The sequence below is a fragment of the Peromyscus leucopus genome, chromosome 11, assembly GCF_004664715.2.
Source record: "Peromyscus leucopus breed LL Stock chromosome 11, UCI_PerLeu_2.1, whole genome shotgun sequence".
Lineage (NCBI taxonomy): Eukaryota > Metazoa > Chordata > Mammalia > Rodentia > Cricetidae > Peromyscus > Peromyscus leucopus.
The window spans coordinates 44,101,670-44,373,641 of record NC_051072.1 but is presented as its reverse complement, the minus strand read 5'-3'; the positions used below and the strand labels follow the sequence as shown (position 1 = coordinate 44,373,641).

Below are 271,972 nucleotides of genomic sequence, written 5' to 3'. Positions count from 1 at the left end.
GAGTGAGTTCCAGGACAGCCAGGACTATTTCACAGAGAAACCCTGTTCCGAAAAACAAACAAACAAAACAACAACAATAATGATGATGATAATAATAAATAAATAAATAAAAATAAAAGTGTTTATTTTACTCTTACGGAATCTCACTGCAGTTAGGCCTCGAGTGCACTCTGCGATCTTGAATTCCTGAGCCTCCTGCCTCCATCTCCCAAGTGCTTGTGACTGTAAGCGAGCACCATGAAGCCTGGCTCTGATCTTTCGTACACACTTGATACACCACAAGTCTTCCTCGTCTTCCCCACCTCAGTGCATTGCAGTAAGTAGCAACCTTTCAGCTACCAGTTACCCTTCTCTCTCAAATTTTCTTACCGACTATTATCTGGGAAACTCGGTCCTTCTAGTTACAAAGCTCTATCTAGAACGCAGTATTTTAGTCTCACTGCTAACGTCTGGGTCTTGACCTACATTTGGAGCATTGCAATGCCTCCTAACTGGTCTCAATGCTTCCGCCGGCCTGTCCCTGTGCCCGCACATCCCTCACAGTCACCCAGGACCAAAGCGCGGCTCCCAGCACCTCGGGCGGATGGGGAGCAGCGTGTGGATCCCTCACAGTCAGGACCAAAGCGCGGCTCCCAGCCACTCCGGCGGATGGGGAGCAGCGTGTGGATCCCTCACAGTCACCCAGGACCAAAGCGCGGCTCCCAGCCACTAGGGCGGATGGGGAGCAGCGTGTGGATCCCTCACAGTCACACAGGACCAAAGCGCGGCTCCCAGCCACTCGGGCGGATGGGGAGCAGCGTGTGGATCCCTCACAGTCAGGACCAAAGCGCGGCTCCCAGCCACTCGGCGGATGGGGAGCGGCGTGTGGATCCTCACAGTCACCCGGGACCAAGCGCGGCTCCCAGCCACGCGGCGGATGGGGAGCAGCGTGTGGATCCCTCACAGTCACCCGGGACCAAAGCGCGGCTCCCAGCCACGCCGGCGGATGGGGAGCGGCGTGTGGATCCCTCACAGTCACCCGGGACCAAAGCGCGGCTCCCAGCCACGCCGGCGGATGGGGGAGCAGCGTGTGGATCCCTCACAGTCACCCGGGACCAAAGCGCGGCTCCCAGCCACTCGGGCGGATGGGGAGCAGCGTGTGGATCCCTCAGTCACCTGGGACCAAAGCGCGGCTCCCAGCCACGCCGGCGGATGGGGAGCAGCGTGTGGATCCCTCACAGTCACCCGGGACCAAAGCGCGGCTCCCAGCCACTCGGGCGGATGGGGAGCAGCGTGTGGATCCCTCAGTCACCTGGACCAAAGCGCGGCTCCCAGCCACGCCGGCGGATGGGGAGCAGCGTGTGGATCCCTCACAGTCTGGACCAAAGCGCGGCTCCCAGCCACGCCGGCGGATGGGGAGCAGCGTGGGACCCGAGCGCGCACCAGGGAGCAAAGCGCGGCTCCCAGCCACGCCGGCGGATGGGGAGCAGCGTGGGACCCGAGCGCGCACCAGGGAGCAAAGCGCGGCTCCCAGCCACGCCGGCGGATGGGGAGCAGCGTGTGGATCCCTCACAGTCACCCAGGACCAAAGCGCGGCTCCCAGCCTCACCTGGCCGGTGCCACGTCGGAACAGCACCGCGTCCTCCTGCTCCGAGGCTGCACCGCCGCTGCCCATCGCCATAGCAAGCTACCGCGGACGCTGCCGGGGCTCGCCCCGTGACGACTTCCGCCGCGAGGGGCTGCTGGGACCGGAAGAGCACGGTGGCCCGGAGGCAGCCGGGGCTCTTCCGCGCGCTTTAGGCACGTGGCTCACGCGCTCCCAACTCACGCCTGTGACAGCTCTGTCCTCCTCTTTCTCCCCTTCCCTGTCTCCTAGCTCTTTCCCCTTTTTCCCCCTCTCATTTTCTTCCAAGTTACTTTCTTCCCTCCACGCCCCCCCCCCCATTTTTTTTTCGTTTTTCAATCAGGGTCCCTCACTGGTAGTTCAGCCTCGCTGTATAGAGTCCATGCCGGCCTTTGCTCCCCAGCTTCCCGAGTTTGGGGATTACAGGTTCTGTCAAATTTGTTTTCCCTTTTCAACAATAGTTCTAGTATAAAATAATGGTGATGGCAGGTAGCCCGATAAAGCTGCACAATAAGGGCGTCCTCTGTCGGTTCTTGAGGCACGCAGCAGTTACTGGGGGATGGACTGGTCCAGGGCCTTCCACTGCAGTGTGAGGTGTCCATTGCATAGTGGGTCCCAGGTGAGGGAGGCCGGCCGTTTCCTTGGTCGGGCATGTCTGGTAAGTTCTTGGGTCTGGTTTTCCTGATAGGATTTTGATACACCCATGGCCCCCATAGTTTCAATTCATCCCGATGAGCTTACAGATTGACTCCCTTGTCTGTCCTCGGGAATAAGTCACTTATCAATCCGTACTAGATGGCCCCTGACAAATGGTGACATTTCTTGGTGTACCCAGAGGCTGCAACCATTATCCCCCAAAATGGGGTCAGAAGCTGTTGGGAGGGTAGAGTTGCCAGAGGCAAGCAGGTCTGAGTTTGGGGCCAGCCTGGTCTACATAGGAAGTTCTAGGTCAGTCAGAGTTTTACAGTGAGACCCCGTCTCAAAGTAAAATGGAGCCTCCCAGGGCAGGGCACAGCCTGGCAAATACCACGTGTTTTAGACTATACGGAGCAACTTAGAGTAGAGCATAGCCAATAAGGCAACCCAACAGGGCCCAGTGAGATTTCTGGGTTCTTGTGTCCCAGAATAAAAAATCAGAACAGGGACCTACCAATAGTAATGGTAATAGACACTGTTAGTTAAGAAAGAATGTGCCCAGCTGTGGAAGTGGGTAAAATATCTGGGAAGGGTACTGTAGTGTCCTGTCAGAATCTTCAGGAGAACTGTGGTCCCAGACATTTTTCTAAAGAGCTGAAAGATGATCAGTCTTCTGTAATTCTATGCTAATGAGGGGAGTAGACTCTGCCTAAGAAGGAACGTACCCCCTCCCCCCAGGGATGGGATTAAAGACATGCTCTACTACCACCTGACTTTGGATTTTAATGAACTATTTTATTTTCTAGTGATGAATGTAAGTTTTTTAATTTTTATTTTTTAATTATGTGTATGTGTGTATGTGCATGTAAGTGAAAGAGAAGAAGTTTTGGCTCCCTTGTAATAGGAGTTAGGATCCTTATATCATAAGGACTTTAGTTTGAAACTGTTATAGCCAAAAGGTAGGAATTTTACAAGACTAAAAATATGATGTTTAATAAGAGTAACATGATAATACTCCAGTGGTGCCAGAAAGGGCCAGAGCCAGATAATTGTTCTGAGCAGTTTGTCGTTCAAAGCTAATCTTTGGGTGATGTTTGTCAGCTCAGTGTATTATTATTATTGTCCACGTGGAATTGTTGTTGTGGGGCCCCATGATCTTTCTGGAGACTTCAAATTCGCTGTTAGGACTGGTCATGATTCCCTGCAGAAAATTGATAGAGACTCCAACACAAAAACATGTATAGGCATATCTAAATGAAGCCTTTTTCTAGAATTAGTTAGTACTCTATATGACCATTAATATCATAACAAAAGTTTAAAATATATGTTAATCTTATAAATTTTGATATAAAATTCATACCTTAAGAAAAGTTTAAAGAATCAAAATAGAACCAAAGAGTTGAGATTAGTAGCAATAAAATAGTCCCTTAATTTTTTTTTGTTTTCTTCTGTCCCAAATCAGAAGATGGCTCTTTCTTCTGACATAATACAGAGATTTTGCATTTTCCTTTTAACAACATGCTTAGGTTTAGAGAAGGAGAGAGCCATTCTCCAACTTCAAAGCCATTCTCCAACTTCAAAGCCAGCTTTAATTTTTAATTACACTGGGACTACAAAAAGATCACTTGTGTTAAGTGTCTGTAGAGAAGAGCAGAAACAAACATTTAGGAAGACTTACGAAATTTTATAGATGGATATACCAATAGGCAAATTTACTCCTTTGCTTGGGACATTTTTTTTCTAGATGATTTGTCTTTTTTCTTCACATGTCTCATTTGTCCAGTGTTCTTCAGATTCCTTAGCCTTCATTCTCCTGAAAGACAAAAACAAAAAACCCTTTTCCAAGACTAATTTTGGGGATGTTCCCTTTTGGCAAGTTATATCTGATTAAATGAAAAGTGTTTGTTAGTGGTATAAGTTAGTTTAAATTGGATGGTCATCCTGGTTGATGAACTATCATCTCTTCTAATTAAGAGGTCTCTCTTGTTCAAATCGAACCTTTATCAATTTTGATGGTATTTACAGCTTATCTTTTCCTGTAGAAACAAAAGCAAAACCTCGTCCCCAATGTAACACATATCCTGGTTTCCATTCTGAGGTCAGCACATCCTTAATGTATATAGGCTGATTTAATTCTGTAGTTTTTTTTTTTCTATTATCCAATATATCTCTGCAGCTGTTGTTCCTTTCTCATTGGCATTGAGAAAATTCAAAGTTAATAGAGCATTATGCAGTCGATTTCTGGGGGTTTTTGTTACCCCTTTCTGTTTATTTAGCATATCCTTTAGAGTTCTGTTTGATCTTTCTATAACTGCTTGACCTGTAGGATTATGTGGTATACCTGTAATATGCTTTATATTGCAATAAGTAAAAAACTGTTTCATTTTAACAGAGACATATGATGGAGCATTGTCAGTTTTAATTTGTGCAAGTATACCCATGATGGTCATAACTTCTAGCAAATGAGTGATGACAGAATCAGCTTTTTCAGAACCCAAAGCCATTGCCCATTGAAATCCTGAGTGAGTATGAATTGTGTGGTGTACATATTTCAATTTTCTAAATTCTGCAAAGTGAAACACATCCATCTGCCAGATTTTATTTCTCTGAGTACCCTTCAGGTAACATCCTACTGGTAGTGGAGTCTGATTGTAAAAAGAACAAGTAGGACATTTCCTTACAATTTCCTTGACTTGCTTCCAGGTTATGGAAAAATCTATTTTTTAAACTATTACTATTGACATGGTCTTTTTTTAATGAAATTCTTAGGCCTCCAGCACATTTCCTATCAATAATTTATCAATCTTGTCATTACCTTGTGTTAGAGCGCCTGGCAGACCTGTATGGGATTGGATATGAGTTATATATAAGGGATGCTTCCTATTCCTGACTATATCTTTTTTGTTTGTTTGTTTGTTTGTTTTTTCGAGACAGGGTTTTCCTGTGTAGCTTTGTGCCTTTCCTGGATCTTGCTCTGTAGACCAGGCTGGCCTCAAACTCACAAAGATCTGCCTGGCTCTGCCTCCTGAGTGCTGGGATTAAAGATGTGCACCACCACCACTCAGCCTGATTATATCTTGTAACTGAATAAATAGTGAAGTTAATTTTGACTCATCAGAGATAAATTCTGCAGTCTCAATATGTAATACCACCCTTTCAGCATACTGAGAGTCAGTAACGATGTTGAGAGCTTCAGAAAAATCCATTAATACCAACAGAATAGCATACAATTCTGATTTTTGAACCAAATTATAAGGACTTTGAACCACTTTACTTAAATTTTCTGATTTGTAACCTGCCTTTTCTTGTTTGTTTGCATCTGTATAAAATGTATGAGCCCCAGATATGGGTGTTTCCTGTACAATGCGAGGCAAAATCCAATCAGCTCTCTTTATAAGTTCTGTTCTATTGCTTTTGGGGATATTTACTGTTAATCTCTCCCAAAAAATTACTGCAAGCTCTTTGCCAAGGTTCTTTCTGCCCATAATTTGTCAATGTCCTCCTTAGTTAAAGGTATGACAATTTCTGCTGAGTCTATTCTTGCTAATTGACCAAGTCTCAATTTTCCTTTTAAAATCAAATCAGAGAGCTTTTCCACATCAGTTTTTAATTTTTTACTCTGTTTATTTGGTAGAAATTCCATTCCAATATAATATCTTCCCTCTGCATTAAAATTCCTGTAGGAGAATGCTTAGAGGTTAAAATAACCAACATACAATCAAGCTTTGGATTCACATGATCCACACATCCTTCCTGTACTTTCTTTTCCACCAAGGCAATTCCCTCTCAGCTTCAGCTGATAATTTTCTTGGACTATTTAAGTCCTTGTCACATTCTAAGGTTTTGAGCAAATTACTCAGTTCATCATTTTTTTTTTTTTACCCCAACAGCAGTTTGTAGTTGGGAAATATTTCTGAATAATCTTTGAAAGTCATTAAGATTCCATAATCGATCTCTCCTAATTTGCACCTTTTGGGGTCTAATTTTTGCAGACCTATTTTATATCCTAAATAATTAATAGAATCTCCTCTTTGTATCTTTTCAGGAGCAATCTGTAATCCCCAACAAGACAAAATTTTCTTTACTTCTTCAAACATTCTGAAGTATCTGCATTTGAATCAGCTAGTAAAATATCGTCCATGCAATGATAAATTATAGATTTAGAAAATTGTTTGCTTATTACTTCCAATGGCTATTGTAAAAAAATATTTGCGCAGGGTTGGGCTATTCAACATTTCCTGTGGGAGAACCCTTCATTAATATCTCTTAACTTGTTGAGAATTATTATAAGTAGGCATGGTGAAGGCAAATCTTTCTCTGTCTTTTTCTAAGGGTATTTAATACCCTTACAAGAAAATATTGAAAAGAAACAGTCTTTTAAATTGATAACTATTAGAGGGCATCCTTTGGGTAACAGAGTAGGCAAAGGAATTCCCAAGTGTAAAGAGCCCATTGGCTGAATTACTTTATTAATTGCTCTAAGGTCTGTTACCATTCTCCATTTACCAGACAGATTTCTCTGTGTAGCTTTCGTTTCTGCTCAATTAACTTGACCACAAATACAGGAGAATTCCAAGGGCTGGTTGATTCTTCAATATGCTGAGCATTTAACTGTTCTTGTATCAGCTCGTCTAAAGCCTGCAGTTTCTCTGTTGTTAAAGGCCATTGCTGAACCCATAAAGGCTTGTCTGTTAACCATTTTAAAGGTAGAACTGTTGGTGTCTTTGAAAGATCAGCAGTTGTTGTGTCCTGTTCTTGTACAACCTGGATGGTTGGTGACCGCTCTTTATAATAATACCTCCTAATATTTCTCTCAGAAACATGTGTTAGTTTAGGGTTTGTTTCTGAGGTTGGAGGAATGTTAATCTGGTTATTCCATTGTTGTAATGGATCATGGCCTCATAAGTTCATAGTTATATTAGCCACATATGGCTTTAATTTTCCTCTCTGTCCTTCTGGTCCTATACATTTGAGCCATCTTGCACTCTGTTTCACTTGAGATAATGTTCCAATCTCTAACAGCTCCTGTAGAGGCCAAAATTCTGGTGCAATTATTGTCACATCCACACCTATGTCTACTAAACCTTCCAAGAAAAAACATCATTTATTTGTATTTTTAGTTTTGGTCTTTGTTCATTAATACAAGTTTGCCAAAAAATTCACTTTATTGTTTCTCCTGAATTTCCTCTTCTCTCTGCTATAACTGTTCTATCACCTTGAGCAGCCTGGTTTATTCCAATAGGCATTTGGTTATTTAATTGTTCTGAGAAGGGGTTTCTTCTATAATGGCAGGAAAGATCTGAACTGAATTTGCTGTGTGGGCCTGCATGAGGACCCTCTGGGAGTTTCCTGAGGGTAGAGGCAAAGGATTACCTTGTCTGTCCCTTGTTGATCTACATTTGTTGGTCCAATGTTTACCCTTAACACACCTTCTGCATAACAGAAGGGAGGGATATTCTGTTGCCATTGTTCCTTAAAGAAACATTATTTCTAGGAACACCCTGTTTGCACTCCCTTTTTAATTGACCTTGTTTACCACAACCAAAACATCTGATATTTTTCCTCAAAGCATTTGATATAACCTCTCCTATCCACATATTATCATGGTCATGAGACTCAATATTAATTGTGTCCCTAGGTGCTGATCTTGCCTTTAACAGCCTGATTATTCTTTTGCATGTTGCATTCATGTTCTCAAAAGTCAAAGATTCTATTATTATCTGTCTAGCTTCTGAATTTGGTATTATTCTATTTACTGCTGAAGACAGCCTTTGTAAGAAATCTGTGAAGGATTCTCTGGGGCCCTTTATAGCTTTTGTGAATGATTCATTTTTTTTCCTGCTTTCTCAATTCTGCCCCATGCATTCATGGCTGCTATGGGGCATAGAGTTAAGGTTTGGTTATCATATAAACATTGTCTTTGTATATCAGCATATTTGCCTTCTCCAAGAAGCTGATCCTGGGATATTTCAACACCTCTAGCTCTACATTGGTGTTCTATCATTTTAGCCTCCACCTTAAGCCACATTCGACACTGTAATTGTGCTACAGACTCCAGGACAGCTGTTACCAATTCTTTTGAGTCCTGAGGAATAATCCTATTACAAGTTGACCACGAGTTTAACATTTGCTTTACAATGCCATATGATACTATAGCTTCCTTAAATCTCCTTAAATCTAACATTTCCACTGGAGTCCAATTAGCTTGTACATGCCCTTGAGCAGATAGTTCCTGTAAGGTTACTGGATAGTTTAAGTTTGGTTGTTTGAAAACAGGCTGTCTCTCTGTAACTGTATAATTCAATCCTGAAATAATTTCACCTTTAAATTCTTCTGTCTGGGTCTGAATTTCTCTATGATTCATTTTAACAGTTTTTTCTAAAGCTTTTATCTTGGCACTTAAATTGACCAACCTTTTTAACACTAAAATAATGATAATTAAACAAATAATATTCATAATTGATGTTATGTACATCCCATCAACATTATTATCTTCTCATTTAATTGTTCCATTTTTAGACTGCCTAATGTGATATCAAACAAAGACCAATTTTCTTCCATTGTAAAAATGTTTCCCATTTTTTAATGTGGGAAAAAATTCTCTTTTAACTATTTTCTTCCTTTAAGATATCTTAATTGACTCACCAAGTCTGTGTAGAACAGTAGAAGTTTGAGGGAATTTCAAAGCATGGTGGCAGTCCAAGATGGAAATCTAGAGAGAGCGAGAGCCCACCACCTACCAGGAGCTGAAGAAAACCAAAAAGACTCCGGCCACATGAGTTGGAGATCTGGCCGCAAACAGCTCTAGCTGCGTGTAGGCAGATCGCTTGCAGCTCTGGCCAAGCAGGGGCGGGGTGGGGGTGGGTTGAGGTGGGGGTGGGGTGGCTATAAGCTCCAGCCAAACAGGGGGGCCTGTAACCCCTGGCCTGTAAGGCCACCAGTGTTTTTTTTTTTTTTAAATGAATTCTTGCCACATGGCTGCCAATTGTACATGAATTTTAAGCAATCTTATTAAATTAAAAAAAAAAGGGGCCAAATATAAGAATGAAAGCCTTAGAGATCAGGAAAATAGGAATAGCCACTAGCTAACCTTACCTCACCAGTTGAGCAAGGGTCACTGTGGTAGGATGAAGTGTTCTTTGTGTATATGCCCAAGAGTGGTATCATTTTCCATCTTTCTGAAGAACTGTCATACCGATTTCCATAGTGACTGAAAGTTTGCACTCCCACCAGGAATAGAGACATGTTCCCCTTGCTACACATCCTGACCAACATTAACTATCCCTTTTATTATTGATCTCAGCCATTCTGACAGGTGTAAGATGAAATCTCCAAGTAGTTTTGATTTGCATTTCCCTGATGACTAAGGATGTTGAACATTTCTTTATGTGTTTCTCAGCCATCTGAGTTTCCTCTGTGTGAATTCACTGTTTAGATCTGTACCCATTTTAAAATTGAGTTATTTGATATCAAGTTTCTTGAGTTTTTTTATATAGTTTGTATATATTAGCCCTCTATTGAATATGGAGTTAGTAAAAATCTTTTTATCATTTTGTAGGCTGTTGCTTTGTGTAAATGATGGTGTCCTTTGCTGTGCAGAAGTTTTTCCATTTCATGAGGTCCTATTTAGTTGATCTTAGTGCCTGTGTTAATGATATTCTGTTCAGAAAATCTTCTTTTTTGGGTCTTTGTGTGGTTTGGGTAACAGGGTAACTGTGGTCTCATAAAATGAATTGGGCAATGTTACTTTTGCTTATATTTTATGGAATAATTTGTGGAGTATTGGCATTAACTCTTTTTTGAAAGTCCTTAGAATTTTATGCTAAAACCATCTGGCCCTGGGCGTTTTTTGGTTGGGGGGCTCTTAATGACTGCTTTTTTGTTTTACTAGGCATTTTAGGAATGTTTCAATTGCTTACCTAACCTTGATTTAACTTTGGAAAGTGGTATATATCAAAAATAGTATCCATGTTTTTATATTTTCCAATTTAATGAATTGCAGGGTTTTTTTTTTTTTTGTTTGTTTTTTATTGTTGTTATTGTTTTTTTGTTTTTGTTTTTTGCTTTTTTGAGACAGGGTTTCTTTGTGTAACAGCCTGGATGACCTGAAACTCTCTTTGTAGATACAGAGATACAATTGTCTCTGCCTCCAGAGTGCTGGGATTAAAGGTATGTATCAGCATGCCTAGTAAGTACAGGTTTTTAAAATATGTCATTATAATTCTCTGGATTTCCTTGGTGTCTGTTTTTATGTTCCCCTTTTATTTCTGATATTGTTTATTTGGATACTCTTTTTCTACCTTTTGGTTAATTTAAATAAGGATTTGTCTGTTTTACTGAGTTTCTCAAAGAGCCAACTCTTTTCCATCGATTCTTTGGATTGTTCTCTTTGTTTCAATTTTATTGCTTTCCTCTCTTATTTGAGTTTCGTTATTTCTTGCCATATACTCCTTTTGGATGTGATCTTCTATTTTCGTTCTAGAACTTTCAGGTGTGCTATTGCTAGTGTGAGTTCTCTCCATTTCTTTTCTTCTTCTCTTTCCCCTTCCCCTTCCCATCCTCCTCCTCCTCCTCCTCCTCCTCCTCCTCCTCCTCCTCCTCCTCCTCCTCTTCTTCTTCTTCTTCTTCTTCTTCTTCTTCTAAGTGTAGGCACTTAGTATTATGAACTTTTCCCTTAGAGCTGCCTTCATTGTGTCCCATAGGTTTGGATATGTTGTGCATTCATTTTCATTAAATTCTAGGAAGTCTTTAATTTCTTTGTTTCTATCTTGATCCAGTGGTCATTCAGCAGAGAGTTGTTGATTTCCATGAGTTTTTAATCTTTCTGTGGTTTCTGTTGTTGTTGATATCCATCTTTAATCCATGGTCTGATAGAATGCAGGGAGTTATTTTAATTTTCTTGTATGTTTTGAGAGTTTTTTTGTGACAGAGTCTGTGATCAATTTTGGAGAAAGTTCCATGAGGTGCAGAGAAGAATATATATTCTTTTGTGTTTGGGTCAAATGTTTTGTAAATATCTGTTAGGTCCATTTGGTTTACAAAGTCTGTTAGCTCCAGTATTTCTCTGTTTAGTTTTTGTCTGGATGACCTGTCTATTGATGAGAGTTGGGTATTAAAGTTTCCATTATCAGTGTGTGAGAGTCAATATATGATTTAAGCTGTAGTAGTGTTTCTTTTACAAACTTGGATGCCCTTGTGTTTGGGGTATAGAGGTTCAGAATTGAGAGGTCATTTTGGTGGATTTTCCCTTTGATGACTATGAAGTGTCTTTCCCCATCTCTTCTGATTAGTTGTGATTTGAGTCTATTTTTCTAGATATTAAAATGATTACACCAGCTTGTTTTTTAAGTCCATTTGCGTGGAATATCTTTTTTCCAGTCCTTTACTGTGAAGTAATGTCTGTCTTTGATGTTGAGGTGTATTTCCTGGATGTAGCAGAAGGAAGGGTCCTGGTTTTCCATCCATTCTGTTAGTCTGTTTCTTTTTATTGGGGAATTGAGATCATTGATGTTGAGAGATATCTATGACCAATGATTGTTGATTCTTGTTATTTTGTTGTTGTTGTTGGTGGTGGTGGTGATGATGGTGTGTGTGTGTGTGTGTGTGTGTGTGTGTGTGTGTGTGTGTGTGTGTGTTTTCTTTCCTTGGTTTTCATGGTCTGGGATTATTTATTCCTTGTGTTTTCATAGTTATAGTTAACCTCTGTAGGTTGGAGTTTCCTTCTAGCACCCTTTATAGGGATGGATTTATGTATAACTATTGCTTAAATTTGGTTTTATCATTGAATATCCTATTTTCTTCATCTACGGTGATTGAAAATTTTGCTGGGTATAGTAGTCTGTCCTGGCATCTGTGGTCTCTTCGAGTCCGCAACACATCTGTCCAAGCTCTTTTGGATTTAGAGTCTCCATTGAGAAGTAGGGTGTAATTCTAATAAGTCTGCCTTTATATGTTACTTGATCTCTTTCTCTTACAGCTTTTAATATTCTTTCTTTGTTCTGTACATTCAGTGTTTTGATTATTATGTGCTGAGGGGATTTTCTTTTCTGATCCAATCTATTTGGTGTTCTGTAAGCTTCTTGTACCTTTATAGACATCTACTTTTTTAGGTTAGGATTATTTTTTGTATGACTTATTTTTTTTTGAAAATATTTCCTGGGCCTTTGAACTAGGTTTCTTTTCTTTCCATTATTCCTATTATTCTTAGGTTTGGTCTTTTTTTTTTTTTTCTCTTTAATAAAATGTGTAGCCCAGGCTGGCCTCGAACTCGTGATCCTCTTGCCTCCGCCTCCTTCAGCAAATTCTCCCGGCGTGCACCGCCGCCGCCACCACCACCACCAGCAGCAGGTTTGGTCTTTTTATAGTGTCCCAGCTTTCCTGAATGTTTTGTGTCAGGACATTTTTCAGATTTAACATTTTTTGACTGATATATCCATTTTTTTCTACTATATCTTTGACAGAGATTTGGCTGAGAGAATCTTTGCCTGAGATTCTCTCTCCCATCTCTTATTTTCTGTTGGTAAAGCTTGCCTCTGTAGTTTCTGTTCAAATACCTAAATTTTTCATTTCCAGAATTACCTCTGGGTTTTCTTTATTGATTCTACTTCTATCTTCAGGTCTTGAACAGTTTTATTCATTTTCTTGCCCTGTTTATCTGTGTTTACCTAGATTTTATAAGGGGTTTATTCATTTCCTCTTTAAGGGCTTCTATTGTCTTCACCCAGGCTATTTTAAAGTCCTTTTTTCGGGGGTTTCAGCTGTGTTGGAACATTCAGGGCCTGCTGTGGTAGGTTTGCTGGGCTCCCGTGGAGACATGTTGTGCTGGCTTTTACTGAGTGTACTTTTGTGCTGACCTCTAGGCATGTGGATTGGGGATGATTACAGGTCTGGGTGATGATACCTGGCTTTGTTTCTGTTGGGTGAGTGGTTTGTTCTTTCATTTCTGCTTCCTTACTAGACTGTGAGAGAGTGTATGTGCTGCCTGGTAGAGAATTTTCTCTGGGCTTGTTTCCCTGGCCTACTCAACTGATGTGTTCCCAGTGAATGACTGCTAGTGTTGGAGATTGGGGTAATGGGATAATGTCTCAGTTATAGTATCTATTGCTGTGAAGAGACACCATGTCATGGCAACTCTTATACAGGAAAACATTTAATTGGGGTGACTTACAGTTTGAGATGTTTACTCCATTGTCATCATGGCAAGACGTGGCAACGTGCAAGCAGACATGGTGTCAGAGAAGGAGCTGAGAGTTTTAAATCTTGATCCACAGGCAACAAGAAGTAAACTGTATCACTGAATGTAGCTTGAGCATAGGAAACCTCAAAGCCCACCCCCACAGTGACACACTTCCTTCAACAACACCATATCTACTCCAACAAAGCCACATCTGCCAATAGTGTCACTCTCTATGGGGGGCCATTTTCTTTCAAACTACCACAGATGAGTTGGGGGAAGGAAGGCTGGAGGAGGTCTTTGTGATCCCTTGGGAATAGGGTCAGAGAGGAAAGGGAGACCACAGCAGGTTTTCTGCTTCAGAGCTGGGCATAAGACTGGGGAGATTGCATCTGGTGGAACAGGTGTAGGTCTATGGACAACCTATTTATTGCTCTGGCAGGAGTAGCCCTTGGGTTAGAAGTGGGTGCCTGTTGGTGTTGGGGACAGGGATAAAGTAACAAGTCAGTGGAGGAGGTAAGAAGGGGAAGATTTGTGGGCTCCACAGGAGATGGGAACAGGGAGTAGAGGGTGGAGGTGGAGGGGTGGAGGGGTTGTAGGAAAGACTGCCACAGGTGTTCTGCTGCAGAGGTGGGGATGAGAGCAGAGGATTGGCTTTGAAGGGACAGAGAACTATTTTTTTAAATATTTTAAGGGCTTTATTAAGTTTTTGAGAAACCAACAGTGCTGTGATTTGTCTTTTTCCTTTACTATACTATTTATAGCATCTTTTAGATTTACTTAATATTCGTTTCCTATTTGAAAATTCATGGCCATTAACTCTGAAAATATTTTTCTGCCCATTTTTTCTTCTTCTTTTGGGAAAACTAATAGCATGTTAGACCATATAAGACTTAGATATCTTTTTTTAGAGTTGTGTCAAAGAGTTTCCTGGTTGTTGTCCCCCCCCCCCAGAACTTTTATGAAGTTTCCCTCACTTCTCATTGCCTGGTTCTATAAATACTTCTAATTCAATTACTGCCAAAGGAAGCATACTTACCATGCTTATGATTCAGGCCTCGAAGTGGTAAGTGATCCATGCTTTGTTAGTATTTTACTAAATTTCTGAACATGATTGGGGGATTCTGTTATTTCCCAAAATGGAGAGGAGTGACTACTGGATAAATTGCTTTGTCTCAGATACTCTTGAAGGGCCTCTGAATGAGTTAGCACCTAAATTAAGGTATAATTGATTCGAAGTGTCAGACATGCCAAAATTCTTGGGAAGAACATTATAAGAGAAGGACTTGACTTACTTGAAAGAGGAGGGAGAAGAGGCAGAGGAGGAGGAAGCCCACTGCCACCAAAGACGAGTATGTATGGGAGAACTTAGGTGGCCACTGAGATCAGAGATGGAGGGCTTTATGCTATAAAAAGACATTTTGGCTTCACTTTCTCTTCTTCAATGCTACATAACACTTGTGTAGTGTACTCATAAGCTATAGATTCTACTCACTTGTTTCTTCTCAACTTTTTGTTCTTGTTTCTTCCTTTGATAGCATATTCCAAGAAAGGAAATAATCAATGAAAGGGATTTGTTTTTTTGCAGTAACCTGTGGTTTAAATACTAGGTATAAAGTGTGAAATTATTAGTTCAATCTAACACATGAATTTCATTTTTTTTTAAAACTGTAATTATTTATTTTACATCCTGGCTGCAGTTTTCCCTCCCTCCTCTCTTCCCAGTCCTTACTCCCAACCCCCTCTGTTCCCATCATCCCAATCCACTCCTCTGTTTCTTTTTAGGAAAGGGCAGGTCTCCCATGAGTATCAACAAAACATGGCATATCAAGTTGCAGTAAGACTAAGCCCTTCCCTATGTATTAAGGCTGGGCAAGGCGACCCAGTATGAGGAATAGGGTCATAAAAGCCTGTAAAAGAGTTGGAGACAGCCACTGTTCCCACTGTTAGGAGTCCCACAAGAGGACCAAGCCATACAACTGTAACATATGCACTGCACATGTCCCCATGCAGGCTCCCTGGTTGTTGTTTCAGTCTCTGTGAGTTCCTTTGAGCCCAAGTTAGTTGAATCTATGAGTTTTCTTGTGGTGTCCTTTCTCCTCCTCTTCTGCAGGATCCCCAAACTCAGTCTAATGTTTAGCCATGGGTCTGCATCTATTTCCATCAGCTGCTGGATGAAGCTTCTCTGATGAAAATTGGGCTAGGGACCAGTCTGGTCACAGGAGATGGCCAGTTCAGGCTATGTATCTGCTATTGCTACAAGTCTTAGCTGGAGTCATCCTTGTAGATTCTTGGGAGATTCCCTTGTGCCAGGGTTTTATAGGACCCTGAAATGACTTTCATAGTAGTCTCTCTTAGTACTCTTCCCCTCCACTCTCCTACCCCCAACATGATTGCTCATGTTCCTGTCTCTACACCCTCAGTCCACTCAAGAAAACTCTTCTATTTCCCCTTCCCAGGGAGATCTGGGCATCCACCATGAACTCTCCTTATTACCTAGCCTCTCTGTAGAGTGTAGCATAGTAATCATTTATTTTACAGCTAATATCCACTTATGAGTGAGTACATACCATGTTTTTCTTTCTTGGTCTGGCTTGCCTCACTCAGTATTATTTTCTTCTAGTTCCATTCATTTGCCTTCAAATTTCCTGGTGTCCTTATTTTTACCAGCTGAGTAATACTCCATTGTGTAAATGTACCACAGTTCTTTATCCATTCTTCAGTTGAGAGACATCTAGGTTATTTCCAGGTTCTGACTATTGCAAATAAAGCTGCTATGAACATAGTTGAGTATGTGTCCTTGTGGTATGATTGAGCATCCTTTGGGTATATGCCCAAGAGTGGTATAGATGGATCTTGTGGTAGGTTGATTCCCAGTTTTCTGAGAAACCACCATACTGACTTCCAAAGTGGCTGTACAATTTGCACTCCCATCAATGGAGGAGTGTGCCCCTTGCTCCACATCCTCTTGAGCATGAGCAATTGATTGTGTTTTTTATCTTAGCCATTCTGACAGGTGTAAGATGGAATCTCAGAGTCATTTTGATTTGCATTTCCCTTATGGCTAAGGATGTTGGACATCTCTTTAAGTGTTTCTTGGCCATTTGAGATTCTTCTGTTGAGAATTCTCTGTTTAGATCTATACCCCATTTTTTAATTGGATTATTTGGTTTGTTGATATCTAGTTTCTTGAGTTCTTTATATATATTGGAAAGCAGCCTTCTGTCAGATGTAGGGTTGGTGAAGATCTTTTCCCATTCTGTAGGCTGCCATTTGTCCTACTGACGATGTCCTTTGACTTACAGAAACTTTTCAGTTTCATGAGGTCCCACTTATTAATTGTCAATCTTAGTGCCTGTGCTATTGGTGTTGTGTTCAGGAAGTTTTATCCCGTGCCAGTGTGTTCAAGATTATTTTCCACTTTCTCTTCTATCAGGTTCAGTATGTGGATTTATACTGAGGCCTTTGATCTACTTGGATGTGAGTTTTGTACAGGGTGATAGATAGGAGTCTATTTGCATTCTTCTACATGCTGACATCCAGTTAGACCAGCACCATTTGTTGAAGATGCTTTCTATTTTTTCCATTGTATAATTTTGGCTTCTTTGTCAAAAATTAGGTGTCCATAGGTCTGTGGATTTATGTCAGGGTTTTCTATTCAGTTCCATTGATCCACCATCTGTTTTTATACCAATACCATTCATTTGGTTTTTATACCTATAGCTCTGTAGTAAAGCTCGAAATCAGAGATGGTGATACCTCTGGAAGTTCTTTTATTATATAAGATTGTTTTGGCTAGCCTGGGTTTTCCGTTTTTCTATATGAAGTTGAGTATTGTTCTTTCCAGGTCTGTGAGGAATTGTTGGGATTTTGATGGGTATTGCATTTGAATTTGTAGATTGCTTTTGGGAAGATGGCCATTTTTACTATGTTAATCCTACCAACCCATGAGCATGGGAGATCTTTCAATCTTCTTATACCCTCTTCAATTTCTTTTTTGAAAGACTTGAAGTTCTTGTCATACAGGTCCTTCACTTGCTTTGTGCAAGTTATACCAAGGTATTTTATATTATGTGAAGCTATTGTAAAGGTGTTGATTCTCTGATTTTTTTCTCAGCCTGTTTATCATTCGTATATAGGAGGGCTACTGATTTTTTTGAGTTAATTTTATATCCAGCTACTTGACTAAAGGTGTTTATCAGCTGTAGGAGTTCCCTGGTAGAGATTTTGGGGTCACTTATGTATACTATCATATCTTCTATAAATAATGATTCTTTGACTTCTTTTTTTTTCCAATTTATATCCCCTTGATTTCCTTTAGTTGTCTTACTGCTCTAGCTAGAACTTCAAGTACTATAATGAATAGGTATGGAGAGAGTAGACAACTTTTCTTGTTCCTGATTTTAGTGGAATTGCTTTGAGTTTTTCTCCATTTAATTTGATGTTGATAATCAGCTTGCTGTATATTGCCTTTATTATGTTTAGGAATGTCCCTTGTTTCCCTGATCTGTACAAGACTTATCATGAAGGGGTGTTGGATTATGTCAAAGGCTTTTTCAACATTTAACAAATGATCATGTGTTTTTTTTCTTTGCATTTGTTTACATGGTAGATTACCTTGACAGATTTTCTTGTGTTGAGCCATCACTCCATCTCTGGCATGAAGCCTACTTGGTCACGGGGGATGATCTTTTTGATGTGTTTTTGGAATGGTTTACCAGTGTTTTATTGATTATTTTTGCATTAATGTTCATGAGTGTAATTGGCCTATAATTATCTTTTGTTGTTGAATCTTTGTGTGGTTTGGTTATCAGTGACTGTGGCCTCACAGAAAGGATTTAGTAGTGTTCCTTCTGTTTCTATTTTGTGGAATAATTTGGTGAGTATTGGTATTAGCTCTTTTTTGAAAGTCTGGTAGAATTCTGTCAGAACCATCTGACTCTTTTTTTTTTTTTTTTGGTTGGGAGACTTTTAAGGACTGTTTCTATTTTTTTAGGGTTATTGGTATATTTAGATTGCTTACCTGATCTCGGATTTAACTTTGATAAGTGGTATCTATCAAGAAAATTTTCCATTTCTTTTAGATTTTCCAATTTTGTGGAGTGCATGTTTTTAAAGTATGAATCCTAATGATTTTCTGGATTTCCTCAGAGTCTGTTGTTATGTCTCTCTTTTTGTTTCTGATTTTGTTGATTTGGATACTCTCTATATGCCTTTTAGTTAGTTTGGATAAGGATTTATATATTTTGTTGATTTTCTTGAAGAAACAACTCCTTGTTTCATTGATTCTTTGTATTGTTCTCTTTGTTTCTATTTTATTAATTTCAGCCCTCAGTTTGATTATTTCCTGCCATATACTCCCGTTAGGAGTGTCTGCATCTTTTTGTTCTGGAGTTTTCAGGTGTGCTGTTAAGTTGCTATGATGAGATTTTTCCAAATTCTTCATGAAGGCACTTAGTGCTATGGACTTTCCTCTTAGCACTGCTTTCCTTGTGCCCCATAAGTTTGGGTATGTTGTGTATTCATTTTCATTGAATTCTAGGAAGTTTTTAACATCTTTCTTTATTTTTTCCTTGACCCAGTGGTAACTCAGTAGAGTTCAGTTTCCATAATTTTAGAGTTTTCTGTTGATTCTGTTCTTATTGAAATCCAGCTTTAATCTATGGTGGAATGACAAGATATAGGGGGTTATTTCAATTTTTTTTTTTTTTGTATCTGTTGAGACACACTTTATGCCCGAGTATATCTTCCATTTTGGAGAAGGTTTCATGAAGTGCTGAGAAGAAGGTATATGGTTTTGTGTTTGGATGAAATGTTCTGTAGATATCTGTTAGGTCCAATTTGAGTCATAACGTCTGTTAGTTCCAATATTTCTCTTTTTAGTTTCTGTCTGTATGATCTGTCTATTAGTGACAGTGGGTTGTTGAAGTTTCCCACTATTATTGTGTGGAGTTCTATGTGTGATTTAAGCTTCATTCATGTTTTCTTTATAAATGTGGGTGCCCTTACATTTGGGGCATAGTGGTTCAGAATTGAGACATCATCATGCTGGATTTTCCCTTTGAATATAAAATGCCCTTCTCCATTTCTTTTGATTAGTTTTGGTTGGAAGTATATTTTGTTAGATATTAGAATGACTACACCAGCTTGCTTCTTAGGTCCATTTGTTTAGAAAATCATTTTTCAACCCATTACTCTAAGGTAATGTCTATGTTTGATGATGAGGTGTGTTTCTTGTATGTAGCAGAATCCAGTTTTTGTTTCCATTCTGTTAGCCTGTGTCTTTTTATTGGAGAATTGAATCCATTGATATTGAGGGATATTAATGACCAATGATTGTCAATTTGTTTTATTTTGTTGTTGATGATGGTAGTGTGTGTGTGTGTGTGTGTGTGTGTGTGTGTGTGTGTGTGCATGTGCATGAGTGAATGAGAGAGAGAGAGAGAGAGAGAGAGAGAGAGAGAGAGAGAGAGAGAGCTAGCCTGTATGTGTGTGTTTATATGTTTCCCTTCTTTGGGTTTTCCTGATGTGAGATTATCTATTGCCTGTGTTTTTGTGGGTGTAGTTAACTTCCTGGGGTTGTAGTTTTCTATCTAGTACCTTCTTTAGGGATGGGTTTGTGGGTAGATATTGTTTAAATTTGATTTTGTCATGGAATATCTTATTTTCTCCATTCATGGTGATTGACAGTTTTGCTGGGTATAGTAGTGTGGGCCTCGGTGGTCTCTGAGAGTCTGCAAGACATCAGTCCAGGCCCTTCTGGATTTTAGGGTCTCCATTGAGAAGTTGGGTGTGATTCCAATAGGTCTGCTGCTTTTAATATTCTTTCTTTATTCTGTACGTTTAATGTTTTGATTATTATGTGGTGAGGGGATTTTCTTTTTTGATCAAATCTATTTGGTGTTCTGTAAGCTTCTTGTACTGTTATTGACATGTTTTTTAGGTTGGGAAAATTTTCTTCTATGATTTTGTGATATATATTTTCTGGGTTTTTGAGGTGGATTATTTCTCCTTCTTTTTCTATTATTCTTAGTTTTAGTCTTTTCGTAGTGTCCCAGATTTCCTGGATATTTTTGTGTTAGGGATTTTTTAGATTTAACCTTTTTTTTTGACTGATGAATCTGTTTCCTCTATTGTTTCTTCAACCTGAGAGCCTCTCTTCCATCTCTTGTATCTGTAATTCCTGTTTGCTTACCGAAATTTTCCATTTCTAAGATTCCTTCTGTTTGTGTTTTCTTTTTGCTTCCATGTACATTTTCAGGTCTTGAACAGTTTCCTTCATATGTTTGTTTTTTCTTAGCTTTCTTTTAGGGATTTACTGATTTCTTCTAATTTTTTTGTTTATCTTTCCCCCAATTTCTTTCTTTTTTTCTTTCTTTCTTTTTTTTTTTTTTTTTTTTTTTTTTTTTTTTTTTTTTTGGTTTTTCCAGACAGGGTTTCTCTGCATAGCTTTGCGCCTTTCCTGGAGCTCACTTGGTAGCCCAGGTTGGCCTCGAACTCACAGAGATCTGCCTGGCTCTGCCTCCCGAGTGCTGGGATTAAAGGCATGCGCCACCACCGCCCGGCTTCCCCCAATTTCTTTAAGGGATTTTTTTCATATTCTCTTTAAGGACCTCCATCATCTTCATAAAGTCATTTTAAAGGTCATTTTCTTGTGCTTTAGCTGTGTTGGATTGTTTGGATCTTGCTGTTTGTAGAATAGCTGGGCTCTGATGATGTCATATTGCCCTTTCTGTTATTGTTTGTGTTCTTAGACAGGTGTTTAGGCATCTGGATTTGGGATGATTATAGGTCTAGGTGTTGATTCGTGCATTTGTCTTTGTTAGATGGGTGTTTTGTTCCTTGTTTTTTCTTTCCTCTCTGGTCTTCTGGCCTAAATGGTCATAGGTTCTGGTGACTAGTGTGTCTTCAGGTCTAGTAGGTATCCTCTCTGTAGTTTTGGGATTAGGGGTTCCTAGATCCAGCTTGGCCTCTAGTAAAGTTGAAGTCTTCTGAAGTTGTAGATCAGGATATGGAACCCAGGGGAGGGGGTGCATACTGGGGTCCCTAGATCTGGTCTGGCTTCTGGGGTCCCTAGGATCAGCCAGGCCTCTAGTACATGCCAAGTGCTTGGGTCCCTAGATCCAGCCTGTATTCCAGTAAAGCTGTAGTCTGCATCTGAAGTTGCAGGCCTGGGGTCTCTAAATCCAGCCTGGCCTCTGGTAAAGTGGAAGTCTTATTCCAAAATTGTAGACCAGGATATGGAGTCTGGGGTAGGGGTGGGTGGTGGGTGTGTGCAGTCTAGGGTTGTTGGGCAGGCTTAAAGAGGTTTTTGTAGGCAGTGGGTGGTGTCTTACCTGGGGTTCCTAGGACCACTCTGGCCTCTGGTAAAGCTGCTGGGGCTGTGAGCCCTAGTGTGGAGTCCAGGAGAGGGAGTCTGTCTATTCTCTCTCTCTCTCTCTCTCTCTCTCTTCTCTCTCTCTCTCTCTCTTCTCTCTCTCTCCTCCCTCCCTCCCTCCCTCCCTCCTCTCCTCCCTCTCTCTCTCTCTCTCTCTCTCTCTCTCTCTCTCTCTCTCTCTCTCTCTCTCTCTCTCTCTCTCTCTCTCTCTCTCTCCTGAGATGGGTTTCTCTTTGTAGCCCTGGCTGTCCTGGAACTCACTCTGTGGACTAGACTGACCTTGAACTCAGAGATTTGCCTGCCTCTGCCTCCTTGAGATTAAAGTCCTGTGCCATCACTGCCTGGCCATTTTCTTTAATTTAAAATGTGAGTGTAGAAGTGGCTGGATAAGCATGTGTGTGGTGGCTAGAGGACAGCTTGGGGGAGATGGTTCTGTCTTTCCACTGCTTATTCTTCTTGCGTAGTGCTTTGTAACTTTGTGATGTATACTTGGTATGCTCTTCAAAATTTATAAGTGATAACATATATATATATATATATATAATATATATATATATATATATATATAAGTTCAAGTTACATTACAATTTGTCTGGAGATTGAACTCAGTTTGTAAGGCTTCATGGAAAGTGCCTTTATCTCCTGGGCCATCTCACTTGTCACTTTTGTCTCTAATGAGAGAGGAGCATTTTTATTTCTATGCTTCTAGTGAGTTTGAACACCTTATTATTCATCTACTGTTTGTTAACGTTTTTTTTTCTTGTAACTAGTTTGTTTATATCGTTTCTATTTTTTGGGGTGGGGGGTGTCTTCTGTGAGACTTGTGAGAGAATTCTTAACATTCCAGATTTTTAGTCTGCTTTAATGATAACATGGCCAATTTTTCTCCTAGGTTTTGCCTTGCCTTTCTTATTTTTAATGGTTTCTTAAATTTCATTTAATAAAGTCAAAGTAAATTTTATTTAATAAAGTTGGGCCTTTTTGTATGCTTTAAGATTTTGCACTTATTTAAAAAATGCTGTAATGATCTTTTAAAAGTGTAGAAAATATTTATTTCACTCTATCAAACCATCTCACTGAAGAAATCACATGTATTGTTCAGAAAGTATATGGAATTGGGGCTGGGTAGGTGACTCAGTGGTTAAATGGTTTGCCTTGCAAGAATTAGGACCCATGTTCGGATTGCTAGAACCCACGTGAAGCTAGAGGTAGTAGCCCATAGCTCTAATCAGCACACTTAAGTCAAGCTAGGAGGAGGAGATAGCAGAGTAAGCTTGTGTGCAGATACGCTGGTGTATGCAGGAGACAAGAGATGCTTCCTCAAGTAAGGTGGAGGGCAAGGGTTGTCCTGTAACTTCTGTATGTGTGCCATCAGCATACATGAATCTCCTGACACCCATATACACACTACACACACATTAAAAAAGAAGAATGTACTGAATTGGTTTTTATCTCAATTATTTTTAGACAGGGTGTCTAGCCCAGGTTGGCCTTGGACTCACGGTAGGTATAACTCAGGTTGACTTTGAACTCTTGATCTGCCTGCCTCTACATTCCAAGTACTGGTATTATGGGCTCATGTTGCCACACTTGGCTCATGTATGTCGGCGATTGATCCAGGGCTTTGTACGTGCTAGACAGCCATGCTACCGACTGTGTTACATTATCCAGTTTTTGTTTTAATATTTTGTTTTTTGAGACAATGTCTCACTATGTTGTCCAAGTAACCTTCTAATTTATGGTGTTCCTCATGTCTCACCCTCCTTAGTATTAGGTTTATAGCTATGAATCAACAAGCTGTGTGGTGATATTTTGTTTATGTTCTGACAAATAAAGCTTACCTGGAGATCAGAGTTCAGAGCTAGCCACTAGTTAACTAAAGAGGCTAGGCGGTGGTGGCTCACACCTTTAATTCCAGCACTAGGGAGGTAGAGACAGTAATTTAAGGAGGGAAGAGACAGCAGCTCACTCTTTTTGGTCTGGAGGTAAGAGGTGACTTTGGCTAGCTTCTTTACTTCTCTGATCTTTCAGTATTTACCCCTATATCTGACTCCAGGTTATTATTATTATTATTATTATTATTATTGTTGTTGTTGTTATTAAAGACCAATTAGAATTCATGCTACAAAGCTGGGTTTCAAACTGAGTTTTAATATGTTGAATTTTGTTTTAATATCTCAGAGGAAGAATTAATAATTATTATCTTGGTAATCACTCTCCTCAGTTTTACAATTTCAAGCAAATAGAAAATCAGAATTTTTATCTCATTTTGCTGACTGTACCCATAGTTTAATTTTATGAAATTCCTTATTTTTTAACCTAAAAATTTAAATTTAACTGTCATATAAGAAGAAATTCAGCCAGTAGTGGAGGCACATGTTTGTAATTCCAGCAATTGTGAGGCAGAGGCAGGTGGATCTATATGAGTTTGAGGCCAACTTGATCTACCGAGCAAGTTTCAGGACAGCCAGAGCTACATAGTGAGACCCTATCACAAAAAACAAAAAACAAAGGGCTGGAGAGATGGCTTAGTGGTTAAGAGCATCAGCTGCTCTTCCAGAGGTCTCCAGTTAAATTTCTAGCAACCACATGGTGGCTCACAACCATCTGAAATGAGATCTGGTGCCCTCTTCTGGTGTCCAGACATACTTGTAAGCAGAACACTGTATACATAATAAATAAATAAATCTTAAAAAAACAAAAAGCAAAAAACAAACAAAAAAAAACCCCAAAAAATATTTCATGGGATGGGAGTTGAAGGAAGTGTGGCCAAAAGATACAAAATTTCACTTAGAAAAGAGTTCAAGAGACCTGGTTATTTATTTATTTTTTTATTTTTGTTTCTTCAAGTTTTTTTTTTTTTGTGTGATATATATTTTTTATTTTACAATACCATTCAGTTCTACATATCAGCCATGGGTTCCCCTATTCTCCCCCCTCCCACGCCCTCCCCTTACTCCCAGCCAACCCTCCATTCCCACCTCCTCCAGGACAAGTCCTCCCCTGAGGACTGTGATCAACTTGGTAGACTCAGTCCAGGCAGGTCCAGTCCCTTCCTCCCAGACTAAGCCAAGTGTCCCTGCATAAGCTCCAGGTTTCAAACAGCCAACTCATGCAATGAGCACAGGACTTGGTCCCACTGCCTAGATGCCTCCCAAACTGATCAAGCCAATCAACTGTCTCACCTATTCAGAGGGCCTGATCCAGCTGGGAGCCCCTCAGCCTTTGGTTCATAGTTCATGTGTTTCCATTCATTTGGCTATTTTTTTTTTCAATAATTGAGTAAAACTGAAATTTATTATATGCCACAGTCGTCCTAGGGACCTCCATGCTATATATATAGCCTCTATGGTTCTATGGGTTGTGGTCTGATTGTTCATTTTATATCTAGAATCCACCAATGAGCGAGTACATACCATAACTGTCTTTCTGGGTTTGGGTTACCTCACTCAGGATGATTTTTTCTAGTTCCATCCATTTGCCTGCAAATTTCATGCTTTCATTGTTTTTCTCTGCTGAGTAGTACTCCATTGTGTATATGTACCACATTTTTTTTCATCCATTCTTCTGTTGATGGGCATCTAGGTTGTTTCCAGGTTCTGGCTATTACAAATAGTGCTGCTATGAACATAGCTGAGCATGTATCTTTATGGTATGAATCAGCATTCTTTGGGTATATGCCCAAGAGTGGGATGGCTGGGTCTTGAGGTAGTTCGATTCCTAATTTTCTGAGAAACCGCCATACTGATTTCCACAGTGGTTGTACAAGTTTACATTCCCACCAACAGTGGAGGAGTGTTCCCTTTGCTCCACATCCTCTCCAACATTGGTTGTCATTGGTGTTTTTGATCGTAGCCATTCTAACAGGTGTAAGGTGGTATCTCAGAGTCATTTTGATTTGCATTTCTCTGATGATTAAGGATGTTGAGCATTTCTTTAAATGTCTTTCAGCCATTTGTAGTTCTTGTTTTGTGAATTCTCTGTTTAGCTCTTTAGCCCATTTTTTAATTGGACTGTTCAGTGCTTTGATGTCTAGTTTCTTGAGTTCTTTATATATTGTGGAGATCAATCCTCTGTCAGATGTGGGGTTGGTGAAGATCTTTTCCCAATCTGTTGGCTGTCTTTTTGTCTTATTGACTGTGTCTTTTGCCCTGCAAAAGCTTCTCAGTTTCGAGAGGTCCCATTTATTAATGGTTGTGCTCAGGGTCTGTGCTGTCGGTGTTTTATTTAGGAAATGGTCTCCGGTGCCAATGCATTCAAGAGTGCTTCCTATTTTCTTTTCTATTAAGTTTAGTGTAACTGGATTTATGTTTAGGTCTTTGATCCACTTGGACTTGAGTTTTGTGCATGGTGACAGATATGGATCTATTTGTAATCTTTTACATATTGACATCCAGTTATGCCAGCACCATTTGTTGAAGATACTTTCTTTGTTCCATTGTATAGTTTTGGCTCCTTTGTCAAAAACCAGGTGTTCATATGTGCATGGATTAATGAGACCTGGTTATTTTAATAATGTATTATATACTTGAAAATTACTAAATGAAAAATTTTTAGTGTTTTCCTGATAAAGAAATTTAAGTATGCACTTTAATACATATGATAAATACCTTGATTTGTCATTTAAATTTTGTTTTTTTCTGTCCTGAGGATCAAACCTAGATCCTCATATATTAGGCAAATACTCTAGCACTGAGCCACACTCCCAACTCTAAGGAGCTTGTTTTAGCCTTTCTACCATGTATGTGTATGTGAGGTTACATATCATAAATATGTATGATTTTATTACTCAATTAAAACAAAAGCGATGGAAAAGGAAACACTTACATTGTAAAATGCCTTTAGACAGAACATAGCACCGAGGTATGGACTTGTCTGCTTCTCTGTGTATCTGCCCTAATGTAACTGAAGATTTACTAATAGAGCCCAGTGTGGAGGTACCCTTGGGAGACTGAGGAAGGAAGACCACAAGTCTGATGGCAGCCCAAGTTACATAGACTGCTCTAGGCCATCCTGGGCTACATTGGGAGACTGTGTCTCACAAAACAGAAAAACAAACAAGGCTCACTGGAAAGGCAGATAGCAGAGAGAGAACAGCAGAGTGGAGTGTGTTTGTTATCGCAGCACCTCTGAGGCTAAGGCAGGAGGATTGCCATGAGTTCGAGGCAAATCTGGGCAATCCAAGGAAGACCCTGTCTCAGAACATACAGGTGTGTGTGGGATATCAGCACAGTACGTTGTATGCCTCTAATTCCATTAAAAAGATGACTTTGTGATGAGAAATTTGAGGATTGGCATTTAGCTACACAATGGAGTTATCTATCATTGCTTTAAGAGTAACAGTAGTGTACTAGTTTTTAAAAACTTAGTCCTTATATCTTAGAATGCAGGAGTACTGAGTGGAGGCAATGAAGTATCTGGGGTTGGTTTTAAAATGATCCATTGGGGGAATGGATAATGAGAAAATAGAGTAAATAAGATGACTTGTGCTTCATTCAATGCTCGTTACAACTGGATGATGTTGGGGGATCATCACACTAGGTTTTTCTTATGTCCGATAGTTTCTGTAATAAAGTTAAAATGTCCAACATATATAAACTTTAACAGACACTCCATTTCTTGCATTAATAATTTTTTAGTTCTACTTTATAGTCTTAGTTACAGCATTTGGAGGAGGCAAGGGAAATTAGAACATTTTCATTACTCTGTTTAGACGCAGGATGGCACTCTTTGAATAAGTAATTAGCCGAAGTCCACTTCTCACTGACAAAGCTGCTTTACAGGGCAGCTACTTCCTAGCTTACCAGCAAAGGCTTTTCAGGTAATGACTTAGTGATTTGTGATGACACCCTGACTGCTTTTCTGTGTCGGCTGTGTCCATTTTATACCAGTGTTTGGAGCATTAAGGAAAGTGGAAGCGCACACATATTTAACGGGTGATTTTTATGTAAAGGCACCTAGCTGTGCGCCACGTTTATTTTTTGGTGTTTGCTAGTATTGCTGTGAGGTCTAGCAATCTCAATGTATTTTACACACACACACACACAGCTTAATGAGTCATCTTTATTTAAAACTGTCAGTACCAGCCACAGAACACATTTCTACATTTACTATGCAGATTAATGTCAAAATGCCAGCTATCAACTGGACAAATGCTATCGCCTTCCACCCCTTGAAGAAGTGTTGAAGTAAGTATTTTGTTCCACGTTCCCAGTCTGACCTATGCCTTCTTTAAGCCAACTATTCATAGGTTTTCCAGAACAATTACACCTACCACCTCCGGTGTAGGAAAGGAAAAAAACAAAAAACAAAAAAACAAAACCCAAATGGACAACAGCAGAAACTAGAAATTTAAGAACTGGTATTTAGAAAGTGCCTCCTCCTTATTCTCCTCCCTGAGGTCCAATTCCGTTTTCTGGTTCTGACCATAGGAAATTGACTTGGTGTTAATTAAAGACTGGAATTTCAAGGCGTAATTTCCCCTCCCCCAACCTTGGCGACCATTAAACAACTCCCAACTCCACACTCCACCCGACAGACAGATGAATGATGCAGCAGATTACACCATTGAAAGGCAACGTTTGTCCTCAGCTATTTTCGATTTCCCCCCCTTGCTTCTGATACTTGCGCCAGACATTGTTTGCTTGTTTAGGACTGGGAAAGGGCATTTTTTTTTTTCTTCTACAGTTTAATGCCAGGGGCTTTCTCCCAGCAAATGAAAGTGAAAGTGCTACGTTGTTGTGGTATTTTGCCCTTAAAGGCTGGAATGGCAGCTGGTGGGGAGAGGGAGGTGGGATAGGAAAGCTGGAGAACCAGTTCTAAGGTTTTGTTTGTTTATCTTGAGATCTCAGCGGGGCTCCTGTGTCGTTGTCCCCCTCCCCCTTACCGTTTTAGGGGGCTGATTTCGGATTTATTTTCCTTTGAACAGTCATTGAAGTTTCATTCAATGTACAGCCTAAGAAATACATCTCGCTTGTTGCTTTCCCCCGGTTGCAGCTTAAAACGCCACCCAGTCTCTCATCTGGAAATAATGCAACCCCCCCCCCCCGCCCCTTTTCCTTTTAAAGCTCCACATAACCTGAAGTCGATAATCACATGGAAACTGTGCAGGTCTCAGTTTATGTTTAGCTTTCATTCTTTTGGTGGAAACCTCACTTGTTGAAGTATGCATTCAGCACAGGCGTTTTGTACACACGTTTCTTTCAAGTCTTGAAATTTGCCTGCCCCACTGATCTGACTCCTTACATGACAGGTTTTATGAGCAACTTCTAAATGCTTTTATTGTACAGATTTTAAAAGCAGAGAATGACACCGAAAATTCTAACAGTGACATTAGTATATCTAAAGTCACCCAACCTCTCTACCCCTCGTTCCCTTTTCCAAGGAACTACTAACAAAGCCGACAAGACTCTGAAAGAGGTTAGAGGAGGAGGAAGGAGGCGGGGTGGGCTAGGGGAGAGAGGTTAGGGGCCAGAGTTTCTCTCATTCACAGGGCGGAAAAGTTGACATTGTCTAAGCCCTTTTGAATGGCTGGTAGTTGGATACCCCGATTGTACCTCTACTTCCCCTCCCCCTCCACGTGACGACCCAGGACACATGCGCACCCGACGCAGCCCAGGCACATCTGCAGACTGACGTCAGTTTGTTCTGCCTCTGAGGAAAGCTGCCAAAATTTTCTTCTGCTGCAATTGAAGTTGGCTGGGGGCCGGCAGTGAGCTCGAGGGCTACTTCAACAAAACTTTTCCTGCCCTTCCTGCTCCTCTGGTCTTCTCTCTCCTGATACCTTTTGATGCTCTGCACATGTTATTTGCATAGCAAAGGCACTAAGCTGTCCAGGAAGAGAGGGCACCACTTCCACCCCCAATAAGCCTTTCCCTTCTTCTTTTCTTTCTTTTTTTTTCCTTTCCTTTTTTTAGGGGGGGTGGGCGGGGGAGGGAGAGAGTAGGGGGTTTGCAAAGCACGTCTTAGGTTGATAGCCTTGGATGTATTGAAAGCATTTTTTTTTCTTAAATTTTTCTTTTCTTTTTTTTTTAACTGCCAAATCGGCAGTCAGTTCTCTAAAGCTCTGGTTAGCGAGACTATAGGGTTTTATTCTGGCTGCAGAATAACTGGCTGGTGTGGCTTTCCAAAGGGGGGCAAAAAGAAAAGAGAGAGAGAGGAGGGAGTACGTGAGTCGTCCAGTGCAATCTCTATTGTTTGAAATTTACTCTTTATCAGAATTTGAAGATGAAAACGGTAAGGAAGACTTCATAATATTCAATGAAACCTTAAAAAAAAAAACCTTGTGCTTTGCTTGTCTTACAAATAACGCTTAGAACTCAGTCTCTCTCTCTCTCTCTCTCTCTCTCTCTCTCTCTCTCTCTCTCTCTGTGTGTGTGTGTGTGTGTGTGTGTGTGTGTGTGTATGCGCGTGCGTGCGTGTGCTTTATGGCAAAGAGTGAGTTTGACTGAACTCATTTTACAGACAAATCTTTTAAACTCTAGACTTCTCGCGGATGTAGAATTCCGGGGCTTACAGGTATTTTATGATGTGAAAAATACTCGCTGGTTGTATGAATTTACATGTTGTGTGAGGTAGACTTGATTATGATCATCGTGGTCTTTTAACTAATCACCGGATAGTGGTGGAGAAAGTAAAGATGATGCGTGTTTTTAATCAATTTCCAGATTTATGCAATTGCCTTCTGCAAATCCGTTTCATGTCAGTGTCTTTAGCATTCAGACAAGTGCATATTTCATGTCTGTGCTCTCAGGCCAGCACAAGTGTGCTGCCTGTGGCACTGATGCTCTAGGATATGCTAAGCTCTTAATAGGCTAATCAGAGATGAAAGCGTGTGGTTTTTATTTACTTTTGCTCACTTGGGCCATGCTAGACTCAACCCTCTGGAGTCTTGTTTATCAGGGTATGTCTGTATATGTGATATATGAGACTAAAATTTAGGGATTGGGGAGAGAGAACAAGAGTGCTGGAGGAAGTATTGGAAAATCTTTCTGACAATTTGTGCTATAATTTCTGTATTTGATAAGTTTTCCACTCGTGCTAGAGGCAAAGAAAGCAAGTCAGAGTAAGAAAGCACACTGAGAGGGAACAAGAGAGTAAGTTTCTTACTCTTGTTTTTATTTGAGCCGCTGGTGCAACGCGTTTGGGCCAAATGCCAACTGTCTGGGTCACACGCGTTTTATCCAAATAGATTTAGCGCTGCTGTCTGGAAACGGGCTGCTGAATGTTAACTTTAGGATCAACTCAACCAGGGCAGCTCAGACTGTTACCCTCTGTCTGGATGAAGTGGAAGGGAAGGGGGGTGGTGAGGGTGTGCAAAGCCGGGGGCGGGGCGGGAGGGGGAGGCGACGACAAACCATTACTTGGAACTTTTAAAAAATACACTGAATATAAGTTTCAATTTACTCTCTTATGTTCAGAGTCTTTTTTTTTTAAAAAAACTATTTTTTCCTCTTTTCTTTTAAGCTTATATTGATTAGACTGAAACAATTAGTGGTGAATTAGAAGCCCTTAAAATTCATGACAGGGAAAGAAATGTAAATTCAAATGTAAATGTAAAACTGGTGCATTTTTAGGCAACTAAGAAAATTAATTTTGGAGTTAATTATTTTCACCAAAGTGTAGTGCAGTCTTGTTTAAATTAATTTAGTGGTTAAATGTGAGCATTAGTGATCTTTTTTGAAAAATACTATATTAAAGTGTATAAGTTGATTTAAAACAAATCAGCAAATCATTCATTTGCCACAAATGGCAGCAGATTATTTATTCTGTGTAGTTGTATTAATATTTTTGTGATTTCGCAGAGGAAAATCTTCTAATCATTAAGACCTGAAATATTGTAAATAACTTTGAGTTTGGTCTATAACCTGCAAACGAATCTCTATTCGTTTCCGTTCTTACTGCTTCCTCTTCACTTCCCTAGCAACCCAGAGTAGCTATGAGTGGCTTAGGGTGGGTCTGTGTGCCAAGTCCTGCTGTGGGTGATCTTAGTGACAGACAGATTGAGTTCTCCTATTAAGGAGAGTTAGTAGCATATTTGGAATTTGTGGAAAGGGAGAGAAAAATGAAGAGGTAGGTAATTTGTCACAGTTAAAAAACATAAACAAAGTTGGTTATCAATATTTTACACCATTATCAAGAGAGAAAAAGCATTTTTTTAAAGGAAAAAATGTTATAAAACAGGTAGCATTAGGAGAATTATGTAATTAAGGGCTTTATTTTGGGAAATTTTGTTTTGGATTTTTGCTTTTCTGAATAGATAAGTTGTGAGTGAATTCTGTATTTAATTATACTTTTTTGGTGACTAATCTTACAACGTTTGTAAATAACCAAAATCCTTTATACTTGGAACCCAATTGTGTCTTTAGCATACAATAGTTAACAAATATTTGTTGAGAGAAGACTGGAAAGTGAAATGAAAAGTTTTTGATGTATAAAATTTAAAGGGCTTGAACTTAGGATTTTGTTGCTTTTCCATGGAGACCAAATCAGCTTTAAAAGAAATAACCAAATGAAGATGGATGAAAAAAGTTGAGAAAGATGTTAACCATGTTCTCTAGCTTCATAATAATAGCTAGTGAGAGGAAATTACTACTTAGCTACTTCTATATCACTTGAGTGGGCCGTCAAACCATAAAGAACAATCAAGTAACAGGCTTCAACTAGGGCAGACTACTGAGGGGATCGCTGTGTACAAGTTGTCTGGTCTTATTTCTTCAACATAACTAGTGTAGTTTTGATCCATGGAAGCAGTTAAATTATTCTTTAACTTTGCCTGCTGGGGCATTTATACTATGAATAAAAATCATATACAAAAGTCAAAGTGAACTGGACATTTTGCTTGTATTTTCAAATTTAAAAGTTATAGGTATAATTATCATAGCCTAGGTTCTTCACTCTGCCTTAAAGAGTTGACAGCTTCCATATTGGCTCTATGATATCCTACTATCCCACATTTTTCAGGGAAGGAGGAATATGATTTTTTTTTTTTTTTGTAGGAAAAGCTTTGAAAAGTAATGCATGGTAGGAGGGGAGGGATAATGTTTATTTAGTCACTCCAGTGAAGCACACAGACATGCTATCAGGTGCAATCTAATTTATTCTCTCAAAAAGTCTCAGTTTTATAGTTGAGAAAACAGGTCCAGGGAGGTTTTGTAACTTGAAGTCAAACTAGGAGTAGCCAGCCTTTGTGTTTCCACAACATAATAATACTGCTGTTCTTATGCAACTTGAAAGGTTTATTAATGCATTGTGATTTCTGAGCAGTTATCTAGCATTTTAGTGTTAGTTGAACTTTGGAAACTATTTTTTCTACACATATTTTATTCTGGCATCTAGATTAACTTTCCCAGCAGGTGTCAGAAAGTGGTTTAACACAATTCACTTGGACTGTGTGAGTGACTAAGAGTGATTTAGATATGCTGCTTATAATTTAATTGAGCTCTGGCCAACTGAGCACCAATACAGTGTCAAGTTTGTTCTCCGAGCATAGGAGGTTTAAAAGATAGTGAGGAGGGAAGGAGAAAGGCACCTAACTTATTGAGTGCCCTTGTACCAGATACTGTATCTAGTGATGAACAAGACCACAACTCCAGTCTGTTTAATTCTGGAACTCCTGTTCTTTCTATGAAGTGCCAATGCCCTTCTTAGGGAATAAGTTACTTTAGTTTACTTATTTTTCCTATTAATGCTTCTGGCTTAGTCAACTTAGATGTTTATAGATTAGTGTTAGGAAGGGTTGGAGTGAAGTTACAAAACTGAAGATCAAGGGGAAAATTGTTTTCTAAATCAAGCCCATTGTATTGTAAGTTTGCCATTAGTTTCAGTGTCCAAGAAAACAAGGGGAAGGTGTGGATGATCTAATACAAATCCCTCAAGACTGATAGAAAATGAACTCAAATGTGCTAATTATAAATTCTTCCTTAAAAGAAGATTACAATTAAAGGAAGTGGAGGACCCATTTGATGTCAGATGTTATTACTGAAAACATTCTAGTGATTTGAAAACACTAAGGATGAGTGCTGTTCATGAAGCAGTAATCATGCATTGATATTCCATGGTTCAGTCTGGAGTAGAGAACCATGTCTGAGAAGGTTGCAAACCAAGACTCTGGATTCTTTTCTTTATTATGATTGAACAATAGTGGCATTTAGTATTTTTACAGATTTTAAACTCGAGAATATAAAGTTTTGTCTTGCCTAAACAGAAATAGAAGTTGTGACATAAAACAACTGTGTCCAGTTGCTTTAAAAAAAAAAAAACAGAAACTGTTCATGCTAATGGATTCCATTTGCGAACATATTGTACTGCACAGTTGTAGAGAACTACTCCTGAATATTCAAAAGAGTACCTCAAGCTAGAAGTGTGATATAATCCACAAAACTTAGAATTCTGAGGCAGAAAGCTATGTGTATGACTGTGGACTCACTTGCTACATCTAGACTCACCTGATCTCAATGAATACCAACTTCTTCAAGTGATAATCGGTGGCTGTATTACTTACCAGTTGCTGCATAACAAATTACCACAGAGTAACTAATTTCGCACACATTGGCTATGCCAGTTTCTGTGAGTCCAGCTGTGACTATGCCCTTCTGATGACATTACAATCAAAGTGTTGGCGAAGACTGAGTTCTCTCCAGGAACCCTCACTGAGAAAGAATGGACTTCTAAGTTCATGGATTCTAGAGCAGGATTCAATAACTTGCTGTTGGATGGGGCCCCACTTTCTTGCCAGTACTATGTGGAGGTTCCTTTAATTTCCTTTTTGTGAGCATCTAAGTATTGAGTTGCTTCATGTAAGCTGATGAAACAAGGTCTGGTACCAAGTTGTAAGCCAAGATCTTTTGTAATCGAATCATGGAAATGGCATCCTCTCAATATTGAGATATTTTTCTTGACTAGAATTAAATTATTCCAGGGATGAGAATGACAAAAGAGTGTGGATGTTAAGAGGCAGGATCGCTGAGTCTGCCTTACCACAGGGGTGCTATTATTTTGTGAGTGAAGATTAAATCTGGATTTTAAATATTTTATTTTTAGTTTGACCTTAAACTACTTTTCTATATATTACTAATTAGGCTTCTGCACAGGAACCAAATTTACTATTTCTACTATTATTAATACTAGTGCCTATTCCCACCATGCCTGCTTGCCATCTAGGACTTTTGGAGTGAAATTCCTTATATAAGTAATGATTATATTCAAGAGTTTGACTCGTGAAATTCCACTCCTTTCCAAGATCTACCTGAGATACTGTTTTGCACTAGTGTTCCATACATAATCTATCTTCACTGACTTAGAGGTTATTTCCTTCATCTGATCACCATCTATTTTGAAATTTTCTGTTATTTAAAATAGATTATGAATTCCTCATCAAGGGCAAGGATTGTGTTTTAATTTTTTCTGTATTCTGCTGTTGTTAAATGTCATTTTTAAACATGGTGAGAAAATATTTGTTGATTAGTGAACCAACTTTCCAAAGGTCAGCAGTTTGGTCACATCTGTAGAGATGAATGTGAGGCATTTTAGGTAGTTATGATAACCAATATTTCTAGCTTAATTTTCCAGTTACCCCTGTATATGCCTGATTATATTTTATCTACTATTGATTCATTTATTCATTTATTTTTAAGCCAACAAATACGGCAAATGTTTATTATGTGACTACTATGTAAAGAATTTGAGATAACATTTTTTTCTAATATCTTCTACATATTTCTTTATCTTATTTGTACTAATATATCTTATAGAAGTGATTTAACTTTTATTACAAAGTCAGACATAATATTACCAAAAATCAGATAGTGAACTATGGCATAGTTGTGTACACACAATAGGAACTATGTAAGGATAGTTTACCTTTATCCCAAGCTGTATTACTTTGGGGTTCTAAAATTATATTTGAACTTTTTGTCCTTTTTAGTTATTGTTTTGCTGTTAGTTAGCTACTTTTTAATCCTTTAGTTATTTTTTTCTTCTGATGTGTTATCTGTTGGGAAACCAGGTGGCCACACATGTACATATTTTGAATTATGTATTCTGAGTGAGGTTATTGGCCAGAGGTAAGACATATGAGATAGGACTTGAGAACTGTTGTGGTATTTGGAATAAGGTTATAAAGACATCTTTTCAAGTACATTATACAGAGTTGAAATTACTTTATTTGAGTTTCCCAAGAAGTCATGTAAGACTTCTAGATAAATTCTTTTCTGCCATAAGTCAGTTCAATTTTTTAGAAGTTTAGGTTGTGATACTATCTAAGTGTTCATAGACAGTTGATACATCTCACTGTGTGTTTATGGATCTGCTTTGTCAGAACAAAATACAGGTACCCCATGAAGCAGCACACCAGTCTTGGATATGAATGGGCTTAAAACGTTTTGTTGAGGAATGAAATCACATACCGTTTGTTCAGTACATATGATGGACTTAGATTATGCAGTTTCTCTGCATTTTTATCTTACTAAAAGGAGATTGGCACACCATGAATATCCATTGTTATCTTCAGAGTTTCATTATTTTTTAAAAGAATTATTAGTCTCCTCTTCAGATTTCTTCCCATGCCCTCTTCCTCCTTCTCTCTCCTCTTCTTTTTTTCTTGATTTCTAAAATATTGTGCAAGCTCAACAACTATTCTATAATCTCAAGCTCCAAGGTTATTTACTTGACTATAGTAGTTGTAAAATTATCCTACTAGCTGCTTAGGTTTCTGACTATGCATTTAACTATATTAAATTCTTTTGAATTTATGTCCTTTGGCAAATATTCATTAATCTGTAGTAAATATGTCCATTCATGATATTTTTTCAGTTAACTCACATTTTCCCCTCTAGGTAAAAGAATGGCCATACTGAAGTGACCCATCACTCTGAGCTTTGCTTATGAAAAAATTTATCATCATTATTCTCTTCATTTTGGATTGAGAAAATGAATCCAGACATAGAAGAAAGTACAAGATGTTGGGGAAAAGTACTTGTTAAACAGTGAAGCATCTAATAACTCATTTGCAAGAGGATTTAAGGAATTAAAATTGTTATGCTTCGATATTGGTATGATATTGACTCTCTAGCTCATAGGTAGCCCTCCAAAATATCATTCAGTTTTCCAAATTATGGAAATTTCGTGGAAAACGTTGACTTGGATTTTGAGCCTCATCATGGCTTCTTCGGAATTTTATAGTGACCACAGACTTTCATACAGTTCTCAAGGTAGGATATCTGATTTTGAAATTTGATAGAAATTATCACAAAATGAAACTTTCTCTCTATAGTTTGGTAAATGGTTTCTTGGGAATATTAGTCAGATGGACAGAAACAAAGGTGCTAAGAGGATGTTTAAGTTGTCCCTTGGAGCTAATTCTTGAGTGGGTCTTAGAGTTGACTAGTCTTAGAAAATGATGCACTCTAAGTTGCTGCTTTTCTTATCTTCTACATTTTAATAGACTCATTCCTGGCTAGGGTCATTTTCCAACAGAAACCAAATGTTTATGTTGTAGAAGGCGAAGAAACCAGATAAACTTTGATACAGACCCTTTTAAACATGAACCCTTCATTTAAAATTCAAAAATAACAACAAAATACTTTCCAATCATAAGGGTTCTCATTCTTACAATTTTAATTTAGACAATTGAACTTTATATCATAGAAAGTCCCAGGAGGAAATGTCATATTGTAGTTCATGGACTAGTGCATTCCTCATAGAGTTATTGAAAGCCAAACCTTTTGAATTTTCCTCCCATGAATACCTAGTAACAAATAATTTTTTTGGTGCTGCTGAAGGTGTTACAGACTGGTACATATTTGGAAGTCTGTGTGTGAAGAGTATACCTCTGAATGTTGATCAACAAAACCATAGTATTTAATTGACTCTTATTTATAAAAAGTGAATCAACACATTTTAAATTATTTCCACTGGTTACAGTATTTATTTATTTATTTATTTATTTATTTATTTATTTATTTATTTTGGTTTTTCGAGACAGGGTTTCTCTGTGTAGCTTTGCGCCTTTCCTGGAACTCACTTGTTAGCCCAGGCTGGCCTCAAACTCACAGAGATCCGCCTGGCTCTGCGTCCCCAGTGCTGGGATTAAAGGCGTGTGCTGCTGCTGCCCAGCCTGGTTATAGTTTTATTCGACCTTATGTTTATGGAGTAAACTCCATGTGTGGCAGTGAGACAATGGGATGATAACTGGTTTCTCCTAGTGGTAAACCTAACTGAATGAAGGTTTGGCTAAGAAAGAGATGGGTTACTAATCTAAGTAAGAAAATCATGGGGCTGCAGAGAAGGCTCAGTGGTTAAGAACACTGCTCATGCAGAGGATCGTACTCACTACAAGCACCCACATGACTGCTCACATCTATCTGAAACTCCACTTTCACTGGTTCTGATGCCCTCTGGCGTCCACGGAAACTGGACATGTACCTGGTGTATAATACATACATGCAGATAAAATGCTTATGCCTATGAAATAAAAGATAACAAAATAAAAAGAAAAAAAATAGTCCTCTATTTCTACACTTGATTGTTAACATTTTATTGATATATAACATACAAATAACACATCTATTAAAGTATACATCTCAATGGTGTTTAGTAGGTTTTAGAACTGTACAATATTACCATAATCAACTTTAGTGCATTTTAATATATATTTTTTTTAGAGACTAACCAAAACAAAACAAAAAATCCTCTACCCAGTAAGAGTTACTCCCAAATTCCCTATTCCGAGGCAGTCTCTCCACTTTGAACTCTAGAGATTGGCCTCTTGTGACTATTACACAGAAGTAGGAAGAAGAGAGAAGGCAGTTGCTGTGAAAGGGAATTCAGGTGCAATTGCAGCCCACATCACTGCTGCTTTCCTTTCTACTGGAGAATAGTGTTACCTGGCTCACCACAGTCTTTCTTCATCAGTTGATGAGGACTTAGTTGCATTCTTTGTTTCCTTGGGCTCTGATGAACAGGCCTGATAAGAACATTCACACATAAATTTTTACCCAGAAATGGGCTTTTGTTTCTTTTTTGTATGTACCTTGGAGTAGAATTATTGCTAAGTGACCTGGTAATTCATGTTTAACATTGTGAGGAGCTGTCAGATTGGCCTCTAAAGTGTCCCTGGCCTTTCACATTCCTAGTGATGATTTACTTCTTTGAAGATAGTTTCTTCAGAGCTATAGAGATTCTCCATGCATGTTTTTGGATAGCTTACAAAACTAACTTTATCTGAATTAAACATTTTTTTAAATGTATATGTGCTTTTTGTCTCATTTTCATGTAAGATTTCATACTTCTAGAAGAACTTTTAAACTCCATATGTTAAAAATTAAATTAAGACTAGTTAGTCCTTCACAAATAATTTTTTTTAAATAATACCGTTTTGAGGAATTAAACAATTGAAACTTAATCTTTCAATTTTATGCCTTTACTCTTTCATTTTGTTTAATATAACATTTTCATCCACACCTCACATATAATGATGTATAGTTTTAATTGACATCATTATTTATATTGCTACTTCTTTGTTCTGTTAAATTTTCTTTTCTTCCATGTGCTTTTCTGGATTCTCTGCCTTGTGACTACAAAGAGGAATTCCTGACTTACCTTGAACACTACCAACTAACTATTCCAATAAGAGTTGATCAAAATGGAGCTTTTCTCAGCTTTACTGTGAAAGATGATAAGCACTCAAGGAGAAGACGAAGTATGGACCTTATTGAGCCACAGCAGGCGGTGTCTAAATTATTTTTTAAACTTTCAGCCTATGGCAAGCACTTTCACCTAAACTTGACTCTCAATACAAATTTTGTGTCTAAACATTTTACAGTAGAATACTGGGGGAAAGATGGACCCCAGTGGAAACATGATTTCTTAGACAACTGTCACTACACAGGATACTTGCAAGATCAACGCAGCACAACTAAAGTGGCTTTAAGCAACTGTGTTGGATTGGTAAGTAGATATGACTTTAAATTTCTGATGGGAAGATAGATTCACGATATAAATACCTTTCCTTGCGCTAAAATATACATGTAAGTGGTTTAAGTAGAAAGGTGATAGCCTAATATTCATTATTTCTGCTGCTTTTACTTTTCATGTTCGTTTTCCATAACGTTTACAATGATTTTCCCAGGACAGCTTTTTAGACTCATTGAGAAGTAGAGACTGAGTGACCTCTTAGGCATCCTTTTATACTCAGAATTTCCTGTTCAAATCACAAAGCTTCATCATTAATGAACAGTTCCAAGGTGTATTTGTATTCAGGAAATCATGACACTAACTACCCTTTAGGTTCTTCCACATTTGTCTCTGGGAGGGCACACAGACTTAAAGTAAGCTATGGTCTACTTATGGTGATGAGTTCTTAGAGCAAAATTTTATGCCAGTGTCTATTATTTATTATTATTATTAATATTTCCTTACTATTTATATGAAGACTGTTGTTAAGCCTATTTTGTTTTGAAAATGGGTTCAAGAGTGCAGGGTACTCCTAAATGCTGCATATTTGAGTCTATTATAGTAAAATGGTAAATACATAGTTCTCAGTTGCACATAGTAGTGATTTCAGACAAAATCATACTCCTCCACTTCCTCATCTACTCTTACCCTGTTCAGGCTAATATAGATGTTCCATTAAAACTTTATGTGTAAAGAACACAAACACTTTTATGTCTTAGTTCTATTTTCAGCAACCATTTTTCTTTCTTACTATAACATTCTTGTTTTTAACTTCAGTAGAAAACAACAATCTAAGTACAGTAGAATTTAAATAAGTTTTAAATTAAAAAAAAACGATGTAATTGGGAAATATATACACATATAAACAAACACACACACATACACACAAACACCTGTACATATATGTATTTTTAAATTTAGGTTCTGCATGAAAATATGATATTTCTGAATGTGGCTTATTTTATTTAATATAATGTTTTCCAGTTGTATACATTTTCTTGAAAATGTCATAATTCCATTTTTCTTTATGGCTAAAGAGAAAATTCTATTGTACGTATTTACCACAATTTCTTTTTCTTTAACCATTCATCACTTGATGGACATCTAGGCTGATTTTATCTTTTGGTTATTTTGAACAGTGCAGCTATATTGTGGATGTGCAAGTATCTTTGTGGTATGTTGACTTGGTGTATTCATGAGTAGTATAGCTGGGTTATTTATACTGGGCATTGTTTGAGGGCCCTTCATACACTGATTTTCTTAGTGGGAATACACAAGTTTCCAATCTTAACCACAGTGTATAAGGGCTTCTGTTTGCCCATGTCCTATCAGCATTACTTTTCAGGATGAAAGTCAGTCTGTCTGGGATGAACCAATCTTAAAGAAGTTCTCATTTGCATTTCCAATGGCTAAGGTTGTTGAACTCCCTTTCAAGTATTTATTGGCCATTTGCCTTTCTTCTTTTGAAAACTGTCTGTTCAGTTCATTATACCATTTGTTGACTAGAGGATTTATAAGGTAGGTGCTAACTCCCGTGGGATGTATAGTTGGTAATATTTCTTCATTACCCTTCTGTACACTGTCTCTTGATTCTGGAGATATCTTCACTTTGCTGTATAGAAGAATCTTCATTTCATTTGTCAGTTCTTGGGGTTATTTCTTGTGTCATTGGGGTTCTAGTCAGAAAATCCTTGCCTCCACTTATTCCATAAAGTGTTTTTTTCTATGTGTTTCTCTAGCAATTTCAAAGTTTCAGGCTTTACAGTAATTAAGGCGTTTGATTCATTTTAGATGGGTGTTTGGGCAAATTGAGAGATACGGGTTTAGTTTCATTCTCATGTAGAAATTCCATTTTCCCAGCATAGTTTGTTAAAAGGACTATCTTTTCTCTAATCCATGCAGTGCTTGTTAATTTTTTGTCAATTTGAGACAAGCTAAAGTCATTTTTAGAAGAGGAACTCTGAATTGAGAAAATAATTTAAGCAGATGTGGCTGAAAACATGCTTGTATGGTATTTTCAAGTTGATGATTGATATAGAAGGGTCCAGAACACTGTGGGTGGTGCACTCCCTTCATCTCTTGACAGGTTGGTTTGGGTTGTATAAAAACAAAACAAAACAACCAACCACGCTGAACAAGCCAGTAAATAGTGTTCCTCCATGGTCTCAGGTTCAGTTCCTGCCTCTGGGTTCCTGCCTTGAGTTCCTGCCCTAGCTTCCCTGAATGATGATCTAAAAGTTGTAAGCTGAAATGAGTCTTTTCTGCCCCAATTTGCGTTTGGTCATGTTGTTTCATCACAGCAATAGGAGTCTACCTAGGGCACATGTGGCTTTACCTGTGAGAGTTGATTTTTGTGTCCCTTATTCAGTTTCACTGATCTACAGACCTAGTTTGTACCAGTACTGTGATTTTTGTTGTTGCTACTTACTGTGGCTCTTTAGTAGAATTTGAGATTGGGAGTTGTGACACCTTCAGCATTACTCTTTCTATTGAGCTATAGCTTGCCTTTTGTCCTTCTATATCAATTTTATGATTGCTTTTTTTCATCCTGTAAACAATGCCATTATAATTTTGATGCAGATTGCATTGAATAGATTGCTTTTGGTGATAATGACATTTTTACAATATTGATTCTCCCAATCCACGAACAAGGGATGTCTTTCTATTTTCAGATGTCTTTAATTTTTGTATTTAGTGTTTTAAAGTTTTCATTGTAGAGGTCTTTCAATTCCTTGGTTAGGCTTATTTTAAGATACATTATTTTAGTTTTGGAGGAAAATTTGTGGACATGTTTTTTTTTTTTTCTGGTCATGTCTATTTGAGGGTCTAAATGCTATGTTTGAATGTTTATTTCTTTCTCTAGATTTGGGATATTTTCTGTTACAATTTTATTGAAGAAAGTCTATGTCTTTATTGTTTATCTACTCTCTCTTGCTTTCTTCATCACATCCCAGAGTTCTATTTATTTTATTTATTCTTCTCTCAAACATTAGATCCTGACTGCAGTTCCATTCCCCCACCCCCACCCCATCCCAGATTCATTTCTTCTCCTTTTTCCCTTCAGAGAAGAGCAGGACTCCAGAGATATCAACCAAACATGACATAACAAGTTCCAATAAGAATAGGTACAAACCCTCGTATCAAGACTGGATGAGGCAACCCAATAGGAGGAAAAGGGTCCTGAGGGTAGGCTAGAGTCAGAGACATCCCCTACTCCCAAAGTTAAGAATCCCATAAAACCACAAAGCTTCACTGTTTTTTTTTTTTTTTATTTCTGGCACAGCAGCTGCACCTGAATCTACTTCTCTTTCAGCCAATAATTGCGGCTCAGCAGTTACTGGCTTGCTTCTCTAGTAGCCTTTACATCCCGCAGGATCTGCCTCCTGCCCCTGCCACCAAATGTAGCTTTAACTAAATCCCTATCATTCTATTTATCAATAAGACATGGTAGTCAGAGGCTAGGGCTAAAAGCTGCTAGCTCAGAGAGGTTGAGGAGCAACTAGCTGAACTTACCTTCTTACCAAGACTCAGAAAGAGTGCAGTTCTTTTGCTCTACCAAGCCAAAAAAGATCACTACACTGAGTCCCTCCCCACTACTTCCTGTGTGTCTCTCTATCCATATTCCAGAGGTCCTCTGACTCTCTATGATTATTTTCTGTCAAGTAGTTGCTAACTCTGCCTCCTGACCCAACGTTGATTTTATTTAATTAATGCAAATGCAAATTTGGGGTTCAAGGTGTTATATATCCATATGTAAATTTCCCTTTTAAATACAATTTTTTAGCATTGTCTTTGGATTTAAGAATTGATAGTTATTGATATTGGGAGTTATCACTGAAAAGTATTTGTTAATTTCTGTTATTTTGTTAGTTTTATTGTATTTTGCATTTTTCTATTCTTATTTTATTGTGTTTTATTTATTATTATTTAATTATTTAATATTATTATTAGTGTATTTCTATTCTAGTGTGGTTTATTCTTTCACATGGCTTTATAGATGTGTTTATCTTTCTTGTCAGGTGGAAAGATTCAAGTATTTTCTGTAGATCTGCATAAGTGGTCATCATGGAAAGTTTTTCTTTCTCTTTTGATTATGACAGATAGTTTTGCTGGATGTAATAGTCTAGGATGGCAGTTGTTCTCTTTTAGAGCTTGTAATAATCATTTTGAGTCCTCATGGCTTTTAAAGTTTTTGTTGATGGTCTTGCCCTTTTATAAGTGACTTTGTGTTTTTCTCTTGCAGCTTTCAATGTACTTTCTTTGTTCTGTATTTTTACTATACTAGATCACGGGGATGTTCCTCTAGGGTCTTGTATATTTGATGTCAAAATACCTCTTATACTTGGATGAGCACCTCCTTCCTTGGATTTGGGGCATTTTCTGCTGTGATTTTCTTGAAAATATTTTTCTCTGCCTTTAACATGAAATTCTTCTTTTATGCCCATAGATTGTCTTTTCATGGTGTCCCATGGATCTTAAATGTTCCATTGTTTTTTCTTATTAATTGTCCTTGTCATTGTTTGAATATTTCAGTTCCTTTACATTGTCTTTAAGCCTGGATATTCTGTTTCCTCCTTGATAGATTCTATTGATGAGGTTGTTCATGGAGCTTTTTATTTGACTTACTGGATTTTTCATTTCTAATATTTCAGGCACTTTCCCCCCAGAATTTATCTTTCTTGAGTTCCACCTTCAATATGTATTGAGGGCCTATCCTATATTGAGTAATATATTTCAGTAGCTACTTCTTTGTTTGTTCTTGGAATTCTTTCAAGTGTTTACTTGTGCACTCTGAACTCTTTTAGTACATCTACATTCATTCATTGGAATCTATTGTCCGGGTTTTCATCAAATTTACTGTTATTGGAGGACATCATTGGGCATTTAGTTATTTTTAGAGGAGTCATATTGCCTTTGATTTTCATGTATTTCAATTATTTCATGCTTTTGCATTGAGGCTCATGCATCTTGGTTAGGATTAATTAGATCTGTTGTTGGATATTTTCCCCAACTCTTCTTTCACTGGAAGTATTTGCAGTGCTATAGAGGGACTGTGTAATAATAGCATTGAGCTAGATTTGTGTTTAGGAGACTAGGCTTAGTTCCCATTACTTTTCTGAAAATAGAATACTGCCTGAAAAACAGTCACTACCAAAGAGTAGGTCAACATACAGAAATAGTCAAATGACAAACAAGCCCTTTAAACTCCAGTAACTTTAGGAAGCAAAGAAACACTGATGTACATGAAGATACTATTTTTTTGTGGATATGAGTTAAAGGGAACAAAGGAGAGTAAGACGATTGGTTAATAGCGAATCAACAGAGAAACTATAGAACAGAGAGAAGTAAACAGTAGGGTGAAACAGTGTGTGTGTGTGTGTGTGTGTGTGTGTGTGTGTGTGTGTGTGTGAATTTTGACTAAAACTAGAATGAAAAGAGAAACATTAAAAATTCAGTCAGGGGCAGGAGGGTGGTGGCGCACGCCTTTAATTCCAGCATTTGGGAGCAGAGGCAGGCAGATCTCTGTGAGTTTGGGGCGAGCTTGACCTACAGAATGATTTCCAGTCTACAGAATGATTTCTAGGACAGCCAGGAATATGTAGAGAGACCCTGTCTCAAAAATAACAAAAACAACAAACAAATGAACAACAGAAACAAAGCCAACACACAAAAATGCCATCAGATAACCTTAAATTGTCTGCGGCCGTAGGAGGCTAAGATACAGAGATACCACAAATCAGATAGTTTATGTTCTTTGAGGAAACTTATCCAAGGAACTTGAAATAGGAAAAAAAATAGAGAAAAGAAAAGAGAAAAAACAGAGAGTGAGAGAGAAAGGATGAGAACAAAGGATAGTGCTGGCCTTGCATCAGGTGTTTAATAAAGGGAATTACCATGAAGTTGTGAAAGCTGATGTGGGTATTATGTCTGATATACTCTCACCTGGCTGCTGGTTTTAGCCTCGAATCTTTCAGTTCCTTTCTAGACTCCAAGGGGCCTCATACTCTTGGGCAATATTTTTAAAAATTATTTTATTACCCATATATGTATGTATGTATATATATGAGTGTTTTGCCTGCATGTATGTCTGTGCACCATGTGTGTGCTTGGTGCCTGTGAAGGCTAGAAGAGGGTGTCAGATTTCCTGGAAATGTAGTTGAAGGCAGTTGTAAGCCACCATATGGGTTCTGGGAATCCAACCTGGGTCCTGTGGAAGAGCAGCCAGTGCCTTAACCATGGAGCCATCTCTCCTGCACCCCTCCTTCCATGGTGGACAGACTTTTACAAAGTCAAGTCACAGATGCTAGTTCTGTCCAGTCATTTACAGATCAAGTCACAGATACTGGTCATACTTCTGGGCAGTTCAGGAGTTGGACTGTGAATGTTGTTCTCATCTCTAGGCCATCCTTTGTGGGAACGGGTGACATGTTGGTCGCATCAATAAAGCAGTTCTTCACACATTAGATCACAGATGCTGGCCATGCCATTAGGTCCATCAGGAGTCCAGCTGAATGGCCGACAGACCCTGGGCTGTCCCTTTTGATGTTGGGTACACTGCCTGGAGTTTATCTGTTTCCTTGCACACTCTGGCTCTGACCAGGTTTTCACCTTGCTGAATAACATGTGCAGTTCTGAAGGAAAGTTTCTCAGTCCAGTCTAGAGGTAATTTCCTAAGAGCTCTCACAATCTAGTCACAGGACATTTACTGAGTCTCCTGAGTGTGCAGTTCACTGAGGGTCGAGGACAGCAAGCTGCCAACTCAGAAGGGGTCTTTTTGAAATCACACTAGTTCTTAACCAAAAAGTGAGTTTCCTTTAATCACAAAACATAAGTGATGAAACAATATAGTGCTCTTATTCTAATATGAATTAAATATATTCCTATTGTATCATGTTACATTTTTTTGCTTTTAAACTATTATTTATTTATTATTATGAAAGTATTGTCATTTTTATAGAGCCACTGAAAATATTTTTAACTGTTATACAATATATTTGACATATTTAAAATATTTTGATGACTTTTTTCATCACAGTAAGTTTTATTGATAATCTATATTTTGGTCTCTGAAAATCTATATTATTTTCAGTAAAATATTCTGAAAATGGTCCATTCATTTTGTCTTCTAGTTATCAAAAGATAAGGTAAAGAACTTTGGGCACATGTGTACACATAACAAAATTTAAGAATTGTGATATAAATATTGAAACAGGTGATTACTTGAGAAATGGTAATGCAGAAACTGTGATTCAGAAAATTAAAATATTTACTTAGGGACTTGAGGTCACATAACTTCAACTGAAAAAGAGAAGGTTATGGCATGAGAAGCTGGTGTTCCATACAGAAAGAAAAAAAAAAAACCTTTGAAGTGGTAGTGAACCACAAGAAGTTAGAAAATGACCACTGTTCTAGATTACTACCCCAAGTCATTTAGAGAGTTTCAGATTCTTGTTAGAACATTCACAGAGGAGACTAAAGATGTAGGGAGTTTTGATCGGCTCGAGTATGACAAGGGATCCTGGGAAGTGTCTAGGATGATGGGTAAAGGAGTAGAGCATAGAATCAGGTGAATGATGTCTCTAACACATGGGGTATGTAGTCAGGAAGTGCAGCTTGAGTTTCTTGTAGAAACCCAGCAGTGAGGATATGGTATTAGTCCTCATGATCCTGATCCGATTAGAATAAGCATGAGTAAGGATGCTGAGGGAAGTGAGAAACTGCTCTTGCCAGCCAGATGTAATGTTTTAGGGACTTCACTTATCCATGTCTCCTCTTTTCTAATCTTATGATAACTTCCCTCTCTCTCCCAATCAGCCAATGTAACTCCTTGCTGTTTCTTAAATAGTGCATGGATGCTCTTACCTCATCGTAGCTTATCTTTCTCATGGGACCTCCAACCCCAAAATAATGACACAGAGACTTATTATTAATTATGAAAGCTTGGCCTTGAGCTTAGGCTTGTTTCCAAATAACTCTTATAAACAATTTTTTTTTCTATTTGTTTCTATCTGTTTCTATTAATCTAGGTTCTGCCACATGGCTTTTACTTCTCTCCCATTCTGTACATCCGAGTTGCTCCAGGCTTGCTGGTGTCTTTTGAGTGCCTAGAATCTAACTCTCTGAGTTCCTCTCTGCTTGGAAGTCCCACCTAACCTTCTGCCTAGCTATTGGCTGTTTGGCTTTGAGGTAAACCAATCAGGTGCCTTAGGTAGGTGAGGTAAAACATAGACACATCATACAGTGTAAACAAATATCCCACAATACCTCATTTTCTTTGTGCTTGGTCTTTTTTTATCAATACATCTTTTTTCACTTCCTCACTTACTTTATGCAGGTTTTGTTCAAATATCAATATATTTCATGTGAGCGTGTAGGTGTGCATGTGTGTTTCCATGCATGTGGACACCAGTAGTCAGCCTCAGGTGTTATTCCTGGGTACCATACACTTTGTGTTTTGAGACAGAGTCCCTCATTGACTTGGGCAAAGTAAGTTAGACGAGCTTCAGTGTTCTATCTTTATCCATCTCAGGGGTAAAGGGATTCCTCTAGGGAGTAATATTACAAGTGTGGGACACCATACCTGCATTTGTACATGGTTTCTGGGGCTTCATCTCAGGTCTTAATGTGCAGGAGGCAAGTACTTTACCAACTGAGTTATTTCTGCAGTTCAAATAGTACATCATAGAGGATATTTCCAAATATTCTAAATAGTTTGTATAACCTTCTTATAATTCTTCTCTGTCCTTTTTCACTGCCTTTTCTCCCTTTCTTAACATCATGATCTGATATACCATTTATATATGTAATTAATTAATTACCTTGTCCTACCTTTCCCACTAGAATGTAATCATTATGACAGAGCCCAGACTTTCTTTGATTCACTGTTTTACCTCTGTCAACTGTTGCTGGAGGGCTTCTCTCCAGCTTCCACCAAGTCCCGCAGTCCCACAATCTACGTATAAAATAATCACTCAGACGCTTATATCACTTATAAACTGTATGGCCATGGCAGGCTTCTTGCTAACTGTTTTTATATCTTAAATTAACTCATTTCTATAAATCTATACCTTGCCATGTGGCTGGTGGCTTACTGGCGTCTTTACATGCTGCTTGTCCTGGTGGTGGCTATAGTGTCTCTCCCTTCTTCTTCCTGTTTCCCCAATTCTCCTCTCTCCTTGTCCCGCCTATACTTCCTGCCTGGTCACTGGCCATCAGTGTTTTATTTATATAGAGTGATATCCACAGCACTTCCCCTTTTCTTCTTTTTTTAAAAAGGAAGGTTTTAACTTTAACACGGTAAAATTACATATAACAAAACAATTATTGAGCATGAATTACAGTTACAATATTAAAGAAGATGTCCTATCTATCTTATATTTGTGAGTTTAAGGTTTTATATCTTACTTATCTTTTATCATAACTGAGGAAATTACTACTATCTAGTCTTTAACCACATCAAAGACCTGAGAAGGAACATAATGGTACCTGAGAAATGGTAGATGGATGCAAGCAACTTTCGGGAATCTTGCAAGAGTAGACCAAAACAGCTGGCAGCCTGGACAGTCATCTAATGTTTCTCAGCATTGTTGGTGCATTCAAATTGGCTACAGGCCTAGAGTATCAGACAGACCATTTTCAGAAGCAGGAATTCTGAAAAACCATCTTACCCTGTCTTGGCAGAGTACAGTGGTCTCTTTTCTTGTGTCCCGCTTGTCCAGAAAGGACAGCATTGTATTCGTACTGTCAGCCGTCAAGGCAAGGGCAGTTCTTTGCCCAGTAGGCCATTTTGTGCCAAGAAGACAAACTTCTAAATGAAAATGCCTTAGAAGCCCAACATTCTCTCTGGATCAAATTGGTGCAGCCAGGAGCAATTGTGTCTCACGTCAACAGAATTCTAAGTTATTTAAATGCCATATTCTCTAGGTCTATGAAGTGTTTGAAGATTACCTATCTATCTGAAATATATCTATGTTTACCTAGAAGACTTAACTAACATGGCTAAAAATATGATTATCATAGATGACTAATTATTAATCTATTTTTTAATTATCCATTACAATTTTAAATGAGTTACATAAACATAATACCTCAAACAAGAATAGAAATATATATATACAGTATAACAAAATTAACTTCAAGTTTGTATCAATAAACTAAAATTTATACCAATGTAAAACATTTTAAACATAAACTAAAATTTATACCAATGTAAAACATTTTAAACATAAACTAAAATCTATACCAATGTAAAACATTTTAAACAAGTTGTTCTTTAAAAGTAGGTTCATTAATCTACCCTTTTATCTTATCATCTCTATATCCTCCTATATATCTATATCATATCCCCTTTTCTTTTTTAGAAAGAGATCACATTTATAATCAACCTGTTTTAAATAAAAATATTGGTTTTTCTCTGTCCCACACCAGAGGGCTCTTCTGATTTGTGACACAAGAATCTTTCAACCATTTTTTTTTTTAAAGAAATATGTCTGGGTTTAGAGGGGGAGTGAGCCATTTCCACCTCTAAAGCCAGCTTGGTATATTTGGGAATTTGGGCGTAGCATCTCTTACTACTTCCTGCTGGATGGGGGCGCTGTATCTTATGGGGACGCAAAGAAAATTTTAGGCCTATGGGGTAGTCCGTGAGGCTGTATTGTGTGAACCAGTTGCCTTGAAACCACTCTGGGTGTTAGATCATCTGGGCCATGGTGTCATCCCAGACCTTTTAGGGGGTCTTGGCTGGTGAAACCTGATGTATCTTAATCTGGAACAAGTCCACAGCCTCTGGATTTCTGTGGAAACAAAAGCAGAGCTTCTTTTCCAAAGCAACATATCCTTAAGTCCAAATTTTGAAGTTAAGGTATCTTTAAAATATACATACTGGTTTAATTGAACATCTTTTTTGATCAAATGTTTTTTTTGCAGTTAAAAATCCCAAAGACAACACAATCCAGATTGTGTAATATTCATCTTTACGTGGCTTTTTTATATTAATTTATCTTTTTTTTTGTCTCTTTTAAGCCTACATATTGTGAATATGTTGCTTTAAACTGTGTATTTTAAGACTGAAACTGTGCTGTGGCTGCTGGCTCCGCCCATTTCAGCTTCCCAACATGGCGGCTGTATGTTTTCTGCCAGTTCTGTGAGTCATCAAGTCTCAGAAATAGTGGGTCTAAGCTTTTATCAAAGCAGTGTGTAGCCCAGAAACCTTTTTTTAAAAAAATAATAATAAAGACTAAATCTACCACACAGCTTAATGTGCCGCTGGCAGACGCCTCATTTCAGCCATACTGCCGGTCAAACGCACATGCCAGGAACCCGTCAGTGTTCAAACCTGCGTTTTGTGGCGTCTAGCTGCCGTATGAGACAAGAAGCAGGAACCTGGTTTTGGCTCTGTTTAGAATTGGTTATTAAATATTCTAGGTTTAAGGTGGAAACTCGAGCCGTGGGGCGCCATTTGTTGCTGGAGGGCTTCTCTCCAGCTTCCACCAAGTCCCGCAGTCCCACAATCCACGTATAAAATAATCACTCAGATGCTTATATCACTTATAAACTGTATGGCCGTGGCAGGCTTCTTGCTAACTGTTTTTATATCTTAAATTAACCCATTTCTATAAATCTATACCTTGCCACGTGGCTGGTGGCTTACTGGTGTCTTTACATGCTGCTTGTCCTGGCCATGGCTGCAGTGTCTCTCTCCCCTTCTTCCTGTTTCCCCAATTCTCCTCTCTCCTTGTCCCGCCTATACTTCCTGCCTGGTCACTGGCCATCAGTGTTTTATTTATATAGAGTGATATCCACAGCAGCCAACTAGTGTAGTTTTCATACTACCATAGACATTCAATCAGAAACAACCCTTAGATGATGAGATGATTATAATATAGTGATTAAGTGTCTAAACTCTGAAGTCAGTCAGATGAGTTTGCTGCTAAATTTTGCCCCCTTTGCTTATTTGTAGAGTAAAGCTGATCGTATTGTTTATTTCATAGAGCTATTAAGATTAAGTGAGACATGTAGAAACATTTTATAGGATACGTACTACATAAAACCTCTGAAATGCCATTTCAAAATCTTTTCATTCTTACAGGGTTTCTTCTTCTTTCTTACTTACTAGTCTTCTGAATCTGTTTTCCCTCAATAACCTGAGTTTTTTGTTAGAGGCTTTCAACTTAATACTGATGAGAGACCAGTGTGACGTCAGTGTCCTAGCATTTGTGGGTCAAACTCTGGATTGCTATCCTACACTTTCTTTCTAATCAGTCTTAACAAAACTTGCCTGTGTTTTTAAAACACTGTGTTCAGTTTTCTAGTACTTATTAAATTGCCTGGTAAACTCATTTTTACATAGATATTGGAGTTTGTTAACAGTATATTGAGTTATTCCTCAGGGTTTGTATTTAATATAGGGACTGTTACCCATAAGGATATAAACAATCATAAAAATAACATGAAGTTACTAAGGGTTCCTCTTTTTTTATTCAACTCATTTCATGTAGGTTGTGGGTGAATGACAACCTTCTCTGTAAGTTATAACATATCTGATTATGTCTTATCTTTCTAAGCATGTAGTAGTTCAGATGGATTTTTCTAAATAGAATCATAGAAGTTTGATCAAAGGGACATTAGAGATTATTTGGACCAGATTTTTTTTTTTTTTTTTAGAGAAGGAAACCCTTTTCTTCTCATATGAACTATTATTTGGACACTTAGCACACTGATTAAAAAAAAAAAAAACAGCTGATTCTGAGCCCTGGAATTCAAGTCATTTAGATCTCCCTTTGTTGTCTGGGACAATCCCTCAAGGGTACTTCATGGAACCCTTAGGGCTCCCCAGAGTGCTGTTTTAAAATGAGTAATTTAGACCAATTCTTTCATTTTTCTTAGCTGAGGAAGTAAGTTCAGAGGGTTTGTATTTTAGCTGATGTTGAAGGGTAGTTGGATAAAGAGCCATCTTTTCATATGCCACAATTTGGAAAACAGGATTAGAAGAGTAGAGTTCTTATTTATTTATTTCATGGAGTTCTTATTTTTTATGCAGGTATCTTTCCCCATATTATTTCTTTTTCACCAACAAACCATTTGAACCTACTTCATACAAGACACATTCTGGGGCTGTAACTGATACAAATAAATAGAAGACATAATGCTTTTCTCGAAGAAAGCAAGTAGTTTAGTTGAGAGTTAAAACATGTCGTAGGAACATTGCACTGAGCTTAACTGACTTCAAGATTTGTGCTGCAACAGTGTGAATTCACTGAAATTAAATGAGTTTCTAGATTAAATAAATAAATTTATGGAATTAAATTAACTGAAAATATATGATGTTGATAATAAGCTCTAATTTAGCTCAGATGCCACTCCATTTAAGCCCAAGAAGCTTTAAGGAGCTCTAGGGCAGCTGAACAGGAGGCGAGTAAACAGGTTTGCACAAAGGGATGAAAAACTGTTGGAAACAGAGGAGCTTGTCTTGAACCACAGCAAGTTCTGTTTCTTTCCTCTCTCTAGACAGTACTGGACAATTTCTTGATTTCTGAGCCTGTTACTTCATATCCAAAAGGGAACATATGTTAAATAAAAACATATTCATCAGGACATCACAAACCTCAGATGTCCACGGTTACCACTGAAGAAGCGCATTTCTCCCTTGTATTAGTGTTTACATCAGGCGGTTTTCTAAGAGGCCGCTCAGGGACCTAGCAGCCTTCTTTTTTGGCTTCTACTGCACCTAAAGTTGGGAGTCCTTCCATTCACTTGGCAGTAGGGAAGCAGGGAGTGGAGAATTCCACTGGAATGGTATTCAGAGACTGATCCTGCAGGTGATTTACAGCCCCCTGCCCTTTCGTATTGGGTAAAACTTAATACTAACAAAGCTGTACCTGAGCCACCATCTGGAAAGGAACTCGGTTGTATAGCTAGCTGTCTCTGGACTCAGAGTCTTTGAGGAGATGTGCATGTGACATACTTAGTATGCTGCAGAACATGTGCAGGTGTTTAATCGCCTTTCTTAAGAAATTTACATAATATAGAAAATAAACAATTTTTAAATTAACTTGTATTTTAACTTCTGTTTTGGGGAGATACTGATTTATCTTTTAATCTTGGTAATAAAGATATTTATTTAAAATGACCCTTCTAGGTAAATCCTTTGTTGCTCCTTCTTTTAGCATGGTATTATTGCTACAGAAGATGAAGAATATTTTATTGAACCTCTAAAGAATACCACAGAGGATTCCAAACATTTTAGTTATGAAAATGGCCATCCTCATGTTATTTATAAAAAGTCTACACTCCAGCAACGACATATCTATGATCATTCTCATTGTGGAGTTTCAGGTGAGTGCAAGCATTTGGGAAGCATTGTGTATTGCTTATGCCTCTTTTTTCTGGAAAGTAAAATATTATTAGTAATAAAACTATGCATACAAACTTGAGTGGTTAGATTTATAATGTCTAGAACCATCTTAAAAAGTATTTCCCAGTAATAGTTTTAAGTCAGTTTGGAGGTTGTTTAAGAAATCCTTAAAATGTGTCTTGGATATGAATGGGCTTAAAACGTTTTGTTGAGGAGTGGAATCACATACTATTTGTAGTAGTAGGCCAGCTCAGGCACCCTCTCCACTATTGCTAGTAGTCTAAGCTGGGGTCATCCTTGTAGATTCCTGGGAATTTCCCTAGGACCAGGTTGGGAGATGTGAATTTATAGACCTTTATTGCCAGCTCTGTGAGGAACTAAAGTTTATATCAGAATATAGAGTACAAAATGCTTTGGTTCTGTCTGGGCATATTTATGCCACACTCACTCATTTATAAATTATTTACACTTTATTCAAAATATGAATTTAAAACTTCCTATGGAAACAATTTCTGGGGGGCTGGAGAGATGACTCAGCGGTTAAGAGCACTGGCTGCTCTCCCAGAGGACCAGGGTTCAATTCCCAGCACCCACATGGCAGCTCACAACTATCTCTAACTCCAGTCCCAGGGGATCTGATACTTTCATACCAATACACATAAAATAAATTTAAATAAATTATTTTAAAAAAAAACAATTTCTGTCTACATTAGAAACCTTAGAGAATCCAAAAAAAAAAAAAAAGAAAAAAATTATGAAAAATAAATCACTGTTATTCTTGTACCCAGAGATAGTGGGGTATCTTTTCAGTACATTGATAGACACTATTGTTTCTCTATATTTCCATTATCTAGTCATATATTTGTTAAATAAATATTTATTTACACTATGTGCAACGCTTTTAGCTACTAGGACTGTGGCATTTATAAAACTCAAAAGGTCCTGTTTCATAGAGATTATTTTCAACAAAGGACAGAGACAGTGAACTGAACAGATAAATAAACAAATAAATGCCACAAACAAAAGTGTAGCAGGTCACCACAGCAATTGTGAATGGCTACATATATGCAGAAATTTATTAAGTAATGATCAAAAGGCCAAAATATCATTTTAGATGGCAGTGAGATCCATTTATTAGTTTTAGGGAGAAAAGTTATGTATGTTCATGGAGCAAATTTTCTTTAATATTCTACAATGTATAAGATATTAAATTGAGCAAAGAATAAATAGTAAGAATCATTTAAAGAATTGTTAACCTTTATTTTGAAACAAAACAAGTCAACCTAGTATTCCATTCTTGACTAGATGTATATGAGTTACAAATTGTTGTTTAGCATTATGGAAATGATTTGAAAATGTATAAAATGTAGATGGCAGCTTCTAATGAGTTATTACATTGAATTAAATTGAAAAAAACAGAATATTACATATTCTTTCCATGTACATACATATAGTGGATATACAATTATATGTGCTATATACTGTCTTTATCAGACATTTCTAAATAGAAGGATGCATAATTTATTGTTTGACATACTGACAACCAAGCAAACTAACAATTTAAAAAGCTAAAAGTTTGAAAATTATAACAATCTGAATGGTGCTGGTAGTAGCAACATTACGATTTAGGATTCAGATATGTCTAAATAATCTTTCAATGCTTTAAGTTAAAATAAATAGAAATTGAATGGCTCAGAGAAGTATAATGGACCAAATTAATGGAACTTAAATTCTATATTTAGACAGTAGGCTGTCTAGCCAGGGGAATGAATGATAGGCATAACTTATAAATTAATGATTTTGTGGTAATAGATGACTGAACAGGAGAAACTCAATTTATATTAATATGAAAAACATGTTGACAATGATCACACAATATTTTTTACAAATATTTTTTGTGAACAACACTTGAAAAACACTCATTTATTACTTGCAGCTTTTGAGGGTTGGAAGCCCAAATAGATGGATCATATGCTTAGCTTTAGCTAGAGTTCAATTTTTCCTTGGCATCCTTACTAAAGAATCATCTACTTCCCCATTCCCTTGTTTCTTCCCAGCATTCAGTTTTTTTGTGGTTGTATATAGCTTTAGTTTTTGACTGGCCTGCTGGTTGGAACCTGTAGTTCCTTCCCTTGAGTTAAAAAACATGGTTGCTTGCCCTCTCCAAGCCAGCAAAGAAGAGTCTAGAGTTGGCAAATGCTATAGGATTGTATAACATTATCATGTATTTGTATATATGCAATCACCTGCATTCCAAGTTGTGGTCCTACCCATACTGACAAAGGAGTTTTGAAGGCAGGGTCATTGTGGTAGTCTGTGGCTTTCAGGGTCAATGTGGTAACCTGTGGGTTTATTTGCCACAACTGGACATGAGCAAACACTGCTTTGGAGTAGACTATTGAAAAAAATTGTTATGTCTCTGTCCCTCTTGACCTTTAGAAAGAAAGAGAAATATTTAATTTATGTGAACTTCCAAAGTATTTAACTGTTTTTTCTCATGACTATGTCCATTTTTTCTTACTTTGTAAAATTTCTCCATCCCACCAATGCAAGGTTCTAAAAAGGTGAAAGCTAATGGAAGAACAATTAAAATAGTGCCACTTTCTGTCAATTCCATGTTCATTAAACTTTTCCTCATCAAACATTTTAGCTACTGGAGGTGATAAAAATGTTTAGTTCTGCCTAAAGGCATGAAAGAAACATAAGTTAAGGTCCTCTACCCACTCAAATTTATTTAATAAAGAAAAACATAAATGACATGGTATTTACAAATGGCACACAACTAAAAACTATCTTCAGTACTGAAAAACTTGATTTAAAAAAATTAAGGATATACTGTTTTTTTAAAATAACCAACCAAAATGCAATGTTGTGCAATGTTGTGGAGCCTAGTCCAGGGATACTTCTACAAAACAGTCCTCCACCTAAGGCCCAAGGACAGAAGAGGAAGCAGATAAGAGCAAAGGACTGGAGGGGTTGTTGACTTTGTCTCCTAGTAATGTCAGAAGCTACATCCATAAAGTCTCAGCACATGACCATGAGCTGAACAAGGATGACGACATCAATAGACATGCCAAAGAGAATGGTGGGCGGGGTGTGTTGGGTGGCATTTGGCCTCAACAAAGAACTACAGGCAACTAAAGATTGCTGAGAGGGGGAGAAATGGTCTTTTTCAGGGAAGAGCAGCACACCAACTGGTTATTCAATATCAAATGGTCAGTCCCGAAAATGTACATACAAGTAACATACAGACCGAGAAGGTTATATTTAGGAATATATACATATACACATGCATATATATATGTATACACACATATGCATCTAACAGCAATTAATGAAAAAAAAAAAAGGCCATGAATTTGAAAGGATCAAGGAGGGGTATGTTGGAGGTTTTGGAGGGAGGACAGAAAAGGTAGAAGTGATATTCTCAAAAAAGAGTGTTGCTAACATATCTTTCAGGTCTCATGTTAATACCCCTTACCTTTATTTTATTTTCTTGTCTCCATTTTCCAGGTGTGTGTGTGTGTGTGTGTGTGTGTGTGTGTGTGTATGTGTAAGCATGGTTTTTTTTTTTTTTGCTTGTGTGTGTATACATGTGCATGTAACATGCATGTACTTAAGGAGGCTCCAGGTTGATGTTGGAAACCATCTTCTTTGTTTTTCCATCTATTTATCAAGTCAGGGTCTCTAAATCCAATCACTTACATGATTAGCCTTGCTACCCAGCTTGCTCTTGGGATCCCCTGTTTCTGCCTTCTGAGGCTGGAATCACAGGTGATTTGCCTCACTCACCTGGATTTAAGTGGTTCATGAGGATCTGAACTTGGTCAAGCATCACACACTCTTTAACCACTGAGCGACTCCACTTTTAGACTTGTGAAAAGTAAACTCTGTGTGTTATGCCAACATAAATAGTTGTAGACAGCAAAATTATGTAGGAAGCCTAATTCGTAGCTTTTTTAAAACCGAGAAGAACAGAATTGATTCTAATTAAGACAATTTAACAAGAGCATCTTCCTGTAACACAGATGCTTTTCACATTGGGGTAGATCCTGAAAGCAGCACTGTTCTCTGTCAGTGTGGTTTTAGTCTATTTTTAAAATATAGGCCCCAGCTAGGTGGTGGTGGCGCACACCTTTAATCCCAGCGCTTGGGAGGCAGAGCCAGGTGGATCTCTGAGTTCGAGGCCAGCTTGGTTTACAGAGCAAGATCTAGGACAGGCACCAAAAGAACACAGAGAAACCCTGTCTGGAAAAAAACAAAAACATATATATATATGTTTATAGGCCCCAGTTTATTATAAATCTTAAATGGTTCATTACAGTAAATGTTCCAATATATAATTAGCCACTGGAATAATAGGAAATGACTTTTTAAAAAATCTATTAATTAATTGACTTCATAGCTTTATTGATCTCATTTTCATGAGCAGTTGAATATTAACATTAATTTTCTAGATAACTAATTTGAAGACTTGAAACTTTTCCTTATTTATACAGTTCTTTACTCTGTTCTCTTATTTTGAATATCTTGATCCATTAGAGAGTTTATGAGAAGCCTATCTACATGAAATCGATATATGTGTATTTTGTTAGTGAATTGATCTGAATTACTTAATTCTTTTGATTGCAGATCTCACCAGAAATGGCAAGCCTTGGTGGCTGAATAAGACGTCTTCTGCTTTTTCCTCTTTACTACCAATTAATGACACACATATTCATGGCAGACAGAGAAGATCTGTGAGCACTGAGAGATTTGTGGAGACCCTGGTAGTGGCCGACAAAATGATGGTGGGCTACCATGGCCGTAAAGACATTGAACATTATATTTTGAGTGTGATGAATATTGTAAGTTTGATCCCTCTATAGACTGCCTTACTAAGTAGTTTGTTGTGTTTTATACTAAAGTAATGAATTTTTACTGAGATAAATAATAATAAACTTTCATTAATATAAATTGGTAAAAAATGAATTTGTATCATTACTTTAATTACTGGTTGGGATTTAGTCTAGAACTTGTACAAAGAAAATAAATACATTCTCTGCCATAGAATTATACTAACTTGCCCTCACTGAGACTAAGAATTTGTCAACCAACCAACTTTTTTTTTTTTTTTTTTTTTTTTTTTTAAGACAAGGTCTCTCTATGTAACCTTGGCTATCTGAAACTTACCATGTAAACCAGGCTGGCCTTGAACTCAGAGATCTGCCTGATTAAAGGCATGCACCACCATACCCAGGTGGTCAATTAACTTTTAAGTTTAAGGAAAATAAAATTTAAAATGTCTTATTGTTCATTTTTACTTAATGTGAATGTTTAAAAATGAGTTGTTAAATCTTATTTAAGGAACTTGAAACATCAGCTCATATTATAGATTTTGTGATGCATGCAGTTCATCTCTAGGAGAAAATACTTCTTGTTGTAGACTTACATAAAGTCCTTTAACCAAAGCGTCTTGAAGGTGGAGTCCTAAGTGGTATAGGGTAAAAGAATATCTTTTAGTATACACCATAAAGTCCTAAAAATTGCTTCTTATCTTTTTAGAAATTCAAAATATCATCCCATTCTTTTTGTCTGACTTTTTGTCTTTTCTTATTTTCTGGAGGTCAGGTTGCCAAACTTTATCGTGACTCCAGTCTAGGAAACGTTGTGAATATTATAGTGGCTCGCTTAATTGTTCTCACAGAAGATCAGGTAAGAATGTTTTTATATCAAAGCTTTTAGGCTATGGGATTATCATCTTGAACAGATATATTTCTTTTATACTTCTCTTAGGAAGTCCTAGTTAAATTTTTTTTTGCTTTAAACTTCAATTTTTATGCAGTATTGAAATACTTTGTAATAATATACATCTCATCTCTTATTAAAGCTTTCTCTCCATAAATGCATACTTGCTACATGTTTCAGAATTAAAGATGAGCATTTTATTTGTATGGCTTACCTGATAATAATGGTTTTGGTTGCTTTTTGTATGCTGATGATCTCATATATGCTTTTTTTATTGTTGAAGTTGGAACTGGAATGAAAGTCTATTCCGTAGTAAATTAAATGAACCCTAGGTCAGATGTTGTGGAGATAAAAATCGGCAGGAGATTATTCCTAGAAACCACTGCTTCTAATTATAGTCCCACTTTAGTTTGCAAGAGTTTGACAACTGACCTTAGTAATTTGTTTGGAACATTTCTGGTATGCATGTTGTATTGCAGCCAAACTTGGAGATAAACCATCATGCAGACAAGTCCCTCGATAGCTTCTGTAAGTGGCAGAAATCCATTCTCTCCCACCAAAGTGATGGAAACACCATTCCAGAAAATGGGATTGCCCACCACGATAATGCAGTTCTTATTACTAGGTATGGTTTGTTGCAAGTATTTTTCCTTTGATTGTTGTGTTTGCTTGATGTTGTAAACTGTATTCAGTTCTATCTAAGGCCTCATTCAGATCATGAGTGTAGAAAGAGCAAAGTAGCAATTTATTTTTTTTATTACTGTGGAAGAGTATGGTCTACTATTAATGTGCTAGCATCAAATGAGCTAAATAAGGAAAAAGGATTAAGATTTAATTTAGAAATTTAATAAATAACTTTTCTCCTTATAAGTCTTATTTGTAATATTCAGTTGGAAGTACAAATATCATTTGCTAATAAAACAAAATATTAAAAGCATATATATATATATATATGTTGTCACTTTTGGTCATAAGATATGATAACTATTCCTATGTACTTCCTACTTATGTTAATTTATGCTAATTTACTAAGAAAAGAGGAGATTGATTGTCTGTTTAATTACATTATTTAAATTAAGCATTTAAATGCAAAGAAGCATATCCAGAGTTGGAGAGATAGCTCAGGGGGTATGAGCCTGTACTGCTTTTGGAGAAGACACATTCAGATCCCATCACCCACTTTGGGCTTTCACGACTGCCTGTAGCTATGGTTCTGGAGAATCTGATGCCTTCTGCAGCTACTGGTGCACAAATTACATTCATTCACACAAACACACACATACATGTAAATTCTTTAAGAAAAATCTTTAAGAAACAGATACTGTGTGTACGTTCTGTGTGTAAGAACATACTGTGTGTAAAGTTGTCTCCCGAGCAAAGTCATTACTTCATAATAACCCAATGAATTCATCCCTGCTTTCCAGTTTTACAACGCTGTTTATATTTATTAACTCTGTGGAGTATAGCAATAAGATCTTTTTGCCTGTTAGAAAAGGGGAAACTAAATCAAAATAGTTAAGTAAGTTTTTTAAGATCACTCAACTAATAAATCTAAAAGGACTTAACCCCTGATGATCTTGTTTTCTTTTTATTAGCCATATACCTTAATTCCTTTTTACTTTTTACTTTTGAAGATGGGGTCTTGCTATGTTGTTAGGCTGACATCTAGTAAGAGGGCTCCAGCCGTCCTCTGGTCTTAGTCTCCCAAATAGCTGGGACTGCAGATGTGTACCACCATGCCAAACTTCATTTTAATTTATTGATACTCTGACTATGATTGGGTAGAAACATTATTCTTTAATAATCCTAATATTATAATTGTGACCAGTTAACTCTATTTACAAATAAAAGACGAAAGAAATTAACCAAAATGAACAGTAAGCAAATGGAAACTAAATGCTGTCTTGGCTGAGTGGAATAGCTTTGTTATTTTGATTATTTATTTGCAAGTCCATCTTTAACATATGCATGATCTGTGGTAGGCTTCTATGCTTTACCCTCTAAGTAGGGGGAATAAAGCAAATAGGATCAGAACCTTTACACTCAGTAAGAAAATGTAATTTAACTCTTAGAAAAAAGTCTGTCAACTGTATCATAAAGTTTCCAAGTGCTTTTAAAAGTATTCTTACTTTAATTTTGAACTAACTTCATCTTTCTGTTATCAGAAACTAGAGAATTATATTCTGTGCTCACTGAATGAAGCCACATCTTATGGTTGTATATATATGTGCTGATACAGCTGTCTGATCAATTTTCTAATTCCTCTCAGTATTGATACCTGAAAGACTATCAAATATACTTAAGGAATTAAAAATATACTAGGAATTGTGCTAATGTAGAAACCTTTTATTCACTAAAATATATGGATATGGTTAGTGTTAATGAAGTTATCATGGAAAATATCTACTATGTATATACTTATCAAAATGATCACAGATATTTACATGGTTTCTATATTTCTTTTTGTTTCACATATAACCACAACTACACAATTTCAATATATCTGCACTAGATTTTCACCTTTTTTTTCAGAAAACAACAGAAGTTACAACAAGGCTACAGATTCCTAAGTATTTAAGTAGGAAACAGATTTGGGCAGTTCACCACCCTCTGATGGCTATAACATTCAACTCTGAATTTGCCCAGATAGTTTCCTAATTTTCTGTTGGGTTTTTTGCTTTGTAGGCTACTTTGATTGGCTTTTTAGTATCTGACATTTGAAATAACTTTTTCTCCCTCATCGTCTCTGGTGGCTAATCACACTAGTATTAGAAATGCCCTTCAGATGTAATAGAAGTCAGAGTTCAGATCTCCTATCAGTCTATATTGGCTGATGTAACAGAGGTAATAAGAATGCTTTTTGGAGCATGTGAAGATGGCTCATTTGGTAAAATGTTTGGTGGGGAATCATTAGTACCTGAGTTCAGATCCCCACCACTCCCATGAAAACCCAGATGCAGCATTACACATCGATGGGGCAGCAGAGACAGGAAGCAATAGACAGTTGGTGAGTTCTAGGTTTAGAGACCCTGTCTCAAAAATAAGGTAGAGAGGGGCTAGAGAGATGGCTCAGTAGTTAAGGGTGCTTTCTGCTCTTGCAGAGGAGCTGGGTTTGATTCCTAGAATCCATATAATTGCTTAAAACTGACTCCAATTCCAGGGACCTGCCATCTTCTGGCCTCTATGGGCACCAGGAATGCAAATGGTGTATACAGATACATGCAGATAAACATGCATGTACATAAAATACAAATAAATAAATCCTTAACAAATATGATGGAGAAATGATTGAAGAAAACACCTGACATTGACCTCCTGCTTCCATACTCATGCACTTCCACATACAAGCGTACACATGAACATGTGCACACATACAAATACCTCTTTGGGGCAGTATATATTTTAAACTACTATTAACACCTCAAGTTGATGTTAGCCTATATACTTGGGTCACGGAATGCCTAATCAAAATTAGATTATTACTGTCTTTATTATTTAGATAGTTATTTTCCAGTGAGGGAATGAGAGTTATCAGTGAATAGAAATAATACATATATTGAACATATTTAAATCATGATGCTATTTTCAGTAAAATTCAGAGAATTTCACCAACGATTTTATGTTAAGGTTGAAGCCTGCGTCATGTAACTGGTACACTCGGAGTTGTAAGTCCACCATTTATTCGTAGAGTGTGATTTATGTTTACTTGAAATGTCAGCTCACTAGGGGAATGTGTAATGTAATTGTCAAGGATTACAGAAGAAAACCTGTGATCCTTTTATCTCCGCAAGACCAAATTGTTCCAAGAATGTGGATGTTTTAAGCGCAACATCATTTGGAACTGTAATCACTCAGGCAACAATAGTTACCTTCAAGAGCTCTGTTAAAAAGTGATGCTATTTTATTTTATTCATTTGAGTTTAAGTTGTACCCTGCAAAGTTATTAGGTCACTGACTAGACAGAAAGAAAATAGGTGTGTCCAACCTTTGACATTGTAACGCGATGCTGTCATCGACAAGTTCTCCCTTGAGAACTGAGCAATCCAGCTTTAACAAAAAAAAAAAAAAAATCACAGAATGTCTTAGAGCATTTTAGTAAGTTTACAGTTTTGTGTTAGGCTACATTTATAGCTATCCTGAGCTACATGCAGCCCATTGACTGTTAGTTGAATATACTGGGCAAATTAAAACGCAATTGTTTTTATCTAGCATTAGTAATTCTGAAAAACAGCAACAAAGAATTCATCAAATTATTTATAAATTCTATTTTGATATACATGTATGTGTTTTACATGTAAACATATGTGTCCTGGTCTCTTCATCACTGTTCTATTGCTGTGAAGAGACACCGTGACCAAGGGAAATCTTATAAATGAAAGCATTTAGTTAGGGACTTGCTTGAAGTTTCAGAGATTTAGTCCATTATCATCATTGAGGGAAACACGGCAGCATGCAGGCAGGCACTGGAGCAGTAGCTAAGGGCTACATACTGATCTATAGGCAAAGAGAGCAACACTGAGCCTGGTGTGTGCTTTTACAACTTTAAAGCCCACCCCTAGTGCACACTTCCTCCAACAAGCTCACTCCAACAAGACTACACTTTTTTTTTTTTTTTGGTTTTTCGAGACAGGGTTTCTTTGTGTAGTTCTTGGTGTCTGTCCCGGATCTTGTTCTGTAGACCAGGCTGGCCTTGAACTCACAGAGATCTGTCTGGCTCAGCCTCCTGAGTGCCACCCTAGGCTACACCTCTAATCCTTCTCAAATATTGCCACTTCCTGGTAACTAAGCATATATGACCCTTTGGGGGCCATTCCTGTTCAAACCACCACAATATGTATCTGTGTAGTGTTTTATAGATACTGTTATTAATATTAAGTAATAAACTATAATGTAGTGAACATCTGTTGTCACCACTTAGACTTATAAAAACTTGACGTGTAGCTTCACGATCTTCCTAAAATGATAGTCAGTTTCTTCTCTATGATATAACATCACCTGATCTTTTATCTCTGAATACCAACTGGTTAGTGCAATCATGTATAGATGTATGGAAATTTGGCAACATTTCTATCTATTCTATCTTATATGCTATATTGTATATATATGAGTGTTTTGCTTACATTTATCTCTGTGGGCGACTTGTGTGCCTAGTGCCCATGGAGGCCAGAAGAGGGCATAGGATCCATTGGGATGGATGTTGTGAGCTACCACATGGGTGCTGGGAATTAATCCTTGGTCCTCTACTGAAGCAGCTTGTACTCTTAAATGATAAGTCATCTCTCCAGCCCTATAAGTATGTTCTAAGTAAACGTTAATTGTAGGATAATGAGAGTGTTCTTTTTTGTGATTTTTATCAAAACTCTCAAAATTATCAACTATTTTGTTTTTTTTGTTTATTTGTTTTGTTTTTTGACTGTTTAGTTTTTTAACACCCCTGTCTGTCCTGGAACTCACTCTGTAGACCAGGCTGGCCTCAAACTCACAGAGATTTGCCTGCCTCTGCCTCCCAAGTGCTGGGATTAAAGGTGAGCTCCACCACTGACTGGCAAAATTATCAACTTTTAAACACTATATAACTAAGTCAATGAATGATTAAACTTTGCACCAGAAACTCTTCAGACTCAAGTTATTGGGTAAAGTAGGTCTGTGCATACATATTAACTTGCTAAAAATCTGTAAAATTAATTTTTTAAATTAAATTTTGTACATTTATAAATTACTTCTAAAATTGATGGAGTTGCATGTATTTACTAGATGGTGTTTGGACACATGTAAGTTGTGGAATGCTTAAATCAAATATTAGCTTGGATGCATTATCTCACGTACTTCATTAATGTTCATATTAACAAATTGCAAATTAAGTTAATTAGGCATAAAATCCTGCTATTCAACATATTATCTATTTTCCATTTCTACATGAAGACAGGAAATATCAGTCACAAACTTAAAGTCAAGCCAATTTCTGAATTTATGTTGTGGTAAAGATCTTCAAGAAATTTATACATAGTTTGAAATTTGCTAGGAAGCTAGTGATGTAGAGTGTACCAGTGTCAATATTAGACTGTTAGTATAAATTAATTTCTATATTTTTTGGCTCTCTCTTCTATAATGCATTGGAAACATTTTTTCCATTTTAAGATATTAACACATTGCAGTTTATATATTTGGAATAGGAATTACCACATAAGTTCTTTTTGCATGGAAACAATTTTCTTGAGATAGAATTTGGACCACATAATTTACCCATTTAAAGGACAATTCAGTGGCTTTTGTGTACTTGTTCACAAGATGTGGTACCATCACTATGATTAATTTTAGAATACTCTGTTACTATCAACAGAAGGCAATCCCATTCCCCTGACCCCCAGCTCTAACCTTGATCCAGCCCCAGACAACAGCTAATCTAACCTTTTTCTTATACTTTTGCCTATTCTGGACCTGTCACAGATTTATCTATGGTGTAGCATGTATTAATATTACATTTCTCTTCCTAGCTTAAATCCAATGTACCCACCTTAAGAATTCCTTTGTTCATTAGGCTATTTTTCTATTTCTTTAAAAAAAATTACTATCTGTGTGTGTGTGTGTGTGTGTGTGTGTGTGTGTGTGTGTGTGTGTGTACCACTTGTGTATAGGCATCTTTGGGAAGAAGATGATGGGTTGGTTCCCTTGGAACTGGAGCTACAGGCAGTTGTAAGTGGTCTGAAGTGGGTGCTGGGAACTGAACCCAGGTCCTCTGCAAGAGCAGCAAGTGCTCTTAACATATGAGCCATCTCTCCAGCTCCTCTTATTAGGTTATTTTTTAATTAATATACTTTTGTAATTTTTATTAGTGAAAAGCATAGGACTCATAAGTACATTTTAAAATAGAGATGCAAAATGCACACTAAGTCATATAATTCGATCCTTAATTAAAATTGGTATATTTATCCTCATAAGGGGTCATGACTGTTTACTCTGGTACTCCTAGAACATAAAGGAATGAGAATTTCTCAAGTAAATCAACTGCATAACTTAAAAATTACAATAAAAGTGGTTTTGATAGAGCTTGGCATATAATGTAGTAGATTTAAACATAGTTTTAAAAGAATGTATCTGTCTGGATTAAATACTGGCTTCATGATGATATGTGGGAAAAGACAGAAAAAAGGGAGACTAAACATGGCACATTAACATTTAATTCATAAGAAATAAAATGCTCTTGGAAATAATATTAAATATTTGATAACTTATTGTCATTAAATTTTTAGGACTAGGTTAGGTCTAGAGACAACTATGAGACTTGAGTTTGGACTGTGGAGAGGTGGGCTTTGCTGTGTGGGTGTTCTTCCACCTCTATGGCCCCCCATTCCTTCTATCCTCTCCTCTCCTGTGTCTTCTCCTTTGTTCCTGTCTGATTGGCTCCTCACCCAAAACTGTTTGTCAATGATCATTTTCTTTCCAGTCTAGGACTATGGCACACTAGAGTGACCGTGTGACCATGATTTCCTGTGCAAACAGTCTTTAAGTAAAGTAGGTGTCACTTACAGTTAGGCCTAGGAGATGGGTACAGATGAAGGCCCGGCAGAGCCCATTGCCTATGCTTATGAAGTTTCAACTAAAAATGGAAATAAAATGGTGTGTTGTTATTAAACGTTTAAGAAACAGTGACATCAGAGCTGACATTTGTTTTATGGTTGTATCAATGTATATGTATGTAACCATGCATATTACATGCCAAATATGTAAGGGTTTTATAAATGATTAATATTTAAAGCTTAACTGTATAAATCTTATGCTGCTATCATCTCCCATTTTTTTTAATTTTTAAAAACTTTTTTTTCTCCCATTTTTGACGAGGAAACTGAGGAATAGAAAAGTTAAAAGAGGTCCCATAATAGTTATTAAAGCAAGGTTTAAAGCAAACTATGGAATTTGCTTACCAAATTCTTTTTAGAGGACTTAACAAAACAGTTAAGCCAAAATAATTATGTGGAGATACTTTGATATTATTGACACCTGTGGAAGGTAGGGATCAAGGTGGGCAGTGGTGGCGCATACCTTTAACCCCAGCACTCAGGTGGCAGAGCCAGGCGGATCTCTGTGAGTTCGAGGCCAGCCTGGTCTACAGAGTGAGTTCCAGGACAGGCACCAAAGCTACACAGAGAAACCTTGTCTCGAAAAACCAAAATAAATAAATAAATAAATAAAATAAAAATTTGAGGATTTGCATTGTTGAACATGGGGGTTACAATATGTATCCCATATCAAGTCCAGCTACTCATGCTCAATAAGCCAATTAATAGAGACAAATTAAAAGTGGAAAGCACAAAAGATTTATTCAATGTGGCCAAATTGAGAAGAGGGACAAAACAATCCAGCAAACTCCTCAAGTCCATCTCTGGGATCCAGAATTGGGATCAAAGTTTAAATAGAGGACCAAAGCTATGCATGTCTAAACAGTCCGTCATGATATGGTCCCACTTACCATGAACCATTGTTATTTGGGTTGCCATCTCATCCTGTAAGGTGGTCTGCGAAGTTACTAGAACTGTGTGAAGTCTCTTTCTGGGAGACATGTCCCCTCTGATTCCCATTCCTTCCCCAGCATGAGCCTACTGGGGAGATTCTTTGGGTCCATTGTTTCAGTAGTCTGATGGGCAGATTGCAAGACATGGTGGATTTTTAGAATATCTTCATTTCTGCCAGGTTAGTTACATTTCCCCACTTTGTGTTTTAGCACCGCAATGTTGAGGTAAAATATGTCTATGTCTAAAACAAATGCAATAAACAGAGTTCAAGTAGGAACTAAGGTTATAATATATATAATTTAGTTAGGTGGTTATGTATAAGAACCATTTTTCAAAATCTCTTGGCTTTTAGTTACTCTTGGGAGAGATGGGACAAGTAACTCCCTCTCATTGGTTTGAGACAGAGTCTTTGCATGAAATGGAGGGCTGGCTTCAAACTTACAATCTTCCTGTTTCAGCTTCTCAAGTGTGGGGTTACAGGCAAGTGCTACCACATCCAGCATGACTTTATTTCAGTTCTGACTACTTACCCTCTTTTCTCTGAAGACATTGCAATTAACCATCTGTCTACCTCAATTTTTTGAAACAGGGTCTTTCCCTGAAACCAAAACCTATTGATTCAGCCAGAATGGCTGACTAGTGATCTCCAGAACCCACCTATCTCTGTTTTCCTAGGACTGGGGTTACAGACACATGCCCCCATGCCTGACTTTTTGTCTGAACTCAGGTCCTCATGCTTCCGTGGTCAGTGCTTTACCAGCTACGCCATTTCCTCTGCCTCATTTCTTCTCTTTTCCTGATATGGATTTCAGAGTATAGTTGTCCTTGCTTGATTATATCATACGAGTTACTTTCCTGTTGTGATACAACACCATGACCAAGGCAACTTACAGAAGGAAGGGTTTCTTTGGAATTCTGGGATAAGGAACCCAGGAGATAAAGGTCCATCACCATCATGGTGGGAATCATGGTAGCCAGCAGGCACGTAGACAGGAGTAACTGAGATCTCACATCGAAAACCACAAGCAGAAAGTAGAGAGTGCTCATTGAGATACATGAGCTTTGAAACACATGGCTTTGAAACCTCAAAGCCTCCTTCTGTTCATGGTGACATGCCTCCTTTACCAAGGCCACTTTTCCTAAGCCTCCCCAAATAGCACCAACAACTAGGAAACAAGTGTTCAAATACTAGAGATTATAGGGAACATTTTATTTTATTTTGGTTTTTCGAGACAGGGTTTCTCTGTGTAGCTTTGCGCCTTTCCTGGAACTCACTTGGTAGCCCAGGCTGGCCTCGAACTCACAGAGATCCGCCTGGCTCTGCCTCCCAAGTGCTGGGATTAAAGGCGTGTGCCGCCGCCGCCGCCGCCGCCACCACCACCGCCCGGCTAATAGGGAACATTTTAATAGTGAGAAAGGGGAAAATTATGTGAGCTATAATCTTTAAAAGAGTCAGCCAGAGCCTGAAAAATATATTTGACCTTTTTAATATTATATTTTTTCAGGTAAATACTTGCAGTGAGAGAATTGTTGACTGACCACTTATTTATGTTGCTGCTTTTCAAAATTTTGTATTTTAGGAAAGAATAATTTAGGTGAATAGTCATGATATGATTGGGTTTTTGGAATTTAAAATGAAAAGAAACCCAAGAAGAAAATATTTTGTCTTAAAAAATAGATTTTTGTATAAGCTTTTGCTTTTAATTGTTATTAACAGCTGAAAAATTCAAATACTTAAATTTACAAATATCCAATTACTGGAATTAATTAATTAATTAATTAACTTTTTAATATAAAGAGGTTATAAACTAATATATTAGTTGGATTTTGTCTATGTTACTTGTTACTCTTTTAATTGGATAATCCAAACAGTACTTCATTTTTGCTAAGTCACCTAATACTCATTTAATAGTAGTTATTTGAAAAATTTATAGCTTATTGACTTTTTCTTCTTGTTCGTATGCCTTTTTATCTTCAATAGCCTTTTTTTCTTTTCAATAGTATTCAAACTTTAGGTTAGAATTATATGGAGCTTTACATATTTCTCAGTGGTTAAGAGCATTTGCTGCTCTCACAGAGGACTGGAGTTTGGTTTCCATCATCTACATCAGGTGGCTCACAGCTGCCTGTAACTCCAGCTTCAGGGAATCTGACATACTTCCTTATCTTAGCAAGTGTATTAGCACATGCATGTGCACACACACACACACACACACACACACACACACACACACACAATAAATAAAAATATTCAAATTTCATCATCTTTCCTTAGCTAATTTTCTAGCTTTCCCTCCTGTTATACATAATAAATTATATTACTTTAAAGAATATTCCCTTTAAGAACTGAGATTAGAAGTTATATATCATACAAAATTAATCTGTCAAATGTGTAATTTGGTAGTTTTAGCATATTCATAATGATGTACAGTCATCACTATTGTATTAGAGTTATGCACAGATACGATTAGAGGAGTTGATTGCCATAATTACAATCTGAGAAATCTCAGGAGACTGCGCTGGAGTCTCTGGGATGTTACCAACAGTCTCAGAACTTGGGAAGCTGAAAGTGTAGCTTTCTCTCTGTAGCTAAAAGCCCGAGCATGGACAGCTAATGGTGTTAAGTACTAGAATTCAAAAGATTTAACTCCATGGAGTTCTGATGTCTTGGCCAAGAGAATGGAGTGTATCAGCACCAGTGAGAGAGGAAGTCTCCTTTTCACTATGCCCAGGCCCCCATTTGATTGGGTGGTTCTTGCCTACATTTAGGGCAGATCTTTCTTCCATTTATTTATTTTTTTTTTTCACAAGGCCACTTCCTCTGGGAACATCCTCACTGGTGTAATCCTATGTTCTTAACCCATTGATACCTAAAATTAGCCATCCTCACTACCATCAAATATCTGAACATTTCTATTGTCCCTGAAAAATATCTTGTACCAATTAACAATCATTTTCTCTTGTCCTTAGTGTAAGCGAGACACAGTGAAACCACTGAACTGGAACACTCTATGGGTAGAAAAGATAGTTTATTTGGGGACAAGCTGCTGGGCTGCCTCAGAGAGTAGAGCAGTAGCTTGGCAGGAAAAGCCTTGTCAGTTTTATTAGGGCAGGTAGCAGCAGAAGGTAGCATGGAGGCCAGAACAGCCTGGGAGTTGTGGGGACTTAATGCAGTCTTATATAGGATTAATCTGGGACTAGTTACCCCAGGGGGGCAGTTGAGCTGGGGGTGTGTGTGTGAGAAGGCAGGTGGTGGCTTTCCTGACAAATAAAAGCCTGTCGTATGAGATTTCTGAGGGATGCTGAGTCTAGGTTTCTGTTTATCTGACAAGAATTTTCCTATTTACTTGGTAAGACAATCCAGCCTGGTCCATCATCTTAGGACATGATCAGCAGTGCTGCCATTTTGGGGCCTGCTTTGTGACCTAACACTTAGCATAGATTGCCACTTACTTACATGCTTTCTTTAGAGATTTGATTATTCTAGACATTCATATATTTATATAATGGAACAATATATGGCCTTTTGTGTTTGACCTATTTGTTGTAGCATAATGCTTTCAATGCTAAGAATAGCACTTGCTTCCTTTTTATGGCTGAATGACTTTCTCTTGGATATATTTTAATTGACTCTTCATTTGAATTTTAAAGTTTTCTTTTTATGACAATTTTGAATGATGCTCATATAAATAATGTTAATGTATAGTTTTGAATTTGTGTATGTTTTTAATTCTCCTGAGTATATACATAGGAATGGATTTTCTGAGTCACATGGTAACTGTTTTTTGTTATTTTGATTCTATTTTCATGTGCCCATTGGCCATTAGCATATCTTGCAGGCCGGCCAACATTGTAGGAAAAAAGGGTTTGTGGCTGAGTTGGTGTCTGTGTTTCTTGTTTGGTATCATGTGGAGTACCTTCCTGTAAAAAAGACACTAGACCATAGGGGTGAAGGCTCTTTGTAGGCACCAGCTTGAAGTCTCCATATTCAATGAGTTGTGTAGGTATTTTCTTGCCATCTGTTTGTGGAGAGCAACTGATAGTCTTGGCAATAGCCATCCATGGCTGTTTGTAGATTCCCATGGGACCCCTTTGGCCAACAACTCATTAAATATAACCCAATCCTGGTCCTGGAAACTTCATTTGGTGACAAGATGGCCTGTTGGGACTCAGTTACCCCATTATTTGATGATTTCATTTAGACCACATTTGCATATGTATATATATATTTAGGAAGCTTCTGCTGTATTAGGTTTCCATACAGCTTTTCAAATGGCCCTCAGTTTTAACTGTCTCTCCCTGTAATCTCTCCATCCCCATTCTCCCTCCTCTTCTGCACTTGATACTTTCATTCCAGCCCTCCATTCATAACTATCTATTCTCTTTTCTTTTCCTGATGAGATTTCTCAGTCTCCCCAGTCTCTTACTCTGTACCTAACCTCCATTTCTGCAAACTGTAGCTTGGTTATCATTGACTTAACAGCTAATATCTACATATAAGTGAATATTTACCATAGTTGTCTTCTGATTCTGGGATAACTCACCCAGGATGATTTTTTTTTTTGAGTTCCATCCATTTACATGTGAATTTCATGCTTTTATTTTTTAAACCACTGAGTAATAAATACTCCGTTGTGTAAATGTACCACATTTTCTTTATCCATTTAGAAGAAATTCTTTAACCTGGCATTTTTTTTTATAAAGTTGGATGAGGTCCATTGAATTGTCAAATATGCGATTAAGACATGAATGTTTGCACTAAGAATAGAAAACTAGGGGAAGCTTAACTTGCAAGATTCATTCACTCTGATTCTTTCCCTCAGCCCTGTCCCTGTCCCTTTGTCTTCAGAGATAGTGACACTCTTTTCCTTGGAAATGTGGCACTTCAGTGTCTTGTGACTTGCTTCAGAGAAGATGTCTAGAGAGTCCTTACTGTATCAATGTCTCAAGTTCTTTCAATTGAACATGTCCATCAATGCACCATATTTTAGTATTTTATATCTGTCTATTGATTGAATAACAGTAGACTCAGGAACTAGTGGAGCCCAAAGAAATTGTCATTATTCAGAGAAGTAATAAAGCAAACCTACAACATTGAGAGATGGTAGCCTTCAGTAGCCACAGTGAATACAGAAAAATATGGATTTTTATTAATCCTTTGTTAATAATTAATTTAATTCTGTTCACTTGTAAGCCCAGGCTATATTTTTATTATAAAATGTCTTTCACATTATACTGTCAAGTGCAATTACGGTTTTGATAGGTTTAAAAACGGAAGATATTAGGTAAAAACATTCTTTGGAGACAGAAAGCAATAACGCAATATCCAATTTAATTGTTACAATTTAGAATATCTTTAATGCATTACTTGTATTTTGTCTTATTTAAAATACTAACCATTTATAATTGGATACTTGTAGATAATGTTGAAAAAGTTTACTTTAAAATTCCTGCTGTGCTTGTCATTGAAAATGTTTTGGAGAACCCAAATAAGATATTATCATACTGAAGAAAATTTCCTCAGAAAATTGTGATTGACAGCTTATGTTAAGGTTTGCAATCTTGCATAGTATCATGCCAAGTTTTCATTTATTCACTTTCTTGCAAGTGGAACGAGACACAATCATACAGGCTTACCACAGAGTTCCTTTAGATAAACCGTTGTCTTGTGAGAAAATGTCCTGCTGAGCTTGCCTATAGTTCTCACCATAGATCCTTTAAGATCTGGATGCCTGTTGCTTTGTCTTCAAGGTTACTATGAGAGGCTAGGAATTGATCAGAAACATAAATTCTTTCAGTGGTACAGATAAGTAAGCACATTACCATGAACATAGATTTTTGATAAGTAGGTTAGGGCTGTTTATTAATAATCTACAAATGGTAAATAACCATAATTTTCTAAACAGTATTTATGTAGCAGTGCTACAGAGAATATTGTGGTACACATAAGAAGAGACTTGTAAACTGTTTATAATATCAGTTGGAGACTGTTTATAGCAAATACTATTGTCAGTGACATTGTGAATTAGTCACGGTCTTCAGTCACTTCAGTTTTGAGTTTTCAATCAGCATCATTTTAAATTATTACTTGAAATGAAATATATATTTTTCATAAGCAGTATTCTCTGGTTTTGACCCAAATTTTTGAGTAAGTAGGTATCATATTATATCTTCAATATGAATCAACTATAACTAAAGTATAATTAGATATATTCAAAATACTCTTCTAAAATTTATTTTGTATGGGAACATAATATTGATGCTATGTGCCTGTAAATGTGTAAGGAACCTAAAACAGTTAAGGTAAGAGTAATTTATTGCTTTGAAAATACATGTAGGGCATTGTTTCATTACATGAATCACATATTTTTAGTCCATGATGTATGTATGTGTGTGAATTCATGTATATGTGTATATTTTTGTGCATGCGTGTGTGTGAATTGTCAAAGTTTTTGCTTGTAATTATGATCTTAGTCCATTTTTTCCAAGGACTAGCTTTATAAAAAGGCAATACTGCATTGAGTGTATTTTTCTACTGCCATAATTTAACTTCTCCATTCTAAAAAGTTGTTTTGTAAATGATGCTCCTGTTTGATTTTAAACTGTTTACCCTTTCAGAATATATTAAATAGAGCATTACACATTACAGATCTACCTTTTTAAATCACTTTCCTAACTGTATGACATTGGGCAAATTACTTTGTGCTTTCATTTTTCTTTTTGACTAATAAATCAAGATTATGATAACATCATCTCTTTCATAGCGTTGTATGTAAACTAACAAGTAAAAGCATAGCTTAAATGACAAAAGTATATTTCTCAAGATGGTATCTGACTCGGTTGGTATCTGAAGTGATAGCAGTTATGAGCACTCACTATTTCGGTGAGATTGGCTGGTGCAGAAGCGTCCTGGGATACATGGCAGGAGATTTGCATTCCCCTACTCCCCCCATGTGAGTGAAATGAGAAGAAATTAGATGTCTAGCATGTGACTGCCTTCCATGAGTCCATATTTATTTTTAAACCATAACTGTTTAAAATTACTTATTAAATTATTTTCCCCTTACTTCCTATAATTTATGCTTGAATAAATTTGAACCAGTTTTTCTTAGTTTATGTTAACCTGCCAAACTCTCTTATTCATTCCTGCTCCAATCTGAGAAGCATAAGGCCCTTTTCAACCATAGGAAGCATTGGTGGCAATGTATGAGAGGCAGCTGGTACAGGGAGAAAATATTCATGCTCTAATATGATATCAATAGGTCAGAGTCATTTATAGAAGTCTGGGCTTTAAACACTTTCCTTCCCAATTAGAAACTTCCTATTCGAAAATCATTCAGAAAGATAAGCTATACAACCATTATGGAAAAATTGTAAAGAAATTCCTCAAACAAAACAAAACTGTTTTAGGAAACAGAAATCTTGCTACTTTGTATATGTGCACAGGATATGGAATCAGTATTTTGGAGAGATGTCTGCAATCCCATGCTCATTACAACATATGGAATTAACCTAAGTATTATCAACAGATGAGGGGTGGGACTTCACGAGTTCCTCTTCCATTCATGCTGCTCCTGTGCGGATGTTCTGTATGTTGTCACAGCCTCTGTGGGTTCATCTGTCCCTCTTCCCCTGTCATGCCCTGAAAACACTGTCTTGCTGCAGTCTTCTGCTGTCTCTGGCTCTTAAAATCTTTACACTCCTTCTATGATGATCTCTGAGCTTTGGGAGGAAGTGTGAATGATATAAATATTCCGTTTATGGCTCAGCATACCACAGTAAAGGAATGAACTTCAAGCATTTCTTTTTTCCAAACAAAAATGAATATATAAGATAATGCATATGTTAAATAGCTTGACTTAGCTATTCTACAATATATCCATACATTAAAACATTATATACTGTAAATAAATGTAACTTAATTTACTAAGAGACAGCTAACAACTATCCTTAGTTATCATTAGTTATAAATCCTATCCATAATTTATTTAAGTTAATGACTTATGAGTAGCTTGGTATATAGTACCTAGTAATTAAGAACATGATGGCATTTTGCTTAGTTGGCTGCAACTTAAACATTTTTGCCATATTCTGAGATTTTCACCACGACTCAACTTTTTTTTTTTCTCCTGTGCTATTCCCATCTCCTCCTAACCCCTCTCCCCTTCTCCTTCTCACTTCTGAGGCTGGAATTTTAGGCTAGCACTCCTCTTATCAGGCATTTACATAGCTCTAAGGATTTGAATTCTAGTCCTCTTCCTTGGCAAGAACTTTAACCACTGAACCATCTCCCCAGTCCTTATTGACAATGAGAGAGAGAGAGAGAGAGAGAGAGAGAGAGAGAGAGAGAGAGAGAGAGAGAGAGAGAGAGAGAAACCAAAATAAACAAAAGTCACTAATCTTACACTGACAAGTCCCTGTGCACTGCCCCTCCACCCCCCCCCCTTGCTGTGGAGTTACCTTTTAAAGAGGAAACATGTTTAAACAACAGATTATAAGGAAAGGGTAAGACTTCTTGATTTTAATCTTGTTAATTTTACTATGCTTATTAGGTAGGTGAGAAGAAATGTTAAGTAGTCAATTGGCTACACTCTGGTAGGGAGCACACATCAGTATATAGATTATAATTTAAAGCCAGTGACCTAGAAATGAAGTATTTTTAGAGAAGCGTTCTGAGGATTCAATCTGGATTGCTTCAGTGTTTAAAGGTCAGAGAGGAAGAAAGAAACCTCAGGATAGAAGATAGGAAAAGCAGCCAGTGAGAGAGGAGCAACTAGGGGAAGGATAAGGTGAGAAGTGAGTAGGATTCAAGCAGATGGCCCCAGAAAGGAAATGCTCTCTTCAGTCAGATAGTGTCGTCTTCTTTCTTAGGACCAAGATATCTCATGATGAAGACATTTTAAGCCTTGGGAAGTTTTATCTCAGTATTTATTTCTGAACTTAAATGTGTGAATTTAGGTAAAAGAAATAAAATTATCTTGTCTGTTTATTCATATCCTTGTTCCCAAAAGTGAATAGTTCCAAACATTTTTCAAGTGTCAGTTAGTTTTCTTCAGATAATTAATCTCATTAATGTTTTGTATGTATTTATTAAACTGAAATAAATAATATGGTTAAATTCTTTTGGCATATTACCTTAATTTTAGTTTGTTTGTTTTTTTTTTCCACCCAGGTGCCATGTTAATGATTAAGCAAGTGCTTTGTGGCCTATGCTGGGTTAATATGACAAGTATGTGGCTTGAAGCCAGTGAAATGTCTGCATGTGCCCGGCAATATTCAGTGTTTTCCGATACACAGCTGTCATAATCACTGTGTGCTATACTGATAAAACAGCACCTACTATAATGAGACAGTTTACTGTTTGTCAAAATGTGAGTCCGTGTGATTTCTTCATTTCAGCTGGGAAAACCTTTTTGTATATATTTTCAGCATTTCAATAGGGACCAGGGATTTACAGTAGAGGTACAGGAGCTTTAAAATGTTAACAGCCCATTAAGTACAGGATATGGTTCATGAGCTTTAATGGGAAGTTGTTAAAAGGAGATGGAACTGTTCCAGTGTTTGGGGAGAAGTAGTTAATGGACAAGCACAGGGCAGAGAACTCTTAAAACCACATCTATTTGTGTAGACCAAAGGACAATAGCAACACATATCATCCACCCTGATAAGCAATGGTTGGAGCACAGCAAGAACTCCACTTGGTGAATATGCTAACTTGCTTTTTCAGAAGATAGCCAGCGAGGTTGTGCTAGAAAATTCCTCCCTGTGGATTTGAGATGCTTGGCATTCATTAAATCAAACCTTAAAAGACTTTGAAATAGCACCTACTTTGTTTAACTTTGAGAGATTACAAGACCCCTGAGATTAGTCCTTAGAATAGCCTTTAGTGATTATCCAGAGTATAATAAAAATGCAAAATTTCAAAGAAAGGTATTTTTAAAATAAAAAGTTCAGTACTTTGGAGCATGCTACTTATTATAGTCTAGTTATTATGCATACTATTTATTATACATTTTGGAACATACTATTATTATACATCTCTTGTGATCCACTTATACATGCATTAAGCAATTGTTTAATTATTAGATCTGATATACCACCTGTTTTATATGCACATTCTTCTATCTTGGCCATCAGCTCAGGCTAGCAGTTCAAGTCTTCTGTTTGAGCAGAGTGAACACTTTTCTTTCTAAGCTCTTCATGAGCAATTCATGTAACTTCTTTGACTTCTACAAAATTCTGACTGAGACTGTATAGGATTATTTATATGATCAAATGAAATCATGTACCTAAATACTCCATAAATTATTAAATGACAAATCTACATCATATAATGTCATTATTAGAAAGGATAACCCAGAAGCTAAGCCTTTGGAACTTTGTAGATGGGTCCAAATATTGAAAATATAGCTCTACTTAATACTGTTCACTCTTTCAGCACTGAGTTTTATCACTTATGCTTTATAAATCTTTTGCTTTGGGTTTTATATTTATTGATTAGAAAATGAAAGTTGAAAAAAATGATGAGAGCGCTGTAGAACCTTGAATAAGAATTACTATTATTATTATTTTGTGGTACTTGGAAGTGAATGCAGGACCACATGCATGCTGGGCAGATGCTCTACCATTGAGCTATAACCCTAGCCCTTGACTCAGGATGAAATTCCATGTTTGATTCCTTACCTGAGCATTCTTTTTCAGCTCAGTCCATGACATTCCCTGTCTGCTATGCTGCTATTTTTTCTTTCTCTATTGCTACATAACAACTCACACCAAAACAGTGTATTAAAACAATGACCATCTTTTTATTGTTGCTCATGCTCTCTTGGTAGTGAAGTTGGGGAGTACTGAATTGGGCACTTCTGCCTAGGTCTCTAGTATAATTACACCTATACCCTGACTTGAAGTGGGACAACGGGAGACTGTAGGAGCTGGGCAATAAAGCATCTTATCTCTCTAACATGGTTTCTTTGTGTAGGCTAGTTTCTCTGCATGTTCCAGCCTTAGGGTAATCACCTTCCTTACACAGAGGAAACAATGGCCAGTATCCCAAAAGAAAAAGGCTGAACTTGTCTTTGGCGTGGGAATTACTTCCTCTAACATCATAGACTTGTCAAGCCTCTTGAGGATTAAACACACACCTTCCATAGTGAGTCATTTGTATGCGGACCCATGTTATTGTGACCACTTTTGCACATGAATAATGAGTAATCCCATCACTATGTATATAGCTCCTGTTCCTCCTTAGCCTGACTTTTTCAAGGACTGTGTGGAGAACTGTTTGCTCTCCCTTTTCTTTTACAAGTGTATATTTTCATGTTACATACAAATAAGACAAAAGTAAAAACTGACTAACAGTAACAGAATCGCTTTCCAAATTACTTTTTCTTCTTTTGGAGAGATTATTTGACATATAATGAGGAAGAAAAGCCTCAACTTTCCTTGAAATCTTACTTACTTTACTTCAGAGTTCACCTTTGGAGAATCATCTGTGTACTCACAGATAATAAAATGTTTATTCTTTTTTCCCAACATGTTAGGTTTTTAATGGAGTGGTATTTATATAGGAGATATTTTGAAAATTGTGCAGCACTGCCTACATAGTGAAATTTGCTAATGTTCCTTATGAAATCAGAAGTTTTTGGATAATTAAATCCATATGTTCAAATGTTGTGGATATCACTCTGTATGATGTGAATGTGTTGCTCTGACTGGTTAATAAATAAAGTGCTGATTGGCCAGTAGCCAGGCAGAAAGTATAGGCGGGACAAAGAGAGAGGAGAATTCTGGGAACAGAAAGGCTGAGTCAGAAGACGCTGCCAGCCGCCATGAAATTATGATGTAAAGTACTGGTAAGCCACAAGCCATGTGGCAATTTATAGATTAATAGAAATGGGTTAATTTAAGATATAAAAACTAGAGAGCAAGAAGCCTGCTATGGCCATACAGTTTATAAGTAATATAAGTCTCTGTGTGTTTACTTGGGTCTGAGTGGCTGCGGGACTGGGTGGGACTGGCGGGACTGGAGAAAACTCCAGCTACACCTAAATGTTAAAATTATGAATGTAAAACTGCATTGTATAGTATATATTCATAAAGAAGAGTTGCCATACTAATTTGTAAGAGGTTCGTGGGATTCTGTTACACTCACATGACATGTTTTTCTACAAACTTTCTAAAGCAGTCTTATGTTGTCAACTCCCCTGTGTTTAATACCTGTAATACTCTAACCCGAGAGAGTCATAAAGGACAACATTTGTTTTAGCACATTAGTGTTTGTGTCTTCTGGAGAAAGGAGAGCTTATTGATTACTATTTTTGCCTTTGAGGTTTGAGCACATTTTCAAGGTTGGCAAAAATGGAATAACTGTAAAATGAGATATACTGAGCATATTTTGAAAATCAGTTTTCATCAGGAAAAAGAAAAGAAAAGCATTGCCAATTTGAAATGTTGAGAAAATTTGGCAGACTTGGCAGGGCATATTTGGAATATTCTGAGAAATTAGATAATTTACAAAGAAATATGAAATGTAATATTTTAATATTTCCTTTTTATTATGTTCCGACTGACAGTAAGGGTACTTTATTGATTCATTTAAACTCTTATATAATTGGAGATACATTTTTTGTTTTAAATTTCCAGTTTGCTTTATAATGTTGGCTTTTCCATTTTTAGAACTCACTGAAAACAACCATAAAATTCTAAGTTTGCAAAGAAGAGGAAGGTTAGAGGTTCCTGAGAGAAATGAGAAATGCTTGAGTGTAAGATTAAGTCAGAGTCATTTATTAAAAATAACAAACATGACAATGTCATAAAAAACAGGCTATGGAAAATAAAAATTAAAAGGCTGAAGAAATATGACTAGTAAAGCCAGGCAGTGGTGGTGCACACCCTTAATCCCAGCACCTGGGAGGCAGAGGCAGGCGGATCTCTAAGATCAAGGCCAGCGTGGTCTACAGAGAGAGTTTCAGGTTGGACAGCCAGGGCTGCACAACAAGACCCTGTATCAAAAGGCAAAAAAAAAAACAATAAGAAAGACAGAGAGGGAGGGAGAGCGAGAGAGAGAGTGAGAGAGAGAGAGAGAGAGGAGAGGAGAGAGGAGAGAGAGAGAGAGAGAGAGAGAGAGAGAGGGAGGGAGGGGGGGAGAGAGAGAGGAGAGAGAGAGAGAGAGAGAGAGAGAGAGAGAGAGAGAGGGAGAGAGAGAGAGAGAGAGAGAGAGAGAGAGAGAGAGAGAGAACATTTAAATGCAGTATCTGGCCTATGCTGGATTCTGTTTTAGAAGAAGAAGAAAAAGGACATTTTTAGGTCAAATGACTGAATTGGAATATAGGTTAGATAAACATATTGTAAATGTGAGTGATTTCTTTGTGGTTATATGAGAAAATATGCCTAATGGAAGAAATAAATACTGAGAATATTTAGGAATAATGAACCCTTGTGTCAAAAGGTTCAGGAACTACTACTACTTCTTCTTCTTCTTCTTCTTCTTCTTCTCTTCTTCTTCTTCTTCTTCTTCTTCTTCTTCTTCTTCTTCTTCTTCTTCTTCTTCTTCTTCTCTCTTCTCTCTTTCTTCTCTTCCTCTTCCTCTTCCTCTTCCTCTCTCCTCTTTCTCCTCTTCCTTTCTTTCTCTGTCTGTCTGTCTCTGTGTGTGTAAAAACAAAAATACAAAATAATTTCATAAGTGTTTTATTATTTTGAGATATTTGAAGCTAGTATTTTTTTTTTTTTTTTTTTTTTTTTGGTTTTTTTGAGACAGGGTTTCTCTGTGTAGCTTTGCGCCTTTCCTGGAGCTCACTTGGTAGCCCAGGCTGGCCTCGAACTCACAGAGATCCGCCTGGCTCTGCCTCCCGAGTGCTGGGATTAAAGGCGTGCACCACCAACGCCCGGCAAAGCTAGTATTTAACATGAAGTCATAGAGCAGATTCTTCTGGAATATCAAAGTGAAGAACATGATGCATACTTCTGTTCTCTATAGCTCCAGTTTTTGTATAGGATGTAATCAAAGAGGAAAAGGATAGCTATGGTTAAAAAAGAAAAGAAAAGAAAAATATCAACTAGTTGAGGTTGTTGATCCTTGGCTCTTTCTGTTATCCTGGTCTGTAAGAAGGGCAGCTCAAATGATCTGTCCTTCCTTCTAGGATACACATGGAATTACAGAAGCAGCTACGTGGGTTGTTTCAGTGGTGAAAACATCTGTTTGACCTTGCTGAGATATTTCCCATTCTTTTGCTTTATTTCTCTTTGCTTTGTGAACATCCTTTCCTTCTGCTCTACAGCTCCATGAGGAGATTGATTAATCCCTAATATGCTCCAGTTTTTACCAACTCATCGAAATTTCTGGCATAGTACCAGGTGAAAACTCATAGTGCAGTGGACCTGGTTTATAATGAAATTTTTATATCTTATTGATTTTGTTACAGTGTTTACTAAGCTATTCTAAATGACTAAATAAAACTAAATTGATTTTTATTTATTTTATTTTTTGATTAACAAAATATGTAACATGGACATAAAACATAAATGCATAGAAATGAAATAGATTATTAAGTATCCCAGTTACATGGAACAGCATTTAGTGAATAAATAACAGAGTTGATCTAAAATACTTCTTTTTTAATTTAATTTTTTTTCATTTATTTTACATACTGGCCACAGTTTGTCCTCCCTCCTCTCCTCCTGTCTCCCCCATCCCCCCAACCCCTTAGCTTCCCATCTACCCTCCTTAGTCTCCATTCAGAAAGGGGCAGGTCTCCCATGGGCATGAGCAAAGCATGGCACATCAAGTTGAGGAAGGACCAAGTTTCTCCCCCTGCATTAAGGCTGGGCAAGGTAATCCAGCATGGGAAACAGGTTCCCAAAAGCCTGCCGAGCCTAAAATACGTCTTAGTTTTGATAGCTCCAAGTAGAATTATTTAAGATATAAGGAAATACATACAATAATATATTCATTCTTCTTGTTCATTCAGGGGCATTACATGTTGACAGACCATAGATCTTGTTGCCACTTCTACTGAAAAGACATTGAGTCCTCTGTTGTTGAAGCAGTTTTTACTCAGTTCATTCCTGATGTGTATAATCACTTTGTCATCTGGCTTATTTTCAATGATTGACATTATCCAGTGTCATATTTGCAACAATGTACAGTTATATTTTCATTGCCATCTATGACTTTAACATCGCTTCTATCAAGAACAGATTTGCAAGTGGCTCTCACGCTGTCCACTGCATGCCTCCATATGGAGAGCTTTAATTCTTCTTCTTCTTTTTTTTTTTTTTTTGTTTTTTTGAGACAGGGTTTCTCTATGTATTTTTGGTGCCTGTCCTGGATCTTGCTCTGTAGACCAGGCTGGCCTCGAACTCACAGAGATCTGCCTGTCTCAGCCTCCTGAGTCCTGGGATTAAAAGTGTGTGCCACCACTTTTACCTGGCGACAGCTTTAATTCTTGCTTTCATCTTTCTGCATAGGTATTGATGAATGGGCATGCCTCTGTCAGCTCCAGAGCCTTGTTGTAGCCCATTGAGTGTAGAATCACCCACACATCAGGAGGGTCTCCTTCTCCATCATTGGCTTCCATCAGATGCAAGTCCACAAATCCCTGTTTTGTTAATTCGTTCTTCTTTGTGTCAAAGTTTTAGGTCACAATCCATCCTAACAGGAAACCAGGATGGGAGCTTAAGGCCAACTGAATTAATTTTTAAAATGGCCTTTATTTCTATTTTCAACATGAAGGGGTCTGGAATTAGCGTATAATGTGTTAGACCCTAATTATTCCTTTAACCTAAGGAATGTTCTAAGTCTAAGCTTTGAGAATTATCTTGATCACCTACATCTTGTTCTATTCATTAAAATGAATGAAAGTATTTCTAATTACACATTCAAAAAGATGCTATGTTATTTGGTGCAAAATATCTTCCATGAGGTCATGTGTTTGATATTTGGGGGAGGTTGTGGGACTTTGGGTACATATAGGCATGATAGCAGAAGTAGGTTGCTGGGGGTGGGTTTTGAAGCTGATATTTGTTTTTATTTCTGGCTGGAGATCTCTATTTGATGATTTTCCAAGATATGAGTGGCCTCTGCCACATGCTACTTTTTTCACTGTGTTGAATAGCAACACTTAGAAATGCAAGTTTATATTAATGAAAAATGAACAAGTATATTTATTTTACTTTTAATTTATTCTTTCACACTCAGTGTTCTTTGATCCTTTCCACTGTTTTTTTACTTGACATACTGAGTCTTTCTTCCCAACATGTTACCTCTCCTCCACCACACACACACAGTCTCAATTTCTTTGCTGCATTTCTAAATCCTGTTGATGAGTTTTTTCATCCATGTATGCTGACTTTCTTACACAAGTCTTTAACTGACTTCCTTTATGTTCACCTTGTTTGGATCTTATTTGAAGTCACAGACAGGTTTTACAACTGCGGTTATAAATTTCTTGTCTTTTATTTCATCCATTTTGTATTTTAGAATTGTTATTGAAGAATAGAATCTTTTGGAAGAGTTTTTTGCCTTTCTTTTTCATGTTTCATATATTTCTGGGTGTGATTTGCACATTGGTTGTGAGTTTCTCTTCTAATTTTATTTGTTGGTCTTTTATGTGTGAGGCTTCTTTGAAGGCCCGATTCTCAGCAGTAGTGACGTATGGCCATAAAGTTAGCTCCTTCTCTACAGGGAGCCCAGCCTGGAGCTTCTGCTAGAGCTCCTGTCTTCTGCTGTTAACTGTGGAATCTTTTAGTTTTCCATGCTTTGAATCTGTCCTGTCACTCCTTCTGAGATTCCTGATGCTCTCTTTTCCTTTTATTCTGTCTTTGGAATAGGGGTCCTCTGCCCCCAAGTCTTCTAACTCATAGAAGCAGAGACAGCTCCTCATATACAGTCTTGCCCCAGAAGTCTGCTAAGCTTGATGTATTTTGCTTCATATAAATCCAGAGTAGTTTTGTAATTTATGCTTCCATTGTGTATCACTTCACATTTGAGGAATGTATGGCATAAGGGAGACTTTTGGCCACCCAGGTTTTAAAAAAATCACAGATCTAAGTTTCAAACTTAGGTCTATCTGACTTTAGCTTGTAGTCATTGGTGTTCAATTATTTGTTGGAATTTATTTTGTGCCAGACACTGAAACCTCCTTGCAGTCTTACTGGTGGAATTTATATTTGAAGAGGGAAGGGGATTAACAAGGAAGAGATATGTATTTATTATTAATATGAACTCTACAGAAAAATACATATTGTGATATAATCTGAGTATTTTTACAAACCACGTCCCCAGAATATATATGCCAATATCTAATCACCAAGGTGATGGTATTAAGAAGAGGGACATATGTAATTCATAATAATAGACAGAGCCCTTATGAATAAGATTACTTCCCTTGCAGAGAGGCTCAAGGGAAGTTGGTACCCTCTTATGCCATTTGATTATGTAAATATACAGTGAGAATGTTGCATCTGTGCAGCAGAGAGCCCACAGCAGATCCCAAATGTTGGCAGTTTGATCTGACTTCTAAGACTCCATAAATATGAGGAATAGATTTCTGTTGTTTCTAAGTTACCCCTGTATATAACATATTTTGTTATAGACACTCTAAGACTAATAACCATGTCAGAGAACGATAAACAAAAGTACTCAGATATGGCATGGTTCATAAAAGTCTATCTCAGGACTGACACAGCAGCTAACTGTTGAAGCCTGAGAAGGATCTGTAAAGGGCCAAGTGAAGAAGCATCCAGGCCTACATATAAACATACCCTAAGCAGGGGAGAAGCTGTAGCTCAGCTGTCAGGTAATACCAGCGTGTGCAGAAATAGACACGAAGTGAATTTGGACATTGAAAGTGCCGGGTTCTCATACATAGAGAAGCTCCGAGGGTTTGGGAAGTTTGTTTTGCTTTGTTTGTGAACTTTGCCAAATTTTCATTTCGCAAATAGTGTGTAGACAATACTGTTTGTATGCCATGGAAATTATTATTATTACTAAAAGTATAATTAGATATCTTTAAAATTTTCATGTGGGAATGTAACCCAATGATCCAACACCACATAAAAATTCCAAATTAAGTTTGACAATTGTTATGCTTTAAATCTGATCCAGAACTGGTTGCACTGTTCTAGAAGGTTTTAGAACCTTAAGGACATAAGGTGTGGATGATAAAAGCAGGCTCTTGGAGGCAGGTCTTGAAGATTATAGCCCTGCTTCCTCTGATTTAATATTCTGCTTCCTGATTTGTGAAAACATCAGGAGCTTCTTCCTCACATCTGCCAAAATGTTGGGAGCCTCCTCCTCACATTCTCACTGACATGAGCTTTGCATTTCCTTCTTCATTACGATAGATTGGAGCCACCTGCCAAATCAATTTTTCCTCCATCAAGTTGCTTCTGTATTGTGTTGGTCACAGCAATTAGTACAATAACTAATACAGAAAGTTGGTACTGAGAAGTGGCGTTGTTGTGGTCAGAACTGATAATGGGTTTGTAGACTTTTGGAATTTGTGGATTGAATGTGGCATTTAGGGCTGTGAGCTAGACAAGTCCCAGAATACTGTAAGCAGAGTTTACTGGGCCATCTGATTGGAGTTTGGAAAACCAGCATGTTGCATGTTGCTAGAAACATAGACGGTAAAGGCCGTCTGTGCTCATGAAGTCATAGAAGGGAACAAGGTCCCTATCATAAATTTGGTTAGAGGCCATGCTTGTTACCTTTAAACAAAGAATCTGGCTACATTTTTCCAATTTCCTGAAAATTAGAGTGAGGTTGAATCAGAAAGTAATGGACTAATTTATTTGGTGGAAAAACTTTCAAGACAGCATAGCTTCTGGGCTATGGCAGTTATTACTGGCTGATTTGAGCTGAATTTATAGCAAGACTCTAAAGCCAAAACCAGCAGAAAGATGTGAAAATTGTACCATTTGGTAAGGAAAGGAGCATGAGTGTGTGAAAAGTTGTAGACAGGGTAGATGTGAATAAAGCAGGTACCAACGACAGGACAGTGGCTGTTAAAGAGATCAATACCTTTTATTGCAAAGAACCTTGGGCTTTATGCAGAGAGGATAGTGAAGTACCTTTAAGGCAAGACTCTTATGCTTAATGCTCCAGGAATAAGTGTGTGTGTGTGTGTGTCTGAGTTTGCTTTACAAATAGAATGCCTGAAAAGATAGAACAATAGGGTTTCCTTACTGGAAAATGACCTCTTAGAGATAATGTTTTCATAGATTTGGCCAAAGAAACACTCTGAGGCTGCCATAGTCATGGTCTAATGCAGTGGTTCTCAACCTTCCTAATATAGTTACCACCCTTTAATATAGTACTTCATGTTGTGGTGACCCCCAACCACAAAACTATTTTCATTGCTACCTTGTAACAAATTTCATTACTGTTATGAATCATAATGTAAATACTTTTGGAGATAGAGGTTTGCCAAAGGGGTCATGACCCATAGGTTGAGAACCACAGATATAAAGGGTCCCAGATACCCCCCACTGGCCCGCAGAATTTTGTGTTACCTACATGGTTCTGGATTTTCAGGCACGAAGAATGTAAGAGTTATGATGGAACTTGCACCATGTTTCCAGAAAAAAAGACTATGAGATGAAAAAGTGCGTGTGTAGTAGTGTGAGGTCAGTGTTTGAAATTGTGTATGTGAAACCAAAGTTGCTCTAGAGAACCAAGGATAATGGAGATACCAGGAATCAGGGTTATCTTCAAGTAATACTTACAGATTTGAGCCGAAGTTGACAAAACCATAGTGAAGAAATTGCTGAAGTCTCTTGGATTTCAGATGATGCCACACATACTATGAATGTTGAACACAGAGATACAGGGTTAAAGCATTGCTCTGTTGACTTTCAGTCTTGTTTTGGTCTAATCTATTGCTTGTTGTTGGTTGGTTTTGCTCTTTTGGGGGGCCTGCCACCCAGCTCCCAAATAAATCACACACAGAGGCTTCTTTTTTTTTTTTTTGGTTAAATATTTTTATTTTTTTTTTTTAATTTTACAACACCATTCAGTTTAACATAATAGCCACAGATTCCCCTGTTCTCCCCCTCTCGCCCCCCTCCCCCTCCCCTCCGCCCATCCCCCATTCCCACCTCCTCCTGATCAAGGTCTTCCCTGAGGACTGGGATTGACCTGGTAGACTCAGTCCAGGCAGGTCCAGTCCCCCCCTCCCAGACCGAGCCAAGCGTCCCTGTATAAGTCCCAGGATTCAAACAGCCAACTCATGCAACGAGCCCAGGACCCAGCACCAACGCACAGCTGCCTCCCAAACAGATCAAGCCAAATGACTGTCTCACCCATTCAGGGGGCCTGATCCAGTTGGGGGCCCCTCAGCCTTTGGTTCATAGATCCTGTGCTTCCATTCATTTGGTTATTTGTCCCTGTGCTTTATCCAACCTTGGCTTCAACAATTCTCGCTCATATAAACCCTCTTCTTTCTCACTAATTAGACTCCCAGTGCTCCACCAGGGGCCCAGCCGTGGATGTCTGCATCCAGATTCCAGAGGCTTCTTCTTAATGGTGAATTCCCAGCCTTTAGCTTGGCTTGTTTCTTGCCAGCTTTTCTTAACTTTCCCCATCTACCTTTTGCCTCTGGAGTTTTCCCATTCTCTTACTTCTGTAAATCTTACTCTCACTCTGTGGCTTGCTGTGTAGCTGGGTGGCTGGCCCCTGGAGTCCTCCTTCTTTTCTGGCTGCTTCTTTTCTCAAAGATTTCTCCTTCTATTTATTCTCTCTGCCAGCCAGCCATGCCTATCCTTTCTCCTGCCTTGCTATTAGCTGTTTATTTCTTTATTAGACAATCAGGTGTTTTAGACAGGCACAGTAACACAGCTTCACAGAGTTTAACAAATGCAATATAAACAATTAAAATAATGTTCTTAAAATAATGTTCTACAACAATTGCTGTTTTCTTATTTCTTACTTTGGGAATGAAAATGTTTACTCTCTCATTATATATGGGGTGTACATACCATTTTGTTTTTGTTTTCGTTAACTCCATATGCAGTTTCTTCAATGCCCATATTTTCTCTGAAGTAGATTGGTACTGCCAGGAGCCGAAATGTCTCAAAAAAGAAAGATTTTCTAAGTTATTAAAACATTTTACATTTGTCCAGTGTTCTTCAGATTCCTTAACCTTCATTCTCCTAACAGACAAAAACAAAAACCTTTCCCCAAGACTAATTTTGGGGATTTCCTTTTTGGCAAGTTATTATCTGATTAAATGAAAAGGCATGTGTTACTGGTATAAGTTAGTTTAAATTGGTTTGTTTATTATTTTTTCTTGTTATATTTATTTATTTGTTTATTATTATTTCCTTGTTATATTTTGCTGGGGCTCACAGCTAATCACTTGCTTTGAGCATTAGAAGGAACTTTGGTCTTTTGAAAGGTGGGTCCTACCAAAGGTGGGATTAAAGCCTTTGCATGTGAGATGGCTATAAGCCTTTAAGAGTTAGGGGCAGACTGCTGTGGTTTAAATCCAAAAATGTTTCCTTCCCAGAGGCTAGTGTATTTGAATACTTGATTCCCCAGCTGAAGGTTGTGTTTTAAGCGGTTGTATTTAAGGAGACTATAGTAGCTCAGTTGGTATAACATGAGACTCTTAATCTTAGGGTCATGAGTTTGTGTCCCATGTTGAGTGCCAGATAATGTGGGTATTTATCAAGGCAACTCCACATAGTTAATAAGGTTTATTTTGGGGTAACTTACAGCCAGTAAAGGGGTTGGTTACAGGATCCAGGAGAGGTGAGGTGCAGTCCAGTGGGGTTCTCTGGAGAACTCTGACTTGGTCTGCCACTCAGCATCCATGATCATGAGGAACCAAGAGGCCCAGCATGTCTGGATCTTGGGACTTAAGGGCTTCCATCTCGGCCCCACCCCAGGTTCAGGTCATAGGTAGGTGTGGCTGTTACCAGAAGCCTCACTAGGGGTAGTACTTCTAGGTCAAAGCTGGAACAGCTATCCACTACATCAGACGGTAGGGCTTGGCTTGTGTAGGTGGTCACTGGGGCAGACATGTGAGGTCATAGCCCAGCCCCAATGGGTCAGCATTCTGCATCTTGGTCTGTTAGGATGTAAGAGCTTCCATCACATCACAAACTTTCACTGCCATTAACTCTGTGCCTGTCTTGCTAACATGGACTGAAATGGTGAATTGATAGACATCTTTCCTTAAGTTGTGTCTGTCAGGTATTTGACCACGATGATGAGAAAAGTAACTAATACAAATAGTTGGACCAAAATATAAATGTAAATATTAAAACATTCAATTTTAAATGAGTATATTTAGTTCATCTTGTTGTCTTACTTATATTTCAAGGTAGTGGTAGATTCAAATAGAAATAGTATTTAGACTTTTTAAGTGTCCAAAGCAAGGGATGCCTAACAAGCTCTCTATTTTTGTTTCTTAAAACAATGTAAGGATACTATAAAATGGTTATCATTAGCTCTGGATTTAAGGTATAGATGAAGCATAAGTAAATTTTGTGTTTAAGTTGATGCCATATCTGAAGATATTTCATTTTGTATATTTAAATCCTCCCAAATCTGAAAATATCAGAAATTCAAATGTTTCTGGTCCCAAGCTGTTTGGATAGCATGATCTCTAAATGGAGTTTTATGTGATTGATTATTGGGCTGGCCAGTTTTATGCCAATTTGATACAAACTAAAGTCATCTGAGAGGAGAGAGCTCAATTAAGAAAATGCCTCTATAAGATTTGGCTATAGGCAAGCCTGTAGGGCATTTTCTTAATTAGATGGAGGGACCATGGTAGTCTTGGGTTCTATAAGACAGCAGGCAATGCAAGCCATGGGGAACAAGCTGGTAAGCGGCACCCTCCATGGCCTCTGCATCAGCTCCTGCCTCCAGCTTCTTGCCCTAGTTGAGTTCCTATCCTGACTTCCTTTGATGATGAACTACAATGTGCTACTGTAAGCCAAATAAACCCTTTCATTCCCAACTTAATCTTGGATCATGGTATTTCATTGAAGCAATAGAAACCCTAAGTAAGACAGCTGTGTATATAGCCCTGCTTGATTTACTTACAATAGTTTCAAATTACTCCCCCCCCCCAAACAGAAGATTAATATGCAAGCCTCTCTGAGAACTCCTGGTATTTCTAGCCGTAGGGGGAGGAGAAGGAACAGGACCGGGCAGAAGTTAAGTTGGGATGCAGTCAGAACATAAGCCTCAACTACCCAGAAGGTTGTTCTGAAGGTGTTTAAGGTTGAAATAGTCTTCCTGCCTTGACGAAAACTGCTTTGATCTTGAGTAAAGTGAGCTGTACTACTAAAGGAGGTTCCTACAGGCACTGACAGGTGAGGGCTGAGAGTACTTTGGAAAACTCATCATATCTGTGGGAAAATCAGATAAGTTTTAGTATTAAGCACACCTTTTAGACTTTGTCCTTCATGTGCAAGATATACACATGTATGTTTTCAATTAAGTCTTTGAGTTTGGACTATTAAAAGTGACCTTTCCTAACTTAAACAGTATGTTTTTAAGATTAATGTGGGACTCTCCCCATTGCCACAGTAATCAGTTCATTTAAGTCACTTATTTTGAGCAGTATCTTGTGTTTGTTCATCAGGAAATAAGAGGTATAATTGTTATTTAGGTTTTTAAGTTTTCAGTTCCATTTGTTTATGGGAATATTTATTGTAATGTAACTGTATGATTATCTTGTACTGTTTTGAATAATTCCAATGTAACACACAACTTTCCCCTTGTTCTGTCTTGTAAAATAACTGGCCTATATTAAAAAGAATTTCTTATTCCATTCTTTTTCTTGGAATTGGTGCATAGAAAAGAGAGACTCTGTCTTGGTTGCTCCCCCATGCCTTCTTGACTCTTGGATTGACTGCTATAATTTATTTTCTTTTTGGTTTTTCCCTGAAAGTCATCCAGAACCAACAGTATTTATGGAGCAGAGCAGTAGTTCTGCTACTGAATGTGGAGGTGGGAAGGTATCTGGCATTTGTACTGACTGTATGAACAACAGTCACATGGATTGAATCAGATTCCAATAACACTTAGTATAATCTGAACTTTAAAACTATTGCTACTGAGGATACGAGGTCAGTAAGATGATAATGTTAGGAACATCAATCCTGATGAAACTTAGCATAGGTGAGACTCTTGTACCTTTTGTATGGAGTGTAAATCCACAAAACTGATACATCAAGTAGTGGTTTGAGTATCTTCCTACTCCTCTGCCAGAAGTATTGTTAGTTACTTTTTCCTGTTCTTGGTTGGATTCAGATAGTATTAGTAGATTTTGTTAGCATTTCTCTTATCCAAGTACTGACCAGGCCCAGCTCTGCATAACTCCCAAGACTGTGCACACTGAATTTTTCAAATAATTTTGCCTTTGGAATTTAAAAAAGAAAGTTGTAAAATATCATTTGATGATTATGAGGTTAAAAACCAGAGCCAAGAACTTATCTGTAAGCATTTGATTGTGTAGTCTTACTCATTTACTGAAAGTAGGTGATCATTTCAAACTTTTAAAGTTCTTTAAAGTTACAACCAAGGGAAGCAGTTACAGATAAAGAAACTGGTATGTTCTCTCATGTAATAGCCTTCATCTTATCTTGTAGGAAGGGTTTAGGTAGGTGATTCTACAGGTCCAAGTTGAATTAAGTGCATAAAATACTACGTTCTGTCAGGTGCTTCTGAAGAGTACCTTAGAACACTTTCCTAATATGGGTTCTTAAAATTGTCTCTAATATTATCTGTGGTATATAATTAATAAATGGTGAATCTACTGACTTAAAGTGGATTTTCTGCTGCATCATATTGCTTTCCATGTTTTAGATGCATTTATATTTGCCTTAATCAAGCACAACAGTTTTTTAAAAGGTAGAGGATTATGGTAGAGTCTGTAAAAGATTTAGGTTTGATCAGGTTGATAAAAGTCATAACTCCTTAAGTCACTTCGATCTATAGTTATTATATAAAATAAGTCAGAATTCCATTATCAACAACTTAATAAGATACCATTTGTTATTGATGATAGTACCAGACTGCAGTTCAAAACTCCAGGGGTTATATCCACACTGCCTTCTCCATGCTGTTCTCTGGATGCTCCTTGGTGTATCAATAACTAAGAAAAGCATCACTCAGTGAAGAAGCTTTGACAAGCCTTCTTGTTTTTATTTTGGCTGATAATCAGTAAATCATTTCCCCACACAGAATCTTTTCATCTTAAAAGATCAACTATCATAGCTTTTCTACTAAGAAAAATACTGACATATCAGCCAAAAGCCTTTCACATGCCTATTTTGAGAAAGCCGTATCTTACAGTCACATTGGGAATATTTATAATGCTTTAAACACAGAGACATTGCCTTTCTGGATAGATGAGCCATTCTTGGGAAGATGTCAGTAGTTGAGGATACCAGAATCCTTATCATCCTTATATGAGTTTTGAATTTTAGTTTTCTAAATTAAAATTTAAAATATATTTTGTAGGTATCTTTCATTTGGCTCTCAGAATTTTAGCATGTAGCTGACATTAGCTAGAACTGTCCTGGAATGATCTGAAAAGTTCAGAGGTTCAACTTTTCATGTAGTAACCATTTGTATTGGCAGAATATATTTTAAAATAGTTGTTGATTTATTTTTATTTGAAATTTGAAATCCCAGAGATAATTTTCTTATCTTGAACATTATCTTGATTGACAAATCTTTCCCTAAAGATTATTTTCAATCTCTAATTAATAAATATAGTATAACATAGAAGTCCACTAACCTGTGCTTCCATAATTATTTGCATTTAGTAGATTATTCACAAATTTGGATTAAAGTTGATGAAAGAAGTTACTAATAGCAAAACACTCAATAGTGTTTTAAAGACATCTAATTATTGCCAAAGAGAAAGAAAACATTGGGTTGAAATCAATTACCAATAAACTGTTGTGGATATGGCTCTGTATGTTGTGAATGTGTTGCTGTGATGATTGATAAATAAAATGCTGATTGGCCAGTAGCCAGGCAGGAAGTATAGTATAGGTGGGACAGGAGAGAGGATAATTCTAGGAAGTAGAAGGCTGAGTCAGGAGATGCTGCCAGCTGCCACCGCCATGAGAAGCAAAATGTAAAGTACCGGTAAGCCACAAACCACATGGCAACTTACATATTAATAGAAATGGGCTAATTTAAGATATAAGAACTAGATAGCAAGAAGCCTGCCATGGCCATACAATTTATAATAATATAAGTCTCTGTGTGTTTACTTGGGTCTGAGTGGCTGTGGGCCTGAGTGGGACTGGAGATAACTCCAGATACAAATGGCGCCCAATGAGGGGCTAGAGTTTCCACCTTAAACCTGAAAAAGAAGATTCTAAAACAGAGCTAAAAACAGCTTCCTCATTGTCTCTCTCAAGTTAACTGCAGCCTGCTGGATTGAGCAAACCTATGGCAGGTTTGTGGTGTGCAGGCTTGACCTACATCATGGTGGGAATGAGGCATCTGGAAGCCGCAAAGTACACTGCATGGTAGATTTAGCCTTTGCTAGTACAGACAAAAGTAAAGATATATAGAAATGATAGAATAGAGGGTAGATCTCTCATCTACAATAGAGACTTGTATCTCATTACAGAAAACATTATTTTTGGAGAAAATAATATTTTTAAAAACTACATAGTAATGCTAAATATTTCTTTTACTTTTCTAATGCCAATTTAAAAATTACTGAAAATGATGTTATCTTCAGCCAGTACATAAATGAGGAATAATTTTCCTAGCTCTAAAGAAGATCCTTATTCTTATAATCTTCTTTGTTATGGATTAAACCATTTTAGTATGTTATGTTTTAATATGTTGATTCTATAGTAGAAAAATTGTAGTAGCCACCATTAAAGCAATCTATTTTGAAACTATATCAGAGATATATTATGGTATTTTCTAATAATTTCCAAAAAATGTAGAGTTTAGTTATTTATAGGAGAATTACATCTCCCATATGGATTAGTATGTGTTCACCGAACTAAACTATAGTCACTGAGAAATAAAAAAAAAAGTCTATAATTTAGTATATAACAAATAACCAATGATGATAGGCTCCTGTTAGTGTCTTGGATATGACTTCATAAATTCTAGATACTATATAGTAATTGGGGAAATGCTGGTACTTTTAATATTGCTCTTTGGATTATATATAAACTTTTAAAACATATTTCTTCATGTGCTTTAGAGATGGCTCAGCCTTAGGAACACTTACTGCTTTTGCAGAGGACCCAGGTTCAGTTCCCAGCAACCACATGACTCACAACCATTTATATTTTTCACTTCAGTTTCAGGGCATCCTATGCTTATTCTGACATCCATGGGTACCAGCTATATATGCAGGCAGGGGAACACTCATATACATAAAATGAAATAATTAACTCTAAATTTAAAAAAATGTATTTAATGCATATGTGTGCTTTGTCTGCATGTATGTCTGCACAGTAGAAGAGGACATCAGATCCCATTATAGACAAATAGTTGTGAGCCACCATGTGAGTGCTAGAAATTGAACTCAGGACTTTTGGAAGAGCAGCCAGTACTCTTAACTCTGGAATCATCTTTCCAGTCTCCGCTAAAAAATTTAGAAAGTATTCCTTCAGTGTTCTTTGATGCCAGACTTTAAAAAACATTATTTTCCTATGATATTTCTACCTTCCTTCAAAAAAAATATTTGTTGATTGGATCAGAATAGCTCTACTTGATTTTTCAAATTGCATTTATGAGATTGAAAATTGTGGACAGAGTTGTGTCCATCACCCCACTGAAGGCAGTGATCTTCTCTGCATGAGTGAGAGGTGAGGCCGTGATCTCCTTTGCATCACTGAGAGGTGGGGCAGTGATCTCTGCATCTATGAGAGGTGAGGCCATGGTCTCTGCATCAGGGAGAGGTGAGGCTGTGGAAAGAAATGTGTGTGGTGAAAACTTCCAAGTGATGGGAACTTTCATCCTGAACATGTGGAAGAATTCTCTATATCTACTTCCCAATGTTGAAATAAGAAACGTCCAGCTATAGAATATGATTTTGAGCAGTGTTTACTTTTCTGACTTTATAATTTGTTTTTTAGGAAATGGTCTTAGAAGAAGTACCCCTGGGTAATTTTTTTTAAAGAATCATTATCAAAATTCTCTCTGGTTAGAACAGCAACAGTGAAATTACACTATTTTAAAAGTTAAGTGCTTTTGTGTTTATTGAGAATATTCCATCTGGCTACACAGCAGTGGTGTGACATTGAGACAGACAGGACAGGAAAATTAATGCCCAGTGAAATGATTTGGAAGAGGGCTTATAATCAGCTATTGGCAGCACTAGAATTAGAATTCAAATCTGACAGGCTAACTTCATGTTCTCTTAGTCATACACAATTTCATGCTATGACCAAATGATCACTGTGCAATAAAACTTGTAGTTCTATAGATTGGCTCTTTCAAAAACATTTCTATCACAATCCCTTCAGATATACTGTAGTTACTTCCTCCAAGCATCCCTCCCTTCCTCTCATGCCCTTATTCCCCCGATGAATTTTAACTGGGTAAAACAATTCTTACACAAAGATAAAGCATTGAAACAAGCGATGTGCTGAGGGGAGGCAGTAATTTGTAGGGCAGCCAGTTTAGATCTTTATCATGGCATGAATTTGGTGGCACCTCCTAGTCCCTCTGGACTTCTTTTCCACATCAGACAAAAACCACTGGATGGTTTTGTGTAGTCTGGCAGGATTGTTAGTTGCAGTGGTGTAGAAACGGAAACAATTTGGGAGTTCTAGATTGAAACCGAGGTGCCTGTTCCATGAAGTGGCATTGGTACTGAACTTTGAGTACCAGATTTTATATATTTAAACCCTTTTTTTCTTTTAAAGTGGATGGTATTGGTGTCTGTTGAATGCCTTTGGAATACTGAGGCATTCATTGTAATTATACATCTTACAAAGAGGAATTTTGGAGCAGGATGATTGTAAATTTACTACAAATTTAGAATCCAAACAAAACCCATTTTGTGTTTGTATAAATTATTTTAAGCTGTTTGTTCAGAACTTACAATTTATTCTACAGTCTTCAGTTTTTGTGTGTAGGCCCACCTCTCACCCACCCTCGCTTTCAGTATGGAATTCATATAGAAAGGTTCTAAAAAATCTGGAGAGGTTTATTTTCTTTTACTACTAAGGATCCACAAAATTCACTTACGTTCTCAGGACAGCTGACATGATGGAAAATAAAAATAACATTCCCCAAAAACTAATAATAAAAAGACATTAGACCAACATAGTAAGTTATTAAAAATATAAAGTATTTTACAAGAAAATTAGAGTATCATGTGTGTATTTTTAGCAACTTACAATAAGTAGGTGACTTTAGAGTTGTTCTGAGGAAATACTATGCTGTTTGTCTTCTGAGTGTCATGAAATTCGACACTGAAGAACTACACACACCATAGTATCTGGTGTGCTGAGTTGTCCATGTGTGATGGGAGAGAGGAGGTGAATTGTTACGTATTTGATAGTGCTGTTTGTACTCTTCCATTAATCTGCACAATTATTTTGTCTTTATATTTCCCAATTGACTGTAACAGAGTAATTGTTTTTGTTTTCCTACAGCTTGAATGAGATGTGATTGGCAAATAAAAATTATATACATGTACTGTGTACAATGACATAGAGGTTTTTGTATAAACTATGAAATTAACATGTTCATTATCACTTGTAAACAAACACAGATACACAAAAATATCAGTGTAATTTTCTTTTAAAATTAAAGACAAGCTTATTGCCATTGGTTTTGTTGCTTTATTTAACACATTTCTCCTCCAATCCTACTTTCCTTCTTAGTCTGGTTTTTATTTCATATTCCTTAAATACTGATGATGGTATCTGGGATGCAAGTACCCGTAGTATAGGAAAGCAAGCACATGCTGGCTGTAGTAGTTAGATGTGTTAGTTCCTGTTTTATGAAGGATAAAATATTTGAAGTGAACCTAATAGATATCTAGAATTTCACAGAAGAAATGGGAGAAGAGTTTTTCATGAACTGTTTGTGGATACAGGAAATCCAAAATCTTTTTAGATAGTGGTGAATGCATAGTGGGTATATTTGGTAGAAATAGACATAAGTTTGGGAAAGTAATAAATAGTTCTAGAAAGGTAAACTGAAACAAGATTGTTTCTTGAATTCCAAAGTCCATTGTTTACATTTTTAGAGAAAACTTGATTTTGTAGTAGGAGAATAGCGTATGCAGAACTAAAATGTAAGCTTCGGAGTCATGCTGGAAAGAGGAGGCTCTGTGGTTAATAGTTCATACTGCTTTTCCAGAGAACCAGAGTTTAAGTTCCCGTTCCCACATCAGGTGGGTCACAACTCTTTGTGACTCCAGCTCCAGGAGATCTTGCTTTTCTGGTGTCCCCAGGCTCCTGAACACAGGTGCACATAGTCCTGTTCCATACACATAATAACTAAGTCTTTCAAAACGGGAGTTAATGCATAAGAGAGACTTGGAGATGAGATGTTTGCTTCATCTCAGCAGGAGGTAACCAATGATGTAAATTAGGGAGTTACTGACTGACTCAGTGTTCATGATTGCAATTACATCATCATGATTGCAATAACATCGTCATGTCTGGAACAACATTTCACAGTAGTCTCCTTCCCTGTCCTCCATTTCTTATATTCATTCTTCCTTTCTTTGTTTGCATTCCCTGAGTCTTGATGGTAGTGGTGATGTCCCACTTAGGGATGAGTCCCTATTCTCTTTTTCTAAGTACTCTCACCAGGTACACAGCTCTCCACCGACTGCTGTCCACTGCCGAAGGCAGCTTCTTCGGCCAAGGTTGAGAGCAGCCCAGACTCTGGGTATAAACATCAGGTTTCAGTGTCAGTTGCTTTCCCATTGTAAATTGGTGCTGTATTTCACAGACCTCAAAGTCCAACATAGTCCAATGTTTTGGTCAGTGTCTTCTGATACTCACGTGCTGACAAAGATGAATAGTCAACAATGTTCACAGCAGAAATATACCAATGTTATAGTCACAGATATTCAACCATATATATATTGCTCAATCAGTCCAACCTCATGAATTAGGGTGAAAGAATGGCCACCAAATGCATGCCTTACCCCAAACTAGAACCTTGACTTCCTGTAAACCCTAGGGTTTATATGCTGCTTAGTTAGGGTTTCTATTGTTTCAATATAATACTATGACCTAAGAGCAAGTTTGGGAGGAAAGGGTTTATTTGGCTTAAAGTTGAACATTATAGTTCATCATTGAAGGAAGCCAGCACAGGAACTCAAACAGGGCAGGAACCTGGAGGCAGGAGCTGATATAGAGACCATGGAGGGCTGCTTCTTACTGGCTTGTTCCCCATGGTTTGCTCAGCCTGCTTTCTTATAGAACCCAAGACCACCAGCCTAGGGATGGTTGGTTCCACCCATAACACCCACAGTGCCTGGCCCTGCCCTATCAATCGCTAAGAAAATGACCAACTGGCTTGCCTACAGCCAGATCCTATGAAGACATAAGATCTTCTCTCAGATGACTTTAGCTTGTGTCAAGTTGACATAAAGCTGTACAGCACATATGAACTCCCTAATGACCATGTTTGTTCATTCTTTTGTGTGTTCACGTGTGTTTGCCTGTGTGCTCATGCATAGGTGCACACTGATGTTTTCATGTGGAGGCCAGAGAACAGCCTCCAGCACTTTTCACTTTATCCTTGAGGCAGGGTCTCTCACAGGCCTGAAGCTCACTAAATAGACCAGATTGGATGGCCAGCGAGGCCCAGGAATAGTTTGTTTTCACTTCACCAGTGCTGCATAGGTATGGGAATCCATTTCAGGTCCTTGTGCTTCTGCTTCCCATCACTGGGATGACATGCTCTTGTCACCACAGCTGGCTTTTTTCATGGCTTCTTGGTATTGGAACTCAGGTCTTCATGCTTGCCTGACAAGCGCTTTAGTGACCGACCCATCCTCCAAGCCCTTAAAGGACCTTTTCCAGTTGCAGTTCAACTTTTGTACTCCTTGTTTGGATTCCATAACTTCTTGGCTTATTGTGAGACTTTGATTCTTCCCTAAATTTAGAGCTCCTGCTGCATCATGTTCGTTAGGTCATATACTCACTTGTGTAAAGGATCCTGAGTGAAAAGTATACTCTTTTTCTTTAGGATGTTATTTTTCCAGGTCCTACTCTATACGTGTGTGTGTGTGTGTGTGTGTGTGTGTGTGTGTGTGTGTGTATGTGAGCACATGTATGCATGGCCATGTATGTTAGTGCATGTGTTTTCCCCAGTGTCATAAACTGAATGTGGTAAATCTGAAGCTTGAAAGTTTTGACAATATTCATTGAAGTATATAAGCAATATATAACATTGATAATTTCTCTGTAGTGACTTAAAATTATAAGTATTTTATATATGAAATTTAAAGTGCAATTATACATCATTTAAATTTTTTGTTACTGACCTCCTAAATGAAATTTAACATAAGTAACTCTGCCCGTCCAATTATGAAAATGTTGACTATATAATCTAATTGTTTAAATCAGTCATCATTGCCAATCTCTCTTTATGACATAACTTGTCTGTCAGTAACAAGCTTGACTTCATTTTAACATGTTAATACTTTTCTATGAAAATATTCCATCTCTGAATTCCAACTGTGAGATATAAACTTGTAACAGGAGAACACTCAGGATGAAAATAAAGATGTTTCCCTCCAATTTTCCTTGCTTGGCTGTTAGTGTATTTCCTAGCATCAATTCTTTCTTGAATTACCCCTTTGCTTTATGTTCTGGAGACTTCTGTAGTCAATGCATTGTAACAAAATTTGGGATGTGTGATGAAGGATGCTTTCTTCTTTGAGAGCAGAAACAGAGTCATTGTGGAAAAATAAAGACAACAGGAAAACTGGTGGATTGCAGTTCAAATGCATTCTTAGGCAGATCAGTTTTAGGAAAGGTGTGAATGATACTTGGGGATTGCATACATATGTATTTTTATCACCCATGAAATTATTTTTTAAAAATTAACTTGAATTATGTTTATTTAATATAATATGCAACATGGTAATCACAAGATAAATTGATCATGACGTCCAGTATATACTCTCTGGTACTTCCCCCCTTTTATGGAAAGTAGATTCTTTTCTCACATAATATATCCTGATTACAGTTTCCCCTTCCTCTTCCTAGTTCCTCCCTGCCTCTCCTGTCCAGATTCACTCCCTTTCTGTCTCTCATTAGAAAGCAAACAGGATTCTAAGGGATAATAATAAAATAAGATAAGCATATCCATTTTGACTTAACATCTCCAATGTAATCTATTTTAAATATGCAACACTTCTTTAATATCTTTTGTATTGCGTTTTGATGCAGCTTCACAGTAGAGTCTAACATTAAGAAAACATTCTATTTAGCATTCATTCATCTATTTGCTAAGTCACTTAAAATTTTTGTATTTTCACCATGTAAATTCTAGTGTACAACTGGGAATAATATGTAACATTGATTTAATTCCTGTTGATGTATTATGGTGTCTGTATTTATTTATTTAAAGACAAGTACCAATGTTAGAGTTAGTTGAAAGAGCTTCAAATGGTTGCTCAGAGTCATATAGTTTGTGGCTGCAGCAAGAAGATACTCTAGCAGTCCAGCAGGATCAAAGAGATTATTATTAATAATAAAACCCACTCATTGAGATAGAAGCAGTAGCAACCTGTAGATGAGCTATTCAAAACATATGATAGATAGTTTAATAGAACTCTTTCCTTTATTTTTTGGCTGGTAGGTATCCTACTGACTTGCAGGCAGAACTGTGAGTGTGTGAAGTCTGCCTTTCCCCATAGTGCTGGCCACGCAACACTCCAGCTGGCTGCTCATAATTGCATTGATTTTGATCTGAATGAACAGAGCTCCAAAAAAGAAATGAATGAATGTACAAATATTCTACAAATTTTATCTTTTTTCTCCTCCATAGATATGATATCTGCACTTATAAAAATAAGCCCTGTGGAACATTGGGTAAGTTTTTATTTTTTTTTTATTTATTTATTTTTTTTGAGTAAAGGATAATTTAGATGTCTCTTTGAGGCAATGAAGCTACTCTTTATTATTATTAATTTGGTTATTTTTCTTTCTATTACATGGGAAATACCCCCCCCAAAATTTTTAAACCTATCCTTTCTTGCATACATAATTGCTTGAAACAAATTTTTGTTCCCATAATAGTGAAAAAATTTAAATTTTTATTAACTTTGAATTCTCTGCTAAATGGTATGAATGAAAACAACTTAGAAGATTATTTAAAAATCAGTAGTAATTATAAGTCAAAGTTACCACTCATTTTCTTATTTTCTGTCTTTCTAATAAATTTTGTAAAACAAACAAACAAAAAATCCCCCCAAAACAAAAACCAGAGTGTTTGAGACAAGTGAAAGCTTCTTGAAATCAAGACTAGTGAAGGAAAGAAAAGAAAACAAACTAAGATACTTAAAAGGGGGGCTGCAGAGATGGCCCAGAGATTAAGAGCACTGGCTGCTCTCCCAGAGGTCCTGAGTTCAATTCCCAGCAACCACAGGTGGCTCACAACCATCTGTAATGAGATCTGGTGCCCTCCTCTCTCATGCATTCAGGCAGAACACTGTGTACATAATAAATAAATAAATCTTTAAAAAATGAAAAATAAATGAAAAATAAAATTATACTTCTTTTGGTATATTTTTTTAAAACACTTATCTCCCATGAACTCAGATATTATCTAAAAAATGTTAGTCCAATCACCAAAGAATTTCATCAAACAATTAGCCAGAGATGGAGAAAGAAGGAGGAAATTTCTTTGTCTTTTTAAAAACATTTCAGTAATCATCTTGAATTTTTAAAGAGGTATATTTTGTTATGAAGCATGGTTTGATATTGGTTGAAAGTTAAATGTAAACACAGTGGATTACTATACAGCTCTCAGAAGGCCAAATCTTAAAATAACTAATGTTATTTTAAGGCAGGAGATTTTTTTTTCACCCTTTGACAATTTTTAGTGTCATGAAAACATTTTACAGACTCAATATTTAAGAAGAGAAAGTCATTTTTTTTGACTTCTCTATCTATATCAAGTCTCAGTTTTCTCATCTGTAAATGAATAAGTTAGTTCCTATGAATATCCTAAGCATTTGGGAATATCCAGTTAGAGTGGACTTAGGAGAAAAAGTGTTCCCAACTTCCTGGTGGTTCAGTGAAACATCCCTTCAAAGACTGGAATTTCTCTTGATCAGTTTTTACATGGCTTCTCCTATCCTGTGTTCCTCAAGATTTATGACTAGAGGAGAAATCCCAATTAGCCAATGCCTAGTATTCACCATGGAAAAGTTTGCTAGTTTAATACCTGTCACAGAAAGAGCTCTCTTTGCTGAACTAGCTCATGTTGGGATTTTCTTTGTAGTGTTTCAAGTTAGGACCAACTGAGAAAACTTGGAGTTGAGACTAACCTTGACAGGTTCAGAGTATTTGTGACTTTTTACAATCTTTTAAACCTCCTTGTTTCTCAGTTTTCTTATTTATGAAGCAGAAGTACTATCTGACCTTTTACTAAAGGAATATTGTTAAAAAATCAATCAAAAAATACAATTCCTTTGAAAATGAATGTTATAATAAAGGAACAGGTATTATTATTTGATAAAGAATCACCTGCCGTGTTTTATTTAATTCATTTATTTATTGTTCAAATTCAATAGGTACATATTAAGTGTTTGGTTTTTCGAGACAGGGTTTCTCTGTGTAGCTTTGGCATCTGTCCTAGAACTCACTCAGTAGCCCATGCTGGCCTCGAACTCACAGAGATCTGCCTGTTTCTGCCTCCCAAGTGCTGGGATTAAAGGCATGCACCACCACTGTCCAGTTTCTATTAAATGTTTTATCTACTTTAGAACCAATTAACCCTAAAGCCTCAAACAAGTATACATATAAGCTAGGGCTTATATTTTCAAGCATATATGTTTTAAGGACATAAGTATATACATTTTCATTCTGTTATTTAAAGGTATATTTATTTACATTTACAGGCTCTTTATTCTGGCATTAGTAATATGACTACCTAGTACTTTCATTATCATTATTAATGATCTGATGTACTTTACTGTCTAATTTGTTCTTTTTTTGCTCAAAATAATATATTGTAACTTTAATCTTTCATTCAATTCTATAGTTACTAAATTGATTGCTAGGTATACATGATTGTATTTTCAAGTTCAATTATTTGTAAATTAAAATTATAATTTTTGAAAACTGAATATAATGCATATATAGATACATGTATTGGACTTTTATATGTAGAAAATATTGGTACATAATCAAACAGTTTATTACTATTTTATAAATATAATTTTAATTAAAGTAATTCATTACCTATTTTAGCATCTATTGTGTTGATATTTATGATGAGGTGGGTTTTTTTTTTTTTTCATAATCTCTTGGTTAACAACTCTAATGGCCATTTTCAATATAGGGGTAGTTGGGTTAAGGGTACAAACTGACCACCAAACTGAGGAAATCTAAATGACCCAATGGTAATGAAATCCTGATCAACACTTTCACACCTAGGCGTTTTGACAGCAGCAGTCGTCAGAAAACTAGAAAGTGGTAGGAATTAATGAAACAAATGCCAGTGTTTATTCTCATTATCAGTCACAAATCAATAGCTACTCTCCAAATAAAGCCTTTCTAAAGTTGTCCCTCAGCTTGTTAACAGTTTTAGATCAGGTATCAAGCAAATATGTACTTATAACTACACTTGGGTGTCAGTGAGAACTCTTAACTCAAGATACAGTCATAGAACACATACCAAAAGAAAAACCACTCCAACGCTAATAAGAGAAAAAACAAACCAAACAAAATACAACCCAATGCAGCACCACCATCTTTAGAAAAACCAAAGGATAGTTAGTGAAAATATAAGAAATGTTAATTTATCAATAATTGTGAGTAGTAATCCTGTAAAAATGACTCAGCACAGAAATAGTGTTCATTGTGGTTTTGTTCTTCCAACATGATCTCCCATACTGAACCCAGCAGCTTAGAGGCAAGTCATGTTTCTAGTCTGCATGTTGTGGATGTGTGTGCTGTAGTGGAATTACAAGTAATGTTTATAACGTATTTTTGGTTAGTCAAAGCATCAGTTCATTTTGCCCCAGTGGTCCTTCTTTTTTATTGTCTTCTTTCAGGTCCCAATACCTTTAGGTGGTATGGAGGGTCAGCACAGTGGTGTCACCCATGCTTATGACAGCTCTGAGGCAGAAAGAACCCCCTTTCTAACTAATTTCTGCTCTTCCCCTATAAAACAGTAGAAGAAGCTGTTATCAGCGAATCCAACACTCACCTTAACTTTGTGTTAACTTAATAAGTGTGACTGTTATTTTAATATTTATATCAGGAAGAACAGAGAAACACAGTTTCTAGAGCTGCCTTAGTAGAAAATATGGATTGAATAGTGTTGACTGTTCCCAATTAGTGCCACTGGGCACTTGCACCCCCCCCCCAGAACACTGTTTGTTGCTCTCAGGAAATATCCATTGAGCTGAATTGGGGTAACCTTGGTGGGAAGGCAGTTCCTAACCCTGGAATAACACACTAACAGAGTACATGAAATTTCGTCCTTTCTTTCCCTTCAGTGTCTTTCAATGATTCTTCTATGCATGTATTATTTGGCATCTGCTTCTCATAACAGACAACATTTTTCATTTTTCACAAAATTCTTTTTTCTAAGTGCTGATTTCAAATTCTATACTAATCCACAGAGCATAATCCACAGAGCATGGTATTCATTTGGAAGTAAATACTAAAGGTTCCAAGGGGAAATAGCTCAAGTAACGTAACATTTCATGAGAAATCAGCGAATTAACACCATGGTTTTGCTTTATTAGTAAGAACTCTAAAGCACTGAAGGGGGGTGGGAGAGAAGAAAACATTGAATGCATGACTGACTTCCCTCCATATATACATAAACTGCTGCTATCAGGGCTAATTACAGAGATTAAAAAAGTACAAAAGTTTCAGTTTCAGCTTTCATAGTTTTTTTTCCCTCCTGTTTTGAACTATCGACTTTTTTTTTTAAAAAAATAAAAATGTCATTTATAAAACCATTTGGGATTCCCTCTTTTTGTTAACTAAAAAGTTGCTTGTATATTTTTATGAACCCACTCAACTTAAACAGATCTCTTTAGAAAAATAATGTGGATATATTTTGCTTTCTACAGCTGAAGAATATTAAAATAGAAATGCTTTCTTGAATTCCCTTTTCTGGCTCAAGTTACTAGGTGGTCCCAAGTTACCAGAAGTGAAATTTATAAATCTAACCCCTAGTCTAGACATTTTCCAGCACCGACTGCAGTTCAAAAAATATTAATGTCTAGCCGGCAAAGTGAAATTCCCCCCAGTGATTTCGCAAATGACTAGAAAGTTAACCTTTTGCCAACTGCTCCTTCTGTGCGTGGAGGTTGTTAAAAAGAATCCAGGCATTTAGAAGTATAGGCTTTTAAAGGCTGAAACACCTTGGCTTGACCCTCTGTGTCTCTTTCTGTTTATTCAGGCTTAGCCTCCGTGGCTGGAATGTGTGAGCCTGAAAGGAGCTGCAGCATTAATGAAGACATTGGCCTGGGTTCAGCTTTTACCATTGCACATGAGATTGGTCACAAGTGAGTGCATTTAAGAAAATCAAAACAAAGTGGAGAACTCCACTCTTGAAACCACTTGTAACTACTGTGTGGAAAGCCTGTACTCAACTCTTTGAGGGCCTTTTTGACAGCTTTCAGTAGAGACTGTTATCATCTGGGGTATTGGGATAAATCTTCATAAGAACTGGAGACTTGTTAAATAGACAAACATATCACACTTGAATGTTGTTATGGGCATTTAAAACAGTGAGCTTCTGCTGTCTTCTCAACACCTAGTTCCTTAGGAAATCCATTGTGAAGTTATCTCTTTTTTCCTCAAGTGGTAATTTATGTATTTTGTCTTATGGTTGTTTGTTTCAGGTTTTTATTTTTTGTTTTGTTTTGTATTTGTCATTGTTTTTTGAGACAGTCTTGTTCCGTAGCCCAGGCTGACCTTGATCTAGATAGGCTGGCCTGGAATGCAGGGTAATCCTCCTGCCTCGGCCTTGTGAGTGGCAAGAATGAGCCCCCATTTCCGGCTACCTGTATTTGTTTACACTATTGACACCACTCCCTTCAAATGAACCACTGGCTTCCCCTTCATGGACCTGGAAGCTTACCTTCTCTAGGCACAGTTCACACAGCCATTGTTATGTCACTCGTGTTGTCTGACATACTCACTTGCCACCAAAAAAGTTTAAGAGCTCATCCTTGTTTTTTAAAGAGGACTTTAAGTTTTTAATATTTATTTCAAATAAGTCAATGCCAATGTTTAAAACTATACTTTCAACCAACCCCCAAACGCAATAAACCCATTATTTAAATGAACAGACAAAGTGAATGTAAAATCTGTTCATGAGAAAGGAGAGGTCTGACAATCGTTTCCTAGAGTTCAGACATTTGTGTTCCTAAGACTGAAAGATGACTTGTTCTCAGTGTTTAATGTGATTCGAACTAATGCTCTCCTACATGCAGAACCAAGCAGGAGCCTCTGTTTACTGACAGGCTTAGCTCTTGAGCACCTCTTCCCCCTCCCCTAAGACAGAGGTCATTAACATTTAGCAAAGGCTAATTATATCTACTACCTTAAATGATGGAAGATATGTAGTTTTAGTTAAATGTATGATTTTAGTTAATGATCTACCCTTTTTAAGCTGTGAAGTGGATGAAAAGTAAAATAACAATAAAATCAATATTTATGCTCCACAGGTAATTCCTGAGAAAAACTCAGTTCAGGATCCCTTCTCCCTTCTCTTCTTCCTTCCTTTCCTCTCTTCTCTTTCTTTTAAAATTAAACTCCAATAAACTTGGGCCATTTTGTTGTCTTATTAAATGTTTTTAAATTGGTGTTGATTGGGGTATAAGTTCAAGTAACCATCAAGTTTTAAACCTGACTGGAGTCACTGCTACACTTTTAATGAGATCTTAAAAATATTGGCATTCTAGTTTCCATTGCAACAAAAAGCAAGAACAAAGCAAAAAGCCCTCCTAACAGGCACTTACTTCATCTCTAACTCACTCAGAAATCTGGCTCATTAATGACTGTCATAATCTTATACAACCAAACCAATTTTTGTTTGTTTTGTTTTGAGGCAGGGTCTCACAATGTAGGCTTGGCTGGCCTGGGACTCACAGAGATCTGCCTGCCTCTGCTCCCACCTGAAAGTCTATGCCGGCATGTCTGGCTCCATACCAAGTTTAATAGGCTCTGCTAGAGCCACTTCTATGAAAAGGTTCAGAGAGATACCATAGAATGGATGACTGATGTGTTCTGAAGGCACTGTCATCTCCTGCAGGCACCAGTTAGCCCATGTCAGGGCCTATACCTGCATTCTCATTCCTTTTCGTATTTATTTTGTTTTTGCTGGTTCCAGTCCTTTTTTTAAAAAATGTATCTGAGTGTTTTGGTCTGCATATATGTATTGCTTAGATAAAGTTTTATCTTTCATCATATCATTTATTAACATTTTCACTACCTCTCAAGCTTTCTAGATTTTGCTTATTTGAACTGTTTCAATTTTTTGAAAAAGTCCTCAAATTAATGGTCTATACTTTACATAGAATAATTGTGAGAATGTAGACTATTCTTCTCAAGTTGGTACTTTGGAGCAATGTCCTTTAATAGTTAATTCTTGTTTAAAATTATTTAAATGCTTAAAATCGAGTATGGAAATGTCACAAAAATCTTTAAGATGTAGAGCTAGAATACATCCATCCAGATGTGTCACTTGACAGATGTGTCAAAAACAGAACAAAACCTAAACAAACAACCATCTGTTGTCTCCCGCCCGGGTGATTGCTAGGATGCTGTCTTCTCTTCCCTCTTTTCCTGAGCTGAGAGGCAGGACACCTTGACCTGCCATCATTTAATGTGTGTGGTAGATGATTATTTGGTCAGGGAGAATCTGTTCCATGAAGATCCCTTTACTTACTCTTAAGATCTTAGTGGTTCGCTTTCAGTAACTCAGCAGATCTCTGGTACAACGCATATTATCATTAAACTGTCGAAACTCAGTCTGGAGAGATAGTTTAGTGGTAGAGAAATGGCGAACATGTGAAAGGCTTTTGGTTCGATATTTGATCCCTAACACTTTGTAAAATTCCTCGAACCAAACAAGAAAATGAGTAAGTGCACTTCTTCCTGAAAGGAAGTGGCAGCTGGATCAAGTATATTTTCCAGCTTGAAGGTACTATGCCTTTGCCTCCCAGCTGAAAGTGTATGTCACCATGTGATTTTTATCACTTAATGCAATAAATTTTAAGTGATAGGGTGATGCCTGTAGATTCCTTCGGTAAGAATCTTTGGTCATGAATTATTAAGAAGAGTCCTTACTGAATGACTAGAATGTTTGAATAATTTTCTACTTTTCAAAAATTTGTTTAGAATGTGTTTTGTGTCCAATTTGTATTCCCATAGAAATGTAGTATCCATTTTAAATGGGTGTGTGATAATGTCTTTATTTGGCTACATCTTAACTAGCAACTCTCTCTCTCTTTCTGAATACATTTGTATCTGGGCAAGCGCGCGTACATACATATGCACATACATGCATGTGCATGCATCCATGAATGTGGAGGCCTAAACAAACTTGGATGTCATACCTTGGGTACTGCCTACGTTCTTTTTGAGGCAGAGTCTCTCTGGCCAGGTAGGCTAGGCCAGCTGCCTAGTGAGTTCCAGCTATCTACTTTCCACAGCTAGGATCGCAAGTGTGGTGACAAACGTAGGTCCTGGGAGGCTGCACTTGGCCTGTCATGTTTATGTAACAAGCAGTTTTCAGACTGAGCCATTTTCCTAGCTCCACCCCCCTTAAAATGGATTTCTATCCTTTTGTGGAATACTAGAAATTAGTTTTATTTATTTATTTATTTGTCAAATGGAATAATAGACTTTATGCTGTACTATCTCTAGTTTTAATGTAAGTTACAAACCAAAGGCACTTGATAGATAACCTCAAAGGAAGACACATTTTTGAAAGATTGTTTTAATTAATTGTGTGGTTTTCATGGTTTTAGAAGTTGAAACAATTATGATGTCAATAGGGTGGCAGGATTTCAATCAGACATCCACTGTATTACAAAAGATCCCCAATGTGTCTAATTGTACAGAAATAGTATTAAAAGAGGTTTAAAAAGTATTCCTTATTTTTAGGGGTGCATATCAAAGTATTTTTGAACTAATATGACAGGATGTCTTATATTTGACTTCAAAAGTAAGGCTAAAAGATAAAGCAAGAAAAATAACATCTTTGGCTTTATAACATGGTTATGGCAATTTGTCACACCATTCTCTCTACTGTTGTGTGCAGCTGACTTTCACACAAAAAGAACAAGCTCTAGAGGATTTTAGGTGTAACAACTTGTTATTGCAATTGAACAGATTTTTAACTTGATTTTTACACTTTATTTTTCTTTTTCAATCTGTTTGTGATTTATACATGGGTCTGTATCTATGTGTTTGTGGGTTTCCTGTGCATAGACATGTAGAGATCAGAAGTCAGTATTAAGTATCTTCCTCTATTATTGGCCTCCTTATTTTTCAAGAAAGGATTTTTTACTCAGAGCTACTCAATTTTGGTTATGGCCAGTAAAATACTGAAATTATATGCTTATGTATTTCTCTACACATATATGTCCACATAATACATACTCCTTATTATGCATATAATATGCATATACATTTCCATAAATGTTCTTATGTATAAATATCCCTCCATAGTTGCTAAAACAATAATTCTGATATAAAGGCATTCCTTAGAAAAGTTATTATAGTGAATTATTTCACAATTAAGGTACTAATGACAAAAGATAGCTAAGATTAATCTGATGATTATTGTACTCAGGATCTGATATTTCAGAATAATTGTGTGTGTGTGTGTGTGTGTGTGTGTATTACAGAAATAAACCTTGTAAAGTAGAATCTCATTATTGTAAACTTTAGAAACTTTGTTAAATTATCTCCTTCATTTTCCTGGAAAAATAAATAAATTAAGTTTTAGGTAGATAATAGCATGCTAATAGACTGACAATTTCAGCTGTCATGAACCAAATTAGTAACTTTTTATGTCCTGGACTAAGGAAGATTATAATGGCAACCGCTGCATTGTTGTACCTAAAATCCCTGTCTTTGCAATTGGTATTCCCTTTAACCACATATGCACTACTCCAGCTTACCTGACTTATATAATAGACATACTAATAGTGGAAGAAGAAATATAAATAATTATAGTGGTTCCAAAAACTTTTGGAGATCTAAGCCTCAGCTCAGAATACTTATACTAAGTATGAACATTGTTTTGTGCACATATGGAAAGATTTTAGGCACTAAATTCTGCTAGGTACCACCCTCTTTCTATATAGGTTCACTATCTTGAGTTATTTGTTTTAGTAATTTGTATATGAAGTAGAATGAAATCCCAAAGCCTTTAAAAAGAACACATGAGCAGATTATAATAACTATCTCATTGAGTAACTACTATATCTAAAAACATTTGCCAGGGATAGAAGTCTGAGTACCTCCCATAAATTCTAATTTTGCTTTATTACAGTAAGTGTTTCATGGCAAAAATCAGTCATGAATAAAGACAGGTCACTAATGGAAAATAATTCTAAAGAATACATTATTCTCTTTCTTTTTCTGTGCTACAATGGGAATACTTAACTTTGCTATTTTATAGTTGTAACAATTTAGCATACATCATTTAAAAGGTCGCCCCATTTTTCCTTCCCTCCCTTCCTCCCTCCCTTCTTTCCTATCTTATCAGTGTATAACCAACATTAGCCTGGAATGCACGTGTAGTCCAGGAGAGCCTTAACCTCCCCATAGTTCTCTTGCTTAACATCACAAATTCTGAGATTATAGGTGTAAGTCATCATGTGTGGCAGAAAAGTTACACTTTAAAATCAATTTTATCATATTAAATAACTTTAGGAGACAATGTTTTGGTCTTGTGATGTAAGATTCTTCTGAAGAACTGAATGGACTCATCTATGTACTTTTCTTCTTTAGTGGCAGAAATTAAAAGGATGTATTGGACACACTATACACATTTAATTAAATGACTGACAGTGTAAAGTACCATCATTAACTAACAAAAATGAGGTTTATGTATTAGCAACATGGTTATCTTCAATTTAAAAATGAAACCTGCTTAGATTCAAAATTTGAACTAGGCACTTTTTGTTTTTAATGGTTTTCAGTTAGTGTACCAGCCAATTTTGTTTTTACATTTTTTTTGTTATTACATTTGTATCCTGCTGTGCCTGTCCTCCCATTATCCCCCTGGTCATCTCTTCCTGGGTCCTGCTCATCTCCCCAAATGATTTTCCTTTTCCTTTTCTGTCGTATGTATATAAATCTGGATTCTGCATATTGAATTTAATATGAAAACATGATTTTTCAACAGACTCCATAGGCTGCAATACAGATTAAATCTATACTCAGCAAAATCTGTCTACTATTTTACTCTTACAATTTAAAAAATCTCCTAAAAGAATCTACCAAAAATTGTGCACCAGAATCTTTGTGGTGCAAGATGCATTACATTATTTTGGCAGCTAATTATTCATATAACATAAGAAAAAGTAAAACGGGATTGATTACACATGAGCTGCTATTTAAATGTCTTTAACAGTAAAAAAATTAAAATCTTCCTTTGGTGATTATATAATTACCATATATGTGAAAATTTTGCTTGGTTAATGTGGTTTCAAATGAAAACATTTGAAAAAATAGGTTAATCTATAGATAAGATATTTGAGAAAAAGCAGGTATGTTCATGTCCTGTCACACATGATAGCCTTTCTTGTGGTTATAGATACTTAGTTTAATGAATAGTCTTTAGTATGTAATCAGCCTCAGTTAGACAGCCACCACCTATATAATTGACCTTGGTTTGACAGCCACCACCTGGTCTCCGACTGATGACACCATGAATTTTGAATCAAACTCTCCTTTTTCCCTCTTGTTACCTATATTTTCAATTCATCATTTACTCCTTTTCATTTTTGAGGTTATAATTTAATTACAACATTCGCCTCTTCTCTTTCCTCCCTCTAAATTCTCTCATATACTCTTCCCCCTCTCCTTCAAATTCATGGCCTCTTTTTTCCCTTAACTGTTATTGCGTGCATATATGTGTTTGTGTATTCATATATAGTCCTAAATGTAGCCCGTTCCATCTATATAATGTAAGTTGAATGTACATTTTCAAGGCTGACCATTTGGCACTGGACAACCAATTGGTGAGCTCTTCCCTGGGAAGGACATGTCTCCTGCTCCCAGCTCTACTCAGTTGCCTGTAGTTCTTGGTGTAAGTTTGAGGCCTCCTGAGTTTTTCCCTGTACAGTTTGGCTCATCAAGGAAACTTCTTTTTGCAACAGAGAGAGACCATTAAAGAAAACCACAGCCAATCAAAATGCAGAGTTGTGGAGCCCAGTCTCTCTGGATACATCTACAAAACACTCCCACACCCAAGGCTCAGGGAACATTATTCACTGTAAGGGAGATATGCACAGTCCCCAGCTCCTTCTATCATGACTGACATTTAATCAGCAGTTAATCTGGCACTCATGCAAAGGTTTTTGACTTGAGATTTACTGAGCACGTGATTCTAGAGATTTATTGAGTTAGAGATGATGTTTTGTGGCTACTGTGATGATAAAGATCCTACCTCTGAGGAACACATCTTTTTATTAATTTTTCTCTTCCTTCCTTCTGGCTGACTCTTGGTCAGTTATTTCAAGACCATAGTCCTATAACCCACTCTCATTCAGAAGCCATAATGGAGAACAAAATTGTTTGGCTAGGGGTATATAGTACTCATGGCATGTGTTTATAAATAAAAATAAGAATTTACAAAATTTGAAAATTTAGACATGGAAGAGAATCAGAACCTGCAGAACTTTTTGATAATACTAATTCCATTCGGAACTTCTTCAGTAAATTTAAATTTTATTGAAAAATTTAAAACGCATTCCATTTTACTTAATTGCTAGTTCTGAAAATGTTATCATATGCTATTTAGTATTTTAGAGACACTAATTTAGTTGGTGAAATCAACTAAATAGGGTTATAAGAGCCATTCCTGAAAAAAAATAACAATTCTTACAATTGCTTATGGGTTCTTTTGTTTCTTATGATGTCATGAGGTGACCCAAGCATTGGCTTCAAATATTGAAACATAAATCAGTTTACAAAGTCAATTCGGCTATCTTATATAATTTATCTGAGAGAAAAAGTCAATTTCTCAGTTGCAGAACAAATTGCTGTCTACATATGTACTTACGAGATGCTTCCTTTTAAAATGTTTTACTCTGTGTATGCAACATATATGTGTGTGTGTGTTATGTGTAGTGTGCATATTTGTGTGTGTGCATGTATATGCATGTATGTATGTAGAGTGCATGCTAGTGCATGTGTCCACTATTCAGATTCCAAGGTTATAGGTGCATGACCACACCAGACTTTTCACATGAGTTAGTTCCAGGGATTTGAACTCATGCATGTCCAGCAATAACTTTTTATTTATTTATTTATAACTAATTAACTTACATATCACCATGGATTCCTTGTTCTCCCCCTCCTGTCCCCCCCTTCCCCCCCCCCCCCCCATTCCATCTCCTCCAGGCAAAGACTCTCCTGAGGATTGAGTTCAACCTGGTAGATTCAGTCCAGCAGATCCAGTCCCCCTCCCAGGCTGAGCCAAGTGTCCTGTATAAGCCCAGGTTTCAAACAGCCACTCATGTACTGAGGACAGACCTGGTCCCACTGCCTGGAGCCTCCAAACAGATCAAGCTAATCAACTGTCTCACTTATCCAGAGGCCTGATCCAGTTGGGGCTCTCAGCTATTGTTCATAGTTCGTGTGTTTCTATCGTTTGCTATTTGTCCTGTCTTTTCCCTTGGTCTCAACAATTCTCACTCATACAAACCCTCCTCTTTCTCACCAATTGGACTCCTGGAGCTCCACCTGGGGCCTGGCTGTGGATCTCTGCATCCAGTTCCCTCAGTCGTTGGATGGGGTTTCTAGCACGACAATTAGGGTGTTTGGCCATCCTATCACCAGAGTAGGTCAGTTCAGGCTGTCTCTCGACCATTGCCTGTAGTCTATTGTGGAGGTATCTTTGTGGATTTCTGTGGGCCTCTCTAGCACTTTGCTTCTTCATATTCTCATGTGGTCTTCATTTATCATGGTCTTTTATTCCTTGTTCTCCCTCTCTGTTCTTGATCCAGCTGGGATCACCTGCTCCCCTAAGCTCTCTTTCCCTCGAACCTTGCCCTTCATTACCCCCACTCACAGCCATGTTGTTCATGTAGATCTCATCCATTTCTCTGTCACTGGGCGATCCCTGTGTCTTTCTTGGGGTCCTGTTTTCTAGGTAGCCTCCCTGGAGTTGTGGTAGCAGTCTAATCATCTTTGTTTTACATCTAGTATCCTCCTATGAGTGAGTACATACCATATTTGTCTTTCTGAGTCTGGGTTACCTCACTCAGGATGATTTTTTCTAGATCCATCCATTTGCCTGCAAACCTCATGATGTCATTGTTTTTCTCTGCTGAGTAGTATTCCATTGTGTATATGTACCACATTTTATTTATCCATTCTTCAGTTGAAGGGCACCTAGGTTGTTTTCAGGTTCTGGATATTACAAACAATGCTGATATGAACATAGCTGAGCAAGTGCCCTTGTGGTATGATTGAGCATTCCTTGGGTATATGTCCAAGAGTGGTATAGCTGGATCTGGGGGAGATTGATTTCCAATTTTCTAAGAAAGCACCATATTGATTTCCAAAGTGGTTGTACAAGCTTGCATTCCCACCAGCAGTGGAGGAGATTTCCCCTAGCTCCACATCCTCTCCAGCATAAGCTGTCTTCAGTGTTTTTGATCTTAGCCATTCTGACAGGTGTAAGGTGGTATCTCAGAGTTGTTTTGATTTGCATTTCCCTGATGATTAGGGATGTTGAGCAATTCCTTAAATGTCTTTCAGTCCATTTGAGTTTCCTCTGTTGAGAATTCTCTGTTTAGTTCTAAGCCCATTTCTTAATTGGACTGTTGGGCATTTTGATGTCTAATTTCTTGAGTTCTTTATATATTCTGGATATCAGTCCTCTGTCAGATGTGGGGTTGGTGAAGACCTTTTCCCATTCTGTAGGCTGTCGCTTGGCCTTGTTCAAAGTCCATTCAGTTTGATTGATTGATTGTTTCTCTCAGTGTCTGTGCTGCTGGTGTTATATTTAGGAAGTGATCTCCTATGCCAATGGGTTCAAGACTACTTCCTACTTTCTCTTCTGTCAGGTTCAGAGTAGCTGGATTTATGTTGAGGTCTTTGATCCACTTAGACTTAAGTTTTGTGCATGGTGACAGATATGGATCTATTTGCAGCCTTCTACAGCTCCACAAGGTTGTCTTCTTACCTTTGCACACACATGTGTTGTGGCTTGTTCATGCACACACATCATGCACACATTCACTAACTATAAACAAAATTAAAATAGAACTTATATAAAGATTCATTTAAGAAATTGTTCACCTGGGAGTTCTGTGGATATCTATAAGTTTTTGTCTCAGAATATGGAGCATGATGGTAATAATGGATGTTGAGTTCCTAAGCCATAAAAATAATAGAAATGAGTCTAAGTCATATGAACAAGACAGACAAGGTTTCTTGATTAAGACCTCATTTTGAGTCAACTGACTTAAGCCAAAGAGAGCCAGCACTGACCAGATGTAACAGGCAGCTTTTATTAATTTCTTCAGCAAATGAAAAGTTTTGTAAATTGTCCATTAGTCATGCATGGGCAGTTTCCAAAGATGATCTTCTTGTATGCAAACATCATGACCTTGTACCTGTTGGGCTATGGGGTCATTAACATGACTCAGAACCTGCTGAGTCACATCTGGCATCATCATCTTACATGGATGTCCTAACCCAGTGATAGGATGAGGGATTTTGAGTACTTGAGTGCTTAAGAAAGAAGCAAGGTGGTATAGAAGATAGACAATCATTCCAGTGAGTGGATAGGCCAAGTAGTTAGTTAGCCTTCTGTTCCTGTCTTGAACAAATCTTTGTTTATTTTTTTTTCTTGGTGTGTGTGTGACAGATCTTTTCTTAAATGTTCATCATGTCCACATGAAGAGCTGAATAGTATGAAACAAAGCCGTTGGCAGCAAACTGAACAGGCTTGGGGTAATACAGAGGTGACAAGTCTACTAATCCTACTTTAGTCATCTATCTAATAGCTATAGGTTTCAATTAGTGGACAAGGATTTGTGAACAGATGTGAACCTGATGGAGAGAGTTCTGTGGGGAGGATAGAGAATGGAAGGGGATTATAGGGAGCTCAGAGGCGCGATCTGTCAGTACGTAGTATACATATGTGAAATTATAAATGGCTACACTTGTAATCTCCTGTCTTGGTAGATGGAAGTGGGAGGATTTATGTGTGAGTCCGTTTAGAGCTATACATAGAGAGAGCCTGTCTCAAGAAACAAAATGAAAGGCAACGTTTGTCAGCAAAAACAGATGCCAAGTTTCTACAGTGACCCAGGAAACTGTTATAATAATCCATAGTCAGAGGTGTTATCAAAACCAGGTGGAAGCTAATAATAGTATATTGCTCTGCTCTGTGACCTCCAAAGTTAGTGATTTTCCAAGTTAATGAAGAGCAAGTAAAGCTAGAAGGCTTCCTAATGGGTTTTCTTTGGTAACATCCCTCCCGGCCTGTGCTGTCATTTGTGTAGCTGTCTTTTTCCGGACAGGATCTGTCCTGGAACTCGCTTGTAGACCAGGATGGCCTCGAACTCACAGATATCCACCTGCCTCTGACTCCCAAGTGCTGGGATTAAAGACATATGCCACCACCGCCCGGCTTGTGTAACTATCGTAAACCCAAGTGGTTCTAGCTTTGTTTAATCTGAAGCAGCTCCTAGGATGTAAACATTCTAGTTTGTGCCTAATGCGATGTTTTGTGGGTAACAGGCCAAGGACCTAGAGTTTATATGTCTCTGGTCTCTTTCTGGTGGTCCTTACTGGTTTTAATGAAAGCTGGATTACCTATACAGACAGTAACACATTTTCAGACAAATGGAATCCCTACTTCAAAAGAGGTTTAGTAATGGCCAGGGTGTCAAGAGTTACATCAAACAAATTCTCTTCTAATATTGACACCAAATGTTTCCATTTGTCTGTTTTCTTGGCAACCAGGCTCATGTACTTCAAGGCAATGTAGTGTTATGTTATGACCATATAAAAGATATGTTTTTCTTTTGTAAGATGAGGGAAATATGACATTAAAAGTAGAAGCTTGCATTTTTATTTATAGAAAAGAGTACATGACAATTGTGGCTCTCAGTATTGGTTCCCTTACAGCCACTCGTGACTACACACATGACTTGGGTAGGTATAAGACTTCAGCTAAAAGGAAGTCCCTTTTAACTATCATGTGGGAAAAGGAGCATAGTAGGTTTAATACAGCAGTATCAGCTCTACACAGAAGGAATATTACATTGTCTTGAATTTGACATGTAATGTGTTGTTGATTTTGTTGATCCAATTGTGTCTAATTCACCTTGAATCTTTGCCTTCATATCCCTAGAAGATAATTCAAGGAAGTTGTCTCCAGTGTGTTGATGTCATATTAGAATGCCAAATGTTCGTGTTTGGGGAAGGTTATTTGTTTCACTTTAGGGCTCTGGATACTCTCATATATTTTTCTCTTTGTTTATGTTACTTCCTACACATGAACTACTGGCTCCTCCTTTCTACTCCCATATGCATGCATAGAACACACTTTCCTTTAACCCATTCATAATGTACTCACGATGACCATTCCATCTTCTTCCTAAACATATCTTTAATCTAATCTCACCTGTCAGGTGACAAGCACATGTTTGCACTGTCAAGAGTGCACGTGTTGATATTTACATTTATTAACCACCTTGCATTTGTCTACTCTGATTTCCTATAGCAACTCTCCTCACCTGTTTTATGCGTAAGGTAATTTTCTACCATGGTACATTATTAGATTTAATAATGGAAATATAATCATTTTTGAAGTAATATTCAACTTAATCATCTGGCTTCTTGTCTAAAAAGAGTGTACTGGGATTAAAGGCATGTGCCAACACCGCCTGGCTCAAGTTTTTGTTTTTAATTGAAGTATATTTTGAGTTCACTAAGGCTTTAGGACAGGGGGAAAAATGGCAAAGAAGGGAAAGCTTTGAAAATTGGAGGCCATGCCCAAGAAAAGCCATCCTTAAATATGTCAGGGTTTTCAAAAGGTGTTTCAAAAACACACAGGGTTGTAAGTTATGTATTGCATTCTCCTTTATCAATGCTCATAAGAGAAAGTGCTTGAGTGATTGGCCATTGCCTACACATCAATGAATCTTGTCATTTTCTGTCATTCCCTTTTGTATGGAGGACAATAGAATGCACATTACTAACACATGTAACTGTGGAGTTCTGTAAAAAAAAAAAAATTGACATGATCTGTAATGGGTCATTTATCTTGCTAAATTTGTTTTCTCATCTGTGAAATGTGGATTAACATACACGCCCTTTTTTGATCAAGTAGTGATTGAGTCATGTGATATTAATAACATGTGAAAACATAAATGCAGAGATTTAGACATATATTTTATTATTGAATTATTCTTTTGTTACTTTAGCTTTAATCCTACACTACTTTAGAGGACTGGTCTATCTTGATCAAAGCCTGATGTAACTAATAAATGACCCAATAAGGAAATAAAGAATGTATAGTGGGCTTGTTGTTTTATTTTTTCCTTACTTCTTTCTTTTATGTGTCTGTCTTCTGTTTCTTCCTCTTAAAACAGTTTTGGTATGAACCATGATGGAATTGGAAATTCTTGTGGGACGAAAGGTCATGAAGCAGCAAAACTTATGGCAGCTCATATTACTGCAAACACCAACCCCTTTTCCTGGTCTGCCTGCAGCCGAGACTACATCACCAGCTTTCTAGAGTAAGTAATCTCTGGAGAGTAATGATGAATCGCTCTAGAAGAAACTCACTGCCGAAGCCTCATGCATAGGGCTTCAGATTTGTCTCATTGGGCCCACTCAAATTTCAGGTCTCTCCCACGTGCTTTCCTAAATCAGTGTGGCCCAAATAGTGAATGAGCTAGAAGTGGAAGAGAATGTATGTGTGATTGATAGAATGATGGATTAGAATTGTTCAGGAAATGGGAAGCGTTTTCAGAAAGAATTTACATTCGTATAATTTAGTAGCGAATAAGTCACACTTTAATTAAGTTATTCAGTATTTCATGATGTTGGTGAAAAACTGAATTGTTTAGGCTTCTCAAAGTATCTAATAGCAACAAATAAAAGCACCAACTAAACTAAGCATCTAGGAAGGGAGTGTTTTAAAGGAGGATTTAAGCTGTCCATCTTTTCTACAATTGGAGAAGCTTCTTCATGGTTATTAATGTGAATCCCAAGAATCTGATTCAATACATGTATGAGTGAGCACAAGTATACCTGTGTTTAGGAAAAGAGATTTTTTTTTCTCATGTCACTCATGTGGGCACTCATATCGGACTTTAGGACCCAGTGGACTTGAGTGTTGCTTTCAGTGTGGCCCAGGCATGTTAGTTTATCTTTTTAATCTTAAAGGTTATGAGTTTTTAAGTGAGTTTAAATCATAATGCTTATATCATTATATATTTTGTACATCATAATGTTCAATGCTATATTATATAAATCAATTGATATTCATTAAAATCATAAACATTACTATTTTAAGTAACATCAAGGTTGCAATAGTTTATTGCTGTACTATTACTTTAGCTGTTTGGTGCTAGTTTTTCACTTGGGGAGGTGAGGTTAAATGCAAATTGGACATTATTTTTAGAAAGTAGCATATATTATACTTCATATTAGCACAATTGTATTATAGAAGTTTTAAATTCAGACAGTTTATGTAGGATAAAATTATGCCTTAAAATTTTCCTTAACTATTAGTAGCCAGGTCATAGAGTCTGAAGACTTATGATTATGTAGAAAAGAGAGTTTAAATTACCCGGCACAGATCTTGATTTCAAAATCAAAAGATGGATGTTGAAAATAGGCTTTAAAAAATTTACTAGTACAATCATTCAGTTAGGAATTCATTTAAAAAAAGTCCTGAACTAAAAATTTTTAATCTTAGTAAGGAAACATTATAATATTATACTTGCCTAGTGTCAGATTGGGTGAAGTGCTTTAAAAAGACAATAAGGAATTTGGTTGATATCTTTGGTCATTTTTAACACAGAGCACTGAAAATATCATTTTTAAGATGGTTTTTAATGAGCGCATTTACATAAATTGTAAACACTATTGAACTTCTCCTCCTTGTGGAAACTTTACCAGATCTGAAATTTCTCTCTTGTCTTGGCTTGTTTTCATAATAAAGTCTCAGTCTCTATCATCATAAAGACAAACTGTGGAACATGCTCAGTATTTGTGTGTATTTTCAACGGCAGTCCTTCTTTTGAGCTGTAAAAGTGCACTGTCTTGCCCTCTGTATTCTGTTTCTGTCCTCTTGGTGAATCTGCAGTTCATTAGTGAGTACCAGCCTTGTACACTAAACACAGGACCACAGCCTGCTATTCTTGAGCCTTAGACATGTAGTAAAGCGTGTGTGTTCTTTATGTCCTACAAACATGCAGAAGCATAGACACACGGACAACATTTGAGCTCCTGCCGGGTCTTGTGTAGTTGGAAATGTATTATGACTGTTAAGACACTCCAAAAGGACTCTCTGAATACTGCTAAAATATAATAAACTGATCATTGCCTTGGTGAGGGATGTAGAACGAGTAACCCTTGCATTATAGCAGTCCATTGAATTAATGGAAGTAATTAATCTGAAGACATTTAATCTTAATTGTTTTCCTGTATTTTGTACATATAAGCAAAATGAATGTTGACAGGATTCTAATGGGCTTATTTATCCTGTATTTTATAAAAAGTGTTCTTTTGGGTATCCATATGGAAATGCCTGAAGTTAAAACTACTAGGAAATGGATAAATGTTAGAAGAAAAAAAAAAAAAGACTTGGGATAAAACTCAGCTCTCCCTTATCCACTAATAATAAACTAACTAAAATCTTACTATAATTTGTCCAAGCAACAAAAGCTTTTAAACATAAGCTTTGTTAAAAAGATCAGTTCACTGGATCACAAGAATAAAATAGTAATTTTAAAAGATTTCTTTGTTCCATTTTCTATGCATTGAGCTTAATTGCTTTAACATCTATGAGTGATGTCTTTATCTGTATTTGTATCTATATTTAAATCCAGAGGCATTTTGCAGTTTGATCAAGGATTCAGTTTACATCTTATGTTTTGTAGTTGGCTCAAAAAGGGTCAAAGCACTTTATTTTAGCTCTTCTTTTCAAGAAAAAGAACCCTTGAAAGAAGTAATTACTAAGGAACTGCCACCCAATCAACAAAATGCATACCTTCCTCTACTTAGAGACTGTATAGAACACGAATGATCAATGACTTAACAATGAGCTTTCTATGATTTATAGAGATCCATTATTCACTGTTTAACTGGAAAAACAAAACCCAAGACATGGCCTTAAAATGCCACTAGAATACAGTCTCTCATGTCATTCTGCAACACTAGGTGCTATTGATCAATCAGGAGATGGTGTTTACCAACTCCCAATATTTTTTTTCAGATTTCTTAAACTCGGTGATTCAATAAGTGGTTCATGAATCGCCCAGAAGCCGTCCTGATTAAATAATAAAGAACCCATTACCGTTAAAATGGACGTGTTATGCCAGCTTCTGATGTTTTCCGAAGACGGCTTTGCAGGTAGTGTCCTTCCTATCTGCCTGCGGGACTCACTTATTTACTTATTTAGAAAATAGAAAAAGATGAACCTGGTATGAAGGCTTGCTTAACTCATTGACTATGGGCTAGTTTACCAGGCAGTGAAAAGCAGATAGCTGTAGCTTAGGACAGCTTTCCAGCCATTCTCAACCACTTAGAAGTAGTTCAGAGCAATTTCATATTATTTCTAAAAGATATGGGGCTTTGTGAGTCATCTTTTGCCCTATTTAAAGTCTGTCAAATTGCTTGAACTCTCAAGGAGCTGTAGCACAATTGCTTGGCTTTTCAAGTTATATACAGACTCCATTTCATACAACGGTGGAAGTTGATTAAATACACTGAGCGACATCATTATGACTGAAGGGGAACTAAGAAGAAGGTTGAGAAAAGTGATGTACGATGAACAAGATGGCCAATGCACTCATATTTGCTATCTAGAAATTGCTCTTGAAGCTTAGCTTCACCCTGTTAAATGGAAAACATCTTCTTAGGTGGAGCCTCCCCTCACCCTTCCAAAAATTGTAGTATCCAAGAAATAACCTGCCAGAACAAGTTTCTCCTTCAGTCTGTCTGACACACCTTGAGACTCTTGCTCTAAACATGAGTATCTTTGACAAGTTGTCATTTTGTGTCGAGTGAGTATTGAGTCACCATTCATAGCACGAGACTTGTGTCTTTGAAGCTTCAAGTTAGTTGTATCCCAACATTCATGTTGTACAGTGAATGACAGGACAAAGAGGTTTGATTTTAGATCCCTTTGCATTTACCTGATTATGTTATTACATAGCTATGTTTGGTTCAAACATTGTTAGTTTGAGAAAAAATGATAAAGCTACTCATGAGAAGATAGTAGATAAGAATTTAACTTGATGTAAATGATATCAACCTAGTTCATGCTTAATTCATATGTCTCAGCATACCTTTGTGAAAAAACAGGTGGCATTAAGTTATACTTCTGTGTTGATAAGGTACTGTAGGTGCATACAACTTAGGTAGATGTACTTTTAGATTGGCTCATTGTATAGACTAAAGCTCCATTCTTTATAATCTGTTTTAGAATAAACTTTAAATCTCAATTAGTAATCCAAACTCATGTGTTCTAGAAACAAAGCCAGTAGGACATATTTTATAAAGATCTATAAATTTTAGTAGGAGACTGAAATTTGGCTCATCTTCTTGTTTTCAAGGTTGACTTTGGGACTTTGTGAGTAAGTACTCACTAACTTAGAAGTGGGGTACATAAAATGAATTTCCCATCACAATGCAAAGAGTTTTAGAAATATAAATATATGTTGATTTACTATGATTTTTTCATAATCAACGAAGATGTATATTTTTAGACTGATATATATTTTACCTTGTCTTGGAAGGTTAAATAAAAACACAGATTGTCAATTTAATGATTATTTATATTTATAACACATTAACTAGGGTTTGGATTTTTGTTGGGAAATATAAACTGCTGGAAAACTAATTATAGATTTAATTTTATGCATCTAGTTTTATGTTGGACAAATATATTAAAAGTTATAGCCTCTTATAGATGAATACTAATAGTTCTGTATATTTAGTTTATTAATGAGTAAAGTTTAAGTTTTCTGAATGAAAAAAAATTATGTGACCCTCAAGACACAAACCATTTATCTTAGTAATTGTTGTTAATGAGAAAATTCCAGAAATGTCTATAGATTTATCACTGCTATTGTTATTTGATACTAGCATGGATTACACTAGGCTTGGCATAGTAAGACTTATTGCTTCTCAGTTAAGTAAATTCTAGATTAAACTAGAACTTTCCTTAGCTTCTGTTTTGTTACAAGAACAGTATAAAGTGTAAGACTATGTAACATTTTCATAAAAAGGAATTAGAAATACTAGATATAATGGTATATGAACATGTAAGTTATGTGACCCAATCTTAAATGGAGTACTTCAACTCCTTTTAAACAGGCGTTCTAAAATAAGCAGATGGGTGGCGAAGAAGAGCTGTTATTGAGAAGAGTACAGAGAGCTGGGCATGTAGCACACTTCTGTAAGTCCAGCACTCAGATAGCTGAGAGAAACCACCTCAGTCTATATAAAGAGACTATCGCAAAAACCAAACAGAATAAAAATAAATAAATTATTGTCAATTCATCTGGAGGATATGGGAGATGAGTAGGCGAGGAAGGACTATTGTAGAGAAAAGTGAATAAAAGCAACATATGATGATGTATGAAGAAACTACAATGAAACCTATTAATTTGTATGATAACTTAAAATAATATTAAAAATTATTCATGTAGAGTTTGGGAGATGGCTTGATGCAGTGTTTCTCAACATAGTGGTGGCAACCCCTGTGAGGTCGAATGACCCTTTCATAGGGGTCAGTATCAGATATTCTACATATCCGGTATTTTCATTATAATTAATAACAGTAGCAAGATTACAGTTATGAAGTAGGAATGAAAATAATTTTATGACTGGGGAGTCACCACAACCTGAAGGACTGTAGCATTAGGAAGGTTGAGAACCACTGGCTTAGTGGATAAAGTGGTATGCAAGCATGAGTACCTAATTCTGGATCCCAGAACCCATGCCAAAGGCCAGGTACAGTGGAATAGACCTGTAGGCCCAAAGTGTGTTTTTCAAGGCATGGCTAGCTGAATCCTGGGGTTTGTTGGGCAGCCAGTCTAACTAAAATGGCTGGTCTAGGTTCAGTGACAGACTGTCTCAAAAATCAGATGGAGATAATTGAGGAAGACATCCTGAAACTAACCTCTGGCTTCCACACAACTGCAGGGGTGAATACACCCTTACACACATTTTCACACATGCATCTACCTATACCGTGAGGAGTGGTTAGAGAGAAGTTACTAGTGTAAAACCAGAAATCAGACATTACCTCATGAACATTTAAAAATCAGAAGAGCAGCTAGTCATAGGAAAAATTTATTAGAATTGAGTGCTCAGAAATTCTTTGGTTAAACACACATATGAAGGACAGAGAGGGGAGGAGGGAGGGGGAAGTAAGAGAGAGGGAGGGAGGGGAGAGGGAGGAGAGGGAGAGGGAGAGAGGAGAGGGAGAGGGAGAGGGAGAGGGGAGAGAGAAACTCTGAAGATAGAATCAAATCTGCATCCCACAGATCTGTGTTCTTTCCCTTCTGTGTCTATATCTGTACTCTTTCAGAATGGTAGTTGATAGCTTAGAAGCATGAAAATACCTTGAAGTACTTTTCTTCTTAAGAGTCAGTTAGTAATAATTATACTCAGCTGGGTAGTGGTGGTGCACGACTTTAATCCCAGCACTCAGGATTAAAGCAGAGGCAGGCAGATCTCTGTAAGTTCGAGACCAGCCTGGTCTGTAAAGAAAGTTCCAGGACAGTCAGGGTGGTTACACAGAGAAACCTTATCTCAAAAAGCCAAATAATAATAATAATAATAATAATAATAATAATAATAATAATAATAATAATAATGCTCTATAGACTTTACTTAATTGAAAGTAACAGAAAAGACACCAGGAAAACAATAGACAAATTTTGCTAATATACGCAACTAAAAATTTGCAATGCATAACCCTAGTTAAGAATTAAAAGATGAAAATGGTCCCATTCCTCAAATACATACATCTCTGCTTTGCCGTGTTAAGAGGTATGATCGTTAGGAGGACAGTGCTATATGTACACATAGTGAGAAAATGTGGAATGGAGCAGCTTTTTCATCAGCTGCGCAGATAGATCCTTGCTGTACCTGAGGTTGTTTGACTGACATAAGCCTTGCTGATATTTACATATATAGCAACCACATGTCTAAAGACCTTTGTTGATATGGTGTTCCTAAACACAGGCTCATTTTTAGAATATACATATGGGTTTCTTTTTTCTTTTATTGAATGGAGAGTTTTAATCTTCTGTAAAGTGTACTGGACAAGGAGAACTAGTCTTGTGTAGCTATTTAATAATAAAAAAAGAAATAGGTGCTTCCAGGGACCTAAAATAAGAATACACTTTGGGGACCAACTCTTTGAAGAGTTTTGGCCTTAGGTCCTAACCATGCCTGGCACTGTTGGCTCTGAAGGTCTTTTCAGTGCTTGTCTGATCTAATTTTTTTTAAAGAAAAGAATATTAAAGATCATTATATCTCAAAACAAGAACATTAAATGAAATAATTAGTTTTGCTTCTTCCTAAATCAAGCCAATTTTACCATCAGTAAAAAGTTAGTTCCTTTGTGTATCTATCTTTAAATTCAATTCCCTTCTGAGGGTCACATTTTTAGTTCAATTTTCTATATTTCTGAAAGTCACTATATGTAGTATTTGTAATGAGTTCTATACTGGTGCCAGTTAGGTAATTATGTCCTACACTTTTTTGTTATGCTGCTGATAAATATTTATAACCTAAAAGATCTTGTATGTGAATTCTTCAGTATATAATTTAATTTTTCTTTTGATTTGTAGTAGTAGTATTTACTTATTTTTATTATATGTGCAATTCCTTTTATAAATATATGTATAGTTTTATTGTAAATGATGGAACTTATAATTTGGAAAGAAAATTTAGAAGTTAATCCTCTAATTCAGTTATCCCAATAATATTCTATATTATCAAAATAGTCATATTTTTACTATTGTACTTATTATAAAATATTACCCCTTTGTCATTAACTCTAATATATTTTGATATTACTAGTAGGATTTTACTTGACTAAAGTTTTACACATCATAATACCAAAAGTGCTATTTTTTCACCTAACAATAAATGTGCTTGCTGAGCTCCATGACAGTATCTCAGCTTGCAACAGGAAGGAAGCAAGTATTGGGAAGAACAAGCCTTGAGCGGTACTGATGGACATGTCAAAGCCCATCTATGTCAGTGCAGTGGTACCACAGCACTTTCTTTCAAGATTAACAAAGAGGAGTGTAAGGCCAGAAGGCCATCTTGTATCCCTTTGGTCTGGGCCACCTTAAGAATAGCACAGTTTAGGTTTTAAAGATGCTAATGGCTGCTGTGTAGATAATCATTTTATCTAACAAGATGCCTTTTACATTTTAACAAATAAAAAAAACTTGTCAGTGAATTGAAACTCATTGTTTTGTAGGAGTCTTTCTTCCCTGTTTGTAAATGAAAATTCGTGCTGTCCTAAATAACAGTTGAGGAACTTCAACTTGTCAAGTTATTTTCCTTTGGCAAAGTGGATGGAAAAGATTTGGGGAAAAAGCAGAGGTCCTGGCACAATGGACAGGAATGCTGGAAAGAATTTTTAAGTGTTGGCATAGGAATTCTTTAAAAATCCGAACTCACATGTGAAGTGAAAGTAAAAAAGCATCTGTCCTATTTTATGCACACTGGATAAATAAAAATGAACAGTTATATTCAGCAAAGTCTAGAGCTCTTTAAAGTAAGGTATTCTGTCTGGCTTTTGGCAACCTTTATGTTATTTGTTCCACTGAATTAAAATATTATGTTTTAGTGAAGGCATACTTTGTAAAGCAGAAATTATGTAGAAAGGAGAACATTCCCTTTTCCTAGCTCTGATGACCTCAGATGAAATATGAAATCTTTGAGAGACTAAACATTTCTAGGGTATGTGAGAGAGACCTTTGGACCTTGGCCCCGGCTGCCATTCAGCCCACTAACTAGTGCCATGTCTTACTGCAGCATCTTTTGTTCTGTCTAAGGGGATAAATTAAGTCTTTAAGATTGCAGCTATAATTATTTTTGTTTAATTTTCCACAATTCATGTTTTTAATTCTACTACCAGATGTGGTTATATTTTCAATGAAAACAAACAAGAAACTTAGAGTAATATGAAATTCTGTTTTGATTCCTTCAGAACTAGTTTAAACCAGTATTTTAAAGGCCAGCAGGACATTTTCAGATTGTTGTCTGAGATGCTTCCATTGTGTTTTGGTGCTGGAGAAAAAGAATTTGGAGCTCTCATTCAGGTGTCTGTAAAACTATTCTATTTTGCTATATGATTATTAGTACAATGTGTTGTTTTCATGCATCAAATTATTAAAACAAAGATCTCAACACATGGTTTCATAATTGTGACTGAAATAGTCTACAGAGTACCTAATTTCCTCTGATCCTTTATGTTGAACAGTTCAGGCCGTGGTACTTGCCTTGATAATGAGCCTCCCAAGCGTGACTTTCTTTATCCAGCTGTGGCCCCAGGTCAGGTGTATGATGCTGATGAGCAATGTCGTTTCCAGTATGGAGCAACATCCCGCCAATGCAAATACGGGGTAAGAGGTCTTAATCCTTATGTTCAGTCATTTATATATGTTCTCTTGTGACACATGTTCAAGTGGAATCATGATGAACTTAGTTTGCATTTCCAGCATTATTAGTTTACATAATGCCTTTTACACTGATTTTTCTGAGATTGTTTATATAGTATCTATTTGTAAATATCTGAATAATAACTAAATTAACATATTTCACAATTTTTTTGTTAATGAAGCAAACAGAATTTTAGTAACTTCACGTGTATTTACTTTTTAAATCTCAGCTCATGATGCCAATTTTACTTTGTCTTTTAAAATATTTTAGTTTTAAGAGACTCCTCTATTGCCTTTTCCTGGCACTCTTATAACTGTGCTAAAGGGCATTTTCACTGGCCTCTTGCCTTTACCTTAATTCAGTCTAGCTAGAACTGAGTCACCTCTATGGCTTCACCCAGTGCCCACTTTCCAACACAACAACTGAGGAGGAACAAGGTGACACCAGCCCACGGAATGAGAAAAAGGGAAATAGCTGTGGAAAAAACTGTGAGCAGCATGACTTTCTCTTCATGTGTGCCTAAAACAAGTCACAGGGCCATATTAGAAACCATTAAAACGCTTTTAATTTCACAGATAATTTTGTCTCTAGTATAGGAATGTGTTGAATGAAAAAAACGGATTCTAAAATGTCAATCTGTGTGCCAAAAAATACTTAGGCTTTAAAACCAAATCTAAAGGCTTGGTTCTTATTGTGGTACAGATAGCCTAAATTCTTAGAAAATGAAAACAATACAAAGAATTAAGCTTTAAAATAGTATTATTAGACTACATACTCACTGTTCTTTACCATTTACTCTTCTTGGACATAGAGCAATGGGAGGCATTAAAACACATATCTTGGGTGACAAATATATTGTTATTCTTGGTAGACCTTGGCAGTACTTTCAAGATTGTGTGATTGATTATCTGAGTATGTAGAGACACATGTAAAACTTTGATTTCTTCTGTTTCTTTGTAAAGTTTTAGTTCTGAAAGGATCTGGTTTCTTTTGTTCCTAAATTCTCCTTTTTCCTAAAAGAAAGTCACCCAAGCATTAATCACAGTGACTACATGTACTCAGTGATCAATGAAATCAGAGATGCTTTCCACGATCACTCACAGTGTTTCCCATTTTTCTGTTCACTAGTGAGACAATCTACATTGTACTTTTTATTCTGGAAATTGTGTTTGAACTCCATCCATAAGCTTCTATGATAGATAATTTATGCTATTATTATTTATTATTATTACATTTATGGGATTTATGAATGTAATTTTTCTTTGATGAACAAATTAATTTAAAAATTGATTTGATTCTTCTCACTTAGTCTAGAAGGCTCACTTTTTCTAGGTGGATAGAAACGAGATAAGTTGTAATTACAAAACTTCATTTTCTGCCTTTTGAATCTTTCTATATAATAGTTATGCTGACTTCTATATCAGAAATAAAATAAAATCAAAAAACTTTGTGAAGACAGCATTTGTAGAGATAATTTCTTATATTTTGTCATGAACCCTTTCTACTTGTTTTTCAGTGAAATACTGGTTTCACTAGATACATATTCTATATGGAATTCTTATGCTCTTTTTATATTCTACTATACATTTCTAGTTAGGATTCTTGATTTCTGATAAGATTCGTTAAAATCTCTCCCGCCTCTTGAACTTGAACATTGGGCGCCAGATGCAAGACGAATTGCTAAACGGTCTTATTAATAAAAACCTGGAGCCAGATATTGGGGTGAAAACTGAGAGATTAGAGAAATAGGACAAGCCCAGAGCCAACCTCACCTTACCAACTCCTCAGCCTCTAGAGAGAGCTACTTCCTGTATACCCATGCCTATATGCCTTTCTGTCCCTGCCCTCTTATTTCCTCTCTCCGCCCAGCTCTATCACTTCCTGTCTGTCTGTACAGACTTCCAGACCTCTATGGTTAACTAATGCTAGGATTAAAAGTTTGTGCCACCATGCCTGACTCTGTTCCCCAGTGTGGCCTTGAACTCACAGAGATCTGGATGAATCTCTGCCTCCTGAATGCTGGGATTAAGGATGAGTGCTACCACTGCCTGACCTCTATGTTTAGTATAGTGGCTGGCTTTATTGGGGTGCACAAATAAAATATCACCACAGGTTCATATAATTATCATACTCAATTTACACTGGTTTTTATCTTATGTTTTCCTAACATTTATGACATTTCTAAATACTACTTTGGAAATCAATTGACTCTTTGAAGACTGAGTCCAGTCTGGTTAGCACGTTGTGCTTCAGGAGGCAGCTGAAGGGAAAGGTGACCTGAATGTAAGGTACTAAGGTGGGTATGATATCATAACACACTGATATGAGACTAGGGAACAGTTGCCTTGAAATGATTCCTATTTTGAAAACTAATGACTTCTGGAAAGATTTTAAACAGTTATAGAATGAACCATAACTGCTACAGTGATACCTTTTCCCATCCCTTTCACTTTGGCCATTTTGTAGTGATTGAGAGCTTATCAATGCCCAACTTATCAATACTCCATAATTTCTTAGTGACTTCTTAGTGTATGTGTTCAGTTATATATTTGTTAATCACATTTGGGTATTTGTTTTTGGAGCAGTTTTCCACAGTTATCATTACCTATTATCTAATTTTGTTTTCAGATTATCCATAAATTCTAGCAGGATAGAAAAGAAAATATAGTGGTTATAAATACAAAGAACAGAATAGCAGTGTAATATATAGATTAATATATTTGCATAATCTGGTAACCTACAAATGATAGTCAGTGATACATAACTGTTATATAGTACCTTTTTCTGAGATATTTCAGACTGCATTGACAAAATTTATAATGATTTTATAATAGTTTATAGATGGGGAAACTAAAATTACAGTGTGTGATTTATACACTCCTAGATTAAAAACATGTAGAGATTTGAGTCTGTCACATCTGTTGCTTCTATTTATACTAATTGTGCTAATAAAATAAAGATTGTAGATGTGTTTGTTATAGAGAACATTAGTCTAGTCTTCATCAGGTAATGTCTCATTCCTGATTAGTAAACGTCTCAAAACTCTCCATTTTAGCCCTGTCTTTTGGGAGAGAAGTAATCTCTAAAATTACTGTTTGGGGACATACATTCTCGGATGTCTGAAATCCTAAATTGTGGCATCTTGGAATGATGGAATTTCTTACCACCACCACCACCACCACCACCACCACCACCACCACCACCACCACCACCACCTCCACCTCACCCACCTCATGTAGCTCAGGCTGACCTTAAACTTGCTATGTAGTTGGGGATGACCTTGAACTCCTGAACCTTCTCCTTGCTCCTCTCAATTGCTGGGATTCTAGGCATGATATCATACTCAGTTTATGTGGTGCTGGGGATCAAACTCAGGCCACTGTGTAGGTCAAACAGGTGCTCTGCCAACTAAGCTACATCCTCAGTCTTATTATCTGTTATTACAAAAAAAAGTTAGGGACCAGATCAATGATTGATTTGATGAGTAAAGGCATTTTACCACTAAGCCTGAGGACCTGTGTTTGATCTTGGAACCTGCATGGTGGAAGGAGAGAACTAACTCCTGCAAGTTGTCCTCTGGCCTCCACAGCTGTGTGCGAAAGTTTGTGTGTGTGCTTCTTTCAGATAAGCTGCAGCGTGTAAAGCTAGATCTTTATTATCTTCAAATATCGCCCAACTCTGAGTCTAAGGATGATTTTTCAGTGCTTCTTAGAAAAAGTTCATTCGCCACTTAATAACAACAGCATCTTATCAGCAGCTACAAGTAGAAACAAAGTACAAGAAATGTCTCAAAAAAAAAAAAAAAAAAAAAGAAAGAAAGAAAGAAAAAGTTCATTGCAAATAAAACAACAGAACCGCTGTCTCTAGAGTGTTATTTATTTATTTATTTATTTATTTATTTATTTATTATTCAGAGCATCAGGCTCATAAAGCTCTGTAGAACCTATTATTTCCACTTCTCTTCCACTTCTCACTTGTCTTTCATTTTCAATATTTTTATTAGAAAATAATCATAAAAACTAAACTGGCCGAAAGCATATTGCAATAAGAATAAGTTTAAACGTAGAAAGGAATTCACTTATAGCTTATATGATATATGTGGGGGATCTTTATGACTACATTCCAAAAATCATAGATTAGGGCTCTTTCAGATTTTGCTCCTTATTTCTTGATTCTGTCACTTTAAATCATATCCAAACCATAGTTTTCAGATAACACTTAAGAATTTAATATAGGTTCATGATACCTAATATATAATGAACTATTAACTGAAGGGATGAGTGTTCATCTGCAGATAGATTTAAGTCACACAAGTTTTATAGACATACATAGCTTTGTGTAATTTGTGGATACTTTTTTCTTGTATGTGAATATTGTCATTGTTCATATAGGATAAAGCTACTGCATACATCTTTAGTAGTATGTTGCAAATTCTGTGCTTTTAATATAGAACTAAATGATGTTCTACCAGTAGATAAGATATTCTCATCCATAAATGAAAACCCATTATCTAGCACATGGTTTCACAAGAGACCATAATATTTTTTGGAATATAATATTTTTAACAAAATACTTTAAATTTAAAAAGTCTGTTCACCATTCACTATTACCTATAATGTCAAGCTGACCATCAGTAAATTTTATTCATTCATAGAAAACTTTTCAGTGAACAACAGCCTAATTGTTTTTGTAAACTTCAGGTAGCAAGAGCATTTACAAGATTGCATATATATTTCATGTGCTGGACACATAGTAGACATTCAAGAAGTGTTTTCATTTCTTCTGTGAATATCTGTCATTTGTGGTTATATTCATAAACAGCAGCTACACTAAGAGGAGAAGATGAACCTTCTGTGATTTGAGAGCATGGGAGAATTTTAACAGCCACATATTGACTCAATTTCACCTTTTACTCTAACTCGAGTGGAATTTCTCTTGAGACAGGACTTCTGTCTGATCATTCTGTATATAAAAACGTCTCCCAGTTGTTCTCAGTCACATCATGTTAGTAAATTCCTTAATTGTTTTGCTTAGTTGATTGCTTGATAGTTAAATGATGCTTTCCTTGATAACCTTCTCTAAACTTATGCACGTTTATACATTCACATGCATAAGTCCTAGAATTTTTCCTTGCTTTTTTCTCATTAGCATTTATTACTTTATAATATAGTATTTATTTTCATTCTGTTTACTGCTATGTACCCTCCTAGAATCTATATAACTTGCCTTCAGAACAGTTCCCAGCTCAGTGCAGCTCATTGTAACAACATTCTGCCAGCTGTGTATTTCTCCCATAGGGTGGGGCTTAGGTTTAATAAGGAAGCAGCTGTTTACCCTCACCAAAATTCTGCCATATCACACCGGGAGCTTATCTTGTCTGGCAAGTTACTATTGTTAGCATACTGGGTCCTTCGTCGGGTTCATGACTTTTGGTGATTGTGGATGCCTTTTCTACCCTTCCCCCAAACTTGTGCAGTGTCTTCCAGCACTGTGAATGCTAGTCAGCAGGGAAGCATCCAGCTCAGTTCCAACTTGATTCCTCTGTGTTCTGTGTCCAAAGTGTTTGTTGTCTTCAGCAACAGAGTCTTACTCTATATAGACTACAGCTTTAAGTGCCTTCAGACCTTGTTCCTTTTGCTTATTTTATCACTACAAATTGTGATTCAAATCATTATTGCTTTGTCATTAAGACATACTCATATAGACAGGGTGGGGGGTGGCACACACCTTTAATCCCAGCACTTGGGAGGCAGAGGCAGGCAGATCTCTGTGAGTTCAAGGTCAGCCTCGTCTTCAGAGTGAGTTCTGGACAGCCACAGCTATGTAGAGAAACCTTGCCTTGAAAAACCAAAACCGAACCAAACAAACAAAAAGAATGATTCATATAATTGCAAATGAACTTTGTTAGTATTTTTGAATATTGTTGGTTGTCTGAACAATGTTTAAAAATAGATACAGAGAAATCAGAAGATAGTGTTGAAATAATGAAATAATGAAAAGTATATTGAGAAATACATATAAGAAAAGTTAGCCGGGCGTTGGTGGCGCACGCCTTTAATCCCAGCACTCGGGAGGCAGAGCCAGGCGGATCTCTGTGAGTTCGAGGCCAGCCTGGGCTACCAAGTGAGCTCCAGGAAAGGCGCAAAGCTACACAGAGAAACCCTGTCTCGAAAAACCAAAAAAAAAAAAAAAAAAAAAAGAAAAGTTTACAGAAAATGAGTTTTAGTAGTTGGGATTTTTGTTTGTTCATATTGTGCTTTACTTTTAAAGCTAAATGCTGTTTTTATTCTCTACAAAAACATTTTCAATACTCACAGTTATCTTTGATTTCTAAAGCAGGTCCATGGATTAATTATTCAGTTTCCAGATATTAAATATGTAATGGTTGTATTGAGAAAAATAGAATTCTCTTAAATATCTTAAGGTAGCATACATATTCTTCAGTGTGGTTTAATACAGACTTATAGAGAAAAGGACACTGAAATTTTTTAGTCCTTCAGTAATCTCTGAAATCCAAACATACATAATTACTCAACATATAATTGTTTAAAGGTTGCTTTGATTTTTACTTTACCCCAATTCCAAGCCAAATCCTAGTTCCAGAGTCAAATGTAGGCCTAAAAGTTGGTGATTTTAATTTCTATAACCATTTTGATATCTTTTTTTAAAGCCTTCAAATTGTTGATTATTTAACCGAAATTTCTAGATCCTGTTTTATTGGTGTTGTTCCCTTTCTAGGATCTCATTCAGTTAATCGCCTACTTAATGGGCTTGAGCTCTTTAAGGACTAAGTGTGGACATGCTATCTTGTTTGGTTTGGATTCCTAGACCTAAGCCAGGCCACAGGGTTAGCAGATGTAGGTTTTCTATTTCTCTTTGCTGATATTCCTTACTGACCACTTCGACGCTTTACTCTCCTCATTGACCGTGTTTACTGCAACTGAAAGGACGATGAGGACCCCGAGAGTGTTGTACAATTACTACCAAGGACCCAGCACAGCACAAAGGTTAACATTTCCCTCAATCTGGAAAATCATTCATTATCTCTGATTATGATTTCAAGATAGCAGGTAGGCTTTCTCATAATTAGAGAAAATTATGAAACATATGAAGACCTATAAAGGGAAGAGTTTCCTTTATTGGTCATAGTAAATGGCTTGGTAGCTTCATTTAAAAAACCCAAATTCTATTGAAGTCATGAGGGCAGGTGAAGAAACAGTTAAAAGATACACCTTTTATATCAATTTTTAAAGATAAATTTATTGAGTTCACTGCAAGAAGGCTGTGGGATGGGCAGTAACTAGATTACTACCCACCTTACATTAATTTAAAAAAAAAAACAAGTTGATACCTCTCTGAGGAGTGGATAGGGGTGTGGATGGGAGGGAGTGTAAGGGGTAGAAGAAGGGAAAGGAGGGGGAACTGGGATTGGCATGTAAAATGAAAAGAAAATTTTAAATTAAAAAAAATAAAAATATATATAAAACAACAGATTGATAAATGGGTTCAAGTCTCAATTTTTATTAAAGTGATCTCTGGTGCATGCAAATGCGCTTACAGACCTATATCTCTAAGAAGGAAGTCCAATGAGCTGTATGATTTGGACTGCAAAGGACTAGCTGACTGGGATGCCAGGGAAATACCAGCAGGGATTTAATTGAGCAAATGTTTTTCTGGGTGGAAAATAACTTCCTTAAGAAATTGGGACCCTAGCTTGTACCTCACAAGAGAACAAAACAAAACTTTTTTTTTAAAATCAACTACTTCAACTACCTGATACCAAGCAAATAAATCAACTTGAAAGCCGATTCAGTGAAAACCTTAGAATGTGTGACAGAAACACTTGCGTTTGACTGTACTTTCATAACTCAAAAGCTATAGCATGATGAGAGATAAAAATAAACTCACTAAAGGTAGACTGAATATGGGTAATAAACAACATAAGCAAATAATCCAACATGAAGCCAACAATCATTGTCTCAAGAGAAAAAAAAGATAGGAAAACTTTGACAAGAGGTAAGAGACATAAGGTTAAAAAGAGAAGACACAAAATTGTGCTGGCTAGGCATAGGGAGAGGGTAAGATAGCGGTCTGTTAAAGGAGCCAGAATCAAAGAAAAGTACAAATTCTCAGAGCATGTATCTGAAAACCAAACAAACAATAGCAGAGAAACTGCACTGAAGTAAGATCTTCAAACTCTTGAAAGGAGTTAAAATGACTTTTTACATTTTACATTACTCACTAGAGCACTGGCCTAAAACATGATCATAATGTCTTCAAATGTTCAGGTAAGATTAATGTCAGCTTGGCACTGTATATTCAATTAAAATATTTAAAATGAGGATAAATAAAATATATGCTCAGAAAAATAAGGAGAAGAATTCTTTGGTTAGATAATTACTAAAGGATCTATGTCAAAAAAGAAATTGGACTCAGGCACTGGCAAGCACACAGATCTATCTAAATAAATATTATGGGCAGTGGGTGTTAGACTAATTTTTAGATTTCTGTAGACAAAATTTTCTCTACAAAAATTAACAGAATAAGGTAGGGTTGCTAACTTTTAATTTTTCTAAAAGGAACAGTTTGTAAATCATGCTTTAAGTACACAGATTCTGCCCCTGACTTACAGTCTCTGGTTAACAACAGCTAAGTAAAAATAGTAAAACTGAAGAAATAATGATTGTCTATTAAAATGAAAAATTATGGGCTGGAGATGGCTCAGAGGTTAAGAGCGCCGACTGCTCTTCCAGAGGTCCTGAGTTCAATTCCCAGCACCCACATGGTGGCTCAGAACCATCTGTAATGAGATCTGATGCCCTCTTCTGACCTGCAGACGTACATGCAGGCAGAACATTGTATACATAATAAATAAATCTTTAAAAAAAATTTTTAACCTAGGTGGTGGCGCACGCCTTTAATCCCAGCACTCGGGAGGCAGAGCCAGGTGGATCTCTGTGAGTTCGAGGCCAGCCTGGTCTCCAAAGCGAGTTCCAGGAAAGGCGCAAAGCTACACAGAGAAACCCTGTCTCAAAAAAAAAAAAAAATTAAAATGAAAAATTAAAAAAGGTGTCAGGGCTGAAGAGATAGTTCAGTGGTTAAGGGAACTGGCTGTCTTCCAGGTGACCGGGGTTTCATCCCCAGCACCTACACAGAGGCTCACAACTGTCTGTAACTCTAGTTTCTAGGGATCTGGTGCCCTTTTCTGGCCTCTGTGGTTCCCAACTATGCAAGTGGTACACAGATATGCATGTAGTAAAGAGAGTATAATGAAAAAATACTACATCGGTATTGTTCTAGTTTTATCAGAGAAATTAAAAGCATTGGCTTCCCTGGTCCCTGTGATTCTATGTGATAATATTTCTGCATTATGCTAACATGTCTGGTGGGTGGTAGAGTCTCAGTAAATATTTGCAAATGGCAAGGAAATATTGCTATCACTATTTCAATCTTTTCCTGATTGTAGTTGACTCCATGAAACTAAAGATTCCATCTCAAATTTTCACTCTCGTGTGCTGTCATTTAACAGAAATATCTTTTAGAGGAGTTGTTGATGATTTCTTTCTTCTTCCTTAAACTTGAGGGCCAGCAGAGTACCAGGTTTCCCTGAGTCTCCCTAAAGTGAAATCTAAGATACTAAAGGAAGCCCTAGCACAGAGGCAATGATTTATTCACTTAGAGAAGTCATGAAACTAATCGTAATAAACCTGAACTTCTGTCGGGAATGATGAACACATGCAAGAAAATTGCTGCTCCTTAGCTAAGCTGGGGGGAAAAGAAAACATTATTCCCGTCCACTAACTGTACCTATCACCTTATATATTTCATTTAGGAAAGGAATTTAACAAGTATGATCTGTGTATAGAACTTTCTCAAGAGATAAAAACCTTTCAGCCTGCAGTTAACTTCCTTATAGCTTGAAACCTTCATGAAAGTATTTATTCAGCAATTAATAATATTCATGTGCAAAGAAAACTGTCCAACTAAATAGGTTGCCCATATTCTAGAACTTCTTCCTTGGTGTGAAATGAGCTTTTCTTGTACTTTGTCTTTCTCTTCTTAAATTCAGTATCAAAATTCTTTCTTACTCAGATGAAATGCCAACTTTGAGTTCTGCTGGAAAAGCTTTCTGTGATCTCTGTCACTACTTTAACAGTTCAAGTGTGTTTTCCAGTGTGGGTCGGCAGACCCTTGCTGCATGTAACAATGTGTGATAAATTAATCCCTAGCAAAATGCCAATCTTTAGGAAGCCAGTAAGGTAATACATTCCTGTTAGATGCCGAAATCTGTTTTTCAAACATTGAAGGAAGGTGTATTGTCAATCTGGACATCACAATTTTAAAAAGGACCTTACTCACTTGTCACTTTGGGTAGATGTGTTCAAAGGTGCTTTTAGAAAATAATGTTTCTACAACACAACTAAATTGTGTGTGTTTTTAATGGATGTTCTGAGTATTATCTTCAAGAGTAGAATCCTCATCAAATAGTTTTGTATAAAGTATATTTTAGGCTTCTTTTTGCCTTTATCTAAAGTAAGATTTAGACCCAACAAAAAGAAAAAGTATTCAGAATCTTGTCCAGAGATAATCTATGCATTATTTTTTTTCACATTTTAAATATATTGTTCTATTAAATGTGTCTCTGTGAACTCATTGTTGCTTGAATTTGGATAGGCTTTTACACATAGTTCAATATTTTAAAACCTTTAAATAGTAGCAGTCCTGCTGCTTCTAAAATGTTAAACTAAAAGAATGTACTGAAAATATATTGTAAGAACAAGTAAGTATTATTTTTATCGAGTTCCATTATAAAAAAGAGCATTTTAGGTTGGTACTATGATTCCCAGAAGGCTCTTCTAATGTTTTCTTTTTTAACTCACTAGTCTTTAAATAGAGTTTTAAAAATTGAAGTATATTTAATTTTTTAATTTAGTTTTTATTTTGTGTGTATAAGTGTTTTGCCTGCATGTATGTTTGTGCATCAGGTGAATGCCTGGTACCTATGAAGGCTAGAGGGCATTGGATTTCCTAGAACTGGAGTTACAGATGGTTTTGAGCTGCCATGTGTGTGCTGGGAACTGACCTCAGGTCTTCTGAAAGCAACTTGTGCTGTTAATAGCTGAGCCATTTCTTCAGCCCCCGATTTTAAGTATTTTAAAGCCCAATACACATTGTACGTCATTGCCTCCCTGATAGAGAACACCCCCATAGGAACCCAAAGGGAGTCTCAGCTCTGAGTATTGTCTTCAACAGTAGAATCAAGGACTGTCGTATCATGTGAACATTTTCACTTGCAGAGTCATTAGTTCCCATAGTTTACCAGCTTCCTTCTCAATCATGTCTATGTCACATGGTTTCTTTTGTGTCTGAGGAGTTAAAACTTCACTTGAGACATAAAAGTGACAGGATTAAGTGCTATATATTTATTATTTCTGCATTTTTATTAATATTGTAACAAATATATTTAGATTCATAGTTCTAGTTTAAACTAATGGTGGTGATAGTAACTAATGGTCATATGTAAAAAATTAGAATTTTGAGTATTTTCTTCTGAAGTTATTTTTTTTAGATAATTATAACACAGACATAATATATAGACATAGACAGATGATAATCTGATAACTTAACCTAGTATTTTATATTGTGGGTATTGGAAAAATCTTATAATTCTGTTCTGAGTCAGAAAATACTAAGGAAGGAGGTGAAAATGTCATAAATAGTATTTTATGAAAATTTACCATCATTGTGCTAAACTATTTGATAACCGAAAATAGCATTTCTAGATAATTCTTTGACATACAAAATTTAGAAATTATTCTAAAATGTACCTGATATTTCTTTAAATTTATATGTTAAATTCCTATCTACTTGACAGTGTTTGCTCCGTCTTTTCCCTCCCCAGAATACTACCAATTTTTAAAACTTAGATGCTCTGTTGGCATTTGTTAAGTTTGTGTTAGTATTTATTCTCAAGCATTGAAAAACCAAATTTCTTCTCTATGTATTTTTTTTATTATATTTTATTTACATATTATGAAAATAGCATATAAGTAATAAAACACTTATCATGTGCGCACTTTAATAGATCGAGCAGAGCCAGCGATCTCTGTATTCGAGCCAGCTACAAGTATAAAAGCAAACTACACAGAAAATGTCTCGAAAAAAAAAAAAAAAACAAAAAAAAAAAAAAAACACACACTTTATCTACTAAAACATGAATTAGACCAAAGTTTAAGTGAATAACCTACCCTCTGAAAGACCTTCACCCTAAATCCTCTTTCAATAGTAGCTTCAACATCAGCAAGTGATGCTGAGTGACTGTGATGTGCTCTATTCAAGAAACGCATGTGGCTTTAGCCTCCGTTCCTCATCAACCTGCTTCTGCCTTCTTTCCTAGGAAGTGTGTAGAGAGCTCTGGTGCCTTAGCAAAAGCAACCGCTGTGTCACCAACAGTATTCCAGCCGCCGAGGGGACATTGTGTCAGACTGGGAACATTGAAAAGGGGGTAAGCACCAATGATTTGTTACCTGTTTGAGACATAAAACTGATCAGTTTCTGGTGCTGATGTTCAGACGCTAGAAATCTATAGTAATTTAAGATGTACTTTGAATAGTATGTTTTTAACTAAGTGGTAATTGTCTACAAATGTGCCTTACTTGTGAAATTAAAAGGAGCTAATGTCTTTGTGTCAGTTTCACATAAAAGAATAATAATAAAATAAAATGAAGCAATTTATTGAACATAAAAGTTATGGCTTGAAATCTTAGTTTTCATTAGTCTAATTAAAAAAATCTCTAAGAATTGTTCGTGCATGATTGGGATATGGCTGAAATGCTAGAGCATTTCCTAAAATGTAGAAGGTCTGGGCTCAATCTTCAGCACCATAGGGAAAAAAAAGAAGAATTATTTAAGCAGATATAAAAAATTAGTTATATTCTGCTACTCAAATTCTCTGGAATTGTTATATACGTAAATTTTAGAATTCTATGGACTGAATTTATAACTAATACTTGTCATCTCTTCTCTGTTTTGCCTTCTTCCATGTGAGCTGGGCTACTTTCAACAAAGATCACACTGAATTTCAGCTTGCAGTGGGATATTTAAATAAAAAGAATGAAAGTTTTTGGGCAGCTGTCACAGTTTATTAATTCTTGCTGACGGCTTCATTCAGGACCCATGACCTAGTGCCATATTGATGGCTTTTCCATGCTGGGTTTGGAAATGTTGGTAAATTATGCTAAATATAAGGATTGGTAAGACCATTTTAAAAGGATTAGGGATTTTTTTTTTCAAAATTTATAAGTAGCCAATAAAAATACAGAGACTTTCATACACTACAAAAATTCTTTCTTTCTCTTTTTTTTTCACTGAAGTAATAGAAAATATTAGGAACCACATTCTTGAAACAACAGTCTAGGTTTATTTTGGACCTGCCAGTCCTTGTCAAGGACAAGTAGCAATTTACGTCCATCTGCAAAGAAATGTACAAGTGAAGGAAGGAAGCCGCAATGGGAATCTGTTGCTTTATTAGCCATTCACTGGTGGACTGTTCTTTTCACGGTCTGGCCTGAATCACAGTTTTTCTTCTCCTAGAGTAGCACTGTCAATAGACCTAATGGGTTTTTATTTTACTTTATTTTTCTAAGCAGAGAAATATTTTTCTATAAATATTCATGAACTAGAGATGTAACTCAGTGATAGAATATTTGTCTAGCATTCACAAGGTCTTGGGTTTGACCCCCAGCACTACAAAAAAGGACAGGGAGTAAATATCTCAGAGCCTTCCTACAAGCATTTTAGAAGTTCTATAATCACTACAAATATTAGTAATTATGCTATGCGTGATAGCTATTTGAAAATACATAGCTCAACTTTGATTACTTATGTGGCAAACACAATTGTGGTGGTTTGAATACATATGCCCCCCCCCTAAACTCATTTGTTTTAATGCTTGGCCTATAAAAAGTGGCACTATTAGGAGGTGTGGTCTTGTTGGAGGAAGTGTGTCACTGTGGAGGCGGTCTTTGAGGTCTTGTATACTCAAGCTATGCCCAGTGTGGTACACAGTCTCTTTCGGCTGCCTGTGGATCAAGCTTTTTCTCCAACACCATGTCTGCCTGCATGCCACCATATCCTGCCGTGATGATAATGGACTAAAACTCTGAACTGTAAGCTGCCCAATTAAATGTTTTCCTTATTAAAAGTTGTTGTAGTCACGGTGTCTCTTCACAGCAATAGAAACTTAAACTACAACAAAAGTTGGTACCAGGGACTAGGGTATTGCTGTGGTAGGCCTGAACATGCTTTTTTGGAGGACTGTGGATTTTGGAACTTTGGATCAGAAAAGCAGTTGAACACTTTAAATTGGGATTAATGGACTAACCTAGTAGGAACATGGAGGACAGTGATGCTGAGGGTGATTTGAACTGGGTGAGTCTGACTCAAGAGGTTTCAGAGGAGAATTTTAGCATGTAGCTGAGAGACTGTTCTTATGATATTTTGGCAAAGAATGTGGCTGCTTTTTGCCTTTGTCTGAAAAGTTTGCCTGAGGCTAAAGTGAAAAGTTCTGGATTAATTCCATTGGCAGAGGAAGTCTTAAAACAGCCTAGTATTGACTGTTGTGTGGTGATTGGTGTTCACTCTTACGAAGATCTATAATGAAAAGGAGCAAACTGAGCAAGGAAAAATACAAAATGTACAATTTAAGGATAGGAAGGCACCAGGAGATGGAATGGTGTTAAGTCCTTTGTTCAAGGAAAAAAACAGGTTAAGAAATGGAATAAAGGGAATGGTGACCTTAGGGCAAGTTCCCACCCAGCTTAGTTTCCAACTTGCAAAAAGGAATTAAAGGAAAGTTTAGAGCCCTGTGTGGTGGTGTACACCTTTAATCTCAGCACTCAGAAGGCAGAGGCTGGAAGATATTTGAGTTTGAGGCCAGTCTTGTCTAAAGAGCAAGTTCCAAAGCCACCAAGCTTAGGCATTGAAAGACAGAAAACAGTGAATAGTTGAACGAGGAAGCCATGTTCCAACCCCAGAAAGCACCAACCCCACCAAGCACCAGATCTTGGCAGCTTCAGCCACATGGTTCTGGTTTTAGTCAAGGATACAAGAAAGGGGTTATAGAATCTCCCTCCATGACTAAGGAAATCCATTGAGGCCAGGCATGGCAGGGATGTCCCTGCATGGAGGCCCTGAAAGGCCATTGTGTGAAGTTGTGAAGGTGATTGATTTTGGAGATTCTAGAATTGTGGGATACCTGCTGAAGCAAGCTGCTAACAGGGAGTGGAACCAGCCTAAGAGATAGAAGTGTGTTACAGTCAACAAAGCTGAAAGGAGTTGGAGATCTGAAGAGCACTTTGACATCAGACATGGAGATGCAGAGTTTGAAGTTTGCCCAGCTGGTTTCAGTCTTGCTTTGGTCCAGTATTTCTTTACTATGCTTCCTTTCCTCCATTTTGGAATAGTAATGTATATCCTATGCCATTATATGTTGGAAGCATGTGATCTGTTTTCTGATTTTGATTTTATACGGTATTAGAGTTAAGAGATTGCATGAACTCAAAAGAGACTTTGAAATTTGGACTTTTCTTCATTGTTGAGACTATGATAGACTATGGGGACTTTAAAGTTAGACTAAATGCATTTTGTATTATGTTATGTCTACAAGCCTTTGGGGCCAGTGAATTCAATGTGGTAGTTTGAATAGCTATGGCTCCCATAGGCTCTTGTTTGAAGCATGACCCATAGGGAGTGGCACTATTAGGAAGTATAGCCTTGTTGAAATAGATGTGGCCTTGTTGGAAGAAGTGTGTCATGGTGGAGGCGGACTTTGAGGTCTTATATGCTCAAACTATGCCCAGTGTGGTACACAGTCTCTTTCTGCTGCCTGCAGATCAAGATGTAGAACTCTTAGGTCCTCCTCCAGCACAATGTCTGCCCTTATGCTGCCCTGCTTCTTGCCATGATGATAATGGACTACACCTCTGAAAGTGCAAGCCAGCCTCAGTTAAACGTTTTACTTTATAAGAGTTGCTGTGTTCATGGTGTCTTTAGTATCGTTTTTGTGCTCAGCTTGATAGCAGGCCCTGAACTATCATGTCACAGAACTATATGCATATATGTGATGAAGACTGGATATCTTTTAAAAATTACAAATTTGGAGAATTCTCAGAAAACATTTGCAATGCTAAGGTGACAGCATTGAATTTAAGTTTATTAAAGTAAATAGAGTTAGAATTATTCCTAAGCGTGAAAAAAATAAGCAGAGATGAGACAACATAAATAAAATAGGGCAAAAATACATTTGATTCCTAAAGACTTACATTCTTACTTTAGTAGACTTTCATATCCCTAAACCCTTTCTTCAAATGAACCCTGCATAATTTTAGTATATGGATTTGAAGTGAGGAATGCTTCATTCTCACTTCAAAAGCTCCTTGCTGGGCCTTAGCCTATCTTCCCAGACCATTACCAGTTCATGGCACACCTCTACAGAATAACTTGGACTCTACAAAAAACTACCTAGGAACCTTGTAAGTGTAGCACTGGTTGTCGATCAAGATGCCAATTTTATTCACAACACAACAGTGTAGTATCATAAAGTCAATATGAAGGATATGATCACCTAAAATTAATATATAAAGCAAATCTTAGTCATTTCATTTTCCCAGAAGCATGGAAGATGGGAAGTTTTAAAAATGGTACTAACAAACCTTAAAAATGAATAAACCTATGGGAAAAAGGCAAATGTAGATCCCTAGAGGGAAAATAATATTAGAAAACAATTTAGGAGACCTTCAAAATATCCACAAAAAATTGAATTTATTTAATATGATGGCACATGGCAGTAATTGTCATTATTTGTGAGGCATGGACACTGTGGGTTCTAAGCTAGCCTGGGCAATTTAGTGAGGCCCTATTCAATATAAAAATTGAAACTGAGGGTGTGTTGAGGATAGCCTAATGAGATAATATTTTTCTGGTGTCATGCATATAGTCCTAGTTGAATAGGCTACCATGTGCGCACATACACACACACTTTGAATTTTTAAAAAATACTTTAGACGTGCATTTTAAAGCAAAACAAAAAGCAAAGATGACTGAGTTCAATACTTTTTACTCACTGACTTTATTTACTACTATTCTCAATGAATTTTTGTTTTTAAGGGTGATCTATATTTACTGTTGCCAAGTACAGATTTTACACTCATAGCTTTGTCTATTTGAAAATTAAATGAGAACTCAGAACTCAGAATTTTGACTGAAAAAAAGAAAAACTATGCAGAGTCCTAGTGACAAAATTAAAGTGGCAATTTCAATTGACCTGATCGACCCTGTGGTTAGTCTAAACGAGGCATATAAAAATAGATGACATTCCCCATAATACTGATGGCAATGACAATGTTTTTAAAAGACTTATGTCATGCCAGGTACATGTTGCCATTTTCCTGTTGACAAAACCTCAATGAAGCAGGTACTGTTTTGACTTCATTTTACAGACGAAGAAAGGCTGAAAAAGCCAGCACTACAAAGTAACTTCATACCATTGCTGAGGCTTCAGCACTGGCCTTTCTGGGTCATAGTTGAAATCCTCTCATTTTAACTTATCTTATGATAAGGAATTGTATATTGAAAAAAACAGTATTGAATGGTTATAGATATGAAGTAAAGCAATCAGCATAAGGTAGGCAGCATATTTTAGTGCAGTTAGTGGAATTCTCATTTATCCACATGTAACAGTTAGTTGTTTGGTAAGGAATTACAAAAGAAGTCAATGTGGGATAATAATATATGCTTATATGAACATTAATAAAATAATGTAATCATTAATAGAAGAGCAAACAAATATCTACATACTTGACAGTGATAGTGGGATGAGATAATGAGATAGGAGTGATCTTTTTCACAGGCTTTCTTAGTATCACTTTAGTGTCATTTCTCAGTATTATTGTTATGTGTCAGCCTTACACATCATAACTAGCAGTGGTGGGCACCACACAGCATACAAATGGCTTCAGAGACTCAAAAATGGAATATCCACAAAGTTGATTTTAACCTTGAGTTTCAAAACTATTCCCATCAAAAAGAATAAGAAGTAACCTATACCCAATCTAGCCAGCCAAGCCAGTGGATAAAACCAAATCTGCTCAGAGTTGTCTGAATACATTTTTTTAAAGGGAGGAGTTAGAAATATCACTGGAGTGATAGCACAGGCATAGCCAGAGGATTGGATCCATGATGATCTCGTCAAACTCTGGCTGCAATAGTTGTGGGATCCTTGCCCGCAGGCACGGTTCCATAAATGTTCCACAACTGTTCCATGCACATTTAGCAGATGGAGTAAGAAATATGGCCAAAAAATTAAAAACTGATCTTTGTGTGAGTCCTGGGGGGTCTGACATTGCTATTACAGCCATTGGATGTTTGCCTGAATAAGCCATTCACGGACTGAATAAGAACCATATGGCCTGAATGGATGTGCTCAGGGACAGTAGCATTAACTAAAGGAAGAAATTTGATGAGCCCAGACGGTGTGCTGGTACTGTGTGTCCATGGGTCAATCTCCTACAAATCAATCAATATAAATTTCAGCCAAAGATCTTTCCTTTGTAGCATCAGCAATAGCCCTTGGGTAGGAATCAGGGATGCTGTATTTGATGAAATAGTAAATAAAGATTTATACTGTAGGAACTTCAGTAGTAGTGTTGGCATTGTTACTGTACAGGATATTGAAGGTAATCAAAACCCAATCCTTATAATCCCTGTTCGTAACCACAAAGAAAGTATCAAATAGTTGGTTTATTGCCAGAAGATTCATTTAATGATTCTATAAGATTCAATTAGAGATATAGGCCAGCGTTTGGGTTTACATATAAGTGACATTGATCCCTAATATCTTTGCATGGGAAAATAGGGCTGGATTAGGGAAGGATTATTATATGCCTTTTAAAACACTGAATATATAGCAGGGCATTTGCAACCTTACTCTTAATTCACCTAGGGTGGAATGTAATATGTTTTGACTGGACACCAAATAAACAGAGTGAGGAAAGAATAGTTCTTCCAAATGCTCTAGAAATGTAAATAGTATGGATGACAAGCTCTCATTGGGAGTTTGGGCTGAAATATAGCCTGATCAGCCACAGACCTGCTCAGTGGGAAGACTAGGTTCTTAGTAGCGTTGTACTCATGCCCATGCTCTTCTGATTTCAAACTGCTCTGTATTCAATCACCAATATCGTTTCCTTTAACATTTTAGGATTTCTTTAGAGATCTCTCATTCCATATGCTTATATGATCCAGATCTGGTTATAACAAGATATTCTATGATTATATCCTAAAATGGTTCTAGGTAAAAAGAAAATAGTGTGCCAAGCATTGTGGCTCACACCTATAATTTCAGCACTTGGGAGGCTGAGGCAGGAAGATTGCCATGAATTCTGGGCCAGGCTGAGCTACAAAGTTAATTCTAGTCTTGGCTGGCTACAGAGTAAGACTGTCTCTATAAGCCCCCAAAAGACAAAAACTCATTTATAAATATTGTATAATTACACAATGTCCAATAGCAAGTGAGACTGTTTCTAAAGAAAATGTTTAAAAGAATCGCTGCTTTCTAGATAATGTTTTAAGCATATTTATTTAATTTAAAAGAAATATGAAAAATAAGAAGAAACAATATGAGATTTATTTTGGAAATATGAAGTTTCATTTATCTCACCTTTATGAATTTTTAACTACACTTAAATTAGCAGAAAGAAGACCAAATATCCAACTTACCTAGAGAATTGAGTCTATAGTAACAAGACTATTAATTAGAACCATCTAAGATTACTAGTTTGGATATAACCTTTGAGTGAAGGTTAGCAGCTGGATTTCATATATATATGAAGCTTTCATACTTTAAAATGAAGAGTCCATCCTTCTGAAAATACAACATTTGTCTTACAACTCTATGATAGAAAAAGAATAGAAACACAGTACAGCAATCAAAAGTTTCACCTTTAAATGCTTATTGGATCTATCGACTTCAAGTTACTTTGTTTAGTGTAGTCTAATTATTCTATGCATGATTTACATACACTGAAATATTTAAATGTATTGATTAATGCAAATATCGCTTGATCCATGTGAACTCCTAGGTGTCTTAAAGCCTTATTATTCAGCTAAATAACTTCCTTCTTTTTAATAATATATTACATCAAGATAATTTACTAACAACAGAGCGAAGTCGCAAAAACTGCAAAACGTTAAGTACAAAGGAGGGAGAAATAAAACAAGATGTAAAAGAATACACCTGATGAAAATCAAAATGAAACAAGTTGCTTGGTAGATTTTAATTTCTTTTAATGCATGTCTGCATTGAACTAATTTATAAAGTTTTCTTATTCTACTCTATAGTAGAGTCAAGAGATGAAATTGATTCCCATTGTATATTTAGGGAAATAAAAGAAATCAGGTGACTTGCTTTGGAACCTAACATATTGCTAGAATGAGACCTAATAATAGTAATATAAAGCTTCCTCCACGTTACAAGTCAGTAACTTGTAAGCTAGTTATCTAGTTAACTAGTTATCAAATTGGAGGCCAGTCTTATTAGAAATGAGGTACCTGATATTTATACTATTACTATTATTATTTTACCCATTAATCTTTGTTACTTAATTTTTTGTATTGATTGTTTTTATTATCCCCATCGAATAATTATGGAAACATAATTTATACAGCAAATGTCTTCTTGAAAACTATTTATGGAATACTATGATCGTTTAGGTCTTAACTAATGATGAGAAAGCCAGGTGTGGAGGATCAGACTGTCAAAGTAAGCCTTGGTTGCCCAGCAAATTCAAGGCTGTTCTGTTCTACATGAAAGCCTGCCTCCCAAACACCTAAGCCTCAAAGTCTCCAAAAACTAATGGAAGCGGCATTTTATAAATTAAATAATAAAACAATTATTGTTCACTTTAGGAGATATATTTATGTGAAATTTGGGGTGGGGACCAAGAGTGGAAAATGAAATGTATGTCATGAAAGAAGAAAGATAAACTATTTGTGATGAGGAAGAGGACTTGGGAGATCTGGGAGCAAATAAGAAGAGTACAAATATAAATATATACATATGTGTTTACACATATATAATATACTTGCATTTACATACATATATGAAAATGTTACAGTGAAATCTCAATTTTTGTGTGCTAATTAAAATTATTTTAAAATTTGTCTATGTATATGCTGGGGATTGAATCTAGATCTTCAAATGCTAACCATCTATTTTACTACTGGGTTCCACTCTAGCCCAAAAATAAGGTTCAAAATGCAAACGAGAATTTATGTGACTCTTTCACTGCCCTATATTTTGTGAGCATATATAGCAATACTTTAAATGGTTTGAAATTCGTATTTTTAGTATCTTTATGGTTCTCACTAATTTTCAATCCCAAGAAAAAATTAAAAAGTAAAACATTTCTCTTCACATCGTATGTATTCTCAGGAAATGACAAGGAAACAAATGTGAGCTTGGTCTACTTTAATCTTTTCTAGCTCCTTTCTGACATGTAATGACTAAAATGTGATGCAAAATTCTGCAATTTAACTCTAATAATTCATCTAATAGATTTTTGCATCTATACTAGATACCAAATAGTACTGGAGGCAGTTCTCATTTCAACAGGGTGCCTGTGATCATGAGAATGCTCTTAACCTCTTCTGTCTAATATGTTGCTACGTGTTGCTAAGACATCCTTAAAATGGGGCTAGTCTAAGGAACAGAATTTTAGAAATTAACAGTAGCCATATGATATTTTTAAGGCTTGCAATTTTAAGGGGGAGTGAAGAAAGAAGAAATTGGGAAGATAATTAAAGTCGTCCTGAATAGTTAGAGCAGTGAAATGAAGGGCATAAGTAAGTACTCTTCTATAATAAAAAGGAGAACCCTGGGGCCAGAAAGGATAGTGAGGTGCCTCTTTAGAATATGAGTAGTCCTGGAAAAAGCTGTCTGCTGAAATAGCACTTCATCTGATACAAATGGTCAGAAGACATCTATGTAGAGAACTGGAAGCTGAGTGTGATAGCATAACCTGGAATCCAACATTTAGAAGACTAAAACTCAGGGATCATTAGTTTCAAGGTCTGCCTGGGCTATGTGGCCAAACCTCTCTTGACTGACTAAAAAGGACTAGGGATGGGCTCAGTGTAGACAACCTAGCATGGATGCAACCCTCTGTTTGATTTGTGGGGTCAATTGCTAGAAGAATGATACCTGAGGGATAAGCAAATGTGCTAGTGAGGGACCAAGTTGAGAAGGAAGAGAGAGAGAGAGAGAGAGAGAGAGAGAGAGAGAGAGAGAGAGAGAGAGAGAGAGAGAGAGAGAAACTAACAAACAATGTGACTGCTGCCTTCCTTGCAAAGCAGGAGAAGCTACAGAAGCCTGCGAGGGTCTGGGGTTAAAAGAGATGGTAAACACTGCTGTGGCCTTTTAAGCAAAATAATAACAGCCTGAAGTCAAAATAGTGTGATGCTGTGTCTTTAAAAGCCATGCCTGACTTCTTTCTGGGAAATAAATTCTAGCAGAGAAAGATGGAGGCAGACAGAGTCACCAAGTGAGGCGCTGGGTGTTATCTAGGGTGGCAGCCATAAAGAAGGGGACATGGAGAAAATGCCCAGTGTATCTCAGAGCTAAAACCAACAAGCTTGGTGATAGAATCAGGACAATGAAATGATTCATTTCTAAGTGTCCCAATCTTATTATAAGGTTGAATTTCTTAATAGTGTGATCCCGTTGACACACATTTAACTCTAATAACTGTTGATATTGTTATCCATATAAACATACCTCTCTTATAGATTAGTTTGATTTGTTAATGTTTGATGCGTTAGAAAAATGCACCAACAAAAACCTATAAATGCTTGGTTTAAAAGAACACTTTTATTTTGCCATGTACTGCAAGTTAGTTTTATCATGCTAGAGTTATGAACTGATTATATGATGTCTGTTTTCTGATAAAGGATTCCTGGCTCTCTCCTTAGGTGCAGTATGTATGGTTTATTGCACAGAGTCAAACTGAGCAGAATTCGAGTACACGTGTTCATACAGGGCCTTACCGAGGGCTAGTCAATGTATATAAGGTTTTTGTGCCCAGTCCTAGCGTTTTGGCATTACATTTATTATGTCTGTGCTGCTCCTGGATGAAATGCCACAAAGCATTCTTTTACTGTTGTAGCCTCAACCAGTTTTTCTTTCTTTTTCTAAAGAACTTGCAATTACCATCATAAAGTCTCCTTATTGGAGAACTTTCCATAGTGCATTATCATTCCACAAGTCTAATAATAGTGGAATATAAAGATTTTTTAAAAGAAATTACTACAATATCTAAAAATGATTTTGAGGCCTATAGCTAACTCTATAATGAGAAACACTAAAAGTCTGGACAAAGAGAAACAAAGAAAACTGCCAAAATCAGGGCTTTTAGAACTGGTACATGTTGGAGACTATAAATATGACCAGTTAGAAATAGTTTGCAAAATTGTATGCACCCTTACATTGTCTAAACACAGTTAAAAACCTGTTCTCTACTTTTGAGAATGCTAATGCTTAAAATTGGTCATTACCTGACTTTTATGAAAGTTTATGGACTTCTGTCTTGTAGCTGCATAAAAGCTAATTCTGTGTTTTCTGTGCCTTCTTACAGTGGTGTTATCAGGGAGACTGTGTTCCTTTCGGCACTTGGCCTCAGAGCGTGGATGGGGGCTGGGGTTCCTGGTCGCTATGGGGCGAGTGCAGCAGGACCTGCGGGGGAGGCGTCTCTTCATCCCTAAGACACTGTGACAGTCCAGCGTAAGTAGCTAAAGTAAGCCAGAGCCAACAAAAAGACACAGTTGGAAAGGATTCAAAGCTGTGGTTTCACATGTTATCTGTAAAAATGTTTCTCTAGCAAGCCAAGTGCTTGTCTTCAGAAGAAGCAAGCGGTCCAGGAAAGTGAAGGAGCTTTGTTAGTCAGACTTTCTTTTTCTTCTTTTCTTCTTATTGTATAAGTAAAAATTAAGAGAGAGAGAGAGAGAGAGAGAGAGAGAGAGAGAGAGAGAGAGAGAGAGAGAGAGAGATCTCAAACCTTTAAAATAGAAGCACATTGTCTGTCTATATAAGCTAGTAATAATCAGATTTCCTCCTCTGAAGACTGCTGAATTATGGATGAATCCAGACCTGGTTTGTGCTACATTACCATTACTCCCAGAAAAAGAAGGGCTTTTCACATGTCACATAAAATTATTACTGCCACATTACTATTAGAAGGACCAATGAGAGCACTTCAGGGGTTGATATGCCGTGATTCACATCACAAATCACAGTGAAGACAACATTGCCCATGTGTTAAAGTGGCTTCCATTCCTATGCTCCTGTCATCTCCCAGGACTGTTCCATGCAGGCCAGCCTGCTCATCTGCTACCACTCTCCAGCCATAGTCTCCACGGGGCAAGGCCAGCCCACCAGTATTCTTTGCCAGCTCTGTTTCTCTCCATTCTACCAATGTACATGTAGACTGTTTCTTTAGTTCACTTTTCCTCCTTTGCTGAAGACTCACCCGCTCCTTGGCTGCAGCCTGCTACCTACCCATTGTGTCTAGAACTGCTCCTTTGGTGAAGAATGATGTTATAACATCTCTACTTACCCCACCTGTGGGAGCCCACAGAGGTTTCCTAGTGAGATCTGAGCTTGCTTTACCCAGCAGGACTGCATAAGGGGATGGATTGACCATGTGCGTGGTTACCAGGTGTTTGGAAGGGTCTGTACTTGGTTGTGTTAGGGAGAGGTCTTTTGCCCCACCCCTTGGCATTCCTTTAAAAAGCCCTTTAGAAGAGACAGAAGGAGCTGTTGGGTATTGACCCAGGTCCTCCTGAAGCTATCCTGTTTCTCTCTTTCCTCTCATCGGCTAGGAGTATTCTTCTATCTACAAGTTCCTTATTCCTTTCTCCTCCTCATAGGTACCCTGGAAAAGGTGGGAACTGCCCCCACCCACCCACCCACCCACCCCAATAAAGGATAAAGGATAGTCTACTTTAGTTCTTTATTTATTCTCATTTTAACCCAGGACTCTTAGCTTTCTTCAAGTGCCTCATTTCTGTTCTTTTTAATTTAAAAATATTTTCTTTATAATCGTTCTAGATTCCATCTTCCCACTTTCTAGCAGTTACTGCCCTCCTAGCAGAGATTCCTATTATAATTCATAAACGATTCATGACTGCCACCATCCCCACAACCTTCTTTTGGCCTCACAACCTCTTTCTTCCAAGTTGGTTCAAACTGATCAATTCACTGGTCTTCAAAACATATTCCAAATCCACTGGTACCAGTGGATTTGATTCCTTTTTAAGCAAATACAAGGATAATTAGCCTAAATTCAACATAGGCTGCTAAAAACTATTATCCCAAAATATGAAGCCTTATGATATATTAACAGACTCAGATATGTAAAGGAATGACCTGAACCTCTTCAAAGAAGATGTTTTTCACTCGATAATAGCATGTCCAAATGATGGCATATGTTTTTCCTTAATTCTAAATACTTTAAAGATTAATTTATGAAAGCAAATATTTGATATAGTCTTTTTCATTAATTTGGAAGTAATGTAATGCAAAGCTATCTTTTTGCCATCTTCTTTTTTAATTTGATGTTTTTAACTTTGTGTTGAATTGAAAGGAAAATGCATTTTTTGTATTATTTACTCTGAACTGGATCCATTCCCAATGTTATCTCATTGTTTTCTACCTGAAAGAAAAGATTATAGTTTGTGTTGAATATAATTTAAGTGGCTTTTCTTTATAGATAAGTTTTTTCAAGTCATTGTATTGAATGGAGCACTATACTATAATTAAATATACTAATTTAATTATGTTTTCCTGAGAATATAGATAATAACTCTTAAGTCTTGTAAATTATTTATATATACTGCCATAATTTCATGTTGAATAACCATACTCATTGTTAACAATTATCATCTGCTGTGGATATTGCTCTATATAAATAAAACACTGATGGCCAGTGACCAGGCAGGAAGTAGGTTGCCAGGCAGGAAGTAGGTGGGACAAGGAGAGAGGAGAATTCTGGGAAGCAGAAGGCTAAGGGGGAGACGCTGCAGCCACCTCCAGGAGAAGCAGCATGTAAAGACTCTGGTAAGCCACCAGCCACGTGGCAAGGTATAGATTTATAAAAATGGGTTAATTTAAGATAAAAGAACAGTTAGCAAGAAGCCTGCCACGGCCATCCAGTTTATAAGTGATATAAGCGTCTGAGTGATTATTTTATAAGTGGATTGTGGGACTGTGGGGCTTGGGGAACCTGGAGAGAAGCCCTCCAGCAACAATCATTAGTTTAATAATTGACAAAATGCCACATTTGATATCTTCTTAAAGTCACTTTTGATGTTTTCATCAAACAATATATGTAGTCTTTGTGTGATAGATGCATTATATATATAAACAACATGTTAAACCAATGTTGTTTTCCAGACCTTCAGGAGGTGGAAAATATTGCCTTGGGGAAAGGAAACGATATCGCTCTTGCAACACAGAGGTAAGTAATCCCCATATTTGTTATGAATAATTAGCTTACTCTTCTTCCCAGCAGGGAAAGCTTTAACTTTAGGCTTTTTAATCAGAAGTCCACATGTGTAAGGGTCACATGAATTTCCTAGAAGCTAGCCTCAGCGCTGTCAGTTCCATTAGTAAGGCCACAAGGAAGCTCCAGAAGAGTCTTCTCCCCAGTAGAGAGACCCACACATGCCCTGAATAACTTGGCCTCAACTCCCAACCTCACTGCCGCTGCATGTCTTGAGTCCACTGGATCAATCGTACTATGCTCTTCAGCTTGATTTCTGTTCCTCGCAGCGAGAAGCCTCAGACTCTCACATCATCCTCATCTCTTGGCATCCAGTCCCTTAAGACTCAACATCATAGCCTATAGTCTCTTCTACCCCGAATCATGTCCCTGCCACCGGCGACTATGAAAACATTTCTGTGCCCTCAGGAATTCATGATCCATGATCAGCAGAACTCCATTGTCTGACATCTCTGTGGCTGTGATGAAATAACCAGACAAAGAAACCTAGGGGAGAAGGTGCTTGTTTTAGTTCATATCTCCAGAACTGGTACAGCCCATCTCAGTGAGGAAAGCATGGCAGCAGCACATGACGCCTGTCCTTTGTGTTTGCGCCGGCAAGGCAGAAAGAGAAAGGAAACTGGAGTAGGGCCATGTTTCAAAACCTCCCAGCTAGCCCCCAGTGACATACTAGCAACACTCTACCTCTTAAAGGTTCCATAACCTTCCCAGTCAGCACCACCAGCTGTTTGGGAAGGTTATAGACCTTTAAGACCAGGTGTTAAACACAAGTCTCTGGGAGATGTTTTGTTTTAAAAAACAGCATTTACCTTCTTGGTTTAATGGAAACCATCCCTCCTTCGAATCTACTGTTTCCTTTCTAGTTTGCAAACTGGGAGCTTCTTGTTTTCCCCCTTGGTCATTGTGGACTGCCTCTGGTAGTAGATTGATTATCTTTCATTTGATTATTCCATCCAGATCATTCTTTCTCCTTCCTGTGTACAAAACACAGTATTTTATTTTGTAACATTGGAATACTACCAAACTAAGTCTATTCCTGTCTTAATTCCTTATAGATTCATAAATGTGTAGATTATTGTTCCTACATGTCCTCTTCTGGGCCTTTCCATGAGCACACAAACATCTTTCTACCTGAAAACAAACAAAAAGCCCTGCCAGTTATTCCAATCACTTCTTTGCTGCCCTTTGAAAGAAATTCCTCCAAAGACTTATCTGTATATACTGAATTGAATTCACGTCTTCTCATTTCTTCCTGAGCTTGCCTTTTTATGTTTCTCCCTCCATCATAGTGTTGACATGCTCTTACCAAGTCACAGATGCTTTCAATACTTTCTAAACCCTATGGTTGGTTGTAGTCTTCATCTTTCTACTCACTTGAACTTCTTGATTATTCTATTTTATTATTGCTTCTCTTCATTCTCCTTCACTGGTCCCTGCTCTTTTCTTTGATTTCCTAATGTTAGACTACCCAGGGCTTTGCCCTTGACTGTTTCTCCATTCTATCAATACTCATTTTATTTCTCATCTCATCCAGCTTCAGTGATTTTGATACTATTATATATCATTCAATTCCCAAATTTATATCTTGCAACCCAGTTGTCATTTATGGACACCAGGCCCATATCTTACTACTTGACTAGACCTTTAATAAACATGTGGTATTAGTGTATACTAATATTATCTACAAAACTATTCAACACTGTTCTCTGTCAATATTTTTCCCCTCAGATGTCAGCTCCATCACTGTAAGTCAAAATTCTAGAGGTTTTCTGTTTGTTTGTTTTCCCCCAGTCTTTTCTCGTCTGTATCCATCTAATCCTTTGGAAATTCTGTTGTATTTTGCCTTAAAAATACATCTCAGATTTGACAACTTTTCACTACCTCTGCCTCATCTACTCTGCTCTGAGTTACTGGTATCTATGGTTATCACTTTAATAGGCTTTTATTTTTGTTTTTCGAGGACCTTGTCACTGCACTCAGGACCTTACACATGCTCAGGCAAGTGCCCCACCACTGAACTTCACCATCAGCTCCTTTACTACCCTCATGAGTTGGTTTGCTTCCACCAAACCTATACCCAAACCAGTTCCCAATGTAGGAGGCAGAATATGTCCAATTATCCTTACGCTTTGACCCTCTGCAACCCATTGTTTTCTTAAATATGAAATTATTACAAAAGCTAGCAAGATCTGTACAGTCTGACTTCCATTGCTTCTTTGAACTGATCTGTTAGCATTCTTCTTCATTTTCTTTGCCCCAACTACATGGATCTCCTTCCGAACATGTGCTGCTAATGCTCTCTCCCTAGCACCTTTGTCTTGACTGCTCCCTTTGCTTCATGCACTTACAGCTGTCTCTCCCTTCATCTTTCTTCGACTGTTTCCTTCTCAGCTAGGCCTGTCCTGAAGACTATGCTGAAAACTGTGAGCTTATCTGTTCCTCTATTTTTCTCTCCTCTTAATATTCCTGTTTATCACATTTTATTCTGCTGAAGAGGTCTCAGAGTAATTACATGTACTTTCAATTATAAGGCTTTTCAAGTTACTAACACTATTCATTCCCTTAAATTGAATACCTCATGTATATTTTCAAGAAATCACTTAAATGCATGAAGTCACAACAGAAAATAATAACAATATGTTGACATAAATCATATGTTATAAAAGTATGTAGAATTGGCCCATAGCTAATTAGGAATTTAAGGATTCATCTCCATAGAAAGCTTGAGAGACCTGAAAGGCAAAGAGAGTTGGCCAGAGAAAAGGGTGATGATAAAAACATTTTAGGTAAAAGCAGAATGAAGCACAAGGCCAGTGTGCTAATAGTCTGCTGTCTGTTCTGAGACCTTTAGAAGCCACAGGAAGAGCTATCGATTGTGGCTTTAGATGTGAAGAGGATGGAGAAAGACAAGAGTACAGCATAACAGTAAATATGTTAAGAAGAATGTAATGACTGAAGTGCTGAGACAGAGGCTGTTCACAAGGGATGAAAGTGGAGTCGAAAGAGGGCTATTGGGGAGGAAGTTAGAAACAGACTTTTAAAAGGCCATCAAAGGAAAACCAAAATCAAAACAAAGCAAGACTAGTATAATAAGAAAGGTAAAGTGAATTGGGTAGAAGTTGAGATCAGAAAGAAGTATATTTGAATTTAGGATGTAACAAGTGAGCACATTCACAGTGATGCCAAGTCTAGAGGGCGGTGATGGAGTGCCTGCCCAAACCTGAGTGGAGACAAAGTGGACAGAACTTCCTAGTCAGGAAGACTGACATCGCTTCCACATGATTGTTAAAGAACTAGGTGTGTAGGGTGAGACTGTCTCAACACTCATATGCCTTGATCTCACCCCCAGGAGAGAAAATGGCCCTCACTTATTAAGCCCCAAACTGATTTAGATTAATGGCACCAATGTCAGAAGAATAGAGATTTTATACAAGGTTAGAAATGAAGACCTATCGTTGTATCATACTCTTAGCTAGGAGTGTGAAACATTGTTTCCATTATTATATAATTGAAAGAGTGAACATACAATAATATAGGCATTATAAAATATGAGTAATGTATGTTAGGAAATAGAACATGAAAAAAATGACAGACATCATTGCCTATACTCATGACAGTATTAGAAGCTCAAATTATAGAATGTAGTATTGGTATGCTGACATTTCTATTACTATTTTTTTCCTTTTATTTCAATTTTTAATGAATTATAAGGAGATAGCTATGTTAACATAGCTGAATCATGATGCATATATGATTAATCATGTTTGTTCATTAATATTGACCTTACCAATTTAGAACTTGAAGTAATTCACTTACCATACTAAAATTTATTTTCCATTTATTAAAATTAATAGGCTTGTCTGGATATAACTTGTGTTGGGGACTAGCTTTAATTTATCTAGTATAGAAATATTAAAAATTTCTAGAATATATAATATTGACCAGAAGTTTCTAATAGAACTTGATTCAAGTTATGGAAATGATCTATATATCTACTGTCAAGCGTGGTAGCCACTGACACTAACCTGGTTAACTAATGTGCATTTGATATGAGATGTAGCTGGGTAACTGGAGAACAGAAATTTCAGTTCCATTTGAACAGTCATATGTGACTAGTGGCAGCCATGTTGGTCAATACAGAACTAGCTTTTCCTATGCAATAGAAGTTATTATGATAATTGTAAGTGTTATACATAAAGCTTTCAAAGCAAATACATCTTGATTCATTTAGAAAATACAATTGGTCTTTTGTATCTGTGGGCTTCACACTGGGCCTATTCAGCCAAATCAAAAACAAATTTAAAAAAAATGAGTCTGTATTGAATATGTAAAAAACTTTTTCTTGTGATTTTTATTCCTGCACAATAAATTATAACAATTATTTTCTTTATATTAAGCATTATATATAATCTGGAAATACTTTAAACTATATGAGAGGATATGTGCCATAAGTAACAACCAAAAACTATACCATGTTTATAACTATACAATCCACGACCCTTGGTATCTGTAGTGGGAGTACCAAAAAAAGTGGGCCATTAAAGTGTCTGTAGAACTTTTGCCCTGGCAATATTCACAGATGAAAAAAAGATCAAAGTGTCATAGTGATTCCTTCTGAAGACAGAGATAGCACAAGAGTTATTCCAATGGACTTCGTTCCCTCAATAAACTTTATTTTACTTGTTATTATTATTTATTCATTCATTTTTTTAACCAGGAAGCTATATACTTATCCTTAAATCAGTCACTAGCAAATACAATAGTCATATCATAATTCACTTACATTACTTCTGATTTACCTTTAATACAGGGTTTAAGATCAACTTTCCTGAGAAGCAGATTCTTAAAAGAGTTTTGTTAAGAAGAAATCAGGAAACAATAGACATTGTGTAAAGCACAGCTTTTCACCTCTGAACTCTTTTAAATATCACCATTAAAAATTAAAATAGCAGTTTTACAAGTAATAGTAGAAGTAGCTGGTACTAAATTTTACTGAGTGCTTAAATGTACTCAACCATAATTGCAATCACCTTCTCTATCTGGATTAAAAAGAATACTCCCCCTTCTCACTAGTGAGTCGGCTTAGGACAGTTAAAATTCCATTCTTTCAATATAAATTTAGAAGAACAATGATGAGGATAATTATTGGTATAATCTGTCGTCTTGTAACCTTGTGTTTTTGTAGAACAAATTAGCTCATCATTGATTAATTTGTGCCACTAGCTAGTATAGTAGGTGAGCTTAAGCAGAAGTAGTCCTATACCGTACTACAACTTTTCCTTTTGCACATGCTCTGTGTCACACGTGTCAGGAGTCCTTGAATGTTTCTGCCTGGTGGGTTGTTTGTTTTTTTTGTTTTGTTTTGTTTTGTTTTTCAAGACTACTTTCTCTATGTAACAGTCCTGGCTGTCCTGGAACTCACTTTGTAGACTAGGCTGGCCTCGAACTGAGAAATTCACCTGCCTCTGCCTCCCAAGTGCTGGGATTAAAGGCGTGCGCCACCACCACCCAGCTTCTGCCTATTCTTTTATGTTTGCCTCTTGACTCTGTAGCTCAGTAGACTTGACTCTTCCATATTTACTCATTTCAGTTTTTCAAATAAGAAAGTCTTATACTTACTTCAGTATTTCGTTGTAAGAATATTTACTGTCTTTGAATTATATGTCTCCACCCAGGTTTTAAAAAGCTATTATTTTTACCATGCAGTCTTGTGAAAGAGATTTTTAGGATTATATATCATATTAGATAAAACAAAAACTCCTATACATTAAAAATGTACCAGAAGGATTCCTGAAATAAAGACTCCATTTTATAGGTTAGAATTTAGTAAGAAATCACGAAGGACGAGTTGATTGTAGTAGGATTAAATAAGATTAGAATTCATTGTGTTCCTATTAGCAAAGAATGAGCATTACTATAGGGTTATTAGAAGACTATCATGTGTGTCCTTTAAATAGAAAGTGGAAAACCTAGGGACTGACTGGCCCATGTGTATTTAATAATTCTGCTTGAATTATTTCTAGGGCACACAATCTATTCAATATAGCTTGTCAATTTCCTATATAATGTAGAAGTCTTGCTCATTCCCTTCTGTGTACCTAAATGCACAACAGTTTAAATGTTAATTTTTTTATATACTGCCCAGGTTTCTGTTGTGTCTGAACTACTCTGACTTAAAAGAGATAAAAGAATACACTTTTACCAGGTCAGCCTCATTTCATACCATGTGCTTATATAACTCAATCCTATGTGCATCATATTATGACCCTGTAAATGAGATGTGAGTGAAATGTTTCCAGTTAGTTAGAATTAAATAGATAGTTAACAACTAGAAAACATTTTATAAGCATTTTTGACTTGGTCATTTGTGAGCCAAAAGCTTTCTTGAGACTGAAGTATGAATAATACAAATTATAAATTCAAATGATCCTGGAAAAAATTGTAAATCAAAACCCGGAATTAATGTCAAGCAGTCAAAGAGCAGAACAAGGGTCCTTTTGTTTTGTGTTTGTTTTGGATATGGTCTCACTCCGTAGCCCAGGCTGGCCTGAAACTCAACTATGTATCCACACTTGGCTTTGGATTGTTGGCAATTCTTCTGCGTTAGCATCTCAAGTGCTGTGATTCAAAATGTGAGTCACCACAGCTAACATCAAAGTCATTGTGTGTGTATGTATTTATTTAGAGATTTTCTCATGACTAGGTATGCTCTGTGCTTTTCTAAATTTTCGTTAAGAATATACATTATAATAGAAAGTGGAAAACCTAGGGGACTGGCTGGCTCATGTGTGTTTAATAATTCTGCTTGAGTTATTTCTAGGGCACACAATCTATTCAAAATAGCTTGTCAATTTCCTATATAATATGGAAGTCTTGCTCATTTCCTTCTTGTGACTGGCTGGTTAATACTTTGCATTTCTGATTATTTCTCATTTTACATTAAAAAGTGTGTGTGTGTGTGTGTGTGTGTGTGTGTGTGTGTGTGTGTGTTGGGAGGCTCAGTTGGTAAAGTGCTTGCTATGTGAGCATGAATATCTGAATTTGAATCCCCAGAACCCATGCAAAAAGCTAGTTAGTCTGTAACCCCAGCATTTGGAGTTGGGTTAATGGAGTCAGGAGGGTCCTGGAACTCAATGGCCACTCAGCCTAGTTGAATGAATGAGCTCCAGGTTCAGCTAGAGACTTCATCTCAAATAATAAAGTGAAAAGCAATTAGAGAAGATATCAGTTGGCCTCTACATGCTTGCATACACATATGTACATGCACCTGAACACCATGTGTACACATATACATGAACACATAATTCTCCACACATACATACATATGCACATAAAACAATAGTTTTAAAAATGCTACTAGTAATTGTTGGTTATAAATTTTTGATTAGTTATTCTAGCATTACATGAAAATCATGATTAAAAAACTGAATAAGTTAGAAAAAACAGAGAATTAAAATCTGAGTATGCTCCATTCTGCCCCATACTACCCTTGGTTATTTATTCTCCAACAGTTATGGAAATGTAAAGGGTCACTGTTATAAATTGCTACAACAGTTGAATAGTGTTAATATCAAGCAACTCTGATTGTATTCATAGTTAATATCCTACTTGGGAATAATATAAACCTGATACCAGACATCCAGAGCTCCTGGCCTGAGGAATTATTTTCTGAACTATGAACTCAATGCTGTCATATCCAAGTCACACTGGACATTGCAAATACTTCAACTGGAAGAACACAATTGATTAAAAATAACCTAACAAAGCAAAGAAATAACACCAGATGTGTAAGTTACAATGCAGTACATAAGAAACAGAAAACAAGACAGTATAACTCTTCCAAAAATTATTAGCCCTGTAGCAATGGCATCTGATGAGAGTGAGTTAAAGGAAATCTCAGAGAACTCAAATGAATGATTCTAAGTATGTTCAAAGGCATGAACAAATGGCAGAATATAATAAGGAAGGTGATAGATGGTATGAAAGGTAAATAAAAAGCAAAGATAAACTCTGATGAAAACACAATCCAAAATGCTGAAATTAAAAAAAAAAACACATAGCAAGTCAAAGTTTAAAAGTCTGTGGAAATCTTAGTAATAGAATGGAGCAGGAGTGGACTGAATATGAAGAATATCTGAACATGAAAACAAGGTATTCACAACACATTGAAAAGATCATATTTATGAATTAAAGACACAGAAAAAGGAGAAGAATCTCTAACTCTACAGTAAAAACTTAAAAGAATCCTTCAAATTAAAGAGAAAAGCAAATCCATTCATGAGGCCACAGGAATTAATAAACCATGCTAGAATAATACTAAATAAGAGAGGAAGGAGGAAAAACACTACAAAATCAACAGAATAGCAGGAATCAATGCACAATTTTAATAACTGAATATCAATGATCTCAATTCCTCAATCAGAAGACACAGTAGTAGATTGGTTCAAAAATCAGGAACAGTGTATTTGTTGCCTCCAAGATGCAACACACACACACACACACACACACACACACACAAACACACGCACAGAGAGAGAGAGACAGAGACAGAGACAGAGACAGAGAGAAGCAGACAATATCAAGCAAATGGACATTAGGACTTTGAGATTCCATCACAACTCAGTTAGAAAACAAATAACAACAAATGCTGGATGTGGAAAAATGTGAATGTTTATCTACTGGTAGTCATAGTGTAAATTGATGCAGCCTCTGTGGAAGTTGATGTGGAAGCTTCTTAAAAGCAAAAAATAGAAGTGCCATATGATCCATCTATACCATTCTTAGGCATATCCCCAAAGAGCTCCATATCCTTCTATCAAGAAACTTGAGCATCCATGTTTACTGTTGCATTATTCATAATAGCTAAGGCATAGAATCAGTTTAGATGTCCTTTAACTGATGAATGAAAAATGGAAATATGATATATATATATATATATATAATAGAATTTTATCCAGCTATAAAAAAAAACTGAAATTATGAAACTTGCAAGAAAATGGATGGAACTGGAATATAACATACTAAGTGAGGTGACCTGGCCCAGAAAGGTTGTGTTCTTTTCCATATGTAGATCTTACACTTGGGTATTTACATTTGTGTGTTTAACTTGTAGTACCTGTACAGAGCTCAAAAAGCTAGAAAGGGACTTGAGAGGAAGGTGAGAGGTGTTAAGAAGTGAAGGTATAGTAAACACATATGATAAAATAAAGGTGGATATATAGGGAGTTAAAGCTTTAGTATGGACGAGGATGGGGGCACAGGGAAGAGGAAGTGATAGGCTATGGTTTACTCCAAAGTAAGCATATATGAAAAACCCTTAAGGAAACCGATTTCTTGGGAAAAGGAGAAAGAAAATCAGAGGAACATGGAAACAATATAAAACTGGGATAGAATCAGTGAATTAAATATGTACCACAGGGTCCTTCTACTTACTAAAGGTGGCTCACAGTTTCTAGTCTAAGAGTCTCAGTGAAATAACTTAGCACAGAGGCAAAAGATCTACAGCATCTGTAGACATGCCCAAAGGAGCTGCATCTATACTGGAACACTTCACTGCTTCGAAGCTTGGTATTCCATGCGTACAGCCATGCAATGGTGAATTGGATTGAAAAAACTCAATCCAATCTACAAGTCATAAATCTTTTTTTAAGTTATAGGGAAATTAAAGCCTAGAACCAACATACATCAAGTAGTCTTACCAATAGCAAACACAAACAGATATCTACAGTTTCTCCTTAGTGTCATATAATTCCAACCACAGACGTATCAAGGGCAGGAAGAAAAGGGCTCACTGGTTAAAGGGGGCAGTGTTCCCATTAACTCTCTTATCCCAGTTCAAAGAAATATTGGTAAAGATAGACTAGAGAACTTATTAAGACAAGACTCAATACAGACATAAAAATATATCACAAATGGGTATCCAGTTATAAAATTGACCTGTCAGTCTTTAAAAATACTTTTTTTAGAATTATTCATTTTATGTGTATGAGTGTTTGGCCTGCATGTGTGTATGTGCACCAATGCATGTCTGGTTCCCTAGGAGGCCAGAAGTAAGGATCAGAACTGGAGTTACAGATGGTTTTGAGCCACTGAAATTGGGTCCTCTCAAAGAACAAGTACACTTAGTTATTAAGCCATCTCTCGGGCCCTGGCCTGTTGCTCTTAACAGAAACTAATGAGCCCTTTTAGATTCTGTGCAGTGAGGCTGATAATTTCATTAGGATGTATGAGATAAGCAATTTGTTGCTTACATGACCAAAGGTCACAGTAGAGTCTCCCAAAGTTGTTAGACAAAGACCCTTTATTCACATGCACATAATGTGTACTAGATAATGCCAATGTTTGTGTCTGTAGGAGAAACTAATAGACTTTTCGTCTTGAAGCTACTGAAAGACCAGGAACATTTATTTAAAATTTGGAAGGAGGCTGAGAGATGACTCAGTGGTTAAGAGCAGTCACTGCTGTTGCAGAGCACCATGTTCAGTTCCCAGCACCTACATGTTGGCTCATAACCATCTATAACTCTAGTTCTAGGAAGTCTGAGGCTTTCTTCTTAACTCCACAGGCATCAGCATACATGTGGACAAAATATTTATATACCTAAAATAAAATCTAAAAATCTTTTTAGAAGACATAAAAGAACTGGAAACAGTTTGTTCTCCTCATTCAGCACCTGAGTATTTGACATCATTAGCTAATCTAATAAGCATAGCTTACTGGAAGTTGGGTTTGACTAGCATAATTATATGCAAAGCATAAAGCCAAGGGCTCATTACTCAGGAAGCAGTTCTATTTGTGAGTGAAAGATAAGTCAGTGATCTCTGACCATTTTTATTGAGTTTAAAGGTATGCAAAGATGTGATTATCTAGCAGGCCATTGTCAAAAGTAAAGATATTTGTTCTGTGTTTAATCCTACAGAAAAAAAGTTTGCTTAGGAGTTGCTCGAAAATTGCCTTTTAGTTGATACCTGTGTGGAATATCCTCTGCACTGGCACCTAACTATATTGACTACTAAACGATAAATTTGTTTTCATGAGCAGTTTTTTTTATTCCTCTCTCTCTTCAACTATTGTGTGGAATGCTCTAAGAAGGTAGAGATTCTTATATATATTATACTATTTAAGTAGCATGAATTAAGTTAGTGTTATCAATACCATACTGGAAAACTTAATCTTTATAAAGCGAAAATTTTGACTGTACTATATTATGGTCAGAAACTAAATTTTTAAATTATTTCTTTTATTTTTGAGATTACAATATTTCATAATTCTCCCTTTCTTTCCTCTAAACCTCCTATATATCTTTTCTTGCTCTTATTCAAATTCATGGTCTTCATTTTTATTAATTGTTATTACATTTATATATGTATATGATACATTTTCCTAAATATAACCTGTTTGGTCTGTATATTCTTATTCACACACACACACACACACACACACACACACACACACACACATATATATATATATATGTATGTATGTATATATATGTTTCCAGGGTTCACCATTGATATTGGATAACCAATTGATGTGGTATTTCCTGGATAACACTATTCCTCCCACACTCAGTGTTCCTTATTTGCCTTTAGTTCTTTGTGTATGGTTGAGGTCTCATGGAATTTCCCCCATCTGCTTTGACACGTCTATTGTTGTTGTCCTTGTTTAGCTCATGGTTAGGCAGTCATATTGGTAGGACTATGGGTGGAGCTTCTGACATTACTAGGAGACACTGTCTCACAGCAAACTTTCTGATCTTCTGACTCTTATAATCTTCAGCAGTGTTCCCTGAGCCTTACTTAGGTATGGGAATTGTTTTGTAGATGTATCTACTGAGAACAGGCACCAAAACTCTGCATTTCGATTGGCTGTGGTTTTCTATAATGTTCTTCAGTAGTGGTATCCACACTTTGGTGGTAACCAGCAGCTCTTTAATTGTTTGATCTGCTCAACAAGAGGAAAGTTGTGCCTGGTACTGGAAACCTAGCCAGCTACCTAGGGCTAGTGAAGTCATGGATCTTAGTGGAGAACCTATAACCACCACTTTACTAAACCAACATAATCTATAACTGTACTCTAAATATTTATCCTATGCCACAGATAAGGGTAGTCTTCACCCCTCATCAAAGAAACTTCTCTTTGCAACAAATGATCCAAATTTTACACAAAGTCTTTAAAATATTTTTTAAATAAAAAATACTAGGGACTATGGAAAAGATTTACCTACATTTCTAAGAAGAATTTCCTTTGTCTTTCTTATTTGTTATTTGTCAGTTATTGTCACAGAAGATTAGAACAGAACTACTGGTGACATGCCTAAGCTCCTGGAGTAGAAAGTCACATCTTTCTAGTTTCTTAACCATCTTCTTGGTCTCCTTTGTGCACTCAGTGTGCAGTAACACTCTGACATAAAAGGACTGTCAGGTCTTCTGTGATCTGTCCTAAAGTCCAAGTATAAACTGTGTGGTGTATTTGGGGGTGTTCTCAGTAAGTTTGATAAGTCCTTATTCACTTTTCTTTTCTCAGTTCTTTGCTTAAATCTTTAATAGTATTGTTGTCTTGGTTGTGTAGATAGGAAAATTAGAGCATGTATTTGGAGCTAGGATTGTGGTGAAAAAAGTGGGAATGAAATTGCCTTGAATTGAATCCTGACTCTGACTCCACTTCTCTTTGACATTGTCAGGCCACCTCCCCTCATCCAACTTCCATCAGTGTCTAAATAATAAGTTGTAACTATACCAAACTTGCAAGGCTTTGAGAATTAGAAGATACATAAACCATCTAAGAGCTATTTCTATTACCAAATAGACAAACCAGTTGAGTATAGCTATTATTACATCTATGAATTGTGGGCTGCAATGTAGTTTCATATAAAAATAACTGCATCAATCTTCAAATCAATTTTATGAAAAAGGGCAGCTATTCTAAAAGCATTTTTTAAAAAATGAGATTAAATCTCAGCAGTGGGCTAGCGCTATGCAAGTGACACAGTCATGTGAAGAGCTGCTGCCTGGTAATCTGGTGCTGGTACGACAGATGGAGCCATAGGAGTGAAGTGGCCGAGCGGGCTTCCCTGGAAGCCTTGGCCACTGTTGACATTGTCTCACTTCCAGTCTAACCTTACTCTCCAGCAGAACCAGATAGCTGAGAACGTTCTGAAACTACAGATCTTGTCCCCAGGGAGAGAGATGCAGGGTAAGTGATGACAAGGTAGAGTTGATCCGTTAATTATCAGTGCTACAACTGTGTCCCAGATTACAACTAAAAAACAGACACGTGCCAACTATTGTTTTTCTTAGAAATCTATCCAATATACATGTGTGTGTGTGCATGACTTCAGGCATGTACTATGTCTTCAGAAGTAGGGATTCACTTTTAAAGTACAGAGTAGAGGTGTATTTTGTTCTTAAGAGACTTTATGTTCTTAAACTTTAAGTTCTTAAAGTACAGAATAGAGATGTATTTTATTCAAGAGACTTAAACATCACAAAGCATAAGTTTGTTTCTTAAACTTTTTATTATGTTTAGGGAAAATTGTGTTACAAATAGATATTTGTATATTTTAAATTCAGGGTATATAATGCAGAAATAATTTTAGTTTGAAAAGCTTGCATATAAGATTATAGTATCAAACTTAACAGCTAGGTTCAGGTTTAGAATATCTAGGTTATTAGTCTCATTTCTTTTCCTTCATGAAAGTAAATGAGAATGTAGCTCAGTGGTAGAGTCTTTACCTAACACGAATAAGGCCCTGGGTTTCTACCCAGTACTACAAATGAATAAATCAATATTGAAACTACTAGAAATAAAAACAAGCAACATCATCAAAACCATCTAGAAACTACATAAGGAAAAACTATGAGAAAATTGTATCAAAATGAAGACTGAGGTAGCTAGCAAAGATGCTCACCAGGTAAAGGCGCTTGCCACTCTACCTGACCACTAGAGTTAGCTCTCCAGGACTCACATGGTGGAAAGAGAGCAGACTCCTGCAAGCTGTCCTCTGCCCTCCACATGTGAGATATAAGTGATTTGTACCCACCTAGATGCATGCAACTGCACACACATACACACATACACATACACACACACACACACACACACACACACACACACACAGAGAGAGAGGGGGGGGGTAATTTAAATATTAAAGTGAGGATTGAGTGAGACTGAATGTTACTTTTCAATTGCTGTAACAAGCACCATGACCAAGGCAACTTATAACATAAAATGTTGAATTTGGGGCTCACAGTTACAGAGGATTAGAGTCCATGACCGTCATGGTGGGGAACAGGCCAGAAGGCAGGCTGACATCATGTTGGAGAGTAGCTGAGAGCTTACAACCTTATCTGAGTTAAAAGAAACTGAGAGAACTGCAAGGATTTGCAGAGAGAAAGAGAGAGAGACCCAGTGACACACCTCCTCCAACAAAGGCTACACCTCCTAATCCTCTCCAAACAATTCCACCAACTGGGAAATAAGCATTCCAATGTATGAGCCTATGGTGACCATTCTCATTCAAACAACCACATTCACTATATGCACTGACCACCACATTTAATTTTGGAAATACCCAAGTATGGATGGCATTAGTTCAACAGGTAGATAGAATGTGATAACTGAGGAGTTGGGGATTTTGTGAAGAGAAGTCCAAAAGCTATACCTCTATTAGCCTGTACCGTATCTTTATGTAATATAGACAAAGATGTCTGACGGGCTACACAATCAAATGTGTCCATGCTTCACACTAACTTGCCATGTGTATTACTTGCTAAGTAGAGTAGCATTTGGGTTTCAAGCAGAGTGTGCTGCTCTCCTGAAGAAGGAAGCCTCTGAGAGTGTTGAAAGCTGGTCCAGTGTAGTAAGAGTGAAGCAGGTGTGTATTTGACATGCACACAGAATGGAGAAAAGTGGAAAATGTGGGAATGAGTAGCACACAAGAGTGGAACAGCTCTCCCGCTTATGTCTGATGATGTGGAAATTGATGCTGTCCATTCTGCCAGTCTCCTTCAGTGTCTGAAGAGGAAGAGGGAAAGAAAGGGTTTCATTGCAGCCCATTCCTCACTCAGTGTCCAGTAAGATGTCCATCTGGGATGTTTTTTTCTTTCAGATTAGGGCATTGAGGTGTATTTTACAAATGAAAGAAAGATGTAAAGGGACGCGGAATTTGCCTCTTCCCAGGGACAAAACCAGTATTAGATCTTATAACAGAAATGCCACTTCCAAGTTTGCGGGCAGGCACTGAAACTCCTGTGTAGCAATTTTTACACCCAGTCAGTAGATTAGAATTCTTTCTAGATTGATCTACCAATAAAAATGTGTTAAGTTTAGGCAAAAAGAAATGCTTACATATCCAAATAGTTGAAAGGTTAATGTAGTGTATAAATTGCGTTAATACCTACAGATCTGGAAAAAAAGGTGATAAAGATTTTGTTGTTATTGTTTTTAACTTGAAAACACTTACAAACCCTGGAGGCTGAGGTCTGTGGCATTGCTCTTGGGCCCATAGGGCCCTACTTGTTGGAGTGGGGAGAGGATGCTTGATTAGTTTTCACATAGTTTTCTGTACTGGCTTTAGGACAGCCTTGATATTATCATCTTAAGTCACCTAAGAAACACACTACATATTAAGTCCTCCATTTTTTAAAAGTTAAACAAAAATAGGTTTTGCAAATTTCTCCCAGAAATTACCTTCCTTCCACTTTGACCACTCTCCAAACCAGTAAATGTGATTCCTGCTTAGCTTCACATATCCAGAGCATTCACTGGTGAGAACTGAAATCAGAGCATCTAGAAACAAAGACATGGAAACAGTTCTATCCAGAGCCTCTTAAGCCCCCCCCCCATTATGTGAAAGCATCAATGACTCTGCCTCAGGGCGTTTGCCCTTCAGTCCTCTGGGTTTCTTTTCACTCTTCCTGTGCTTCAAACAACTTCTCTCTCACCGCACTACCGACCTCTCTACTCTGTTTCCTCATTGCTCTCATGTCAAACTACAATAAGTTTCCTGAAAGCAGTGATTTAAGGTTTTATTTTTTCCCTGTAATTCCCAAACCCTAGATTTTATCTGAACATATTATACAACGTATAAATACCTGTTAAGTGAACCTAGTCCAGTTCTTTGTCACTTGTTTTAAGAAGACTACTGGCTAATTAGTATGTACATAGAAGAAACTTATCGAGGCCTGGGTATCATTCAGTCTAAGAAGATCTGTATAGATTCAGAAGAAAGAATAAAAACCACTTGGTTGTAGAAAGGCAAGTTCTGATGGAAAGTAAGGAAGTCGCTAACAGTTATAGCTCTCTGAAAAATGTATGTATGTCCTTCTGTTTGTGTTTCTACAAATTGGGTGACTGATTTGGGGATAATTATAGATAAAGCCCAAGTATCTGTTCAAACAGTATTCCATCGCCTCCCACAGCAGTTCTTCACAGATATGATTCTGTGCTTGCTCAAACATTGATCCAATCTGCCCTGTCTCTTCCTTTTGTAAATACTTCCATTGCAGCACCGACATGACCATTTTCTTACACAGTAAGCCTATGCTGTTGTATCATTTGGAGTGAATAAGAGGGTGTTTCCATTCAGGTGAAGCGGGTATCCTCATACCCTGAAATTTTTTATGAGTCAACCTTTCTATACGCCCAATTCTTTCATTATAAAATGATTATGATTGCTTCATGAATGTGCTATGAGGGATTAAGTAGCCAACACACCTAAAGACCTCTGAAGTCTGTCACAGTGTTCTTAGAACTAGTTAAGTGGCATTTTCAACAGTGACTTAATTTTATTGTAGCTGACCCTAGGAGAGGCACTCAGAAGAGAGGAATAGGTAAGAAACTTCATGTAATGTCATCCAGGTGCTTCATTAAACAGCAGCTCCTTTCATTGACTCTTTGCTTTCTCTCCGTCTTAAAGGGTCCTCAGAACACACTGGAAAGCAGCATTATTAGTTTTGCTTTCAGCGAATGCTTTAATGTGTTAACTCAGAGCTTTGTACTGGTGTTTGCGCAAGAGCTGTTGTTTCTCCTTGGGATCTTGTACAGTTCCTATCTTTGGTATAGGATGGTCTTTTCACCATTCAGAACATATAATCTCTTCCTGCCTGCATAACTTTACTTAGCTTTCCTCTCAATAAACCCCCTAGCACAGTCTTAATAATCTCCTCAAATCCTTTTTATTTCTTAACTATCTTAGTTGCATACTTTAGGACACACTCAAAGTTTTTTTTTTTTTCAAATTCAGTATTTCCATAACTTATTACATGGCACATTTTCTTTCACACATGCAACACCTATAGACAAGCTGTAAGATATTGTTGTTTGCTGTTTATGTTTCTTGAAGTAGTTATGTCCTTTTCCCACCTCAATCTGGTCTTTTCAACTAGATTAAAAACTGTGCTTGGACAAAACTTTTAGGTGGGTGGTACTTTTTTAGATGAAAACATGTATCTACAGTTCAAATTACATATATTTTTAAAATTGGTATTTACTTTAAAAACAGATTTGGTGCTTGGTAAAACCACTGACAGACAACTTTAGCTCTCATGAAAGAGTCTTTGAAAATAGCTTAGAAATGGACCAGGGAGATGGCCCAGTGGTTGAGGGCATATGCTGTTCTTGCGGAGGATCTGAGTACAATTCCAGAACCCATGTTGGGTGACTCAACACAACTGTAACTCTAGCTCCAGGGAATCTGGCTCCCTCTTCTGGCATTCTTGTTTACCTACACTCATGTGCATATTTTCTTGCCCCCTTAAACACATACACATAATTAAACATAAAAACTAGTCTTTAAAAAAGGGAAAATAGGTTGGAAAAGAAAACATTTATTATGTTCAACCATGTTTATCAGACATATATAACTAATGACAGCTATGACTATGGCCTCCCCAAATCATAAACATTTAAAAGATTGTGAGGGTTTTTTTTGTCTTTTGTTTTTGCAGGTTTTTGTTTGTTTGTATGTATTGTAGTATGATTGTCTCTTGACCATGAACTTTGTAGATGACAGTGTCATGTAGCAATGTAAAGGCATGTCATGTAGCAATGTCACATGTCAGGGTTCCAAAGATCCAAATATTAGCAAACAATGAAAAGAAGGGTTTGCAAGCATAAGACAACACACTTACTAAAAGTAGGCAAAAGAGTAACTACACAGAAAGAAGCCTTAGCTTTGGTTTGGTGGTGTATTCCACTATACTGAGTACATTTAAAGATTTGAGGTGCTTAACATAATGTAAAGCTGCTGCCACTATTTTAAAATCTGAGACTTTGGACTTCATATCCTAAAAATTTTGAGCCATAGCCTATAGTAAGTAATGAAAGCCATGTAAATATTTGCACACCATGGTCTATTACTTTCACACATTTCATAGAAACTATTTACTATTACTTACTGATCTTGGACACTGTACTAAGACCTACAAAGGAAGATGTCTAAGCGAGGTGCTAAGAAGGTCCTCAAGATTGTCTGAGGATGCCTGTAACTCACTTGTCACTTGTTTGTCATTCTGAGCTAAGTTTTCCTGGACTGGGGGTGTGGTTCAGTGACATTCTGTCACTGCCCAGCATCTACAGTGCCAGCCTGGCTTGGATATCCAACATTATCTTCCTCCCATCTTGTTCTTTCATGATATATTCTGTTCTATGTTCAAGTGGAAAGTTTTCTCAGTGTTTCAAAATTTATAGCTTTTTTATTATTATTATTTAAGTGCTACAATGTTCTAGAAATCTAAAAGATGAATCAAATTGTCCTATTGCTGAAACACTTCATGAGATGTTATACTTTCAATCTTTGTACTTAGAGTTGAGTAAAGAATGACTGTGGCATTTATAATTTAGACCTAGTTAGACTGGCAGGATTTTCTCTTTAAATTTTTCAGGTAAAGGAAACATTCCAAACTTTTATAACTAGTTATTGTTTCCTCACCATTTCCTTTCTCCCTAAAAACATGTGCACATTTGGTAACAATGAGTCATTTCATTTTCTGTGATGTTAAAATGTGAAGTTTACATTTTAGTAAGTCCACACCCCTTGATTTGAAGGTGCTTGGAGTTGAATCCTAGCATTTTTCCCAGTTTGACCTCTGATTTACATCCGGAAGCATCTGCAGTGATCGGGGTACAAATGTCAATTTACAAGCTAGATGCCATCTCAATGCTGTGTGTCTTGGAGCCTGAAAGTAAATCTACAGCGAGCTATGGTACCTGGGCTCCAGACATGGTTACCAAGGGGTCTTGTGGTCTAGGTTCTTGTCTGGTTTCCATGTGTCTCTGTAAGGAGGTATAATGGCTATGAAACATGTAAAGTTCCATGGCAGCTTTCTAGTGCTTAGTTTAAGTCACTGTGGTCATTTTTTTTTTCACCTAGACTTACAACTTGGACATCCCAGTGTGAGTCTTTATTGTAGACTGGTAAAACAAAAGTCAGATGAAACCCAGAGGAGATAGGGTGGTGGTCAGTAAATACAAATTTTAGGGACACTGTCCCTTGGTTTTGATATTTTACAACAATGGTACCATTTATGATTTTATTTTATTTTAGCCATGCCCTTTGGGTTCCCGAGATTTTCGAGAAAAACAGTGTGCAGACTTTGACAATATGCCTTTCCGGGGAAAGCATTATAACTGGAAACCCTATACTGGAGGTAACGTATGACCCAGCAGAGCACTCATGCTTGAGAGCTTTGCAAATCTAAGAGTATGTAAATATACACAAGCAGACCTTCATGGACATGTTAGTTAGAATTAGTGTTTACTAGTCAAAGGAAGAAAATACTCATGTTATTTTACAAGTCTCATATTTAGCATCCCTGTGATAATTTATATGTAACAGTTTAAAAATTATTAAAAATTATATCTTAAAAAATAATTCTCTTTAATAAGTTAAAAAATTTCTAGAAAGTATGTAGACACATAAAACTTATAAAATATGAACTCTGCTTGAGACTTTCCTGAAGTAAATTATAATCATTGAATATTTGCAGTTATCTCCTTAAAACAAAATATGCTGACATAAATCAATTCAACCAACTCCAAAGAGAAAAAGAAACCTGTTTACTTTTTTTCTTAGTCAAAGGCTAATGATCTTTCTAAAGGTCTATTGTTGGATTTGCTTTTAATTTTACTTTTTAGAAGTTATGGTGTGTGCATACATGAGCACGGGCTTCCCCAGAACTCTTGTGTGAAAGTCAGAGGACAAGTCACAGGGTCAATTTAGTCCTCCACTTTGTCAGGTCCAAAGGCTTGGTGGCAAGAGCTTGTACCCATTGAGCTAACTTACTGGCTACATCTTAAGTTTTGTTCCAGGTGAGACTTTTGTTTTGTTTTATTTTTGAGACAGGTTTTTGCTATGTAGCTCAGGCTTGCCTCAAACTTACTCTTCTATTGACTGGGCTTCCTGGACACTGGATATGCAATTGTGTGCTACCATGCCTGGCTAGAATAAATGTTTTTCCTTGTCTGAAAGCATTTTGCTGCTTAATTTGGATATGTATCAAAGACTAATATTTGTCATTAAGCAGATTAGGTTTCTACTTTCAAGACATAAAGTATAATTTGTTGTATGGAAATTTTCAATGCACTATTAAAAGCACTGTTTTATAAAATCTTGCTTTAAAAAATTATACAAAGACAGAATACTTTTAAAAAGTTTTTGAGCATAACACCTGTGTACTGACCACCAATATTTTACCATTATCATTTTATTATATACATGTATGCTCATCTCCCTAGCCACTTCTTAATCATGCTGGTTTTGATGCATGTTAAATTAACCTGTAGCTGTTTTCCTCTGAATGCTTTGGCATGGGTACCATTGGCCATCATTCAGTTGACTGATCACTTTTTCTTTTGCCCTAAGAATATGGACAATGGAATGCATATATCTTACCTGTGTTTTCTCAGAATTTTGCCAGCTATGTATACCCATGATGCCTGAGTGAGATACAGAATGTCACCATTACCTCCAACATTACCCTAGTCCTTACTGGTTGATATCTATAACTGTTTTTCATAAACTAACAGTCTTAAGCAATAGACATTGACTGCTCCCAGTTTTGGAAACTAGAACCAAAGATCAGGGGGCCTGCAGGGGTGAATTCTAGGGTGGGTCCTTTTCTGAGTTGCAAACTATCATCTTCTCATTGTTCCTACCATGATACAATGATACAAGATGGAAAAGCTCCTGGACACTAATCCAATTCATAAGGGCCTAATTCTTATGGCCCAATTGCTTCCCAAAGCTCCCTCTTCAAATACCATTATATTGGGCTTCTGCTTTGAACATAGACATTTGGAGAGGACATAAATGTTTAGTCCCAAAACAGTCTTCATATTTCTTCACATCCATAGTCAACTCTCCAAGAGGTAACCATTGCTCATCTTTCTTGCATAATGCGTGCCCAAGAACTTCATATAGTCTTGCCCATTAGTATTTCTAGCCAGTGCTTTTTTATATTCATCCATGTTGTGATATGAAGTAGTTTAATCTTTTTGTTGCTGAGTGGTATTCTTCTGTAATAATCACTTTGTTTTGCTTTCTGCTGTGTATGGATACCTGGGTCGATTTTAGTTTTCATTTGTCATGCATGAGCAAACTGGTGTGACTGTTCTGTTCAGGTCTTTTATGAGCCTATGTTTCCCTTTTTCTTGGGTGAATGAGCAGGGGTGGAATATTATGCAATAGAACATGTGAGAGTTGAGTTTTAAAAGAAAATGCCTGATGTTTTTAAAAAGTGATTGTACCATATTACACTCCCACCAACAGCGGCTGAGAGTTCTATTTACTCCAACATCCTAACCAGTATTTGGTGTTTCCCTGGAAAGTTAGTTTGCGTTTTCAGGTGATTGGTTGAGCATTCTCTCATGTACTTGGTTGTTTGTGTGTTGTTGTTGTTTATGTATCTTTTCCTCAAAGTTGTTTTCCTTTTAAACCATTTTTTAATTTTATTAATTTATTTTTAATTGATATCTATTTATACTTACGTGGTGCATTATGGTCATTTGAGGACTTTGATGAACATATCATCAAATCAAAATTGTGTGACTGGTAGTACACACTATTATTTATGCGTTATGGGGCCTTCAAACTCTTCTCCAATTATTTTGAGGCATATAACAAATTGTCATAGACTGTAGTTGTCTGGGAGAACTAATTTCTTCTATCTAGCCAAATGTTGGCATCTGTTATCCAACTCTTCTCCATTTCCCTTACCACTTTACTTCTATCTCATACTGACCATTGTTGTTCTTCAGTGTGATCAACTTTTTTCTCTTTCACAGAAGAAGGAGAACATGTGGCATCTTCCTTTGTCCACCTGTCCTATACCCAATACAATGTATTCTAGTTCCATCGGCACTGGGACAAATGATGTGCTTCATTCTTTCCATGGCTGCATGATATTCCATCAAGTTTACTTCCCACACTGAAAACTTCACTTATCTATTGGCAGGCATCTTCACTGATTTCATTTGTTGGGTGTAGAGAGTAGTGTATACTGCTGCAATAAGCGTGTATGCAGGTGTGTCTTTGATGCAAGGATCTCAGCTCCTTTGAACATACACAGTTATTAACATTATTGTTTTCTGTCATGGTTCCACTTCTTGTTGTTTGAGGCACTTCTCTATTTTTCATAATTGCTATACTAATTTACATCCCTAACCATCATGCCTAAGTGCTCTTTTCTCCAGAGCACTCAGTATTTGTTACTTCTTGCCTTTTTAAAGATGTCTGCTCCAACTGAGATGAGATGGTATCTGTGTGAAGGTGAGAGATATCTAGCCTTTTGCCCATTTTTAAATCAGGTTATTTGGCCACTTGTTTTGTTTGAAATAGGGTCTTGCTCTGTAACCCAGGATGACCATGATCCTCCTATCTCACCCTCCAAAGTACTGAGAATACCACTGCATGCTACCATGCCCATCTTGTTAGTTTATTATTATATATTTTTTTTGCTTATTTTATTTTATTTTTTGCAACAAGGTCTTGTTTTGTAGCCTACACCATATAATTTAAATGTATTCCTCTGTGTTTGTGTGTGTGTATGTATAGAAAAGAGAGAATAAAAGAGAATGCAGAGAAAAACTATGGTAATTATGATTGATTTTCTCATCAAATGTATTATTGATGTATAAAATGCTACTTTTCTGTCTTGATTTTATGTATTCCAATATTAGTTAATTTACCTATCAGTTTTAATAGTTTTTGTTGTTCTATCATTGAGAATGTTCCCTATGCTGATAAGAATGTGTATTTGATGAAGTGTTCGGTAAATGTCTATGAAGTCCATTTGCTGTGTAGTGGAATTGGATGCTGTAGACCTGATGCATATATGAGCTATTTATTATTGCTACCTCCTCTTAGTCAATGACCTATTTATTAGAACTATACAGTGACCACATCTCCTTTTATAGTAAAGTCTGTGTTTGCTGATGAAAATATAGCTACTTGTGCTCACCGTTCATCTCTGTTCGTATGGAATCTCTCTTTTTAGCTTTTTATGTACATCTATATGTATCATTACTAGTGAATGGAGTTTCTTGTAAGGAGAATATTGACAAATCTTTTTTAAAAATCCACTCAACTGCATTAAGTCTTTTGATTACAAATATTAGTCCATTTTCATTCAAGGTCCTTTTTAGTAAGTGAGGACTTGATTCAGTCATTTTCTCAATTACTTTGTGATCTCATGGCATATCCTTATTTCTCACACTCTTTAGCCTTGTGGTTTGGTGGTCTTCCACAGTGATAAAATTCGATTCTATTCCCAGCTTCATCTGTCCATCTCCTTTACCTGTGAGTTTTATTCTTTCATGCATTTCCATGATGACAACTCTCACTCTTTTGCCTCTACATTTAGGGCATCCTTAATAGTTTCTTTGTTTGGCCACATTAGGATCAGTGAATACCCTGTATTCTCCATGAGTGTTGTGTGTGTATGTAAAACCGATGTGTTTTCTACAGTTATTGGGTACAGTGTTCTTGTACATATCCATGAGGGCATCCTGCTTGAGACTGGTATATAATCTTTTGTATTCTTTCTATTTTTTTTCTGCTCTAGTTCTACCAGCTATTGAAAGAAGTATGTTCAATATGTTTTTACTGTATGGATCCACTTCCTCTCCAGACTTTTATTGCACATGTATTTGAATGTATTTCCTTAGGTTTATATACATATAGGATTATTTGTCTCAGAGATTTAATAATTACTGTTTATGTAATTATTGCATAGTCCATTAGCTCTAAATTTGTAATGAGATATAACTTAATCTAATTGGTTGATAAGGTCTTTAATTACAGAGTCCCCTCTGGTCTCCTCTTTTACAAAGTTATTTGTTATCAATATGTGTGTATATGTATGTGAAAGTGCTGTTACGTGCATGCATTGGCTTTTGTATGGAGGTCAGAGGACAACTTTTTGGGGGGGTCGGTTTGCTGACTCATTACTCTGAGTTCCAGGGGTCAAACTCAGGTCAACAAAAGGAGCACCTTTACTCACTGAACCATCTCACTGGCCCTGAAGTTCTTTCCTTCATGTGTAATTATGCCTCCTTTTCTATTAGCTTTCTTGAGAAATAATTTATAAACTGTATGTAGGCTGAGAGGATGTTTTCATGCATGTGTGCACTGTGAACTAACATATCACCAATCCACATAATTCTTCCTTTTTAAGTGTGATGGGAATTCCTAAGACCGTAACTACATTTTACGTGTACGGAACAAATTTCAAGTAGAAATACATTACTATTAACTACAGTATTTCCAGAATTTCTCTTAAAACTTTTTTCATCCTTTGACAAAATCTCCCCATTTTTCCATCTTAGCCAGTCTCTGGTAACCACCTCTCTCCCTTCTGCTCTTCCAAGTTTGACCTTCTTAGATTCCACTTAGGTGAGATCACATGAAATTTGTCTTTCTATAAGTGGCCTGTTTCAGTTATCGTAATGTTTTGTGAGTTCTTCAGTTTGTCTCAAATTTTAGGAATCATTTCTTTAGAAAGGCTGAATTTCACGTGTTCATGTGGTGTATATATGTTCATGTCTACAAACATATTGTGTTTGTATATCTCACCATTTCTGTATCTATTCATCTGTTGAGAGACTGGCTTTTGTGAAATCAACAGCAGTGAACATGAGAATGTAGTAAAAGCTTTGAGACAGCCATTTTATTCTTTGGAGATTTATCCAGAAGCCACATTGCTAGGATGTATTGTAGTGCTGCCTTTAATTTTTGAAGAACCTCTATAGTGTTTTCCATTATGGCAGTACCAACTTGCATTCCTGGCCATGATATATAAAGACTCCCTTTTCTCAAAATTCTTGCCACAACCTCTTACATTGTGACTTTTAATCAATAGGTTTCTAGTACTTGTGAGGTAATATCTCGCTGTGGTTTTGGCTAGTGTTTCTCTGGTGAAAAAAAAAGACACTTTCCCAAGTACCTATGGGCCCTATGTACATCTTCTTGGGGAAAACATGTCTATTTTATACAACTGGCCAATTTTCAACTGGTTATTTCTTGTGTTTACTAAATTTTCCTTGCTCTTTATAAATTTTGGGTATGGACCCTTATTGCATATATGCCTTGCAAATACTTTTTAGCATTCCACAGATTGCCTTTTCATTTGGGGGATTACTTTCTCAGTTTTAAAAGTGTTTTAATTTTATACAGCCCCAGTTGTTTATTTTGGCATCTATTGCCTATGCTATAGGTGTCATTTCCAAAAATCCTCTGCCAAAACCAAAGTCATGGAATGCTAGCCTTGTTCTCTTCTGGTTGTTTTATAGCTTTGGCTCTCCTGTGTAAGGCTTTAATCTATTTTGGTCAATTTTGTGTGTGGTGTCTGATAAGGCTATGATTTCATTTTTTTCCATGTGAATGTCTAATTTTCTTACCACGACTTATTTAGAAGATTATCCTTATGCATTCTTGGCAGATTGGTTGAAGATCACTTGCTTTGCATGCATGGGTTTATTTCACAGACTTCTATTATGTCTCATCACTGCATTGCCTGCTTTAGAAATCACCACACGACTCTGATTTCTTCAGTTCTGAAATACAATGGGAAATCAGGAAGTGTAATTCTTCCAGCTTTATTCTTATTCAAGATTGCTGTGGCTAGTCAGTGTCTTTTGTGAGTCTTTAAGAACTCTGGGAAGGCTTTTTCTGTTTTTTTTGCTCATTATTTCTAACAGGATTTTTGAGCAGAGTCTTGAGGGTTCTCTAATCACAGTGAAAGCGATCAATTTTCTTACTTTCCAGTTAGGATACCTTTTATTTCCTTTTCTTTCCTGGTTAGTACTTGTAGTACTGTGCTCACTAGAAATGATGAGAATGGGCATCTCTTTTCTTCCATAGGCTAGAGGAAAGGCCTTCAACTTTTCTCAGTTGTGTAGTATGTTAGCTATGGATTTATCATGATGGCCTTTAATGTGTTAAAATGCTTTCCTTCTCTTCCTAATTAATTGAAATTTTCATAATGAAAAGTTGGTTGCATTTTGTCAATTTTTTCTGTATCTATTTAATTGATCATTTGAGATTTTTGTCCTTTGCTTTATAATAGTGATGTGGTAGGTTTATTGATTTGTATATCCTGGACCATACTTTTATCCATGGTGTAAGTCCTACTTAATCATGGTAGACAGAAAAAGATGCTAGATGTTATTCTAATCTTAAATTTGTTAATCATAACCTATTTTCTACTCTAAAGAATGTTTTGCACACACTTCAGAAAAAGATACCTTTATATAGTGTGTCTATTTTGTCTACAAGAAGCTAAACTCCAATATTTTTGCCTTGCTTTTCTGTCCAGCTGATTTACCCATTGTTGAAAGTGGAATATCAAAATCTCCTTTTATTGTCTCAGTGTGTATGTCCCCCCTCAGATCTGTTGACATTTGTTTTATGTGTATTGGTGCTCCATTGGTGAATGTATATGTATTTGCAAATGTAAATTGCATTTGTTTAATTAACTACTTATTGTTTTATAATCTCTTCTTTGTCACTGTACTTTTTCACTCAGTGTCCTTTGTTTTCTTATATAGTTCCTACTGCTGTTTTTTAATTTCTACTTGCATGGAATCTTTCCATGATTTCACTTACAGTTTAACGTGTCTCTAAATCTGAAGTGGCTTACATATCAGCAGTATGTAAACTTGAGTCTTTTTAAATCTTTCTTAAATGCATTCAAGTCTCCCCTACATCTTTTAATTAAAGAATTTAATCTGCCTTTAAATTTAAAATAAATGTTTGTGGCAAAAACTTTCTATCACCATTTGTCACTTATTTTGACTGTTTTATAGATTTTTTTTAACCCCCTTGGCATTTTTCTTCTGTGTATTTACTAGTTTTTGCTTTGTGGGTTTCCACGAGGATTGCATGAAATATTTTATTATTATATTGATGTATTTTAAGCTGACAACAATCTAAATTTGATCACATAGAAAATTTATACACTTTAACTCTCTTGACTTCTGTTTATAATGCCACATTTTACAATTTTTACACATTTTACTTGTGTGTGTGTGTGTGTGTGTGTGTGTGTGTGTGTGTGTGTTTTAAGTTTTCTTGTTGCTGTGACAAAATATTCAGTAAGAAAGACTTAAGGAAAAGATTTATTTTGGCTCACAGTTTAAGGAATGTATGGTGGCAGGATCACATGGCAGCTTGACACTTCTGTTCTTAGGAAGTAGAGAGATGTATTAGTCAGTGTTCTGTTGCTCTGAAGAGACACATGACCAAGGCAACTCTTATAAAAGAAAGCATTTAAATGGGGGCTTGCTCACAGTTTCAGAGGTTTAGTCCATTATCATCATGGTGGGGAGCATGCAGATAGGCAGGGGCTGGAGGAGTAACTGAGAGCTACACCCTGATGCATACGCAGAGAGAGGCAGAGAAAGACTGGGCCTAGCATTACCTTTTGAAACCTCAAAGCCCACCTCCCAGTGACACACTTCTTTCAATAAGGCTACATGTCCAATGAGTTTCACTTCCTGGTGACTAAACATTCAAATATATGTGCCTACAGGGGCCATTATTAAAACCACCAACCAAGAGATGAATGTCGATGCTCGGCTGATTTTCTCTGTTTTCTTCTGCCTGGCACGTCAGCTCATTCGATGGTGCTGTCCACATTCAGTCTGGGTCTGCCCTGCTCAGTTAGAGTTTCCTAGAAACACTTTCATAGACAACCCAGGAGGCGTACTTCCATGATGATTCTAATCTAGCAAAGTAAACAATGGAGATTAACCACCACAGCATCTATTAACAAACCGTAGCTATAGATGTGTTAAATACTTTTGCCTGTTAGCCATTAATGCCAGAATTATGGGCAGTTACATGCTGCCGTAGTGGTATTAATATTAGTCTTAATTCAATAGTATACTTACCTTTACCTCTGATTTTTGTGCTTTGATGTTACTAATTAGGATCTCTTTATTTCATTTTGAAGAACTCCCTCTGGCATTTTTTTTTCTATGATTTGTCTTGTCATTATGAAGTCCCTCAGATCTTACACATCTTGTAAAGTCTTCATCATGCTGAAATTTCTGAAGAAGAGATTTATCAGATAAAATACACATGGCTAGCAGTGTTTTCCTTTCAACACTTTGGGTCTGTCACCTTGCTTTCACACAGCTCTGCATAGAAATACATGGAAAGATCTGTGGAGTTGCCTTGTACCTTATAAACCTATCTTCTCTTTCAGCACTCTTTTTCTTTGTTTTTTAGTAGCTTTGTTTGTTTGTTTGTTTGTTTGTTTGTTTGTTTTTGTGGGACCAGGAGTTTCATTCAGCACCTAACACGAACTAGGTAAGCACACTACCACTGAGCTACATCCAAAGCCTGATAATAATATAGCTCTGTGAAATCTTTGGTTGAAACTTATTGGAGAACTTCATGTATCACACACCCAAATATTCATCTCTTTCCTCAGAATTGGGGGAGGGGTTGGTGCCATTATTCCTTTTAATAAACTTTCTTCCTCATTTTTTTTCTCTCTTCCTTCAAGAGTCCCACAGTGTGAATGTTTTTGATGGTTTCTCATAAATCCTGTAGGTTTTCTTTATTCCTTTTATTTCCTTATTTTTTTCCAAATGACCTTATTCTGAGTCATGGATTCTTCCTTTCACTTTATTGAATCAACTGTTACTGCTTTCATATACATTTTCAGCTTTATGTGTTATATTCTTCAGCTCCAAGATTTCTGTTCTGTGTCTATCTCAATTTAACTCCTTTTGTTCATATATTATTTTTCTGATTTCAAATAGTTGTTCATCTATGCTCTAGCTTCCTTAAACTTCTGTATGTGTGGTGTTTATGTTGTATGTAATTTTTGCTTCTCTATATGTATAGGAGATTGATCTGTGGGACTCCAGCTTGCTAAGCTCATATACTCTGTCACTGACCTATAATCTCAGCCCAAACTATTATTTCAATTTCTCTGTTAAACTCTTCATAAATCTCCATTTTGTTGGAGTTCTTGGCTGGAATATTTTTGTGTTCTATTAGTAGTGTCGTATTTCTTGATTTTTATCATACATGAAGCTTTCATGTTGATGTCCTCACAATTAAAGGTCTCCTAAAATCTCTACTGATTGGCTTTTAGATAGCCAAATATCTTCACCAATCAGCTCAGCTAGGGATTCTAGCCTCTGCTAGATGCTTACTATAAGTGGGTTAACTACACACTAATTGTTCTCCCTTAGAAAGGAATTATTTAGATTGTATGCCCTCTCTGAATGCACAAAGACAACCCAGGTACTGAGAGCCTCCTACTTTTCTTCCCTGGGGTAATAGTCCGAAAATGCTCAAATGGTGTGCATTCTCTCTATTTCTTCAAAGTTGGGACAGATGTCTGTGGAATTTCCATCTGTTGTCTGTGGAATCACATTTAGGCTGCTGGCCTTGAGAAGTAGGGAGGAGGCTTGTAGAGTTTTAGGGGTGCCCGTGGCCACTTGTAGGAAGGTCTAAAGATAAAATATCTCAATGTAGTTTCTAAGGGAGTCAGCTAAAAGCCTTCTTCTTAGAATTATCTTTTTTGTGTTTCAAAGATTCTTATACATTGTGTTTTCATTTCACCTAAATTTTTTAATTTCCTTCCTTATTTTCTCAAATGACTTGCGAATCACTCTGTGTATTTGTATATTATCTATAATTTCTCTTTATATTGACATTTAGTCTCATTCTGCTATGATCTGATAAAATGCAAGATATTATATGGTTTTGGTTTGTTTTAATTTTTATTACCTAAAATGTGATCCAATTTAGAGGACATTTAGGTACAGTAGTCTGTAGATACTTGTTAAGTCCATTTGATTAATTTAACTATCAAGTTTCTGTGAATTTTTGGGTTATCTGGTTGATCTATTGAGAAGTTACTTAATTATTACTATATTTGGACTTAACTGGCCATTTAGTGTAAAGTTTATTAAATTGGGTATATTATAAACATTGGGTACATCAATGTTTAGTGCCTATCTGTGTATTTATGGTTTTTACAGCAGCTGAATGTGTTGTTTCCTTAACAAAAATAGGTAGTGATCTTTGTAAAGTTTTCAGCCGCTTTATTAGATGGAAATGCAGCTCCTCTTACTTATGCTTCCAGTGGCTTGATTGTGTTACTGTTTATGTCTTTGCCAGTAAGGTATGTTTATTTTTTATTTTGTTTTATATTTTTGAGACAGAGTCTCACTGTATAGCTCTGACTGTCCTAGAACTCACTCTGTAGACCAGGCTGGTCTTGAACTCAAGAGACCCACCTGCCTCTGCCTCTGCCTCCTAAGCGCTAGGATTAAAGGCATGCACCACTATGCCTGGCTTGTTTCTTTTTTATTGTTTGAGAATTTCACAATACATGTATATAATGAATTTTGATCAAATCCACCTCCATTTTCCCTCCCCTACAATTTCACAATTATCAGCCACACTACTGTTTTTCCCTCCCAACTTCATGTTCTCTTTTCTTGCTCTTTTTTTTTTTTAAACTCACTGAGTCAGCTTAATGCTGCCTGTATGTGTGTGAGTGTGGGACCATCTGTTGGGGTGTAGCCGGCCACCTGAAGAAAAAGGACTTGCTCTTCCCCATCAGCCATCAATTGCCAGTAGCTCTATCACAGCCAGGGACAGAACTTCATGAGACCTTCCCAAACCCATGCTGCAGGTCGTATGCAAACAGTCACAGCTTCTTGTGTTTTTGTGCAGCCATTATACAGGAAAAGTTTTTGCTGTAGATGTCCACTAACTCTAGCTCTTAAAATCTTTCCACTCCCTCTTCCAAAATGATCCCCAAACCTTTGGGGGAGGGGTATAAAATGGATGTGAGTACAGTCTTTTATTTTTCACACTTCAACAAATGTGGATCTCTGTATTGATCACCATCTACTGCACAAAGAAGCTTGTCTGATGAGGGTTGACAGACACTAATCTCTGAGTGTAAAGATAAGAACATACAAGGCAGTTTATTACTGAGTCTATTTAGCTAAATAATACTGGGTTCTCCACTGGGACCTGTGGCCTAGCCAGCAACAGACTCGGGGCCCTGTTAACAACAGTTCCAGGCATGGGTTCCATCTTTCAGTGCAGGCTTTAAGTCCAATCAGAAAATAGTTTGCTCATTCTCATAATATTCATATTGCATCAATGAGCATGTCTTACTAAGCCAGTCTTATTGTAGCTTGCAGGGTTCATCCCTAGAAAGACTTTTTTATTTTTATTCCCTTGTAGCATGCACAACACTTTCTAACATGAAAGCAGGTCAATAGAAATGAAGCCTCCAGGTCAGTAATAGCTAGATTTCTCCCTGCTCTACGGTGTTTTCAGTATAGAATATTGCCATCAAATTCTATAGGGTAACCAAGAGCAACAGCAATAGCCTATAATGCTTTCTGGAGCGTCTATGGGACCTCATTGACCAACAACTAAAAAATGAGTAACCCATACCTAGCACTGGGCTTTTCATTCGATGGCCTTTGGTGGCTGGGGGAGACACTGTCTTCTCACTATAGCATAACTCCTCTAAGTTTCTTGTGTGTATGAATATGTGTATGTTTTAGAAAGGTTTTCAGTAGTGCACTCCCTATGGAGTTTTCTAAGGTAATTATTGTTAGTCGTCCCTCTCCATGCTCCCTCTTCTGCCTGCCCTTCTGTCTCCATCGCCAGTCAACCCCTGCTCTTCTACCTGCATTCTATGAGGTCATTATAGACTTGATCCAATATGCTAATCTTCATATTTTATTTGGAGAATTATGATTATTATTTTTAGGAGGGGGTAGCAATTCCTATAATTTTGTTGACTTTTTTCTAAATTTGATTATTGGGTTTTTTTTTTTGGTTCCCTATGTGTATTGGGGGGTTGCTGGCTTCCTCAGTGTTGCATGGTTAACTTCCTCTTAGTTCTCCTTTGTTAATCTATTTCTCTCATTAAATTTATACTTTCCTCATGATTACAGCGATCTTTTTTCATCCTCTGAGCATCATGCTTCTTTTGATTATTTTTTTGCAGACCTGATGGTAATAAATGCCTTAATTTTTTGCCTGTCCTGAAATATCTTCATTCCATACTGATATTATAAGACAACTTGCTAGAATTAGTAATTTTGGTTGATGATTAATATCAGAGCTTGAAATTTTCCTGGCTTTTCAGGTTGCTGCTGAGATGTCTGATATTGTTTATTTGGATGCTTTTGCCTTTTCAATTGAGTTGGCTTTTTTATTATAATTTTTAATAGTTTACTGAATAATTTTAGCATCTTGACTATAATGTGTTGTGAAGAGACTCTTCCTTGGTCATGCATATCTAGTGTTCCAAGTCACTCTTGATTGTGAATGTTCATTTCTTTCCCCAGATCTGAGGAAATTTTAGATACCACTACATTGACTAGCTTTTCTGTGACTTAAGCTTTTATCTTGGCTCCTTAACCACATCCATTCTTTGTTTGGCCCCTTAATCATTTGCCACAGTTTCAGATGCAATAGACATTTCAAATGCAATAGACATACTGCTTTCTCCTTCCTTCCTTCCTTCCTTCCTTCCTTCCTCCCTCCCTCCCTCCCTCCCTCCCTCCCTCCCTCCCTCCTCCCTCCCTCCCTCCCTTCCTTCTTTCCTTTCTTGCTGTTGGAGTATTGCATTGCCTCAGCCTTGCCTTCCACCTCTGATATTCTTTCTTCTCTTGGTCTAGTCTACTGGTGATGCTTTCCACTATGTGATTTAGTTGATGACTTTTCATTTCTAGCATTTGTTTGACTTTTTTTTTTTTCTTTCGTAATCTCAGTTCCCTTCTTGTGTTTCTCATCCATGTTGTGGATGTCTCTTCTGTACTGCTAACAGTCTTACATCTTGAATTGATTTTCTTTACTCTTCTGCCTGCTTGTTTTCTTGAAGTCATTTATTACTTTTGGAAGTGTTTTTGACTTTTTTCAATTGGCCTTTCTGTATTTCAGAGCCTTTAGGTTTAGTAATTGAGAGCTTGTGATCTCCTAGAACTGTCATGTCACCGTGCTTGCTCATGTTTCTTCAGCTCCCATGTTGCAGTTTGCCCATCGGTTTGGATAGCTCTGGGTTTATTTGGTGTTAATTTTAGTGAGTAATCCCCAATATGGCTAATAGAGAAGAAAACAAACCACCTTGGTTTGAGGTTTCTGCCTCTGCTTTTCCTCCTTAGGATAGGGTGGCTTGCTATTCCCCACCTCCAGCCCCACCCCACATTGCCCATCTGTTTCTTCTCACTTTCAGCTGACTTAGCCTCCCTCTGTGATTTCCAGTGCTCTTCCAATTATTCTATCTTTGAGACAGAGATTATCTCTTCTTTTTTTCCCTGACTGTTCTCATCCATTGCACAATCCAGAAGCTGCTGTTTCTCTATCATCTTCAGGTACCAACCATCCTATAGAGAGCAGTTTGTCAGCCTTCAAAAAACCAGAAGCGTTTAAATGGAATAGAATCTGTGCTTTCATCTTGGCTTTAATAAAAATCTAACAACATTGGGACATCCTTATCATAACAGTGACCTCATTAGGGGATGTGCTCTAATTTGTTATTGAACCCAGCATGCACTTGGCTTTCTTCTTTTACCTACTTTCACCCTTTGGAAACCTTGTTTCTAAGAACTTTATTGAAATCCAGACATATAATTTTACGTTGTTACTTCAAAGAGAATTTTTGTCAGCCTAACTAGAATAAAACCAGTTTTTTTTAACCTTATGAAATAAAGCTATAAAGAAAATACTTTAACTCATAAACTTAATCAGTAATCACTTATTTATATAGTTTATACATGTGCTCTTTCCATTCCAGTAAGACTACATTTATATCTGTTTTTTCTATAAAATCATGATACATGGATTGCTGATTTTTGTTTAACACATTAACCATAAAAATAAACATGTCTGTGTCATCAAGATAACTCAATTGCCAAGCCAGATGACCTGAGATTGATTCCTGGGACCCACATGGTAAAAAGAGAGAAATGACTCCCATGGGTTGTCCTCTGACCTACACACACACACATACACACACTGTGGCACATGTGCATCCACACACAAGCACACATAAACATACACTCATTTCTAAGACATTAAAATGGCCATTATTATGTTTTTCATAAAACATACTATATATTATTTCAATAACTAAAATATTATATTTCACATTGTCTTCTTTTATTAATCTAATAAAAATTGCATAAACATAATGCCATTGTTAACTCTATCATTGATTTGCTGATCTCATATGAAACTATTCTCCAGCCCCTTTGAGTATGATGTTTTTCAGACATGGACAGATTTAGTTTTATTTTAATAGTGTGTATTCCTGGTTGATCGACACAGCACAGTTTTTGTATGGGATTTAACAGAGTATATAACAGAATTCTTATTTGTTCTAAAAGTTATTGTTCATATCTCCTAAAATTGTGTTTCCTTAGCTCATTTTTAAAACACCTCCCTTTTATACTTTAACAAGAACTGTTCGGTGACTTCCACTATGATTCACTTGACCCAAGATCAATTGTAATATGTAGTGGATGCTCTTGAAAGGCTTCAAGCACAAGGCTGCTCAGCAGGTACTCCTTTCCATTCCGTTATGGATGCAATAAAAATAAACACAAAGTTTTTAAAAGGATAGAAGTCTATACACTGAAGTGTACACTCTGGGATGGTGTATATGTGAATTGTCAATTTGATAAGAATAACATTGAAGCCAGGTGTGATGGCACATGCCTTTGATCCCAGCACTCAGGAGGCAGGTAGATCTCTGTAAGTTCAAGGCCAACTTGGTCTACAAAACGAGTTCCAGGACAGCCAGGGTTGTTACACAGAGAAACCCTGTCTTGAAAAACCAAAAATAAATAAATAAATAAATAAATAAAATAAACAAAAACATTGAATCCCTCTTTCTTAGGAGAACCACTCTACTTTTTTCACTTATGTTTTATTTGTCTAGGTGGGGTAAAACCTTGCGCTTTAAACTGCCTGGCTGAAGGTTACAATTTCTACACTGAGCGGGCCCCTGCAGTCATAGATGGAACCCAGTGCAATGCTGACTCCCTGGATATCTGTATCAATGGAGAATGCAAGGTGCCTCAGATTTGACTTATCTTGACTGGGGTCTTTAAGAACTTTGTCTTTTTCTCAGATAGTTACTTGTGTTGATTTCTATGTTCATTTTTTTTAAACACACACACACACACACACACACACACACACACACACATCAGAATGACCCATCTATATTACAAAACCATGCAAAAGGTGATTTCCTCTGAAATTTTAATTATATTTATAATAATTGCCAAGGGTATACATTTTTTGTCTTTCATTTACATTATCCTCCTGTTTGGCTTATATGTAAAATAATAGAAAAAGAGAGGGAATAGGAATTCAACTCTTCATGTGGCTACCATATGTTCTTACTGGAAGACTTTATATATTTCATAGTGTAATTTTTTTTTCTCAAAGTGTGAAATAGCTATGTTCCACCTACTTTATCTCTGTTTGAGGCATTATGATGGTTTTCATTACACAGTCAGTCTTATTAAAGCATTTACTTTAGCATTAACCAGATGACTTGGAAAGGATAGGATCAAATTCATGGATCTTATCATAATAAGAAAAGCCACAAAACCACTGTTCTCATGACTTGTTTTGCTTGTTTTACTCTGAAGAGAAGCACATTGCTAAGTGATGCAAACTGAGAAAAAGGAGCTCAAAACCAGTGTTTTGCTTAGCTTCAAAATCTCCAAGTTCCTTTTGATAACTTGCCTCTAGATCCGATGATCCAGTTAATGTGTGTGTGTGTGTGTGTCTGTCTGTCTGTCTGTCTGTGTGCGTGTCTGTGTACGTGCTTTGTGTTTGTATAAGTGTGTATGTGTGCATGTAAAGAGAAAAAGAGAGATTTGTGTATACTTGTGTATATTTGTATAGATACCTTATCTTCTTAAAGTAAAATATATTTTATAACAGTTTTTTTTAGATAAGATATAATTACAGTTTTATTTAAAAATTGTATTTTATATCAATGGCTAAATTACAGATATACAAATTCAGGTACCAAAATATATGCCATATACGTTAAAAATCCTTATTTTTGTAATGAAACACAAAATTAAAAGGTGAAATCTTAGCTTCTTAAATTGCATGTTTACATCTCCTTTGTATTTATGCCAATTTGATTCCCAAACAAGAAACATGTATTCATTTTTTAAAAACTTACTCAGTATTAACTTCATAATTAGCATCTAGCACTACCAATTGCCTGAAAGAAGCCATGGTTTAGGAAGGACAGACAGTAGGATTCAGTGGGACCCTCCATTATATCCCTGCAGAGGATAAGCTCATGGGACCCTCTATGATAACCCTGCAGAGGATGAACTCAGTGGGACCCTTTATTACATCCCTGCAGAGGATGAGCTCATGGGACCCTCTATTATATCCATGCAGAGGATGAGCTCAGTGGGACCCTCTGTTGTAGTCCTATAGAGGACCATAAATCATCTTTCCTAGTTCTTTAATTTCTAGACTAGAGGTGAAGGAGTCCATTACTAATAAATTATAACATTTTAAAGATTAGAACATGATATCTATTAATCAAAGAGAAATCTAGGTTAGAAATAGTCATGTATCTAGGAAATCAATTTTCTTTTTTGTTTAGGTATTTAGAAATATTAGCTGTACTTACTAGAGAATGACATTAAATGGGAAAATATTTCATATTTTGATTTCCTTTACTGGAAATACAAGTAAATAACTAAGTTCTATGTATTTGATTAGTTATGGTTCCAAGAATTTCCCTTTTTGACACACTGAATATTCTCTGTTTTCAGCATGTAGGTTGTGATAATATTTTGGGATCTGATGCTAGGGAAGATAGGTGCCGAGTCTGTGGTGGGGACGGAAGTACCTGTGATGCCATTGAAGGGTTCTTCAATGACTCATTGCCCAGAGGAGGTGAGTATGGAGAGAACTCTTCCTCTGGTGACCTGCAGTAGTAAAGACTCTTGCTTTTCCTTTCCTACCTACTGAAAACTTCCGTGATGTAGGCCAGCAGTGTCTTTTCCCCAGACAGTGGTCCTTTCAGTCTCTTACATGTTAAATGTGGTTTCATGAAGATATTTTAAAGAATGTTATTTTACTTCAGTTAGCCTTTCTGTGAGGAGGGTTTGTTGAGGACTGAAAATAAGCTTTTGACCATGCTAGGCAAATGTTCTAGCACTGAGCTAGCTACACCTCCAGCCCTACATTTTTCTTTAACATAGGATCTCACTTAAATTATCCTATCTGGCTTTGAATTCCCAGGCATTAGTGATCCTGTTCTCTCAGCCTCATTGCGAAGCTATGACTGTAGGTGACACTGCCACTTCCAATTTGCCATGTTTCTTTAAACTGTGATAACCCACAGAGCACTGGTGTGAGGAGAGCATGTTGAGAAAAGAAAGGTGGAACAATACTACACATGTTAAGGTTGTAAAATATCTTGAGATGATTGTAGGGAAAAAAAAGTAGGCAGATGCAGGCAGATGTCTATGAGTTCATGGCCAGCCTGGTCTACATAGTGAGTTCCAGGTCAGCCAAGGACTACATGGTCATAGTCTATCTCAAGCTCCCTCCCATCCCCTAGTCAAACATTTTTCTCTTCATAGACCCACTGGAAATTTGTTCTTATTTTGCAATTATGAAGTACAAAGTCAAAGAAGAAATGAAGGAATAAACCTCATTGCAAATATTAGCTGGCTACTAAGCACTCATTTTTAGTTGGCTGCTTATTGTGGGCCATCTTGTGTATTCCAGGATATATGGAAGTGGTGCAGATACCAAGAGGTTCTGTTCATATTGAAGTACGAGAAGTTTCCATGTCAAAAAATTACATTGGTAAGTTATTTTGCTAGATTGTTTTTAATGAATGATGTGAAAGATCTAATACTGAAAAAAAGATGTTTCAAGATACATCCATATACATTCAAGCTTACACTTCACTGTGTTATTTGATTTTACCTCAATATTATTGAAGTATAGCTTGCATAGAGTAGAATACATAATGATAACTATATCATTTGAATATTATTAATGATCATATAAATGCTATAACCAAAGTAGAAAACATTTCCATGGTTCTAAAATTTATTCCTTTTTGCAGTTAAATTCCTTTCACTCCTCTTTAGAGGATAATTCTATTAGTCCCAACCTTGGTCTCAGACAAACATTGATCTAATTTTAATTGAATTTTTATTTTTCATATATGTATGGTATACTAGTGTTTATATGCATGTTATAGTAATACAATTTTGTAATGTTAATATATTTGTTCAATTGTTGATGGATATTTGAGACGTATTTATCGTCTTTTACTATTACAAATAAAGCTTCTTTGTGTGTGTGTGTGTGTGTGTGTGTGTGTGTGTGTGTGTGCGCGCGCGCGCGCATGCGCGCGCACAGGTACATGTCATTATCTCAAAGATATAACTAAACTCCATGTTCATTACAGAATTATCCACAACAGCCTGAGATCTGAACCCCGGTCCTCTGCAAAAGCAGTACATGCTTTTAACACTTGAGCTATCTCCATTTGTTTTATTTTTAAGGCTCAGGTCTCAGCACCTGGGTTGGGCAGCTAACTGCTACCTGCATCTCCAGTTCCATGGGATTGGACACCTTCTTCTTGGGTCTGGGGGTACTGCACTCCATTCACAGACCATACGTAACACACATATACACATAATTAAAAGTGAAAAAGAACAATATGGCTGCTTAAGCAAGACCTGAACAATGACATGCCGACATAGGTGGAAGAAATTACCCAAGGCCTTACTCTTAGATTGAGTGCTACAAGCAATTAAAAGCTGCTAAGGGAGTGAGAATTCATCTTTCCCATAGATGGGTACACTAAATGATCACCAATCCCAAGTGGTCAGCCCTAAAATATGTACATAAAGCAACACTAAACAGACTTAGTCAGTTGCATTTATATATTTATTTATGTATACATATATATGTATATATATATATATGTAACAATAATAATATTTAAATAATAAGAGTCTATGAATTTGAGAGGAAGTGGGGGACATGGGAGGGGTTGGAAGGAAGTGTGGGGGGAATTATATAATTATATTTTAATTTTAAGAATTGGAAAAAAGAACAATAAAGCAAGGAAATCCTGCTGTGACATGAACAAACCCAAAAGACATTTTGCAAAATGACATAAACCAGACATAGACATAGATAGCGCATGACATCATTTTTATGTATGCTCTAAAAATCTCATTGAAAATGTGGCTGATTATGGTCTTGGAAGGAGAGTAACAGATGGAGAGATGGAGTATGATGGTCAACAAGTATAAAGTCAGTTATATGATGAATAAATCCTGGAACTATTAACATACTGTGTCTAATAAGAATGTACTGTTGTTGTATGACACTGTTCCTGGGGAGGTGTGAACAAACATCCACTCTACAGGTAGGAAACAGAAGACAGGCCCAACTTGGTGACCAGTTTCATCAAGGTTACTTCTAGGAATAGGGGTTAGCCCATCCCAGCATGGATGGCAGTTCACAAAAGCTGGGAACCCGAGCACACTGTACAGCCTGCAGGCAGCTCAATAGCTTGGACAGTGTCCTTTCCCAGTGGCTCCGTTGGTCTTTATTTCTTCTAGGAAGTTTGGTAAGTCTCTGCTATTTTCAGGATGATTGGCTGGTCTCTGCTGCTTCCAGGCAGCTAGCCTGAGTCTTCTTTATGCCCTGGCTCATCTGAGAGTGACTCAGTAGGCTTTACAGTTTATGTGGACTTGAGGAAGGAGGACTGCTCAGTTCCAGGGACTTCTGAAGCTACTGGGTGTTTACTTCCTGATTTAAGGAGCTTCTCAGAGTACTTCTCTCCCCTTAGAACATCCTATTGCTTTACCTTCCTGTAAACATCCTGTTGTGAGAAGTTTCCTTCTGGAAAGTTTTAATTTCAGGAAACTTCTACACAACAATTGTATGCTTGAAATTTCCTAAGAGAACACACAGTCATCTCACCACACTCAAAAATACTAACTAGGCAGTGGTTATTTCACAGTGTATGTCAGGTCATCACATTGTAAACCTTAAATTCCTCAACTTTTCAGTTTTACACTAATATACTCAGAGGGAAAAAAAGAGAAATATATGCTTGTATTCTAAAATGGATTCATGTCATTCCAAAGAATTCCAGTTCTTCATGGTCCTATCAATACTCAATGAGATAGTCTTTACCCATATGGAAATCATTTGTTTCGCTTTGTTTTGGGAGGTCTCACCCTGTAGTCCTAGCTGTTCATAACTCACTATGTAGACCAGGCTGGCCTAGAACTCGGAGACCCACCTGCTTCTGCCTCCCAGGTGCTGAGATTAAAGGCATGAACCATCACGCCAGGCTGGATACCTTCTTCCATGAAGTATCTAACAAATATGTTAGCTGTTTTTACCCTTTGTTTTTGTTTGTTTTGTTGGGGGGCGCGGCAGGGTCTTGCTATGTAGCCCAGGTTAATATGAACATTGCTGTGTAGTCTGAGCTGGATTGAATTTGTGATCCTCTTACCTCGGGTAAAAATGTTCTTGAATTAGGTGTTCTGCATATACTCTGGATAGAAATCTTTCAGATTTCTCCATATGTTGTATGAATATTTTCTCCTAGTGTGTGTTTTGCTTATTGTTTTTAGGTAATATATTTTAATTTTTGATGAGAGCTAATTTATTAAACTCTTATGATTTCCATTCATGTCCTATCTTAGAGTTGTGTTTTGTAAGGTTGTAAACATTCTCTTCAATATTCTTCAAGAAGTGGTTGTAGTATATGCTGCTGTAGTCTGAACAAGAAGTGATGGATGTAGCTCAGAGGTAGAATGGATGCTTACCATGCACAGGGCCCTCAGCTGATTCCCCATCACCAAAAAGCAAGAACAAAACAAAGAATAGTTTCACTTTTACAGGAAACACATAGCCCATTCCAATTAGTTTGTATAGAAGAGGTAAAGGAAGGCTTGAGATGCATCTTCCCCATATAGATATTGAACTTCTGTAGCACCATGTGTTGGAAAGCATGCCATCTCCCCTGTTGGATTATGGTGCTGCCTTTGTTAGATGTCAACTGAACACACAGGTCTGTTGTTGGCTATTTCTCTTCCTGACTTTTGATCTGTGTGTCTATCCTTAAACCAAAGGTATGATAGAGGATAGAGGAAACTTTCAGTCAGGACTGAAAGTCACAGGCATTAAATCTCAAATATGTGCTACTTTTTCAAAATTATTTTGTTTTCTACTTAAGTTGTATAGAGTTAATATCTTAAATATATTTTATCAGTACCTGTGAGATACACCTCTGTTTATTTTAGTCTTCTTTAGATTGCTTTCTTTGATATTTTAGTGCATAGGTTTTGCACATGTTTTATGACATTTATTACTATTCTCTTCTGAGAGATCAGAGGTAGAATCAAATCTAGGGCCTTGTACATGCTAGACAAGCACTCTACCAGTGAGCTACATTCCACCTCTTGATTTTCTTCTTTGCAATGATGTTATAAATGATACTCATATTTTCAATTTTATTTTCCAATTTAAATTATTATCATTATGTAACTCATTTTTAAGATAAATTTTTATTATTTTTAGTTATATGTATGTGCATGTATCTGTGTGTGGGTACGTGCATGTGAGTAGCTTCAGTTCCTCTGAAGCTAGAGTTACAGACAGTTGTGAGCCAGCATACACAGATGCTAGGGAGTGAGCTTAGGTTCTCTGTAAGAGTGGCATTAGCCCTTAGCTGTATCTTTCCAGCCCCCGACTAAGTTTTTTTGTATACACTCCTTCTATTTTGAGACCTAATTACAATTATTTGCTGTAGAGCATTTATTAAATTGTGTTCTGAGTTTTTTATGGTTTTGTTGTTGTTGTTTTTTACATGTCAACCTTGAACAAAGACAGTTTCCCTTTTTATTTACAATCTTTATTACTATTAATATTTTCCATGTGGTACAAAGCTACATAGAAATGAGGATGCCCAATATCCCTTTATTATTCCAATCTTAAGAGAAAATGTTCAGTTTTTAACCATTTTTAAATATAATGTTAGCTAGAAGTTTATGTAGATGGCCTTTATCAAGTTAAGGGTGCTTTGTTCTGAAGATTTTAGTCATCTATGGGTATTGAAGTTCTCTGAATCTATTGATATGTTTGTATAGGGTTTATCCACTATTAATGTAATAAAGACATTGGTTGATTTTGGATTTTAAATCTATCTAGTATTCTTGGAATAAAAATATCACTTTATCATAATGTATTATCCTAATTATATCAATAGAACTGATTTTCTAATATTTTTGAGGATATTTAAACCCATGTTCACAAGGAATATTAGTCTCTTGTGTTTTCTTGTGATACCTCTATTGATATAAAGCTGACTCTATAAAATGAGTTGAGAAACACTTCTTTCCTGTCTATTTTCTCAATGAACCTGGGGGAAATGAATATTATGTTTTAATGTTGGATAGACTTTAACTGTAAAACTCGTTGGGCTTCAGTTTTCTTTATGGGAAGTTTTTATTGAGAAATGTGTTCTGTAATTACAAAATTTTCCAACTTATTGACATAATATTATATATAATACTGCTGTATTATTCTTTAGATGTCTGTAAACATATAGGCATCATTCTTTTCATTCTCCAGACTACTAACTTGTATCTTTTATTTCTTTTTCTTAATTACTCTAGTGAAGGGTTATTCATTTTATTGATCTTTTCAAAGATCAAGATTATGGCTTTTTGTCTATTTTCCATGACCACCATTCTTACTCTTCTATTTATTAATGACATTTTTAGTGACTTTGTTTTAATTTGTTATTTTCTGTAGCTTCTCAGTATAAAAATGTAGATTGTTGTTTTTCTATTATAAAATTAATGTTTTTCACTTTAAATTTCATGTTGTCATTGTTTTAAATGCCATATTGTCATTATCACTTGTTTTTAAATGTTCCTTATCTTTATACAGAAATTACTCATTTTCTAAATATCTACAGCCTTTCCAGATATGTTTCATTACTGATTTTTAGTTTAGTCCTATATAGATAGACAGCATGTCCTAGATATTTTTCAAGGTGGATTGTGTGTGTGTGTGTGTGTGTGTGTGTGTGTGGCTATTTATCATTGAGGTGTTTTTGTGGCTCATCACATGTGTACTTGAGCAGAGTGTACGCTGTAGTGTTACTGAGTTTAGTATTCCATAAATTTAGTCAACTAGATTACAACAGTTGAGTAGCTTTGTCCATTCTTCTGTATTTGTATTCTCTGCCTTCTTGTTTAAGTAGTTGTTGCAAGAATCTACTTCATTCATTTCTGCCCTTCTATTAATTATGTCTTTCAATCTACTGATTTGGAGTTTGGCTTGTTCTCACTTTTCCAAGATCCAAAGGTGTATTATAAAGTTTTTTTTTTTATTTGAGATCTCTCTGATTTCTTAGTGTAGACACTTAGAACTCCAAGCTTCCCTCTTTGTACTATTTTCATTGTATCCCAAAGGTTTTGGTATATTGTGTCTTCATTATCATTTGATTCCAGAGATATTTTTGTTGCTGTTTCCTTCTTGATTTTTCAATTCATTCATTGCTCAATAGTGTGTTGTTTAATCGCTATAAGTTTGTGTTTGTTCCATAATTCTTACTGTTGACTTGTAGCCTTAATCCCTGTGATCAAATAGAATAAAATGAATTACGCACTTGGTGAATTATTTCAAGTGTTCTATATTTACTACAACTATTTTGTGTGTAATATATGATCTATTTTAGAGAAAGTTCTGTGGGCTGCTGAGAAGAAAGTATATTATACAGTTTTTGAATGGAATATCTACAGATGTTTGTTGAGATTATTTTATTTAAGATGTCATTTAGTCCTAATATTTCTCTATCTGGTGGCACTGAGATGGTCTATCAGTTGGTGAGAGTGGGATATAAAAGTCGTTGCATTACTATGGTGACTGGATTAACTTGTGTCCTTACATCTAGTAGTTTGTGTTTCATGAAATTAAGTTTACCTATGTTCAATTTATATATGTTTAGAATTGTAATGTCTTCTTATTGGATTGATCCCTGTGATGTTTTATTGATTAGTTTGACAGAATCTATAACCATCTAGGAGACAAGCCACTGGACACACTCATGAATGACTATCTTCCTTAGATTAGCCTCTAGCAAGCCCCATGAGGGATTATCTTGATTAGATTAATTGAGATGGGAAGAACTACTGTAAATGTGGGCAGTACCATTGCATGGGCTGGAATCCTTGGCTGAGTAAAAAAGAAAGCCAGCTGAGCAGTCATGTACCCTCAGTCATGTCTGGTTCCTAACTGAGGATGCTGTGTTTCCAGGCATCTCATGATCCTACCACATGGTTTCTCTTTCATGATTCACTGTTCACTAGAACTGTGAGCCAAGATAAACCCTCCTTTAAATTTACTTCCTACCAGATACTTTATGACCACACCAAGACAAGTAACTGATGCAGTCGGAATGAAGGGATCTTCTTATTCTCTTTAGATTACTTTTGGTTTGAGGTTGATTCCATCAGATTAGAATAATGATACCTGCTATTTCCTAATTTTAATCTGTTTGCAATATTTTTTCCATTCTTTCACCCTAACTAGTATCTGTCTTTGATGGTGGCTGTGTTTCTTACAGGCACAAAATAGATGGTTCCTTTTTTTAAATCCAATCTTTTGTTTTGTCTTTTTTTTTTATAAAAGAAAAATTTAATTGTGAGATTGTTTACAGTTTCAGAGGGTTAATCTGTGACCATATTTGTGGGGAGTGTGGTGGTAGGCTGGCATGGCGCTGGATCATTAACTGAGAGCTTTACATCCTGATCCAAAGGCAATAGACAAAGAAAGAGCCTTGGCCTGGTATGGGCTTTTGAAACCTCAAAGTCCCCTCCAATGTCACACTTCTCAACAAGTACATACTTATTCAACAAGGATACACTCCTAACCCTTCTCAAACAGTCTCAAAATTGTGATAAATGTTCCAATATATGCACCTATGGGGCATTCTCATTCAAACTACCACAGCAGATAAATTACTAAGCAAGAAACTCAAATATATACTTGTTAGAAAAATATAAGTATACATTAGAAACATGAGGACGTGTTAACTGAACAATAATCATTCCACTTAAAAAGAAATAATCTAGAAAACAACAGAACTTCAAGTAGAGTGAAACTGGTAATCAGTGCTTACTAACCACTGAAGACTGTGGCAGTCCCTCAGCCAGCACCATTAACTGCAATAACACTTCAGGAAAGTGAGGTCTCATGAGCATCTTTCCATCCATGAATCAGTGTTGAAGGGTTCAGTCTTGTACAGGTCTAGAGCAGGTAGTCAGAGATGCTGTGTGTTCTTGATTGCAATAGCCATGCCATATCCAGAAGACAATTTCATGGCTCTCCTCCCATCCTCCAGCTCTCACATTCCTTCTGCTTCCTCTCTTCTGGTGCTCTCTGGGCCTTGGAGGGAGTGATAGAGATAGACGCCTGCATTTAGGACTGAGCTTGCCAACAAACTCATTCTCAGAACTTTGATAAGTGCTGTGTAAGTCTCTGCATTAAGCATCACCTACCACAAAAAGAGCTTGTTTTGTCTTTTGATTGGGAAATTAAGACTGTTATTGAAAGATGTATATTAATTACTGTCATTCTGTTGATGTTGTATGTTTGGTCTTTTCCTATTCCTCATTTGCTTAACTGCTGTTCTAGCACCATTTAGTCCTGCACCCCTTAGCCTCTTTGATATGCTTCTCATTCTTTTCAGTCTGAAGAATTACTTCCAGTATCTTCTGTTGGGTAGTTTAGTGGTCATAAACTCCTGTAGCCTGTTTTTATCATGGAATGTTTCTTTCTCCCCACAGCATGACATATAGTTTTGCCAAGTAGCACAATCTGGTTTAACAGCTGTAATCTTTTTTTTTTTTTTTTTTTTTGGTTTTTCGAGACAGGGTTTCTCTGTGTAGCTTTGCGCCTTTCCTGGAACTCGCTTTGGAGACCAGGCTGGCCTCGAACTCACAGAGATCCGCCTGGCTCTGCCTCCCGAGTGCTGGGATTAAAGGCGTGCGCCACCACCGCCCGGCTAACAGCTGTAATCTTTCCAAATTTGAAATACATAATTCCAAGCCCTTCTTATTTTTCAAAGCTTCCACTAAACACTCAGCTGTTTTGCTAGGCCTTTATTTATATGTACCTTGGTGTTTCTCTCTTGCAGCTTTCAATACACTTTCGTTTTTCTAGGTATTTAGTGTTTGACTATGGCATGGAGTGAGGAGTTTCTTTTCTGGAGCTATTTGGTCTTCTGCATGCTTCTTATACCTAGATGGACTTCTTTTTTCCTAGATGTGGGAAATATTCTGCTATGATTGTGTTGAAAATATTTCCATGTCTTTGATATGTAGTTCTTCTCCTTCCATATCCCTACTTCAAAGATTTGGTGTTTTTATAATATCCCAAAGATCTTTGCACTTTCCATTCATACGTTTTTTACAAGTATCCATGCTCTTGACTGAATGGACCCATTCCTCCACTTTGTCAGCAGCTCTGCTAGCCTGTTTTCCCGTGTTCTGTTCTCTTTATTGGTGAGGCTTTCAACCGAACTCTTTATTTGATTCACTGATTTTTTTCATCTCTAACATTTCAATTTGGTTTTTCATCTGTATTTTACCTTCCATTTTCATGTTGTATGTCAGCTTTCTTTCTTCATTCAACTGTTTACTCATATTCTCATTCATTTCTTTGAGCATGTTTATAGTCATTCTTTTGAATTTTTTTCTGGAATTTTTGTAAGTGTTTCTCATTTGGGGCCACTATCTGGATTGATAGTTTTTGGAGGAGACAAGTTATCTTTGTTTTTCATATTATTTGTGTACTTGTGTTGTGATTTGCATATCAGGAGTTGGATTTGTGGAGTTTGTTTACTTGTTTGGTTGGTATTGGTCACCTTTCTTTCACTGGGAGTGTTTGCAGTGTCCTAGAATCGTAGTGTGGTTGGGGTGTCATTTCCTGCTCAACCCCCAGTCCTCCCCTGAGATGAATACTGACTGAAATAATAGACACTACCTAGGAATAAATTCCCTGGTGACTGTGTTCTACTATCAGGTGCCTCTCGTGTTTCTTTCTTGATTCCTAGAAGACAGCCTTGCTGTTGGCAATTCCTCTGCCAAAGGCAGTGTTGTTCCTGCATCTCTATTTCTGAGGACTGCTCTGGACTAGTGTCTGAGTTTGCTCTGGATCCTACTCCTGATCTGGCTCTGGCCTGATGCCTGGAAATGAGATGTGTTCCTACCTTTTAGAATATGTTTCTCACACAGTTATGCTGAGCTAAGTGAGTGGTCTGGTGGTCCCTCTGCGTAGCTGCTCGTGCTTAAGCTAAGGGACACATGAAGTTCATTTATAGAGACAATTGGGGCTAATTAGTGGATGAAATAGCTGAGGTGAACCTGGCTTTGCTAGGTGACTTGTGGTCTCTGGTTTCATGCATGCAATTGGATAGATGTGGATCAGCTGCTAAGTGTAGCATGTCATCTCTGATCTCAGGATGGGTTCATGATTTGAGCAGGCATTATTTTATTATTTAAAATGAGTATACAAATTAGATTAAGATGCTTCCTCACGGTATTTTCAAACAAACTTAGTTTTGGTTGTTCCCCGCATACTCTCTCCTCTCTCCCATCTTCCTGCCCCATCTCCAGACTTGAATCTGTCTACCACACCATTCCCTTTAAACTTTCAAGTCATGTGGTAAATCTTTTTTCCCATCATTTTCTATATGTAGGCACCTCTATATTTAGAAATATGCTTTTCCATAGCTCTTGTGCTTACACACACTCTCTCTTTCACACACACCACTAAATTAAAATGATTAAAAACTTTAAAATGTGGCTGGTTGGTGAGATGGTTCAGTATACAACAGCACTTGCCATGTGAGCCTGACAGCTTGAGTTCCGTCTCTGGACCCCACAATGTAAAGAGAGAACCATCTCCTAAAAGTTGCCCTGTGACCGCACTCCCCCCACCACCATATGTCATGGCACACATGTGCTGGCAATCACATGCTCACACACATACTAATGATAAGTTCAATTTAAGTTAGGCCTTTTATATATTACATGTATCTTGGTGTTGATTTACTACTGTATCTAACAGTCTATCTTTTAAAACTATAATCTCTGGATATATATTTGGGGCTTCTAGTAAACATTTTCTGAAAAGGACCAGATAATGAAAATATTCAGCTTTGTGGATATACAGGCTCTGGCAAAGCTATTTAGTTCTGCCTTTCTAGTAAGAGGGTAGACGTAGATGTAGATGAATGGGTATGACTACAGTTCAATAAAACTTCATGTAAAATTAGATGGTTTTCCATAGTTTGTCCTCTTCTGGTTTAGATAATTTGTATTTAATATAACTACCAATATCATTGGTTTAAGCCTTCGATCTTGCTATTTATATACTTGTCCTATGTGGTTTTTAACCTATTATATATTATAGAAAGGAAGGGAAGTAGGGAAGGGGGGTGAAGCAGAGAGAGGCAGAGAGAAAAAGAATACTACTGGACACAACACCTGAAAATGAGAATTGTAAAATTACAAAAAGAAAATCAAAACCAAATAGTGCTTCAGTCTAGTTGAAACTGGGTATGTGCAGTCCGCCTGTAGTCTGGGCCTGAAGTATCTTGAGGAGGACTGAGTGTGGAAAGTAAGCCTGCATTACCTCATGAGACCCTGTTTTATAGAGGCAGGAGAGAGGAGCCGGGGTTGGTAGTTGGGGGAAGAGAGAGAGACAGACTGAGAGAAGGCTGACATAGTCTTCTGGAAGAGTCTGATTAGCCATGGGGGAGGTGAGTGAATTTTTACAGCGTAGTTGAAGGCAGGAAAGTGCGGACCTACTTGCTGGGCGAGGGAGGACAAAATGTCCTAGAGAGCAGACTGCACACCCTGGTCCTTCAGTCCCTTCATGCTGCTGCTCTGCTGCCTCAGTCAAGCTGACGGTTTTCTCACTAATTTAGTTTTGAGTTCTATAAAGAGGCGCTGAAATACCACTTTGACATGTATACATTTAAACTACATCTTTTCTCTAATAGCTTTCTAAAAGTTATGCATAGGTGTGTGCATATCTTTTGGTCTTTTCCTTTGTAGATTTTTAAAGAAGCATCAGATTGAAAGTTGTGTTCATACTGAGCAAGTGCTCTGAACTAGGTAACCTTTGTATGTAATATAGTTTCTGAGACCCTTGTCATGCTTAGACACATTTCACAGACCTTAATGTTACAAGAAAAAAAAAGTCTCCTCTTACTTTTTCTGGCACTGAGTGGTTTAACTATATTTATTTTTAAATATTTATCTATCTGGCATTTATTTATCCTTTTTCTTTTAACCTTGTTTTTCATATTACATAAGATTAAGCATTTAGAACAACAGTTCTCAACCTGTGGGTCATGACCCCTTTGGGAGTCATGCATCAGAGATCCTGCATATCAGATATTTACATTACAATTCATAACAGTAGCAAAATTATGTTATGAAGTAGTAACAAGAATAATTTTATGATTGGGGTCACCACAACATGAGGGTCGCAGCATTGGGAAGGTTGAGAAGCACTGATTTAGAGTGAACAGTTAGCATCATTTAGTACATTCCAAACATTTGCAGACCCCAAAGGAAACCTTGAATGCATTAAGCATCCCCCTCCCCTTTTCCTTATTTCTACAGTCCTCGCCACCACCCTGCTATCTATGGATTTGTACCCACTCTGGATATATCAGAGAAAGGAAGCACATAAACACTTAGAATAACACTTTTGAGGTCCACTGCATTATAGTAGGCATTAATACTTCATTTTTTATGTCTGTATAATATTCTATTATATTGCCTGTACTATGAGTTATTTTTGCATTCATCCATTGATTAGTGTTTGGAAATCGGAACTATTGACATAATGTGTACAAGTATTTGAGTATGAAAGTGCTTTAGATTGTTCCAGATAGCTGCATAGGGTATTCTTAAGAATGAGATATTAGTTCATTACTTTTCCCCCCAAACACTAGTCTTTTGTCTTAGTCCTATATCTTTTTTTACATTTCTAATTTATGATGCATCCTTTGTAGTAATATTGTTCTATTATCATTCTGTTGTATGACAAAAACCTTAATCAAAGCAACTTAGGGAAAGAATGGGTTTATTTGGCTTACATTCCAAGGTCACAGTCCATCATTGAGAGAACTAGGGCAGGCTTAAATAGGAACCTAAAGCAGAAATCATAGAGGATGCTGCTTGCTAACTTCTCACTGACTCATGCATAACTAGCTCTCTTACATAGCCTAGACTCACCTACCCAGAAAATGGCTAAACCTTACTACATAAATTAATAATCAAGACAATCCCCCATACATATAGTTCCAGGATAAGCTGATCTGGGTAATCTCTCAGTCCAGACTCCCTTCTCAAGTGACTCCAGGCCTTGTCAAGTTGACATTTAAAGCTAAGTAGGATGGACCTGGGGTGAATATCTGCAGCTCAGGTGCACACCACGCCAGCCAGAAAAACAGATAGGTGAATTCAGGCAGACTCACTGCAGAACCAGAGGCCACACTGACCACCAGAACGCCAGATAGGCAGCCCACCTGCGGACCTCATCCACTCTCTCAGTCACACACACACACACACACACACACACACACACACTATCCCCAGTCTCCAATCCCTTCCACATCACCGTGTCCCACCTAGCCCCCAACTTGGGTGGAAGCCCTCTGCTGGACCAAAGGCCACACTAGTTGCCAAAAGTCCAGGCCCCAATTCAGAAGGAGACTCCCTACTGGACCAGAGATCACACTGGCTGCCACAAATACAGGCCACAAAGACCAGAAGTCCCAAAAGGAAACAGAAACCAAGGAACAAAACACCCATCCAACAAATACAAACTCAGAAATCAGCACCTAGACCTATAATCACTGCACAGCCAGGTGCTTAGACACCAGTATAAGAATGAACACAATCCGCAATAGCCAGGGCAATATATTACCACCACAGCCCAGGCATCCTACTACAGTAAACCCTTAATATTCCAACACAGCTGAAGTACAAGAAAATGATCTCAAAACCACCTTTATGAAGATGATAGAGGTCCTCAAAGAGGAAATGAAGAAATCCAGGAAAACACAAATAATTGGAGGAAATGAAAAAAAAAATCCCTCAAAGAAAGCCAGGAAAACATAAAAAATTGGAGGAAATTAATAAATCCCTTAAAGAAAGCCAAGAAAAAAAAAACAGTTGAAGAAAACTGTTCAAGACCTGAAAATGGAAATAGAAGTAATAAAGGAAACACAAACAGAGGGAATTCTGGAAATGGAAAATCTAGGTAAGTGAACAGGAACTACAGATGCAAGCCTCACCAGCAGAATACAAGAGATGGATGAGAGAATCTCAGGCGTTGAAGATACGATAGGAGAAATAGATACATCAATCAAAGAAAATGTTAAATCTATATAATTCCTGACTCAAAACATCCAGGAAATCTAGGACACTATGAAAAAAATCAAATCTAAGAGTAATAGGAATAGAAGAAAGAGAATTCCAGCCCAAAAGCACAGAAAATATTTTAACAAAATCATAGAAGAAAAATTTCCTTACCTAAAGAAGGACATGCCTACAAAGGTACAACAAGCTTACAGAAAGTCAAATAGATTGGAACAGAAAAGAAAGAAAATCCCCTTGCCACATAAAAATCAAAACACTAAAAATACAGAACAAAGAAAGAATATTAAAAGCTGCAAGAGAAAAAGGCCAAGTAACAAATAAAGGCAGACCTATCAGAATTACACCTGACTTCTCAACAGACACTCTAAAAGCCAGAAGGGCCTGGACAGACATTTTACAGATGCTAAGAGACCACGAATGCTAGCCCAGACTACTATACCCAGCAAAACTTTCAATCACCATAGATGGAGAAAACAGTATATTCTGTGACAAAGTCAAATTTAAACAACATCTACTCATAAATCCAGCCCCACAGAAGGTACTAAAAGAAAAACTACAACCCAAAGAGGTTAACGACACCCATGAAGACACACACAATAAATAATCTCATACCATCAAAACCAAAAAAAGGGAGACACACGCACATACACTACCACTACCACCACCAACAACAAAATAATAGGAACTAACGACCATTGGTCATTAATATCTTTCAATATCAATGAAATCAATTCCCCAATAAAAGGGTAATAGAATGGGTGTAAAAATGGGTTCCATCCTTCTGTTGCATACAATAAACACCTCAACATCAAAGATAGACATTACCTCAGAGTAAAGGGTTGGAAAAAGATTTTCCAAGCAAATGGACCCAAGAAGCAAGCTGGTATAGTTACTCTAATATCTAACAAAATAGACTTCAAACCAAAATTAATCAAAAGAGATGGAGGACACTTCATATGCATCAAAGGAAAACACGAAGATGATGTTTTAATTCTTAATATCTATGCCCCAAACTCAAGGGCATCTACATTTGTAAAAGAAACATTACTAAAGCTTAAATCACACATTGAACCTCACATGTTAAGAGTGAGAGACTTCAACACCCCACTCTCACCAATGGACAGGTCATCCAGATAAAAACTAAACAGAAATAATGGAGCTAACAGACATTATGAACCAAATGAACCTAACAGATATCTACAGAACATTTCACCCAAACACAAAACAATGTAACTTCTTCTCAGCAGCACACAGAACATTCTCCAAAATTGACTATATACTCGATCACAAAGCAAGTCTCAACAGATACAAGAAAATTGAGATAACCCCCTTTATCCTATCAGACCACCATGGATTAAAAGCTGGATTTCCTTTCAGAAACTTTTCAATTTCGTGAGGTACCATTTATTAATTGTCTATCTTAGTTCCTGTGCTATTGGTGTTCTGTTCAGGAAGTTGTCTCCTGTACCAATGCATTCAAGATTATTTCTCACTGTCTCTTCTACCAAGTTCAGTATAACTGGATTTATGTTGAGGTCTGTGACTCACTTGGACTTGAATTTTTTGCTTTCTTCTACATGCCAACATCCAGTTGGACCAGCACCATTTGTTGAAGATGTTTTCTTTTTTTCCATTGTGTAATTTTGGCTTCTTTGTCAAAAATCAGGTGACCATAGGTGTGTGGATTTATGTCTGGGTCTTCAATTCAGTTCCATTGATCCATCTGTCTATTTTTATGCCAATACCATGTCATTTTTATATACATATCTCTGTAGCAGAACTTGAAATCAGAGATAATGATACAATCTGTTAGCTGTTTATTGTATAGGATTGTTTTAGCTATACTGGGTTTTCTATTTTTCCATATGAAGGTGAGTATTGTTCTTTCAAGATCTGTAGAAAATTGTGTTGGAATTTTGATGGTAACTACATTGAGTCTGTAGATTGCTTTTGGTAAGATGGCCATTTTTACTGTGTTAATCTTACAGATCCATGAGCATGGGAGATCTTCTCATCTTCTGATGTCTTCTTCAGTTTCTTTCTTCAAAGACTCAAAGTTCTTGTCCTACAGGTCTTTCACTTGTATGGATAGAATTACACCAAAATACTTCATATTATTTGAGGCTATTGTAAAGGGTGTTGATTCTCTTGTTTCTTTCTCAGCCTATTTATCATTAGTATATTGGAGGGCTACTGATTTTTTTGAGTTTATCTTGCATCCAGCCACTAGACTGAAGGTGTTCATCAGCTGTAGGAGTTCCCTGGTAGAGTTTTTTGGGGTTCATCATGTATCATATCATCTGCAAATAATGACACTTTGACTTCTTCCTTTCCACTACAAGAAAATTCACAGAATCAACTATTCTGGGCTCACAGAGACTGAACCATCAACCAGGGAGCCTGCATGGGACTGAAGTAGGCACTCTGCGTGTTAGTCATATAGCTTGGTCCTCTTGTGGGATCCTAATAGTTGGAACAGGGCTGTCTTTGGCTCTTTTACTGGCTTTGAGGACCCTACTCCTTATACTGGGTTACCTTGCCCAGCCTTAATACATGGGGAAGTGCTTAGTCTTAACTGCAACTTGATATGCCATGTTTTTGTTGATACTTATAGGAGACCTGCCCTTTCCTAAACAGAAATGGCAGGGCAGGGGAGTAGATTGGGGAGTGGGTTTATAGGGGGTGGGGAGAGGAACTGGGAGGAGAGGAGGGAGAGGAAACCTTGGCCAGGATGTAAAATAAATAAATAAATAAATAAATAAATAAATAAATAAATATTTTAAAGAGCTGGATTTCAACAACAGAAAGCCTACAAACTCATGAAACTTGAACAACTCTCTACTTAATGACTAGTGGTTCAAGGCAAAAAGAAAGAAATTAAGGACTTCCTAGAATTCAATGAAAATGAATGCACAACATACCCAAACTAATGGAACACAATGAAAGCATTGCTAAGAGGAGTTCAGAGCAATAAATGCCTAGATAAGGAATGGAGAGCCTGAGTACTAGCACCAAACATTGGACCTGAAAGCTCTAGACCAAAAGAAGCAAACACACCCAAGAGGAGTAGACGGCCGGAAATAAACTAAGAGCTGAAATTAATAAAATAGAAACAAAGAGAACAATACAAAGAATCAATGAAACAAAGAGTTGGTTCTTTGAGAAAATAGGATAGACAAATCCTTATCCAAACTAACTAAAAGACAGACAGAGAACATCCAAATTAGCAAAATCGGAAATGAAAAGGTGGACATAACAACAGACACTGAGGAAGTCCAAAGAATCATTAAGTCATACTTTAAAAACATTTACTCCACAAGATTGGAAAACCAAAAAGAAATGGACAATTTTCTCAACAGATACCACTTGCCAACATTAACTCAAGATTAGATAAATAATTTAAATAGACCTATAGCCCCAAAGGGAATAGAAGCAATCATTGAAAGTCTCCCTGCCAAAAAAAAAAAAAACAAACAAACCAAACCAAACAAACAAACACCCAGGTCAGGGCCAGACAGTTTTACCACAGAATTCTACCATACCTTCAAAGAAGAGCTAATGCCAATAATCTTGAAATTGTTCCACAAAATAGAAACAGAAGGAACATTGCTAAATTCATTTTATGAGGTCACCCTGACACCCAAACCACACAAAGATTCAACAAAGAGAATTACAGACAAATTTCCCTCATAAACATTGATGCAAAAATACTCAATAAAATACTCAAACTGAATCCCAAAACACATAAAAAGATCATCCACATGACCAAATAGGATTCATCACAGAGATACGGGGATAGTTCAACATATGAAAATCTGTCAATGTAATCCATTATCTGAACAAACTGAAACCAAAAAAAAAAAATCACATGATCATCTCATTAGATGTTAGAAAAGCCTTTGACAAAATCCAACACCATTTCATGATAAAAGTCTTGTATAGATCTGGGAAACAAAGGGACATTCTTAAATGTAATAAAGGCAATTTACAGCAAGCCTATATAGCCAACATCAAATTAAATGAAGAGAAACTCAAAGCAATTCCACTAAAATCAGGAACAAGACAAGACTGTCTACTCTCTCCATATCTCTGCAATATAGCACTTGAAGTTCTAGCTAGAGTAATAAAACAACAGAAGGAGATCAAGGGGATATGAATTGGAAAGGAAGAAGTCAAAGTATTACTATTCACAGATGATACAATAGTATACACAAGCAATACCAAAAACTCTACCAGGAAACATATACAGTTGATAAATACCTTTACTGAAGTGGCTGGATACAAGATTAACTAAAAAAAAAAAAAAAAAAAAAAAATCAGTAGCTCTCCTATATACAAATGATAAAGAGGCTGAGAAAGAAATCAGGAAAACAACATTCTTCACAATAGCCACAAATAAAATATCTTGGGGGTAATTCAAACCAAGCAAGTGAAAAACTTGTATGACAATAACTTTAAGTATTTGAAGAAAGAAATTGAAGAAGATATGGGAAGATGGACAGATCTCCCATGCTCATGGATCAGTAGGATTAACAGTAAAAGTGACAATCTTACCAAAAGCAATCTACAGATTCAACATAATCCCTATCAAATTCCAACACAATTCTTTACAGACTTTGAAAAACAATACTCAACTTCATATGGAAAAAACAAAAAATCCAGGATAGCTAAAACAATCCTGTACGATGAAAGAACTTCCAGCAGCAGCAGCAGCAGCCCTGATTTCAAGATCTACTACAGAGCTATAGTAATAAAACCACATGGTATTGACGTAAAAATAGACAGGTGGCTCAATGGAATTGAAATGACAACCCAGACATAAATTGACACACCTATTGACACCTGGTTTTTTTTTTGTAAAGAAGCCAGAAATATACAATGGAAAAAAAAAGCATCCTCTTCAACAAATGGTCCTGATCTAAGTGGGTGTCGGCATGTAGAAGAATGCAAATAGCTCCATATCTGTCACCCTGCACAAAACTCAAGTCCAAGTAGATCAAAGACCTCAACAGAAAACCAGATACACTGAACCTGATAGAAGAGAAAGTGGGGAATAGCCTCTGAACACATTGGCACAGGAGACAACATCCTGAACAGAACACCAATAGTGCAGGCACTAAGATGGACAATTAATAAATGGGACCTCTGAAACTAAAAATCTTCTGTAAGGCAAAGGATACTGTCAACAGGACAAAAAGAAACCTACAGAATGGGAAAGATCTTCACCAATCCCACATCTGACAGAGGGCTGATCTCCAAAATATATAAAGAATTCAAGAAACTAGACATCAAAAAAAATCATAATCCATTTGAAAAATGGGGTACAGATCTAAACAGAAAATTCTCAACAGAAGAATTTCAAATGCCAGAGAAACACTTAAAGAAATGTTCAACATCTTTAGCCATTGGAGAAATGCAAATCAAAATGACTCTGAGATTCAGTCTTACACCTGTCAGAATGGCTAAGCTCAATAGCACAAGGGACAGCTCATGCTGAAGAGGATATGCAGCAAGAGGAACACTTCTCCACTGGTGAGAGTGCAAACTTGTACAGCCACTTTGGAAATTAATATGGTGGTTATTCAGAAAATTGGAAATTGATATACCTCAAGACTCTGCTATCTCACTCCTGGACATATACCCAAAGGACACTCCATCCTACCACAGGGACACTTGCTCGACTGTGTCATAGCAGCTTTATTCATAATAGCCAGAAACTGAAAACAACCTAGATGTCCCTCAACCAAAGAATGGATAAAGAAAATGTGGCTCATTTACACAATGCAGTACTACTCAGCTGTTTTTAAAATAGAACATCATGAAATATTCTGGCAAATGTATGAAACTAGAAAAAAACCATCCTGAGTGAGGTAACCAAGACTCAGAAAGACAAATGTGGTATGTACTCACTTATAAGTGGATGATAGCTGTAAAGTAATCATGCTATAATCCACAGGCCCAGAGAGGCTAAATAATAAGGAGGGCTCAAATGGGGACACATGGATCTCCTGGGAAGGGAACATAGAATAGATTTCATGGGTGGACTGAGGGGCAGGTAGGAATGGAAACAGGATCAGGTGGGGTGGATTGGAGGAAAAGAGTACTGTGAGTGATGACTGGAGTTGTGGGATATTTCAAGGATGAGATAGAAACCTAGTGCGATGGAAACTCCCTGGAATTTGAGGGTGACCCAAGCAAAGACTCCTAATTAATAGGGGATATGGAACCTGAACTGACAGAACATCTTCTGTAGCCAAGCAAGGCCTCCAGTGGAGAGGGCCTGGTATACCAAACTAGCCACAAACCTTCAACCTACAATTTGTCCTGCCTGAAGATGTGCTCGGGTAAAGGTGGCACAGAACTTGGAGTGGCCAACCAATGACTGGTCCAACTTAAGACCCATGCCACGAGAGGGAGCCCATGCCTGACGCTGCTTGGAAGGCAAGGAACCAGAGGCTGGATAAGCCCAGAGACCTAGGATAGAACCAAATACAACTGCCAAACAAACAAACAAACAAACCAGTCAATTAAATGATTCCTGATGATATTCTGATATACTCATAGACCAGAGCCTAGATTGTCATCAGAGAGGTTTCATTCAGCCATTGATAGGAGCAGAAGCAGAGACCCACAGCCAAACAATAGGTGAAGCTTGGGGAATCCTGTGGAAGAAGGGGATAAAGGATTGTAGTAGTCAGAGGGGTCAAGGACAACACAAGAAAACAGCCCACAGAATCAACTAACTAGGACCTATAGGTGATCATAGAGATGAGTGACAGTCAGGGAGCCTATATGGGTCTGATCTAGGTCCTCTCCATATATGGTATGGTTGTGCAGCTTGGTGTTCTTGTGGGACTCCTAACAGTGGGAGTGGGTCTATCTCTGACTCTTATTTCTACTCTTGGGACCCTTTTCCTTCTACTGGTTTGCCTAATCTGGCCTTGATACGAGGGTATGTGCCTAGTCTTATTGCATCTTATAATGTCATGCTTGGTTGACATCTCTGGGAAGCTTGTTCTTTTTTGAAGGGAAACAGAGGAGGAGTGGATCTAGGGAAGAGGAAAGGTGGGGAAAAGGACTGAGAGGAGAGGAGGGAGGGGAATCTGTGGTCAGGAAGTAATATATGAGAAGTAAGTTTTAAAAATATATTTTTTTTAAAGCTAAGTAGGACAAAGACAAATTCTCTTATGTACCTGTGTCTATTTTCTAACTCTTTGGTTCTATTGTCCAGTTCTCTGTGTGCCATGTGGGGGTCCAGCTCCGACCTGTCAAAGGGTTCCTGGGGGGGGAGAGGAATGAGGAAGTATTAGATAGAAATATAGGTGTAGACAATAAGAAAGACAGACACAGGATAGCTTTGGAAGGGCCCTGGGTCAATACCCAGTTGCCCAGACTTTTACTCTAATGGGCTTTTTATACATGACCAAGGAGAGAGGCAAAAGACCTCCCCCTTTCAAGATCAAAGCACCAATATACAGCCAAGTATAGACCCTATAAAACACCTAGTACCCACACCTTTGGCCAAATCATCCTATTATGCAGCTCTCTTGGACAAAGCAAGCTCAGACTTTCTGACCTTGAGTAAGATCTTACTAGGAAGCCTCTGTGGGTCCCCACAGTGCCAGAATAACAAGTTTTCCCTCACCATGGCCATTTAATCACTTCTCTAATATTTAGAGAGGAAAGTCTGTCCCTCACTTCTACCCTTATGCCACGCAGCTCTTTAAATTTTTTCTTAATGCTTCTTTTATCCTCTCATATAAATGTTTCATTAATTTACACCAATGATATTATGAATATTTAAGTAATTACCTTTTCACAGTCATATGAAAAATTATTGCAGTTCTTTGGCTGACATTGTTTCATTATTATTAATTCTGTTCTTTGACAATTTCATACAATATGTATGTAATTCATTATTATTACTCTTTCCCCCTATATACCTCCATCCCTACCAACCTCCCCATTCCCTTTCCCAGATGTATGACTTGTAGTTTTGTTTTATGACCATTTAGCTTAACCTGGGCCATCTGTGTGGTTATTGAATTGAAAGTATCCACTGGAACCTGATGGTGTCACGAGTGGGTATACAACTGAAGGCAACACGTTCTCTTCTTCCCAAGTGTATCTGTAGCAAATAGTTCAGTAGTGATGGATAGGGACCTCTGAGCCCCTTCCCATCCCTGCCTGACTGTTAGTGGCCCTGTTACTGTGCAGAACTAATACAGACACAGCTGCTGTAAATTTGTGATTCCAGTTTGCATTTAAATGAGGAGTAGATGATATGGTGGCCCTCAGTAGACCTGTAGACTAAGTGCTCAGGAGGCTAACAGGAGCAGGCTTCCAAATACAAGACCAGTGGGCTCCATAGAGAGCTCATAACCTCAGTGGCTGCCCTTGCTTTGCTTTTGAGACAAGGTCTCACTTTGCACCCCAGGCTGGCCTTAGGCCATAGACACCCCACACTTCTCATGTGCCTGATGTCATCTCACCCTACCCTGTGGCTCCTTAGTCTGTCTCACCTTTATGAGGATGCAAGCATGTAGGGAGCAAGGGCAGGCAACCTGGCAATCACCTTCTTCCTGACCTGGGGACCCAAGATATAAAAACGAAGGTTTCTAAGTCCCTTCTTTTCTATGCACTTGTTAATTTAAGAAGGTGGGGTCCCAAATAGGCGTACCTCCACAATAAAGTCTGTAACTGTTTGGGAGGAATAAAAGCAAGAAGGGAAAGAGAAACAGATGGCGTGAAACAGGGAGGAGAAAGAAGATGGCCCAGCATCATTTCTGAATGAAATGGCCGTTCATTATAAACCTTAGTGTAGTAGTTGATCCATGATCTATTAGTAAGTGAAACTTAACATTTTGAGGGGGATTTTTGTTCTCCTTTCCAGCTTTAAAATCTGAAGGGGATGATTACTATATTAACGGTGCCTGGACTATTGACTGGCCTAGGAAATTCGATGTTTCTGGGACAGCTTTCCACTACAAAAGACCAACAGATGAACCAGAATCCTTGGAAGCCCTAGGACCCACCTCTGAAAACCTCATTGTAATGGTAAATGTGTCTTTGCCATTATATTTTTACTGCAATTTCCACATTATGGGGTTAGAAAGGGTCATGTTTGATTAGCTCTCTCTTACAGATGATGGAACTAAGGCAATAAAGCTAAAATGATTTGCCCAAGGGTGTAGATGCTGCAGAGTGAAGACCGTAGATCTCTTGTCAGATGACTTTCATGATTTTGTTTTTTGTTTTTTTTTTTTTTGTTTTTTTTTTTTTTTTGAGACAGGGTTTCTCTGTGTAGCCCTGGTTGTCCTGGAACTCACTATGTAGACCAGGCTGGACTCAAACTCACAGAGATCTGCTTGCCTCTGCCTCCCGAGAGCTGGGATTAAAGGTGTGTGCCACCCCGCCCGGCTTTTCATGTTTCTTGAGTAAAGGTTATATGATCAAGCAGTATAGATGAAAACAGTGACCAAGTACTCATGAACAGAAAAAGTTTATATTTGATGTAAACTTGTGTGCTTCGAAGTTGTCTTGGAGGCCACTGAGATGCCTCATCAGATAAAGGCATTTGTCACCAAGCCTGACAACCTCAGTTCAGTCCCCATGGTTCACAGGATAGAAGGAAAGGACCAACTTTGGCAAGCTGCCCTCTGAGCTCTCCATGCTCCAAGGCATGTGTTCAGCCTCTCTAACCAATAAATGAACAAAAATGTGATAATTTTTTAAGTTGTCTTGTGTTCAGGGTCAGCCTGGACCACAGACTGAGACTGTCTAGAAGATAAAGTAAATAAAGACATGTTCCAAATTTCCTGTAAGACTTGCTCTGTGCCATTTTCTTCTTCAGAAGAAATAATGAATGTCTAAATGAAGGCTCATTGTGTCTTAATTATCTTCACCAGTTGTTTTCAATGGCAGGTTCTACTCCAAGAACAGAATTTGGGAATTAGGTACAAGTTCAACGTTCCCATCGCTCGTCCTGGCAGTGGAGATAATGAAGTTGGCTTTCTGTGGCATCATCAGCCCTGGTCAGAATGCTCAGCTACCTGTGCTGGAGGTAAGACACCCACTAGGCAGCCCACAGCTGGCAGTGTGGGAAGCCAGACCTACTCTGAGCTGTGTTTTCTGTTTGCTAAAGAAGCTAATTGGAAACATTTTTTGCAGGTTTGCTTCAAGCTGTAATTTAGCAAAAGAAACTTTGCTTAATTATATTACATTGTGTTTGTTTCAACCTCATGTAATTTACACAGATTTGTTGGTAAAATACATCTTGGCACAATGAGTATCTCTGCTGGTGCTTCTCCAAGACTGTTTTGAAGGTGGGCTGTTTGCTTTTCATGAACACATTCTTGGTAAAGAACATCAAGAGTTTTAAATTAAAAACCAGCAAGAATCAGACATCACAGATGCAACTTGTTGTAATGGGGCATGAGAATGTATGTGTGCTTGTATGCTTGTGTTTGTACAATTGCGTGTTTCCCACAACCCCATCCAAACTCCCTCCTCCAGCCATCGAAGTTAAGGGGCAATATCCTGGGATGCTACATGAATTATTAGTGTCTGGGTCTCTGGGCTGATGATGTGTAGTGAACCCACTCTAATCCCTCAGCGAGGTAGCCGTAGCTGGTAGGCAGTGGTTGGTGATGTGTTGGTTGTCCCATGTGCGTTTTTCATGGGTGCCTTTTCCCCACAATTTACTCTATTCCTAATCCTCCTCCCTCTAGTGGCCACCAATGCAATTCTTTACCTCTGGCTGGGAGAGCAGGACAGTTGGCTTCCTTCAAAGCCAACACCCTTGCTGCTTCATGGACTGGTGAGTAGAAGTGCTGTGCAAGCAGCATCTTCCTTCTCTCTGGAGACTGAATGCACCACCTCCACCACAGAGCTTTACTACAGTAGGCAAGGAGCAAACCCATCCTCCAAGGCCAGGGAGGCCTGGAGTACCTCACCATTCCAAAACCAAAGGATACGTTTGAAATAGTAATAGTGAGAATGCTGAAGTTAAAATAAATGACACAGTAGCATACTAAATTGTGCAAGAACATATACAGTCCATGGACCTTTGTCCATGTATCCGTTGGACCTCCAAATGCCTCAAGTATTTGAATAGGAAAAAAAAATTTCAGAAAATTGATTACCATATGACAGAACCCATACTTTTGAGTCATAAAAATTAAAATCATCCATTACTATAGCTCTGCTTTCAATAGTAAAGGCTACACAACATGAAAAATAAAAAAAGATGAATAATGTTCTATTAATATTCATTCATGTGAAATATCATAAAATATGGTTAAGTAGAACTTGCAATCTATTTTAAAAGTTCTCTTCTTCCCACCCATTTTATGTGTACAATGTCTGATGACTCTTAATATAAAGTTTTCAAAACTATACTGCATCACCACTTCTTTTAATAAAATATAATGACTAATACCACTGCAGATTATTCTCAATTAATTCACTTTTTGTTCCCATAAGGGCCATTGTATTATATTTAATGTCATCTATACATAAATCTTTATTTGTGCTAATTAAATCACTTTGAATTACTCTATGAATTAATCTTCCCCTTTCTACCTACCAACAAAAAAAATCATTAGGATAACATATATTTAAGTAGTATAAATAAATAAACTTATTAAGAGTAGAATAAACTTATTAAGGATGAGTCCAAATAATTTAAGGTTTAGGCATCTGATAAGGATGCCCTAAAGCTGAGGCCAGCTGATTTAGGGAAGAGAAAGCATTGTAGTATCTTCAAGTACACATAGAACACGGAATGGGGAGCCTGGCTGCCTGTTCTTTTGCTTAATTGCTCTACTTGAGGATGATTTAGACACAGTCTTGTCTGAGGCCAAGGAGAAATTAAATGAATTCCCAATGTTCTTTCAACCCTATGATTCTATTTGTTCAGAGAGCACAGAGTCCGACAAAGGTGGAGGAGGCATGAAAACTTAATTCAAAAGAGAACTATGAATTTATTGAATTAAAACGTATGAAAAATCTAAATGAGTCATTCTTTTCCGTAACATTCATATTGAAAGATGGAAGTGATTTGTGAATGAGGAAAAACCTAAATAAAAAGAAAAGCCCCTGGAAGGAGAGGTTTCTTTTCCATAGTATAAACTACTTTGAATCTGGAGCTACTGATCTTATATTTGAGGTGGTTCTGGGACCCAAACTCTGCTTGAGTGTGAGTGATTTTGAGCATTTATGAGGCCCTGGCTTTTGTTGAGAGAGGGAGGTCAGTGACTGAAAGTTGGCAGATTGGTGTGCAGGGCTGTCATTTGTCTCGTTCATCCAAGTGTGACCTGGAGACCAGCTGCCTCAGCATGAGTTAGGGATTCACTGAGCAGCTCATTCAGTGCCTAGGTCAGAACTCCTTCAGAGAAACTGAATAGGGACTGTGTTTTCACAAGCTTCCAGATGGTTCTGGTGCCCACACAAGATTTTGGATCGCTGTGGCTTTCAGAGCAACTGAAACCTAGCACCATAGGCATATAGAGTTCAGGGCCTGGTCACTGAAGTCTGCATCTTTGAGAACTCATTTTGCTCCTAGTGCAAGATCAGGAACTTTCTAGGAAAACAATAAGCATTTATAAACAGTAAGTGGTTATGAGCACTCATGAGGTCATGAAACAATAATTTTGACAAATGTCTTATTTTCATTTCCTGTGGATGTGATTAAAATCCCCTGAGAAAAACAACTTGAGGAAGAAAGGGCTTATTAATCACAATTCTAGGTTACAGCTCATCATTGCAGGGAAGCCCAAAGTCAAGACATAGGAACTTGAAGCAGCTAGTTGCATGACATCCACAGTCAAGAGCAGAGCAGAGTGAATTAATGCATGTGTGCATCCAGTGCTCAGCTTGTTCTCTCTATTCATATACAATCCAGTATCCCTTACCCAGAGAATGGTGCAACCACTGTGGCGGGTCTTCCCACTAATCAAGACAATCCCCCCCAGACATGCCCACAGGCCAACCTAATCTAGACGATTCTTCATTGAGACCCCCTTCCCAGGTGATTCTAGACTATGTCAAGTTGACAACTAGAACTCAACATAAAAAAAAATGTATACCTCTTCTTTCCCTTGTAGGAAATGAGATGTCCTAGGATAGGCATCCTGATGTAGATACTAGCTGTTGAACCAATTCCTCCTGTATGTGCCTCTATTTTTAATTCCAGATTCTTTAAATACTGAAGCTTGTGTTTGAAGGAAGTAAAGTTCCTTAGAGCTCAGGAATGTTAATCAAAGAAAGAGGCGATAGTCATCTACCTCATCTACCATCATGTCAAAAAAAGGAGTTTATTTACAGTTAAAGACCTTTTAGGAAAATGTATTTCTACATACATTTTACTCAGAAACTGGGGAGAAAAACTAAAGTTAGTTCTTAATTATGATATTCTACTCTGACCTCACCAGGGAGCTAGTGGGAGCCTTGAAGCTCTCAAGGTTTGAAATGGGAAAAGAGTGAGAACTCTCCAAGAGCGTTCAGTTGGGTCTTACAAGGTCCTTCTGTGTTATTCATTATTGCTCTGTATGTGCTTTACTGACATCACGACCTTTGAACTGTGAGTCAGGGAGCAAGAATGATAGTTTTCTATGATGAGATATTTGAAGATAAGAAATTAAAAAACTGTTTTTCTGTCGCTTAGCAGACCCGATGACAAATCTAATATACAGGAAACATTGGTGATGATTCATTTCAAGTGATGCTAGCTCTGAGTCACTGATGAAACGCTTCCTTGGGCTGATGGGGAACATTAAGATGCTATTGGGTGTTGTCTTCGGATAAATGTGACTATTAAGACAGCTGTAATTATTCTGTGAGAACCCAGTAAATGAAAACCTTCCTACTTTCAGAAACCTTGCTACTTCTCTTAGAATTTATTTCTTTGTGCCTTATCCAAACTATTATGTACTGTGTAATTTAAATAAGTGCCTAATATTGTATTATTGGATTAATAACCATAATCATGTGTTAATTGTTAAAGTTTGGCTTAATAATGAAAGTAATATTGTTTTATGATACAAAACTCTAGAACCCATTTTTGAGTAGTAATTCACACCATATAATATTTGCTCCGTGGCTTTTAAAGGTTAAAACAGCAGTCAGTTTATACTTGCCCATTGGTTTTGGTTATTACATACCTCCTCTTTACTAATACTTGCCTAGATGTGTTGTTCTCAAAGTTTAGCACACATCAGAACTACAGGAGGGTGTCTTTAAAACAAGGATTGCTAGGCTCTGCCTCCATTTCCTGACTCAGGAGTACAGGTCTTGATAGTTTAGGAGCCTTAGTCCAGTAACTGGGCTAGATACAAATGATAAGTAAAGCTAAGTGACAATCTCTATTTGATTTAATTACAAGTGGCTCTGTCACCTGGCTGTTTAATAACAGATGAATAATATATAGTTTATAAAATATATTCTGATGCCTGGTATCCTTTGATCATCCTCAACAACCACACAAAATAACCTTTACTGTGATGATTTTTTTATTATATAAGTAGACTTCAAGTTAAGTTTTTATTTGCGGTTCAGCAGTTGAGTCTATTAACACTTTAACATAGCATTTTTCTAATAATAATAATAATTGATACTTTGAACAAAGCTTTTTTACCACTTAGCACCTCTATAGAGAAACCTGCTAGATATCCACCCAAAAGTTTTCCTTCACCAAGGTTTTATTCAGAAACCTTGCCCAGAACCATGGCTCTTAATTCTGACACAGATTGGAAAGACAAGGCTCTAAATGTTGCTGAGATCCTGATACTTGGGCCCCCTGACACCCCTGTGTTTTATAAATGGTTAGGAGTTTAGTCTGAACATCAGATTTTTAAAAGATCCCTTGGCAATTCTTAAGGTGCTGTCCATATTTTAACATTTATTGGTTTTGTTATGAATTAAAAGTTTTAGTCCTAAAAACACTAACATCTCTTATTAATTGGCTATGAGTTAAATGCAAAGGTTGATGAGATCCAGGAATGAGCATTTAGGGTGAAAAACAGAGAGCAACATCACTGAACAGAGTAGAAGAAGTGGTAAAATGGCAATGTATGATTTATTTAATGTGGCCATTGAACTTGGACATGCCATAGGGAGTATATTCAGATCTCAGTTTGTTTACGTTTTCTTCTTTGCCTGATGGATCATTTATCTCATCTAATTAATACTTTTAAAATTAACTGCAATGTGCTAAACAGTTTTCAGAGATTTTCATTTTAATTTCAACTTTCTGTGGTACTTATAGAACTTAAATGATATGAGCAGAGCCTCCTTCATCTGAGGAGCTCACTGGATTTCCCGATTTTAGAGTATTTTGGATGTCAGATTATTCAGATTAGGGATGCTCAACCAGTACGCTCCATGCAAATATTCTAAAATCTAAATTAATACGTATTGGAAACGCTTCTGGTCTCCAGCAGTTTGAATAAGATAGCTCAGCTTATAAATGGCTTCTGCAGTCAACCAACTTAAGCTGCAAGGCAGAGCGTAAGAAGCACACAGTGCCTGTTCTAACAGCATTGGGAAAACTCCCAGAACTTCTGTTCTCTTGGCAGTTCTAATCAGGAAGGGACCCCCTCTGCTGTATTAGGAGATTGTTGTGTCTTAGGAATGGATCTCGCATAAGGCAGCAATATTCCTGATAACACTTGTGTTCTGTCTTTCAATTTTCCACTATTTAAACCATCCTTTCACCTTCTTCACAACTTACCCGGCAGCCTCTTCTCTGACTTCATACAGTCCTTGGACTTTTAGAATAAAGTCTCTCAAGACTAGTAACTAAGAGTCTTAGAATTGTATTTAACAATACCTTTACTACCAAAGAATTCTTCATTAACAGTGCAACGAAAAGACAGAAATGCATATAACATTGTACATTTGTTATAGTTTTGAGGTTACACTTAAAATATACTATTTGTCCTCCATTGGCATTATTAACTGCCTGATATTTTGTCCGCATTGTTTTTCCCTCTAGGATTTCTTTCCTTTCTCTTTGTGAAGTAAAAGAATTGCATGCCAAAGAATTCAAGTTTGCTATGTTTCTTAGAGTGACCTGTCTCTGCTAAATACTACCTTTGCAGCTCAGGAGAAAAAACTGAGGTAAAGCTGTGCTTAGATTGAGGAAGAGAAAGGAAGCAGAGTCATTGCAGACACCAATTTGTAATTTTAGTTAGAGATCAAAGAACACCGTGGGTTGTTGTTTTTTTTTGTTGTTGTTGTTTTGTTTGTTTTTTTAATATATAGAGAAATGACTCAACCGTTGAGTGCACTTGCTGTTCTTGCAGAGGACCCAGGTTTAGTTCCCAGCACCCACATTATAACTGCTTGTAACTCCAATTCTAGGAGATCTGATGCCCTCTTCTGACCTCTGTGCACACTGTACATACGTAGTGCACATAGGTACACTCAGGAACATACACATAAAATAAAGTCTTTTAAAATATACACTACATGGGTATTAGTATTTCTGATTGGATGTCAGTGACTATTTAAAATATTATCATCTACTTCATTTTCTCATGTTTGGTGCTTTTTAAATTCTTTTCCTTTCCTGGATGTCGTTGAAAGTTGACTGGTTTTTGTTTTGTTTGTTTGTAGTGCTAGGCAAGATTGTATCAGTGAGCTGTACCTCAACCCAACAAGCCTAATTTGTTTGAGTGCATGTGTGTTCATGTGTGTGTGTGTGTGTGTGTGAGAGAGAGAGAGAGAGAGAGAGACAGAGACAGAGACAGAGACAGAGAATGAACTGGATATAAACATAAAGGTTGTTTTACATATTTCTTTTGTCCAGATAGGAAAATTCTAATTTTAACTTTATTGTATGCATCATTACCTGATTCATTTGGACTCTTGTACAGATTGGAACTGATTTCTACTCTGAGCTTTGGAAGATGGTTTCCTACTACTATTTTGGGTTTCAATGATTCAGGGCTAAATTTTTCAAAAGGTACCAAGGTGGCCAACACAATGGCATGCTCATGAGGTGCTACAAAATACTGTACTTTTTCAATGGAAACATGGTGACATTGGTTCTATTCAATGCAAATTATTGTCATTAAATTATTTGGGCCTTAATAAGCAAAACTTAGATCCCCCCACCCCCACTTAGGAGATGTTGTTAAAAAAAAAATATTGAAAACTAAAAGGTTGCATGAAAAAGTTTGAGAAATCCTAACTTATTTTAATGTGTCATTAAGAGTGGGAGGAAAAAAAAATCACCCTACTCCTTTTCAATCTATTTTGACATTCTTCTAAGAGGGAAACAGTGTGTCTAAGCACAATTTATGGCCCTAGAGATTTTCAGGATTTAAAGATGGAAAATGCTTTGCTCCTGCAAATTGGGATCTAAAGCTTTTGATAATCTGTAAACTTTCTTATCTGTATTTGTTATTCTTGATGAGTATGTTTCCTTCTGCCTTTGCTAGTTCAGTCTAAGGCTGATGCATGATCAAAGCACAAGGTGAGAGGAAGGGCTTATTTAAAAATGGCCTCTGATAGCAACTTCTTGTAACTCAACAAGCTTATGTAATCATCTATAGTGATACATTTATTAATAACATAATTTTCAAATTAGCTTAATGAATTGTCTTAGCCTATGAAACATTAGATATTTATCATTTCTCTAGTGATATCTTTTGATGTCATAATTTTAATATTTATAAGAATGATACAATACAAACATAATGTAAACTTAAATTCTAGTCAGTCCATTCTGAAATAGCATTTTAAATTGTTTTAAAGTAATTACTAGAAAGATGTAATGTTGAGCCAAGCCTAGTGGTCATGCCTGTAATTCCAGCACTTGGGAGGTAAAGACAGGAGATTGATGAGTTAAAAGCTAGCTTGAGCTACATGGAGAATTTGAGTCCAACATGGGCTTCGTTTTGAAACTCCTGTCTCTCGTTCAAAACAAGAGAGGGAGAAGGAGAGAAAAGGGAGGAGAGAGAGAACTATAACACAATCTTTAGGCCAGAGCTAATGCCCAACTAAAAGGCAACATTCTCACAGGACCAGACAAAGCAGAGAAAAATGTTTTACATTCTTAACAAATGTCTTTTTAATTCCTTGGCCAATTCAAAAATGTCTTTCTAACATATTTAACATCACTAAGAGGTCATTTTATACAAGTAAGTGTGGTGGGGCTTGATTTTTTATAATAACTAACACTGTAGGCATACTCTGTAACTTTGATGCAAAGTCAAAATAGACAGGTGCCAATCTAGAACAGAAGAAAACAAACCCAATAGGTTGAGGTTTATGACGTTGGTGAGGTTTTTTGTGGGAGCATATTTTATCTTATTATTTTTAAAATAAAAAATTTAGATATTTTATTCTTTTTCTTTTTACATGTATGGATGTTTCCTTGATGTGTGTCTGTGCACCTTATGCATGCAGTAACTACAGATGCCAGAGGAGGGTGTTGTATCCTCTGGATCCTAGGCTCATTAGCCACCATGTGGGTTCTGGGAACTGAGCCCAGGTCCTCTAGAAGAGCAGTTTGAGCCATCTTTCCATCTCTTATTTTAATTTTTTTTATTTCAAAATAGATTTGATTGAAATTAATTCTGAAATACAAACAACTGATGCTTATAACAAAATCTGTATAGCTATTCATAGCTAAATGAAAGATTACAGGTAGAAACTATAGATTAATACTTAAGATCACTTTACATATTATCATGAGTTATATAGTTTGAACAAGTCCCTGGGGAAATGTTTTTCTTTTCTGTTTGTTTGTTTGTTTGATTGATTTCTGTTTTTGGTGTAAGGTTGTACAGTGTGCTAATGTCTGACTATGTGGGCTTTTCAGAGTTTTAGTTCTGAGTATAGGAAACTTAGTCATAGCACAGGTCACTGTGCTCCTTCTAAGAGGCAAACTCCTGAAGGAAAGTGTCTTCAGTTAAGAAAGAATAAAAATTCTCCAATTTTCTCCTTGCTTTTGAAAAGTAAGCTACTTAGACAACTAGGCAAAAGCCAATCACTGCTTGACTATGGCACTTTCATATTGACCCTCTCCCAATGCTCCCTTTCGGGGTCATTGCCAGTGATGAAAAGGAAGAAATGACTTTCAACATATGGGATTAGGTGGACCAGGCCCCACAGCAGGGCATATGTGACCATCCCAGCTCCTGAGATCCTTGGCTCTGGAGCACTGAACTTAAATGATTTAGTGAATATAGTCTTTACTAAGATGAAGAGAGCTTGGATGCCTATATTCACTGAAAAATGTCTAAGACTGAAAACAAATGTAAGTGCATTTCTGGTGTATTAGTGATCAGTGTGACACAGGCTGTTTCACTTCACAAAAATTCTGTTCAAAATAGCATTTTTTAAGGTTGGAGAGATGTCTCAGCCATTAAAGGCTAGGCTGGCAATGAAGAAAGACAAAATAGCATTTTTAGTAATCATAATATGCATCCTTACTAGGAAATAGATATGAACTAACTACTTTTGGAAAAATAAACCCTTTTTTTCTTAACTCTTATTTTTGGGAACTTGAAGAATATGAAACTATTCAACTTGCTTATACTTATATCTTCACTTTAAATCAAATCTGAAGTATTTACTCTTTAGTCCCAAGAAAGGGATTTCATATATGGTATTTTAAAGTTTCTTTATTTGCTAATAACTATGTCACAGTGTGTAAAAAAAAAAAATAGTGATCCAAGACCTTACACTCTCAGCATCATCCCTTAAAATTTAAATAAATATGAGAAATAAACTCCTACTAGAAACTATAGAGATTGATGTTTAGTAACACAACTTAGATCTTTCTTTGTTTGCTTGCTTTTGCTTTATCTTTGAAATAGGATATTGAATAGCCCAGGCTGGGATACAGCTCCCTATTTAGTGGAGGATGACTTTGAACTTCTGATGCTTCTACCCTGGCCTCTCCAGAGTGCTGGGCTTATTGGCATGTACCACAAGGCTGAGCTTCAAAGTTCCCATTTGTAGTTAGCATTCTTACATTTCCTGTCCAGCCTCTTGCACACATGAAAAGAACTAGTGAAAACTCACAGATTACAACAAGACTACAACACCAGAACATGTACCTGTGTATTATTCTCTCCCCTTTCTCTCTCTCTCTCTCTCTCTCTCTCTCTCTCTCTCTCTCTCTCTCTCTCTCTCTCTCTCTCTCTCTGTGTGTGTGTGCGCGCGTGCGTGCGTGCGTGCGTGTGTGTGTGTGTGTGTGTGTGTGTGTGTGTATCTGTCTGCCCCTGGTATTTCTGGGAATTAAATTAAGCTCTTCATATATATTAGGCAAGAGATCTACCCTGAGCTATAATCCCTACGCTCTTTATTTTATAGAGTACAAGTGGAAAACAGACATTAAAGAGGGAGAATCCTTCAAAAATCTGAACTACTGAAATAAAGAGAAAGGGCAAAAGCAAACTATAGCATTTTGGATCTGAAAGAAACATTAGAGGTCATCTAATTTGATTGCCTCGTTTTGCAAAGAGAAATAAAACCTTGTCTTAGGTCATTTACTGCCTAGAACTAAAAGTAGTTGGAGGTGAAGGAAAACATAGAAATAAGATAAAGTGAAATTGAAGGATATCATAGTCATTTGATTATGAGAGTTCTTAAGATCAATGAAGATCAGGAAGAAAGAAATTATCCAGTAATTTAACAAAATGAGAGGTGTGTACAAATAAAAATATCAGACTTAAAAATGCAGTATTTTATTAGACAAGTAGGTAGTATAATAACCTTTCCTTTATTCTTGTCACCCCATTTTAATATAATCTCATTGAGGTGAAGATTTTATCTTTCCACATAGTAATTAAATTCATACCTTAAACATAGATAGAACTTAATGAGTCAGATTAATTTAGACATTTTTTTTTTCATGAAAGATGTTACTGTTACCTAGTGGATAGTACAAATCCAATCCCTTTGTGTGTGCTGTGGCCTCAAGTAAATCTATTGCATGTGTGCCCCATCCTCATTTATCTTCACTAAACACAATTGCTCTAGAAAAATACATGTGTTTTTTAGACAGGGTCTCACTAAGTGGCCCTGGCTGCTATGTAGACCAGAATGGCCTTGAACCCACAGAGATCCACCTGCCTCTACTTTCCAAGTGCTAGGATTAAAGGCATATGCTACCATGACTAGCAATGAAAACTACAATATTTTTTGAGTAACATTTCCACTTTGATCATTCTGTGTTTCCTTGGGACATCTACTGTTGCCCAGGACAGATGGGAAACACTGGGAAAGCAAAGAAAGGAAGCTTTTGAAAGATTAAAAAAAAAAATGATCAGTGGGCTCTTCAGAAGAAGGAAGCCATGTGGGTGGAGTGGATTGGTACTCTGGGTGCCAGCTGTTAGATCCAAGGCAGATGGACTTTGCTGTGCCCTACAAATGCTTGTGTCTGGCCAACAATCACACAACACAACAGCCAGGTTCCAGCAGTTGAGGACAGAGCAAACAGCGTTTGTTGGGGTTTTTGTTTTGTTTTGTTTGTGTTTGTGTTTTGTTTTCCTGGCACTTGTCACTCTTTGGATGCTATAGGCATTGAAAATCAGGATTACATTAATATTGTTGGCCATATGCTATGTATGCTGTGGTTTTATAATGTTGTCTTGGTTGCTAACTACTTTAGATGCTGTGGCTAAGCAAATTATTGCCTTAGCCCCAGCTACATTTTTAGTAGAAAATCTGAGTATTCTCTTCTCTTCTTCTCCAGAAATCTGTTTCCTGGGGAGAGATGACACACTGTGCCACTCTGTTCAGTTATTTGGAGATCAGTTATCCCTTCAATCCCAAGTGTACATTTATACCTCTCATTCTTTCCCATATTGACTTAATCATACTTTCTGATGGTGTCCACTTAGGACTGAAACGTTAGGTCTTGTAGAATTGAGAATGGCTAGGTCTTTCTCTTGCCCTTAACACCCCCCCTTCCCCTGCTGCCCTCATTCTTCCTGATTTAACACGTACCACTGTTCCAAGTTAAATTTTTAAGCACCAACTTCTGGTTTCTACTTTAAAAAAGAATGAACTGGTGAACTTAATTCTTTAATGGTGAACCACCACAAGAAAAGCAGCATAACTTCAAATATTGTTTTATAAACGAGTCTGTAAAAATATTTAACTATCAGAAACAAAGAAGTTCAGTGTCCTCTGAGGACTTCACTCAGGATTGGCCTGAATGTGAAGTTTCCTCGCTGAGGGAGACATCCACCACCTGTACAGTCCTTACAGTGAGAACAAGAAACAGCTTCATCCAGGTCTCATTTGCCATCCGGTGGGTTTCTTGCTTTTTCCTGTGTTTTATACTATTACAGTATGCCACTAAACACTGTTTGCTGCTGTGTAATTTAAGCAATAATCCAAGTTCAGGTCTTGTATGGTAGAACAGGGCTCTTGGTAGCCAAGTAGATCCTCACTTTAAACTATTGGCAGAATAGTAAACATAGGATCTAATAAATTTAAGATCACAGACCCAAAGTGAGGGGGGAGTCTTTTTTTTCCTGTAAATTTTGGAAATTGAACCTAATGCCTTGCACATGCTAGCCAAATGCTGTACCACTGAGAGCTGCATCTCTAGCCCCAGGGTTATGTTTACATTTCTAGACTTAAAACCGTCATTTGTCATATTTGATTCTTAAATATCAAAAATGAAATGTGGGCAAGTTAAATGGTTCCAAATAGGACATATTCTTTGTAAAGGTTTAAGGTAAATATGTATTAACAAAATAAGAAATTAAAAATTATTTGTACCTTAGTAATGCTTTAAATTCATCACTTTTTTATTAACATGGAGGGATTGTATAAAAAGTTTTCATGCTAATAACAAGGTTTTTTTTTTTTTAACAGTAAGTATATAGTCAGTTTTAATTTGGTCAATTAAATTCACAGACCATCTGCCTCTCTCCAGAGGCTAGGAACACTGAGTCGTGAGAACTTTTCCCACTGAATGTGCACTACTGCTAGTATAGACATCTTACACATTTTGGACATGAACTATGGGTCTTCAGATTTGAAAGCATTCTAATCTTGTATAACTGTATTATAATAGGATCTTAAATGAACTTGTCAATGTTTTACATACTACTTTAAAAGAGACTATGTGTGCATGAAGCATGATCACATGCAAATAATCTAAACCCCATTTCTCTTGTTCACTTAGATTATTTCCATTTGATCTGTATTTTCGACTTTCTAAAGTTAAAAGCTGTATTCACCTTGATTTAAAGGTTGTGTTTAAATTCGATCCATTTAGATTAATTTCTTTATAGTCATCCTGTTGATACTGACTTAGGTTCAAAACAGAAACAAACAAAAAAAGCCAACAAAACTATCAGCCTGCCTGGTGTAAGAATAAAACCTGGAAGGAAATATGTATTCTATTAGAGGAAAATAATATAGTGTTGTGAGAAGATCTGAAATAGATTAATGCCACACTGATAACAACATATTAGAAGAAAATAAATAAAAGATGAGTGTAAGAAAAAATATCTTTGTAAAATATAGAACAATTTTAGTTATGTTTTTAAGGATGTTAATTTTTTACTTTATCAAAAAACAGCATGCTGAAGTTATAAAGACCTAGAAGTCCCTTAGTTCCCAGTTTTCGGCTATATGGAAGGCATGGCCAAAGTTGAATTAATTTGTAATTCTTAATATGAAGTCCAGCATTACTCAAGAAGCTGGGTTTTACCAAATAGCAAAAGAGCTCTAGGCTCTAGAACAATATGAGACTATTCTCAATGTTTATTTTAATCTGTGTGGTTCTCTCTGTTTTCTTAGTTTTTAGCAATAAATATTACATAGAAAACATTTTCAAGATACTTACATAGCTAGAATTTATCTAAAAATGAAATGTAAATCTCTGCTAATTACTTATACCAGTCTGATCTGTGATTCAAATTGCAGAGGACCTGCTTATATAAAGGCTGCTTTAAACAAATACAGTGTGGACAAACAACATTTGTAGTGCTCTCTGAAAGAAACTGAACTTTTATCTTAACCTAGAGAAACTGACTTGACAGTTTCTGTCACTGGAACTAAGCAACATCAATTCCATTTTGTAGTTTTGATGTTTAGCCTTTTCTGGGAGTCTACAGACATACTGTGTTAATGGCCCTTGCTCTTGATACGAATGAACATTTCCTTCAGAGTGGACAAGTTGCTCGTCTGAGCAACTGTTGGTAGCCGAGCTCTGTGACTAACAGCAGAGATATTTGACTAGGTGACCACATGGACATAGTTATCTGCCCACTGGAATGACACAATGGGGAGGTAATGTGATGAATATCACGGAACATCTGTGAATGGATAACAGCTATGCTTCTTATGAATCATTTTTCCCTCAAAAATCTCGATTTTAATAGTTAAAAAATTCCACTGCTGTCATTTGCTATTCTAGGGATTGGGAGGGAGGAACGCAACATACTCTAAGACATTTTGCAGTAAACTGTTTGGGTATAGTTCAGACCCTAAAAACATGTTACTGCAGGCGATCCCAGGAGTCTTGTCACTGCGAGCAATAAAGTAGACCACAGCTGTTCAGCAACTCGCCATTGAGATGGAGGCTGGAGGACTTAGTCTCCTGAGATCAGTAGATTTAATAGTCTCTCCTGTCAGTCTCTCAAATCCAAAGGGTTTAGTTAAATGTGACCATAGCAGGACAGCTGAGACATGCTCACCCCAGACCGAAGCAGCCTTGGGAGAAGCATTTTGTGTCTACTTCTTCAGGGGAAAGTTTCCTTCATCAGATGATCCTGTTTCATCAAGACTCTCGCATTTGTGAACAAACTCCTTTTTTAAAAAATTATATTACAACTTAAAAATAGCCAGAAGAAAGGAAGAGAGGGAAGGAGGGAGGGAGGCGGGGAGGAGGGGGCAGGTGGGCAGGTGGGCAGGCAGGCAAGCAGCCAGAAGAACTGTGTAGAATTAGCTGGAGTGCAAATCTGTGGTTACCTGCATGCTGTCAGTGCTACGTTTACAACTGAGTTATTCAGCTTATGTGTTCATAGGGGCAGGGTGGGTGATTTCAGGGAACAGCTTGACTCGTGTTTTTTGCCCATTTCCAAGAGTAAAATGTTGACAGTGTCTTTTGTATGATCTGGAACACTTGTTTCTCTTTGATATCTTGAATATCTGACTTTTGATTACTGATACAAAGCAAAAATAAGTATATATAAAAATTCCACCAAAGATGTTTATAAATAAAAGTGTGTGTGTGTGTGTGTGTGTGTGTGTGTGTGTGTGTGTGTGATCGCATTTCTTGAAATGTGAGCAAGTTGTGGTAGGTATGTCTGCCAATAAATTATAGCATATACTTAAGAATTTTGTAAATTGTAAAATGAGAATGTTTTTAGTTGTGCTAACAAGTCACATGGACTAATTTTTAAGAGCAAGATAAGTTTTTTTTAAGTTATATTAGAATGAGCTATGTATGTATCTCTTTGACAGTGATATAATCAGCAGGTACTCAACTCTGTTAAAATAAACAGACCAATTTCTTATAGTCCAAAAGTGGTCTATGACATTTGAAATCAAAACTTGATGAGCTTTTAGAGAGATGCAATCATAAATGGAAGAAAATAAGTGAAATATGTTGGTGTGATGTATTCCTAATGAAAAATGACCTTGTTTCCTCTTGTCCTACAAAATATCAGAAAGTAAGTTAGTCCCTGTCATTTTGTTTTTGAATAAATATGCATCTATTGTCTTCTATTGAAATGCATATTAATACATTTTATCTCATGGCATTTTGGAAAATTCAAGGATTTTTTAAAAGAAAGCATGAAGATGAACATAAAAATGGGAATACTGATCACAGTTTCAAAACATCTGTGATTCTAAATATGAGAACAATAATTTTGCTTAAAATGTGGCTATAATGCCCAGTCCTTCTCTTCTTTTGGAGAAGTAGACAGTGTTTTGGAACAGATAGGACAGCAGGGATGCAGTAAGAGTAACTCCCAGAGGAAAGCAATACATGCCATGCCTTTCGGAAGGGAAACTACTCTCCAGTTAATGATGTCCTTCCTTTTCTTATAGGTGCCCAAAGACAAGAAGTGGTCTGTAAAAGACTGGATGACAACTCCATTGTCCAGAACAATTTCTGTGACCCTGACAGTAAGCCACCTGAAAATCAAAGAGCCTGCAACACTGAGCCCTGTCCACCTGAGTAAGTATGACAAAAAGTGAGAATTGTTTCTTTGACCGCAAGCAAACACTATGTATTCATATTTGCAGACATACCCCCTAGCTTTCTGTAAAATTGTGCGATAGTTCCTGCCAAGTGAGGCACGCAAAGCAACAAGATTGATTAGACCTTTTTTAGAAAAGACCACTTACTTTCTTTTTCTACTAATTAGCTTTATAAGCTAATCTCAAATTTAGTCTTATAACTATGTAAAACAAAGCAATGGTCAAAATCCATGATCTAGGTTTCATCCCAATAGATCTACCATATTTTGTGTAATTGTGAATTCTCATCAAGTTAATTCCCTGACATTTGAGACTTTAAGTATCATACTTGGCATCTTGTTGATTATTTAAGGCCCCTGGATGGTACTGGTTACACCTGTTCTGTGTTGACTTGTGGCTTCTTTATTGGTTCAAGTTTACTTTCTTAAACACCCAACATCTTGAAGATTTCAAGCCATTCATCATCCCATCTATGACAGAGGTTTACCACCTTCCTATTGCTTTTAATACAGTTCCTCAGGTTGTGATGACTCCCAACCATGAAATTACTTTTGTTGCTACTTCATAACTGTAATTTTGCTACTGTTATAAATTATAATGTAAATATCTGATATGCAGGATATGTGATACATGACTCCAAAAGGGGTCATGACCCACAGGTTGAGAACCACTGGTCTATACATTGTAGAGTTGAATATATCATTAAAGGCTTTTTAAAATTTTATTTTATTTTGTTTTGTTTTCGAGACAGACTTTCTCTGTGTAACAGCTCTGGCTGTCCTGGAACTCATTCTGCAGACCAGGCTGGCTTCAAATTCTTGAGGGCTGAGGTTAAAGGTGTACTCCACTACCACCTGGCGTTTTTTAATGGTTAATATTAGTTGTCATATTAATACATCTGATTAAATTTAAGTTTCCTAATTCCCTTCCTTTTGTAATTCTGAAATGAAGTTCCTTGTTTCAGATTGGAGGTGGGAGATGGAATCAATAGAAAAGCATAATGAGAATGTAAAATTAGGAAGTCTAGTCTATTTTTCTTTTTTGAAAGAGTTAAAGGTACATATTTTTATATATTTATTAGTCAATTTTTCCTAGCATCTTTTAAGTTTCTTCTTTAATCTTTTGAATTCAGACAATGAAAGAGAAATTTTAAATGGTTAGGATGTATATATAAGATTCCTAGTAGCTCTTTGTATTCTAGGGATGAACATCATAAACTGCTATGATTCAATAGGACCCAGTGTGAGTGTGAGTGTAGAGAAAAGGAACAGGCTCTTTTCTACACATTGATGTGATATGTAGATAAAGCGAAGAAAATAACTCCTGTTGATATCACTGTTAGTATTTTAATATATGCTATTTCTAGGTGTTCATCTATGTATATATGCACATGTATGTATAATGAAATGGTATAGTCCTTATATGTGATAGTCAGCCCTCAGTATATTTTGAACATTATCTTTTACAGCATTTAGTAGTAATGTCACTGTTTATTTCAACTGAATTCTACTCTTGTTCAGTCCTTGCCCTGTTTAAGCTCTTGCTCTCCTGTGATACCATAGCACTAATCATTTCGCCACTAAAACATTGTTGTCTGTGATTATACCCTGTGCAACATTAGGAGGAATACAATTTCTAGTCAAGTAAGAGAGCATTTTAGTATTTGTGACACATTGCCAAATTGTTCCCCAGAAAGATTTTAAGAATATACACTCCTACTAACAATATATATATGAAAGCCATTTCACTGAACTGAATACTGGACATTTTATTTTATTTTATTTTATTATTTTATTTTATTTTATTTTATTTTATTATTTTATTTTATTGAGGCAGGTTCTCACTATATAGCCCTGGAACTTGCTATATAGACCAGGTTGGCCTCAATTTGATAGAGATCTGCCTGCCTATACCGCCAGGGCCATGGTAGTGAATTGAGTGAAAATAGATCCATGATGTAGCCTTGTCTGTTTGAAAAAAAAGAAAAACATTAATATGAAAGGATACAACTGATGGGAAGCTAGTTTCCCTGCATAGGAAAAGGAGGTGGGGCTGAACTCAGTGGGAGGCCAAGAGGCCAGTCCTCATAGTGCCGTGTTTTAATAGCAATACTGTTTCTACATATGACCTATGTATAGAATCCTTAATGTAAATATTATTCCTTTATAATACCATAGCTTTTAAATTTGTAGAAACCAAACCTAAACAAAAAACACTATACATTGTAGTAATACCGAGACTAGAATTTAAAAACATCAATTAATCAATAAAATGTGCACAGCACTGTAGTTTGGCTTCTTAAAGACTATCTGAGCAAATAGATATAAAAATAACTATCATATAAGAGTATAGTAAGAGAATTATGAACAAATGTATAAAAGGAAGCCAGAGTAGGAAGAAATTACTTGTTTGTTTGTACTGGGGACTAAACCCAGGGCCTTGCAAATGCCAGGCAGGACTCTCCCCTGACTTATATTTCTAGCCATTTTTTTTTCTACTCTATTTTAAAATGGGATCTTATTAAGTTGCTCAAGCTAGCCTTGGACTTATTCTGTATCTCCAGCAAGCCGCCTGCTTCAGTTTCCCAAGTAGCTCAGTTGACAGCCCTATGCCCCAGGCTCAGTTAAGGCATTTATTTTTATTCAGGGGCTAGGCTTTATTTAATAGAATCTTTTATGGTTTAATGTTCGACAATTATTTTGAGTCATTGAACCTCACCCATGGACAACTATAATTTGTTATTTTAAGTTTAGAAAAAGATTCATGAGCATTCTCTATAAAACTACGAAATTTGAGACTAGGAAGAATCATAGAATAATCTCAGCCAACTCTCATCATTTCACAGATGAGGGATTTTAATCTCTGGTGATGTTTTTCCCATTATACCAGACATCACTAGCATTCTAAGTTACAAACCAAATGTCTAGTGGCATTTATGTGTCTGACTTCGTTTGCTTCATCAAAGCATTCCCAGTTGTCACAATTTAAAAAATGCTTATTATATTGATGTTTAAGAACTGAGGAAGTCCTTTGCCTATAGAATGTTTATGGCATACAGTTCTCTCCAATCGAAGTTCCACATTCCAATTAGTTGAACTGTTTTTTAAACCAAAGAAAGTTGTAGCATTTTCTAAGTAAATGATAGGTTATATAATTGCCTCTAGTTGATTAAAGATGATACTGCCAAATTCTGAAGACTTTTCCTTAATTTTGTGATGTGTTTATAGGGGGAAAGTGTTGATTAGACGACCCTGGAATAAAGGCTGGAAAATCCTTTGTCTTTTCCATCCCACAAATGGTGGATATTGAACCCACAGTTCAAGACCGCATTTTCCTTTGAATATAACTATTTACTAACAGCTTGTTTTCTTTGCTCCACCATTTTCCTTTAAATAATTATGAAAAATCCATTTTTATGATGATCTCTTCAAAAATGTTCTGGTTTTATCAAGTTTAGATCAACATTTTATGTAGTTCCTCTCTTTTTCCCTCCTCTGTGTATTGTTTTCTTAATAATAGATAATAGAATGAGATCAGATTATACAAGGTAGAGCAAGCCACTCTGTTTTCAGATGTTCAAGCATTACTCCTGTTGTGATGTATGCCTTTAATCTCAGAGCTTTGGGAGGCTGCAGCAGCATTGCTGGGGATACAAGGCCCCTAGGGTTCATAGTGAGTCCAAACCAATCTGGGCTACAGAGTGAGACCCTGTCTGACAAAAATAAATGAACAGAAAAAGCGAACAACCCTCCCCATGTGAATGGCACTAATTTTAGCCCTAACGGATGGAAGCATGTTGATCACTAGATGTTGAGAAGAAGCCAGGTGTGTGGTAGCACACACTTTAATCCCAACACTCAAAGAGGCAGAGGCAGGTGGATCTCAGTAGGTTCGAAGCCAACCTAGTCTACAGAGTGAGAGTCTGTCTCAAAGCAAACAATAACTAGATATTGAGAAGAACCAGCTCTGAGATGTCTCAGGTCATAAAGCTCCAACAGCTAATATTCTCAGAAATGACATTTCCTTGGAAATATCTTATTACAGAATCTAAAGGTGAGGAAACAGGAGACAAAGAGAAAGGCACCAGGGTGTCGGCTGTGTAGAGAAGGAAGCAGCAATTCTAAACTAGACAGAGGACAGGGAGACTGAGACGGATGCAGGGGGAAGGTTGAAAATTTACTGCAAAAATCAGACCATGAATCAGCTTTCCGAGAGACACAGGAAGGGATAATAGGATGTACAATACAGCTGAAACCAGAACTGAATTTGAAGCCTGAGATTACAGTCAGGAAGGAAATTGGCAGGGTGCTTAGTCAATAATTTCCTTCCATGTACTCCAAGTTGATGAGTGGAGTGATAAGTTCAGACTACGATTCTGAAGAAATACTATTGACAATAGAAGAAGAGACAAAGAATAATAAAAATAAGTAAATATCAGAACTACAGTGCTGCCCTGGCCCTGTGCTCTGAAGAATAGCAGTGTCTCCTGAATCGCATTGCCTGTGAGCACCTGTGTTTAATTTGAAGGTCTCCGTCCCTCTTACATTATGAGACCTAATGAGATCATGGCTGGAAGTGGTATGACTGAGCTTTTTGTGGCTGAGTTAAACACATTTCTGTTTTATCCCCTAATCTTGGTGATGAAATCACTGTTGCCAATTGAATCAGAGTTTCACTATGGCTGCCATGCAAGTGATTATTCTCAGTACACATTTTCCTCCTTACCAAATAAGGTGCTAACAGCTCAGGATCATGTTCATTTATGGAAAACAAAAGAATAGGGAAAACACTTTCAATCTTCTTTGGAAAATGACTTAACAGAAAAAAATGGTATTATCAAAGTTTTTAAATTCAACATTAAATTATAATTTTAAAATGGATTTCAGGTCAAAAGTTTTATTGAGTTATGAAATATTTTTCAAGTTTGAAAACTGATTATGATATTTATCAACCTTGTTTTCTCTATAAATAATAAAACAAATAATCTTGAGCAAAAGCCATTTTGACTTGGTGGGCTAAATGCAGTTTTACATTAGAATGCTGGTACTCCCATGTCCCTAAGACATTGCCTTTCATATACAAAACCTGCATAGTGGACTTTGGTCAGGGAAGGGGTGAGAAGTTGGTTCTTGAGCTTTTCACATTCCTCTCTCTGGTTTGTTTCAAGCCCAAGAACATAAGCATGACAGCTGTGTGGTTTATAATCATAGATTGAAGAAAATATCCCGTGATATATATTCTGCTTTCGACAATGTTATCAGTGAGATTCAGTGGAGATGACAATTGATGGGGAATCCAGTCTCGGTTCCACTGTTACCCTTTACATGACTTTGGAGAACAATTTCCTAACATGGGATCTTTATTATTATTATATTATCTCTGCTGTAAAATAAAGCAGAATACCTTGAACATGGTAGGCATTCAGCAAATGCTTATTAGAAATACAATGATATGTTGATCAAGATTCTGGTGGCAAATGATTAAAACTTCAACTTGGCTGACTTCAGTCCGTGAGGTTTACATAGCAAAGCTCAGGAGAGTGTGAGCGTAGACTGACTAGAGTCGTGGACTGAGACATCAACAGGACCTCCCGGATCCTCTGTTTAAGGGTAACATGGCCACGAGCAGCTCTAGACAGGTGAGCTCGTGCACCCTTTTGACAGGATGGGGAGGATCCCTTTTGCTTCAGCTGAGATGTGAAAATTCTGAAGTAGAATCTTCCTGACCTGAGCTGGCCCATGCTTCCCAGTGGAGCTATGAACAGCTTACAGGAGAGCGATGGTGCAGAAGTAATAACAAAAACACCTTCTTCTGCACACATGGGGGTTCATTGATGGCTTAAGGAACAGGAGGGGCATAAGTGCAGATCAGGCCTAAGACATTTGCGTTCCTTCCTAGTGGAGCTGGGGAGAAGCAGGAAGCTCCCATTCAGTGTTTTCATAGGACTGGCTTAGGGTTCCACCTTGGCAGAAGAATATTGTCTTCCTGGTCTTCCTCTTTCCCTGTAAGGACTGAGGAGTCCTAGTACCTTCATGAGAGTTGATTTCTACATTGGAAAACAAGTCCCCAGCTCCTTTGGAGTTTAGCACCCGATCCTCACTTGGGGGAGAAGTGGTTACAATGTCATTATAAGAAAAGTCTTTCCTGCTGCCTGCTGCTTACTTTCCAGCCTGCACTCAGGGGTGGGTCTAAAGCACCTAGCTAGCTATGGTTCTGTAGACCCTACCTTAGCGTGTGTTCTTTGTTCACATTCAGCATGTCAAACCAGGAGCTGCAAATTGGCCTTGGTGAAGTATTTACACTTTACAAAAAGAATAAGGCAAATGGCACAAATCATAACTCTGCCCCTCCCATGGATAACCAGTTTTAAACATTCACCAGCATGTTCTAGAACTTCTAAATACATTTTTTTAATCCTCGTGGAAATCTTGTGAGGTAATTTTTATCTTCAGAAATTAATGTTAAAAGAGAGAGAAAGCAAAAAGTTTGAAAACACATCATGCATTGCTTGTTTGAATGTAGTTTCTGCTTGCTTCAAAGCCCATACATTGCACTTTGGATGGTAACTGAGTGTCAGCAAACCATGATTTGCTTAATGGCTCTTGCATTGACATTGTCCTATCAACTGCCTGTGAGCTGCCAGCTTTTCCAGGGAAAGCATGGATGGAGTCCGCTCAGCTGGAAGCCTCGGTGCAATGAAGCCACTCTTATCTGTATTCCGCATCTTGCTTCAGATGGTTCATTGGAGACTGGCTGGAGTGCAGCAAGACTTGCGATGGTGGCATGCGCACGAGGGCCGTGCTCTGCATTAGGAGGGTCGGAGCATCTGAGGAGGAGACGCTGGACTACAGGGATTGCTTAACACACCGGCCTGTGGAGAAAGAGTCCTGCAACAACCAGTCATGTCCACCTCAGTGGGTAGCTTTGGACTGGTCTGAAGTAAGGAAATCTGGGGCTGCACGTTTTGAGATGTCTTAGTTATCTGTACCTAAACATTTAATATCTAAGCACACCTGAGCATGGGGATTAGACTTAACACATCAGAACTACCTAAGAGTGAATTTGACCATATTATATTTTATTATTACTTATCCAAAGATAAAAGACTTTGGGAGCAAAAAAACCTCATTAATTTAATTAAGAAATACTTATAAAGTGAATTTGAAATAGCGTTATGGTGGGTACCCTGAGGGGCTGTGCTTACTGGTACTCCACAAGCTCAGCATCAGTGATGTGTACTTAGAAACTGAAGGTCAAGGGAGGGGGGTCAAGAACTTTTCTTACCCTGAATCATAATGGAGACCAAGAAATGCCTTTTCTAGTGTTTCATTTTGAAGGCCCAGATTTTTTAATATTTAATTTTTCCAAGTAATATAATAGCTTATTACATAATTTTAGGTATGAGTTCTTTACAAATCAGTTGTGACTTATCTAGCTATACTTTTTGCCTTTTCTTTACATTTACTTGAGTGTTGGGGAAGGGACACTTGCTACAGCGCATGTGTAGAGGTCAAAGGACAACTTATACAAGATGGTTCTCTCCTTCTGTAACGTGGGAATTAAACTCAGGTCATCAAGATTGGCAGCAAGTCGCTTTACCAACTTAGCTACTTTACTTGCTTTGACAGTTTTAAATTACATTGATTTCTTGATTTCCTTGTGAATATGTATACATATAGACTTGCTCATGCCATAGTACATGTGTAGAGTTCAGAAGCCAACTTGTGGAAGTCGGTTCTTTCCTTCCACTGTGTGGGTCCTGGGCATTGAACTCAGTAGGCAGTCTTGGAGGTATGCAGCTCTGATCACTGAGCTATTTTACCAGCCCTTCATCTATAATTTTAATTTCTCCTATTTTGATCTGGAGAAGAAAAAGGGAGCTGAGGCATATAGCATACCAAAAGTCAAAATAAGTGTTATATCTTCATTGATGTTATTATTATATGTAATCTGACTAAAATGAAATAGGGGCATACTTCTTAACAAAATGATATAATGTAAGGGTGCTTAAAAATGATCTCATGCCAGGCAATGGTGGTGCACACCTTTAATCCCAGCACTCAGGAAGCAGAATCAGGCAGATCTCTGTGAGTTTGGGACCAGACTGGTCTACAAAGCGAGATTCAGGACAGGCACCAAAACTACACAGAGAAACCCTGTCTCAAAAAAAAACCAAAAAAAAAAAAAAAAAAAGAAGGAAAGAAAAAAATGACCTTATATAAAAGGTTTTAAGCAGTTAACTCTTGACCCATCAGTATGCATGATACACACATGCGTGTGTGTGTGTGTGTGTGTGTGTGTGTGTGTGTGTGTGTATCTCTATACTAGTGGTTCTCAACCTTGCTGTGGAACAGTTCTATACTATGAATATGTATTGCTCTCATTGGTTAGTAAAAAGCTGACAGGCCATTAGCTGGGCAGGAAGTTAGGCAGGAAAGCCAAACTGAAGATGAGGAGAAGGAGAAGGGCAGAGTCAGAAGTCGCCAGCTAGATACAGAAGAAGCAAGATGATAATGCCATACTGAGAAAAGGTACCAAGCCATGTGGCTAAACATAGATAAGATTTATGTGTCAATTTAAGTGTAAGAGCTAGTTAGTAATAAGCCTCAGCTACCAGCCAAGCATTTATAAGTAATATTAAACCTCCAAGTCAAATATTTGGGAAGCAGCTGCTGGATTTTTGAGAGTTGCTGGTAGCACAGAAACTTCCACCTAGACAACCTTCCTAATGCTATGACCCTTTAATATAGTTCCTCATGTTGTGGTGACTCCAATCATAAGATTATTTTTGTTGCTACTTCGTAACTGTAATTTTGCTAATGCTATGAATCATAATGTAAATTTCTGTGTTTTCCCATGGTCTTAGGCAATCCCTGTCATAGGGCAATTCGACCCCAAGGGATCATGACCCACAGGTTGAGAATCATTGCTCTATACACTTTTCACATTTCCCATAGAAGAGCTGAATCATTCTGTAGTATTGGTTAATGTTAAGGAGAATGGGTACCTAAAGAGAATTCTTTCAAGTCAATAAAACAGGATTGGGTTAGACTCTGTTCTATAATATCCTGTTAGAAAGAAACATTGTGCTATGAGCATTTCCAGGAGTCCTCTTAAGTTTGTCAGAAGCAAACAAAAAACTTAAAGACTTTCCTTTAGGAACCTCTGTATGTCACAGTTCCCTCGCTCCTTGAATGGTCTTCATTAAAATTAGTCCATGAGTAAGATGGTCATGGCCACATCCCTTTAATGTAGACAGCTGGGAGACAGAGGCAGACAGATCTCTATTATGAGTTTGAAGCCAGACTGATTTACATAGCAAGTTCCAGACCAGTCAAGGCTATATAGAAAGACCTTAACTTCTTCTTCCCTCCCCCCACCCAACAAAAGAAGATGGTCCATGGAAACAAAATTCTGAGCAGTTGTGGTTATTTATCCATGGCATCTCTGGCAGGAATACAGGTTCTTTCAAGTTGCCTGACTACATCACAGTCTCTGTAATCACATTCTGCCCACCTTACTTGGACTCCTAGTTTCTATCAAGCATATAGACATTGATATGATACAGTCTGTGATTGTAGAAAGAAAAACAGACCTCTTTTCCCCACAGGGAGTTCGTGGATGTCTAAAATCAGCAGGACATTTATGTGCATTGATAACAATGGTTGTGAATATCCATGCCCAAGATCCTTAGAGAAATGCATAGATGTTGACCAATAATGATGACAAATCTGATATCGTAAAATTAAGAGAGGAAGACCATGTATTTGGCCTCAGACACTCTGGAGTATGTCTGTGATGGCCAGTTCTAGTTGGCTTAAGATCTTCAAGAGGGCCTTGTCTTCTTTGCCACCCTTAGGAAGTGATCTCTCTCTTTGCTGAGTTTGTGGCGTTTGTGTAAGGCTTTCCTCACTCACTCACTGCCTTGTTTTCCTAAGAGGAACCTGAATAGGATCAGAAGCCTTTTTAGTTTGTTGGAATTGAGTATTGAAGGACAGTAGAATTTGAAGAGAAGAGGGAAGCTGCTTTAAAAAATCTGAACAGAAACACAAAATACTGTAATGGGCATGCCAGTAATTCCTGCAATTAGAGGCAGGAGGATTATTGTGAGTTGGAAGCCAGCCTGAGCAACATACTAAGTAAGTTACGGATCAGCCTGGATTACAGAGTGAGTTTCTTCCTCAAGTAAGAAAGAAAAGCAAAAGAGAGAAAAGAACACAAAGGTTGTAGCAAATCATTGTTAAAAAGAGAAACAAGAGGAAACTTTTGCCAACAGGTAAAGTAGGTTCATTTCACATCGACCTTTTGCTTTCAGATGAAATAACCAAAGGCAATCACTTTGAAGGAGGAAACCTTTAAATGATGTCTGAAATGAAGCCTATCAGTAAACTAGACGGTGTCCTCTGCATTTAATTGCAGACTGATTATACTGAGACTTCTTTGGAATTTTGAATCTATCTAGCTGATCTTTCAAGTGATATTCTCAGATAGCTTTAAGAAGCCCAGAGGCACCCCTGGGGGCTGTCTGCTGTAGACATGCATGCTCAGGACACGTTAGTCATATTTCTGATTTCTTGTTTACAATAACTGAATCAAAAGCGTAGGGGAAAAAAGTGCTGGGAAGTGGGGTGCACGTGTTGGGACTGGCGCTTTAGAGAAAGCATTAGTGGCTGCTGTGATTCTCCCCAGATGACCTAGGAAACTATCGGGGCAGAGCATCATTTAGGAAGTGCGGACATTGATGTCTAACTGAACGCCGTCTTTACTGCCACTATGTTTTGGTCAAGAGGGAGGAAATGGCTGTAGTGTGCCATTCTGGTTTATTTAGCAAAGGTAGACTTCACTTTCCTTACCTACCAGGAAGCCTACCTTTCCCCTAACTGGGTCAATGGAAGGAAGGATAAATAGCACCAAAAAGCCAGTGTGCGAACAGCTGAAGAGTAAAGCATAAGCCCTGGCCTCAGAGGAACAGAATTCTCACGTGCGAGAAGGTAGCTCTGGAGAAGAGCAGGCAACATTCGATCTCTTTTTAAGCCAACCTTTACAAAACTGTGTCCTGTTTTCTTTTGACACACCCATGAAAACTCCCCTGCTCTTTCTGCTCCCTTCTCTGATTGCATGATCAGAGGAGTTGCTGGGCAGTTACACTCTGAATGACCCTGTTCTGAGTGGTGTCCCCTGCCTTTAGTATTTTCTTAGAAGTGATTTTTTTTATTTAATTTTATTATCATGCCTAAGTAATACAATATTTAAAGACCAGAGTTGACAGTCAGGCTATAAACATGGAGTATTTGTGGCTAGGTCTGTAGGGCTGAGACCCAGTGCAGTCATTGAATAAGAATGTGTGAACACTTCTCAGCTTTTGACTAAGATCAAATGGAATAAGAATGTGCAGAAATGTAGAGTAGTTCCCTCTATCCTCAGAGACCTTCATGTGATGCCTTTCCTCTGAAGTTCATAAAATGTGTTGTTGTGAGGTAAAGGCAGGAAGCAGAAGTATTAGGAAGCAGTAATAAAATTTCATGTGGGAAATAATATTTGCATGAAATGTGATTCATGGTGGTAGAAATGGAGACAAGTCACAAAAATAAAAAGAGCTGAATTAATGAGACCTGGTGGGTTATGTGGGGAGACTGAGGCAGTAGCAGTGATACAAGGGTGTTGATTTTACTATGAAAATGAGTAAGAGATCAAGATTTTTTGTCTCTTGATTTTAACTCCTAACCCACCCATGTCTCCTCAGAAGAGATCTTAGAAGAACTGCATGTTGTCCTTCAAAATACATCTTGATGAGTCTTTTCTAAATTGGAGGGAATGCATTCCACTACTAGATTCATTGTGATAAAGAGACTATATAGAATCCTTGATTTTTTTTTATCTAAAAAAAAAAAACTTCAATATTCTTCTCCTTCTCTATGCCAATACACCAGGCTCAAAGACCACACCTAATAAAACCCAGTCAAAAGTCAATGATGATAAAGCACACAGGAATTTATTTCCTATGTCCACTCTCATAATACGTGGCATTAGCCTTGTGCTTACATGCCTGTCTCCTAAATAAGAATACAGGCCTTTTGAACATGGTTACTCTATTTTCTTACATGTCCTACTCTTCAATTCCATGCTATAAAGCAGTGGTTCTCAACCTTCCTAATGCTATTTTTGGAGATAGAGGTTTTTCAAAGGGCTTGTGACCCACAGGTTGAGAACCACTGCTATTGAAGATCAGGAAGTATGTTTAGATGAAAGATACAAGTAACAGCTCACACATGTTTGTAAGTCCTCAATTGAAGAGGATTTGGAGGAAGGGTCCAGAAAACTGTAGAACTTCAGTCAGCCACTGCAGTAAGTAGGTGACTTAAAGAAGCATCTAGAGACAGGGGAAGGAAAGGATTTGTGACATAGAAGAAGCATCGTTTTCTCAGTGTGAAGAGGAGACACCCAGTTCTTAGCGTTTGTGCTGTATGGACAGGGAGACGCGCAGAGGTATCTGTGCGACAGGCCTTGCTGCAGCCGTGTGCCCTTCCTTGACTGCTTACCACACTGTGGAACAGTTGGTCTACTCCACCACCCGCTTTCTCCACAAAGACACGTTCTTGTGGTCTACTAATAACACAAAAGTTCCCTTTCAAGACTACACCCAGCAAGTAGGCTTCCACATTCCAAAACTCAGCAGACTCTTATCACAGCTGAAGGAGGCCAAGGCTGGGGAAGAATGGAGGAATAAGCCTATCCCTAATAAAAGAAGAGAATGTTAGCCAAGAAAAGCAAACATTGAATTTAGCTCTTAAAGACCTTAGGGAAAAGATTAAAGTACTTCCCCTTACACTGGTGAAGGAGCTTCATAACTGAGAGCTTTTTCTTATAGTGTGTATTGTATACATATGCACAGTTACTTCAATAGTCTCTTCACATTTTCCTGTATTTAAACTGTTGTTATTCAATATTTATTTTTATTTCCAGTGTACTCCGAAATGTGGTCCAGGATTCAAGCATCGGATTGTTCTGTGCAAGAGCAGTGACCTTTCTAAAACATTCCCAGCTGCACAGTGTCCGGAGGAGAGCAAGCCTCCTGCTCGCATCCGCTGCAGTCTGGGCCGCTGCCCTCCTCCCCGCTGGGTGACAGGAGACTGGGGTCAGGTATGGAAGCCAGACTGTGGGATCCTTTGGGATACAAACCTGAGCTCTTTGATTTGACCACTGTGAGGGCTCCAGACAAGAGTATGGAAGCTCGTGGAAATCCTAAGTATGAGGTTTACCTGGAAACTATGCAAGCAAGCATGAAGACCAGCTGTGGACACATACCCTCTTATCCCCATTTCTCTACACCTGGAAACAGTCCACTCTATTGCTATCATGATTATTGCTATTGTTATCATTTTGAGACAGGGCCAAAACTCTGTGTAGGCCACACTGACTTCAAAATCACAATCCTCATGCCTCAACCTATAAACAGGGATAATAGGCATGCACTACCCTCCAAGGCCCAAATATCCCAAATTCACTTGTTCTTTGGATCCTACCATTTCAAGTTCCAAGTCAAGTGACTCAATAAACAGAAGTGTAAACAAGCCACAACATTCCAGTCCTAGTTCTCAACTAATTCAGTAACCAATCAGTTAATACCAATGTCTTGACTTTCCCACTCAAAAAGTGGATTATTCCTCCTAACCTCACAGAGAAGTTTCGGGGGCCTTAATTAAAAGAGTGATGTGATTGGTAAGATACAAAAATTAATGCTTACACTTCAAATTACTTTTCTCTGATGGATACTATGGATTAGGAAACAGTATACAGGACTTTTGGCATGTGTCTTATATATTTTATATCAAACTCATTTTAATTTTATTTTTCAATTTCTACTTTTCTTAATAATAAAATAATTTAACATTTATTTGTTGTATGTGATAGAGGCACTGGGGATCTAACTCAGGTCATCAGACTTGGCAGCTACCCTCTTTACCCACTGAGCCGTTTTTCTGGCCCAGTTACTATCTTCCTTCCTTCCTTCCTTCCTCCCTCCTTGCCTCCCTCCCTCCCTTCCTTCCTTCCTTCCTTCCTTCCATACACACATACACACACACACACACACACACACACACACACACACACACATGGTTAATTTGTGTTATCTTGCTATTGGCCATACAATGTGTGTGTGTGTGTGTGTGTGTGTGTGTGTGTGTGTGTGTGTGTTTAAAAATGTCAGACCATTCATGATAAATGAATATAATTCTAGCAAGTAAAAAATAATTTAAAAGAAAACCAAATTGGTATATTTTATGTAAGAGGGAAATTAAATACTGTTCTTCTAAATGTCAAAGAGGAAATCTATTAAGCCACATTAAGAAAATAGTACTCAGCTATGAGTGGCCACTCATATCTATAATCCCAACATTTGAGAGGCTAAGGCAGGAGGCTCTTGAGATCAAGGCCAGCCTTCACTTCTTACTGTGACTCTTTAATAATAATATCACAGCAAGTAAATTGCTAGGGCCTGGGACAGTGGCTCAGGATGTAAAGTGCTTGTAATGTGTGCATGAGAACTGAGTTCTGACCCCCAGCACCCACGTAAAAATGCCAGGTGTGGTGGTGTGTGTCTGTGACCTCACTACTGGGAGGAGAGGAGGCAGAAGGGCCCTTGGCACTTGCTTACCAGCCAGTTCAGCTGATTCAGTGAGCTCCAGGCTTGATTAGAGATACTGTCTTAGAAAACAAGGTAGAGAGCTACTGAGGAAGAGTTCCAACTTCAACCTCTGCCATCCACATGCACATGGACACACACACACATATAGCACATGCACACACACAACTCACAACACATATATACCACATGCACACAAGAAAGAAATGGATTTCTAGGTAGCTAATTCTCATGGAGCACAGCAGTACCTATGTTCTTTTGTGTTTTGCCTGGAAGATGTTCTGTTTCCATACAGCCTATGGGAACACTTTGCTCTGTGCCCAGGCCTATGGGAAGAAGTAAGCTCGTAAAATAACCAAAGCTTTGCGTCTCTACAGAAGCACTTAATTTAACTTACAAATTCTCAAATGAAATATGCCCAAGATTAAGCATTCCATTGCTAACATTATTGCTTTATTAACAAAATTCTTCACTGAGAGTTTAATGGTACATAATTGATAGTATACTCTTAAAGGTTCTATACAGACATGGTGTCATGAGTTGTCTTTTAAACCAGGTAGTTATTACCTTCATGTAGCTGAAAAGAGAGGGAAGTATGCTAACCTGCCAACACAGACTATTTGAAGGTGTATGTGGCTGATAATTCCTTAGGAAATTCAAGGTACTTATACAAGTTCATTTTAAAATTGTTATTTGTATTATTGTGTGCATTGTGTGTGTGTGTTTGTGTGTGCGCGCGCACGCACGCGCCTGTAACACAGTGTGTAGAGGCCACAGGACAACTTTCCACCTTTATGTGGGTTCCAGGAATAGAACTCGGGTCATCAGGCCTGTGGGCTCAGAGCTTTGCCCACTGAGCCGCCCTGTGCAGCCCTCGAGTTCTTACTGACTGGCCCAGTCACCACTGCTGTACTGACTAGCATTTGATCAGATCCTGAGTGCTCTGTTGGGCCATCATGCTGTATCTGAACACCTATAATAAACAACAGTCCAGAGGCAGCTCTGGCCTGAGAATCGCTGAGTATTTTACTCCTCCATAGGATTTTTCTCTTGACTCCCTTGTTAATTCTGCCAGCCTTGTTTGGAATAGTTATGATAGCATAAGAAATTACCATGCATTGTCTTCTGAGTACTATACCGCTTCAGTTTTCTAGGGCAACAATGCAATCCTTGAGTTTTGAAATCAATTCCATAGTAAAACAAAAGAGTCATACACGTCTCAATAAAAATTGCATATGGACTTTAGAAGTTAATATGTACAATAATTAAAATAACTTGATAAACATTGTGAAAATCAATACTTTGTTTTTCTCTCTCTTTGGATTTAGTGCTCTGCTCAGTGTGGCCTTGGACAGCAAATGCGAACTGTCCAGTGTCTCTCCTATACTGGACAGGCATCTGTTGACTGTGCAGAAACTGTGCGGCCTCCGTCCATGCAGCAGTGTGAAAGCAAGTGTGATAGTACTCCCATCTCCAGTACTGAAGGTGAGTATCCCCAGAAAGGGCTTGAGTCTCTGCCTCGCCACTACTGTCCCAGCATTTGAAGAGTCTCACAAGGCACAGTTAGGGTACAGTTTGTCCCAAGCCTTCATGAAAGCTGTTATGTGTGCCTTCCTATCATCAGGAAACCTGGTCTATTATGACTCTGTCACCATGTGTTTAACACTAAACCACTCAGCTTCTGGAGTGAAATTTTCCTGTCTATACAGTGAGATGTCCGAGTGTCTGTCTCTACAGTCATCTCTAACTCTGTGTTCTGGTTGACCTTCTGGCAGGCTGACACACATGACTTGCCACACTGGCCAAGTTCAAGGCCAATTTGGGTTACATAGTGAGTTCAGGCCAACTTAGGCTACAAAGTAAGATTCTATCTTCAAAAAGCCAACAACAACAACAAAACAAAGAAACAAACAAACAAAACAAAAAACAAACAAATAAGTAAAAGTGGGAAACTTTTGTTTCTTTTTGGAAATGACAAGGAATGCTACTATCAAGAGTCAATGTAAGCTAGACATGGTGGCGCATGCCTTTAATCCCAGCACTCAGGAGGCAGAGGCAGGAGGATCTCTGTGAGTTCCAGACAGCCAGGGCTCTGTAGAGGGTCCCTGTCTCAAAACAAACAAAAACCAAAACAGACAAACAAACAAACAAAAAAACAGTGTTAGTTTTTATGATACATATAATGAAAGCATATATTTGAAACTGTATATTTTAAATGCCAGTTTCTCATTATAGAGAAGTGAAGAAATAACTATATGAATGTTGATAAAGAAGGACAAGGGTCCTCCTTGAAATTTATTTATCTATTTATTTGTTTGTTTGTTTGTTTTCCAGGAGAGAGTTTCTCTGTTTAGTCCACGCTGTCCTGGAACTCACTCTGTAGACCAGGCTGGCCTCGAACTCACAGAGATTCACCTGCCTCTGTCTCCTGAGTGCTAGTGCACCACCACCACCCGGCTTTCTTTCTTTTTCTTATACACTGAGAAATCCCTTAATTAACAGCAGATGCTAGCAAAAATCCTGAATTTTATCTTTCATTCAAGTAAAAGTACTTTATCCGTGCAGGCACCATTCAAAATGTCTTGAATGGTACAATGTGTGAGATTTCAGAAGCTGTCCAGAATACGAAGATACATATGGCACAGTCAAAATTTCAGACTTCCTTCTTATATAAAATTTGTGTACAGGCTTACCAATAGCATCTGAAGCCATGAATTTAAATTATTTAAAGAGACCCAGCTATATGCTCTACTTTAAAAAAAAACAAAACATAAAGTCTGATAATTTGTTGATAATTTTCTGATGAAAATGAAATGCTTACAAATCTCTTCAAAAGAAATATGTTCCTTGTAGTCAGCTCTATCCAGTGTAAGGATGTTCTGAAAATTGTTTTGAAGTTCCTTTGGGGTTTTGTTTTGAGGAGGAGGAGGATCTTGTGTGACATGTACAGAAGCCTTGCAACTTTGGTTTATTTATCTAAGGTCTGTTTATCTAAGCCTCGGCACATTGCATTTGTTGTAACGTAGGTTGCCTTTTAGAGTAGTATAGCCAATCCTACATTAATTTAAAATCATAACTTTATTGTGCAGACCTCTTGCTCTGGTGCCATCTACTTTTGTTGTTGTTCCTATAATAAGGTACATCCTGGAAATTTCCATTTTTTGAAAAGAATTCAAAATGTATAGCACACAGAAGCAATTTTCTGGAAAATAGGTATCTTTTAAGTGATCTTAATTTAAAAAGAAAATCTCTCTTTTATGAGGCTGTGGCAAACAACTTTCACTCATAAGTTATTAGCAACCCATCACTTGGGTTTAAGAGGTCTGGTTTTTGTTTTGTTTGTTTGTTTTTTTCTTTTTTTCCGGAGCTGAGGACCAAACCCAGGGCCTTGCGCTTGCTAGGCAAGCACTCTACCACTGAGCTAAATCCCCAACCCCTAAGGAGTTTGTTTTTTATTTTACAATTGGAAGATGAAAGGTTAAGTGGGAGAGAAGATGGAACTAATCCATTAAACTGCTCTGCATATTTGATCCTTTAATTCTATTTATGTCATATACATAAACAATCTTTCTGTATTATATGTTTGTACAATAATCTTCTAAGACATATTATTGCCAATAAAGAAACTGAGGCATAGAGGCACAGAGAGATGGTAATCTCAGATCACAAGTCTAGGAAGTAGTAAACATAGGCAGGCTTTGAACCCAGATTGGGCAGGGCCATGAAGCGTGTCAGTTTCCACTGTGTTTACATGCTGTTCTTTTTTTTAGCCCATGCTCGTTTGGTACTCATGATCTTTTTGCCACAGTCTTCCAAACTGGGATTATAGGAGTATGCTTCCACTTCCAGTTATTTTTTTTTTAATTTAAAAAGTAAGATATAAGTACTATGTGAAGCAGTTGATTAAGTTCTAAGGGAGGCTCAATGAAGATCAATGACTTTAACCTTTTGGTCAAAGCAGCCTGCATACACTAAGCTGTCTGTGAGCCAGCTGTAATGTATCGTTGGCGAAGTCCAAGGTGTACTCGGAAAGTGAAGACAGTATTTGACCCACATCATAAGTTGTCACTGTCTTACGGTTTCTATTGCTGCAAAGAGACACCTCGACCATGGCAGCTCTTACAAAGGAAAACATTTAATTGAGGTGACTTACAGTTTCAGAGGTTTAGTCCATCATCATGGCAGGATATGGTGGCATGCAGGCCGACATGGTGCTAGAGAAGGAGCTGAGGGTTCATTTTGATATGCAAGTAACAGGAAGTGAATTATTGCAATGGGCATAGCTTGAGCATAGGAGTCCTCAAAGCCCACCCCCATGGTGACACACTTCCTCCAACAAGGCCACACCTACTCCAACAAGGCCACACCCTAGTATGCCACTCCCTGTGGGGCCATTTTCTTTCCAACAATCATAGTCACCCCCAGGGAAGGGATGGGCAGATGCCATGGATTTCAAGAGAGGGTTTTACACAAACAAAATAACTTTGTTTGGTGGTTAGATCAGAGAGATAAGATGTGCACCTTAGGGAAATCAGAAGGACCAGTTTCTAGTTAATAATGGAGAGTAAAAAGGACTGTGCTTATCAGGAGAGTCAGGCTCCATTAACTCCCAATGAGAAGCTACTGGAAGGCAGTTTAGCTCTGCTACTCCAGAGTAGTTTGAGGAGATCTCTTGGGATCTAAAACATAGCCCTTACGTTAGGTTGCCATGGATAAAATGGTCTATAGCTAAAACCTTGAGAATTGTTTTAACTACCAAGGTTTATGGTGGTTAAAACATGTAATGTTTAAGACATGTAATGGCTGCTCAACTACTCAATATTTTATTATGAAAATAATAAAGTTTCAAGTACACAATGAAGTTGAAAGAATTCAGTGAACACCCACCATCTAGAGTAAACTATCACATTGACCTTCTAGTAAACTTGCTTTATTTTAGATATAATCCATTCCTCAAGGTGATAGGGTTTTGTTGTTGTTGTTGTTTTTACAGTTTTACATATATACACCTACATACTTATTACTCTCACTCCCACCTCCCTACCAACCCTGCTTACTCTCCTCCCTGACAAATTTCTCTCACATTCATGTCTATTTGTTTTGTTTCATGGCCCACTGAGATTAATCAGGGCCATATGTGTGACCATGGGTTTGAAACTGTCCACTGGAGCCTGGTCAGCTCAGCAGATGGTACATAACTACAGACAGTGGTTTTTAAAGAACACACTCTATCCATCCTGCCATTAATCCATTTACTTGCCAGACCCTGAGACTTATGGGAGGGGTACTACAAGTTCTGTCCACAAAGAGAGCATAACGTAGTAGGGATGGTGACCTGAAGACTAACGTGGTGAGCAGCGTTTTAGCAGAAATATAAAGATGCTTCTCAAGTGCACAGGGAATATAATGAACAGAAGTGCCACTGGCGTGGTGAGCTGGAGCTGGGCAGCGGGGGCTCTAACAGTTAACCAAGGAGATGCTGGGATGTGAGGTGTCCCTGGCTGGGGCAAGTATGTGCGGTCATGACAGACTTTGAGTAAGATAAAATGTATAGACACACAGAGATGAGAAAATGGAGGGAAGTTTAAGCCAGTCAAAGACAACAAGAGGAAGAATTAGAAGGAGGGCATCAAGAAATTAAAATAGTGAAAGGAAATAGGAGAAGGAAAGGGGCAAGGCAGGTTACTATGTCCAACATCTGCTTTCGTTCTTTTCTTCCTGAAAGCCTCCAGTGAAAGGTTAAAACTTCATAGGCAGGATCCTGACAGGCTTGACAGGCTGCCACTGTGAGGGTAACACCACACTGCTGCCAAGAGTGAATTATAGACAGACTGGGTACCACTGCATTTAGAATACCAAGTTTTTCAAGTGCATATGGCAGCTGGGTCTAGCCCATTCAAGCTCACCTGAAATTCTATCTCCAAATGCCATTTTATTCATTGTTCATGCAGTTTCAAGTTTCCTCATGGTTTATATGGGGAATCTTTTCAGCTTCTCAATAGCACAAGACACTCTGTCATCTAGTATTTGTCGCTAACAGATCATGATTCATAGTATGCCATGGGCTAGTATTTAACCTAGGAAAGCTGTGGGTAGTAAACATTGGTCTATCAGCTTGAGATGTCATATGGTGGCTTTACTGGGTCTCAGTTTGCCTCAGACACACTTCTCTGAGACAGTCTGGCCAACTCTATAAATCTCATAGCAAAATCAATGAAAAAATAGCTATAGAATTTAGTCCTTAATATGGAATTTGATGTAGAAAATCATTGAGAAGAACAGGAAAGGTCATTTGAAGACTTCAATTTAAAGGAGATAGGGAAAGCTGGGATTTTTTTCCTTCACCACCTCAAGGAGCTCCTAATCCATTTAGCATTCAGTTCATATTCCTGCCTGTTGACTTTAGAGGGAACCTGGATTGAAGTTGGGATTATACCATCTTGAGGTTGAATGTGGATGGCATCCAGAGATAAGACTGAGGAGGATGGAGAGAAGGAGCACAAAAAAGCAATAGTTTGTGTTAATTTGAAATCAGAGTGACCTGTGAGGGCTGATGTCACTTTGTTTTGGAAGTTTGTTAGTCCATCCCTTGCTGCCTAAATGTACGAAGTGCCAATGGCTCTAGTAGAGTTTTATCTGGGAAGTACCCTAACCCCAGCCCCTGTGCCACATGTCCATGCACCCCTCTGCTCTCTCATTTCTTTCTGGGCTCTCCATTTCCATAATGTTCAATGCAAAAGATAAACTTTAGATGTCTAACTTATAGTTCCATTTACTGTGTTCTTCTGAATCCCCCAAAGAGCTTACAGGTATGGAGGGCACGTAGTCTAATTATATTCACTCTGCCTGTACTGTATACATGCCGATTGCTCCAACTTGTTCAGGGAACTTTCTTTCATTGGGTATTCTAACTCATTCCCATGATACAAGGAGACAAGGTCTGCAATATTTGATGCATTTAGTGCAGGAGCATTATCCTTTGAGGAACTGGTCTTGTATTATTTGAACCAAATCAAGCTTTATAGTCATAACGAATCTGAATCCAAGGGATCCTAAATCCATAGTCTCTGTTTAATTTTGAAAGCATATCTTCTAGGTCAGTATTTTGAAAAAACACCTGGGAAAAACTCATTGGCACACCGATAATAAGTACATTCATATATTTTCTTTGAAGTTGCTTATCTAATTTTGTTATTCAAATCTACAAAAATCTTTATTTCCAGAATGTGTGGCAGGTTACTTACAATTCTAATAGTGGATCTAACTTATATAAAAAGAGTTTGGGAGCACTCAATAAGTTGTTCTCACTGTAAATACTTCATGACTATTTCTTCAGGGCTGAGATAAGGTATAAAAAGAAGAGAAACAAAATGTTTCCTCATATCCACACATCGAGGACCTCACACTCTTCCAGTATCCCAAGCAGAAAAACAATAGAAAGAACATTTTCCTCCCAAGAGCATACTTGGCTGGTACATGATGATATAGGAAATAGAATCAGACTCCCTCATCTTAAACTCTGATCTTCTGCCTCAGGTTCTACTGTTTCAAGGCAACAGAAGAGTAGCCCCATGCTAGCGCATCTGCCTGTGCTGGAGAAATATGATAGTTAAGACCAAATCTTTAAACAGACAAATCCAAGAGACATTATAGCCTCCCCTAAACCTGAAGAATCCATTTTAATGCTTTCCATAGAATATTGATTTGCATGATACAGAGAAACTTTTTAAGTGCTAACTGAAGATCACTCAGAAATTAGAACACATTTCTGTTGTGATTTTTTTTTTTTTATTTCAGTGGGAAAATGATTTTGTTTGTTTGTTTTCCACAAAAGTCTGTCTTACTGAGGTATATATAGTCAGGCCATGTGGTAGAACTTTTTTTTCTTTCTTAGAGGAACCTCCAAACTCATTTCCAAAGTAGTTGGATTAGTTTACATTCCCAGCTGTGCCTCTCCTGGGTGTTTAACCAAAGGACTCTGAGTCAGCAGCACAGCAAGACATGTACATCCATAAGACATGTACATCCATAAGACATGTACATCCATAAGACATGTACATCCCTGTTACTGCAACAACCCACCATAGCTAAGTGACGGAACCAACCTAGGGTCCACCTGCAAAGGAGTGACAAAAAAAAGAGATTTTTAAAACATCTATAATGAAAAACAAACTTATGTCATGTGGAGGAAAATGGATGCAGCTGGAAATAACCACATTAAGTGAATTTAGCCAGTCTCAGAAAGACAAATATCATGTTTTTCTCACTTGTATTTTTCGAATTTCAAATAGATACATAAAATCATTTATATTATGTGACATGAAAACAGGAGCAAAACTTTCTAGGAAAACCAAGGAACTAAGGGAAGGTAGTAAAATGGAGAGAGATAGAGAGGATATGTGTTTACTGTGCAGGATATACTTGTATGACGATGTTCTTGCATAGCTCAATACCCGATACAGTGAATCCACGATGGAAATTATTTTAAACTATAATAAGTTAGTTGTATGATATATTAGCTCAAGATTAGATGACAAGAAACTGTTTCATAATTTTAGTGCATTTTGAGTATGAGGCAGACTAGAAAAGGGGTAAGTTTTATAATTAAGATCTCTCAAATTTATCAGCAGTGTATCTTGACAAGACCGCCTCCTCTTGCTAAATGAGATTGGCAGTGCTGAGGAATCACCAGTATCTTTAGTCCTGGTTTAGATAGTTTGGAGAGTCTATTCAGCTTTCTATTATAATGGGACTTTAAAACTTTTTATATCTATCATCGTTTGCTCATGTAAGTATGATGAGAAAAAGTTAAGAAGGATAATTCAGTCTACTTCAAGTGCCCGTGATCTAGAAATGGCCTCCTTTTCTCCTAAACATTTCTCCCCTTCTCTAAGAAATTAGGTCAAATTCTCAAAAGTTAGAGGCCCTGACTGTGATACCCTATAAGCAGATCTACCACTGTCTGCTGGAATACTGACCTGCATAGGCAGATCTACCACTGTCCGCTGGAATACTGACCTGCATAGCAGATCTACCACTGTCCGCTGGAATACTGACCTGCATAGGCAGATCTACCACTGTCCGCTGGAATACTGACCTGCATAGGCAGATCTACCACTGTCCGCTGGAATACTGACCTGCATAGGCAGATCTACCACTGTCCGCTGGAATACTGACCTGCATAGGCAGACACATTTCCATTTCAATCTCACAATGCTGCCAAAACAAGGGTGGCTTTGCAGTCAGACAAACCTGAGGTTTGACCTCAGTCTTTGTAGAGACTAGCTCTATAACCCAGCATGGGTTCCAAAACCTTTTTGAGCTTAAGCTTAGCTGTCTATGTAAAGCTGACATTTCACATACTTAAAAGGATTAAATATAAAGGTATAAAACTGCCTAAGGTTATGCCTGACATAAAGGAAGTGATTGATAAATTACACTTTTTAATGCTGTTACTAAATTAAGCTTTTGTGGAGTTAAACGACTGAGCTAATACAAAGCCTAGTTGTAGCTAAGCTTTGGTGAATATACTTTCATCAATCCAAATGTGTAATGAACTGATATTTCTAGTCATGACCATTCCTAGAAGGCAAAACCGAAGAGTAGGAACTGGATCTTCCACCTGGCCCTGCTTAGGAGCTCTACACAGGGATGATGTCCTGAGTAGCCTAAGTGTCTCATCATGGGCTGCATCCTGAGTCTTGGCCATCCTCATCACTTGCTCAGGTCTTTCCTAGCTCTTGGCTGCTGGCCCCACCGTGGGCTGCATGCTCTGTTTAATAGCTCTCTGTTAATTTGCTTTCTGCATAAATGTGTAGCCCTTTCTGGCAGCCGGTGCTCATCTGACAGATCTCTGAGAAATGCTGTATGGTGGCTGCTGTCAGAGGCTGATGAGAGGGAGCAAACCATATGCTTACTGAGCTGGATACCTCGGCCAATGTTCCCACTGTGTGCATTACCTTACACATACCTTGCCAATTGAGCAGGGCTTGTCATGCATTTCATTTCTGAGCTAAAGTGCTGAGGTACTTTAACAAAGGCCACGTGAATGTTAGAAGCAGCAGAGCCAGAGTTCACCTCCGACTCACTGTGTATTCACTCACAATCAGCTCCTGCCTTGCTAAGCTTGATCCTGCTCCTAGGGACTGATGAGTTTCTGCTCCCAAGCAAGTTAGTTGAGAACTAACTTAGCAAGGGTATTAAGAAGCTCAAAGGGGGCCGGGCAGTGGTGGTGCACGCCTTTAATCCCAGCATTCTGGGAGGCAGAAGCAGGCGGATCTCTATGAGTTCGAGGCCAGCCTGGACTACCAAGTGAGTCCCAGGAAAGGCACAAAGCTACACAGAGAAACCCTGTCTCGAAACCCCCCCCCAAAAAAAAAGAAGCTCAAAGGGACCCCTGGACTAGTACCCACCTACCCTCTCACTCCCTGATGACTTGGTACAATGCAGGGCCTCGACTTGCAGAAGAAGATCCAGAGTCCATCATCCACCTATGGAAAAATCCTCCATTGTTTATATCTGGGTGGGTAAAGAGAGAAGAATTTACAAACATCCCATTTTGTTAATTATGCATTTTTATATTGGTTCATAAAGTCTAAATCTAAGGGTAAAGTGTCTGTGAATTTACTCACAGATTGCCCAATCCAGTGACTCTTCCAAAAATGGAGTAGTGATTCTTCCAATAATGTTGTGACCCAGAGAATATTGCTCTCTGTTAGGTCTCCAAACTGATTTGTGTCTTTGGGGCATTATTTTCTAAGTAGTCATTGAAATGCTGTATCTTCATTGAGTTTAGCATGTAACCTTCTTGCTTCCTTTCCAAAATCAGGCAAGAAGGGACACTAGTGAGTACCTACAGATGACAGTAGCAGTGACTCCGTCTCCTACACTTACTGTCTCCACTCCACAGAAGCAGATGCACCGGAGGGTTTTTTATCATCTGCTTTTCTTCTTTAGTGTAAAGTCTCAAGACGTTTTAATTCCCCTCCTCACTATGTTTCAACCCAAACTTAAGTTTATTAAGATTCCTAATATAAAATTTTCGATCATATATCTAAATGTTGTTCTCTTTTGTATTAACTCTTAAGTAGTGGAACAAAACAGTTGGCAGAGATTGTATTTCTAGAAGATTTGAGGGTTCCTGTTTCAAATTTGAAGACTTCTGAAAGAGCCTTTAAAGTGAGAGCCTAAGACTGGACCTCACTCTTTAAGAAGAGCTGGGAATGCTCGCCTTATTTTGTGCTCAATTTCCCATTTTGATCACATACTGGAGACCTTTGGAATTTGGGCAGATTTCCAAAGGACTAAACAAGCAAACAACAAAAGTTATTGTTACATTGAACTGTACCTAGGCCTACATGAGTCTGACTTGCCTTAAATGGTTTTCCCATGTTGCTTTAGTATAATCAGGTGGGAAAACGAGACAATGTAATTACTATGTTGACAAGTATTTTAAAATCCCCAAATAAAATGACCATAATACGAGAGAGGAGTCTATTTTTGTCGCAGTGAGTTGGATTGATGGAAGAAGAAGATGTGGCTCCTATTAATCAAAGGGTCCTGTAATCAGTCCTTCAGGGCTACCAGCCCCAGTGGGGGATGGGGAAAGACTCATTCACTCACTTTCTGGCTGCAGGAACTGCAGACCGACGCCACTATGGCAGTTCTAGAACCGAGGAGAAAACACCCACGGGAGCAAAGAAGGCTATGTCTCACTTCCAGATGAAGAAAAGACATCCCTCCATGCTTCCGTAGCTCACAGACTGCTGTTCTTTGAGGCCAGCCCCTCACAGCTTTCCTCTCTGTACAGTGGAGTTGCTAAATCTAGCACACTGCTAACAGTCCTTTTCATGCAGAGGTCCTGGGAGACATGTGGACTCTGGTATCAAACAATGCAACTCATGTTTGATTTTGGATAACCTTACATGTTGAATAAAATAACCCTTGAGAAAGAAGCAATAAAAGCACTGTAAGAAAAATGACTCATGTTTCTAAGATGTCTAAAGTGATCACTCATCCCAACAAATGGTAATTCTTTCAAGACACAGTGGGCATGTACCACACTTATAAAAGTCTGGAAGAAAAGCCTTGCATTTTTTAAATTGTGTTAAAATATATCAAAAGAATGTTTCTGGTAGGCTGTTCCAGACAGTGTGCTTAAAAACAGAAACAAAATAAAAAAGTCCCATGGACATACAAGTGAAGGTGGATTGGCCAAAGGGATCCTTGCTAACCAGGCAGGCATCTCAGCTTGTTTATGTGACTCTAATTGTTTTCAATTTCTGCCTCTATTTGTTAGAGTGCAAAGATGTGAACAAAGTGGCTTATTGCCCACTGGTGCTGAAGTTCAAGTTCTGCAGTCGAGCATACTTCAGACAGATGTGCTGTAAGACCTGCCAAGGACATTGACCCACGGAAAGCCAGCGAGTCCTGCCATTTCATCGTGGAAATGCGTCCATCAAAGGGAGCCACCCAGAGGATGAGGATTGATGTCCTTACAGAAGCATTACCCTGTGGAAAATGTAACCACTGGTCAGCCCCAGCTGACAGGATTTCAATATTATTTTAACTTCTGTGAAGTGGGATTTATTGATCCAAAGTGCTGGACACGGTATTAGGAGGGAATGCCAGATTTGAGAGATCCAAACAACGCAGGGAGACTCGCTTACTGTGGAACGTTTGTGTTCTTTCGAGTAAATCTAATAGCCTGTTTACCTCCTTGGACCATTAAGATAATTTTTATTATGGCCTTAGCAATGACACTGAATCCATTTGTATTTAAGACTGTTTAAAATGTAGTTATTATGACTTGGTCAACTATGGAAGTAGAGGAGATTCAGAATTACGAAGTCATAGCTTAAAATATTTCCTATACTTTATCTCACCACAGTAGCAGCACAATTTAAATTATAAAATGGGCTTGGAACTGTAATTTAAGAAACAGTTATAAATCAAAAGTAATGAAAGTTTGTATTATTTTTCTTTATCACACTTGATTTCCTTAGGACTAACCCCCTGTTCTGAACACTGCTGTGAGCCATGTATAAAGCTCTATTAAACTGAACAGCGAGGGACTTGGGTTGAAGCCGTGCAGCCATCCGCTGCAGCTGTGCGAGTCTATAAATTCACTGTGGCCAACTTGCCATTGTGCAGGGGAAGCTGAGATTTCCATTAAAACTTTAAGAGAAAACCATTTCCATTTCATGCCGAAGCCAGACCTAGGGTATGGCAGAGACTGAAGTACCAGGTCCATCGCAGCCATCCCACAGGATGCCTTGCTTCTTGTTTGAGTCACCTGACTCCTTAGTGTTTACATCCCCACCAGCCACAGATCAGCTCTGCCCAGTTGGACTGTTGCATGCATGCTAAGCTTATGGAGATGATGCCATGCAAAAGAGAGGCTGGCTTAGGAAAGCCAGGCGGGCCCTTTTGCAATTTGCTGACAATACGATGGGTTCCAGATGTCCCTTCTTTGATATGGTAGAAGGGCATTTATTTATATGAGAGCAAGTGTGTGTGTGTGTGTGTGTGTGTGTGTGTGTGTGTGTGTGTGTATGTGTGCAGGTACTCCTGAATGTGGGGACAGATGAGTTTGCTTGCATATAAATGTGCTATTTCTGTGAGTTTTAAAGTAGGGAAGGATAAGAGCCAAAGAAGGAAAGCTCATGAAGGGAGATCACAAAGTAGAAGTTTAATAGTCACCCAACCAAGTAACGGTTATGGACATTCTAAATGGCAATTAAATGTGAAAGCTGGTTTCCTGGGCAAGTCAAGTTCTAAGATCACTTCTGACTGAATTGAGGAGACTAGCTTAGGTCTCGTCTCTCAGCTTCACAACTTTCAGGCAAAAGACTCTACAGCTAGATTGTTTTGAAGGGTACTTGTTTATATTGATACTTTGTACTTGAACACTTGTAGCTTGTAGTAGGTCTTTGGTGACTGTGCTTTGTGTCTAGCACACCTCCTTAGTCCTTCACGTATGTGCACATATATGCACATATGTGCCCCATGCATACACCATCATCTGAAACACAAACTAAATGGCTACTTTGTAACAAAGAGAATCTTTTCATTCAGGAGGATGTCTCACTTATACCTACCATTGTGCTCTGAAATTATACTTCGGTGGGTCACATATGTGGTGACCTTAGAAGAAACACAGTCACCGAATGCCTCCTCAGCTTCTGGCTTGCTGTGTACAGCTGCCCAGGATGTTACCCCACACTCCAGAGTCACCAGCCACATACCGTCCCCTGCTTCTCTCTCAATACCATCCCCAAGTTTTCCAGAGGAGGCTTTTAATAAAACAAAAACGATTGCCAAGACCTCCATCTAACTGCCCTGAGAAGACCAGCCCAAGTGTCATGTAGCCATTCCATTAAAGGAAGGCCCGTGGAAGCCTGGCCTAGACTTGAATTCCCTTGGTCTTATTCAAGGGACAGTTAACTTGGTGCTAATGTGCCCTGGTGAAGTAAGGAAGACTCGGTGATTCCCGGGACAGTTTAGACATAGGTTTGCTGTCCAGATCTGATTGTTACCAACATAAATATTCGCTCATGCTTTTATTTCAAGAAGACTTCTTACAGTACTTGTAAGAAGCTGTATTTACCTCACTGGGAAGCTAACATCACAAGGGCTGTCCCCCAGGTACTGTGCAGGGCCTGTCTCGGCTGCTGCTGAGGGGAGAGATCAGCCCGTGTTCCCTCCAGGACGTGCGCCACCGGCACTGAGGGCGGGCTCCTGCCGGGGGTGGGGGGGTAGGGGCAGCGCAGCCTTCCACAGGGGAGCAAAGCGTGCATGTATCAGGATCCAGTGTTTTCCATTAGACCCTGAATTTAAATATGAGCAGGTTAAACAAAACAAAAAGCGTCTTCCATAACGCATCCCAACACCGCTGCTGCTGCTGCAGCCGCCTTTGGCTGCACGAATCTCTGTTCTCCATGGTAACAGAAGGATCTCAGCGGAGGCTGGCCCGCTCCGGCAGGCGCTCCAAAAGTTGTGAACTATATTGACTACTTAGGGTACAAGAGTAGCCATGGTCGGGAGCAGTGTCCGCCACTGGTAAAAGGCCCTACCCCAAAAAGAACGTGAAATGTACCCAAGTGATTATACCCCTAAAGACAGGTATGGTTTCCCAATAGCCATTTCATTAGGCATTTATGTATTTGAGTGAATGTCTCATAGGTATCCTTAATAATACAGAACAAAATTACCTTTGTATTATTGTGATTAGTTGTTGCTTATTATTTTATACTCAGTATTAATGTGGTACACTGTTACTTTTTTGCTTTTGTAAATTATATTCTAATTTATTGCCATTTTCCTAACACCTGTCCTTTATTCATTCCCTGCTTGTAATGAAAATGAAAGTCATTTTACACTTGATGGAGTGAAATTTCATACCAGGCACAGATTTTTTTTAACATAGATAATTCAGTAAATAATAAAATTTCAGCTTGTAAAAATGACGCAGATGAAATTGTCCATTTCCTGAAAAGCTTGTGTTCAACTTGAAGCAGAAAGTGCCCGTCCCTTCGGGTACCATCCCTAGTCTAAGTTTGCCCAGGCAGTGCTGTGATGGAGGTGTTTACGGTAATCTTATCACATCCTCAGGTATCTCATCATCGCATCTGTTGAGTGTGTTAATGCTAAGGCTGCAGGATTTCCCCTGGGCCACCCAGCAGCCCATTCTTCTAAAGCTAGATAGGAATCCATGGCCACTGCCACACACCTTCATCCAGTGCTCATTTTCCCTCTTTCTTTCCTCCCCTATAAATTATTTGGGTTATTAAAGGTACAAGATGCTTCACTGTGTACTAAGAGTACTAAGCAATGAACTCATACTTTGAAGGAGTTTTCTATGATGAGGCCATCGGGTGCAGAGAAACATGGTAGGCACACCTTTTCATCTTCATTTCCTTAGGCTGACAATAATACAGAAACGTGTGTAATGTTTTCATAATAATAACCTCATCTGTTAACTAAGAAGATGTGAACTTTTTAACATAATGGTATTTTTACTCTACCATCCCATGTCCCATACATACACATGCAATATTGCACATTAAAATTTAACTGGGCCAGGCATGGTAGTAGATAGCTATTATCACAGCACTTAATAGGCTGAGGCATGGAGCTAGCCTTTTCTATGTATCAAGACCCTGTCTCAAAATAACCAGTCAGTCAATCAGTCATCAATCAATGGGTAAGATTGAACCAAATGAACTGATTATACAATCATGGGAGAGTGTTTCCCCTAGGCTCTCCTGGGCCCCAAATGTGATAAAACTATAAACATTCAATTAATGGAGAGCTTATGAGAACCAACCATTTCACCACACACTGCATTTGTAAAACCCGTGTCTGCTAAGGCTGGGAGAAGAGACACCAAAGAAGGGAATCTGCATCAACTTAAACTCCTGGGACTGTAACAGATCTATTTTTGTGCTTTGCTTTCAAGCATCCAGTGAGATGCTTGCTTTCCTTCTGATGCATCTGTAAGATGCTACCCTGACTCTCAGCAGATTCTCCTACTCCCTAGGGAACACTCGTCCAACCCCTAAGCCATTCTAGGCCAAAAGGCAGGATATTTGCCCAAGTAAATTAAGAACAAAGTTACATACTGACCTGGGTAACAAAAATGTGAATTTGAATGGCTGGCATACAATTGATTCTTTTAAAAGAAGGAAAAAGGAATGTAATTCAGAGAGAGGGGGAAAAACCTTAGCCCGGGAGAATTGGAAATTCTAATAAGTGGTCACTGTCCAGACACAGAATCAGTCCTGGATAAAGAGGAGCAGATAATCTGCACTTGGAATTTTAATTTGTGTCATGGGAACTCATGTAATCATTAGAATAACCCAGCGCAGGGCTTCAAACGAACAGTTGCTCAAAGGAGTCTTGTGCTTCAGATTTCGAGACTCAAGCTCAAAAGCGAAGTGGTCTTGTCTCTTCTCTTTCACAAAGGGTTACTTTACACGTCTATGTCCTCAGTGTCTGAGGCTGGAACTGGAGCTGTGGCTTGGCAAGTGAGGGAAGCCACTACTATACCTTTGTTGACTCTTGGTTCACGCCTTCCCTTTGCCTGTTGAGAGCCATGACCTACATAAGTAAGGAGGGTGGTTTTCACCACAGTGTCCTGTTTTCATCAAAATGACATGAGGCCCGGCACTGCCTGGTGTCTTTGGTTCTGAACACTGAGGAACCTGAATCTTGTTTATCACCTCAAGAGTACAGAGAATCATGTCTGACCAGATAGATTTCATTATCTGTCCTTATTACTTGTGAAAACTAATCCTTCTTGAATTGGATCTCTCTGGTGCTAGTCAGCTGTAAAAGTACATAAAAGAAACAACTTAAAAGAAAGAAGGACTTGTCTTGGCTCACGGTCTCAGTCCAGGACTGACTGACCCCCACTGGTTTCAGGCTTGTCTCCAGGAAAAGCGACAAGCTGGGAAGGCCTGGGTAGAGAAAGAGCTGCTCACTCCAGGCAGCCAGGAGGCAGTCGGAGGAACACTCCCAGCCTATGCCCCAGCAAGTGTGGTTGTGGGTGCAGGTAACCTTATGAGTTCACACTACTGTGCGTACAGTAAATTGCTGTTGGGGCCACTGAAATCCCAAGCAAAGACAGCGATAGGGAACGTCAGCCTACAGCCACCCCAGGAGTGAGAGCCATCAGTCACCCCTTCATCTGATTCAGTTACTTAGCAACTGTACCACTCATGTCCTGTGCTAGGTCTTAGCATATGCTCTCTCATTGGACGGCTTAGACCAGAGCCCAGAGGACAACACTGTCAACCAGCCAATCACCATCAACTGAGTTAGTTGCTAGGAGTTACAGAGCCAGTGAGAGGATTGCTGCTTCCTTGGCATGGGGCAGGGGATGGGGAGGGGGTGGGGACAGGGGGCTGTCTATATCTGGGATGGGAAGTTGCGGGGGGATGCCCATAGGTCAGCGAGAAACTGATTCACTAGACGAGAAGTGGGATCCTCATTCCTAGAAAACAGTAGGCAGGATCTCAAGGTCCAAGAAGGATGAGCTCTGGTGTGGTGGGTACTCATGTTCAAGATGGAAATGCAATGTCTGATGACAAAATGGCTATTGGGGACCAAAGTGGTTTGTAAGTGTGTAGTTAGCCTTTGTGGGAAAGGAGACAGAAGACGTCTGCCACGGCCGTCTGCAGGGCACATTCACCTTCCTGGAAAGCCTTGCTGTAAGTCATGGAGCCCGCGCTTGCCTGACGGCTCCCACATCTTTTCCAAACATCCCAAATGACCTAGCTGACCTAGTTCAGCATAGTTAGAACACCGATTCCCAGGTTGGCTTCAGTATACATTTTAAGGAAGAAAGGTGAGTTTTTCTCTCTTTCACTCAGAGCAGGACCACTGGGACTGGAAAACTTAGGCCATTAGGTTGCCGCCAGTGAGAACACTCTTTGACCTTCTGTGGTAGGTCCACAGAGTGGAACCAGGTGTTCTTTCAGCCTGTGCCAGAATGTACTGGCCACCCAACTGGCCTCCTGCCTCCAGCCCATGATGGGCTTTGTCTGGCCCTCTACCAAACAGCTGTTCTGAGAGCCACAGGTGGCCGCCCACGTTCATGCCCAGCCAGCAGCTGCACTGGCTTGACTCATCCTGGCAAGATATGTGGCTCTGCCCCTCTGCCCCAGCTTCTCCCTGAGCCAGGTTACTCAGGGCATGAGCCAGGGAGCAAGGCAGTGCTTCATCAAGTGCACTCACAAGCCAGTCTGTGGCTCAAAGACAATCAGATTCCAGAGTATGCTCTTCCCCTTCTTTGAATATCATCAAGATTGGTGTGTTTCAAAAATCAAATTAATCTGATATGAGTGAATAGAACTTCAGTTCCTGTGTGTTGTGCGTATTATTGATAGAACAAAAAAAAAAAAAATCATTTCCTGGCGCTATCCATGGTTGATAGGAAGATAAAGGACAATGACATCACCAACCTCAAAAACTGGTATTGGAGAGACCATCCTAAGGACTTAGATGATAATGGCACACAAGAGCATATTGGACAGACATCACCCACAGAGGTGGCTAAACCGTGTGCGGTAAGACAATGAGGATGGGCAGAAAAGTAATCACAGACAGACTATGAGACTCAAAAATAATCTGGCTCATACTTTTAAACTTTACAAATAAGAAACCAGCAGGGAAAGACATTTTCAGTCAAGCCTGGCTATCCGAGTTTGATCCCTAACACCGACAGAATGGAAGGAGAGAACTGATCCCTATAAGTCATACTTTGCCCCCACCTGTGTGCTCTCTCTCTCTCTCTCTCACACACACACACACAGTAAACACAAAAGTCTTTTAAAACCTTTCAAACACAAAATAACAAAAGTAAGCATTTTATTTTGAGATCAAAATAAGAACTAATTTTGAGGGAGTGAAATGTCATGGGAGAAAATTCCATTTATATAGAGTCCACGTGTTGAAAGATAACAGAAACTGGGCAACACATATAGAATGTTGCTGGATACAAGAAAATGTGATGACCTGACATGCTTAAAGCCTACATCTCCATCAATATGGGATGGTCCCACTGAAGAGAAGTGTGGTAAAACCATGATTTTAATCCCACATTTAATCTCTGTAAGACGAATTGCTGAATGGTCTTATTAATAAAAAAAAATCTGGAGGGCTGGGCGGTGGTGGCACATGCCTTTAATCCCAGCACTTGGAAGGCAGAGGCAGGCAGATCTCTGTGAGTTCAAGGCCAGCCTGGTCTACCAAGTGAGTTCCAGGAAAGGCGCAAAACTACACAGAGAAACCCTGTCTCGAAAAAGCAAAATTAATTAATTAATTAATAAAATAAACCCCTGGAGCCAGATACTGGGGTGAAAGCTGAAAGATCAGAGAAGTAGAATAAGCCACAGCCAATCTCACCTCATCAACTCCTCATCCGATCCTGTTTCAACAAATCCTCAGACTGAAAGCTTCTAAGTCCTCACCCGAATGGATCTCAGCTGAACTGCTGCTAAAAACCTAAAAGCTTAAAAACCTCTAGTTCCTGGTCCTCACGCCTTATATACCTTTCTGCTTCCTGCCATCACTTCCTGGGATTAAAGACATGTGTCTTTCCCAAGCAAAGACAGGAGATCTCAAGTGCTGGGATTAAAGGTGTGTGCCACCACTTGCCTAGCTCTGTTCCCAGTGTGGCCTTGAACTCACAGAGATCCAGACAGATCTCTGCCTCCCAAGTGATAGGATTAAAGGTGTGTGCCACCACTGTCTGGCCTCTATGTCTATCTAGTGGCTGTTCTGTTCTCTGATCACCAGATAAGTTTATTAGGGTGCACAATATATTGGAGGACACAATATAGCACCACAAATCTCAATTTCAGAAATTATTTGTACAAACAATCCCCATCTCTGGCTTTTAAAACCACCACGTCAGAACTCAACTTCCAAAATGACTCTTGTTCTCTCCCACATCATCCTAGAGATCACTCTATGTTCATTTTAACAGTAAAACAAAAATTCAGATCTGTTTTAAATTTGCTTCTTTAGACTATCTCCCAAAGTAGGGTGGATTGGCTTTTGAAAAAAATCCAAACTCAATCCCCAAATCTAGTGAGTAATCTGCATATAATAATTTTGGCCAAAAATAGCTTACATGTTGTACAAATTAATACTACAAGGGGATTTTTTCAACTGCGCTCTGACTAGGTGACAAGTTTAAGGTGTTTCACTCATTTCAATATAAAAAAAAGACAAGCGTTTTTTGTCTACAAATGACTGACATCGCTTCTCACTTCAGTATAAAATTCAGATGCTACAGCAGCGTGTAAATGTCTTGCTCCTTCCAATCTAAAGCAAGTGGGACCCTGAAATACCGAAACGGTGTTATCCATCAGGGTGAAGAAAGATCTGGGGCTGGGCTGATGATTGAGTAACCCTTAAGCCCAGGAACCAAGAACCTTTTCCCCAAACCCTGGAAATGAGCAAAGAGCTCCTTTCACCTTCAAGGAGACACTCTTCTCTGAGAGGAGCCAATTAAGGGAGGTCTGTCAGCAGTGCTATGGAAGCTCTGTGTAGTGCGCGGCCACTGATGTGGGGTGATGGCTCCACACGTGAGGGGGTGTACCCCAGCGCACAGGGGTGCCAGCACCCCGTTCAGTGCTTCAACACCATCCCGTTCGCTTGTGGAAAGTCCCAAATGAGCCTTGACTAGCAGCAGCGACTTCTAGCAGTGAGGGTTCCTCTCTTGGCCTCCTTTAACCGCGAATAAACAAATGCCTGACCCTTCATGGGGGAGGCTGCCATTCTTGAGGGTTAACATCGAGGTCTTTAAAGAGGATAGGGACTCCTTTATCCACCTTCAACTCAGAATTTTCAGCTCAGGTTTTCCGTAAAACATGTATATATACATATTAAGTAGCAGCTAAACACTCTTTCCCAGTATTTTTTTTTTCTGAAGATTGTCTGAGAATTCACGATGTATTTTTTTTCATACTGTGTATCTCCCCACCCCACCCCCACGTGCCAAATAACCAAATCATTTTAAATTTTCTTCCTCTCTTTAAGCAGCCCTTTTAAAAGCTCCCTGGGCAGCTGGGAATTCCTTTTTCATAATTAACAATGTCAGTGAAGGTACTTCTGGAGCCACTGTCTAGACGAGAACTTCATTTTAGAACTATGTTGGTAGGGTGCAGTGTCCTGCTCCCGTCATCCTAGAAGGCCAAGGCAGAAAGACTGCCAGTTCAAGGCCAAGCACGTCTAGGCTAGCCTGAGTTACATAGTGAGACCATTTCCAAAAACTAAAGGGGGGACATTAGCCACCTCCCTACCATATTCTAACTAGACTGATCTTTCCCATCAACCTCAGATTTCAGTTGCTGTTAGTTAAGAGGAAGGGCCTCAAAACCAGAGAGATGGTATCTATTTAGGGAGTTCTAAGGAAAAGTGAGTCATTACGTATTTAGTTAAAATATTGTCTCCCCACATGCCCAGCATGCTTAAAGAAAGAATAAAGTGTCCGCTGTACATCTAGGAAATATTTAATCCGAGTACCTTATTTTAGACAATTATCAGCATTTGTCTGTTTCATGTTATTTGTACGTTTTCAAACCTAGGTGCCCACACTGCCCAGCACATGATGGGTCTTGTTTCCATCCTCATTCCTGTGCCCTGGATAACTTAAACAGATGCTCCACGAAGGAAGTGGTGTGCAGTTTTGCTACTGGTGGCTATTGTTTGCTTTTTGTTTTGTTTTTGAGAACCACGGAGATGTTCTTGGCTCTTGGCAAGCTTTAAACTCTGGAGGCTGCAGTGCCTTGGCCATCAACAGCCACCTGAGCCAGTGACTTCCAAGTCAGTTGTCTCACACTCAGGAAGAACAAGGAAGTGAGGGCAGGGTGTGAACGGAGTCACAGTGTTAATGAGAAGTGAGAAAGAACTCTTGTAAGTGGGAGGGATTTCTAGGGAGGAACACCACCCAAGTGTCACCCTGCCCAGTAGCCTTCTTGGGGTCTCATGGTGGAGGCTAGACATTAGCTGGACACTGAGGTAATCTGCATTGAGACTGTTCAATGTTTAGTGCATCATGGGTTAAGCCAGGAAAGGGTTCACATACTCCGTATCTTGTTCCCCTTGGCCCAACCAGAGAGGCCTTCCTCCATTTGGGAGGGGTCACGTGTGCTACGTGAGTAGCTCAGGATCCAATGCGGGCCCACTCATACCGCCTCTTATTTCAATATGGCGTGTGCGCGTGCACACACACACACACACACACACACACACACACACACACACACAAATCCAAAAACAAACAAATGAGAAACACTTGCCCATCCCAGTTTGGAGGAGACAGAGCTGGGAGAGTTTTGAGTTCCAGGCCAGCCTGGAACTACATAGAGACTTATCTGCTCACTGGCAAGTCTGAGCCCATCAAGCGTATGAG

General features: G+C 37.6%; 1 protein-coding gene and 1 pseudogene across 6 annotated transcripts; one reads left to right on the top strand and one right to left on the bottom strand.

Moving 5' to 3' along the window:
- LOC114703210 overlaps positions 1-1,689 on the bottom strand; it is a 6,771-nt pseudogene extending 5,082 nt beyond the window's left edge.
- Positions 1,690-29,756: 28,067 nt separating this feature from the next.
- On the top strand, positions 29,757-264,515 carry Adamts6 (ADAM metallopeptidase with thrombospondin type 1 motif 6). 6 transcript variants are annotated; one of them, XM_028883981.2, is made up of 25 exons: positions 29,757-30,024; positions 36,624-36,998; positions 39,371-39,735; positions 53,907-54,075; positions 58,727-58,941; positions 59,705-59,788; positions 60,301-60,446; positions 102,311-102,354; positions 106,910-107,015; positions 120,315-120,461; positions 129,413-129,554; positions 141,989-142,096; positions 153,279-153,424; positions 156,095-156,158; positions 175,750-175,852; positions 191,642-191,775; positions 193,521-193,644; positions 194,485-194,565; positions 217,108-217,271; positions 218,139-218,277; positions 234,252-234,381; positions 241,139-241,343; positions 247,368-247,544; positions 250,377-250,533; positions 261,347-264,515. In XM_028883981.2, exons 2-25 carry the CDS (start codon positions 36,902-36,904, stop codon positions 261,454-261,456), a joined length of 3,357 nt encoding a protein of 1,118 aa, XP_028739814.1. In that variant the 5' UTR covers positions 29,757-30,024; positions 36,624-36,901; the 3' UTR covers positions 261,457-264,515. The 6 variants fall into 6 exon arrangements, with proteins under 6 accessions (XP_028739814.1, XP_028739833.1, XP_037065345.1 ...); XM_028883990.1 differs by lacking the exon at positions 29,757-30,024 and adding an exon at positions 30,116-30,306; XM_028884000.2 differs by lacking the exons at positions 247,368-247,544; positions 250,377-250,533; positions 261,347-264,515 and adding an exon at positions 218,945-219,033 and having other exon boundaries at positions 241,139-241,340.
- The last annotated feature ends 7,457 nt before the right edge of the window (positions 264,516-271,972 follow it).

Bases quoted from the DNA above. Each gene is read 5' to 3' on its own strand.
- Adamts6 (XM_028883981.2), top strand. From the start codon at position 36,902: ATGGAAATTTCGTGGAAAACGTTGACTTGGATTTTGAGCCTCATCATG. The intron at 175,853-191,641 runs GTAACGTATGAC...TTATTTGTCTAG, and splicing joins CTGGAAACCCTATACTGGAG to GTGGGGTAAAACCTTGCGCT. The intron at 241,344-247,367 runs GTAAGGAAATCT...TTTTATTTCCAG, and splicing joins TAGCTTTGGACTGGTCTGAA to TGTACTCCGAAATGTGGTCC.